The 288,358-nt window shown below is 37.9% G+C and overlaps 3 protein-coding genes and 1 pseudogene across 4 annotated transcripts; 3 read left to right on the top strand and 1 right to left on the bottom strand.

Annotated features, from left to right (window-relative positions):
• Positions 1 to 768: 768 nt before the first annotated feature.
• SIKE1 (suppressor of IKBKE 1) lies at positions 769 to 11,404 on the bottom strand. The gene is made up of 5 exons (XM_003409603.4): positions 11,142 to 11,404; positions 10,809 to 10,914; positions 9,749 to 9,891; positions 8,594 to 8,707; positions 769 to 5,810 (listed from the first exon to the last, which is right to left on the bottom strand). Exons 1-5 carry the CDS (start codon positions 11,298 to 11,300, stop codon positions 5,709 to 5,711), a joined length of 624 nt encoding a protein of 207 aa, XP_003409651.1. The 5' UTR covers positions 11,301 to 11,404; the 3' UTR covers positions 769 to 5,708.
• A 35,817-nt stretch (positions 11,405 to 47,221) lies between these two features.
• On the top strand, positions 47,222 to 68,554 carry LOC100677637 (bile acid receptor-like). Its single transcript, XM_010589682.3, has 9 exons — positions 47,222 to 47,460; positions 49,117 to 49,479; positions 50,874 to 51,014; positions 63,352 to 63,494; positions 63,595 to 63,699; positions 63,829 to 63,928; positions 65,216 to 65,338; positions 66,512 to 66,625; positions 68,475 to 68,554. Exons 1-9 carry the CDS (start codon positions 47,397 to 47,399, stop codon positions 68,552 to 68,554), a joined length of 1,233 nt encoding a protein of 410 aa, XP_010587984.1. The 5' UTR covers positions 47,222 to 47,396.
• A 4,123-nt stretch (positions 68,555 to 72,677) lies between these two features.
• SYCP1 (synaptonemal complex protein 1) lies at positions 72,678 to 253,039 on the top strand. 2 transcript variants are annotated; one of them, XM_064282383.1, is made up of 31 exons: positions 72,678 to 72,785; positions 73,793 to 73,877; positions 74,051 to 74,094; positions 74,262 to 74,318; positions 75,596 to 75,760; positions 76,482 to 76,549; positions 77,489 to 77,562; positions 80,424 to 80,482; positions 81,062 to 81,131; positions 81,749 to 81,822; positions 88,616 to 88,724; positions 105,000 to 105,094; positions 105,590 to 105,774; positions 110,017 to 110,084; positions 114,836 to 114,897; positions 158,277 to 158,381; positions 159,093 to 159,196; positions 160,624 to 160,741; positions 161,487 to 161,557; positions 168,936 to 169,017; positions 174,655 to 174,717; positions 174,877 to 174,939; positions 181,770 to 181,886; positions 182,686 to 182,796; positions 183,945 to 184,037; positions 184,561 to 184,635; positions 232,717 to 232,776; positions 236,067 to 236,246; positions 245,613 to 245,756; positions 252,592 to 252,681; positions 252,783 to 253,039. In XM_064282383.1, the coding sequence occupies exons 1-31, from the start codon at positions 72,678 to 72,680 to the stop codon at positions 252,918 to 252,920; spliced, it is 2,937 nt and encodes a 978-aa protein (XP_064138453.1). In that variant the 3' UTR covers positions 252,921 to 253,039. The 2 variants fall into 2 exon arrangements, with proteins under 2 accessions (XP_064138453.1, XP_064138454.1); XM_064282384.1 differs by lacking the exon at positions 184,561 to 184,635.
• A 22,011-nt stretch (positions 253,040 to 275,050) lies between these two features.
• On the top strand, positions 275,051 to 277,694 carry LOC100653928 (RNA-binding protein 25-like; annotated as a pseudogene).
• The last annotated feature ends 10,664 nt before the right edge of the window (positions 277,695 to 288,358 follow it).

Genomic DNA, 288,358 nt, shown 5'->3' with positions numbered 1-288,358 from the left:
GACCTTGACATTTTGGAGCAGTACCAGTCAATTATTTTATAAACATCCTTCAATTTGGCTTTGTCTGAGTTTTTCTTGATGAGATTCAAGTTTCCATTATTTGGAAGGATATTACAGAGGCATTGTGCCCTTCTCATTGCAACATTTCAGGGGGTATCTGATGTTGAAATGTATCATTTGGGGCGTTAACCTTGATCAGTTGGTTTCGGTAGTGTCCACTCACATTCACCACTGTAAAATTGCTATTTTTCCCTTGTAATTAGTAAATATTTGGGGAGAGATACTTTGAGACTATGCAAATATTTTATTTCTGCTTAGACTTAGTCTTCTAACTTTAGCACCCATTGGCGGATCTTGGTGGATCTTTTTGGCTAATACATGTCCATATTTCCCCACACAGAATTATCTGTGGATGACTGGGAACAACGATGATGCAGCATTTCTAAGAGTGCTTCATTGTTGTCTCCAAGATTTTATTTGAAACTATGAAAAGCCATGCCAAAAAAAAAAAAAAAAAGCCCACTGCGGTAGAGTCAATTCCGACTTATAGCGACCCTACAGGACAGAGTAGAACTGCCCCATAGAGTTTCCAGGGAGTGCCTGGTGGACTCGAACTGCCGACCTCTTGGGTAGCAGCTGAGCTCTTAATCACTACGCCACCAGGGTTCCCGTTAAAAGCCATAGTGGTAGGAAAAATACCAAGATGGCACCCAAGATTCCCACCCACTGGTTTACACCCTTCTCTTGAGTGTAGGCAGGGCCCTGGTGGCATAGTGGTTAAGAGCTCAGCTGCTAACCAAAAGGTTGGCAGTTGGATTCCACCAGCTGCTCCTTGGAAACCCTATGGAGCAGTTCTACTCTGTCCTACAGGGTTGCTCTAAGTTGGAATTGACTTGATAGCAATGGGTTTTGAGTGTGGGCGGGCCCTGTGGATATGAGTGGATACCATTGTCATAATTATGGTAGCTTCTGTGGCATTCTTGACACTTTGGAACAATGTGTGTCAATAATTTTATAAACATTCTTCAATCTGGTTTTGTGAAATGTGTCTAACAAATGAGGAAGATGGAGAATTAAAAATTATACTGTCAGATGAGTTTTTGAAAAATGTATCATTTTATTAGGTATGTATGTATCCCTAAACAATATGTTGTATAGTCACACAATGGAATATTTTACTTCAATAAAAATGAATGACATTTACCTACAATAAAATGGATGAATCTCAGAAAAAATGTTGAGTGAAAAAATCAAATCCTTGTATACACAGTATACCATTTTTATAAAATTCAAAAAGGTATAAAACTGAAGAGTATGTCATTTTAGGGATACATATTTTAGGCCTTTTTACGTACATGATAAAACTTAAAAGGAGAAAGGAGTTGGGAGGGATAGGAGAGGAGCTCAAATAGATAAATGGAAAGTACTGGTAATGTTCTAATTCTCAAATTAGATGATGAGTTATTATTACACATGATCACTTATTTGGATATCATATTTATCATTTTATAAGCTAAATACATTAAAAATATAAGTGCAAAGATATGTATAAAGTATTGACCAAATTTATATCCACATGGTTCTTTTTAAAATTATCCTTACTTTTCTTACTACTCAGGGAATTCAGATTTTCACAAAAAATAATTTTATTAAAAGGTTACTAGGTAGTTCTCAGGATCTCTAGGACAGCTGGAGAGCCAGAATTAGAGGCTACATAGCCAATTAGCATGTCAGAGTTTCTTCAAGGCTCCACTGTTTCCACTGTTTGGCACAGACACTGCAGCTTACACCACTGGCTTTGCTGAAACCGGATACTGGTTGTTGTCACTAGAACCATTTTTGTTGTTCCTTTGTGGAGTTGAACGTACCAGCCAGTGCTGTTGGTCATGTCACCTTCACTCAACGGATCCTGCATGGTTACCTGCCTTCTTTGTATCACTAACCTTGAAGTTTTAAGGCAGATGTATCTTCCCTAGTTGCAAAGGAGGTCGGGAAATCATGTATCTGGTGCTTTCAAGTTCTTTTGGAGGTAAGAGGGCTCTGCCTCACAACATAGAATGGGAGTCTGGGTACTGACTGATGTAATGACTGATGTCTGTCACGGCCCATTCTCTTGGCTACACTACATTAACATACTTGCAGCTATTACTTACACTTTTTAATAAAATGTTTCCACACAACATAATGCTATCCACTGTAAAAGGACTTGTATCAGACACTGTTAGTTGTTTTCTCAATTTCCTCTCTGTTAATAGTGATTTTATTTGGGGCAGCAACGCCCTCTCTTGCAGCTAAAAGTGGCCATGTGACAGGTCAGGCAAATAAGATAAGAGGAAAATTGTTTGGGATTTCTGGAAAAGCTCTGCTTTTCCTGATAAAAAGAGGATACATAGAGCTGGCACAGGCCATTTCTCACACCCCCACCTCCAACTTGGGCATGACATCTGGCACAGCAGCAACCTTCTTGCGACCACAAGAAAACTGCATGAGGGATAAAGGCCTACATGCTAAGGCGGCAGATCTCAAAGAACTGCACCCTTTTCTGCAGATAGTAAGGACCACTGAACTGATTAAGTATTACTCCTATCAGTTACATGCATATATATTTTCAGCTACATCATTCTAGAAAACAGATAATAACAATTATATCTCATTAGTTAAACTCCAGAGCCCCTGTGGTGCAGTGCTAAAAGCGACTGACTGTGGTTTAAAGCTACCAGTGGCATCGTGGGAGGAAGATGAGGCAGTTGGCCTCTGGAGGTTTACAGCCTCAGAAACTCTGAGTCTGAATTGACTTGACAGCAGTGGGTGGGGAGTTAAAACTTCATCCACTGAGAATTCATGACACTTTATATATATATATATATATATATGGGCTGTAGGGTTTCTTTTGCACTATTAGTAAAACTAGATTTTGCTAATCAAGAGCCATGTGAAGTCAGTAATATTTGGCATTTAAAGGAAGTGTAACTTAGTGGTTAAAAATGTGTTTGAGTCTGCCTGGGTTTGAATTTTGGACAAATAACATAGCGTCTTTGTGCCTAAGCAGCTGCAAGATGAGGTACAGTTGAAATGTAGATTATATAATACAATACCTGACACGTACTAAAGCACAGAATGTTAATTATTGGCAATACCATCCACTTTCTGCTTTTGTTACACCAAGCTTTTCTAGTTCTCCTCCTGTCCATTTGTTCTCTCTATTGGATTCTCAAGTTAAAATAGTTCCTCCTCTATATTCTAGACATACTTACATCAAATTTATCACACTGCATTGTAATTATATGCATACTTGTTTGTCTCCACCAGATTCTTCTTTGAAAAGTATCAATGCTTTTTCATTTTTCTATTTGTAACTTGTAATGAAATGTCTGGCACAAAGTAGACTAGATATTCTCAACCTTGTGTCCTTGGAGTTACCTGGGATGCTCACTAAAATACAAATCCCTGAACTCCATCCTCAAATTCCTATTTCAGTAGGTCAGTGAACCACATTTCAAGAAACAGATCTTCCATGTTTGAATCAAATTAACATAAGCTAAGGTAATAAGGTAAATACCAACGTATTTAAATGTTTCTCAGAATATTTCCAAACCTAGTTTTTATAATTTATATCACATGAGGATACCTCTAAAAGTCAGCAGCAATTTGTACAATGGTACTGCTAAATACATTCTACTTATTCAGGAAGACCTGTTCTGACAGTCATACACACATGTATATACACTGTACACATGCATTTATGAAAAGCCCTCTGTACTTCCCAATAATCAGACTCATTACTGAGTAAAATTAGCTCATCTTCTCAAAGTTAAGGTTTTTACTAGAAAACTTTGTACTGAGATTTTGCAAGCCAGTCAAGTCCCTCCACACACTGCACTGCATCCACAGCAAAGGCAACTTTACTGTCCACCCAAATGCAAGTCACGGGCGCAGCTGCGCAGGGCGCTGACAGCCCGCCATGTTGTCTTCGGATTCATACTTTTAAGTTTTTCATTTGTCAGAGGGAAAAGTCAACGTAATTTATTCTGAAACCTGAGCTGTAAAGAACTTTATAAACAGCTCTAAAGGTACATAAGGCAGGTGACAAAAGGCACGTTACGCCTTAATGAGCCATCTGATTACTTTGTCATCCCCACCGACATCTGGCCACGGCGGCTGACACACAGTAAGGGGTACATGCCTCCTGAATGGACTTGTGGGACACATGGTGGCACCAAGGGCATACTTCAAAGCAAAGAGCTGGACTAAAAGTTTACTCATTCATGGGCAATAAAATAAAAATGCCCAAACTTAGGGGTGGACACATTCTTTGAATTCTATGCAGGGTAATGAATAGAAATTTGTTAAACTTATTCATTAAAGCCCATCACTGTAGGTAAAGTCCATTGCTATAACTGGGATCGGTTGCTATTAGGACATCTTGGAGAGATTTTGTTGTTTTAGCTAAAATCAACTCTTTATGACTGTACAAAAGAAATTTTACATCACATAAAGTGCTAGCGAAAAACTCTAATACTGTATCTGTATGGTGCTTAGTGTTATTGGAAAACACTGACAAGTTTAGCATTCATAATTTATTTGTGGAAAAACCTAAATAGTGTAACATGAAGTAATTTGTATATTTGAAGAGGATGTGGGAATGAGGTGATGAGTAAGACTAGATGACCACCCAGTATTTGAACCTCAACATTGCTTTGTTGTTGTCTACATAACACTATGAATATAGTTATTCTCATTAGGTGATAAAACTTGGTTTCACTGTGAAACATGGATCTCAAAAGAAAGCCAACTACTAGTGCCAGTAATAAAAGACATCTAGGTGATGGTTCTTAATTATAAAATGTAGCAGCTAAGAACTACGATGTGAATAAGTCTACTATATGCTCTTTGCACTGTGTGAACTACTTAAGTTGAAGATTTCCTGGCACAACATGAATGAAAAACTGACTACTTTAACAGAGTAAAAGCTATTTTTAGCATTTGAGCTAAGTGAGCATGTGTGCACACACGCACACACAAGGACAAGTTTCTAGGCATTCTTTGAATATAACGACTATACTACAACTGGGGGAAAAAAAAAGAACAGTTAACTTATTTCCAAGTATGTTTCCTGTGGACTAGCAGTAGGTCCTCTCAAATTAAGAGTGAAGACACCAGGCCACAAAGTGTTAACTCTTAGCACCAGAGAGACTTAAAACTTCAGAGGTGAATGACATTACAAGCGAGAGAATCTGCAAGACTAGCTCTGTGAAACTAGTATCACTTTTGTTAAACAGGAAAAATCCAGGTGTATGCAGAATAGATTTGAAAAGTTACATCTCTTTTTCAAAGTTCTTTAGAACTGTATTTTACAATTCTATGTAAAATAAAAGTACTCGTTTATACTAAAATGCTTTAAGTTTCAGAGATGTGAAAAAACTAAAATGAACTAAAAACAGTTTATGTAAACTGAGGTCCCAGAAATTAGAATTAAAAGTAGTCTCTTAGAGAAAGGAATGGTGAAATTCAGTGAGTATTCTCACTAACACACTAGAAAATTGTGTTGTAGGCAGTCAACACTGACTAGCCATTCTAAATTGCCACCTGGTATCTTTAATCAACACTAAATCATGCCTGAGGCAAGACAATGAACAGCCAATACTCCAATGGAAAGATAATAACTTCTTTCCTTGATAGACAAGGTCCACTAGTATTCAGGTGGTGAGCTATTTGATGGCTTGGGAAGCAGCGTCCACTGAGTCTTCTTTCCGGACTTGAAGAGACTCACTGCTGATGGACAACAATTCTCGAAGTTCCTTATTCTCCAGCTGAAAAAAAAAGGTGTTATGTTCATTTCATGGATTTTTACTGTCAAAATGCATCAGAATACTTTTTTGGGGGCCATATAGACATTTTAATTTTGAAAGTTCTAAGGAAACAAAAAACACACTGGCTGATAAATTCCTAAAATATTACTTACTTATTCAACAAACATTTACTGAGTAATTTCTATATGCCAAGTGTTAGGTGTACAAAGATACTCTTCATAGTTTCCACAGGTTTACTATTATTTCTTCCATCTTTCAAATTGCTAATAATCTTTTCAGGAAAGTGGGAGAAGAAACTTACTAGGCATATGGCCAGATATCATGTGGGTGCTTTACATGATATCTCACAACAGTCTGTAAGGTAAGTATCATTGCTGACACCCACATTCTATTTAAGATGAGGACACTGTGGCTCAGAACTCAAAAAACTTGTTCATACAGACACTAGGACGTGGTATTGCTGGGATCTGAATCCAATGCCCATGCTTTTTCCACTTACAGTATGAAGTGAAGCTTGTCCCACATTTCCCTAAAGCCGTTTCCATAACTAGGGTAAATCAGGGTGTGGTGTGATTGATTACTTTTGTGTGGCATTTCTAGCAATGGTCTTGAAGCTCCCACCCAAATGATTGCGTGGGACTGTACAGATACTATTGGAAGGGGATTGGTTAGTTTGGCCATCCTGCTGGACTTGAAATGAGCCATCCCATAGGCGGAGAACAGAAAATCCCACTACTGCAAGGGAAGAATAGCCAGGAGCTGGAGCGTCCTTCGGACCTGGGATCCCAGCGCTGAAGAGCCTCCTGGAACCAGGAGACACACAGAGAGAGAGAGAGAGAGAGAGAGCAAGCTGTAACCCTGAAGAGTGGTGGCAGCAGAGACCCAACAGCAGGAATCAGCATGGTGGGCTTCCTGGCCCACAGAGGGACAAAGCTGAGTGGCTCTGGGCAGAGGCCTAGGCCTAGGTAGAGGCATGCCTGTGAGCACAAGTGGGAAGAGGCTGTTCTGATGGAAGAACTGTACCGTTGAGTGTTCTTGTGCTTCAATTATAACCTGTTATTTCCCTAATAAACCCCGTAATCCTGAGAATGGTCTGTGAGTTCTGTGTGGCCATTGCAATGAATTATTAAACCCAGCAGAGAAGTAGAGAATGCTGTGGGAGGGATGGTTGGTGTCCAAATTGGTAGAGGTGGCAGAGAGAGAAGGCATGTCTCACCTCAGCCTCATAGGATTCAGCCTTGGGCTGTTGATCTTGATTCTCCTTTCCCCTTGTGAAGACAGAGGAGGTCAGACCCTGCCCCCATCCCGTTTTTACACAGGATAGCGTTGACAAGGTTGTTCTATCATTTAACTAGCTTATAATTCCTACTTAGGACCTTGTCCATTCTCTTTAATTTCCAGATAGGGCAGCTTGTACTCTTCATCCTTATTTTCTCTGCAGGAAATTCTGGTAAACCACTGCATTTTCAGATTTCGCCAAGAGGTCTTATGCCATATAAAGTACTTCCCTCTGTACTCTGTATCTCTCTCCTGGCACTTATATACCATTTCATATAAGTACTAGTCTTACTCTCTCCACTAGACTCTGAGTTCTAATGGGCAGGGACCCTATTTTTTTCTTTGGTATTTCTCAAATGAACCTGTAATATGTAGCTCTCAAACCATCTACTGAAATATTTTTTACTTAATGATTTTATGGGCACACTAATGCCCCAGGCCTTTCTTTGTAATGTATTTCTGTTTTTAAAATATCAAGAACTATGCGGCTTATAAAACAAACAGCAGTCCCTTGGCTGTATTCCCACAAAGGCAACAACTTTTAACACTGTGGTGAATTAATTATTTTTGTATGTGGCCTTTCTAGCCATGGTCTTGTAACTCCCACCCAGGTGACTGGGTGGAACTGTGTGATAAAATAACTGTCTGGTCAGTTTTGCCTTAAAAGAGAGCCAATTCCAGAGCAGGAGGGGGAGCCCACCACCAAGGAAGGATGGACTCAGCAGCAGGAGACGGCGGTATGGCATGCTTCCCAGCCCATGGAGAGAGAAAGCTGAGTGCCTTTGGGCAGAGACTGAGGGCTATGGTGATGCGTGTCTGTAAGCACAGCCCGGGAGAGGCTATCCTGATGGAAGAACTGTATCCTGAATGTTCTTGAGCTTCCCTAATAAACCCCATAATTGTGAGTGTGGTCTGTGAGTTCTATGTGGCCACTGCAATGAATAATCGAACTCAGCAGAGAAGTGGAGAGTGCTATGGGAGGTACGGTTAGTGTCAGAATTAGTAAAGATGGTGGAAAGAGGAGGCTTATATGGCTTCTGCCTCATGAGAGTTAGCCTTGCGCTGTTGATCTTGGTTCTCCTTCCCCCTTGTGGGGCTGGAGTTTTTACAAACACTTTCACCTATTTCTTTTGGTATTTACTTCCATAATTCTGAATAACATGACTGTACTATAACTCCTGATCATTCATTTAAGACATTATCTGTTCACTTCCTATTATGGCAGATAAGGAACTTTAGCTCCCATATAACCTGTCCCTTCCATTCTGTCCAGCCTCCCAGTGTGATAACATTTCAACTACTAGCCAATCTGCAGTTGCTATTTTCATTGTTTGCTGCCTATCACATTTCCTTTCTCAAAGAAGGTACAGTGGAGGAGTTTTAAATCCTGAGCACACACGAAACATGCATACATTGCAGTGACAGAACAGTAATAACATATATATCTTCCAGACTTCATGAAAACTCCGTGAAACATTGTAGACCTAAAATAGCAACAATCTTACCTCTAATTGGGCTAGTTTTTCCTGAACCTTACAATACTGGTCATCATCCACCTGAACTGCTTTCCTCATCACTTCTCCCATTTCACAGATTCTGTCAATTTGACTTTCAATTTCCTGTGACGGTATTAAGAAAGAAAAGGTGAAAAAGTAATCATTTCTACAGATATAAAGCTCATGAGAACATATGCATTATGATTTAAAAAGTTCATTTAATCCATGCTACAGAGGTTACAATGGAGCTTCACTACATAATCTGAGTCCTCAGGAGTAAAGCCGTAATAAAGTGGCCTTGTAATACTCAGAAATAATTTCTATTTTCAAAAAGCCAGTTCTAGTGTAACCACTGGATTTTGGACAATATCTCTAAGTGGCTGTTTAACTTAAGTTCTCCCACTTTCATTGGGAGGAAGCTTATCACATTCCAGGGTGCCTTTTTCCATCTTTGGACATCTTAGAAAGTTCTCCTATATCATATAAATCGTTTCCTTCAAGGTTCAGTAAATTGGTAAAATTCATTTTCCTCCTCTAGATGAAAGCTTAAATGTAGCTATCCCTATTCCTTAAGACTTTTGTTAAGTCAATAAAGTCAACAGAATCTAAGATGAAATTGATCTCTCACTAAATTCCACCGTAGCAAACAGCGAGGTTCAATCTATTAACCCAGAATTAAGTGATATGGTACCTGTGAATGTACCATGACAACTGTGAAGCATCTTATAAATATAAGTACAATTATTGGGTCTCCCAAATTAAATCATAAGCAGCCTAAGTGTAGAAACTACGCTACACATACTTTTTAAACACCACTATTCTCTCCTAACAATAGAGCATGATGCTATGCAGTTCAGTTTGACACTTTCAACACTAACTGGCATTATGTTTGGTGCAAGTGCTTAGCATTCCTTAGCGTTCTGAAAAAAGATCTTGATGCGGTACAGGGAGAGGAGGGAACCGTGTGCCACTCAAATAAAAGGCACTGAGTAGCTCCTCATCCCCTTCTGATATCTTTACAAAGCTAAAGCAAAATAAACAGCAATTGTGATAAACATGAAAGGAAACACAAGGTTATTTTTCTTGGAAATCAAACACAAAATCTAAAATAATTTCCAGATTTCAATTCAGTTAATTTAGAATTTACTTATCAGAGCTTCTTACTGCAGAATGAGACTGGTGAGCTTTCAGGACTGGTTCAGCATCCACTGCTTTTTTAGCGACCATCAACTGTAACATCTGTTTCCGGTACTTGCTCATGATGAGTTCTAAGGCATCCTGGTGTTCCTCCAAGGAAACCCATAGTTCTATCAAAAAATAAAATAACTTGGCAGCAATGTCTGAGAAACCACTCCCAAAACCAAACTCTTAACAGTTGGAATTTTATGACACTCCATAAGATACTGTGAGTCCAAAGTTGTAAATCAATGTTTAAATCCACAAAACTAAAGAGCTAAGGTTTATGTTAAAAATAACTTCCTAGGCAGAGACACCATAGTCTAGTAGAAACACCGTAGGGTATGAAATCAGAAGACACAGGTTTGAGTACAGTTCTGTGACTTACTAGCTTAATAAAAGTACTCCTGAGCAAATCATTTAACCTCTCTGGGTCTATTTCTCAGCTGCAATACTGTAATAATAAATACCAGGCTTGCCTATACCAAAATGAAGATACAAGAATACAATGTGAAGTAATATGTGAAAACCTTCTGTAAACTGATATATAAGTGACTATTAAAAAAAATTTTTTTAATTAACACTACCATCATTAATAACGTAGTTAACATGTTTAAGAATATATATCCTGAGGATAGAACTGTTCCTGCACCTTATGTGATAAGAGTAAAAAAAAAAATTTAACTTTAATGTTTATTTCGATTACTATTTAAACATTAAATTCTAAGCCCTTTGAGAATATGAACTCCTTTGTTATGCAAGCCTCTATCCGGGGATATTTAAACACACCACGCAATAATTCAATTCTATTAAGCACCACTTTGATGAGCCGTCTATAAATGCTAAATCAGTCAGATGACCTTGAAAAAGATATTTAGCAATTACACCACACCATTATTGGTCTAGCAAGTGACACTCCTTTTAAAAGTATTTACCTGGGAATACGTATAGGATGTCCACGTTTGTGAACAGTTAAGGCAGTTCTGCAAGAATTTCTGAACTGCTACTGGAAAAAAAAAATCGTAACTACACAAAAAGCCTGACTAACCTCTGTTTTCCTGCTGCAAGTCTCTAATCTGCGTGTTCTCTTGGGACAGCAAAATGTGAGGCTTGTATTTAGACACGTCCTTCACATCGGATGCATCCTCTTGATACTGGACAAACAGAAAGACAGACTAAGCGCGCCGAAAACAGGGGCAGATACAACTGAAAAGGTAGGAGCCAGAGCTCCAGGCAGTATTCTCAGCCCCAACTCGGCAGACGCCTCACCGCCGCCCTCTAAGACCGGGAACAAATTCCAGGCCGAGTTCTCAGTTTACCTCGCAGTCCACACCTCAAGCGCCCAGAACCCGAGGGCACGGATCCCCCATCTCTGCCTGACCTGGTCCGGAAGCGCTGCCCCAGCCTCCCGCATAGCTGCCACCCGCCGGTGCAGTGCCGCCGACTGATCCACCAGCGACTCAGCGGCCGCATCGTGCTCCCGCAGCCTCTCCAGCAGAGTCTTGGCGTCTGTCAGGATCTTTTCGATGGTGCAGGTCATAGCGGATGCACGACCCCACCTGTCCGCACCGCTCACCTAAGCAAAGCGCCCAGATCTTCCTTGAACCCTTCTCAGCGTAACATACGTCACTTCCGGGAAAGTTGGCCAGGCGCCTCAGCCGCCGCGATCTATGCGCCTGCGCAATGACAGATACGTCCTCAGGTTGACCCGCTTTAACCTGCGCCTTCGCTTCAGCCCCGCCCACCGCAGAGCTGACGGCTTGCACTGGCCGGGTTCTTGTTTTCCTGTTCCTAAGCTTGATGGGTTTCTCTTTTTTCTACTGGCTTTTGGTTGATGTGGGTTTTTTACTCAGTCATCGTTTTGCTCTAATTGCGTACTTTTTTTGTTTTAATTCAATTAATAATTGAAAATAAAATTAGTCAGAAAAACAACTTTTTTGTCATTTGTTATATCAGTTTATAAGAGTTTTGCTTGTCATGTTTGTACGTCAAACTTTGCTCTTTTTCATTCATTAATTTAATAAATATTTTTGGAGCGTCTTCTTTATTCCAGGCACTGTTTAGTCTCTGGGAACACAGCAGAGAATAAGACACAAGGTCTCTCCCTTAAAGAAAAACCCCGCGACCACATGTGTCACAGAATAGAGCTGTTCATAGGGTTTTCTTGGCTGTAATCTTTATGGAAGCAGATCACCAGTTCATCAAGCCTTTCTCCCATGGAGCTGCTGGGTGGATTTGAACCACTAACCTATAGGTTAGCAGCCAATGGCAAACTTCTTGTGCCACTCAGGCTCCCTTTCTCCCATTAGGGAGCTTATGTTCTAATGGGAGAAAGAATTTATACTCCAATGAATAATTTAAGGCAGTGAGAGAATTAGGAGCCTGGTGAAGGGGTGAGAGTGCCAGAGCCTTAGTGAGAGGTCAGAGAAACGCGGAGGGAAGGGGAATTTAGGCTGTTCTGTTCCCAACAGCTGGCAAAATGGAGACACTCAGTAATTGTTAAGGGGGTAGATGGGGAACAAGCTCAAGAAAAATAACAAATCAGGGCCACAGACCAACGGGAAAAACTTTAATGCAGAGCGACAGAGGTAAAGAGATTTCATTCAAAACAAAAGAAAAACACCCTGCCTGAGTGATCTATTTCCTTTGGTTTTGACTTCCACCCAGGCCCATTGGTTCTCAAATCCATCTCTGTAGTTGAAATCTCTTTCATTAACCTAGGATATTTATATCTAGTTGCGTACAGAGTGTTTCCACAGTGACAACCTACAGGCACCACAAATTCAACATGGTCTAAAACTGACCTCATTATTAGCTTTGCCTCTAAACCTGTTTCTTCTGTCTCCCTAAAGAGCATGTTCATACACCCATTTTCATAAAACAGAATCCTGGAAGTCATTGTTTAGTCTTCCCATTTACTTATGTCTCACATTTAATCAATTACCAGTCTATCTCCTTTATATCTTTGTTGTTAGTTGTTAGGTGCCCTCAAGTCAGTTCTGACTCATAGCGACCCTGTGTACAGATGAACAGAACACTGCCTGGTCCTGCACCACCCTCATGATCATTGTTATGCCTGAGCCCTTTGTTGCAGCCACTGTGTCAGTCCATCTTGCTGAGGGTCTTCCTCTTTTTCGCTTACCCTGTACTTTACCAAGCATGATGTCCTTCTCCAGGGACTGAGCCTTCCTGATAACATGTCTAAAGCATGTGAGATGAAGTCTGGCCATCTTTGCTTCTAAGGAGCATTCTGGCTGTACTTCTTCCAAGATAGAGTTGTTTGTTCTTTTGGCAGTCCATGGTATATGCAATATTCTTTGCCAACACCATAATTCAAAGGCGTCATACATATTTTCTTCTTGGCATTTTCACTGCTACTGAGTAGATCGGGCTATCACCCTTTTTCATTCAGATAAAGCAACAGTCTTCCAACGACCTCAGGTCATCTCCTCTACCAGCTGTCCTTCATGGACACCACAATCCCTATTGCCCTATCAAACCACCAAAAAAACCCAAACTCATTGCCATCAAGTTGATTCCAACTCACAGCGACCCTCAGGACAGAGTAGAACTGCCCCCATACAGTTTCCAAGGAGCACCTGGTGGATTTGAACTGCTGACCTTTTAGGCTAGCAGACATAGCGGAAACAGGGTTTCCACTGCCCTATCAGTGAAGGGGAAACCCTGGTGGCATAGTGGTTAAGTGCTACAGCTGCTAACCAACAGGTCAGCAGTTCAAATCCACCAGGCGCTCCTTGGAAACTCTATGGGACAGTTCTACTCTGTCCTGTAGGGTCACTATGAGTCAGAATCGACTCGATGGCAGTGGGTTTTTGGTTTTATCAGTGGAGGGTAATTATTCTTCTACATCCTGCTCACTTTAGTATTGAGACCTAAACTGGCCAATCTAATTCCTCAGTGACACTTTCAAACAATTACTCTTACATGCTTTTGTAAAATGTTACTTTATATTAAGTTTGTATCACCCAGCTGAACATTCTTTGATCCTTCTTCATTGCTGACCTTTTATCTCGGGAATTCTTTATTTCTAGAAAATTTTAGGGGTTGGTTTACAATCTTTTTTGGTTATTCTTGTTAGTTGCTGTTGAGTAGAAACCTTCTCCTGGCAACCCCATGTGTGCATAGTAGAACTGCACCATAGGGTTTTCAAGGCTATATGACCTTTTAGAAGCAGATTGCCAGGCCTTACTTCCCAGGTGCCTCTGGGTGGGTCTGAACAGCCAATCTTTTGGTTCGTAGTCCAGCACTTAACCATTTGTGCCATCCAGGGACTCATCCTTTTTGATTACCCCATTTTTTGTCCTCATCTTGGGTGACATCCATGTCCATGTGGACAACTTATCTAGTGTCCTACCCTTTGTTGGCCTCTTTAGTTATAAATCCAAAACCAAACTCATTGTCATCAAGTCATTTCTGACTCATAGTGACCCTATAGGACAGAGGAGAACTGCCCCATTGGGTTCGCAAGCCTGTAATCTTTACCAAAGCAGACTGCACATCTTTTTCCTATGGAGCAGCTGGTGGGTTTGAACTACCAAACTTTTGGTTTGCAGCCAAGTGCTTTAATCACTGTACCACCAGGGCTTCTCATCTTTAGTTATAGAAACATTAAATTTACTTTGTCCATCCATGGCCACACTATGAATCATTCACCAAGAATTGTTCCTCATCAGAACATTTAACTTTAACATCTAACTCTTTAACTGCAACCTTTCTGTCTAGTTCTTGAAACCCTTTCTCCTCCTACTCTCTAATGTAACCTCATCGAGCTCTTTAATTTCTGAATCAGTCCATATTCTCACTACATATCAGACTTTTACCTTGTGGTCAAATTTCCTTCTCTGAGAAGACTGGACTCTTATTACAGATAATCTAAGCCATTGTCTCTCCAGCACTCCCAATTCCTTCCTACCTCTCTTCTTAGGACAAGTCTAACCAGCAAAACTCCAGTCTTGACCAATTTTATGAATCTAGTAGTGGCTAAAAGAGGATACAGCCACAAGGGAGGGTTTTTATTTCTGTTTTGGTTTTTATGAGGAAGTCTTGAGCATAGTTGTAGGCTTTATAAGGAAAACAAAACAAAAATCAAACCAGTTGCTGTCAAGTCAATTCCAACTCGCAGCTGCCCCGTGTGTGTTGGAGTAGCACTATGCCTCATAGGGTTTTCAGTTGGCTGATTTTTGAGAAGTAGATTGCCAAGCCTTTCTTCTGAGATGCCTCTGGGTAGACTCAAACCTTCAACCTTTGAGATAGTCAAGGAGCTCATTAACTGCACCACCCAGGGACTCCTACACTAGGTATATTAGCTGAACATTAAAGAGAAAGGTGATCCTTTCAACTCTGGAGAATTTGGAGGGCATTTGAAGTTTATATTTATAAGCAAAAGAGTTGTGACTAAGGCATACATACCAGGATAAGTTAGGATCTTTTAGAGGGCAGAGATTAGGGAAGTTCTAGTTTTGCCAGCTCTGGCAGGGTATGCCTGAATGAATCATGTGGGTGGGGGGGAGGGGGAGAGAACCTATCCCAGATAACACACCTTTAAGCCAGCCTGGCATATATAACAATGTTAGCTATAGTCTAGTGTGTGTCCTACGTCTTGGACCTCATTTCTTCTTTTTTTTTTTTTTAATTTTTATTGTGCTCTAAGTGAAAGTTTACAAATCAAGTCAGTCTCTCCCACAAAAACTTATATACACCTTGCTTACATACTCCCAATTGCTCTCCCCCTAATGAAACAGCCCACTCCCTCCTTCCACTCTCTCTTTTCATGTCCATTTCACCAGCTTCTAACCCCCTCTACCATCTCATCTCTCCTCCAGGGAGGAGATGCCAACATAGTCTCAAGCGTCTGCCTGATCCAAGAAGCTCACTCCTCACCAACATCCCTCTCCAACCCACTGTCCAGTCCAATCTCTGTCTGGAGAGTTGGCTTTGGGAATGGTTCCTGTCCTGGGCCAACAGAAGGTCTGGGGGCCATGACCACTGGGGTCCTTCTAGTCTCGGTCAGACCATTAAGTCTGGTCTTTTTATGAGAAGTTGGGGTCTGCATCCCACTGCTCTCCTGCTCCCTCAGGGGTTCTCTGTTGTGTTCCCTGTCAGGGCAGTCATTGTTTGTAGCAAGGCACCATCTAGTTCTTCTGGTCTCAGGATGATGTAGTTTCTGGTTTATGTGGCCCTTTCCGTCTCTTGGGCTCATAATTACCTTGTGTCCTTGGTGTTCTTCATTCTCCTTTGGTCCAGGTGGGTTGAGACCAATTGATGCATCTTAGATGGCCTCTTAGACCCCAGACACCTCTCTCCAAGGTGGGATGCAGAATGTTTCCTTAATAGATTTTATTATGCCAATTGATTTAGATGTCCCCTGAAACCATGGTCCCCAAACCCCTGCCCCTGCTATGCTGGCCTCCGAAGCATTCAGTATATTCTGGAAACTGCTTTTAGTTTAGTCCAGTTGTGCTGACCTCCCCTGTATTGCGTGTTGTCTTTCCTTCACCTAAAGTAGTCCTTATCTACTGTCTAATTAGTGGATACCCCCTCCCACCCTCCCTTCCTTCCTCCCCCACGTTGTAACCATCAAAGAATGTTTTCTTCCCTTTTTAAACTATTTCTTGAGTTCTTATAATAGTGGTCTTATACAATATTTATTCTTTTGCAGCTGACTAATTTCACTCAGCATAATGCCTTCCAGATTCCTCCATGTTACGAAATGTTTCACAGATTCATCACTGTTCTTTATCCACGCGCAGTATTCCATTGTGTTAATATAGCATAATGTATTTATCCATTCATCCATTGATTAAAAAAAAATTTTATTTTTTTATTTATCCATTCATCCATTGATAGGCATCTTGGTTGCTTCCATCTTTTTGCTATTGTAAACAGTGCTGCAATGAACATGGGTGTGCATATATCTGTTTGTGTAAAGACTCTTATTTCTCTAGGATATATTCCAAGGAGTGTGATTGCTGGATCATATGGTACTTCTATTTCTAGCTTTTTAAGGAAGCGCCAAATTGATTTCCAAAGTGGTTGTACCATTTTACATTTCCACCAGCAGTGTACAAGTGTTCTAATCTCTCCACAGCCTCTCCAACATTTATTGTTTTGTGTTTTTTTGGATTAATGGCAGCCTTGTTGGAGTGAGATGAAATCTCATTGTAGTTTTGTTGGACCTCATTTCTTCCTCCATTTTTTCTAACTGTTGTACTCCTATCCTGTTTCCATCTGACTCTCATGCTTTTTTTTTTTTTTAAATTGTACTTTAGATGAAGGTTTACAGAACAAATTCGTTTCTTATTAAACAATTAATACACATATTGTTTTGTGACATTGGTTGCCAACCCCACAAGATGTCAACACCTGGCTGATTCTTGACTTCACCTCTTGTTTTCAGTCCTGTTCCTGCTCTTTAGGCTTGGCATTAGTATTTAGTCTTCCCTGTTTGATTCTTGGTCTTTCCTCAAGGACGTGGCTCAGATCCACCTTTGTACTTTGAGTCTCAGAATCTAGCTCTGTTTGGGGCTGATGATAGTGCTTTAAAATTAGATTGTGGTGATGGTTTCATAACTCTGTGGATATACCAACCACCTCTGGAGCACTGGCCAGTGCACAATAAAAATAATAGTAGCTTTTATTTATACAGCATTCACTATGCACAATGCACTGATACATATGCTTTATTCATAATCATCACGACAACCCTATGCGGTAGATGTGATCATTTTTCCTCTTTTTACTGAGAGTGAACATGGAACACACAGAAGTTATGTAATTTTCTCTAGGTCGTACAGCTTATAAGTGCCAGAGCTGAGGTAAGAGCAGGGAGTCTGGCTTCAGTATCAGTGCTCTTAATTATGCCATAGTGCCATGGTAGTGGTGTGTAGGGAGTTAATAAATATGTCCGTTTTTCTCATTGAAAAAGAAAGTAAAGTCAGCTGCTTAGAGCGCTAGTGGGGTGGGGAGGTGATTGAGTGGTGCAAAGATTTGTTCTAACAAAAAAAAAAGTTTTTTCACTTTTTTAATTACTGAAGTGAGTCAGAGGGTATATCATTTATCCATTTATCTATCATTTATCTATTGCTGCATGGGGTCGCTTTGAGTCAGAATCGACTCGACAGCAATGGAAAAAATTGCTGCATGATAAACTACCCCAAAACAAAGCGGCTTAAAACAATAGCCATATATTTAGTTCATGAGTTTCTGCATGGTTCTTCTTGTCTGGGTTAGGTTCAGCTGATCTCAGTATGCAGTTGGTTGATCAGCAGGGGGTTAGCTGATCCTGCATGGATTCACTCATAGAGTCACTCTGGTGGTAGGCTGGCTGGTCAACTGGGACAATAAGGTGACTGAATCATGTGCCTCTCATCTTCTAGCAGGCTAACCCAGGCATGTTCTGATGACTGCAGTATGTACAAGAGCCATGCCCCATTGTACAAGTGTTTTTCAAGTCTCTACTCAATGCCACAACACTACAGTGTCCTACTGGTCAAAGCAAATCATGTGGCCAACCCACATTCAAGGAGTGGAGAAATAGACTTCACTTCTTTATGGAAAGGACCCCAGGTGATGCAAGTGGTTTGCAATCAGCTGCTAACCTAAAGGTTTGTGGTTTGAACCACCAAATGGCACCATGGAATAAAGGCCTGGCAATTTGGTCTTGTTTGTTATCATATGTGATACACTCCTTAGGACATCCATAAATACGAGTGTGAGTGTTATGGGTTGAATTGTGTCCCCCCAAAATATATGTTCAAGTCCTAAACCCTGCTACCTACTAACGTGACCTTATTTGAATTTAGGGTCAGAGCTGACGTAATTATTTAAAATAAGGTCATAAGGGTGGGCCCTAAACAGTTTATAACTGGTATCCTCATAAAAAGAGAATAGTTACACAGAGATACAGATGGAAGACAGTCACGTGAAGACTGAGGCAGAGATTAAGCTTTTACTGCCACAAACGAAGGAATGCCTGGAGCTACCAGGAGCTGGAAAAGATAAGGAAGGCTCTTCCCCTAGAGCCTTTGGCAAGAACGTGATTCTGTTGATACCCTGAATTTGGACTTCTAGCTTCAAAACAGTGAGAGAATAAATGTCTGTTGTTTGGAGTCATCCACTTCGTGGTAATTTGTTACAATAGCCCTAGGAAACTACTACATGAGATTTTGCAAGAAGATGAGGTCTTAGAAGAGCAAGTGCTGGCAAAAACCAGATTTTTTAAATTCTGTATACAGTATAAACCATAATTCCCAAGAAGGTAGTGGCTTCAATTTTTAATTCGAAAGTTAAGTGAGTATGCTTGCTTTGTTTTTTTCCTTTTATCTATTTGTGAGTAGTGTGTGGGGAGTCTGAGTGTGAGGAGTACTGGCAGAGTTATAATTTTAACCTTGTTAATCCCAAACGGGTTAGTAGTGTAGTTTATTATTAACAGCAATAGGAATAGCCTGGGTATCAGCACTTTGGCACTCGTTCCCCAAGCTTCAGTTCCCACAGGATGATGTAAAACCTTGAGCTCAGGGAACCGGAATTTTTTATAATGGACACTAAGCATGCCTCCGTTTTGCCAGTGGGAGGCCTTGTCTCATCCAAAGGAGACACTATCTTATCCAAGGCTGTTTGCTATTCAAACATCTTTGAAAAGATAGTCTGAAATGAAGGGCAGTCAGTGCCTCACTCGAAGGACATGCAGAAACAGACCCTGGAGAACTGTCTCTCAATAACCACCACCTCTATTATTTCAAATATATGCTAATCTCTTGTACGGGTTGTAAACTTAAAGGCCAAGAGGGGCCATCCAGGTATCAGAAATGAGTTAAGTGAACTAAGTGTTGTAATAGGGAGCAGTGGGGTTTGTAGGGAAGGTAAACTGAACATTGCAATCTTGCCCTTTACCCCCACCTCCAAAAACCATTTAGATGAAAAAAAAAAATTTAAAAATACTGTGCTTGACAAATAAAACCACGGTCACTGTCTACTGGTAAATTGTCATATGTGGTTTTTCGAAATCGATTTTAAGTTGTTACATATGATTTTTCATCATAAACTTAAATTAATTTTTTAAAATGAGACTTGACTAATTGGAATAAATATTTAATGATACGATTTGATAAATTTGGTTTTAATACCTAATTGAATAAAGCGTATCATTTTTTCCCCTGTGAATTTTAGTCAATATATCTGAAAAAATTTAAGAGTTTCATGAAATATCCTATTTATATTTTAAGGAATAAACCTCACTAATTTAGTCTGATTCACCTGTTCTGAATTCAGAATACTGCAAGGTGGGCCATAACACGCACTCTCCTATGCCAGCCTTTACTGGGAAAGACAGGAAGTCCTATGGGTTAGCATGCTTTGATTCGTTGTTAAGGGAGATTTCTCCCAAACCAGTATTTCCATTCATGCTTTTGTCTGATTCTGTGAAGGCATAACCCAGGGGAATGTACCATGGCAAAACTTGGAGTGGATAGGGGAAAGCTTTTCTTTTGTAAAGTGGGAGAAAGAATATTATGAACATAGGCTCATTCTCAGACAGATCAACTGTAGAAAAGCTTCTTAGGAAAGTTGAGGATCTAGAAATTGATTTCTGAAAAATGGCCTCAAATGCAAGAAAGTTTTCATGTTATCCCAGGAGTACCAACATCCCAGTTTAAAGACTGTTGCCTTACATTGCGCTTTCAGGAACATCCTTTCTTTTGTGAACAAATTCCTTGGCAGCCTGAATTCTTCAAACATTTTTCACCACTCACCGTTTTTGGAAGCTTGGCTTCCCCTTGCCCCCGATGATATTAGCCCCTTTGAGCTCTCTTAAGAGGAGGCTGCTCTCTCTGTTTCTCACCATCTCAGCATTCCAGGAGACGAGACATCTAATTTGATCACTGACCTCACACATTCATTCTTGCATCTCTTCCTGAGATCCTTCAAGACCCAGTTCCAATTTTTCTCATCCTTCACTTCTTAACTCAAGCACCCTTCATCAGGGAAGCCTTCTGCAACCTCTCAGTTTTCATTAGTTTTATTTCTTACATACTGTCATAAAATTGTGTTCTTTTCCATCACTTATTTAATGTACAATGATATATTCATCAGAGTGATTATGATGTTAACTTCTGTTTCCTCACAAGACAGTAATCTCCGTGAAAGTAGAGATGATGTTTGTTTTTGCTACTATTGATCCCTAGCGCCCACAGAATGCCCGAAAAATAGTAGGTATTCAATAAATATTGTAGAATGAATTAATTATACTCTCTGGGTCTCTTGATTAATTTTCCCTAGCTTGAATTTAAAAGCTCCTCAGTTTGATTGTGATGGTCAGCTAGATGCGGGAACAATTGCTGTAATTACATATCTGAAAGACCCCGAGGATTCTGTTTACTATCCTGGGCTAGGTCAGCATGTAGAAATATGGCGGAAGAAAATCTGGCTATCTTGCTGTATCAGCCAAGGTTCTTCATTGCTAGCTGTAGAAACAATCTCTGGTTGCTTTGGGTGGAAAATTGTTTACGTTAAGGATATTAGGCTGCCTGCAATGTCACTAGAAGTACTGGAGGATCAGGTTCACAGTTGTGCAACCAGTAACAACGTTCAAAATCAATTTGTAGAACTGGTTCAGGAGTACATTCCAACCACTATCCTCACTACTAGATGCTGGAGCTTCTCTGCAGACAGTGTTCAAGCACCTTTGCAGCAATTGCTCCAGGAAACTTATTTGCAATCACAGCCACCACCGCAGAGGGAGTTCTGTGCAGTCTTTGTTACTGGGCAGAGTTGAGGTGGGGGATGATGTCTGATCAGTTGAGCCTAAGTCATGGATGTGTATTCTTGCTGCCAGGGAGGCTGGAAAAGCCTTATTTTTCATTTCTATAGCACAGGTGGAAGCCCTGGTGGCATAGTGGTTAAGAGCTATGGCTGCTAACCAAAAGGTCAGCAGTTCAGATCCACCAGGTGCTCCTTGGAAATTCTATGGGGCAGTTCTACTCTGTCCTGTAGGGCCGCTATGAGTAGGAACCGACTTGACAGCACACAACAACAACAACATAGTGGAAGTTGGTCTCTGCCTTACTAAGAATCATAAAGTGAGGGAATTACACAGAGCAAAAAGTTTCAGATACCAGTGGCTAGAAAGAATGATAAACGTCAACTACAAATGCTTATTGTTATTTATTTTCCCTTTCGTTATATCTCCATAGTTCTTTGTTTGTATGTTGTTGTTGTTAGGTGCCGTCAAGTCGGTTCTGACTCTGTACACAACAGAACGAAACACTGCCCGGTCCTGGGTCCTGAGTCATCCTTACAATTGTTGTTATGCTTGAACTCATTGTTGCAGCCACTGTGTCAGTCCACCTCGTTGAGGGTCTTCCTCTTTTCCACTGACCCTGTAGTCTGCCAAGCATGATGCCCTTCTCCAGGGACTGATCCCTCCTGACAACATGTCCAAAGTATGTAAGACGCAGTCTCTCCATCCTTGCTTCTAGGGAGTATTCGGGTTGTACTTCTTCTAAGACAGATTTGTTCATTCTTTTGGCAGTCCATGGTATATTCAATATCCTTTGCCAACACCACAATACAAAGGCGTCAATTCTTCTTCAGTCTTCCTTATTCATTGTCTAGCTTTCACATGCATATGATGCAATTGAAAATACCATGAGTTGGGTCAGGCGCGTTTTAGTCTTCAAGGCAACATCTTTGCTCTTCAACACTTTAAAGAGGTCCTTTGCAGCAGATTTACCCAGTGCAATGTGTCTTTTGATTTCTTGACTGCTGCTTTTGTTTGTATAACCCAAACTCAGAGCCATCGAGTCTATTCCGACTCATAACAACCGTATAGGACAGGGTGGAACTGCCCCATAGAGTTTCCAGGGAGTGCCTGGCAGATTCAAACTGCAGACCCTTTGGTTAGCAGCCGTAGCACTTAACCGCTATGCCACCAGGGTTTCCTTTGTTTGTTGTATAGTGCTTATCAATTTCTACCCTGTGTAGTAGTTACTTGTATACATGTTTTACTCCCCACCTAGAAAGAAACTATGTTGTATTTGCATTCTTTAAGAGCCCTGGTGGTGCAGTGATTAAGAGCCAGGCTGCTAGGCTGCTAACCAAAAGATCAGCAGTTTGACTCTATCAGCACTTCTTGGAAACCCTATGGGGCAGTTCCACCCTGTCCTATAGGGTTACTATGAGTCGGAATCGACTAGAAGGCAATGGTTTGGTTTTTGTTTGTTTGTTTTAGTAGCCAGTAAAAGGAGACCTGGTGGAACAATGGTTAAGCAGCCTGGCTGCTAACAGAAAGGTCTGCGGTTCAAACCTATGCAGCAGCTCCATGGGAGAAAAGACCTGGCGGTCTGCTCCCATAAATGTTATAGAGTAAGAAATCTTATGGGCAGTTCTACTCTGTCATATACAGTTGCTGTGAGTCAGAATCAACTTGATGGCACCTAAAGACAGCAGTAGCCAGTAAAGTGCCTAAGCTATATGCAGGTGATAGGAGATTTGGTCATCACTGGTATTTATTGAGGTGCCTGGGTGGCACAAGCAGTTTGTGATCAGCTGCTAACCGAAACATTGGTGGTTCAAACCTATCCAGTGGCTACGCAGAAGAAAGACCTAATTGTTTCTGTAAAGATTACTGCCAAGAAAGCCCCAAGAGCCAGTTCTGCTTTGTGGTACATGGGGTCACCAGGAATTGGGCCGACACTGTGACAGCTATGAGAGCCTACTATTGAGGTGTGCTGTGAATGGCGGACAATTAAACTGAATTAAGTTTGTCATTAAGGGGGCTGCTCCCTAAAATATTCTGATCTGGAAATTCTTTAATCTAGAATTCTCACGTAATATATAAGAAATCAATACCTGACACTGCCAATTCTATAATCTTGAAATTCTAAGATTCAATGAAAATTGTAGCGACTATTTCTAAAACAAATCCCTCTCTGACACTTTACTTTTATCAGCCATAAGTGATTAGAATTATGTTAGTTAACACTAAAACAACTTTTTACACTGTCTGTTCCTTCAAATGCTTTCACTTTTTATCACATTTATTCTTTTTAGGCTGAAGAGACTGTATATATTGTGCACTCTTATTTTTAGTGTTTAACTTCAATTTGATTAAATACTTAAATGTGGGTACCAAGTGAAAAATGAGGTTGCTAAAGGTTAATGGTTTAATGCTTTTAATAACTATTAGTGCTACTTCTGCATCTTGTCAAAACGAGGCAAGTTCATTCTGGCAGGTCCCGGAAGAGCTGTCTAATGAAGAATGACTTCATTTAGTTAAAAAAAAAAAAAAAAAAAAACCCAAACAACCAAGTAAGACCAACCATCCTCCTCCACAGATAATTTGCAAAATACCTGTTCTAACTATGGCATTAATATAAAGAGAAGTGTCAAATAGTCATAAACACTACATTAAAAATGTGAACTTTCTTTAACCTTACAATTAGAGCCTGAGCTGATCTTGTCAGTGCCTTATTACACAAAACAGACTGACAATGCCAAAGAACATTCCGCCCAAATCATGTGCATTTCTGTAACACTATGCCAAACAGGTAATTGATCAAGGAAAACGGGAGGGAAAACAAGAAAAAGTTTTATGGTACTTACTTCTACATTTTAAAGTGCATTTCCATAAAATATCTGACAATCTAAAACTAATGGTGAAATTTCAAGGTAAAGGATATCAGGGCCATAAGTGGTGAACCCTCAAATTCTCCTCGATATTGTTCAGTTCATTAAATTGTGCCAAGGAAATTCACCTGGTCATTTGAACTCTCTCTATAAATATATGTTTTTTTCTTCTCCCACAATAAGAACTTTTAACAGGTGCTAACACACCTTGACACTTTAGAGAACAAGTAATATTTTTGCCAGCAGATTTTGGCTGGTATTACAGAGAACTTTTTATCATAGAGGAATATTGGGCAGTATTAGTTTTCAAATTCTCTAGATAAGAAAATTATAACGAGAACACTTCAGAACATTTTCCTACCTTTGAAATGGAGATTGTCTTGAGATTTAATTTCTTCATTAGTGATTTTACTAATATGATTAAAAAAAAAGTCTGACAAACTGAAAAGCCATTATATTATAATCAACCACATTATACAATTTGCTATAATATTCTGCAAAAGATGACTGAAGAAACTCCATAAAAAAGGATACTCTTTAATGCTAGTTAGAAGCCATAAATACTTTTGGAGTTGTTTCTTCACAAAACAGTGCTAATTAATAAGAATTAGAAAATACATTAAAGTCATAAATAGGTAGAAATGTCCCCGCCATTTTGTACAGATTTCTGTATTCCGAAAAGTCTATACTATGTTAATGTGCTAGAAACAACATAAAAATGAAGAGGAAAATATTTGAGAATAAGTATCAGCTGTGGGTTCAAATTTGAACTCCAGTCTGAATTTTGAATGTTGTTTTGCAAATAAGTTTTATTAACTTACGTATTCAACAAGCATTTATTTTGTGCAAGTCACTGTATTAAGCACCAGGAAAATAAAAATGAAATTGGTCTGGGCTTTTAGGTATACATGATCAATTGGTTAGATAAATATGAATGAATACGATTTTAGCCCAGTGAGATAAAGTGCTGGTAGATACATAAATAAAGTTCAACTGTTAGTACTCAGTTTTCTTTTTCCTTTTTAAATAATATTTTATTGTGTTTAATTACCCCTTTTGTTACCATTGGCATAAATGGTTTGCCAGCCACTTTTTATGCCTCTGGATCTCATTGGCAAGGCGTTATTCTGGTTCTAACGCGTTTAGTGTCAAGGTGGGTCCCTTTTGAAACGTGTGAAGCTCAGCAGACCGGAGTTGGAATCTCATTGTTGGGTAGGCTGAGCATTCTATTAGGTGATGCTTCCTGGATGTGTTAGTTTTGTAAACTTTTGTCTTTTTTTCCTTTTGTCTATGAGATAAGGCTTGCAAGCATAGTTATGGCTTTCCTGTGTGATAGTTAGGGAACCCTGATGGGTTTATTTTGGAAAGGCACTCACAATAAATTATGGCTCTCGTTCCCATTGGCATGCTGTCATGCCACAGATTGGTGGTGCTGCGGTGTCACTAGTCTCGTTGGCAGATTGTATTGTCAGATCATATTTTTCAAAATCCATACTACAGACCAAAAATTTAAACACCCTCAATCAGTAAGCATGCATTCCAAAACTGAAAACGCAGGCTGTCAAAAAATTCAAAAAAAAAAAAAATTTGGTAATGAAAGTTTCCACAGCAAATTAGTTTCCCGTTTAACAATTTCTACACAAATTATTCAGTCATATTGGTTACATTTTCACAAGGTGGCATCATTCTCATTCACTCATTCTGGTTGTATCATTCCCAGTACTCTAGTTTTCCTGCCCCCTCCTCATCTTTGATTTAGAGTAATTTTTGACCATTTGGTCTCATATAGGTGATTTTTTAAAGGAGCCCATTACTTATGGGTAGATATTCTTTACTTTATGTGCTAGTTTGTTACTTAGCTAAAAGGTGACCTCTAGGAATAATTTTGGTTTAAGATTTAAAGAGTATTTCAGGGCGATAATCTCAGGGAGTCTTCTAGTCTCAACCAGTCCAGTAAATATGGACTTTCTAAGATTTGAGTTATGTTTCACGTTTTTCTCCTGATAAAAATGTGAAATATTTTATCTGGATTCAAATACTGTGGCCCTGATCAGAACAGTCAGTAGTGGTAGTGGGGCACAATCTAGTTTTTCTGGACTTGGGGTAGATAAGACCATGGTTTGTGTAGACTATTAGTCCTGTAGACTACTTTCTTCTCTGAGTCTTTGGTTTCCTTCTTCCTCTTTTGTTCCAGACGTACCTTAGATGACTGTTCACAAGCTTTTAAGATGCCAGACACTACTCACCACTTTGGGATGTAGAACATGCACTTTATGAACTATATTATGCCAATTAACTGAGTTATATTTGTCATATCCTTTATCAAAAATGTCCTTTTCTCCTGTGTGCTTCTTAGTGATGTCATTTACCTTGGTCAAACTCTGTGTACTTCAGTATTGTCTTTCCCATCACCAAAAATAACAAGGGTCTACTATTCCTATAGGTTTGCTATGAGTCAGAATCAACTCCATGGCAATGGGTTGTTTACTATCTCTATAGAGTATTCCCCCTTCCCCTTCCCCCCCATCCCTGGTAACCACCAATGAACGTTGGTCTCTGTATATGTATCTATTCTTGTCTTCTTATAAAAGTAAAATCATACAATATTTGTCCTTTCGTGATTGACTTATTTCACTCGGCATAATGCCCTCCAGATTCATCCACGTTATGTTTCAAGGACTCATCATTATTCTTTGTAGTTGCATAGTATTCCATTGTATGTGTGTACTACAGTTTGTTTATTCATTTGTCTGTTGATGGACACTTAGATTGTTTCCATCTTTTTGCTATTGTGAATAATGCTGCAATGAGCATAGGTGCATATATGTCTGTCCATGTCTTTTTCACTGGTTCTCTAGTGCTTGGTTTTCTTCTTATAAAAATGAGAATAAATCAATCTTGAATTCAAAGCAGAGATGTAAGATAATGAATTGAATATTCTGACTTTCTTGAATGCGAGAGGCATTACTTTATTATTTCTTTACTTTTAATCGCAGGATAGGAAGCACAGTTGGTTAGTACACTATGTGTTCATTTTTTTTTCATCCATATGTTTTTCATTCATACAAGACATACTGTCTTACAGCACAACTTGTGCAAGGCAAGGTCATGGAAGCTCCATAGACACATTCAAACTCCCTGAGGGACCGAATTGCTAGGCTGAGGGCTGCGAGGACCATGGTCTCGGGAACATCTAGCTCAATGGCACAACATACTTTATAGAGGAAATGTTCTACACTTTACTTTGGTGAGTAGCATCTGGGGTCTTAAAAGCGTGTATGTGCAACAGAGAACCCCTGAGGGAGCAGGAGAGCAGTGGGATGCAGACCCCAAATTCTCATAAGACCAGACTTAATGGTCTGACTGAGACTAGAGGGACCCCGGTGGTCATGGCCTCCAGGCCTTCTGCTGGCCCAGGACAGGAACCATTCCTGAAGCCAACTCATCAGACATGTATTGGACTGGACAATGGGTTGGAGAGGGGTGCTGGTGAGGAGTGAGCTTCTTGGATCAGGTGGACACTTGAGACTTTGTTGGCATCTCCTGCCTGGATGGGAGATGAGAGGGTAGAGGGGGTTAGAAGCTGGCGATATGGACACGAAAAGAGAGAGTGGAAGGAGAGAGCAGGCTCTCTCATTAGGGGGAGAGTAATTGGGAATGTGTAGCAAGGTGTATATGGGTTTTTGTGTGAGAGACTGACTTGATTTGTAAACTTTCACTTAAAGCACCATAAAAATTATTAAAAAAAAAAAAAAGCGTGTGTGCAGCCATCTAGGATACTTCACTGGTCTTACCCCTTTGGGAGCAAAGAAGAGTGAAGAAAACTAAAGATACAAGGGAAAGATTAGTCCAAAGGACTAATGCACCACACCTACCACGGTCTCCACCACCCTGAATCCAGTACACCTAGATGGTGCCTGGTTGCCACTACTGACTGCTCTGACAGAGATCACAATAGATGGGCCCAGGCAGAGCTGGAGAAAAATGTAGAACAAAATTCTAACTCAAAAAGAAAGAGCAGACTTGCTAGCCTGACAGAGTCTAGAGAAACCCTGAGAGTATGGCCCCCAGTCACCCTTTCAGCTCAGTAATGAAGCCACTCTTGAGGTTCACTCTTCAGCCAAAGATTGGACAGGCCCATAAAACAAAACGAGACTAAAGGGGCACACCAGCCCTAGGGCAAGGACAAGAAGGTAGGAGGGGATAGGAAACCTAGTAATAGGGAACCCAAGGTTGAGAATGGAGAGTGTTGACATGTCGTGGGATTGTTAACCAATGTCATAACAATATGTCTACTAACTGTTTAATGAGAAACTAGTTTGTTCTGGGAAACCCTGCCTTCATCTAAAGTACAATAAAAAAAGAGAAAAAAAAAAGAAAAGAATTACTGTCTTAGTTATCTAGTGCTTCAATAACAGAAATATAACAAGTGGATAGCTTTATCAAAGAGAAATTTATTCTTTCACAGTCTACTAGGCTACAAGTCCAAATTCAGGGCATCAGCTCCAAAGGAAGCGTTTCTCTCTCTCGGCTCTGGACGAAGGTCCTTTTCATCAGCCTTCCCTTGGTCTGGGAGCATCTCAGCGCAGGAACCTCAGGTCCAAAGGATGCGTTCTGCTACCCGCACTGCTTTCTTGGTAGGTCCCCAACTCTCTGCTTTCTTCCCTTTCCTTTTATCTCTTGGAAGATAAAAGGTGGTGCAGGCCAAACCCCAGGGAAACTTCCTTTACATTGGATCAGGGATGTGACCTGAACAAGAGTGTTACGTCCCACCCTAATCCTCTTTAACCCCAGGCAGAGATTATGATTTATAATACATACGAAAATCACAAAATGGAGGACAACCACACAATACTGAAAATCATGGCCTAACCAAGTTGACATATATTTTTGGGGGGTACAATTCAGTCCATGACAAATACCTATTGAACATCCTATGAGCCAGGCCATGTAATGGATGCTGGAAATACAATAATGAAGAAGATAGTCACAACCAAGAGGCTAATGGAATAACAATGAAAATGAGGTCATGAATTGGATGACTTTAGTTTTTTCCTGCTCCATAGCTTTTTTTAGCTACAGATTGAATGCTTAGCTGTTGTTGCTGTTAGGTGCCACCAAATTGGTTGTGACTCATAGAGACCCTATAGGACAGAGTAGAGTTTCCCAGAAGCGTCTGGTGGATTTGAACTGCTGACCTTTTGGTTAGCAGCCAAGCTCTTAACCACTACTCCACCAGGGTGTTGGTAGCAAAGTGCAATTGTGAACTTGGAAAGTAGCTCCAAGATATACTCAATTCATAATTAGTCATTAGTATCCTTTATGTATATAGAGGCTTGCATCTCATTACTGTCCTTTACATTTTGAATCAACATTCTAGGGTTTTTTTTTCCCCCTTAGCTTTCTAAATTAACAATCCTGTCAAATCTTTAAAATATGAAGCCTTGGGGAGAAAGGATAACAGCAGTGGAACGTATTTCCTGTAAATCACTTTAAACTTTGTGGTATTGTCATTAAACCCCAGGAGAATAATCTTCTGTAATTGAATATTTAAATCTAATTTTGTTTTTGTGTACACAAACTGGTAATTTTGTTTGTGCTATCTCATAATGAATGTATTTTAAAATTTCTCTTCAGCTCTTTTTCATTCAATCAACTAAGAATTAAGTAGAATAGAAAATAATGTTTCTAAAACTGACTTGATTCATTAGAAATCTGATTTTTACTGTTTATGCATATTAATAAGCAGCTGAAAACGCAGCTTTACACATCAGTGGATAAAAAGTACTGTGAAAATAATCACTGTTCCATAAAACAATTCAGATAGACTCGAGAACTACTGCTTCTTTCTATGCCAAGAGAAATGCTATAGGTCTCCAGGATTTTTCGCTAATAGATGGAGAGCAACAACAAAATAACTAAAATACTCCTATAATTAAAGACAGTGGCTTTCAAAGGGTTGTTACTTTGCCCGGATCCTATTCTCTGTTTAAATTTTGTTTGACAAGTGTTTTATAAATGATTAGGAGGGTGGTTTCTGTTTCATTAATGAGGCTGATAATGGTTAATTACTAATGTGGAGTAAACAGTTTGAAGCCAGATCAAGAATGAAAAGCTAATTATGTAGAAATGATCCAGCTGTACTACATATGATTTCCTTTTAGTACTAAAAATATGTTTAAACACACTTGAGGGGGGAAAAAAAACAAGCAAACGAACCACCTATCTCTCAACTACATTTCTTGTTGTTTCGTTTAGAATTGAAAGCCACATCTAGTTAAGTTTTCAAATTCGGCAAAACATGTCCAAAGCACAAAATGGAATTGACTTGATAAACATAAAATGAAAATCGGTATACCATTAAGAGACATTCTTTTTGGTTCCTTAATAGGAACTCCAACTGAAGAGCCCAGCTTTTAAACCACTGAAAAACCAAGTGGACGTTTCTGTCTTACTACAGATGTTCTCGGAAGTGTGATTCCAGACTAGTGGGTGTGTAAGGATTTTCCAGGTGTCACTTTTTCTGGCTTCTCGGTATAGTTCTCGCAAAAGGATAAGATAGAATTGTAGCATTCTACAGTGGGAAGATCATTGTCTGCAGGCTGCCTAGTGTTTGTATCCCAGCTATTCATTTACTGGTTAGTCATCTCAGGTAAATAATAATGTTTGCCTCCATAGGACAACATCTAGCAGTTTCTTGTTTGAATTTATTGTTATGATGCTCATTATTGGTATGTTACCAAAAACTGCAGTCATCTTTTTTGAGCTTTGTTTTTTCACAGCAATGACAACTGGGTGGGGAAGGTGGTCTACTGTATTTTTTCTCCATGATAGAGTGTATTGTAGAAGAAAGCAGTTGGTAGTTACTTTTCCATTGTACGTGCTGTTCCTCCTACCTGAAAACCCTTCCACTCAGGGGTGTGCTGGAACCGACTTATATCAGCTCGTGAGGGCCAATCGTGTGCATCTATTTCCAACTGTTCAGTGACATCACACTGGTAGCTTGAAACTGGCCCTAGTGGGAGTATATACACCAGGGAAATTAGCATATGTTATAAGTCAAGTTTGTTTGTTGTTCCAGAGAGCTGGTTTATGAGCAGGTCACAGCTCTTATTCTTGCCCTGTCTTATTAATTTTTAATAATTTCTTAAGACTCAGCATAAGTGAATGTCATTTCAGAATCCTTCAATCACATTCCTAGGTCAAGTGTCACTGCTTCTTCTGTTTTCATAGAAACTAGTGCGTAAATTAATTGCCTTTTCAAGGACTAGATTCTATACTAGTCAGGGTTCAACCAGAGAAGCAGAACCAGGGATTTTAATGGATTTATTAGTAATGCAATTGTAGGGGGTTTTAAAAGCAAGTTTGAAGTTCATAAGGCATACAATCAGGAAGGGAACAGCACAAGCTGGCTGGAACCCACGGGCATGAGCTGCTCGGAGTCTTCTCTTTTATTCAAGTGTTCCCCTTGCTTCATTAGTCTATCACTCTCTCCATTAGGCTTATTTCCATCATCTTGCAAATGTGGCCGAGTGCTTCTCATATTAAAAAGCAAAACAACAAAAACAGAAAATTTCCCTGGACCCCACAGCTCTTACAGATACCTAAATACCATCCCACTTCTCTGCTCCTCTTCACGGGTAAACTTCTAGCCGAGTGTATAGAAAACATTGCTATCCATTGTGTCCTCACTTCCCATTCCCTCTCTGATTCCCTGTAATTCTAATTCACACCTGCCATACCATTAAAGCTCTTGTTGTCAAAGTCATCATGGCAGGCCCTTTGGTTGCCTTATCCATCCCTGTCCATTCACCCTTTCCCTTGTTCACTTTCATTGTAGAGACCAGAAAAATAAGTCTTACCTTCCCGGGGCTTCCCTCTAGACCAGCAGAGACAAATGGTTGTATCTTAGATGGCAGCTCCCAAGCTTTTAAGACCCCAGGTGCTATTTACCAAACTTGGATGTAGAACATAAACTTTGTGAGCTATATTATGCCAGTTGATCAAGTTGTCCCACGAGACTATAGTCCTAAGGCTCAAACCTAGAAATCCAATCCCATGAGTTATTTGGTTATATCTAAGAAGTATCCATAACTGTGGCCCCATGTGCTTTATTATGTGTATGAATATACGTGTATGCACACGTACATGAGTACGCACACATATGGCTACATGTATATATGCACACATAAATACACACATATACACACCTTTACACATTTATGCATACACATGTACATATGTAACCATACATATGTATTTTTTGTTGTTGCAAAAGTGTATATTTTCTAGCATTTACCAAAAATGTTCTTTTTTTATGTGTATGTGCACTCATTAGCAACGTCATTTACCTTGATCAAGCTGTGGGCACTTCACTCTCATTCAGTGTTACCTTTCCCACACCAAAAATAACAAGTGTCTACTACCTAAAGAGTTATTCCCCCTCTCCTACCGACCCCTCCCCGGTGGCCACTAATGAAACATTAGTTTCTGTATGTATATGAATTTTTGTCTCTTTATAAAAGTGGGACCAGGCAATATTTGTCTTTTTGTGATTGACTTATTTCACTCAGCATAACGTCCTCCAGATTCATCCCCATTATAAGATGTTTCAAGGACTCACTGTCCTTTATGTTTGCATTGTATTCCATTGTATGTATGTACAACATTTTGCTTATTCATTCATCCATTGATGGACACTTATATTGTTTCCATCTTTTTGCTATTGTGAATAGTGCATATATCTGTTCCCATCACTTAAATTAAGTCTCTAGGGTATATACCTAGAAGCGGGATTGCTGGTTTCTTGGGGAAGTGCCACACATTTTCCATTTTCCACAGTGGCTATACATTTTACAGTCGCAGCAGCAGTGGATAAGGTTCCAATTTCCCGACATCCTTGCCAGCATTTGTTGTTTTCTGTTTTGTTGTCATTTGTGTCATTTTAGCAGGGTGAGATATCTTCTTGTTGTTCTGATTTGCATTTCTCTAATGGCTGAAGATTGGGAACATCTTTTCATGTGTTTATTGGTTGCCTGAATCTCCTCTTTGGTGAAGTATCTATTCATGTCTTTTGCCTATTTTTTAATTGGGTTGTTTTTTTTTTTGTTGTTGTTGAGTTGTTGAAGTTTTCTGTATATTTTAGAGATTAGAGCCTTATCACACGTGTCATTTCCAAAGATTTTTTTCGCAGCTTGTAGATTGTCTTTTTATTCTTTTGATAAAGTCTTTTGATGAGCATAAGTGCTTAATTTTTATGAAGTCCCAGTTATCTATTTTGTCTTCTGCTGCTCTTGCGGTATTTGATAATCTGTCATTAAAAAAAACTAGGTCCTATAGTTTTGCCCCTGTATTTTCTTCCAAGAACTTTACGGTTTTGTCTTTAACATTTAGCTCCTTGATTCATTTTGAGTCAGTTTTTGTGTATGGTGTGAGGCGTGGATCCTGTTTTTTTTGCACATGGTTAACCAATTTTGCCATTGAATAGACTTTGATCCTTTGTTGAAAATCACTTGTCCATAGATGGATAGATTTATTTCTGGGCTCTTGTAAGAACAGCATGGGGACAGTGTCTGACCTTCTGTAACTTCTCAAGGGGGAAGGAGAATTAAGATCAACAGCCCAAGGCTGATTCTTATGAGGCAGAGATCAGACGCGCCTCCTCTCTCTGCCATCTTTACCAATTCTGACACCAATCGTCCCTCCCATGGCACTTTCTACTTCTCTGCTGGGTTTGGTAATTCCTTGCAACAGCCACACAGAACTCACAGACAATACTCAGGATTACGGGGTTTATTAAGGAATTTTTTAACAGGTTATAATTCAGGTTTAGGAATGCTCAGGATACAGTTCTTCCTTTAGGACAGCCTCTTCTCAGCTGTGCCCATAGGCACTTCTTTCTGGCACCTAGGACTCTGCCCTGCTCTGGTAAGTGTTAAACAAGGCTCTTTTAGCTCTGCCAATAGTGCCCATAGGCATCCCACTCCACCAGTAAGACTTGGCCCAAAGGCGCTCAGCTCTAGCTCCGTGGGTCAGCAAACCTAGCTCCATCAAGTGCCCAGAGGCACTCCACTCCTCAGCAAAATTTTTGCCCAGAGGCACTCAACATTCTCGTTTCATGGGTAGGGAAGCCCACTGTGCTGTCTCCTGCTTGTCCCTCCTGCTGGAGTTTCTCTGCTACTGCTTCTCGCTGTCTTCAGTGTTATAGCTCCCTCTCTTGGTCTCCTGGTTCCTGGACCTTCTCAGCTCAGGGATCCTGGGCCCAAAGGCCACAATCTGCTCTTGGTCCCTTCCTGCCTCTGGGATGGCTCATTTTAAGTCCAGCAGGATGGCAGAACTGACCAATCACATTGGTGGGCCATGATTACCCTATTTTCACAATCTCACCCAATTGCTTTGGTGGGAGTTATAAGACCATGGTGAGAAAGGCCATGCAAAAGGGATCCATTGCACCGCAGTATCTAGAATATATACAGAACTCTCAAAATTCAGTAGTAAAAAAGCAAACTATCCAGTTAGGAAATGGGGAAAAGACATAAGTAAACACTTCACGGAAGAGGATATACGATGGCAAATTAGCACACAAAAACATATTCAACATCATTAGCTGTCAGAGAACTGCAAATTAAAACCACAATGAAGTATCACTACACATCTGTGAGAATGGCTAAAATAAAAAATAGCCACAATAGCAAATGCTGGCGAAGAGGCAGAGAAACTGGATCACTTATACATTGCCAGTTGGAATGTAAAAATGATACAGTCATCTGGAAAACAGTTTGGCAATTTACTATATAACTAAAAATACGCAATTACCATACAACCCAGCAATTGCAGTCTTGAACATTATCCTAGAGCACTATGTTCACACAAAAAGCTGTAATAACCAGAAACTGGAATGAGCCTATATGTCCTTCAGTGGGTTAGGGTTAAACAAACTGTGGTATATGCATACCATGGAATACTACTTATCAATAAAAATGAGTGAACTATTGTTATATACAACTACCTGGATAAATCTCCAGGAAATTGTCCTTTGTGAAAAAAGGTAATCATAAAAGATTACATACTTTATGATTCCATTTATGTAACATTTTTGAAATCGCATTTTAGAAATGGGAAACAGAGTAGTGGTTGCCAGGAGGTGGAGGAAGAGGAGGGGGAAGGGAGGTGGGTGTGGTTGAAACAAGGCAACATGAGGGATTTTTGTGGTGTCTGGAAGTGTTTAATATCTTGAGTATGGTGATGGGTCCACAAACTTGCAGGTTGTATAGAACTTAATGTTGTTATTGTTAGCTGTTGCCTAGTTGGCCCCCAACTCGCAGAGACCCCACACATAATAGAATGAATCAGACCATTGTGATCAACAGAGCTTTATCTTCAGAAGTAGATCACCAGGTCTTTCTTCCTAGTCTCTTATCTGGAAGCTCTGTTGAAACCTAATCAGTGTCATGCAATACACAAACCTCCGCTGATGGACAGGTGGCAGCTGCTTATGAAGTGCATTGGCCAGGAATTAAACTTGGGTCTCCCACATGGAAGGCAAAAATTCTACCACTGAACCACCACTGCCCTTTAAAAAAAAAAAAAATCCTTACACACACGTAAATGAACACAAGTAAAACTGGGGAAATCTGAATAAGGTTGGTGGATTGTATTAATGTCAATTTTTTAGTTGTGATATTAAACTATATATTTTCAAAATGCTACTATTGGGGGAAACTGAGTAAATTTACAAGTAATCTTCTATATAATTTCTTACAATTGCATATGAATCTGCAATTATCTCTAAGAATTTTCAACTAAAAAACAGACAAACTAAAAAGCCCTATAAAATATAATTCAGGTTATGTGCCTTTTCTGCTTAAAATTCTTCAGTGATTTCCCATTATACTGAGAATGAAATTTACAGGACCTTTATAAGGTCCTATATAGTCTGGTTTCAATTTTCTTCAGTCTGATTTTGTTCTAATCATTTCCTCTCTCACCATTCACCACCATGACCTTCTTTTGGTGTTCATACAGGCTGAATTCCTTCCAGCCTTAGGAACTTTGTGTTTGTGTTCCCACTCCCTAGAATACTCTTCCCTCAATTCTTATTGTGGCTGGCTTTTTCTCATACATTAGGTCTTGTCTCAGATGTCACCTCCTCAAAGAGCCTTCCCTGATGACTTTCCTAGTTTTACAGAAAACAATTGGGTCAGACCAGATTTGTAACCCTTTAGTTCTTTCCTGATAAAATAACAATGCTAATATTTATTTTAAATGGCATGTATACATCTTTTTTGGCTATACATTTTTATTGAATGACAGTATAAAAAAAGAATAAACTTAAAGACGTTTCTCCATTTATGCTTATAAAAGGAATATCAGTGAACTATGATTGTCATATACCTGACCATGAAGAAAATGAAAATCGTTGCAACCGGACTGATAAACAACATCATGATAGATGGAAAAAAAAATTGAAATTGTCAATGATTTCATTTTACTTGGATCAATAATCAACGTCCGTGGAAGCTGCAGTCAAGAAATCAAATGAATATTGCATGGGGCAAATCTACTGCAAAAGACCTCTTTGAAGTTTTAAAAAGCAATGATGTCACTTTGATGACTAAGGTGCTCCTGACCCAAGCCATGGTCTTTTAAATCACCTCACATACATGCAAAAGTTGTACAAAGAGAAGGAAGACCGAAAAAGAATTGATGCATTCAAATTGTGGTGTTGGCAAAGAATATTGACTACACCTTGGACTGCCAAAGAACAGAGCAAATCAGTCTTAGAAAAATACAACCAGAAAGCTCCTTAGAAGAGAGGATGGTGAGACTTTGGCTCACTTACTTTAGACATGTCATTAGGAAAGACCAATCTTGAAAAAAGAATATCATAGTAAAGTAGATAAAACCAAACCAAAACCAAACCCAGTGCTGTCGAGTCGATTCCCACTCATAGCGACTCTGTAGGACAGAGTAGAACTGCCGCATAGAGTTTCCAAGGAGCACCTGGCAGATTCGAACTGCTGATCCCTTGATTAGCAGCAGTAGCATTTAACCACTACACCACCAGAGTTTCCAGTAAAGTAGATAGCCAACGAAAAAAGGGAAACCCTCAATGAGATGGATTGACGCAATAGCTGCGATAATGGACTCAAACATAGCAATGATGATGAAGATGGTAGAGGACCAGGCAATGTTTCATTGCCATGAGTTAGAGATGACTCGACAGCAACTGACTAGGTAACTACCAACAACGTGATTACAAAGAGAATGCTTAGATGATAGTAACCCAAACCCAATGCTGTCGAGTCGCTTCCGACTCATAGCGACCCTGTAGGATAGAGTAGAACTGCCCCATAGAGTTTCCAAGGAGTGCCTGGCCGATTTGAACTGCCAACCCTTTGGTTAGCTGCCTTAGCTCTTAACCACTACGCCACCAGGATAGATGATAGTAGCCTGTGGAAATTAAAAAAAAAAATTGTGTTTTCACTGTTTTAAAATATTGCTATATATTTGCACATATCTTTAAGTAGCTTGGAATGAGTACTATACTAATCTCCGAGTAAGTTTAGGATGTTATTATAAGCCAGGGGAGTACATGTAAAAGTTTGTAGCTTCATAATTCTGGGTGAATCATCCTTTGTAAAGTGAAACAAGAAAGCTGATTGCCAATAAGTTGTAATATTTCAGGTACAATCAAGAGCCTGATGAGTTATATTATTCTTGACAATATTTAAGACACGTACGCTCCTAGCTTAAAGGTAATGATCACTTTGGTACCTTAAGTTTCTAAAGAAGTTTACAGTAACAGGTTTCATTCATTCATTTTATTTATGTGATCATGAATTCAAACTAATTTGAGATTTTGGGTGGGGTGGGATGAGGGTGTGGGTGGTCAAGAGGATATGAATCAGTGAAAAATTTGAATCACTGAGTGTTTGAAAAGACATCATTTGCATGCAGAAACTAATAATTCTGCTTATAAGTAGAGGCTAAAATTCGTAATTATCAAAATGGTAAAAGTAATTTATGTTACCCCTGAGATTTGTAAACAAATAATTAAGTGTAGAAATTCCTTTAAAAATATATTCTGTTAAGGAACACGTGCTCCTGACAAATATTTTTGAAGTTAAGCACTTTAAAAAAAAAATCAAGTGTTACATGTTTACTTTTGCTATTTTGGATTTTTACTATTTTTCAATGTAAGGTTGATAGTGCATTGTCACCTCTTTTTAGTCATAATTTGGAGTGTATTTATTGAATATTGAAAAATCTGTACGAACTAATTATAATGCTGTGATTATTATTTGGTTCACTGATGAAAATTCACCAATACAGGGTACATTATTAAAAAAGGAGACAAAACTCCATGTGACATGACTTGCCAATTTTATGACAAACTTTGACCTGTGGTAGATGAGGATCCTTGAAGAGTTCAGCATCAATATAAAATTTGATGATCAAATACCAGTTGAGATGTTTCAACAAACTGATGCAGCACTGGAAGCACTCATCTTTGCCAAGAAATTTAAAAGACAGCTACCTGGCCAACTGACTGGGAGAGATCCATATTTGTACCCATTCCAAAGAAAGGTGATCCAACAGAATGCAGATACCAAACAATATCACTAATATCACTCACAAGTCAAATTTTGCTGAAGACCTTTCAAAAGCAGATGTGGCAGTACATAGATAGGGAACTGCCAGAAATTAAGGCCGGATCCAGAAGAGGGGGTGGAACAAGGGATATCATTGCTGATGTAAGATGAATCATGGCTGAAAGCAGAGAATACCGGAAAGATGTTTTATGGACTATGCAAAGGTATTCGACTGTGTGGATCATAATAAATTATGGATAACATTGCGAAGAATGGGAATCTCAGAACACTTAATTGCGCTCATGAGGAAACTGTAGTTAGATCAAGAAGCATTCTTTTGAACAGAATAAGAAGATACTGCATGATTTAAAGTCAGGAAAGGTGTGTGTCAGGGTTGTATTCTTTCACCATACATATTCAATTTGTATGCTGAGCAAATAATCCGAGAAGTTGGACTACATGAAGAAGAATGTGGTATCAGGTTTGGAGGAAGACTCATTAACAATTGCGTTATGCAGATGACACAACCTTCCTTGCTGAAAGTGAAGAGGACCTGAAGCACTTACTGATGAAGTTCAAAAACTGTAGCCTTCATTATGGGTTACACCTCAACATAAAGAAAACAAAAATCCTCACAACTGGACCAATAAGCAACATCATAATAAACAGAGAAAATAATGAAGTTGTCAAGGATTTCATTTTACTTGGATCCACAACCAATGTCCATGGAAGGAGCACTCAAGAAATCAAAAAACACATTGCATTAGGCAAATCTGCTGCAAAAGACCTCTTTAAAGTGTTAAAAAGCAAGGACGTCACCATGAGGACTACGGTGCACCTGACCCAAGGCATGATGTTTTCAGTCACCTCATATTCATATGAAAGCTGGACAATGAATAAGGAAAACCAGCTGATGCCTTTGAATTATGGTGTTGGTGAAGAATATTGAATATACCATGGGCTGCCATAATAACAAACAAATCTGTCTTGGAAGAAGTACAGCCAGAAGGCTCCTTACAAGCAAAGATGGCAAGACTTTGTCTCACATACTTTAGACATGTTATCAGAAGGGACCAGTCCCTGGAGAAGGACATCATGCTTGGTAAAGTAGAGGGTCAGTGAAAAAGAGGAAGACCCTTAATGAGATAGATTGACACAGTGGCTGCAACAATGGGCTTAAACTTAGGAATGATTGTTAGGATGGTGCAGGACCTGGCAGTGTTTTCTTCTGTTGTACACAGAGTCTCTATGAATTAGAACCGACTCAATAGCACCTAACAACAAAGTAAAACCCATTGCTATCAAGTCAATTCCAACTCGTAGCAACCCTATAGGACAGAGTAGAACTGCCCCATAGGGTTTCCAAGGCTTTAATATTAAAAAGTTTTTTTTTTTTATTGCTCATTAGGTGAAAATTACAGAGCAAATTGGTTTCCTATTCAATGGTTTGTCCATTCCATGACATTGGTTTCATTCCCCACAATGTGTTAGCACTCTCCCCATTTCTGTCCTAGTTTTCCCATTTCCTTTCTTCCTGTTTTTCTACCCCCTTCCTGCCTTCTCATCTTTGTTTTCAGGCAAATGTTGCCTTTTTGATCGCGTACAATTCATTGTTCCAAGGAGCATGTTCCTTTCGGGTGTTATTTTTTATTTTATGGGCCTTTCTGTGGTTTGGCTGAAAAGTAGTCACCGGGAATGGCTTCAGTTCCAGTTCAGAAGGATGCCTTAGGGCCATAGTCTTGGAGGTTCCTCCAGTCTCTGTCAGATCAGTAAGCCTGGTCTTTTTTGAGAATCTGAGTTTTTGTTCTACAGTTTTTCTCCCACTCTGTCTGGGACCATCTGTTGTGATTCCAGTCACAGTGATTGGTAGTGGCAGCTGGGCACCATCTAGTTCTTCTGGTCTTGGGGTCATATAGGCAGAGGTTCATGTGGTCCATCAGTGTTTTGGACTAATTGCTCCCTTGAGTCTGGTTTTCTTCGCTCTCCTTTGCTCCAGACAGTAAGAGACCAATGGTTGTATCTTAGATGGCAAGGCTGTAATCTTAACATGACTTTCTCCTGTGGAGCTGTTTGTGGGTTCGTAGCACTGACTTTTTGGTTGGCAGCCGAGTGCTTAACCAACTGCACCACCATGGTTTCTACTATCAATAAAGTAGACATAAAGTCAGAAACTGGATGTGGACTAAGATCAGATAGCAGGAAAGTCAGAGGTGTATACTGAAGCCGCACATTTTTAATGTCAAAGTAGAGCTGGGTAGGACTGAGACCAAAGCCTAGAATTAGATGAACAGGTGAGCCATAAAGTCAGAGGAGGTGTCACAGAGAATCGGAGTTCAGTGGCAGAAGCCCTTTGCAAACTTGCCTTCATAGGAATGCCTTAAAGGGATTGACTGTGAGCCTAGTATCCAGCAAACTTTGTTTATGCTAGTGACATTTAAAAATCATAGTGGAGTTATTTATATATCCTGTGCAGCTGCTCGAGTTCTTCTTGTCTCTTCTCTGTTGCTAACTAGCTATGACAACTTGAACAAGCAATAATTATCTATTTGTGTTGCAGTTTTTCTTAGCCAAAAACAAGAGAGGGTTGGATTAGATAACTTATACCAGTCTAACATCTCATAGCAGTGTATGGATTATTATTCACACTTTCAATTTGCTATGCCAATTCTATTTTTTAAGTAATGCAAAGACAGACTTCAGGTTGAATTGTTAGAAGCATCATTATTAGTGGAGTTTGTATTAATGGGAGCTATTTTCCTGTATATATTACTCATTAGTTTGTAGACACAAAATATTTTGTAACTAAAATGGAAGATTGTCAAATTCAACGAAGAAAACAAAATATTTATTAAGTAAGCAATAAGGAACTCTGGGAGAGTGTGACATGAAGGTCCCAAAGGTCTCTATCCATGATGATCTGGTTATTATTTGATTTATGGCAGCTTGTAACTGCCCTTGTTTTGACCTGGGAGAGGATTGTGTGGGAAGTTCGTCTCTTAGATAGGGCTGAAGCATTGCTCTGCGGAGCGTCTGGAGCCTAAGTGTATGCAGAATGCCCCCTCCACCCCACCCCACTTTCGTCTTGTTAAATAGGGAGAAGGCCCAGTTTGCTCCAGCTGGAAACTTGAAGTAATTACGAAATCTTCCTGTACTCCCTCTATGCGGAAACCACAGCCTGTATCATCAAATTGTGAGTATTTTTTCTTTTCTAAAATAAGACAGTTTTATAACTTTATGTTAAGTCTAAGTCAAACATGAATGTTAGTTTTGTTAGCAAGTTGATTTAAACTATTATTTGACTGTAAAACTTTAATAAAATTACTTTCTGAGACCTTTAAGTGAAGAAGCCGATTGATGTTACCATGCTAGTGAAACTATAAAAAGCATTTTCCTTTTGGCAATAGGAAATTTAACGTGGTGAAGTGGATTATGCAGTAATTTGGTTCTCTTCTAAAGAATGCCAAGACGATTTTAGATTGTAGTTAGGCTTTAACTGATATTTGATATAACAATGTAAGCCTTTTCACAAAGATGTTTACCATAGTATTTTTAAATGAAATTTTTTAAAATCAAGAACTTATTAATAGAATATGTTCTGTTTTTTAAATAGTAGGTTATATGTGAATTCAAACCAATTTGAAATATAGTATGTCCTGATAAAGGCATACTCAGGGAATTATATCTCTGTTGAAATGGTATGATGATGTAAGCATGGAAAGTATTTCACACTATGGAAGTAGAGACAAAATATATTTCTGTACCTCTGGAACATATAAAATTTTGCTTTATTTCATAGTCATGAGTTTTCTAAATATTTAATCTGTTTTTTCTATTTTCTTTTTCCACTATCTTCTGTAAACTGTGAAAATTACTTGACATAATATTAGTTAAACGCCTTTTCAGTTTAAAACTGTGTGTGGCATTGTATGATTCCATTTATATGAAATATCCAGAATAGCAAATTTATAGAGACAGTAGAATACTGATTGCCAGGGGCTGGGGGTAGGAAGAAATGGGGGGTGATGCTAATGGGTATGCTGTTTCTTTTTGGGGGTGATAAAAATGTCCCGCAATTAGGTAATGGTGACGGTTATACAACTCTGTAAATATCCTAAATACTACTATATTGTTTACACTTTATATATACTACATATGAGATATGTAAGTTATATCTCAATAAAGCTGTTAAAAAATTATATATGAAGGCTTCGCAGTGTAAAATCCTTCATGTAGTCTAAAGTAAAGGGTAGATTCTTATAAGGAATCAAAAAGCTACAATTTGAGTTGTTATTCAAATCCACTGTTTGAATTTTTTTGGTTCCAATAAACTCTGAGAGTTTTGTCTCGAAGAAGCCCTGCCATGAAAAAACCTTCATAGAGGTATGCATCATATGCTAGCACCATATATTTTCTAGCAGAGGCTACTATGAACACTAAAATGTTTTTCTGGTAAAGCAATCTACTTTTTAGTTTTATTGATTTCATGCATTGCATTATTCATAGTTCAAGTGACATATTGCAAAGGTAAAAATGTAAAGAATGTAAAATTCTTTAACACGTAGATGTAGTTCTCTGGAATCATTATGTTTTTCCTGCTAAAGCTCTGAATATATGAAAGTTTACAAAGAATAATTTATGGTTAAGCCTGAGGAAATGCAAATTCACTATGGTTTTAAGCATCTTTTCAGAATAGCCATTATAATCTGTGAAAAATACATTTTTTATAAAAGTCATCTTTGTTAAAGGAAAAAATATATTTATATATATATGTATTTCTGATCTTTTTGATAAAAGCTCTTCTCTTAACCAAATAACTTTTGCTTTAAATAAGTATTTACTGGGAAATTAACAAAACAGAATCATTCCAGGCCCACTGTAACTTTTCTCTTTACTCAACAGGATAGGGAGTTTTTGATTACATGCCTCCATCCCGCTGCCATCGAGTTGATTCCAGCTCAGAGTGACCCTATAGAACAGAGTAAAGCTGCCCCATAGGGCTTCCAAGGAGTGGCTGGTGGATTCCAACTGCCAACCTTTTGGTTAGCAGCTAAGCTCTTAACCACTGCATCCCCAGGGCTCCTCATGCCTCCATATTGTTAGTAATTTCCATTGTTGTTGCTGTTGAGTGCCATGGAGTTGATTTCGACTCATAGTGACTCCATGTGACAGAATAGAACTGTCCCATTGTGTTTTCTAGGCTGTGATTTTTATAGAAGCTGATCACCAGGCAGGGGTCTATCTACAGAAAACAGCCTCTATGGCAATTAGTTTTAAGTTGCTGAATGATCTCTCACAGCTTGTTACGGAAACTGCAATGGCCAATAGAAACTGTACATTAGCATCCCTCCTCAAGTGGCGCCCAGGGCATGTGCCCTACCTGCTATAACTCTCTTGCCAGGTCTTTCTCCCTTAGCCTGCTGGATGGGTTTGAACTACCAATCTTTCGATTAGCAGCCAAGCACTTAACCACTGCACCACTAGGCCTCCTTAGCAATCTCCCTACATGCTTTAGAACTAATTTTATGAACAATTCACTTCTGAAAAGATTGCTTATTACCTATGCATAGATATTATAACACTTCCGTTAAACATTTATAGTTTGAAGAAAAATCTAATGAGTGAAAAATTTTATGTATTACTATGAGCATATAAAAGAGATACACGTTTCGTATTTTAAAAGGATATAAGTTAGCTTTTACCAGAGGCGTGTTTATCTCTATGTCCCATATCTCTCCTGGAGTATCACTAGTTCACAATCTGATAAAAAGAGGTTTTCTTTAGACAATATTTTAAGGTATTTGTTTACCACTTTTGGAAGGACTTGGTTTTAGAACAGTGTTATTCATGATACAAACTCTGACAGTGGCATTATTGTAAGGTCTTATATGTGTGTTTGCCAGACTATTACCAGGTTTGTTTTAATGTGCTAACTCTGGCTTGTAATACATTATTTCTCAAGAGAATCCTCACTCAGCAAATTCTAGATCTAAACAGTACAAAATGCTTTGTAAGTTTTCAGTCTTGTGTACATATTTAATATTATGTGAAGCTTAATGGTAAATGCAGTAATTGTAAAAGAGAGGTGAAGAACACCTTCACGTTTTTACATTCATTTGCCAAGAAAGAAACTTGGCAAGAACTAAACAAAGTTATTGCTAAAAAGTAACACCAAATTAAACCCATAGCATTCAGAGTTCTTTTTATATGGAGTGCCAGCCAGTTGACCTGTTGTAATATAGGAAAAACAGAAGTATGTACTGACTGATCCTATTGATATTGTTGTTAGGTGCCATTGAGTTGGTCCCAACTCATAGTGACCCTATGTACAACAAAATGAAATGCTGCCTGGTCCTGCCCATTCTCACAATCGTTGTTATGCTTGAGCCCATTGTTGTAGCCACTGCGTCAATTCATCTTGTTGAGGGTCTTCCTCTTATTCACTGACTCTCTACCAAGGCATGTTGTTCTTCTCCAGGACAAGTCCCTCCTGATCACATGTCAAACGTACATGAGATGAAGTGTCACCATCCTTGCTTCTAAGAAGCATTCTGGCTGTACTTCCAGGACAGATTTGTCATTCTTCTGGCAGTCCATGGTATGTTCAATATTCTTCCCTAACATCATAGTTGAAACGCATCAATTCTTCTTTAGTCTTTTGTATTCTTTGTCCAGCTTTCACATGTACATGAGGCGATTGAAAATACCTTGGCTTGGGTCAGGTGCACCTTAAGTCCTCAAGGTGACGTATTTGCTTTTTAACACTTTAAAGAGGTCCCAGTGCAATATATCATTTGATTTCTTGACTGCTGCTTCCATGGGCCTTCATTATGGATCCAAGTAAAAAGAGATCCTTGACAACTTCAATCTTTTCTCTGTTCATCATGATGTTGCTTACTGGTCCAGTTGTGAGGATTTTTGTTTTCTTCATGTTGAGGCGTAATCCATAATAAAGGCTGTAATCTTTGATCTTCATCAGTAAATGCTTCAAGTCCTCTTCACTTTCACATATTGATGTTAGTCCTTTCTTTTTCAAGGGAAACTTATATTGAAGGTATTTTTTTTTTTTTTTAGGATACCACTTATGCTCCGTCTGTTTTATTCACTATCCATTTCATATGACTGTTGTTATTATACCAGAAGTGACGGAGGTTCAAGTGCTTTCAAAGGAACCTATTGGATAATAAAGAAGACAAATTTCAGAGATAGATAGCATCTTCATGGATATAAAAACCTTAGCCATGAACCAATCATATGAGTAATCAATTAAAGTGAAAGATTTTCTCATATAATCTCAGGAGTTTGTCATGTACATCTTTTGGCATGATTTCAAACTAATTTTATTCTTTTTTGGTTCTTTTTAAAGGTGAAGAATTGCCTTTATCTTCTCATGGAGAGGATAAAGCTTTAGGTATGATAGAACTTTACAGTGACCTTTGTTTTCTTCTTATACCTTCCAGTTTCTTAAACTGTGATTTCCTGTTTAATTCTATTCAAAGAAGTGTTATTTTGGAGTTCCTTTCTAAGAAATATCAAGAATAACTAGTTTTCCCATAAGGGATTATCTTAAATTTTGATAATTTTTCCTTATAGCAGCTTATGAGTTTTAGGCTTTACTATTAAAACACTTTTCAAGGTCATTAATAAACTGTTTTCCTTAGTTAGGTTGAACCCAAATCAATTACTGTTTAGCATATCACAGTACTGTGAAAAGTAAATATTTATGAAAGACTTGGAAGATAAAGATAAAAGTGCTATGAAAAGTAATTGTTTTTCTTACACTTTAATTTTCTCTACCTTCATGAAAAAGTCTAACTTTACTTCCTAATTTACCTAAATTTAGAACACTCAAGCCATGAAAAGACTAGAATAACAATTAATGGAATCATCTAGTAAGTCAAAAACCGTGCTTTGTTTTACGTATATTATTTAACTGAATTCTCTCAACAACTTTGGTAGGAGAGTTTTACTATTTCTTGTCTACAGATTAGTAAAGTAATAGGGAGGTTAAATAAATGACTCATGTGTAAGTGGCGAAAGTAGTGTATGGTGAAACCTATCTACAAAGCAAGACACTTTCAAGGGCCATATAGTTATTACCAATATCTATTAAGCTATTTGTAAAGACCTGAGCAATGAGGAAATTGGCAGAATTAAATAATTTGGTGTTTAGAGTAACGAACAATGAATATTTTTCCAATTAAAGTGTGTATATAAGAGTTTCATGTATAAATTCTGCTAAATTGTTTATTTTTGAAAAGCATCAGTACATTTTTATGAAGTCATATTGATCCGATAATCAGACTTTCAAAGAGTCTATAAATCTTATGTTTCCTTCAGGTCTTATTCTGAAGAGTCCAACATTCCTGACGTGAATAAAGCAGTGAGAATTGGGTCAGAGAATGGCAGACTCTTGTCTCACTGCTTCTGATGAGTACTGTCTTGCTGAATCACCGCAGTACTATGGTATATAACAAAAAACTACCGTAAATAGACAATAAAACTTTTTTGTTATTTTTTTTTGGGGAGGGGAGGGAATTATAGTTAGCTACAGAGATTTTAAAAAAAGAAAGTAACAGTGAATCAAAAGCTCTAAATTGTTCCTTACCGGAGGATATAATTAATTAAAAAAACTGAGCAATATTTAAATATTGTAAGCCAGAATCAATTGTAAAGAAGGAAAAGCACAATAGTCTAAAAATCGTATTCAGTTTTTTTTGAATAGCATGCAAATCAGAAGTTATTTTTAGGGGTTAGCAGAAGATAATTCTTATGCAGTTTAGCAAATGTAATTCACTGAAGTTATGAAATATACTTGAATATTTTAACCTAAATGTAAGATTCCTGTAAATGGGAAAGAAGTAGAAAACAATGCAGAAAACCATGAAAAGACCCAGGCTATAATATAAATTTAACCTGTAACATTAGTTTTCTTTTAAATTTGAACTCTGGTTTCCATGCCAGTGGAACACCAGCCAATACTCTAAAAAAAAAAAAAAAAATTTTTTTTAGAAGGGTGAAAAAGGGGCTTTTAACTCTCATCCAAAAAAGGGCTCTCTTCTTTTAAAACAGAATTAGTTACATTGTCTTTACTAACAGCCTTTCTTCTGATATCAGGCTGTCATTTGATATTCAACACTCAGCATTGCGCCAGATGTTATAAGATTGCATATGATTTATGTGAATTTTTAATAAAAAGTGTGCTCTTTACTAACCTTGGTTGTGGATTTTGAGGGCAGGAGTAAGTCTAATCACCTGGTAATTCAGCACCAGAAAAAGTACAAATATTACTAGTTATAGATATAGAGAAACTATGTATTCTTGGGTCCTTAGGATTAATTGTCCTGACCTAGATTCAGTAATTCTCTTAAAAGCAGGAAATAAGTTGGTGTTTGGGAGTTGATTATAAAAATAATGCAGCATGTTATATTGCATTTTGTAATTCATATGTGCTTTTACATATCTTATTCCATTTCATCCTTATAATAACCCTGTGAAGTAGGTGAATTTATCCCCAGATAATTGCTAGTTAGAATCACTCGACAACAAAATAACAAAGAAACTGATAATTTAAATCAGGTTTATAAACTGCAAAGGAAGGTGTTAAGGTATATTAAATGGGGAGCTCAAACAAAAACTTTTTTTTTTCCTTTAAATAACCAGATAACTGAGGTAAAAGTGTATTTTAGTCTGGTTTTTCTTTTTTGGGGGGTGGGCTAATTTATTAATTCATCTTTTTTTCTGACTTGAGTGTACTGAAAACAGTGTGGCCACAGGAAGGGAAATGCAGAAGATGGGGGAAACTGTCTTCACTCCAACCTCTGGGAAATATTCATTCCTACTTAAGGTGGGAGATTGGATTGGTAGGTAAACCATTAGCAACTATTGTTGCTCTTTCTCCCAGCTCCCAGGCAACCTCTGCAAATCTCTGGGATGGTACACTTACGATGCACTGCAATTTAGTTCATTGTCTGCCCATCACCCTGGACAGCAAGACCCTGGGATGTAGCAGACATGTTGAACTGACTCTCTGTGTTGAGCACAGAACACTTTGAAATTTGAAAATGATTATGAAGTTTTGAATTTTTACTGTTTGTTCTTTTTTATGTTTAAAAAAACTAGATATTTTGCCAGAACATATCAATTATCAGCTGCAGGACTCTGATGTTCAAGAATCACCTTATTGCCAGCATTCTACTGCCCAGTTTCCTCCAGCTTTGCAGTCCCAATTTTTCCAAGGTCATTTCAACACTTATAGTGTGGATCCACAGTACAGTGGTGGACAGTATGGACTTGGTTCCTGTGAATTAAATAAGCCCACCCATGTGATTACCCACCATGCTGAAGATGGATATTCTGGAATAAAAAGATTCAGACCAATTTATTCTTCCATGAGAATTAAGGGACAGGAAGAACTCTGTGCAGTTTGTGGTGATAAAGCATCAGGATATCATTATAATGCACTTACTTGTGAGGGTTGCAAAGGTAAGAAGAAAGTTAAAATGAAATTGTAATATGTATTAGTGCTCACTGAAGAGTCACAAAATTTTAGACATGTGAGAGTGCTCTTACTTTTTAAAGTGTGAAAAAGTAAAATCAAAGAGAGCCAGCCATGTGTTCAAAGGTGGCCAGTCTGTGGGATCAAAGACATGAAAATATAATGTAATAAAGTTGATATTCGATTTCCTTTAACTTAACATTTAAATATAATTCAACTTAACTTTTGAATATAAAATTCAACAGTTATGTTAAATATTATCAAATTTAATTCAATATCATTCAATTCAACTTAACATTTAGATATAAAATTCAATATTTATATAGTAGAAGTTTGCCGTGCTCATAGGTGAATCTGATGTTGGAATAGAAAATGATTTTTTAAAAAATGATCTGAATTTTGACTATTGTATCTTTTCATGTAGTCGATGTAAATGCATGAATTACAGGTACCAGTTTTGCAAGTAGAATAAGTGGGCAAGTGTTTGATTACTCTCGCAATGCAGGGCCTTTCTGTTAAAACAAACTTGACGACTGAGGCATAGTTCTGGAAACCTAAGCTGAGCTTTTTACTCCCTTTGTTGAGTCTAAATCATGAAACTCCCACTCTTAAGTGTGTCAACAGAAGAGGAGGATATGGCAGGATTCTAAAAGGGGCATTGACTAAGCTTAACAACTTTACTCCCTAGAATGGAAGAAGAGGAAGATGGCAGGGATTATGGCACAGGAACAAGAAGTGAAAGAGAAAATGGGAAAAGGAACATCAATGCATGGATTTAGGAAGTAAATAAAAGACAGTTTAGAATCCCTTACACAAACACACACACACACACGCACACCATTGCCCATTCAATGTCTCAGACCAAATAAATTAGCAACTCTGGGGAAGTGCTAAAAAAAGGGAAATGGACAGAGGGATATATTTAGAAGAATATTTCATCCATCCTCTATGAGTTAAGGCGGAAATGTGAGGAGAAAAGAGAAAGTTTTTCTTGTGGGCTTATTTTATGTGACTACATATTCTTTCAAGGGAGAGATGTTTTATGGAATCTTGATGTTCTGTAGAACATCGTTTTAAAAATGCTTTTAGATGATGTTTTATAACCACAGTAAAAGAGAGTCTTAATGCAATGGAGCTATTAGATTAATTTTCAGATGTGATTACTGAAAAGAACAACCTTGAAATAGAATATATCAACCTGGAAAGGTTTAAAAAAAAGTCCAGATAAATGTATATTAAAGCAAATCTCCTTACTGAGGGAAAAGAACATTTTATTTAGTTAACTTGATTGTATAACTCTACAATGAAGGTATATGCTAATAAAACAACATATAACCAAAAATACCTAAGGGTAAATTAAAAAAAAAAATTGTTTTATTAGGTTTTTTTCGGCGTAGCATCACCAAAAATGCAGTGTATAGTTGCAAGAATGGTGGTCACTGTGAAATGGACATGTATATGCGCAGAAAATGTCAAGCGTGCAGACTGAAAAAGTGTAAAGCAGTAGGAATGTTGGCAGAATGTAAGTGCCATTATTTATTTTTTTTTTAGGAAAGTTTAAATTGTTTTTACTTTACTGATTACTCAGTACATTCTTCAAGTTGTCGTTTTGAACATTTATGTATTTGTTTGAATTTAAGCTAATTCTCTACCAACTGCTAAATTAGGATGGCCAACTGCCAGCCTAGGTAATTGTTTTGATAAACCCGGCTCTATGCTATATTGCTCTACTTTTGCTAATAGTTCTTCCTAGTTGGAAATCCTTATGGTTTCCTCATGTTACTTAACCTAAAGTTATATAATGCATCTGGAAAGAACAGAATTTTAAAATAATAGTTACCTTTCTTCAGCCGTGTGTCTTTAGAAGCCTGTAGGATGCCTAGAGGTATATTGGCTAATAGTTAACACACAGGTGTCAAAATTCAACTCAACAGGCAAGAGGGTGCCTAAGCTTTTTGACTCAAGTTTTTTACTTAATTTCTATGATGCCATTTAATTCTCACAATAGTACTAAGATTTTGGTCAATTTCTCCTGTTCCCAGATCTCAAAGTGATTTTAAAACATACTTTTCTTTATAGAGTACTACTGTTCATGGTTTCTATTCACGTTTAATCTAGCTTGTGCAGACACTATTTTGCACTTTTACTGTTCTATTAGTTTTCTAATAAGTGCTACAACTGCTAACCAAAAGGTCGGCAGTTCAAATCCACCAGGTGCTCCTTGGAAACTCTGTGGGACAGCTCTACTCTGTCCTATAGGGTTGCTACAAGTTGGAATTGACTCGACGGCAATGGGTTTGGTTTTTGGGTTATTAGTTTTCTGGCAATTTCTCCATTCTCTCTTTTTAATTCAATCTGTCTTCAACTACTATAATAATAATTTTCCTTAATTTTTATCAAGTTTCACACTTGTTCGATAAACAGCAATGCAATATTCCATTTATATTATACTAAAATCCAAACTCTTCAAAGTTCTTTACAAAATGGATTCCTATTATTTAAAATTCCAGGTTTGGAATAGACCTTAAGGCTATCCTGTCCGTTCAGCAAGGAGCCTTGGTGGCACAGCGGTTTAGCACTTCTGTGAAGATTTACAGCCTTGGAAACCCTATGGGGTAGTTATAGGTCACTATGAGTCCAGATTGACTCTCAGGCAATGGTTTGGTCCAACCAGCCTGAATCCTTTATTTTGTACCTGATAAATTTTGTCTTTTAACTTATGCTTCAAAATCTTTTGGAAAGAGAATCCGTGTTTATTCTTTCGAGGAAGTCCATGAATGAAATCTGCCCTCCTTCTCTTTCATCCGCTGGTTGTTAAATGTTTTAAAATTGAAGGAATTATTCCAAGGTTGAAAAAAGAGAATTGATGAACATAGCTATCATGGTACTTGGACACAGGCCTTTCTTGAGTTCAACAAATAAACATTTAAATGTTATTCAGTGCATCCAGGTGTTTCTCATTCCTTTTCCCTTGTTCTCTGTGCCTCTTTCTCTTTTTATCTAAGTTTGTCACACCATATTTGAATGCATGGGCGCCCAAATTTCATACACTAGGTAAAAGGAGTTTTCATTAGGAAAATTCTTCTTGCCTTGGCTTTTTATGTTACCTGGTTTCACCCAATAATGATGCAATTGAAATGGTTAAAGTAGTAAATACATAGTACATTTCTACCTGCACAAAACACAGGAGTCTCAGTCAGGCAATCTGCACATAGTTAGAGTTTTATGATTCCCGAGGGGGGATCGGCTGGTGAGATGGAAACATGTTTTTAGGTCCTTAGTTAAATAAGTAGCCCCTGGTGGCACAAATGATTAAACACTCTACTACTAGCAGAAAGGTTAGGGGTTTGCATCCACCCAGAGGTGCCTGGGAAATAAAGCCTGGTGATCTGCTTCTGAAAGGTCACAGCCTTGAAAACCCTTTGAAGTAATTTTACTCTGTACATGTGGGGTTGCCATGAGTTGGAATCAACTCAATGGCAACTACCAATAACAAGAAGTCAAACAGGTTAGGGCTCAAGAAAAGGTTCCACTGCCACTGGACAGCTGAAGAGAAAGCCAATAAAAATAATAAAAATAAAACTGAGCATCTTACAAATTATTTAATTCTTACCACAGCACTATGAAATAGGTACTATTATTATACCATTTTATGGTTGAGGAAATCAAGCCATGTAGAGTCACATAGCTAACTAAATGGTAGAACCACAATTCAAATCCAGGCATACTGACCAGCTCTAGTGTCTGCTTTCTTGACCATTATAGCATATTGCATTCAGAAATACAATGTGTGTAACAATGTCCCCTTCATGTTATCTAAGATTGTCTCAACAATATTGTAGGGCTGATCTTGCAGGTTAAAGATATCAATACCTCTTCCTAAATGTTTGGGCTATTTTTCTAAGCTGTTCACCATTAACAAATTTGATCCAGATTGTGGATTAAAATATTTCATAGAATTAGGTGGAGGATGGAACTCTGTGACTTACTATTAAGAATCTTCCAGCAGATTGACATTTACCCGTTAATCAACTTCCTTTGAGTTTGGTTGCTCAACTAATTGATACTTTATACCAACAATCTTGAATTCAACCTACATCTCCATTTGACTATGAACATACATTAAAAGACCTTGTTAAATGACATGTTGAATTCCGTATATATTTTGTCTAAATTATTTTCTTGACCTGTCATTCTAAGAATTCTGTCAAAGAAAGAACCAAAGTTAAGCTTGCGTCATTTGTTCTAATTAATCTATACTGGACTTTACTGATCATTGCTTCTCCTTTTGGGTTCTCATAAACAGAATTTTCAAGTGTGTAGATTTTTGTAAAATTTATCTCTCCGCTTCTTTTTGAAAATCATTATAATGTTTTCTGATTTATTGCAATTTCTCTTATTATCTAACACAGTGCCGTCAAGTCGATTCCAATTTACAGTGACCCTATAGGACAGAGTAGAACTGCCCCATACTTATTATCCACCACCCCCCAAATATCAGGCTATAATTGTTCAATTCCTTAGAATTTTTTTTTTTTCCGGGTGAAGAGATATAAACTAATTAGGAACACTTGTTCTTCAACAATTTATTCACCCATTTAGACAACCAGTTTATCTTTTGTAGCGCCAAAAGGAAGATGACTTCTGTTTTCTTTAAGTCATCATCAATATTATACTATCTATCAAGCAGTGGGTTTTCATTCTTTTTTGCCCTGAATGCATCTAAAACATGCCCTTTCCTCACACATCATGGACTCCAATATGACACAGTTCCTTTCTTTAAGGGAGTCTTTAATTTACTTTCGCCAAACAAGTTATTATTAATTTGAAGTAGCTCTGTGGTTGAAGTTCTTTACCAACATTTCAAATCAATTTTATCAATTTATTTTCCTCTCTTCCATGACTTGTTTATTCTCACCTCTCTGCCATTCCCCTCTTTCTCAGAACTAAATAAAATCTCTTTAAAAAGCCTTCCCACAATTCCATCTGACTCTAATGACTCCTTTTCTTCATAGCATTTATGTGCCAAGTTCAATTATTTTAGTATTTACTAGATTTTCTTTTTAAATTGCTTCATATCATTTTTATGGATTCTTGTTCCCCTCAAAAACAATTATTTAGGAAAGGATTAAGGCTATTTGTTTTAGCCTTAGCTAAACAATATATTTTTTATAAAAATATAATATTTTTTAAAAATAATTTTTATTGTACTTTAAGTGAAAGTTTACAAATCAAGTCAGTCTCTCACATATAAACTTATATGCACCTTACTACATACTCCCATTTACTCTCCCCCTAATGAATCAGCCCGCTCCCTTCTTCCAGTCTTTCCTTTCATGACCGTTTTACCAGTTTCTAACCCTTTCTACCCTCCCATCTCCTCTCTAGACAGGAGATACCAACACAGTCTCAAGTGTCCACCTGATACAAGAAGCTCACTCCTCATCAGCATCTGTCTCCAACCCATTGTCCAGCCCCTTCCATGTCTGATGAGTTGTCTTCTGGAATGGTTTCTGTCCTGGGCCAACAAAAGGTTTGGGGACCATGACTGCTGGGATTCTTCTAGTCTCAGTCAGACCATTAAGCCTGGACATTTTGTGAGAATTTGGAATCTGCATCCCACTGTTCTCCTGCTCCCTCAGGGGTTCTCTGTTGTGTTCCCTGTCAGGGCCATCATCGGTTGTGGCCGGGCACCATCTAGTTCTTCTGGTCTCAGGATGATGTAAGTCTCTAGTTCATGTGGCCCTTTCGGTCTCTTGGGCTCATAATTATCTTGTGGTCTTGGTGTTCTTCATTCTCCTTTGATCCAGGTGGGTTGAGACCAATTGATGCATCTTAGATGGCCGCTTGTTAGCATTTAAGACCCCAGACGCCACACTTCAAAGTGGGATGCAGAATGTTTTCTTAATAGAATTTATTTTGCCAATTGACTTAGATGTCTCCTGAAGGCATAGTCCCCAAACCCCCGCCCTTGGTCCACTGACCTTCGAAGCATTCAGTTTATTCAGGAAACTTCTTTGCTTTTGGTCCAGTCCAGTTGAGCTGACATTCCTTGTATTGAGTGTTGTCCTTCCCTTCACCTAAAGTAGTTCTTATCTACTATCTATTCAGTAAATAACCCTCTCCTACACTCCCCACTCTCGTAACCACAAAAGAATGTGTTCTTCTCAGTTTAAACTATTTCTCAAGATCTTATAATAGTGGTCTTTATACAATATATGTCCTTTATTTATCTGACTAATTTCACTCAGCATAATGCCTTTCAGGTTCCTCCATGTTATGAAATGTTTCACAGCTTCATCACTGTTCTTTATCAATGCATAGTATTCCATTGCGTGAATATACCACAATTTATTTAACCATTTATCTATTGATGGACACCTTGGTTGCTTCCAGCTTTTTGCTATTGTAAACAGAGCTGCAATAAACATAAAACATGGGTGTGCATATATCTGTTCGCGTAAAGGCTCTTATTTCTCTAGGGTGTATTCCGAGGAGTGGGATTTCTGGGTTGTATGGTAGTTTTATTTCTAACTTTTTAAGAAAACGCCAGATAGATTTCCAAAGTGGTTGTACCATTTTACATTCCCACCAACAGTGTATAATAGTTCCAATCTCTCCACAGCCTCTCCAGCATCTATTATTTTGTGTTTTTTGGATTAATGCCAGCCTTGTTGGAGTGAGATGCAATCTCATCGTAGTGTTAATTTGCATTTCTCTAATGGCTAATGATCGAGAGCATTTTCTCATGTATCTGTTAGCTGCCTGAATATCTTCTTTAGTGAAGTGTGTGTTCATATCCTTTGCCCACTTCCTGATTGGGTTGTTTGTCTTTTTGTGGTTGAGTTTTAACAGAATCATATAGATTTTAGAGATCAGGCGCTGGTCAGAGATGTCATAGCTGAAATTTTTTCCCAATCTGTCGGTGGTCTTTTTACTCTTTTGGTGAAGTCTTTAGATGAGCATAGGTGTTTGATTTTTAGGAGCTCCCAGTTATCTGGTTTCTCTTTGTCATTTTTAGTAACGCTTTGTGTTCTGTTTATGCCTTGTATTAGGGCTCCTAACGTTGTCCCTATTTTTTCTTCCATGATAAGCTTTATCGTTTTAGTCTTTATGTTTAGGTCTTTGACCCACTTGGAGTTAGTTTTTGTGCATGGTGTGAGGTATGGGTCCTGTTTCATTTTTTGGCAAATGGATATCCAGTGTTGCCAGTACCATTTGTTAAAAAGACTATCTTTTCCCCAATTAACTGACACTGGGCCTTTGTCAAATATCAGCTGCTCATATGTGGATGGATTTATATCTGGGTTCTCAATTCTGTTCCATTGGTCTGTGTGCCTGTTGTACCAATACCAGGCTGTTTTGACTACTGTGGCTGTGTAATATGTTCTAAAATCAGGTAGAGTTAGGCCTCCCACTTTCTTCTTCTTTTTCAGTAATGCTTTACTTATCCGGGGCTTCTTTCCCTTCCATATGAAGTTGGTGATTTGTTTCTCCATCACTTTAAAAAATGTCATTGGAATTTGGATTGGAAACGCATTGTATGTATAGATGGCTTTTGGTAGAATAGACATTTTTACTATGTTAAGTCTTCCTATCCATGAGCAAGGTATGTTTTTCCACTTATGTAGGTCCCTTTTAGTTTCTTGCAGTAGTACTTTGTAGTTTTCTTTGTACAGGTCTTTTACATCTTTGGTAAGATTTATTCCTAAGTATTTTATCTTCTTGGGGGCTACTGTGAATGGTATTGATTTGGTGATTTCCTCTTTGATGTTCTTTTTGTTGCTGTAGAGGAATCCAAGTGATTTTTGTATGCTTATCTTGTAAACTGAAACTCTGCTGAACTCTTCTATTAGTTTCAGTAGTTTTCTGGAGGATTCCATAGGTTTTTCTGTGTATAAGATCATGTCATCAGCAAATAGAGATAATTTTACTTCTTCCTTGCCAATCCAGATGCCCTTTATTTCTTTGGTCAGCCTAATTGCTCTGGCTAGGACCTCAAGCACGATGTTGAATAAGAGCGGTGATAAAGGGCATCCTTGTCTGGTTCCCATTCTCAAGGGAAATGCTTTCAGGCTCTCTCCATTTAGAATGATGTTGGCTGTTGGCTTTGTATAGATGCCCTTTATTATGTTGAGGAATTTTCCTTCAATTTCTATTTTGCTGAGAGTTTTTATCATGAATGGGTGTTGGACTTTGTCAAATGCCTTTTCCACATCAGTTGATAAGATCATGTGGTTTTTGTCTTTTGTTTTATTTATATGGTGGATTACATTAATGGTTTTTCTAATATTGAACCAACCTTGCATACCTGGTATAAATCCCACTTGGTCGTGGTGGATTATTTTTTTTTGATATGTTGTTGAATTCTATTGGCTAGAATTTTGTTGAGGATTTTTGCATCTATGTTCATGAGGGATATAGGTCCGTAATTTTCTTTTTTTGTGGTGTCTTTACCTGGTTTTGGTATCAGGGATATGGTGGATTCGTAGAATGAGTTAGGTATTATTCCATCATTTTCTATGCTTTGAAATACCTTTAGTAGTAGTGGTGTTAACTCTTCTCTGAATGTTTGGTAGAACTCTGCAGTGAAGCCGTCCTGGCAGGGCTTTTTTTTTGTTGGGAGTTTTTTGATTACCTTTTCAATCTGTTTTTTGTTATGGGTGTATTTAGTTGTTCTACTTCTGATTGTGTTAGTTTAGGTAGGTAGTGTTTTTCCAGGAATTTATCCATTTCTTCTAGGTTTGCAAATTTGTTAGAGTACAATTTTCCATAATAATCTGATATGATTCTTTTAATTTCAGTTGGGTCTGTTGGGATATGGTCCATCTCATTTCTTATTCGGGTTATTTGTTTCCTTTCCTGTGTTTCTGTAGTCAGTCTGGCCAATGGTATATAAATTTGGTTAATTTTTTCAGAGAACGAGCTTTTGGCTTTGTTAATTCTTTCAATTGTTTTTCTGTTCTGTAATTCATTTAGTTCAGCTCTATTTTTTATTATTTGTTTTCTTCTGGTGCCTGATGGATTCTTTTGTTGCTCGCTTCCTCTTTGTTCAAGTTGTAGGGACAGTTCCCTGATTTTGGCTCTTTTTTCTTTATGTATGTGTACATTTATTGATATAAATTGACCTCTGAGCACTGCTTTTGCTGTGTCCCCGAGGTTTTGATAGGAAGTGTTTTCATTCTCTTTGCAATCTATAAATTTCTTTATTCCCTTCTTAATGTCTTCTATAACCCAGTCTTTTTTGAGCAGGGTATTGTTCAGTTTCCAAGTATTTGATTTCTTTTCCCTGATTTTTCTGTTATTGATTTCTACTTTTGTGGCCTTGTGGTCTGAGAAGACCCTTTGTAATATTTCAATGTTTTGTATTCTGCAAACGTTTGTTTTATGACCTAGTATGTGATCTATTATAGAGAATGTTCCATGTGCACTAGGAGAAAAAGCATACTTTGCAGCTGTTGGGTGGAGTGTTCTGTATAAGTCTAGGAAGTCAAGTTTGTTGATTGTAGCAATTAGATCTTCCGTGTCTCTATTGAGCTTCTTACTGGAAGTCTTGTCCTCCGAAAGTGGTGTGTTGAAGTCTCCTACTATAATTGTGGAGGTGTCTATCTCACTTTTCAATTCTGTTGAAGTTTGTTTTACGTACCTTGCAGCCCTGTCATTGGGTGCATAAATATTTAATATGGTTATATCTTCCTGGTCAATTGTCCCTTTAATCATTATGTAGTGTCCTTCTTTATCCTTTGTGGTGGATTTAACTTTAAAGTCTATTTTGTCAGAAATTAATATTGCCACTCCTGCTCTTTTTTGTTTGCTTGATATATTTTTTTTTACATCCTTTGATTTTTAGTTTGTTTGTGTCTCTAAGTCTAAGGCATGTCTCTTGTAGGCAGCATATAGACGGATCGTGTTTCTTTATCCAGTCTGAGACTCTCTGTCTCTTTATTGGTGCATTTAGTCCATTTACATTCAGTGTAATTATAGATAAGTATGAGTTTAGTGCTGTCATTTTGATGTCTTTTTGTGTGTGTTGTTGAGAATTTCATTTTTCCACTTACTTTTTTGTGCTGAGAAGTTTTTCTTTATAAATTGTATGTTCCTCATTTTCATAGTAGTCGAATTTATGTTTGCTGAGTCATTATGTTTTTCTTGGTTTTTATTTTGAATTTTGGAATTGTTAGACCTCTTTATGGTTACCTTAATATTTACCCCTATTTTTCTAAGTAAAAACCTGTATTGCCTTGTTTTCCTCTCCGTATGGAAAATCTATGCCTCCTGTATTTAGTCCCTGTTTTTGATTATTGTGATCTTTTACCTAGTGACTTCAATGATTGCCTGTTTTCAGCATTTTTTTTCTTTTTAAAATTAATCTTATTTTGTTTTTGTGAGTTCCCTATTTGAGTTGATATCAGGATGTTCTGCTCTGTGACCTTGTGTTGTGTTGGTATCTGATATTATTGATTTTCTGACCAATTTCCTTTAGTAATTCTTGTAGCTTTAGTTTGGTTTTTGCAAATTCTCTAAACTTGTGTTGTCTGTAAATATTTCAATTTCACCTTCAAATTTGAGAGAGAGTTTTGCTGGATATATGGTCCTTGGCTGGTAGTTTTTTTCCTTCAGTACTCTCTATATGTCATCCCATTGTCTTCTTGACTGCATGGTTTCTGCTGAGTAGTCTGAACTTATACTTATTGATTTTCCTTTGTAGGAGACCTTTCTTTTATCCCTGGCTGCTTTTAAAATTTTCTCTTTATCTTTGGTTTTGGCAAGTTTGATGATAATATTCCTTGGTGATTTTCGTTTTGGATCAGTCTTGTATGGGGTTTGATGAGCATCTTGGATAGATATCCTTTCATCTTTCATGATGCCAGGGAAGTTTTCTGTCAACAGGTCTTCAACTGTTCTCTCTATATTTTCTGTTATCCCTTCCTGTTCTGGAACTCCAATCACATGCAAGTTATTCTTCTTGATAGAGTCCCACATGATTCTTAGGGTTTCTTCATTTTTTAAAATTCTTTTATCTGATTTTTCTTCAACTATACTGGTATCAATTGCCTTATCCTCCAACACCCCCACTCTGCATTCCAATTCCTCGATTGTGCTCCTCTGACTTCCTATTGGGTTGTCTAACTCCGTAATTTTACTGTTAATCTTTTGGATTTCTGAATGCTGTCTCTCTATGGATTCTTGCAGCTTATTAATTTTTCCACTATGTTCTTGAATTATCTTTTTGATTTCTTCAACAGCTTTATCAGTGTGTTCCTTGGCTTTTTGTGTAGATTGCCTTATTTCATTTTTGAGGGTATCCCTAATGTCTTGAAGCATTCTGTATATTAGTTTTTTATATTCTGCCTCTGGCAATTCCAGGATTGTATCTTCATTTGGGAAAGATTTTGATTCTTTAATTTGGGGATTTGTAGAAGCAATCATGGTCTGCTTCTTTATGTGATTTGATATCGACTGCTGTCTCCGAGTCATCTATAAGATATTGTAATGATTTATTTTATAATTTCTTACTGAGTCTTATCTTGTTTAGTTTTCTTTCAATATACCCAGATGGGCTACTAGATGTGCTGTCTTGATTATTGTAGCCTTTGAATCACTTATGTCCTATTGCCAGCTGGTTTGGGCTGTTACCAGATATATAAGCCCAAGAGTCCATTCACTATTCTTAAATAGAATCAGCTTAGGTGACCTGATTTTGGGTCACCAAGTGTGTGGTGTAGACTGTAACCTATTAACTTAGAGGAGTAGTGGTGATACCTGTGTGCACCAGAGTCTAGTAGCAGCAGTGGGTCACACTCTGCGGGGGGGGGGGGGGTGCTGACAGCCTTCCCCCCACGTGCTGGTGAGGTAGGTGTGTCTCCATTCCTAAAGCACTTTGGTGGGTGGGCTCTGCAGCTGTACCTTGGGCATGCAATGCTTGTACCTCTAAAGATTGGTAGGTGTCAGTATCCTCAGATCCCTTTGGCAGGTGGCTGGATGGTTTGGGTCGAGTTTCAGCCCTCAGTTCCCCTTTGTGGATCAGTGAGGGCTCTGTTCAATAGGTAAGGATATCAGACCTGGAAAACTTGTCTTTCCAGTGATCCCAAAACAATTACAGTCAGATCTCTTTCAGAGTTGCCTTTGGATTATAATAGCAACCTTGTTCCCTGTAGGGATGAAAGCCAAAGACTGTGGATCTCATATGCTTGGCTGGAGCTGGTTCTGTATTCTTATTCCAGTTTAGGGAAGTCAGGGAAGGATTTTTTGTCCCTGGCCAGCCCAGGAAATTCCAATGTTAATGAAGCTGCCTGGGGCAGGGAGGGGAGGGATCAGATAGATAGGAGAGAGTAGGACCCAGCAATATAGATAAAGTTACTTATCTTGCTTGGTGATGACTGTTTTATCTGAGATTCCCAAGGGGTGTGTAGCCTGTGTGCACTGGCTGGGTCGAGATTACCCCTTAGGATCAGGCCTGCATCCCATGCTTGTGCTGTCTCAGAAGCCGTGGTCAGCTCCTCCACTCCCGTTCGAAAGCCCAGCGCCAAGGTTCCCCGTCTGGGACGCCGCACTCCAGGCCCCAAAACCAGTCGCTGCCTCCCAGTGACTTCTCCTGTTAGCCCAGTTGTTGTGCTCTCTTCATGTGCTGGCTGGGCTTCCCCCGAGGTCACTTCAGGGGGTTAGGGCTGCGTCCTGTGTTTGCGCCGTCTTAGGAAGCCGTGCTCAGGTCCCCTGCAGCCAGTCCAAAGCCGGGCGCTGAGGTTTTCTGACTGGGACGCTGGCTCCAGGCTCCAAAAACAGTTGCTGCTTCCCCATGGTTGCTCATTCTCTCGTTAGCCGCGTCAGTGTGCAGCCTGCTTTCGTTGGCTGATTCTCTACTGAGGTTACCCCAGGGGGCTAGGGGTTAGGGCTGTGTCCTGTGCCTGCCCTGCCTCAGCAAGCTGCAATCAGCCCTGCCACTCGGCACCAGGAAACCGCAAATGCTCAAGGCTGTGGAGTGGAACGCCAGTTTCAGAAGCAGTCGCTGGTTCGGGGTGCAGCTTTTCGCTCCTCTGTCACTCACGTCAACTCTTTAGATCAGTGTTTGATGGTCAGGGTTCGTAGATCCTCATGTATGTGATCGATTCACTTGTTTTTCTGCTTCTTTGTTGCAAGAGGGATCCACAGTAGTTTCTACCAAGTCAGCCATCTTGGCCCCACCTATAATTTTTTTTATATAATAGATATGTTTTAAATTTTTGTGAAAAACTGACAGATACAACAAAAGGTAAATATTATACTTGGGTTAGTTTTGTTAGCGATTCATGATAATTTCTGCTGTTTAAGTACAGATGGCAGGCAGTTCAAGTTTCAAAAAATCTGTCAAGGCAATAAGCCACAAATAAAAAGTGTTCTCTTTATAAAAAGGGTATTCACTGCCATGTCTTATTCAAAAGAATAAAAATTGAACTTGGCTCATTTTAACTTTCACAAGCTATTCTCTTGGCCCTATGATATGAAAATCAGGGATAAAAGCCCATAGATTAAGTAGTCCGAACTGCTGCCCCAATTGATACTCTACGTTGTTTCCAAGATAAGATTAATGTGGAAATGTCTTTAGCATAAAAAGTCTAAATTTAAAGACTTGGGGATGCAAAATTAATTCTTAATTTATGTCTAGGATGGTTACGTACTTTTACTTAGACTAGGTAATGTGGAAGTAAAAGGAGAAAGTAATATAGTAAATTTAATTGATGCGTACATAGTTGCCCAATAAGAAGGGTTCTTTGTAAAAGGACAAATCTATGATTATATGTATGTACAATATAATTCTCATCAAGTCCAATAATATTATTTGCCCTTCCAAAGATTTTTATACGGATTTTGTAATATCACAGGTTTGCTCACAGAAATCCAATGTAAATCAAAGAGACTTCGAAAGAACTTTAAGCAGAAGAATAGTTTCCACCCTGACATCAAAGTAGAAGTGGAAGGAGTAGACAACAAGCGTGTGTCATCCAGAACTAGATCTGGAAAAGTGGCAAGACTCTGCTTATAAAATTTCTTGTTTCTTTAATGGTTATGTTTTGTTTAATAAGTATAAAAATACATTACAGTATTTTCCCTATGTTTTCTTATAGATTTGGGACAGTATGGAGCTAACACAAGAGGAACATCAGCTCATTAATAATATTGTGGCTGCTCATCAAAAATATATAATTCCTTTAGAGGAAGCAGAGAAATTTGTATGTGTTCATTACTGGCAAGAAATAACTTTAATTATGTTAGAAAATAAGAGCACAAACGTAAGAGTTTAAAATTCCAACAGTTATTTGAAATAAAACTTAGTAATCTTATCTCTTTTTGTGGGTTAGCTTCAGGAAAATGCAAATCCCGAACTGAGCTTTTCACGACTCTCAGAGGCAGCAGTGCTACAGGTACAGGGGCTAATGGATTTTACCAAGGGACTACCAGGTAATAATAATAGTAATAAAAATAAAAAGTAAGTTAATACTTAAACTCATTTTTAAAAGAGTTTCTTGTATTAAGGAAGGGAACATTTTAGGAAAACAAAAACCTATAGTTTTCCTTCCCAGCTGCTTCTAAATGTAAAAAACATGAGTATTTTATCTGCTTTAACCACTCAGCTAAACCCTGGTGGCGTAGTGGTTAAGTGCTACGGCTGCTAACCAAAGGGTCAGCAGTTCGAATCTGCCAGGCGCTCCTTGGAAACTCTATGGGGCAGTTCTACTCTGTCCTATAGGGTCACTATGAGTCAGAATCAACTCAACGGCACTGGGTTTTTGGTTTTAATCAATCAGCTAGATCAAAATCAGAATACTTAAAAATATTATTCAAATGACTTTAGCAAAGACTTAGAGTTAAGACAAACAATGTGGTTGGTTGTAAGTTTTATTTTTTTGGATTTTTTTTTTTTTTTAGGTAAAACAGAAAACAAACAAAATTCTCTAAACAATACTAAAAAAATGAAGTCACTTCTTGCCAAAACTTAGTTCTCTATTTACATGTACAGATAACTCACTGTAAACATAAACTCTTAGAGGCTACATCAACAATATTCAATTTTATCTTGCCATAAAAAGGCAGTTGCTGCCAAGTTTATTCTATATTATGGCAACCCCATGTGATTCAGAGTAGAACTTCACTTCACAGGGTTTTCAATGGCTGTGATCTTTTGGAAGTAGATCGCCAGGCCTTTCTTCCAAGAGGCTTCTGGGTAGACTTGAACCTCCAACCTAACATTTCAGTTAGTGGCTAAATGCTTAACCTCTAGGGTTTGTTCCATGCAGGGACTCCTTCTCTTGCAATAAACAAACAAAAACCCAAACCCATTGCTGTTGAGTTGATTCTGACTCATAGTGACCCTATAGAACAAGAGTAGAACTGCCGCATAGGGCTTCCAAGGAGCAGCTGGTGGATTCGAACTGCCAACATTTTGGTTAGCAGCTGAAAGCTTAGCCACTGGACTACCAGGGCCCCTGTCTTGTGATAAAAAAAAAAAAAATTTTTTTTTATAGGAAAATATCATTTCTAGTTCTGACAGAAGTGCTGCAAATATTGCCATGTAGAATCAATGATTTTATTCAAAAATTTTTTGAAGTTACGTATCACTATTATTTTTAAGGGTACATTTAGGACTCAGATCATAAGTAAGTGAATAATTCAGAATGTTAAATCCTATACCTGGAAATTGTCTTTTCATGTTCTATTTTTAAACAATTATGTGATCTATGCTTATAGGATTTGGAAGTTTGACCAGTGAGGATCAGACTGCATTACAGACTGGATCAAAAACTGAAGTGATGTTCCTTTACGCGGCCCAACTTTACAATCAGAAAGAATGGCTTTCATCAGCCTCTGAAAGTAAAAATGCCAATTAACTTAACTTTAGTGTTAATATTGAGTCAGAATTGACTTGATGGCAATGGGTTAGGTTTTTTTGGGGGGGGGGTAGTGTTGATAAAAACCCAAACCTGGTGCAGTCAAGTGGGTTCCAAATCATAGTGATACTGTAGGACAGAGTACAACTGCCATGTAGGGTTTCCAAGGAGCACCTGGTGGATTTGAACGGCTGACGTTTTTGGTGAGCAGTCAAGCTCTTAACCACTGCATCACCAGGGCTCCAGCCTTCTAATAAGCCAAAACCAAACCCACTGCCATTGAGTCGATTCCAATTCATAGTGACCATATAAGGCAGAGAACTGCCCCATAGGGTTTCTAAGGAGCAGCTAGTGGATTTGAACTGCTGGCCTTTTTGGTCAGCAGTGCAGCTCTTAACCACTGAGCCACCAGGGCCCCAGGGCTTCTAATAGTTGCTATTAACTCTGGCAACAAATTATGTAACATTGAGCTATTTTAATTATATTTTTATTTTGCAAGCTAGTGTAGGGATAAGTACTTCATAATAGCTGTTTATAGTTTTCCAGTATATTGGCTTAGCTTTTGTTTTTCTTTTAAGGAAAGTCATTCTTTATTAAAAAAAAAAAAAAAACCCCAGTTTTGTTTGTTTTTTAATTCTTTATTGCATCATAGAAAAACACATCTTCAGAGTGTCTTCCATAGGTCGTTGTTTGTAAAATATGAATTATTTCGTAGTCTAGCTTCATGTTTCAATACTGAAAGTTATGGTTACCATTCATTGGGAAAGTTTCCCATCTATCAGTTATGCTGGATTCTGAAAGAGGTAGAACTTACTATTTGTATAAAGATTAAAAAAAAAATCAGACTTTATATTTTTCCCTGTTACTAGGTGCTATGAGATTATCAAATCATTCAGATCATGAACTGAATTGTCACAATCAGACTGATGCTAGAAGTGTTATTTGTTCTATGGAAACATTTTGCAATGAAGACAATCTTTCTACAACTCTCACTGGTAATATTACACAGAATACAGAAAATTATGTTGGATGGAAAAATTTGGTTGGTATAATGCTGCATTTTCTTATACTGCCTTGAGAAAAAAATGATAATGGCAATATATTTGATTCTGCCCTATATTCTGATGAAAACACATTTTTACATTAATCTTTTCAGGTATTACTGAAGAATTTATTACTGCATTGTTTTACTTCTACAGAAAAATGAGTGAACTTAATATTACTAATACTGAATATGCTCTGCTTGCAGCAACAATTGTGTTTTTTTCAGGTAAAGACCAGTTATAACATAAGTAGTAAAATTTTGGATAAAGTTTGGCAATGAAATCATGACATTTCGTGCTAGTTATATAATTAAATTATTCATGTCTGCCAAATGTACCAATTTTGTTTCATCAAAATTTTCTTCTCTGCCAGATTATTGTCTTCTTCTTATGAGTATGCTGTAATTTCTTGCATTTTAAAAATTGCTTTCCTGACCCTTTTCAGCTACTCTCCTGTTTCCACTTTCCAGAAAAACATTTTTTTTGCGAGAGTTGTCTACACTCCTGTCTCCACTTCTTTCCTCCTGTTCACCCCTGAACCCACTACAGTCAGATTTTGACGCCGTCTCTCTACTGTACCATAGTTTGCCTGATCTGCAGTAATTTGCCCATTGCTGATTTCAGTGGACAAATTGATTTGACTTGTTAGCTGCACTTAACAGAGCAGATCATTTCCTCCCTCTTAAAACACTTTTTTCACTTGGCCTAGGTGATCACTCCCTCTTTCTTGACATGCTTTTTTTCCCCACTTGGTTTATAGGATATCATACTCTGAATGGACTTGACAGTAACAGCAAAAACAAACCGTCTCTTGATTTTCCTCCTTAGTAGCTGCTTTTTTTGAGTCTACTTTTTTAATTCCTCCTCAGCTCCCACAGTGATAAATGTTGGACTGCTCCAGGACTCAGTCCTTTTTTTCTTCTACACTCACTTTCTTGACAATTTTATTCAGTCTCATGGCTTTAAATCCCATCTATATGCTGGCCACTCCCAAGTTTATATACCCATTTGGACTGCTCCCCTAAATGCCATTCAGTAGCCTAACTCAACATTTCAACTTGGATGTCTACCTAATTAAGCAAAGAAACAATAAAACAAACCCTGTTGCTGTCAAGTTGATTCCTATTCACAGCAACCCTATAGGACAGAGTAGAACTGTCCCATAGGGTTTCCAAGGCTGTAATCTTTATGGATGCAGACTGCCACATCTTTCTCCTGCAGAGCTGCTGGTGGATTCAGACTGCCAACTTTTTGGTTAAAAGATGAGTGCTTAACTACTGTACCTTCAGGGCTCCTTGGATGTCTATAGGCATATAAAATTTAACATGGTAAAAGATAATTTACCCTCTCACCACCACGATCCTGCTATATTCTTTCTCAGTCTCACAAATGGTATCTCCATCCTTCAAGTTGTACAAGTCAAAATCCTTGAAGACATCCTTCACTTCTTCTTTTCTCTTAGACCCATTTCGAATCTGTCCAGAAGTCTTGTTGGCTCTACTCTCAGAATAGATCCGGAACTCAACTACTTACTGTCTCTGTCCCTGCTACCTTAGTCTAAACTACTTTCCTAACTAGCCTTCTTGCTTTTCTGCCCTTGCCTCTCTAGACTCTATTTTCTATACGGTAGTCATACTGCTTCTTTTAAAATATGTCATATCGTGTCATTCCTTTGCTCATAACCCCTCAAATGGCTTCATATTTTACACAGATTAAAGCCAAAGTTTTTCCATCATTGCCTATGTTTTCGCTTACTTCATCCCATCCACACTACTTTCTCACTCAGATTTTCCTTGAAAATCTCAAGCAGACTCCTGCCACAGGTTCTACTGTACTGGAAAGCTCTTTCCCCATATAACCACATGGCTTTTGCCTTCACTATCTTTGGATCGCTACTGAAATGTCATCTTATTATTGAGGTCTTCTCTGATTACCCTTTTAAAAATAGCCACTGTCCCCCCACTTCAAATTCTCATTCCCTTCCCTGCTTAATTTTTCTCTATAGCACTTGTCACTATCATATATTTTTAATTTTTAAAATGTGTATATGTTTCTTTCCCCCTGTATTCCTCCCAGACCCAGATTATAAGCTCAATGAGGGCAGGAAATTTCGTTTGTTTGTTCACTGCTGTGTTTCCAGCATAATAACTGGATGAATGAATGTGACCTAACTATTAAGAAGTCTTTGGTTGGCTCTTATATTTTATAGCTAGGTATTTAAGAAGCTTTGCCTTTTATTTGCTGTTGATCTTGTGGAAATTACTTAATCTTTTTAAGTTTCAAGTAATTCTTGCTTGCCCTTATATTTTTCTAACTATGTATGATCCTTCTTTTCTATGTGACTTTGTGGAAATTAATTTTTAAGTCTCTCACCTAAAAAATGGTAGTGATGCTACAATTTCATAGAATGAAGATTAAATAAGATAATGCATAAATGCAAGTTACTTAGCATAATACCTGGAATATATTAAGGGTTTAGTGAATATTACTGTTTTATTATTTTAAAAACTGTATTGTTTGAAATTAATTATCTTCTACCACTTTTCAGTATACATTAAGATAAATATGATGTTTTTCAGATCGTCCATGCCTTAAAAATAAGCAACGTGTGGAAAATTTACAAGAGCCAGTTTTACAAATTTTGTATAAATATGCAAAAATCTATCATCCAGAAGACCTACATCATTTTGCTCGTCTCATAGGGAGGCTCACTGAATTGAGAACACTGAATCACAACTACTCAGAAATACTTAGCACTTGGAAAACAAAGGACCCTAAATTGAATAATTTACTCTCTGAGAATTGGGATTTCTCTGCACATTGCTGAAATTTTAGGATGTTAAACTTCCCAAATATTATCTACTCTATCTGTCATCATAGGACGACTGATTTGAAAAACATGCACAGGATTATTACGTTACCAATATTTCACCACAAAATGGACATCATTAATGCTCATCAAATTTTGTGACATATAAAAAAACCACCACTAGAGGGACATCAAAGACTCTTTTCAAGATTGGATTGAAAAGAAGCAACGGCTACTGTTACATCGTGGTTTCTTCAAAAGAAAATAATAATAAATAGCATTCTCACTTGGAGAAACTTCACTTATTTCCATTTAACAGAAAATTGAATGAAAAGATATGGATTATTTACAGATCTGAAAAAGGCTAGCTAGTAGTAATAGTTAACAGAATGAAGGCAGTTTGTGCGCTTCATTAAAGGCATATTGTGGTCAGCAATTTTAATTTTAATGAACTATCATTTTAAACCTATTCCTGTTACAGCATTTTATAATGATTAAAGAGGAACAAAACTTTGTTGAATGCTTACCTTTTTTTAACGTCTTAGAGAAACAGACACTTTATAAACCCAAATTAGAAATTGTGGTGGTAAGACATTGAAACAATTAAAATAATAAATCACTAGAAACATTTTATCATGTATTGGGAAATGTAGCATAATTTATTTCTCATTCTGATAGACAGTATTTTGACATTTCGCAACATCTTTTGTAATATAAATGAAGTTCTTAAAAGTTAAAAAGTTCTTAAAACATGAAATCTTTCCAAGAATATTTTAGTCCTTGTAGAGATGGCACGATAATACTTTAAATGCATGTGAAATACATGAAAATGAGAATTCCTATGGTGGTGCTACTGTTTTGAAAGCCTGGATGTACATAAATAAAATACGGTGAATTTAAGTTAATATAATACTAGGAGTAGCATTTTGGTTTTCAACTAAAAAAAAAAAAAGTTTGATTTTTCACTATTCTATGGAACTCAACCAAAATTAGAATTTGAAATTCTCTCAACTTAAAATCTTTTAAAAGTATATCAATTATTACTGCTGTAGGTATCTTGTGCATGTTCTTGGTATTATCTCTTGGAGGGAGTGTCTGATCTTTTTTAGGTATCTGGACTCAGCTCTGCCATAACTACATCTCTCTGGGCCTCAGTTTCCTCAAAATGTAAAATGAAGGCGTTAAAATGGCTCCTCCAGAGGTCCTTTCCAGCTCAAAAATTTTGTAGTTTTTACAGAAACTGTTGTGTCTCATAAATTAAATTTATACAAAACAAAATGGGTTATTTAAAAATATTGCTAAAACCCTTCGAAAAAGCATCAACTGTATTATGCCACCTGGAGACCAAGTCAGTATGTCCCAAACTGAACTCATTATATTATTGCCTAAACCATTCGTCCTTTATGAGAACTCTGGTGGCGCAGAGGTTAAGTGTTCGACTGCTAAACAAAAGGTTGGCAGTTCGAATCCACTAGCTGCTCCTTGGAAACCCTATGGGGCAGTTCTACTCTGTCCTATAGGGTCGCTATGAGTAGGAATCACCAGAGGGCAATGAGTTTTATTTGTTTGTTTTGTGTGCCTAGCTGCCAAAGCCAGTAATCAGGCAACCATCTTAGACAACCATCAAATTGTTAATTTATTTTTTCAAATCCTTTTAGCTGTGCTTCGTAAATATTTTTCATATTTGACATCTCCCAATTTTTTTTTTTTTTTTTTTTTATTCATGGGGTCACTGTGAGTCGGTATCGACTCCACTGCAACTTGGAATTCATCTCCACTGCCACTCTTAGCTCAGGCCCTCATGTCTTATCTTGGCTGTTAATGCTGTCTCCCTAACTCCAGTCTCATAAGCCTAAGCCATTCTTCATACTACAAATTATCTTTTGAACCTGATTGTTATCTTTTCCACTCAGAAGTCTTTAACATTCCCACTCATTAAGGCTAAAACCCAAAAATCTTTGCCAGCTTTCATATCTGCTGAAGTCTCAAACCTTATTTTTTCTCATTTTCCATCTCGACCTCACACACCTACAGCTGCAGTCATATTATGCTTCTTGGAATCACTCACTTGTACTAATCTGTTCTCATAACTTGAGAGCTCACCTTCCCTCAGTCAGAAATAACCTTTCTCCATTGACTCTCTGGTCAACTATTAACCATTCTATTTTCGGCTGAAGTACTAACAGAAATATACCACATCTGCGAAGCCTCGCTCCTGACTCTCCAAGACGCCTTAAACTCCACTTTCCCTATGATTTCATGACTGTTTTTGAAAACCCGACTTTTAAAGTAGTGTTTACACTGCAGTATAATCGTTTGAATATCTGTTTCCTTCCTAAGACTGTGAGCTCTGGGAGGGCAGAAATGGGTTTTACACTCTTAGCTCCCATTATAGCATCTGACACAACTTTCCTTGCATTCTTTGACCATCACAGAGGCCTGAACAATGTCAACTTGAAGGAAAGCAAGAATCCGGGAAAGAGTGGTTACTAGGTCGGAGGGAAATCTCGCGAGATGTGGGTCTCGCGGCGCCTTGAAAGCCGGTGCGGTCGACCGTTATTTAGCCGTTAAACAGCCGTGGTGCTCTGCCATGCGCCTGTCCTCCAGCTTCGGAGGTGGAACGATTTCCCTCCCTTTCTGAGATTCGGAGGCAGAAGCTCTGGTTGGGTCTTTCTGCTACCCTACTAGACAGCAGGTAGCAGTTCGTGGGCACTGAGCCCGTGGTTCTTCCAAGGTAAGGGCAGTTTTACTGGGTTTTTAATAAGGAACCCAGAGCTGGAACGATATTTTAATGCTGCGTCTGCTTAATGCGGCCATCCACAGTCCTCTAAGAAAATAAGACGGTTCCTCTGGTGACTTGATGCATTTTAGCGCTTGTAAAGGTGAAGGGTTTTCTTATCAGGCCTTTTGATTTAGTTTCTTGCGATCTAAGTCGCCACCTTAGCGACTGGTGTCAGTGGGAATAAATAGGGGTGTTTTACCTTTGACCACCACAGCCGTAAGAGACGCTGTAAAGTCGCTTCAGTGATGCCCTTTGAATTAGTTTTGCCTTATATTTTGCAAAAAGATGCCACTATTGTCTTGCATGTTTGAATTCTGTTATTTTTTCATTGTAAATTGTTTTCTTATCATATTTTAGCAGCTTTTGTTTGACTTAGAAGGTGACAAACTATTGCGTATACCTTAGTAAAATTAACTTTTTAGTTAAAATTTTGTGTTTCTCTGTTCTTGCACATTTCCATGTTTCTTCACTTCTGTATTTGGTACTTTATGGATGATCAGGCTAGTCTGTGTTTTTGCTTTTTACCAGCAAGCACAGGAGCAAAGATTATGTTAATTCCTTTTATAGCCATTTATTCTACAAATGTCACCTTTCCATAAAGAATAAATAGTGTGTTGATGAAGCAACGTAAAACACTTTTATTTCTTTCCATTTTGGGCAATAGATATTTACAACTGGAAGAGAGAAAATGGAAAAGCAAAAACCCTTTAAATTGTTTGTACCACCAAGATTAAGTAGTAGTCAGGTGTCTGCAGTGAAACCTCAGACCTTGGGAGGAGATTCTAATTTCTTCAAGGTAAATTTTGTATGTGGATCTTGATTTGACTATTCTTAACTTTAAGTCAATGAAGCAAGTGTATTTTCTTAGTGATATTATTTTATAATTATTTCTTTTCAGCAAATGTGGCCTCATTTACCAAAGAATTTTGAATAATGTTGCTTTGAATGAGTAATAAGTGTACCCACTGTGTGTAGGCATTGTTCATTTCAATAAACACTGCTGTCATAGAACCCTGCATGCATAATGGAACCTGTTTGTTTTAATCTTCCTCTTTTCTTAAATGACTTGAGGCAATTTATTAGACATGTATGATGAAATAATAAATTATGAATTAGAAAATTAAAACCAAGGAAAAAGAAACTACAAATATGGCTAAAAATTGGTCTGTGGCTGAGCTTCGAATTGGCTCTGAGCTTCCTGGTTGGCAGGACAAAAAGGGAAACAAATTCATTTATAAAATAAAATTCTCTTAGGAAAGGAGGAACTGTGCCAAGTTTCTCAGGGGAAACATACCTTTTTTCTACTACTGAATTACTTCCAAAAAATCTCACATGCTACTTTATATTGTAAATGGAATGATGCAATGAATATTTTAATTTTATGTGCTATAGAAGATTTCTTATGGCTGCTACAGCCAATGGTATAACATTAAAATGCTATTCAGTGAAGACTGTTCTCAATTCTATCAAGGGAAAGGTCATAATGAATTATGAATAATGAAATAAGGGTCTAATATTATTCTAAACTACTAGTTAAAACTACTAATATTATTCTCAAATACCTAGAAAGAATTCTGTAGCTTATAGTTTGGCGTCATCTTATAAGTGAAAACACCTAATTAAAAATTTTGCCTTGCTTTTTCTTTTACATAGCAAAAACATTTGATATTTTAAATGTTATAAGTACATTAAAGGGTTTACAACAATAGTCACTTATTTAAGCAGATGTACATATATTGGACTACTAGGATCAAAATGGTAGGAGATAATAAGTTTAAGAATGTCTTTGTCTTTGTTTTCTAGAATTTCAACAAATGTATGGAAGATGATTTTGGCTTGCCATTTGCAATGACTAATCGCTCCAAAAATGGGGAAAACATTGATTCAGGTAGGAGACTAGAAAAGCAATGTATCAGCTAACATAGAAACTTTTTACTGTATATGCTATTAGTTATTGAAAATGTGTTATATTGATATCCTTGAGTCTTAAAGGTGGATATAATACTTAATAAAAAATTAAGAATTTATTATATTTAATACCATTTGTCTTTTATCTTGCAGATCCTGCTTTACAAAAGGTTAACTTTTTACCCATGCTTGAACAGGTTGGTTAACATAATATATATAAGTAGAATCTGTTTAGGTATTGAATTACATACTTAAAAAGAACTCTTTAGTTGTTGGATTACTCTTTTTCTGTATTTATTGCTGCTATTTGGAGGGTCTCATCAGAAATACTTTCTTACGGGAGACATTTATTCATTTTTTTTAGGTTGATAACTCTGACAGTTGTCACTACCAGGAAGGACCAAAAGACTCTGATTTTGAGGTCGGAAGATTTCCCATCTGTATTTTAATTGGAGTATAATTTGTTATTATTTGTATGTACCTTTCTTTTGAAGCTTCAAAAGGCTTCATATTTGGTTATTAATGTTTTAAATTGTTTAAAATCTTTTTTAAAATTTATCTTTGTAATTTGCTGAAACACTAGGCTTACGAATTTTCCTGGGTTATAAAAGCATCCTAATCTTCAGGGGCAATTTAATTTTAAAACCCAGAAATCAAGAATAGAAGAGGGAAGATAGACACATGATGAGAAGAGACTCTGTGACAACCAAGCTAGTATTTTAGAAAATAATCCTTTAATTAATAGGTGAAATTCATTGTTTGCCTGTTTTACTAACGGATTTGTAGGAGTAAAGTAATTTTGACTTTAATTATAAAGAATTATTTTTGTTTATGGGATCCCCACAACTAAACCCGTTGCCATCGAGCAGGTTCCGACTCATAGTGACCCTAAAAGAAAGAGTAGAACTGTCCCGTAGGGTTTCCTAGGCTGTAAATCTTTATGGAAGCAGACTGCCACATTTTTTTCCCCTGCAGAGCACCTGGTGGGTTCCAACCACCAACTTTTTGTTTGTTTAGCAGCCAGGCGCTTAACCAGTGCACTACCAGGGCTTGATAAAGTGCCACAAGCTTGTTGCTGTAGTATCATAATAGAGTTTTTAAATATGAAACCTATTTTATGAATAAATGAAGGGCTGTCAGCAAATAGAAATCAGTGTGATTTATTTGTGTTTTTTTGACGTAAACTCTGTTATTTATCTTATAATGTAGCTTTAAAAAAATGCAAGAAATCCAAATAAAACCTTGAGCTTGATGAAAGGTAGATCTTGTGTTCACCATTTTTTTTCTTGTCATTATTTTTTAAAGTTTATGTCCTTTAGTTAATTATTGAACTGCGTAGTCAAAATATTTCAAGATTATTTTAAAGATTTATAGATTTTCTTGTAGAATGGAATATTTTAGCTCTTCAGTAGCCGTATTGTGTCATTGACAAAAACGTTTTTAAGTTCTGACTTAAGCACATTGTGGAGCCATTTTATTTTATTCAGCAAGGTAACTTTAGCAAAGTAGCTAATACTGCTTTAATAGTTTAGAAGAGTTAATGTAGCTTTCAGTATGCTACTAGACAGAAACTAAGGAGAGATTTGGTCTCAGCTATTAATATATTATTAATCATGGATATTTTCAATAGGTAGCTGTAATTTTGTTTTATTAAATTTTTGAACGATGAACCTAATTTAGGAAAACCTATTTTAATAGAATTCAGAGCCAATGAGCAGACTATATTCAAAACTATATAAGGAGGCTGAGAAGATCAAGAAGTGGAAAGTGAATGTAGAATCTGAACTGAAGCAGAAAGAAAATAAGTTGCAAGAAAATAGAAAGATAATTGAAGCACAGCGTAAAGCCATTCAGGAATTACAGGTATAATGAAATTTTGAATTGTAAATATCATGCAATAACTTACAATACTGTAAATATTATAATACTGTTGAAAGAGTATTAGGGTAAGCTGAGTTAATCTTGTTTCTGTGATGTGAATTTTAAGGACAGTGCTTTCTTGAAGCTTTACTGACACTTAGTTGCATTTCAACTTTAGGGATGAGTGCAGAGGACGAGTTGCACAAAGCAATGAAGATGATTAGGGAAATCATAAATTACTTTAGATAAAGATTGTTTTAATGATTCTAATTTATTATAGTTTATATTTATTCCTATTATTTATGAGTTTGATATAAATATCTTAGGATATTGGCATATGGCATTTGTAGATATAACTTTAAATTTAAAACTGTGTAGCTGTGATTTTATGGCATAAAGTGAAAGAAGGATGTTGAGAAAAAGGCCGCATTGGATTAGGACAAAGATAAAACATCACTTCAGAATGTTTGGAGAAGATTTCCATTAAAATATTGTTGAATGCTTTTTGGAGATGATTCAGCAGATTTGATTTTAGATGGATAAAAGTGAGATCCGTATTCTTATGGGAAATCCATAAATAGTGATAAGTTCCTTTAGGTATGGAAAGAAGACAATTATTATAGGCCATTGTAATATGTTAGCAAAGAAATGCTGCTAATAATTATTCTCATGTTTATTTTGCTAAGCCAAATATGATGAACTGTTTTTCTGTTTTGTAAATTAGTTTGAAAATGAAAAAGTAAGTTTGAAATTAGAGGAAGGAATTCAAGAAAATAAAGATTTAATAAAAGAGTAAGTAATAACTTAATGAATTTATTCTTTCACCATAAATTTATTGAGCACTTTCTGTGTGTTTTATAATATTAACTTATGAACAGAATTCTACCTGGATGCTGTGGAAAAAGAATACCCATTCTACATTCTTGCATTTGGTAAATTATGGTCACTGTTGCCACCCCCTTTTCCCCTTCTGTCCCTGGTTTCTGATTCAGTGCAGTGGGGCTCAAGAATTTGCATTTCTAAAAAGGTATGTTGATGTTGCTGGTCCAAGGATCATACCTTAGGTACTATCGCTCAGTGCTAGGAAATCGTCACAGGCTTTGGAAACAAAAGAAAGCTGCTCTTGATTTCAGTGATTTGTTAACTTTTTGATTTACTAGATTATTGAAAAAATGTTAAAGGATATGACATATGTCATGTTCTAACTTTTGTTTTCCACTAAACTAATAAATAGGTTTAAATATGTAGTTGGAAATTTGATCTAACTGCTATATGTGTTGGCAGCTTCAAAAAGAAAGCCAAAGGTCTTATTATTCACATAAGGAATGCATAGTGAGAAAGTTACCTTATTTTATGTTTTGAAGATTAGAACCTTTCTAGGATAATTAGTAAATGAAAAGCCCAACCCTGTCGTCTTATTATTTTTCTTTAGGCAAATCTGCAGCTGTTCACTGAAAGGTTATTGATAGATACTTGGGTAGAAACTTTTTAAGGAGCTATCATTTTTACTTTTAAAGGGAGGCATTTTACTACATCACCTTTACTAAGAGAGTTAATCCACTTTTCGTTGACACTTTAATTTCTAAGCAGTATGTGATATATACCAAATATAATATTTAAAAAATTTCTTAAAAAGTTTACAAATTGTAACAATATGTTTTATAACTTCTATATGTGATTTTGACTCTGAGATCAGATTATACTTAGGCAGTCTCTTTTCCTTTGTTTCAGGAATAATGCTACAAGGCATTTATGCAACTTACTCAAAGAAACCTGTGCCAGATCTGCAGAAAAGACAAAGAAATGTAAATATATTTCTTGTTTTATGTAATTTTATCTATTTTTATTATTTAAATGATAAGGGTAGAGTTGGGGGAGAAATTGTGTTTTTGCTTTTTGGAACCAGTTTTGATTTGGATAAGTTATATGTGCCTCAGACCTTAATAATAGTAGTAACTAGATTCCCAGTTCTTTGAGCTTTTTGAAAGCTCATACCTTTTGAAAGACAATATATTTCAAAAGGTATATACTTGGCATTTATAGTTAATCCTTGTTTCATTTAACCTTCCTTTCTGTCTGGAACAACCAGGAACTTTAGTCAAGAATAAGATATAGCCATGTTCATAATAGAAAATACCAGGGGAGCGTTATGCTGAAGGCATAGTGTTTAGGAATAGTGGTGCAATGTTTATTTCCAATCTAAATAGAATTTCTTCCTAAAGACCATAAGTTCTTTTAAAACATTCTAATAAGGTTGTGATATGATACGTATATGAAAGCAAGTTTGTATTTTGTATATTTTTGATTTTTTAATTGTGAAGTAGGAATTTTTCTTATTTTGTTAAGAGAATTTAATAATCTGACTATGAAAAATAATAATCTGTATCTTTGCCATTGATTTGATACTAATTCTACTTTGTTGCTGACAAGAATCCATTAGGAAATTATGTCTACCTGCTTTTTCAGGATATTATTTTTCTTAGCTAAAAAAAGTTAATTCATATATCATAGAGTTTACGGCTTAAGAGCTTGGATTTAGACAGCTGTGCTTAAATTCAAACTCAGTCAGTTTCTACCTGTTTGACCTTGAATAAGTTATGTAATTCCTCTGACCCTCTGTTTATTAGTTAATGAAATGCCTCTTAGTGTTGTTTTGAGAATTAAACTCGTTAATAAATACAAAATGCTTAGAACAGTGCAGAGTGCTCAATAAATGTTAGCCATTATTGTTATTTCCAGCATGCGTTATTGCCGAGTTCTTTATTCTCAGTCCCTGCTTGTAAGTCCTTTGCTTCGCTTTTGAACCTGTACCATATGTGCCTTCCAGAATATGTTGTATTACTACCAGCTCCTCCACACTACATTCTGTTTATTCAACTTTTGAGATTAGCTTTCCTGTTTAGATATAGAAATTGGTGAAAGTAGAGGGATGGGAGTACAGGATAAAATATTGGTTGTATCACAAAAAAGTACAGTGGGCTGGAGAGATAAGGCTACCTGTTCTATCTTCACTTTAGGTATTAGCTCTTTAAGCCAGAAATCAGATGGTGGGATTGGTTTGAAGAACCATTTATGCATTTTTTTTAGATGATCTCCTAAATTAGCTAAGGTTAAGGTATGTCTTGATGTGATATGTAGTTTTTCTAAAAATCTTTATTATGGTCAGTTCCAGCCAGATTCTTGACTTAAACTGTAAGCTGATCCTTTTTTTTTTTTTTTCTTATTGTGATTTCATATTTTGTCTTTTATTTATTCACTCATTCAGCTTTTTTTTTTTTATTTTTAGTGCCTACATCTATTCTAGATGCTGGGGAAAACCAGCAATGAACAAAGTCTCTGCTCTTATGGAGTATATATTCTAGTTGGGGGAGACAGACCAGAAACAAAATATGTATTAAAAAAAAAAAGATTAGGAGAGAATATTTTGGGGTAGAATGGTTGGGGAGGTTTTCTCTGATTAAGTGACATTTGGGTAGAGACCTGAATAAGGCAAGGGAATCAGCCATGTAGCTATTTTGGGAAAAATATTTCAGGCAGAAGAAACTGCAAGTGCAAAGTCCTTGAGGTGAGAGCCTGTTGATGGTCTTTTCAAGACACAGCAATGAGGCAACTGTGGCTTTATCTTACGTATTTTTCACCCTCTCTGTTTTTTTCTGTATTTTTCATCTTTTTGTCTCACTGAGCTGCATTCAGGATAATTTCTTCTATCTTCTCTTCCACTTCATTAATTATTTATCTGTCTCTCATCTGCTTTTAAATGCATCAGTTGAGTTCTTAATTCCTGTTACTGTATTTTATTTTTCTTTAATTATTAATTCTGTCCTATAGGTTTGCTATGAGTCAGAACTGACTTGATGGCACCTAACAACCACCACCACCACCACAAATTATTAGCTGGCTCTTTTTAAAATATGTAGTGTCACATTTAGAGTTTCAAGTTCCTTGTTGAAATTTTTAAGCTCAGCTTTTTATCTCCATGAACATAGTAAACAGAGTTGTATTACAGTCTGTTTGATTACGCCAATACCTTGAATCTCTCAAGATCTTTTTCTGTCATCTGTTGTATAGATTCTAGTTCTTTTTGCTTATCTCATTGTGTGCCTTATTCTCTTTGATTGCTTGCTAGATAATAATCTGAGACTTAGAGCAGTGCTACATTTTCCTAGTTCTTTGATTGATGAACATTTTGGAATATATCGATGACAGTTTGATTATTATGTTTTGAGATTCTGGGTCCTGTCAAAATCCTCTTCAGAGATAGAGCAAGAGACAAGAACAAACATTGCCTTTCATGTGTACCTTATGAGTCTTACATGAAATGTACAAGGGAAAAATACATTGTTAGTAAAACTCTAGTCATTGTAAACGCTAAAATTATAAATATATACTACAAAGTTTGAATGAATTCATGGGTAGTGGTTCTGTAAACAGAAATTAGGGCTGTTTAAACAACACCAAGCTTTTGATCCTGATATCATGAAGTACAATCATGCCTTACTATCAAACTGCTTTTGTTGCTACTTAAAAAAAATGCAGTACTGAGTTGGATATGCCAATGCCCTTCAATAATATACAATTTTTAATATTTTCTGAGATATTTTGAGTATTATCTTGTTAGCATCATAATTGTTTTAAATGTTAATTTTGAAAATTTTTGTATTAATAGATGAATATGAACGGGAAGAAACTAGGCAAGTTTATGTGGATCTAAATAATAACATTGAGGTAAGTGGTAGTGAAAATTTGAATATTTTAAACAGAGCATTTCTAAGCAAAGTAGAGTAATAGTTATAAAGATATGGGGAGCTCTTCTTGCTGAAAGGATTATTATTTATTTTTGATATATGATTACATCACAAATAAAATTCCCAAGATTCTATACTATGAGTGTGTTAATGTTTTATTATTTAGTACCTTTTTTGATTTACATGCTAGTGACATCATTTAATTTATCAACTCTCTCTGTGTCAGAGACTAGCACATAACCATTGTTGTGACTCATAACCATTAATTTGAAAAACACATAAAGAATTATTACTCTGTCTGGCTCCTGCTTACCTTTCTTATCTCATCTGCTATCCGTTTCCTTGCCTTTGATCATCTGGGAAACCATAATAGACATTCCTACTATGCTCTTAAGTAAATTATTTAATTATTCAAAGTTATATGGTTTGCCTTATTTGAAGATATACAGTTTTAAATGTAAAGAGCACATTATACAAATTTATTAATATTTTCAAAATTTGAAGAAATTTATTTAAAAAGCCTATATATGAGTTTTAAAAGTTAAACTTTATATTCCAGAAAATGATAATAGCTTTTGAGGAACTTCGTGTACAAGCTGAAAATTCCAGACTGGAAATGCATTTTAAGTGTAGGGATCCTATTTCATTTTTATATTATCTTCTACTGTTTTATATTTTTATTAGTCTCTCAATGTTTTTATCCCTTCAGCCTGATACCCTCAACTATTTTATATTTGATGTAGTTTTATAAATAAACTCCTCAAAATCTTGTGGAATGTGGCAGGGAATAGATACATGTTAAAAATACTTTTTTAGCTTAAAGCTACATTTTTTCTAAAATCAAACCTATTATGGTTTGCATTTAATTATTTTCTAAGCATGGCTTATTCATATTTTTACATTTCTTGGTAGTTAAAGTATGCATGTTAAAACAATACATGTATTTAAAATCTACTGTTATTTCAGATTAGAGTGTTGCGAATAGTTTTTATAAAGTGTGCTTTTTTGAAAATTGTAGACTTCTTAAGTTATTATGGTTTTGATATTACTGAAATTCACAATTTAGTAAACAAATTTATCAGCAAGAAAACAGTAGTGGTTTTAGCTGGTTAGACACCTTTGGGGTTTAATATAATAATGAGATAAAGACATGAAATATAATCTCAGAAACTTTAAATTTTGTTTGTAATGAAAAGGTTATACCAATATGTTAAGATGTTAAAGTATATTTGTTTTATTTTTAAAGTAAAGGAAGATTATGAAAAAATCCAGCACCTTGAAGGAGAATATAGAAAGGAAATAAACGACAAGGAAAAGCAGGTTAAAAAAACCGAACTGTTCTTTGTGTTCTCTGTATTTGTATTTGCTAATTCATAAAATATTTAAAATTTGAAAAGAAATTTGAAGTTATTTCCTGATTGCATGATAAATTTTTATAAACTAGTTACACATATCCAAATATTTAGCCTTTTGCTCAGCAGAGTTAATGTTTTCATTTACTCAAATATGCAGTCAGTGAATACTAGTGCTTTTTTTTTTTTTTTAAATCAATGACTCTTCTACAGTGTTTTTATGAGTGGGTAATAGAACATTGCTGCAAAAGTGTTTTGTGAGAAATTATGTTTGGACAAAAATCTCAATATGTGAAGATGATCATTGACCGCTCAGCCCATATTTGCAGTTAATTTTCAAATATACTATCCATGACATCAGTGAGGAGAACTAAAGCATTCTTTTACTTCTATTTTAATGTCATATCTTGCTAGACTTAAAAATGGTCTGTGTCTTTTCACATTCACGAGAGTATTGATTTTAGAATACCTTTATGTCAGCCTTATCAGTTGCAAGTCTTCTGCTTCCCAAATGGAAAACAGTGCACAGAAAGGAATCCCTTTCTATTTTTCCCTGTTTTTGCAGATTTTCTTCTTCTTGACTTACAGAGAGAATACTCAGAGTTTTTTTTTTTTTTTTTTTAAGTTCTGGTTAAATGATAGAATTCAAATTTATGCATTATGTTTAGATATTTTGAAAGTTGTTAACAATTTTCTGTATTGTGAAATTCTGTGAACTGAATTTTAAAATCAGATTTCAGAAAGAAAGAGGTCTTTTTTTAAAAGTTAAAATTGTGCTTCTTATAAAGAACACAATATAATAGTGAAGTGTATTAAAAAGCTCTTAGGAGTTTTGGATGTATGGGTAGAGTTTACAGACTCTTGGGCTTCCTTGTTAAAATGATGGCATGGGCAGCTGGTATTTTTGCTGGGGAGTCCTAAATGTCATTATTTTTAAGACTTTTTTTCTGTGATTCTCCAAATTCTTGCTTGTGTATATAAGCTTGGCTGGTGGCATTTTGGAGCTGAGTCAGGCAGGTTAGAAAAGATAGGCTGAGTCTCATCATACACTGACTTGTAAAAAAAAAAAATTTTTTTTTTGTGGTTGAGAATATATACAGCAGAGCGTACAGGTATTCAACAATTTCTGCGTGTACAGTTCAGTGACACTGATTTCATCTTTCAAGATGTGCAGCCATTCTTTTTTTTTAATTGTACTTTAGGTGAAGTTTTACAGAATAAATAGTTTCTCATTAAACAGTACACATATTGTTTTATGACTTTGGTTGACAACCCCATGACCTGTCAACACTCTCCCTTTTCAACTTTGGGCTCCCTGTTACCAGCTTTTGGGTCCCCTCCTTCCTTCTAGTCCTTGCCCAGGGCTCGTGTGCCCCTTTAGTCTCATTTTGTTTGTGGGCCTGACCAATCTTTGGCTGAAGGGTGAACCTCAGGGGTGACTTCATTACTGAGCTGAAAGAGTGTCTGGGGGCCATACTCTCAGGATTTCTCTAGTCTCTGTCAGGCCAGCAAGTCTGGTCTTTCTTTTGGAGTTGGAATTTTGTTCTACATTTTTTTCCAGCTCTGTCTGGGACCCTCTATTGTGATCCTTGTCAGAGCAGTCAGTGGTGGTAGCCAGGCACCATCTAGTTGTACTGGACTCAGTCTGGTGGAGGCCGTGGTAGATGTGGTCCATTAGTTTTTGGAGTAACCTTTCCCTTGTGTCTTTAGTTTTCCTCATTCTTCCTTGCTCCCAAAGGGGTGAGACCAGTGGAGTATCCTAGATGGCTTTTAAGACCCCAGACGCAACTCACCAAAGTAGAATGTAGAACATTTTCTTTATAAACTATGTTATGCCAACTGAGCAATATATTCCCCAAGACCATGGTGCTACAGCCCTCAGCCCAGCAATTGAGTCCTTCAGGAAGTTTAGATATATCTGTGGAGCTTCCATGGCTTTGTCTTGGTCAAGTTGTGCTGGCTTCCCCAGTATTATGTACTGTTTTACCCTTCACTAAAGTTACCACTAATCTATTGTCTAGTTAGTGTTTTTCCATCCACACCACTCCCCTCCCTCATAACCATCAAAGATTGTTTCTTTTTGTGTGTAAACCTTTTCATGAGTTTTTACAGTGTGCTCTCCTATAATATTTGTCCTTTTGTGATTGACTTATTTCACTCAGCGTAATACCCTCCAGATACATCCATGTTATGAGATGCTTCACAGATTCATCATTGTTCTTTAACATTGCGTAATACTCCATTGTGTGTATATACTATGGTTTGTTTATCCATTCATCTGTTGATGGGCATCTAGGTTGTTTCCATCTTTTTGCTATTGTGAACAATGCTGCAGTGAACGTGGCTGTGCATATGTCTATTCGTGTGAGGACTCTTATTTCTCTAGGATGTATTCCTGGGAGTGGGATTGCTGGATCATATGGTATTTCTATTTCTGGCTTTCTAAGGAAGCACCATATCATTTTCCAGAATGGTTGTATCATTTTGCATTTCCACCAGCAGTGCATGAGTTCTGATCTCCCCGTAGCCTCTCCAACATTTGTTATTTCCTGTTTTTTTGATTCTTGCCACTAATGCAGGGGTGAGATGGTATCTCATTGTGGTTTTGATTTGCATTTCTCTAACGGCTAGAGATTGATAGCATTTCCTCATACGTCTGTTGGCTGCTTGAATGTCCTTGGTAAAGTATCTGTTTGTTTCCTTTGCCCATTTTCCAGTTGGATTATTTGTCTTTTTGTTGTAGAGATGTTGGATTTTCTTGTAGATTTTAGAGATTAGACCTTTGTCTGATTTGTAATAGCCAAACATTTTTTTCCCAATCGGTATGCTCTCTTTTTACTCTTTTGGTGAAGTCTTTTTTTGAGCATATGTTTTTAATTTTTAGAAGATCCCAGTTACCTAGCCTATCATCTGGAGTTTGTTTGTTGTTGGTTGTGGTTTGTATCCTGCTAATGCTGTGTATTAGGGCCTCTACCATGGATCCTATTTTTTCTTCTATGAACTTCATAGTTTTTGGCTTTATATTTAGGACTTTGATCCATTTTGAATTAGTTTTTCGATATGGTGTGTGTGTAACCATTCTTAACCTCTTACTCTGAATTGAGTCTCCCCTATTAACATAAGCTCACTCCCCCCTAAGATTCTTATCTAATTTTTCAAAAATAATTTTTATTGTAATTTAAGTGAAAGTTTACAAATCAAATCAGTCTCTGATACAAAAATTTATATACACCTTGCTATGTAAAAAAAAAAAAAAAAAAGAAAAATTTTTTTTCTAGTTTTTATGTACTCCTAGTTGCTCTCTTATCTAATCTTTTGAGCTGCTTTTATCAGTTTGGTCCCATATAGATAGATCTTAAAGGGCACAATGCTCAAGGCAGACATTCGTAACTAATTAAGCTAAACTGTTGATTGGTTTTAAGAAAGACTTCAGGGCATATTCTGACTTTTCAATGATATTTTTTACTCCTACATTTCCCTGTGCCTGGAATACCCATGTTTAGAGATTTTCTTTTTCAATTTGACTATTCCTATATCTTTTGCAAAGGTAGAGTACATATGCTGACTACATTGACTGTCAGGAAGTAGAGTTCAGGGTAGGAGGGTAGAGTGGACCTGGGGAGTCCTTACTACTCATTTTACAGATTTCCGAAAGGCCTCCTGTTTCATACCACTCTTTCACAGTACCTATTACTTGTAATGCTTGAAACATTCTGGGTTCTTTGGGGATGGTGGAAGGGTTGACTGCAAATGGGTGTGAAGAAACTTTTTGAGTGATGGGCGTGTTTTAAAACTGGATTGTGGGGTAAAACTGTACACTTAAAATTTATGCATTTTATGCTTTGTGTGTTATACCTCAGAAAACCCGTTTGGAAAAAACCTGAACTGATACTTCTCTCAAAGGCTTCTCCATCTCTATTAATGGCAATGCTACGTTTACAGTTTCTTAGGCCAAGGAGCTTTGTTTCATTCTTTCCATGTTTCATTTTGGATAGTTTTTATTTCTATGACTTCAAGTTCACAAGTATTTTTTTCTGCAGTGTCTAATCTGTTAATTCCATCGAGTATATTTTTCATCTCAGTTATTACATTTTACATCTCTAGAAGTTTGATTTGAGTATTACATTTTTCATGTCTTTCCTTGACATGCTTATGCTTTCCTCTACCTTCTTGAATGTATGGACTATATTTATAATGGCTATTTTTAATTTCCTTGTCTATTAATTCTATCGTGTATTTCTGATTCTGTTTTTTTTTTTTTTTTTTCCCTCCTTTTCATGGGTTTTCCTGCTTATTTGCATGCCTGGTAAATTTTGACTAAATGCTAGATATTGTAATATGCCTTGTTGGGTGTTGAATTTTTTAAATATTCCTGTGAACATTCTTGCGCTTTGTTCTGGGACCCAGTTAAACTACTTGGAAACAGTTGATCCACTCAAGGGTTGATTTTAAGCTTTTTTAGGTGGGACCAGAGCAGCATTTTGTCTAGGATTAAATTGCTTCCACTGTTGAGTTTTAGTGTACTTCAGTTGAGAGTTGAGTACTCTACCCGACATTATGAAGTTTCTCCACTCTGGCTGTTTTCTAGCCCTATGTTAATTCCAAGAATTGTTCTGCCTACTTCTTTCTGGTGATTTCTTTTTCTGCACAGTCAATAAAACACAGGTAAACATCCTTCTGGTATTGTCTGCTTTCAGCCAGGATCCATCTGACATCAGCAGTGGTATCCCTTATTCCATGTCCTCTTCTGAATCTGGCTTGAATTTCTGGCAGTTACCTTTCGACGTGCTGCTGTAACAGCTTTTGAATGACATTAATGCGTGTGACATTAATGATATTGTTCTATAATTTCGACATTCTGTTGGATCACCTTTCTTTGGAATGGGCATAAATATGGATCTCTTCCAGTTGGTTGGCCAGATAGCTGCCTTCCAAATTTCTTGGCATAGATGAGTGAACACCTCCAGTGTTACATCCATTTGTTGAAGCATCTGTATTGGCATTCCGTCAGTTCCTGGAGCCCTGTTTTTTTTTTTTTTTTCCAGTGCCTTTAGTGCACCTTGGACTTATTCCTTCAGTACTGTTGGTTCTTGATCATATGCTACCTCTTGAAATGGTTGAACGTCGGCCATTTCTTTCTGGTACACTGACCGTGTATTCTTTCCATCTGCTTTTAATGCCTCCTACATCATTCAATACTTTGCCTATAGAATCCTTCAGAATTGCAACTCAAGAGTTGAATTTTCCTTCAGTTGTTTCAGCTTGAGAAATGCTGAGTGTGTTCTTCCCTTTTGGCTTTCTAATTCCAGGTCTTTGCACATTTCATTATAATATTTTGCCTTCTCGAGCTGCTCTATGAAATCTGTTCAGCTCTTTTCCTTCATCGTTTTTTCCATTCATGTTAGCTACTCTAGGTTCAAGAGCAAGTTTCAGAGGCCTTTTCTTTCTTTCCTGTCTTTTTATGATCTTTTGTTTTCTTCATGGAGCCCTGGTAATGCCGTGGTTTAACCATTTGGCTGCTAACCAAAAGGTCGGCAATTCAAATCCACCACCTGCTCCTTGGAAACCCAATGGGGCCGTTCTACTCTGTCTTATAGGATCAGTATGAGTTGGAATCCACTTGATGGCAACAGGTTTATTTTGTTTTGCTTTCTTCACGTATGATGTCTTTGATACCTTCTCACAACTCACCTGGTCTTCAGTCATGAGTGTTCAACGTGTCAAATCTATTCTTGAGATGATCCCCACATTCAAGTGGGACATATTCAGGTTGTGTTTTGACTCTCGTGGACTTGCTTTAGTTTTCTTCAGCTTCAGTTTGAACTTGCATGTGAGCAATTGATGGTTTGTTCTGTAGTTGACGCCACACCTTGTTCTGACTTATGATATTGAGCTTTTCCATCATTTCTTTCCACAGATGTAGTCAGTTTGATTCCTGTGTTTTCCAGGTGAGGTCCACTTGTTAAGTTGCCATTTATGTTGTTGAAAGAAGGTATTCGAAATGAAGAAGTCATCGGTCTTGCAGAATTCTGTCATGCAATCTCCAGCATTGTTTCTATCATCAAGGCCATATTTTTGAAGTACCAATCCTTCAGGCCTATAAAACAAACAATAACACGTATGAGGAACATGCTTCTTAAATCAATCAAGTATAGAGATCAAATGGGTAACACCTGCCCAAAAGCAAAGACTAAAAGGCAGGAAGGCACAGGAAAACTAGACAAATGGAAACAGGGAACCAGGGGTGGAAAGGGAAAGGGGGAGAGTGCTAACACATTGTGGAGATTGCATCCAGTGTCAGGAAACAATTTGTGTATAAATTTCTGAATCAGAAACTAATTTGCTCTGTAAATTTTCATCTAAAGCACAATAATAATAATAATAAAAAATTGCTGCTAAAAAGCTATTGAGAAGCCTTCTCTACAATATATTTTAGCACCTTACTGAATTAAATGAAAAAAAAATAAAGATAACCTGAACTGTATAGCTAATGACATTTTAACAATTTACTTGTTAATTTTTTATATTTAAATTTTTTTCTCTTAAGTGTGTTATTTAACTCATGTTTCCTTGACAAATATAATATTTTAACTTACTTTGTTTATTATCTTTAAAGGATTATGACTTTAAAAAATAGAAATATGATTACCATTTATACGAACTGGTGTCTGCATCAGTGTAACTAAAAATTTGACACTTAAATGTTTACGTTAGTGAAGTTGCTGTATTTAATTTTTGATTATTTAAATATTTCATTTTAGGTTTCGCTACTGTTGATCCAAAGCAATGAGAAAGAAGACAAAATGAAAGATTTAACATTTCTGCTACAGGAATCCAGAGATAAAGTTAATCAATTAGAAGAAAAGATAAGTAAGAACTTATGTAAGAAAGTATAGCAAGGTATCCTATAGATTCCTCTTGTTACATTCTAAATTTTTGCTTTCAGTACAAGTTTGTTGTAAACTTTCTAGTGTTTTAATTCTCAGCCTGGGTTGGACCAGTTGGAGGAGAGCGTAATAAAGTCAGTCACCTGGGGAGCTTTTTCAGTGTACACATGCTCCTCTTTTCTCTTCTTCATACCCCATGTTATCCACGATTTCAACAAAGTGCTCCGTGAAACAGAGATCTTTGTATTTTTTTTTCACTGATGAATCCCAAGTGCGTAAAACAGTACTGAGCGCATATTAGGCAGTCGGTAAATACTTTATTAATCAACGGTATGGGAGCACATGGATGGGGTCATTAATTTTTCCTCAAGCAAGACATTTGGAAAGGCATTAAGGAAGAACTGTTTGTTGAAGTAGACCTTAGATGATTAAAAGTTCGCTACACGATGAGTTGGAGGAGACACAGTGTAGGCAGAAGAAATGGCTTGTACAAGGCATGGAAGTATGAGAGTTATGGTATATTTGGTAAACTGAATAGTGTAGCTATATTTGAATTCAGGCAGATGAGACTTTTTCGGAATATTTGGGCCAAATTATGAAGGACCTTGAATGCCATGTTATATTTAGACTCTATCTTATTATTGAATAGTTTTCAAACTTGTTCAGGGCACTTAGAAGACATAATGGTTTGTAAAACATCATGCACCTTCCAGAACATCATAGGGATCTTAAAGCATTTATTTCTTTTCTTAAAAACATCGCTTCTCTTCACATAGCAAATAATTATCTGGTTCCTTCTAACCCGTGCCCACTCATTTCATGTCACTGTCAAACTATACCCTATACTCCAGATATATTGAAACTGTTTAACTTCCCATACATTTTATGTTTTTCCTATTTCACCACCATGATTTTGTCTATTTCCTCTACCCAAATGAGCCTTCTGCATCTACTCCAAACCTGTGGCTAAATTCTAGTGAACTCTTCTTCATTTGTACGACTGGCTCAAGGATTATCCCTTTTGTCTTCTGTGAGTGTTTTGGCAACAGAGAGTATGTCTCATTAAGTATATTAAGTATATAGTGTCCAGCTTATTGCTTTGCACATAATAGGAGTTCGATAGCTATCTGGATGAATGGATGCATATTCAATAATCATCATAAACTGGAAACAATTTTCTGGTAGTAAATAATTATAATTGATGTGGTTCTGTAGACTCATAACAATTGGAATGTGTTCATTTAAATTACTTTTCATTGCTTCCCATATGTATGTGTGTATTTTTTGTTTCAGTTTGTGTATTTTCTGTTGACCTCATCATCTAATCCTGCCATCTGCTGTTAATTCCGTCTAGTCAGTTCTTAATTTTAGATAGTACATGTTTTACTTTTAAAATTTCCACTTGATTATTTTTTTTTCAGTGTCTTAGTTGTCTAGTGCTGCTATAACAGAAATACCACAAGTGGATGGCTTTAACAAAGAGAAATTTATTCTCTCACAGTCTAGTAGGCTACAAGTTCAAATTCAGGGCATCAGCTCCAGGGGAGGTCATTCTGTCTTTGTCAGCTCTGGAGGAAGGTCCTTGTCATCAATCTTCCCCTGAGTGAGAAGCTTCTTAGCACAGGGTCTCTGGGTCCAAAGGAGGTGCTTTGCTCCTGGTGCTGCTTTCTTGATGGTATGAGGTCTTCCTCTCTCTGTTCTGTTTCCCTTTCCTCATATCTCTTTTAAAATAAAAGGTAGTGCAAGCCACACACCCTTTACATTGAATCAGGAATGTGACCTGAGCAAGGGTGTTACATCTGACCCTAATCCTCTTTAACATAATCTAATCTTACCTCATTAACCACAGGGAGAGATTAGGATTTATAACAACATGGGAAAATTAATATCCATCACAAAATGGAGGACAACCACACAACACTGGGACTCATGGCCTAACCAAGTCGACATGTAATTTTGGGGAACACAGTTCAAACCATGACGTTAAGATTCCAATTCTCTGGTTAAATTCCCCTCTTTTTAATACCGTATTTTTTACTTTTTAAAAAATATTAATCATAGGTCTTTTAAAGTTATTCTCTGTTTTCTTCAAATACCTGCCTCACCTATTGATCTGTTTCTATCGTTTGTTTTTCATCTTGCTTTTGGTCTTTTGTTCTTATCTTTTGGTTTGCGTAGTATTTTTTGGTTAAAAGTCAGAGACTTCAGATGATGTTATCATTTGTCTGCTAGGGAGAGATTGGAGGTGGGGTGGGCCTGATTACATTAGGACAATTAAACCCTGAGCTTACTGAAGGGAAACTGGACAAGCATATGAGGTTTTTTAAGTCTCCAGTTTTGTTACTCCAGCTCCTCAACACCCCCAAAGCTATGCTGGTTTCTCTGTTTCCCAGCAGCAGCCGTCTGCCTGGGTCAAGCTAGCATCTTGGCTTCTTGCTTACGCCCAGAATTGGCATATGTCATCTGCACTTTGTCGGTTTACTTCTCAACAGTATTCTTTTTAGGATCTTAGCTCCGTTAAGTCTTTTTGTTTTGGATTCCTCACCCCCTTCCACCAGCTATTATAGTTGTTTTCAGCAAGAGAGTTGGTCTGCTACAGATTGCTTCATACTGCCTAGCACTATTAATTTAAATGAATCATGTTCAACTAATTTTTGTTTTTCTTTTTAATGTTTGCATGTTACTACCCAATTTAGTCACTTGTCAGTACTTAGTAGTAGCTAAAGGGTATCAGTCTTCAAAGATTTAAGAAAAATTTAAGGGAGGAAAATTCTGAATATTTAATTTATTTTCTACCTCGTATATAAAGAATTCTTTGAAATAGGTTTGTGTTTAGGAGTCTGGAGTTTTCCATGAGGACTCATATCAGTCATCCTTGATTAAAGCCTATTGCTTTCTTGCATTCTCATGTTAATTTGGACCTTTCTTTTTGTCTTCCCGTGTTTCCCTCCTTTCCAATCTCTTCTTTGGAAACTCTTACTTTATAAAATTTCTTCCTTCCTCAACCTGTTAATAAAAGTTTCCTTTATCTTTTGTCTTTAACCAAAACTTGAGATCTCTACTTCATATGATGGAGGCTGCACATTCTTGCACATCTACAATGGAGTAGGAAGGGAGTTGGAAGTTTCTGTTGCCACTTTGAAATCATTGTTCACTCAGCCTTCATTGATTCCCTCTCTATTCTATGCCACTACAAAGCTAGTTGCTGGGATGTAATTATTTATCATTGCATTCCTGCTTTCCAGAAGGGAGTTGCTGTCTATAGTATATCAAGAAGTTTTATACAATAATGAATGGATGTTGACTTTTATCAAATACCTGTTTTTGGCATGTATTGAGATTGTCGTAAGATTTTCTACTTTATTAGTGATTATTTTCTCATGTTAAACCATTAACTTTTTAATGTTAAACAACTTTGCATCCCTCAGTATAAATCTAGCTTTAATTTTATTTTTATATATTGTTTGAGTCAGTTTTACGTGTTGCTTGACCAAGTTTTTGTTTAGGACTTTTGCACCTATATTCAGTGACATCAGTTATGTTCATCATGTTGTTCCACCATCACCCTTATCCATTCCAAATTATACCATCGTCCTTTACAGAAACTCAGTGTTTTTATGAGGTTTAAAAATGAATGCATACATTTAAAGCATGTAGACTAATAAAAAAGTCTAAATAGAAAATATTAACTATTAAGTAGTATCAAAAAATCCCTTCATTATTTAGTGCCTTAAATTAAGAAATGTAACATTTTAGAAAAACAAAAAAATCAAGATAGGCAAAAATGAAAATTAAATCATGGATAATTTCGCTATTAGGAGATAAATTGTTTTTAATATTTTAGTGTTTTTTTAACATGCATTGTTTACATAAATACTATTTTTTTCGTCATTTAAGTTTTTTTTTTTAATTACGCTTTAGGTGAAAGTTTATAGTGCATATTAGTTTCTTGTTCAAAAGTTGATACACAAATTGTTTTGTGACATTGGTTGCAATCCCCACAAAGTGTCAGCACTCTCCTTCTTTACACCCAGGTTCCCTGTGTCCATTTGTCACTTTTCCTGTCCCTTCCTGCCTTCTCGTCTTTGCTTTTGGGCAGGTGTTGCCCATTTGGTGTCATATACTTGATTGAATTAAGAAGCAGATTCCTCACCTGTGTCATTGTTTGTTTTAAAGGCCTGTCTAATCTTCACCTGAAAGTTGAACTTTGGGATTGGCTTCAGTTCTGAGGTAGCAGGGTGTCTGGGGCCATAGTTTTGGGGATTCCTCCAGTCTCTGTCAGACCAGTAAGTCTGGTGTTTTTTCGTGAAGTTGAATTTTGTTCTACATTTTTCTCCCACTCTGTGTGGAACCCTCTATTGTGATCCCTGTCAGAGCAGTAGGTGGTGGTCGGCAGGCACCATCTAGTTCTTGTGGGCTCAGGCTGATGGAGGCTGTGGCTTATGAGTTCTTTGGACCAATATTTTCCTTGTATCTTTGGTTTCCCTCATTCTTCTTTGCTCTGGATGGGATGGGACCAGTAGATGTACCTTAGATGGCAGCATACAAGCTTTTAAGACTCCAGACGCTACTCATGAAAGTAGGATGTAGAAATTTTCCTAATGAACTATGTTATGCCAGCTGACCTAGATGTCCCCTGAGACCACGATCACCAGCCCTCAGCCCCAGACAACTGGATGTGTCTAGGAAGCTTCTGTGACTATGCCTTGGTCAAGTTCTGCTGACTTCCCCTATATTGTGTGTTGTTCTTCCCTTTAACAAAGTTAACACTTGTCTACTATCTAGTTGCTGGTGGTGCAGTGGTTAATAGTTCAGATGCTAATTAAAGGGCCAGCAGTTTGAATCCACCGGCCGCTCCTTGTAAACCCTATGGGACAGTTCTGCTCTGCCCTATAGGGTCGGTATGAGTTGGAATTGACTTGACGGCAATGGGTTTGGCTTTTGGTTTTCTCTAGCAGAAGGATTTCTGCTTCTCTCTCTTTTTTTTCTCTGGTAACCATCAAGGATTATTTTTTTTCTCTGTTTTCTTGATTTTTTATAATAGTGGTCTCATACAACATTTGTCTTTTTGTGAGTGACTTATTTCACTCAGCATAATGCCCTGCAGATTCTCCCATGTTGTGTTTCGTGGATTCACCCTTGTTCTTCATCATTGTGTAGTGTTCCATTGTGTGTATGTACCATAATTTGTTGATCCATTTATCTGTTGATGTGCACTTAGGTTGTTTCCATCTTTTTGCTATTGTAAATAATGCACTGAACATGGGTGTGCATATGTCTATTCATGTGACGGCTCTTATTTCTCTAGGACATATTCCTAATAGTGGGATTGCTGGATGGTGTGGTATTTCTATTTCTAGCTTTTTAAAGGAGGTGCCAAATCGTTTTCCACAATGTTTATACCATTTTATGTTATCATCAGCAGTACATAAGAGTTGCAGTCTCCCTGCAACCTCTCTAGTGTTTGTTATTTTCTGTTTTTTTTTTTTTAATTCATGCCAGTAATATTGGAGTGAGATGGTATCTCATTGTGGTTTTGATTTGCATTTCTCTAATGGCTATTGATAGTGAGCATTTCCTCATGTGTCTCTTAGCTGCCTGAATGTCTTCTTCGGTGAAGTGTCTGTTCATGTCCCTTGCCCATTTTTTAGATTATTTGTCTTTTTGTTATTGAAGTGTTGAAATATTTTGTAGATTTAGACTCTTGTTGGATATGTGTTAGCCAAATTTTTTTTCCCAGTTTGTGGGTTCTCTTTGTACTCTTTTGGTGAAGTCCTTTGATGATCATAAGTGTTTAAATTTTAGGAGCTCCTAGTTACCTAGTTTATCTTCTAGTGTTTGTGTATTGTTAGTCATGGTTTGTCTACTATTTATGCCATGTATTAGGGTTTCTAGTGTTGTCCCTATTTTTTCTTCTGTGATCTTTATTGTTTTAGATTTTATACTTAGGTCTTTGACCCATTTTGAGTTAGTTTTTGTGTATGGTGTAAGGTGTGAACTTGTTGCTTTTTTTTTTTTAACAGATGGACATTCACTTAAAGAGACTGTCCTTTCCCCATTTAATGGACTTTGGCCTTTTGTCAAATATCACTGCTCATAGTTGGATGGATTGACATCTGGGTTCTCAATTCTGTTCTACTGGTCTGTGTATCTGTTGTTGTACCAGTACCAGGGTGTTTTGACTACCATGGCTATATAATAGGTTCTAAGATCAGGTAGTATGAGGCCTCCACTATGTTCTTCTTCAGAAATATTTTACTTTTCTGGAGCCTCTTTCCTTTCTGTATAAAGTTGGTGATTTGTTTTTCATTAAAGAATGCTGTTGAAATTTGGATTGGGATTGCAATTTATCTGTAGACAGCTTTGGTTGGCATTGACATTTTCACCGTGTTGAGTCTTCCTATCCATGATCATGATATATTTTTCCACTTACGTAAGTCTCTTCTGGTTTCTTGCAGTAGTATTTTTTAATTTTCTTTGTATAGGTCTTTTGTGTCCCTAGTTAGATTTATTCCTGGGTATTTTATCTTCTTGGAGGCAACTGTAAGTGGTATTGATTTGCTGATTTCCTTTACAAAGTTCTCTTTGTTGGCTTAGCAGAATCCAACCAATTTTTATATGTTGTATCCTACTACATTGCTGAAATCTTCTGTTAGTTCCAGTAGCTCTCTTGTGGATTCTTTGGGGTTTTCTGTGTATAAGATCATATCATCTGCGAATAGAGCTAGTTTTACCTCTTCCTTATCAATTTGGATGCCCTTTATTTCTTTTTCTTGCCTTATTGCTCTAGCTAGGACATCCAGCACAGCGTTGGATAAGAGCGGTGATAAAGGGCATCTTTGTCTGTTTCCCGTTTTGAAGGGGGAATGCTTTTTGTCTCTCTCCATTGAGAATAATGTTTGCTGTCAGTTTTGCATAAATACCCTTTACTATGTTGAGGAAATTTCCTTTTATTCCTACTTTGTTGAGAGTTTTTATCAGGAATGGGTATTGGACTTTGTTATCAAATGCCGTTTCTGTGTTGATTGATATGATCATGTAATTCTTTTATTTTAGATAATGGATTATGTTGACTGATTTTCAAATGTTGAACCATCCCTGCATACCTGGTATGAATCCTACTTAGTCATGATGTATTATTTTCCTGATATGCTGTTGAATTCTATTGGCTAGAATTTTGTTGAGAATTTTTGCATCAGTATTCCTGAGGGATATTGGTCACGTTTGGTGATTGGTCCGTAGTCTTTTTTTGTGGTGTTTGTGTGGCTTTGGTATCAGGTTTATACTGGCTTTGTAGAATGGATTCAGGGATATTCCTTCCTTTCTTATTCTCTGAAATAATTTGAGTAGTATTGGTGTGAGCTCTTCTCTTAATGTTTGGTAGAACTCTGCAGTGAAGCCATCTGGGCATGGGCTTTTTTATTGTTGGAAGTTTTTTTTTTTTTTTTTAAAAAAAAAAAACTTGTCTCTTGTTATATGTCTTTTAGTTTTTCTACCTCAGTTTGTGCTGGTTTAGGTAGGTAGTGTGTTTCTAGAAATTTGCACATTTCCTCTAGGTTTTCAAATTTGTTGGAGTATAATTTTTCATAGTATTCTGTTATGATTCATTTTATTTCAGTTAAGTCTGTTGTGATGTCACCCATCTCATTTCTTATTTTGGTTATTTGCTTCCTCTCCTGTTTTTGTTTTGCAGTTTGGCCAATGGTTTGTCAATTTTGCTGATCTTTAATTTTTTTTTTTTCAAAGAACCAAATTTTGGTCTTTTTGATTCTTTCTATTGTTTTTCTGTTCTCTTTTTCATTTATTTCTGCTGTAATCTTTATTATTTCCTTTCTTCTGGTGCCTGAGGGCTTATTTTGTTGTGCTCTTTTCTTTTTGTTCGAGCTCTATAGGCTTAATGTTTTGATTTTGGCCCTTTCTTCTTTTTGATGTGTGCGTTTTTTGGTATAAACTGACCGCTAAGTACTACTTTTGCTGTGTCCCAAAGGTTTTGGTAAGATGTGTTCTCATTCTCATTTGATTCTATGAATTTTTAATTCCATCCTTTATTTCTTCTTTTATCCAGTAGTTTTTAAGCAAAGTGTTGTTCAGTTTCTGTGTACTTGATTTTTTTCCCATGCTGTTTCTCTTATTGATTTCTACTTTTATGGCATTATGATCAAAGAAGATGCTTTGTATTATTTCGATGTTTTGGATTTTGTTAAGGTTTGCTTTGTGGCCTAAAATGTGGTCTATTCTGGAGTATGTCCCATGTGTATTGGAAAAGAATGTATACTTTGCTGCTGTTGGGTGGAGTGTTGAGTTGGTTGATTGTGGCATTTTGATATTCTGTATCTTTACTGAGTTTCTTTCTAGATGTTCTGTCTAGCCCCAAAAGTGGTGTGTTGAAATCTCCTACTATTCTTGTGGAGCTGTCTATTTCTCTTTTCAATGCTGTTAAAGTTTGTTTTATGTATTTTGGACCCTGTCATTGGGTACATACATTTTTATCATGCTTATATCCTTCTGGTGTATTGACCCTTTAATCATTATATAGTGTACTTCCTTATCTTTTATGGTGAATTTTGCTTTAAAATCTATTTTATCAGAGATTAATATTGCCACTCCTGATCTTTTTTGGTTATTGTTTTCTTGATACCTTTTTTTCCATCCTTTGAGTTTTAGGTTGTTTATGTCTTTGTGTCTAAGTTGTGTCTCTTGTAGAAAGCATATAGATGGATCGTGTTTTTTAATCCATTCTGCCACTCTGTCTCTTTACTGGTGCATTTAGGCCATTTACAGTCAGTATAATTATTGATAGGTACGAGTTTACTGCTGTCGTTTTGTTGTATTTTTTGGGGTAGCGTTGATGGTTTCTTTGTTCCACTTAATTTTCTGTGCTGAGTTCTTTTTATTTATTGATTTTCTTTTCATTTCTTTTGTTATAGTTGATTTTGTTGTTTGCTGAGACTTTGTTTTTCTCCTTTTTTATTTTGATGGGTAGGTTTGTTAGCTTCCTTTGTGATTACCTTGTAATTTACCTTTATTTTTCTAAGTTTAAACCAATCTCTTATTTCTTGATATTGCCTTGACTTCCTCTTCATATGGAAGTTCTATGACTACAGCCTTTATTCCCTTGTTTTTGTTTTGACATTGTTGTCTCTCGTTCCCTATTTTCAGTCTTTTAGCTTTGTTTTATTGTTGTCAGTTCCATATTTGGATTGATGTCTGGTTGATCTGTCCTGTGTCCTATTCTTGGATTGTTGTCTGATGTTGTTGGTTCTCTAACCGGATGACTCCCTTTAATATTTCTTTTAATTTTGGTCTGGTTTTTACATATTCCCTTGATTTCCGTTTGTCTGGAAATGACTTAATTTTGCCATTGTATTTGAAAGACAGTTTTGCTGGATATGTAATTTTTGGCTGGCAGTTCTTTTCCTTCAAGGCTTTATATCTGTCACTGCATTGCTTTCTTGCCTGCATGGTTTCTGCTGAGTAATCAGAGCTTAGTCTTATTGGTTCTCCTTTGTAGGTGACTTCGTTTATCTCTAGCAGCTGTCAGGATTCTTTCTTTGTCTTCGGATCTGGCAAGTTTGATTATGATATGTCTCAGTGACTTTCTTTGGGGGTCTATCCTCTATGGGCTTCATTGAACTTCTTGGATAGATATCTTCTTGTCTTTTATGATATTAGGGGAGTTGCCTGCCAGCAAATCCTCAACAATTCTCTCTGCGTTTGCTGTTGTCTGCCCCTGTTCTGAAACTCTGATCATTTGTAGGCTTTCCCTCTGGATAGTATCCCACATAATTCTTAGGCTTTCTTCATTCTTTTTTCCTGATTTTTTCTCAAACAAATTGATGTCAAGAGATTTATCTTCGGCCTCACTAATTCTGACTTGCGTTGTCTCAATTCTGCTCCTATGACATTCAATGGAGTTGTGTAATTCTGAAATTTTATTGTTAATCTTTTTGATTTCTAGTTGCTGTTTTGTAAGGTTTCTAGTAGCCTATTTATTTTGTTGTTTTATTCTTGTATTGTTTTCCTGAATTCTTCTATTGCTTTGTTTGTGTGTTCCTTGGTTTGGTCTGTGTTTCACCTGATCCCACTTTTGATCTCTTGGAGAGCTCCGTATATTAGTTTTTTGAGTCCTTTGTCAGATAGCTCCATTGCCTTATCTTCCTCCAGAAGGTTTTCTGGTTCTTTATTTTGGTTGCTTGCTGGAGCCATCTTGGCCTGCTTCTTTATGTGATTTGATATTGACTCTTGTCCCCGAGGCATCAAGAAGTTATGTATATTTATTTATTGTGTATTTGTTTACTGCATCCTGAATTTTTGTTTTGTTTTGATGTACACAAATAGGCTTGGTGTGTGTGCTACTGTGGTCATTAATCTGGCAATGTTGAAGCTCTCACCTCCTGTCTCCAGGTGGGTGGAGCAGCTATTAGGTATTTGAGCCTGGGAGTCTGTTCATTGTTCTTGCGGGTGAAAATGGGTTTCAGCTTGGAGCCCTGCCTGCTTTGTCCTAACGAGGGTGTGCTATGCTGGGTAGACCAGCAAGGCTCTGGTGTGGGTGTTTGGAGGGGGTGGAGGTGGCTGCTGGACTGTGCACCCCCTGTGTCTGTGGGTGGTTGAAGGGGTGGATATCTCTAGTCTGGGTCTGTGAGTTCCTGGCTTAGGAGGGGTGTGACGGTGTTGAATGGTGCTGGATTGGTGTCAGACCAGGGAGGGGAGTAGGTCAGGCGAAGGGCATGTTCCTTGCCCTGTGGGGTAGGGCTTTGGCGTGCACCATGGATTGGGAGCACGCACTTAACTTTCACAGGTCTGGTGTCACTTTTGTTTGGTTCTGGAGGTGCGTGCAGAGTCGCTCCTGCTTAGATGCGCCAGATGGGATGGGTTTCGACTTGGGATGCTTCTGCTTACCTCAGTATGTCCACACTGCAGATTCAGGTAGCAGGACGCCAGTGATCTGGCAATCCTTAATTCCCCGTTATCTGCTGTTTTTGAATTGTCTCTTTTTCCACCTGTCGCTTAGTCCAATTCTTCAGGTATTTCTTCGATGCTCGGGGTTCCTAGATTGTCATGTATATCCGATTCACTCGTTTTTCAGGGTCTCTGTTGTGACAGGGATGACACAAAGCATCTGTCTGTTCTGCCATCTTGGCTCCTCCCTCTTCCAACTGATTTTTGTATGTTGATCTTGTATTCTGCTGATCTGCTGAATCTTTCTATTAGTTACAGTAGTTTTCTTGTGCAGTCTTTGGGGTTCTCTATGTGCAGTGTAATATCATTGGCAAATGGGGGTAGTTTTACTTCTTCCTTTTCAGCTTGGATGCCCTTTATTTTTTCTTGCTTTTGCTCTAGCTAGGACTTCCAGCACAATATTAAATAGGTGATAAAGGGCATCCTTGTCTTGTTCCCATTTTCAGGTGGAATGCCTTCAGCCTCTCTCCATTGAGAATGATGTCGGCTGTGGGTTTTGTATCGATGTCTTTTACTATGTTGGGGAATTTCCTTTCTATTATTTTATTGAGAGTTTTTATCATGAATCGGTATTGGACTTTATCAAATGTCTTATCTGCATTGATTGAGATTATCATGTGATTCTGTTCTCTTGCTTTATTTATGTGGTGGATTGCATTGATTGATTTTCTAATGCTGAACCATCCTTGCATACCTGGTATGAATCCCAGTTGATTGTGGTGTATTATTTTTTTTGAAATGATGCTACATTCTGTTGGCTAGAGTTTTCTTGAGAATTTTATTTTTGCATCCATATTCATCAGAGATATTGGTCTGTAATTTCCTTTTTTTGTGGTGTCTTTGCCTGCCTTTGGTATCAGGGTTATATTGGCTTCATAGAATGAATTCTAAAGTAGTTCTTCCTTTCCCATGCTCTGAAGTAACTTGAGTAGTACTAGTGTGAGCTCTTCTCTGAATGTTTGGTAGAATTCTCCAGTGAAGCCATCTGGACTAGGGCTTTTCATTTTGTTGGGAATTTTTTAAATTACACCTTCAATCTCTTCTCTTGTTATGGGTCTATTCAGATTTTCTGTTTGTGTTAATTTAGGTAGATAGTGTATTCCTAGAAATTTGTCCATTTCTTGTAGGTTCTCAATTTTTCATAGTATTCTGTTCCTTTTTATCTCAGTTGGGTTCACCGTAATGCCCCCCATGTCATTTCTTCTTTGGATGATTTCATTCCTTTCCTGTCTTTCTTTTGTGAGTTTGGCCGATGGTTACTGATTTTGTTCAAAGAACCAAGTTTTGGTCTTGTTGATTCTTTCTCTTATTTTTGTATTCTCTGTTTCATTTATTTCTGCTCTAATCTTTACTATTTCCTTTCTTTCAGTGCCTGAGGGCTTATTTTGCTCTTCTCTTTCTCTTTGTTTGAGCTGTAGGGTTAATGTTTTGATTTTGGCCCCTTTTTAGTATATGTGTTTATTGCTGTATTGACCTCTAAGCACTGTTTTGTTGAGTCCCAGAGATTTTGGTATGGTATGTTTTCATTCTCATTTGATTCTAGAAATTTTTTGATTCCATCTTTGATTTCTTCTGTTACCCAGTTGTTTTTAAGCAAGGTGTTTTCAGTTTCAATGTGTTTAATTATTTTCCCTTGCTCTTTCTGTTATTGCTTTCTACTTTTATGGTATTGTGATCATAGAGAATGCTTTGTATTACTTTGATCTTTTAGATTTTATTGAGGGTGGCTTTGTTGCCTAAAATGTGGTCTATCCTGGAGAATCTTCCATATGTACTGGAAAAGAATATATACTTTGCTGCCGTTGTGTGGAGCGTTCTGCATACATCTATGAAGTCAAGTTGTTTGATTGTTGCCTTTAGCTCTTCTGTATCTTTGTTCAGTTCTTTCCAGGTGTTTTGTTCTTTACCGAGAGTGGTGTGTTGAAGTTTCCTACTACCATGGAGACTTTCTCTGTGCTGTTAGAGTTTGTTTTATGTACTTTGGAGCCCTGTCATTGGGTGCGTAGATATTTATTAAGATTATGCCTTCTTGGTGGGTTGTCTCTTTAGTCATTATATAATGTCCTTCCTTTTCTTTTATGGTGGATTTTGCCTTAGAGTCTATTGTATCTGAAATTAGTATTGCTACTCTTGCTCTTTTTTGGTTATTGTTTGCTTGATGTATTTTTTCCACCCTCTGATTTTTGATATATTTATGTCTTTGTGTCTAAGGTGTGTCTCTTGTAGGCAGAATATTGATAGGCTGTTTTTTTTTTTTCATTCTGCTACTCTGTCTCTTTACCAGCACATTTAAGCCATTTACAGTCAGTGTTGTTATTGATAGGTATGAGTTTATTCCTGTTATATTGTTGTGTTTTTTTTTTTTTTTCCGGCAGTGCTGACATTTTCTTTGTTACTCTTACTTTTCTGTGCTGAGCTTCTTTTGTTTGTGGATTTTCTTTTTATTTCTTTGGTTACTATAGCTTTTCCGTTTACTGAGTCTTACGTTTTTTTACTTTTTTATTTTGGTGAGTAGGTTTGCAAACTTTCTTTGTGGTTACCTTGAAATTGACCCTTACCTTCCTAAGTGTGAACCTGTGTTTTATTACTTGATATTGCCTTGATTTCTTCTCCATTTTAAAGCCCTATACCTACACTGTTTATTCCCCCTTTTATTATTTGTTGCTGTTGTCATTTACAGATTGATGTCTCTGTTTCTTTGTTTTAAGCCTTTTAGCTTTGTTTTATTACTGAGAGCTCTTTACCTAGGTTGGTATCTGACTGATGCTGTCCTGTGTCTTAGACTCCAGTTGCTGTCTGATATTGTTGGTTCTCTAACTGAAGGATTCCCTTTAATATTTTTTGTAAGTTTGGTTTGGTTTTTATGAATTTCCTTAATTTCTGTTTACCTGGAAATGTCCTAATTTCACTGTCATATTTCAGAGAGTTTTATGGGATATATTATTCTTGGTTGCCAGTTTTTTTGTTCAAAATTTTATGCATGTTATCCCATTGCCTTCTTGTCTGCATAGTATCTGCTGAGTAGTCAGTTTATTCTTATTGTTTCACCTTTGTTTGTTCTTATTGTTTTGCCTTACTGTTTCTTGAGCTGCTGTCAATTCTTTCTTTGTCTTTGGTATTGGCAAGTGTGATTATGGTGTGTCTTGGTGACTTTATTTTGAGGCATATCCTATATGGGGTTCATTGTGGCTCTTGGATGGCTAGCTTTTTATCTTTCATGATATTTGGGAAGTTTTTTGCTGGCAAATCTTCAATAATCTTCTCTGTGTTTTCCATTTTCTCCCTATTCTGGAACGCTGATCATGTGCAAATTTTTGCCCTTGATTGTGTCCCACGTAATTCTTAGGTTTCCTTCATTCCTTTTTCTTATTTTTTTCCTCAAAGTGGCGTCCATGGATTTGTCATCAATTTCGCTGATTCTGTCTTCCATTGTTTCAAATTTGCTCCTAAAACCTGCTATTGAATTGTCCAGTTTCGAAATTTTGTTGTTTATCTTTTGGATTTCTAGTTCTTGTTTTTGTATGATTTGTAATTGTTTATTTATTTTGACATTTTGTTCTTGCATTATTTTCCTGAATTCTTCTTTTGCTTTGTCTGTGTTTTCCTTGATTTTGCCTATCTTTTTGTTGGTTTTATCTGTGTTTTCCAGGATTTTGTCTCTTTTTTTCCTTGGTTTTATCTATGTTTTCCTTGATCTCTTTCCTAATCTCTTGGAGAGCCCTAAATATTAAACTTTTGAATTCCACATCAGGCAGTTCTGTTACCTTTTCTTCTACCAGAAGGTTATCTGATTATTTTGCTGAATCCCTCTTCGGCTTTTTTATGTCTTTTGATACTGTTTGCTGTCTCTGAGACATTAAGGTATTATTTTCTTTCTTTATTGATTGTATGTTCATTTGTTTCATCCTGGTTTTTTGTTTTATTTTGATGTGTGAGGGTGGGTGGGCTGGGCGTGATTTTTTGCTTGCTTGTCTGTAGACACGCTTGCTCTCACCACTTTGTCTGTGTGGGCAGGGCAGCAGCAGTTAGAGTGAATCCACTTTGCTATACACTGGTTTGGCAAGGTGGCTGAGGGTAGAGTTGGCGGGTGCTGTCTGCCTCCTGATGTTGGCCCTGTGGTGTGGGACTTTTCACAGCCCCTTGCCAGATGGGTGGGGGGTATCAGATAAGGAGTGGTATGGGCTCGCTTTTCGGTTCTGCAGCTGGTTGTGTGGTGAAGAGTAAGGGCGGTGCAGGCCCAGTGTGGTAATTAGCCTGAGTGCAGCGGGCAGTCTAGCTTCAACAGAATGACTTAGGTTAGTGGAAGAGAGGGATGTGGTGTATGGGGCTAGGTGGGAGGGAGAAAGAGAAAATAGTGTGGTGGGAGCCAGCAGAAGGGGTGGGCAGTGGTGTAGGGGTAGGTGAGAGGGAGAAAGGAAAGGAAGAAAGCAAAAAAAAGCTTTGCAGTGGGAGGCCGTGGGGGAGGCTTGGGGGTGCCTATGTTGTGGACCCTCATAGTGCTTGTTGCTAGGATGGGGGGATTCTTGTTGCTGCTCATCAGAATGGTGAGGAGTGGGAAAGCATGATTCTCTGGTTACTGGGTGCTCTGTTGAGAGCTCTGCGAAGTTTTCTTCCCATACTTCCTGCCTGGAGCCATTGCTGGCTGTGTTTCAGGAAGGTCATGCTGTGCTGTGTTAGTTGGCATGGGATCTCCACTCCATACCTCTCTGCGTTCTGTTTTCTGTCAGTGTCTTCTTCCATTTGGTGTTTGATCTAGTTCTTTATCCCTTCATTGGAGGCCCAGGGTTCCAGGATTGACATTTGTATCTGTTTTAGTTTTTTGGGTCTTTGCTGCAGAGGGACGTCATGATGCATCTGTCTAGGGCGTCATGTTGGCCTCATTTTAAATGCTATTTTTAACCTTTTCTTTTTACTCTGTAATATTTTATGACTATCCGAATTTGCAATCAGTAAATAAGGTCTATATCATCATTACCAGTGGCTACATGTTATACTAACATAAGCTTGTACCACTGTATTTTAATATATCTCCTGTTGGATGTTTCTAATGTTTTGCTATTATAAAAAATGCTGCACTGAAAAATCCTTATGTGTTCATTCCAGGGTAATTGGGAGATAACAGTCTTGAAAAGCAATAAAGATTGATCATGACCAATTATCAGTATATCTATATTTGCATGATTCTTCCTCATTTTGGAGTATCTAATGGGTGAAAAATAGTAATTGTGTGAATAAGGATTTGTTCTCTTGGTATGTATTTTCTATTAAGCACTACCTTATCTGTAACTTTTCTTTTTAGAATCACAGAATGAAAGCTTAAAAGAATCAAATGAGAAACAGGATTGTTTGACGTCAGAACTAGAAGATATTAAAATATCTTTGCAAAGAAGTGTGGTATGATATAAAAACTAATTAGTGTGTAATAAGTCTCACAGTATCAGTCAGTCAGCAGATATTTATTGAATACTAATACGATGTTTGAGCACCTAGAGCTTCAAATAGAGGAGACAAAATCCCAGTCTATAAAATGCTTACAGTTTAATTAATGACGTTGAATAAACACATATCCAAAAGTATAATTAAAATACAGGAGTATGCTGGGTACCAACAGGATGATGCAGGGATTGAAGAACTGTAATAGTTCTAAGAACTGAAAGAACACTGTGGGTTGGATTGGCCAGGAAGACTCTCTCTATGGACAAGATTGGACTATGTGTGGGCTTTGGAGGAATGGTCAGTTGAAATAAAAGCAGTAGGTGGGCATTCCAGATTGATTGGGTGGGAGTTGGAGTGAAGGACAGCAAATTTACAGAAGTGGATGAATTCAGGTTTTTTTTCTTTAGGGTTTTGGATCATCAGTGCTTTTGTTTCATACTTTATTTCATTTAGAGTACTCAAAAGGTTTTGGAGGAAGATTTACAGATTGCAACCAAAACAATCTATCAGCTCACTGGAGAAAAAGAAGCTCAAATGGAAGAATTCAGTAATGCTAAAGCTGCTCATTCATTTGTGCTTACTGAACTTAAAACTACTATCTGCAACTTGGAACAGTTATTGACCACGGAACAGCAAAGGTAAAAATATTTACTATATAGTTGGAAAAGATAATTGACTTCTGATATTCAGTATCATCTTCTATTCGTTGTCAACTGACTTGTAATTCCTACAACTTTAAGTTTCTTTTTTATATATATGGTGGGAATACTTTTAAAAAGTTTGTATTGGGTAGGCAGGTATGCTAGGAGAGGGCTTAAAAGCAGGTATTCTCTAACAGAGAGTCCCTGGGTTAATGGTTAATGAGTTTGACTGCTAACCAAAAAGTTGGAGGTTGGAGTCCATTCAGAGTGTGTCCTCAGAAGAGAAGCCTGGTGATATGCTTCTGAAAAATCAACCATTGAAAACCCTATGGAACACAGTTCCCTGACAGACATGGGTTGCCATGAATCAGAATCACTCTACTGCAATTGGTTTTGGTTTATTCTCTAAGACAGGTCCCATGTATGCTTTGCCTAGAATCAGGCTATATAGACAGGCTCATAAATGCTGATACAGTGATATGAGGTATTTAATTAAACTGTAGATTTTTATTAGATAGATGGATAGATAATTGCTGTTGAGTTGATGCTGACTCATGGCAGTATTACGTACAACAGAACAAAATGCTACCCAGTCTTGTATCACCCTCGTGATTGCTTGCTTGTTGGAGTCCGTCATTGCAGCTATCATGCCAATCCATCTCACTGAGAGCCTCCTTTGCTCTTGCTGGCCATCTGCTTTACTAAACATTATGTTCTCCTCCATGATTGATCACTCCCTCCTTGTGATGTGTCCAAAGCAAGCGAGTAGGGCAGTGTCCTTTTGCGATCCATAAGGTTTTTATTGGCTTATTCTGTAACGTAGGTGTCTTAGTTATCTGGTACTACTATAACAGAAATACCAGAAGTGGATGGCTTTAACAAACAAATTTATTCTTTCACAGTCTAGGAGACTGGCAGTCTGAATTCAGGACGCCAGCTCTGGGGAAGGCTTTCTGTCTCTGTTAGCTCTAGGGGAAGGTCTTAGCATCAGTCTTCCCCTGTGTCTAGGAGTTTCTCAGTGCAAGGACCCTGGGTCCAAACGATGCCCCTGGCTCTTCTTTCTTGGTGGAAGAAGGTTCCTCTCCTCTCAGCTTGCTTCTGTTTTTTATATCTCAAGAGAGATTGATTCAGATACAAACTAATCCTATAGATTATGTCCTCCCTCATTAACATAACTGCATCTAATCCTGCCTCATTAACGTCATAGAGGTTAGGATTTATAGCACACAGGATAATTACATCAGATCAATGAGGGGCAACCACACAATATTGGGAATCATGGTCTAGTCAAGTTGACACAATTTGGGGAGGACATAATTCAATCCATACACTCCATCCATTGGCCCCCCAAAATTCATGTCCTTGCCATATGTAAAACACATTCACCCTGTCATGTCATCCCAAACGTCTTATATCAGCTCTAAGTGCAAACTCTGCCCTATGGAAAATTCCTCTTCTTGTGTGAAATCTAGGATACAAGTTATCTGCTTCCAAAGTACAATGGTGGAACAGGCACAGGGAAGATATTTCTGTTACAAATAGGAGAAATTAGAGGGAAAGAAGGATAACAGGTACCAAGTAGGTCCAAAATCCAGCAGAACACATTACATTAGCTCTTAAGATTGAAAATAATCCTCTGCTCTCTGAGACCATTTAGGCAATGGCCCTCCTCTCCAGAGTCTGGGTGTTAGCTATACTCTCTAGATTCCAGGTAGAGGCACCTCGGCCCTGGGCTTCAGCATTACCTTCCAGGCCCACTGGGGTGGCAACTCTGCTGCCTCAGATTTGAGGAGCTCCACTCTCCTAGTCTGTTTGAGTGGTGACCCTATCCCCTCATCCTAAACAGGTCTTGTTCTTCTGCCCCTTGGGCGTGGCAGTCCTGTCCTCTGAGCTTGGGCAGCAGATTTGGCCTTATACCCCTGGCTCATGAACAGAACTGAGTTGGTGAAGGCTGACTCTTTGAAGCCTGGGAAGCCATGGCTCCATCCTTTGAAACTCAGCAGGCTGTGATTCCACCCCTTGAGACCCTAGAGGTCATGGCCCCCCCCTTTGAGATTGAGGCAGCTCTGATTTCCTTACTCCTTGTCTCTTCTGTTTCCTGGTTCTTTGGCCTCTTGGTCCCTCGGGCCTCTTGGACCGGCCCAGCCTCTGCCCTGCTCAGGCAAATGTTAGAAAGCTCTTTAGCTACCAGTAAGTGTCCAGAGGCGTCCCACTCCTTCAGTAAGCCTTGGCTTGAAGGCGCCCAACTCTCTCGCTCCATGGGTCAGTAAGCCTAGCTCCACTAACAGGGGCCTGGAAGTACCCTACTCTGCCAGGAAACCACCTGCTCAAAGGCACTCAGCACTCTTGCTCTTTGGGTCAGCTGCCAGTCTCCTGGTTCTGCTGCTGCAGTTTCTCTGCTGCTGTTTCTTACCGTCTGCACCATCTCTGGTGTTACAGCTCTCCTTCCTTCTGAGCCCTCACCTGAATTGTCGTTGATGGATGTCATAATTCCATCAACAGTCTCTTCAAGGCAATCTAGGCTTTTATTGTTAGGCGTCTTAAAACTCTTCCAGCCTCTGCCCATTCACAGTTTTAAAACCACTTCCACATTTTAGATATCCATTAGAGCAGCACCCCACTCCTGGTACCAAATTTTGTTTTAATTATCTAGTGCTGCTATAACAGAAATACCACAAGTGGATGGCTTTAATAAACAGAAATTTATTCGTTCACAGTTTTGGAGGCTAAAAATCTGAATTCAGGGTGCCAGCTCTAGGGGTATGCTTTCTCTATCTGTTGGCTCTAGGGAAATGTCCTTGTCTCCTTTCAACATCTGTGGGCCTGGCGTTCCTTGGAAATCTCCATGTGTCTTGGTAGTGAGGTCCTTCTCTTCTTTGCTCGCTTCTCTTTTTCATATCTCAAAAGAGATTGACCGAAGATACAGCCTAATCCTGTAGATTGTGTCCTGCCTCATTAACACAATTGCTTCTAATCCAGCCTCATTAACATCATAGAGGTTAGGATTTACAACACATAGGATAATTACATTAGATCACAAAATGGGGGACAACCGCACAATATAGTGAAGCATGGCCTAGGCAAGTTGATGTATATTTTTTGGGGACACAATTCATAACAGGTTACCAGGACTTTCTTTCTCTTCTGGTCTATTCTAGCCTGGAAGCTCCACTGAAACCTGTCCACCATGGGTGACACTGCTGGTATTTGAAATAGTGGTAGAATAGCTTCTAATATCACAGCAACATGCAAGCCACAACAGTATGACTGATAGATACGTGGTGGTGATTATTATTAGCTTCATAGAATTAATTTCCTGGGCTATATGTAACCATTTTCCGATTTCTGTATTTAGCTGTTAGCCTGTTGTAGAGTAGGTGCTCAAACATCTTTATTGAAGGAATGCATGAATGAATTCATGAAAATAACTAACCGTACAGAAAATAAACTTATTTGCATTTCACCTAAGTAGCTGTTTTTCTGAGACTTGAGTGTTAAAGACTTGCTGTATTTTCCACTACTGTATATTAAAAAAAAAAAAAATTTTTTTTTATATTAAGGAAATATTCTTATAAAGCTATAAAAATAGCTTTATTTTATTTTTGCTCCATTAGCATCAGGACTAATTAAATCTGGTAGTTCTCTCTCGAAGGAAGATGAATAAGCTTCTTTTTGACATCGTGGCCTGGGCCTTGTAGCATTCTTCTTCACTACTTGTGTATTGTGAAGTAAGAAAAGCTAGTTGCGCTAATCTTATATATTCCGATTGGCCTGTCCTGGTGATTTTTAAACTTTAAAATTGTAAGCAACTTTATATGTTCTCTTTCTCAGTTACCTCAATTTTTATAGACAAGGAAACAAAGTCAGGAAAATTAAGTGACTAACACAGGTACTCATATTTATGTTGTTCCTAAGGCAGAATTCAGTATAATAGTAGTTATATATTCAGTCTCTTTCAGAGGTCTAGAATGCATTTATTTATTATCAATAGCTAAGAGACAAAATTGTGACTATAAGCTTTAAGGTTTTATGTGGATGTAACTAATATATAATTATGTATTTATTTTTGTAACATATTATTTTAAAATACCACACTGTCCAGCACAGAGTAGGTAGTCAGTGTTTAATAATTAATTGGATGAATCTATGCTAAAATGTATTGGTTGCTAAATTGTACTAATTTTAGTTACTAGATGAATTCTGACTAATGGGATATTTTATGTTTCAACATAATATAAGACTGGAAAAAAATGAAGATCACGTGAAAATACTTACCATGGAGCTTCAGAAGAAGTCAGCTGAACTGGGTAAGATTTAGACAACAGCATGTGTACTTCGATAATATTAGCTAATTATAAAAATAAACAATATTTCAGAATTGTTACTGTTGTTGGTGCTGTCCGGTCTGTTTCCGACTTAGCAACCCCATTTGCCAATAGTGATTATTCGATAACTTGTTTGATTTTTCAAAAATAAAAAACTTAAATCTAAAGAAAGACTATTCAGTTTCATTATGCAGTTCATAGATATCTAGAAGTGTAAAGGAGCCTAAGAGATGTTTCTAGTGTATTTTCCTTATTTAGGATTCAGGGCCTTAGTGAGAAATAACTGTTATATTTTATAACTGAATTTTGAAATTTCATTGCTTAACCATGTTTGTGTTATGAACTGTTTATAGAAAATGTGTAATAGTATTCAGCAACTTTGATGCCCAAAAGAGAGTGAAATTCTGTGGTTATTTTTTGAATATGATCATTTAGTTAGCTAAATTTAATAATTCTAAGCTTCGTAAGAAATGTAGAGAGCTAAAAAGCACAAAATATATTTTTTTGTAATTATTCCAGTCAAAAGAATTATTTTTATAAATTCATTAATTAGCAGTTGTTTTCCCAGAATATCTCTATAACTTCCTGTAAGCTTTAATATTAGCTTGTTTATTTAAAAAGTTACAACTCAGCTTGCTTGCCAGGTATCTGAAATGTTTGCATTGAAAACATTCCATAAGTCATTAGTATGCTTGGTTGAACTTTTGAACGATTATGCTTTTCCTTTTGCAATGCTGAATTTTCCATTGTAGACTAACCTGTAAGAATCCAAAATTGTGCTATTCGATGGTAAATATTTTTATTTTCTTTGTATTACTTTATATTAGAAAGATTGTAAGTGCAGCCCTCATCCAGTTTTTAATGCGCCTACCAGCAGTAAATTATGGTTTTAAGTTACTGCATTCTACTTCCTTTAGAATTGTTCAGTTAATGTTGTGACTAAGGAATAATTTTGGTCCCCCAGATATATTTAATGAATATTTATTTGTAACAATTCAGTAAAATACTAAACTTAAGTGACTGTTGTTTGTCATACTAAAAATCAAATGCACAATTGATTTTTCATAATAAAGCAATCAGTTAATAAGAAGTTTGAATAGAAAGTTTAGAGCTGTGAAATAATACTATGTGTGTTTCTTAGAATGATCTTAAGTGCTGTGAAAACATATACAAAAAATAAAATACCTTGCTCTTGTGAAATCTCTAGCTACTATGGGAGAAAGGTTGAACAAATTTCCAGTAGAGCTATAGTGTCTGAAATGAGTGAGTGAGCAAGAATTCCATTAGGGTAAGAGAAGAAAATATCAGAGCTTTTATTTCTATTTTTTATGTTTTGCATGTATTTTATAATAAATAATAATATCACAGTATGTTGTATAGGAAACAGTATATAAATATTTGTATTTTTTGCATACTTACATATTTATGGTGAATGCTCAAAGATTTCTAATTGATGGAGGTGCCTTATTGCTCATAAAAAGAGGAAACCAAAGATACCACTCTGTGAACTGCAGAGTTGGTAAAAGCTTCATGGAAGAGGTAGATTTTAAAAGTAGACTTTAAGGGTTGGCGAGGCTTTGGACAGTTGTGGAGGATGATGGGGCATGCCAAACATTGCATGAAGGAGAGTAGCGTGAAAAATGACATAGGTACTCAACATTAGTTTGTTTCCGTCTTTGGCTAATGGTATCCTTCTCAAAACCAGAAATCTTGGAGGTTATTTTGTACTCTTCTTCCTCCCTTACGCTTTACTTGTCGTTGGTTATGCAGTGCTGTCATTTTTAACTCTTGATATGTGAGTCAGAATTGACTTGATGGCAATGGGTTATATAACTCATAAAATCTAATTGATTTAAGAGTCCCCATTTTTTTTTTTTTTTTTAGTTCTTAAATATCTTTTGAGTATTTCCCCTTCATTTCCACAGACTTAGAACAGTTCAAGGCCACATTTTCTCTTTCCTGGTTTTTGAGTTTCAAGTACACTCTTTTAGCCTAATGGGGATGAACATAAGGAACATAATGGGACACAAACTGTAGTGGTCAGGTTAATCATCGAACTGTGTTTCTTTGTTACCTAAAATACCACAAGTGGGTGGCTTTAAAGAACAGAAATTTATTTTTTTATAGTTTGGGTGGCTAGACGTCTGAATTCAGGGCATGGTTCTATGGGGAGGTTCTTCTTTGTCTATTTCAGCTTTTAGCTGTGAGTCGGAATCGACTCGATGGCAGTGGGTTTTGGTTTGGGCAATACTTAGAGTTCCTGGGCTGGTAGATGCAATTTTTGCGTGTGTCTTCCTTCTTATGATGTCTTCCCCTTGTGTGTCTCTGTCTAGCCTGCTCCTTTTATAACTCAGAAGTGATTAGGTTTAGAAACCAACCTGTTCTTGTATGACCTCATTAACATCAGAAAGAAAACCATTTTTCCAGACAGGATTGCATCCACAGGTATAGGGGCCAAGACTTCAATACAGATTTTGGGGTGACACAGTTCCATCTGTAACACCATGTTTCACATTATCCTTATTTGCCTTCATCTTTGCTCATCTCTTATTGTATTTACTAGGCTTCTGCTTCCTCTGTCTTTCCTTTATAACCTTTTTTCTTACTCCAGTAGCCCTCACTCTTACTGCTTTGTTTCCTGGCTACACTTTGCATTCTTCCTTGATAGTATTTTCTTATGCTTCTACTCTTTCATCTACATGTGTACTGTAATCTAATTTTTCTGATCATGGGAGAGATATGGGAGGTGCTGCAAGGAAAGTGGGCTTAGCAGCCTATCTTTTGGTTATAAAGTATGTCTATCTTGCCCAGGGACCATTAGCTATTTGGGGCACTACCATTCCCCTTTGGCTATAATTCCTAGAATCTGAGGTGGGCAGGGTGAGGGGGATGTGGTCACCTGGATTTATTGTTCCACATAGCCTTCATTGAATTAATGCAGGCTTTTCTTCCCAAGGATTCCTCATCTTTCTGGTTTGTTAATGATAGTCTTTTTTTGTTTGTTGTTCTCTGATGTGTTTATTTTTTGTGTCATTTTTCTAAAATTATGGGATTAGGGTGAGAGAGAGGGGTGAGAGCTTAAGATACATGCTTAGTCTGCTGTCTTCAACTAATCCTTGAGTTATATAAAATTAACTTTCCTTTACCTAAAATGAAACTTTGTGGTTAAATAAACTTTGCACGTGTCAAGTTTTTCTTTTAGATTCTGCATTGGCATTTCATATTGTGTTGATTTTTCCTTAAAGGTTATGGGTAATTATTATAAGTTTTTTTTAATAATGTACAAAGTAGCAGATATTTTCAGGAAGCCTATTACATTTCCAGTGATTAATAACTCAACAGTAAGGAAAGTTAATATTTCAGAGATATATATATAAGTTTTTAGGTGACAGCTGGACATCATTTGGAAGCTTTGTAGGCAGTTAAAAATGTGAAAAGGAGAAAATGTGGACGGTGAGGGCTGGAAAAGTTTTTAAATTCATTATCCAAATGTTGAATTCAAGGTAGTATAGAAAGAAAGGCCTTGTAAAACATTATTATTTTGGGTGGCAAGAAGGAAGGGTGTCAGCAAAGGAAACAGGAACCAGGGGTTAGGGAGGAATCAGAAAATCAGAATAAAGCAACGCCTTGAAAAGCAACGGGAAAAAATAGTAATAAAATGGTACCAAATGCCACAAAGCTCCACAGTGATGAGAACTGAAAATTGCACCTCTTACGATCATAATTTATTAGTGATCTTTGTGATTATAATTTAACTAATGCCTTTTTTCTGGAGCTAGGCAGTAGTTCTGTATTGGGGCTAATCAAGAATAGTGTTGGGAACAAATAGGAATTTGTCTGCAAGGTAGAGTAAGAATTTGACAGTAGCTTGGAAAGGGCAGAAAGATCAATTACATATTTTTTGCTTTGTATTCAAATGAGATACAGGGAATAGGAGGGAAGCCCTGGTGGCGTAGTGGTTAAGTGCTACAGATGCTGTCCAAAAGGTCGGCAGTTTGAATCCATTAGACCCTCCTTGGAAACTCTCTGGGGCAGTTCTACTCTGTCCTATAGGGTCGCTATGAGTCGGAATTGACTCGACGGCAGTGGGTAATAATGGGTTACAGAGAATCAATGTATATTGGTAATATAGCAGCTAAAGTCTCAGGAGACATAATGTTGAAATCCAGAGTTAGCTTCAGAAAGGAGGATCACTTTAGTTTGGAGTGATGATTAAGAGGCCAGATGTTTAAATATTGATGAACTGAAGGCAAAAGCACGTGCTGAATAACCTAACGCTAAATATATTTTATACAGATTCGTTGCTAATTTTCCTTCACGCATTTTGGGCTCATTTGGCTGTGGAATTACCTTTATAGAAATGTTACTATTAATATTTATCCATTATTATTTTTGCATAGATTTGAACTTCCTCTGTGCTTTATGGTGCTCTCCAAAAAAACAAAAAACCAAACCCAGTGCCGTTGAGTTGATTCCGACTGATAGCAACCCTATAGGACAGAGTAGAACTGCCCCATAGAGTTTCTAAGGAGCACCTGGTGGATTTGAACTGCCAACCCTTTGGTTAGCAGCTGTAGCACTTAACCATTACACCAACAGGGTTTCCGATGGTGCTCTAGTTGGATTAATTCATCTCTTTTGATTCTTCCTTTTCAAATGATATTCTTATTTTTTCTTTTTTTTATTCTTTTAATCCAACTTTTAACATATTTATGTTCCTTTGCTTATTTCAGAAGAGATGACCAAGTTTAAAAATAACAAAGAAATAGAACTTGAAGAACTGAAAAAAATGTTGGTAAGTATACAGTTTCTTTTATTAATATGTAGCAGTTACTTTTGAAAATAATATTGAATCCATTGACTTAGACTCTCACGTTATGTATATGTTATGCTAAAATTTTCAGTGAAAATATAAACAACTTTATATTTAGTTTTAAGTAAAGCCATACTCTTATCTGTACCAATTTTTATACTTGGTAACTGTGTTAGTGAAGGTATTTGTATTATATGAACATTTTTAAACAAGATCAAATATATATGTATTATGTAGCTGATTATAAATTTACTTTTGGATGTTGTGCTTTTGATACCTTTGAGCTACAAAGCTGCAATTTTGAAAAAGATATATATGGTATATATTCGGTATGCTTGTTGGTGTTTCAGATAGAACCATGTTTAATGAATTTGTTAGGTAAGGGTTAATTGATTAGAGGTTTAACTGATACAGCAAGGGTCAGCAAACTTTTTCTGTAAAGTACTGGATTGTAAATATTTTAGTCTTTACAGAATATATGTGGTTTCTGGCTTCTGTTAAATAGTCTCTTCTTCCTCCTCTTTTTTTTTTTAAACATTGTAAAATGTTAAAAACATTCTTTGCCCAGGGACCTACAAAAAGAAGCTGTGGGCTGAATTTGTCCTGCAGGCTGTAGTTTGCTAACCACTGATGTTGAAAACAATATTGTTTATAACCATGGATACTTGATTTTGTATTTACTTATCACATCTCTATCTGATTTTACAACTCCCAGTCTTTCCATCTCTTGGAAATTTCCAAATACTTTCCCCTTCTCCACTGAATTACTTTTGTACAAACTCTTGTAAATAATATTTTATTTTACATTGCTTTCAAATTTCGTAATGCACACTTCAGGTCTCAGTTTAAATATCATTTCTTTAGGAAACCTCGCTTAACACTGCAGGCTAGGTTTAGATCTGTCTGGCTTGGTACCATAGCACCCTGAACTTTTCCTTTATAGCACTTTTCACAAATAAAGTTAATGTAATTTTGGTATAATTATTTAATGATTTATGTGTCCTTTAAACTCCCTCTTACCTAGCACACTAGATGGCAGATAGTAGGTGCTCAATAATATTTGTGGAAAGAATCTGTGTTTCATGGGGAGCTATGAACCTATGTCTTATTTATTCTGTAACCGTAGTACTTAGCACAATGACTCACACTTAGTAAGCATTCTGTATGTATTTGTCAAATTAATGAATAAAGATTCACTCCTATGTGGTTAAGGACTGATTTTGGGTTTTGTTGTGTTTGAATGGCAGTTGTTGTTGTTAGCTGTCTTCAAGTTGGTCCTGACTCATGGCAATCCCATGTGTCGTAGATAAGAATCATAAGGTTTCCTTGGCCATAATCTTTATGGAAGCAGTTGGACAGGACTTTCTTCTGTGGAGCTGCTGGGTGGGTTTGAACTGTCAACCTTTTGGTTAGCAGCCGATCTTAAGGCGCTTGCTGCACCCAGGGTCTTTTGAATGGCAGTGGACCATAGTTAATATTTTGGTCCTCAGAACCAGAATGTCTTGAATGGAACCCAGCTCTTTACTTGCTAGCTGTATGACATAGGACAGTTTATCCTCAGTTTTTCCATCTATGAAATGGGGAAAATAATTATATGTATCTCATAGGATGGTTGTGAGGAATAAATAATATATTTACTCATTTAAGAAGTATTTGTTGAGTTCCTATTATGCTATGCCCTGGGGATACAGTCAAGGGCAAATGGATGCCTATCCTGCCTTCATGTAACTATCCAAAAACCAAACCAAACCCAGTGCCGTCGAGCCCATTCTGACTCATAGTGACCCTATAGATACCAAATAATCACTCTTAAATAAAATCAGTCATTTAAATGTAATATGAGAGCTATGAGGCCTGTAATAAAAGGACTTGAACTAGTTACTGAGGTTTCCTTGAAGAATTAAAGATTGAACCAAAGTCTGGAGAGTAAGTAGGAATTTAATAAAGAAGGAAGTGAAGAACACATCAGGTAGAGGAAATATATGCAAAGCACCTTTGGTGGAACGGAGTATGGTGAGTATACGATGCAGTGAAAGGAAGAATGTGGTGCAAAATGAGGCTAGAGAGTTAGGTAGTAAGAGTCTGACTGTTTATGGACTTGTAAATCTTATCAAGGGAATTTTGTATTTATCGTAAGAGGAATGGGAAGCTACTAATGAGTTTTAGCAGGAGGTGGCTTGGTAAAATTTGTGTTTTGAAAAGATCATTTGACTTGCAGCGTGAAGAACAGTATATAAAGGTAAGATGGTTAAAAGACGGAGTAGTCAGGGCAGAGGTGACTCTAGCTTAGGCTGGAAGGTGGTGGTAGTGAGAGAAAGTTATACTTAAGGTTTAAATACTTTGGGTTGACATAGGGTGACGTTACCATTAGCTGGAAAGATTGTCCTTTCTCCACTGAATTGTTTTTGCACATTTATAAAAAAAATCAATTGGTCATGTTTATGTAGGGTTGCTATGAGTCAGAATTGACTCGATGAGAGTGGGTTTGGTTTGCTTTTAGTATATGGGTTTATACCTGGATTCTGTTCTTTCCCCACACCTATGTCTGTCCCTTTGCCAATATTGCAGCGTTTGGATTACTGTAGCTTTATTGTTGTTTTTTTTAGGTGCCATCGAGTTGGTTCCAATTCATAGCAACCCTGTGTACAATAGAATGAAACACTGCCTGGTCCCCTGCGCTATGCTCATAACCATTGTTATGCTTGAGCCCATTGTTGCAGCCCCTGTGTGAATCCATCTCGTTGAGGATCTTCCTCTTTTCTGCTGACCCTGTACTTTACCAAGCATGATGTCCTTCTCCAGGGACTGATCCTTCCTGATAGCATGTCCAAAGTATGTAAGCACAGTCTCACCATCCTTGCTTCTAAGGAGCATTCTGGATGTACTTTTTTTTTTTTTATTGTGTTTTAAGTGAAAGTTTACAAATAAGCCAGTCTCTCCTACAAAAACTTATACAAACCTTGCTATGTAGTCCTAGCTGCTCTCCCCCTGATGAGACAGCACACTGCTCCTCTCCAGCCTATATGCCCCGTTTCCATTCAGCCAGCTCCTGTCTCCCTCTGGCTTCTCATCTCACCTCCAGAGAGGAGTTGCCCACATAGTCTCATGTGTCTACCTGAGCCAAGAAGCTCACTCCTCACCAGTATCATTTTCTGTCTTATAGTCCAGTCCAATCCCTGTCTGAAGCGATGGCTTCAGGAACGGTTCCAGTCTTGTGCTAACAAACGGTCTTGGGACTGTGACCACCAGGGTCCCTCTAGTCTCAGTCAAACCATTAAGTCTGGTCTTTTTATGAAAATTTGAGATCTGCATACCACTGTTTCCCTGCTGTATCAGGGATTCTCTGTTGTGTTCCCTGTCAGGGCAGTCATAGATTGTAGCCAGGCACCATCTACTTCTTCCAGCCTCAGGCTGTAGTCTCTGGTTTATGTCGCCCTTTCTGTCTCTTGGTCTCATCTTTACCTATGTCTTTGGTGTTTTTCATTCTCCTTTGCGATAGACCAAGACCAATTGATGCATCTAAGATGGCTGCTTGCTAGTGTTGAAGACCCCAGATGCTGCTCACCAAAATGGGATGCAGAACATTTTCTTAATCCATTTTGTTATGCCGATTGTCCTAGATGTCCCCTGAAACCATGGGCCCCAAACTCCAGTCCCTGCTACTCTGGCCTTTGAAGCATTTGGTTGTATTCAGGAAACTTTGCTTTTGGTTTAGTCCAGTTGTGCTGATCTCTCCTTATTGTGTGTTGTCTTTCCCTTCACCTAAAATAGTTCTTGTCTACTGTTTAATTAGTGAATACCCTTTTCCCTCCCTCCACACCCTCGTTACTATCAAAGAATATTTTCCTCTGTGTTTAAACCTTTTCTTGAGTTCTTATTATAGTGGTCTCATACTGTATTTGTCCTTTTGCAGTTGACTAATTTCACTCAGCATAATGCCTTCCAGATTCCTCCATGTTATGATGAGATATTTCATGGATTCATCATTGTTCTTTATCGATATGTGGTATTCCATTGTGTGAATGTACCATAATTTATTTATCCATTCATCCATTGATGAGCACTTTCGTTGCTTTCATCTTTTTGCTGTTGTAAACAGTGCTGCAGTGAACATGGGTGTGCATATATCTGTTCCTGTAAAGTCTCTTATTTCTCTAGGATATATTCCAAGGAATAAGATTGCTGGATCGTGTGGTAGTTCTATTTCTAGCTTTTTAAGGAAGCGCCAAATCAATTACCAAAGTGTTTGTACCATTTTACATTCGCACCAGCAGTGTATAAGTGTTCTGTTTCTCCACATCCTCTCCAACATTTATTAATTTGTGTTTTTTGGATCAATGCCAGCCTTGTTGGAGTGAGATGGAATTTCATTGTAGTTTAGATTTGCATTTCTGTAATAGCTAATGATAGTGAGCATTTCCTCATGTATCTTTTAGCTACCTGAATGTCTTCTTTAGCGAAGTGTCTGTTCATATCCTTTACCAATTTTTTAATTGAGTTATTTGTCTTTTTGTAGTTGAGTTTTTACAGTATCACGTAGATTTTAGAGATCAGATGCTGATCGGAAATGTCATAGCTAAAAACTTTTTCCCAGTCTGTAGGTAATCTTTTTACTCTTTCGGTGAAGTCTTTGGATAAGCATAGGTGTTTGATTTTTAGGAGCTCCCAGTTATCTAGTTTCTCTTCTGGTGTTTGTGCATTGTTGGTAATGTTTTGTATACTGTTTATAGTATGTATTAGGGCTCCTAGCATTGTCCCTATTTTTTCTTCCATGATGTTTATCGTTTTAGATTTTATATTTAGGTCTTTGATCCATTTTGAGTTAGTTTTTGTGCATAGTGTGAGGTATGGGCCTTGTTTCCATTTTTTTTTTTGCAGGTGGATATCCAGTTAATGACAGCACCATTTGTTAAAGAGACTGTCTTTTCCCCATTTAACAGACTTTGTCCAATATCAGCTGCTCGTATGTGGATGGATTTATGTCTGGATTCTCAATTCTGTTCCATTGGTTTATGTAGCTGTTGTTGTACCAGCACTAGGCTGTTTTGACTCCTGTGGCGGTATAAAACGTTCTAAAATCAGGTAGCATGAGGCCTCCCACTTCGTTCTTCTTTTTCAGTAATGCATTACTTATCCGGGGCCCCTTTCCTTCCATATGAAGTTGGTGATTTGTTTCTCCATCTCATTAAAAAATGTCAGTGGTATTTGGATCGGGCTTGCATTGTATCTATAGATTGCTTTGGGTAGAACTGACATTTTTACAACGTTGAGTCTTCCTATGCATGAGCAAGGTATGTTTTTCCAATTATGTAGGTGTTTTTGGGTTTCTTGCAGTCATGTCTTGTAGTTTCCTTTGTACAGATCTTTTAAGTCTCTGGTTAGATTTATTCCTAAGTATTTTATTTCCTTGGGGCCTATTGCAAAGGGGATTGATTTGGTGATTTCCTCTTCAAGGTTCTCTTTGTTGATGTAGAGGAATCCAACTGATTTTTGTATGTTTATCTTGTATCCTGATACTCTGCTGAACTCTTCTATTAGTTTCAGTAGTTTTCCTGAGGATACCTTAGGGTTTTTTGTGTGTAAGATCATGTCATCTGCAAATAGAGATACTTTCACTTCTTCTTTGCCAATTTGGATGCCCGTTATTTATTTTTTAGCCTAATTGCTCTTGCTAGGACCCCCGGCACACTGTTGAATAACTGTGGTGATAAAGGGCATCCTCGTCTGGTACCCATTCTCAGGGGGAATACTTTCAGACTCCATTTAGGATGATGTTGGCTGTTGGCTTTGTATAAATGCCCTTTACTATGTTGAGGAATTTTCCTTCTGTTCCTATTTTGGGGAGAGCTTTTATCATGAATGGGTGTTGGACTTTGTCAGATGCATTTTCTGCATTAATTGATCAGGTCATGTGGTTCTTGTCTTTCGTTTCATTTATATGATGGACTACATTGATTGTTTTTCTAATGTTGAACCATCCCTGCATACCTGAAATGATTCCCACTTGGTCAAGGTGAATTATATTTTTGATTATGTTGTTGAATTCTATTGGCTAGAATTTTGTAGAGGATTTTTGCATCTAAGTTCGTGAGTGATATAGGTCTGTAATTTTCTTTTTTGTGGTGTCTTTACCTGGTTTTATCAATCGAGATGTTTCAACAAACAGATGCAGTGCTGGAGGTGCTCACTCGTCTATGCCAAGAAATATGGAAGACAGCGTCCTGGCCAACTGACTGGAAGAGATCCATGTTTATGCCTATTCCCAAGAAAGGTGATCCAACCAAATGTAGAAATTATAGAACGATATCATTAATATCACATGCAAGCAAAATTTTGCTGAAGATCATTCAAAAACAGCTGCTGCAGTGTATCAACAGGAAACTGCCAGAAATTCAGGCCAGTTTCAGAAGAGGACGTGGAGCCAGGGATGTCATTGCTGATGTCAGATGGATTCTGGCTGAAAGCAGAGAATACCAGAAGGATGTTTACCTGTGTTTTATTGACTGTGCAAAGGCATTCGACTGTGTGAATCATAAAAAATTATGGATAACATTGTGAAGAATGGGAATTCCAGGACACTTAATTGTGCTCATGAGGAACCTTTACATAGATGAAGAGGCAGTTGTTCGGACAGAACAAAGGGATATTGATTGGTTTAAAGTCAGGAAAGGAGTGCATCAGGGCTGTATTCGTTCACCATACCTATTTAATCTGTATGCTGAACAAATAATCCGAGAAGCTGGAGTATATGAAGGAGAAGGGGGCATCAGGATTGGAGGAAAACTCATTAACAACCTGCGTTATGCAGATGACACAACCTTGCTTGCTGAAAGTGAAGAGAACTTGAAGCACTTACTAAAGAAGATCAAAGACCACAGCCTTCAGTATGGATTGAGCCTCAACATAAAGAAAACAAAAATCCTCACAACTGGACCAATGAGCAACATCGTGATAAACGGAGAAAAGATTGAAGTTGTCAAGGATTTCATTTTTCTTGGATCCACAACCAACAGCCGCGGAAGCAACAGTCAGGAAATCAAAAGGCGCATTCCAGTGGGTAAATCTGCTACAAAGGACCTCTTCAAAGTGTTGAAGAGCAAAGGTGTCACCCTGAAGACTAAGGTGCGCCTGACCCAAGCCATGGTATTTTCTTTTTTTTAAAATAATTTTTATTGTGCTTTAAGTGAAAGTTTACAAATCAAGTCAATCTGTCACATATAAGCTTATATACACCTTACTACTCACTCCTATTCATTCTCCCCCTAATGAGTCAGCCCGCTCCCTTCCTCTCATCTCTCCTTTCGTGACCGTTTTGTCAGTTTCTAACCCTCTCTACCCTCCCATCTCCCCTCCAGACAGGAGAGATGCCATCACAGTCTCAAGTGTCCACCTGATACAAGTAGCTCACTCTTCATCAGCATCTCTCTCCAGCCCATTGTCCAGTTCCTTCCATGTCTGATGAGTAATCTTCGGGAATGGTTCCTGTCCTGGGCCAACAGAAGGTTTGGGGACCATGACCACCGGGATTCTTCTAGCTCAGTCAGACCATTAAGTCTGGTCTTTTTATGAGAATTTGGGGTTTGCATCCTACTGTTCTGCTCACTCAGGAGTTCTCTGTTGTGTTCCCTGTCAGGGCAGTCATCGGTTGTGGCCGGGCACCATCTAGTTCTTCTGATCTCAGGATGATGTAAGTCTCTAATTCATGTGGCCCTTTCTGTCTCGGGCTCATAGTTATCGTGTGACCTTGGTGTTCTTCATTCTCCTTTGATCCAGATGGGTTGAGACCAATTGATGCATCTTAGATGGCCACTTGTTAGCATTTAAGACCCCAGACGCCACATTTCAAAGTGGGATGCAGAATGTTTTCATAATAGAGTTTATTATGGCAATTGACTTAGAAGTCCCCTTAAGCCATAGTCCTCAAACCCCTGCCCTTGCTCTGCTGACCTTCGAAGCGTTCAGTTTATCCTGGAAACTTCTTTGCTTTTGGTCCAGTCCAGTTGAGCTGACCTTCTCTGTATTGAGTATTGTCCTTCCCTTCACCTAAAGTAGTTCTTATCTACTAACTAATCAGTAAATAACCCTCTCCCACTCTCCCTCCCTCCCCCTTCTCGTAACCACAAAAGAATGTGTTCTTCTCAGTTTATACTGTTTCTCAAGAACTTATAACAGTGGTCTTATACAGTATTTGTCCTTTTGCCTCTGCCTAATTTCACTCAGCATGATGCCTTCCAGGTTCCTCCATGTTATGAAATGTTTCACAGATTCCTCACTGTTCTTTATCGATGCATAGTATTCCATTGTGTGAATGTACCGTAATTTATTTAACCATTCATCTATTGATGGACACCTTGGTTGCTTCCAGCTTTTTGCTATTGTAAACAGAGCTGCAATAAACATGGGTGTGCATATATCTGTTCGAGTAAAGGCTCTTATTTTTCTAGGGTATATTCCGAGGAGTGGGATTTCTGGGTTGTATGGTAGTTCTATTTCTAACTTCTTAAGAGAACGCCAGATAGATTTCCAAAGTGGTTGTGCCATTTTACATTCCCACCAGCAGTGTATGAGAGTTCCAATCTCTCTGCAGCCCCTCCAACATTATTATTTTGTGTTTTTTGGATTAATGCCAGCCTTGTTAGAGTGAGATGGAATCTCATCGTAGTTTTAATTTGCATTTCTCTAATGGCTAATGATCGAGAGCATTTTCTCATGTGTCTGTTAGCAGCCTGAATATCTTCTTTAGTGAAGTGTGTGTTCATATCCTTTGCCCACTTTTTGATTAGGATGTTTGTCTTTTTGTGGTTGAGTTTTAACAGAATCACATAGATTTTAGAGATCAGGCGCTGGTCCGAGATGTCATAGCTGAAAATTTTTTCCCAATTTGTACGTGGTCTTTTTACTCTTTTGGTGAAGTCTTTAGATGAGCATAGGTGTTTGATTTTTAGGAGCTCCCAGTTATCTGGTTACTCTTTGTCATTTTTAGTAATGTTTTGTATTCTGTTTATGCCTTGTATTAGGGCTCCTAACGTTGTCCCTATTTTTTTTCCATGATCTTTATCGTTTTAGTCTTTATGTTTAGGTCTTTGATCCACTTGGAGTTAGTTTTTGTGCATGGTGTGAGGTATGGGTCCTGTTTCATTTTTTTGCAAATGGATATCCAGTTATGCCAGCACCGTTTGTTAAAAAGACTCTCTTTTCCCCAATTAACTGACACTGGGACTTTGTCAAATATCAGCTGTTCATATGTGGATGAATTTATATCTGGGTTCTCAATTCTGTTTCATTGGTCTATGTGCCTGTTGTTGTACCAATACCAGGCTGTTTTGACTACTGTGGCTGTATAATATGTTCTAAAATCATGTAGAGTTAGGCCTCCCACTTTCTTTTTCTTTTTCAGTAATGCTTTACTTATCCGGGGCTTCTTTCCCTTCCATATGAAGTTGGTGATTTGTTTCTCCATCACTTTAAAAAATGTCATTGGAGTTTGGATTGGAAGTACATTGTATGTATACATGGCTTTTGGTAGAATAGACATTTTTACTGTGTTATGTCTTCCTATCCATGAGCAAGGAATGTTTTTCCACTTATGTAGGTCCCTTTTAGTTTCTTGCAGTAGTACTTTGTAGTTTTCTTTGTACAGGTCTCTTATATCTTTGTAAGATTTATTCCTAAGTACTTTATCTTCTTGGGGGCTACTGTGAATGGTATTGATTTGGTGATTTCCTCTTTGATGTTCTTTTTGTTGCTGTAGAGGAATCCAAGTGATTTTTGTATGTTTATCTTGTAACCTGAAACTCTGCCGAACCCTTCTATTAGTTTCAGTAGTTTTCTGGAGGATTCCTTAGGGTTTTCTATGTATAAGATCATGTCATCTGCAAATAGAGATAATTTTACTTCTTCCTTGCCAATCCAGATGCCCTTTATTTCTTTGTCTAGCCTAATTGCTCTGGCTAGGACCTCTAGCACGATGTTGAATAAGAGCAGTGATAGAGGGCATCCTTGTCTGGTTCCCGTTCTCAAGGGGAATGCTTTCAGGCTCTCTCCATTTAGAATGCTGTTGGCTGTTGGCTTTGGCTTTGTATAGATGCCCTTTATTATGTTGAGGAATTTTCCTTCAATTCCTATTTTGCTGAGAGTTTTTTATCACGAATGGGTGTTGGAATTTGTCAAATGCCTTTTCCACATCAATTGATAAGATCATGTGGTTTTTGTCTTTTTTTTTATTTATATGGTGGATTACATTAATGGTTTTTCTAATATTAAACCAACCTTGCATACCTGGTATAAATCCCACTTGGTTGTGGTGGATTATTTTTTTTGATATGTTGTTGAATTCTATTGGCTAGAATTTTGTTGAGGATTTTTGCATTTATGTTCATGAGGGATATAGGATTGTAATTTTCTTTTTTTGTGGTGTCTTTACCTGGTTTTGGTATCAGGGATATGGTGGATTCATAGAATGAGTTAGGTATTATTCCATCATTTTCTATGCTTTGAAATACCTTTAGTAGTAGTGGTGTTAACTCTTCTCTGAACGTTTGGTAGAACTCTGCAGTGAAGCCGTCTGGGCCAGGGTTTTTTTTTGTTGGGAGTTTTTTGATTACCTTTTCAATCTGTTTTTTTGTTATGGGTGTATTTAGTTGTTCTACATCTGATTGTGTTAGTTTAGGTAGGTAGTGTTTTTCTAGGAATTTATCCATTTCTTCTAGGTTTGCAAATTTGTTAGAGTACAATTTTCCATAATAATCTGATATGATTCTTTTAATTTCAGTTGGGTCTGTTGTGATATGGCCCATCTCGTCTCTTATTTGGGTTATTTGTTTCATTTCCTATATTTCTTTAGTCAGTCTGACCAATGGTTTATCAATTTTGTTAATTTTTTCAGAGAACCAACTTTTGACTTTGTTAATTCTTTCAGTTGTTTTTTCTGTTCTCTATTTCATTTAGTTCAGCTCTAATTTTTATTATTTGTTTTCTTCTGGTGCCTGATGGATTCTTTTGTTGCTCGCTTTCCATTTGTTCAAGTTGTAGGGACAATGCTCTGATTTTGGTTCTTTCTTCTTTATGTATGTGTGCATTTATCGATATAAATTGACCTCTGAGCACTGCTTTTGCTGTGTCCCAGAGGTTTTGATAGGACGTGTTTTCATTCTCATTGCATTCTATGAATTTCTTTATTCCGTCCTTAATGTCTTCTATAACCCAGTCTTTTTTGAGCAGGGTATTGTTCAGTTTCCAAGTATTTGATTTCCTTTCCCTGATTTTTCTGTTATTGATTTCCACTTTTATGGCCTTATGGTCTGAGAAGATGCTTTGTAATATTTCGATGTTTTGGATTCTGCAAAGGTTTGTTTTATGACCTAATATGTGATCTATTCTAGAGAATGGTCCATGTGCACTAGAAAAAAAAGTATATTTTGCAGCTGTTGGGTGGAGTGTTCTGTATAGGTCTATGAGGTGAAGTTGGTTGATTGTAGCAATTAAGTCTTCCGTGTCTCTATTGAGCTTTTTACTGGAAGTCCTATCCTTCTCCGAAAGTGGTGTGTTGAAGTCTCCTACATAATTGTGGAGGTGTCTATCTCACTTTTCAATTCTGTTAAAGTTTGTTTTATGTATCTTGCAGCCCTGTCATTGGGTGGATAAATATTTAATAGGGTTATATCTTCCTGGTCAATTGTCCTTTCAATCATTACATAGTGTCCTTCTTTATCCTTTGTGGTGAATTTAACTTTGAAGTCTATTGTTTCAGAAATTAATATTGCTACTCCTGCCCTTTTTTGATTGTTGTTTGCTTGATATATTTTTTTCCATCGTTTGAGCTTTAGTTTGTTTGTGTCTCTAAGTCTAAGGTGTGTCTCTTGTATGCAGCATATAGACGGATCGTGTTTCTTTATCCAGTCTGAGACTCTCTGTCTCTTTATTGGTGCATTTAGTCCATTTACATTCAGTGTAATTATAGATAAGAATGTGTTTAGTGCTGTCATTTTGATGTCTTTTCGTGTGTGTTGTTGACAGTTTCATTTTCCACTTTTTTGTGCTGAGACGTTTTTCTTTGTAAATTGTGTGTTCCTCATTTTCATAGTAGTTGAATTTATGTTTGCTGAGTCGTTATGCTTTTCTTGGTTTTTATTTTGAGTTATGGAATTGTTAGACCTCTTTGTGGTTACCTTAATATTTGCCCCTATTTTTCTTAGTAAAAACCTAACTTGTATCGTCCTATATTGCCTTGTTTTCCTCCCCATGTGGCAGTTCTGTGCCTCCTGTATTTAGTCCCTCTCTTTGATTATTGTGGTCTTTTACCTAAGGACTTCAATGATTCCCCATTTTGAGCATTTTTTTTCTTTTTAAAATTAATCTTAATTTGTTTTTTGTTTTCCCTATTTGAGTTGATATCAGGATGTTCTGTTCTGTGACCTTGTGTTGTGTTGTTATCTGATGTTATTGATTTTCTGACCTAAAATTTCCTTTAGTGTTTCTTGTAGCTTTGGTTTGGTTTTTGCAAATTCTCTGAGCTTGTGTTTATCTGTAAATGTTTTAATTTCGCCTTCATATTTGAGAGAGAGTTTTGCTGGATATACGATCCTCGGCTGGCAGTTTTTCTCCTGCAGTGCTCTATATATGTCGTCCCATTGCCTTCTTGCCTGCATGGTTTCTGCTGAGTAGTCTGAACTTATTGATTCTCCTTTGTAGGAGACCTTTCTTTTATCCCTGGCTTCTTTTAAAATTTTCTCTTTATCTTTGGTTTTGGCAAGTTTGAGGATAATATGTCTTGGTGATTTTCTTTTTGGATCAATCTTATATGGGGTTCGATGAGCATCTTGGATAGATATTCTTTTGTCTTTCATGATTTCAGGGAAGCTTTCTGCCAACAGATCTTCAACTGTTCTCTCTGTATTATCTGTTATTCCTCCCTTTTCTGGGACTCCAATCACACGCAAGTTATTCTTCTTGATAGAGTCGCACATGATTCTTAGGGTTTCTTCATTTTTTTTAATTCTTTTATCTGATTTTTCTTCAGCTATATTGGTGTCGATTGCTTTATCTTCCATCTCCCCCACTCTGCATTCCAGTTCCTTGATTGTGCTTATCTGACTTCCTATTGAGTTGTCTAATTTTGTAATTTTACTGTTAAACTTTTGGATTTCTGAATGGTGTCTCTGTATGGATTCTTGCAGCTTATTAATTTTTCCACTATGTTCTTGAATAATCTTTTTGATTTCTTCAACTGTTTCATCAGTGTGTTCCTTGGCTTTTTGTGTAGATTGTCTTATTTCATTTTTGAGGCCCTCCCTGATGTCTTGAAGCATTCTTTAAGTTAGTTTCTTATATTCTGCATCTGGCAATTCCAGGATTGTATCTTCATTTGGGAAAGATTTTGATTCATTAATTTGGGGAGTTGTAGAAGCAATCATGGTCTGCTTCTTTATGTGGTTTGATATCGACTGTTGTCTCTGAGCCATCTATAAGATATTGTAATGATTTATTTTATATTTGCTCACTCTGTCTTATCTTGTTTTGTTTTCTTTCAATATGCGTAGATGGGCTGCTAGATTGCGCTGTCTTGATTGTTGTAGGCTTTGAATCACTTGTGTCCTCTTACCAGCTGGTTTGGACCGTTACCAGAAATATAAGCCTAAAAGTCCATACACCATTCTGGAGTAGAATCTGATTTTGGGTCATCAAGTGTGTGGTGCAGACTGTCCATCTATCCACCTAGAGAGGTAGTGGTGATAGTTGTGTGCACCAGATTCTAGTAGCAGCAGGGGTTCACACTCCAGGGGTGTCAGGATGCTGACAGGCTTCCCCCAAGTGCCAATGAGGGAGGTGTGTCTCTATTCCTAAAGCACTTTGGTGGGTGGGCTCTGCAGGTGTAACTTAGGCACCCAATGCATATACCTCTACAGATTGGTAGATGTCACTATCCTCAGACCCCTATGGCAGGAGGTTAGGTGGTTTGGGTGGAGCTTTAGCCCTCAGTTCCCCGTTGTGGGTCAGTGAGGGCTCTGTTGAACATGCAGATATATCAGACTTGGGAAACTTGTCTTTACAGTAATCTGCTAAAACAGTTACAGTCAGATCACTATCAGAATTGCCTTTGCATTATAATAGCCACCTTGTTCCCTGTAGGGATGAAAGCCCAAGACTGTGGATCACAAATGCTTGGGTGGAGCAGGTTCTGTATTTTTAGTCCGATTTCGGGAAGTCAGGAAAGGATTCTTGGTCCCTGGGTTTTTTGTAGCTGCTTCTCTCAGGCCAGGAGAATGGGTTAGGAAAAGAGAAAACAAAGAAAGAAAGACAAAAAAAAACCACAGAGCACTTCACTGTCTGGCCCAAGAAATTCCAATGTTAATGAAGCTGCTTGGGAAGGGGAGGGGAGGGATCAGATAGATAGGAGAGAGTAGCACTCAGGAATATAGACAAAGTTACTCATCTTGCTTGGGATGACGGTTTTATCTTAGATTTTCGAGGGACGTGTCGACTGTGCTCTGCCTGGGTAGAGATTGCCCCCGAGGGTCAGGCCCGTGTCCTGTGTTTGTGCTGTCTCAGAAGCCGTGGTCATTTCCTCCGCTTGCAGTCCAAAGCCCAGTGCCAAGGTTCCCTGGCTGGGACGCTGCACTCCAAAACCGGCTCCAAAACAAGTTGCTACCTCTCAGTGACTTCTCTTCCTGTCAGCTGTGTCGCTGCACTGCCTGCGTGCACTGGCTGGGCTTCCTCCAAGGTCACTTCAGTGGGCTAGGGCCGCGCCCTGTGTTTGCGCCATCTCAGGATGCCATGCTCAGCTCCCCTGCGTCCAGTCCAAAGCCTGGCGCCAAGGTTTTCTGACTGGGACGCTGGCTCCAGGCTCCGAAAACAGTCGCTGCCTCCCCGTGGTTATTCATTCTCTCGTTAGCCCCGTCAGTGTGCAGCCTGCTTGCGCTGGCTGAGTCTCTGTCCGTCAGGTCAACTCTTTAGATCTGTGTTTGATGGTCAGGGTTCGTAGATTGTCATGTATGTGATCGATTCACTTGTTTTTCTGAGTCTTTGTTGCAAGAGGGATCCGAGGTAGCGTCTGCCTAGTCAGCCATCTTGGCCCCCTCCCCACCATGGTATTTTCAATAGCATTATATGCATATGAAAGCTGGACAGTGAATAAGGAAGACCGAAGAAGAATTGATGCCTTTGAATTGTGGTGTTGGTGAAGAATATTGAATATACTATGGACTGCCAAAAGAACGCACAAATCTGTCTTGGAAGATGTGTGGCCAGAATGATCCTTGGAGGCAAGGATGGCGAGACTGCGTCCTACATACTTTGGACATGTTGTCAGGAGGGGTCAGTCCCTGGAGAAGGACATCACGCTTGGTAGAGTACAGGGTCAGCGGAAAAGAGGAAGACCCTGAATGAGGTGGATTGACACAGTGGCTGCAACAGTGAGCTCAAGCAAAGCAACGATTGTAAGGATGGCTCAGGACTGGGCAATGTTTCGTTCTCTTGTGCATAGGGTCGCTATGAGTCGGAACCCAACTCGACGGTACCTGACAACAACAACAATTACCTTGTTTTGGTATCAGGGTCACGCTGGATTCATAGAATGAGTTTGTGAGTATTCCATCCATTTCTGTGCTCTGAAATACTTTTAGTAGTAGTGGTGTTAACTCTTCTCTGAAAGTTTGGTAGAACTGTCCAGTGAAAGTGTCCAGGAGAGGGTTTTTTTTTTAATTAATTTTTATTGTGCTTTAAGTGAAAGTTTACAAATTAGGTCAGTCTCTCATACAAAAATTTACATACACCTTGCCATACACTTCTAATTGCTCTCCCTCTAATGAGATAGCATAGTTCTTCCTTCCACTCTCTCTCCTCGTGTCCATTCGGGTAGCTTCTGGCCCCCTCTGCCCTCTCATCTCCCCTCCAGAGAGGAGATGGCAACACAGTCTCATGTGTCCACTTGATTGAAGAAAATGGTTATTTGTCAGTATCATTTTCCATCCCCTATTCCAGTCCAATCCCTGTCTGAAGAGGTAGCTTTGAGAATGGTTCCTGTCTTGGGCTAACAGAAGATCTGGGGACCATGGCCTCCAGAGTCCCACCAGCCCCAGTCTGAACCTTAAGAATGGTCTTTTTACAAGAATACGGGGTCTGCATCCCACTGCTCTTCTCCCTCTGGGTTTCTCTGTTGAGTTCCTTGTTAGGGCATTCATTGGTTGTGGCCTGGCACCATCTAGCTCTTCGGGTCTCAGGCAGATGTAGTCTCTGGTTTATGTGGTCTTCTCTGTCTCTTAGGCTCATAATTACCTTGTGTCTTTGGTGTTCTTCATTCTTGCTTGCACTAGGTGGGTTGAGACCAACTGATGTATCTTAGATGGTTGCTTGCTAGCGTTTAAGAACCTAAACACCACTCTCCAAAGTGGGATGCAGAATGTTTTCTTAATAGGTTTTATTATGCCAATTGACCGAGATGTCCCTTGAAACAATGGTCCTTAAACCCCTACCCCTGTTATGCTGTTCTTTGAAGCATTCAGTTTACTCAGGAAAGTTCTTTGCTTTTGGTTTAGTCCATTTGTGTTGACCTCTCCTGTATGGTGTATTGTCTTTCCCTTCAACTAAAATAAAACTTATCTACTATCTAATAAAAAAAAAAATTTTTTTTTATCTAATTAGCGAATGCCCCTCTCCTTCCCTCCCTCCCTCCCACCCGTAACCATCAAAGAATATTTTCTTCTCTATTTAAACTGTCTGCAGTTCTTATAATAGTAGTCTTATACAATATTTGTCCTTTTGCAATTGACTGATTTCCCTCAGCATAATGTCTTCCAGATTTCTCCATGTTATGAAGTGTTTCGTGGATTCAACGTTGTTCTTTATCGATGCGTAGTATTCTGTTGTGTGACTATACCATAGTTTATTTATCCATTCATCCGTTGATGGGCACCTTGGTTGCTTCCAACTTTTTGCTATGGTAAACAGTGCTGCAGTGAACATGGGTGTGCATATATCTGTCCATGTAAAGGCTCTTATTTCTGTAGGATATATTCCAAGGAGTGGGATTGCTGGATCGTGCGGTAGTTCTATTTCTAGTTTTTTAAGGAAGCACCAAATCGATTTCCAAAGTGTTTGTACCATTTTACATTCCCACCAGCTGTGTGTAAGTGTTCCAGTCTCTCCACAACCTCTCCAGCATTTATTGTTCTGTGTTTTTTGGATTAATGCCAGCCTTGTTGGAGTGAATGAAATCTCATTGTAGTTTTGATTTACATTTCTCTAATGGCTAAAATTTTTTTTAATGGCTAACGATTGTGAGTGTTTCCTAATGTATCTCTTAGTGGCCTGAATGTCTTCTTCAGTGAAGTGCCTGTTCATAGCCTTTGCCCATTTTTTAATTGGGTTATTTGTCTTTTTGTGGTTGAATTTTAGGAGATTCATGTAGATTTTAGAGATCAGGCGCTGATCAGAAATGTCAGAACTGAAAACTTTTTCGCAGTCTGTAAGTAATCTTTTTACTGTTTTGGTGAAGCCTTTGGATGAACGTAGGTGTTTGATTTTTAGGAGCTCCCAGTTATCTGGGTTCTCTTCGGCATTTTTAGTAATGGTTCATATTCTGTTTATGCCATGTTTTAGGGCTGCTAATGTTGTCCCTGGTTTTTCTTCCATAATCTTTATCATTTCAGAATTCATGTTTAGGTCTCTGATCCATTTTGAGTTAGTTTTTGTACATGGTGTGAGATACGGGTCTTGTTTCATTTTTTTGCTGGTGGGTATCCAGTTATGCCAGCACCATTTGTTAAAAAGACTCTTCTCCAAAGAACTGACTTTGGGCCTTTGTCAAATATTGGCTGCTCATAAGTGGATGGATTTATGTCTGGATTCTCGGTTCTGGCCCATTGGTCTCTGTGTCTGTTGTTGTACCAGTGCCAGGCTGTTTTGACTACTGTGGCGTTATAATAAGTTCTAAAATCGTGTAAACTGAGGCCTCTGACTTTGTTCTTTTTCAGTAATGCATTACTTATCCAGGGCCTCTTTTCCTTCCATATGAATTTGGTGGTTTGTTTCTGTATCTCACTGAAAAATGTCATTGGAATTTGGATCAGAATTGCTTTGTATCTATAGATGGCTTTTGGTAGAATAGGTATTTTTTACAACGTTAAGTCTTTTTATCCGTGAGCAAGGTATATTTTTCCACTTGTGTAGGTCTCTTTTGGTTTCTTGCAGTAGTGCCTTGTAGTTTTCTTTGTATAGTTCTTTTACGTGTCTGTTAAGATTTATTCCTAACTATTTTATCTTCTTGGGGGCTACTGTGAATGGTATTGATTTGGTGATTTTGTTTTCAATGTTCTTTTTGTTGGTGTAGAAGAATCCAACCGATTTTTGTATGTTTATCTTGTATCCTGATACTCTGCTGAACTCTTCAATTAGTTTCAATAGTTTTCTTGGGAATTCTTTAGGGGTTTCTGTGTATAAGATAATGTCATCTGGAAATAGAGATACTTTTACTTCTTTCTTACCAGTGTGGATGCTCTTTATTTCCTTATCAAGCTTAATTGCTCTGGCTAGGGCCTCCAGCAGTATGTTGAATAAGAATGGTGTTAAGGGGCATCCTTGTCTGGTTTCTGTTCTCAAGGGGAATGCTTTCAGAATCTCTCCCTTTAGGATGATGTTGGCTGTTGGCTTTGTATAAATTGCCTTGCATGTTGAGGAATTTTCCTTCTGTTCCTGTTTTGCGGAGAGTTTTTATCATGAATGGGTGTTGGACTTTGTCAAATGCCTTTTCTGCATCAATTGATAAAATCATGTGGTTCTTGTCTTTTATTTATATGGTGGATTACATTGTTTTTCTATTGTTGAACCATCCCTGCATACCTGGTATGAATCCCACTTGGTCATGGTGAATTATTTTTTCGATACGTTTTTGAGTTCTATTCGCTAGCATTTTGTTGAGGATTTTTGATTCTAAGTTCATGAGGGATATTGGTCTGTAATTTTCTTTTTTGTGGTGTCTTTACCTGGTTTTGGTATCAGGGATATGCTGGCTTCATAGAATGAGTTAGGGAGTATTCCGTCCTTTTCTATGCTTTGAAATACCTTTAGTAGTAGTGGTGTTAGCTCTTCTCTGAACGTTTGGTAGAACTCTGCAGTGAAGCTGTCAGGGCTAGGACTTTTTTTTGTTGGGAGTTTTTTGATTACCTTTTCAACCTCTTTTTTTATTACGGGTCTATTTAGTTGTTTTACTTCTGTTTGTGTGAGGTTAGGCAGGCAGTGTGTTTCTAGGAATTCATCCATTTCTTTTAGGTTTTCAAATTTGTTATAGTACAGTTTTTTGTAGCAATCTGGGAAAGATCTTGATTCTCTATTTTGCGGGTTTGTGGAAGCAATCATGGTCTGTTTCTTTATGTGATTTGTTATCGACTGTTGTCTCTGAGCCATCTATAGGTTACTGTAATAATTTATATTTGCTCACTTAGTCTTCTTGTTTTGTTTTGTTTTGTTTCAGTATACCCATATGGGCTACTAGAGTGTGCTAACTTGATTGTTGGAGCCTTTGAAGCATTTATGTCCTGTTACCTGATGGTTAGAGCTGTTACCAGGTGTATGAATCTATGAGTCCATTCACTATTCTTGAATAGAATCAGCTCAGGTGTCCTGATGGTTGGTCACCTAGTGTGTCATGAAGGCTCTCACCTACTGTCTTAAAGGAGTAGTGGTGATGGTTGTGTGCAGTGCTTTCTGGTAGCGGCAGGGGGTCACAATCCAAGGAGAGCAGGGTGCTCACAGCCTTCCCCCCAAGTGCCAGTAAGGAAGGAGTGTCTGCATTCTCTACAGTGCCCTGGTGGGTGGGTTCTGTAGCTGTACCTTAGGCACCCATTGCTTGTACCTGTAAAGACTGGTAGGCAACACTATCCTCAGAGCTCTTTTGCAGGTGGGTAGGTGGCGTGGATGGAGCCTTAGCCCTTAGTTCACTGCTGTGGGTCAGTGAGGGCTCTGTTTAATAGGTAGAGTGGTATCAAACCTCCAAAACCTACCTGTCCACTGCTCGGCTGAAACAATTGCAGTCCGACCTCTAACAGAATTGCCTTTGCATTATAATAGCCACCTGGTTCCGTGTAGGGGTGAAAGCCAAAGACTGTGGATCTCTTAGGCCTGGGCTGGAGTTGCTTCTGTTCTGATCTTGCAGTTTAGGGAAGTTAGGAAAGGATTTTTCCCCTGATTGTTAATTGCTGCTTTTGCCAGGCCAGGAGAATGGGCTATAAAAAAGCAGGGCACTTTTATCTCTGGCCCAGGGAATTCAAATGTTAATGAAGCTGGCTGGGGGACAGGGAAGGGAGGAATCAGATAGATAGGATAGAGGAGCGCAACGCTGGCTGGGCCCCCACCGAGATTTCCCTGGGGGGTTAGGGCTGCGACCTGTGCTTGCCTTGTCTCAGGAAGACACCATCAGCTCCAGAGCACAACATTAAGGGATCAGGGTTGGGGTACTGCTTCTGTGTGGTCTCTCACTCCTGTCACTCAGGTTGGTGTGTAGCCTGTGTTTGCTGGCTGGGTCCCTGCCGTGATTGACCCTGGGGTTAGGGCTGCTTTCTGTGCTTGCCTTGTGTCAGGAAGCCCCCATCAACCCCACTGCACTGGCACCAAAGCACAGCACAAAGGGATCAGGGCTGGGGTGCTGCACATTGGGCACTGGAACTAGTAGCTGCTTCAGTGCGGTTTCTTGCTGTCCTGTCACTCAGGTTCATTCCTTAGTTCTGTGTTTGATGGTCAGGGTTCATAGAGTGTCATGTATGTAATCAATTCACTTGTTTTTTTCGAGTCTTTTTTGCAAGAGGGTTCAGCAGAAGCTTCTGCCTAGTCAGCCATCTTGGTCCCATCCCAGTACTTTTTCTTGTTGGGCATTTTTTAAATTACTTTTTCCATCTCTTCTTTTGTTATGGGTTTGTTTAGTTGTTCTATCTCTGTGTTAGTTTAGGTAGGTAGTGTCGTTCTAGAAATTTGTCCGTTTCTTCTAGGTTTTCAAATTTGTTAGGGTACAATTTTTCATAGTAATCTGATATAATTCTTTTAATTTCAGTTGGGTCTGTTGTGATATCATCCATCTCATTTCTTATTCGGGCTGTTTGGTTTGTCTCCTGTTTTTCTTTTGTCGTTCTGGCCAGCGGTTTATTGATTTTGTTAATCTTTTCAAGGAACCAGCTTTTGGTCTTGTTAACTCTTTCAATTGTTTTTCTGTTCTCCATTTCATTTAATTATGCTCTAATTTTTATTATTTACTTTCTTCTGGTCCCTGAGGGTTTCTTTTGTTGCTCTCTTTCTATTTGTTTAAGTTGTAGGGATAATTCATTGATTTTGGCCCTTCTTTTTGGATTTGTGCATTTATTGTTATAAATTGACCCCTGAGCACTGCTTTAGCTGTGTCCCAAAGGTTCTGATAGGACATGTTTTTATTCTCATTTGATTCTATAAATTTCTTTATTAGGTCATTAATTTCTTCTATAACCCAGTCGTTTTTGAGCAGGGTGTTGTTCAGTTTCAATGTGTTTGATTTCTTTTCCCTCCTTTTTCTGTTATTTTCTACTTTTATGGCTTCATGGTCAGAGAAGATGCTTTGTAATATTTCAATGTTTTGGATTCTGTTAAGGTTTGCCTTATGACCTAATATGTGGCCCGTTCTAGAGAACATTCCTTGTGCATTGGAAAAGTAAGTATCCTTGTCTGCTTTTGGGTGTTGTGTTCTGTATATGTCTGTAAGGTCTGGTCGGCTGATTGTGGCATTTAGATCTTCCGTGCCCTTATGGAGCTTCTTTCTGGATGTTCTGTCCTTCACTGAATGTGGTATGTTGAAGCCTCCCACTGTTATTGTGGAACTGGCTGTCTTGCTTTTCAATGGTGTTAGAGTTTGTTTTATGTATCTTGAAGCCCTGTCATTGGGTGCATAAATATTTAATATGGTAATATCCTCCTCGTATGTTGTCCCTTTGAGTTTTAGTTTGTGTGTGTATTTAAGTCTAAGGTCTGTCTCTTGTAGGCAGCATATAGACGGATTGTGTTTTTTTTTTTTTATCCATTCTACTACTCTCTGTTTATTGGTGCGTTTAGTCCATTTACATTTGGTGTAATTAAGGATAGGTATGAATTTTTTTTTTTTAATGAATTTAGTGCTATCATTTTGATGTCATTTTTTGTGTGTTGTCGACAGTTTCTTTTTTCTACTTAATTTTTTGTGCTTAGTTTTTCTTTATTGTCTTTTTCTCTTTTTCATTGTTGTTGATTTTGTTTTTTCTGAGCCTTTATGTTTTTCTTGTATTTTATTTTGATATGTAGGATTGGTAGTCGCCTTTGTGGTTACCTTATTATTTACCCCTATTTTTTTAAGCTGAACCAAACTTTTATCTCTCTGTATCTCCTTGATTTCCTTTCCATATGAAAGACGTATGACTACATTTTTTAGTCCGTCTTTATTGATTTAATGTTGTCATCTTTTATATAATGACATCAGTTTCCCTGTTGTGTGCATTTTTTAAAAAATCTTGATTTATTTTTGTGATTTCCATATCTAGTTGATATCTGGTTGCTCTATCCTGTGTTCTAGTCTTGGGTTGTTATGTTATCGATTTTCTAACCAGAGGACTCCCTTTAGTAGTTCTTGTAATTTTGTTTTGGTTTTGGCCAATTCCCCAAACTTCTGTTTGTCTGGAAGTCTCCTAATTTCACCTTCATATTTGAGAGAGTTTTGCTGGCTATATGATTCTTGGCTGGCAGTTTTTTTCTTTCAGGGTTTTGTAAATGTCATCCCATTGCCTTCTTGTCTGCATGGTTTCTGCTGAGCATTCTGAGCTTATTCTTATTGACTCTTATTTGTAGGTAACTTTTCATTTATTTGTAGCTGCTCTTAAAATTCTATCTTGGTTTAGCAAATCTGATTATAATACGTCTTGGTGACTGTCTTTGTGGATCTACTGTGTGTGGAGTTCAATGAGCATCTTGGATAAATACCTTCTCATCTTTCACGATATCAGGGAAGTTTTCTGCCAACAAATCTTCAACAATTTTCTCTGTATTTTCTGTTATCCCTCCCTGTTCTGGTACTCTAGTCACTCGTAGGTTATTTCTGTTGATAGAGTCTCATATGATTCTTAGGGTTTCTTCGTTTTTTCAAATTCTTTCATCTGATTTTTATTTGAATGTATTGGTGCCAAGTGTTTTATTTTCAGTCTCACTCATTCTGACTTCCATTTCCTCAGTTCTCCTCCTCTGACTTTCTACTGAGTTGTCTAATTCTGAAATTTTATCTTAATCTTCTTAATTTCTGATTGCTGTCTCTGTGTGGATTCTTACAGCCTATTAAATTTTTCGTTATGCTCTGGAATGACCTTCTTAATTTCCTGAACTTCTTTATCTGTGTGTTCCTTGTCTTGTTTGGCATTTTGCCTGTTCTCCTTCCTGATCTGTTGAAAAGTTCTGTATATTAATCTTTTGTATTCTACCTCTGGTAATTCCAGGAATATCTCTCCATCTGGAAGATTCCTTGATTTCTTGTTTTGGAAGCTCCTTGAAGTGATCACGGTCTGCCTGTTTTTGTGATTTGATATTGACCATTGTCTCTGAGCCATCTACGAGTTATTCTCTTAATTTATTTTATATTTGTTTACTGTGTCCTAGCTTTTTGCTTTATTTTGTTTTGATATACCCAAATAGGCTGCTCGAGTCAGGTATCTTGATTATGGGAGCCTTTGAGGTTCTAATGTCCTGTCACAAGATGGCTAGAGTCGTTACCAGGTATATGTGCCTAGGAGCCCACTCACTTTTCTTATATGGATTCAGCTCAGATGTCCAGGTAGTCAGTTACCAAATGTCTGGTGCAGGCTCTTACGTGTGGCCTTAGAGGAGCAGTGGTGATTGGTGTATGCATAGGATTCTGGTTGTAGCAGGGGGTCACACTCTGAGCAAAGCAGGGGGCTGACAACCATCCTCCGAGTGTCTGTGTGGAAGGAGCCTCCCTTTTCTCTAAAGCACACAGGTTGGTGAGCTCTGCAGCTGTATTATGGGCACCGAGTGCTTTTAAATGTAAGGAGTGGGAGACAACACTTATCTTTGGACCCCTGTCATAGGTGGTGTGGGTGGAGCCACCAGTCCTCAGGCCCCTGATGTGGGTAGGTGAAGACTCTGCTTAATATGCAGAGTGGTGTTAAACGTCAAAAACCTGCCTCTGCACCACACAGCTGAAACAGTTAGTCAGAGCTCAGGCACATAGACCCTTGCGTTCTGACAGCAACGGCCTGGGTACTGAAATGGCAGCACACAGGTCCATGCAGGGGTGAAAGGCATCCAGAGTCCGTGGACTGCTTGTGTCTGGACAGTAGCTGCTTCTGCCCTACATTCCCAGCTTAGGGGAGCTGGCAGATTATTTTTTCCCTGTTTGTTAATTTGTTCCTTCTCCCAGGCTGGGAGAATGGCTCAGCATGCATAGAAGGACTTATGCTTATGTCAGGTCCAGCAAACTTGTCTGTTACTGAAACCGGCTCCAGGGTTGCGGCAGAGGGAGGAGGGATCAGATAAATGAGAGAGAGTTCCTTCAAAAGGGGAGCTATTTGATCTGCGCAGTAAATTGGACACGAGCACTTATGTCAAGAGTGCTGTCTTTGCTGATTCTGGACGTTTGGGTAGATTGCCGCTGGCTCTTTATGGCTATGGAAACCACGACCTGAACGTTATCTCCAGCCCCGCCACAGTCATGCCAGGGAATCGGGGCTGAGTGGCATCGGTTCCCGCTAAGTCAGGTCTAGCAACTCCTTGCTTCTGAACCGTCTCTCCCCTCCTGTGCTGCTCAGTCTGAGTTATTAACTTTGCCTTTGATGTTCAGGGCTCCTGGCTTGTCATATATATAATCGATTCACTTGTTTTTTTTTGGTCTTTATTGTAAGAGGGACTACTGGAAACATCCGTCTACTCTGCCATATTGTCCCCACTCTCTAGTAGTACTTCTTCCAAGACAGATTTGTTCGTTCTTTTGGCAGTCCATGGTATATTCAGTATTCTTCACCAACACCACAATTCAAAGGTGTCAATTCTTCTTCAGTCTTCTTATTCATTGTCCAGCGTTCACATGCCTATGATGGGATTGAAAATACCGTGGCTTGGGTCAGGTTCACCTTAGTCTTCAAGGTGACACCTTTGCTTTTGAACACTCTGAAGAGGTCCTTTGCAGCAGATTTTCACAATGCAACGTGTCTTTTGATTTCTTGACTGCTGCTTCCATGGCTGTTGACTATGGATCCAAGTAAAATGAAACCCTTGACAACTTCGGTCTTTTCTGCATTTATCATGCATGGTGTGGCTCATTGGTCTAGTTTTGAGGATTTTTGTTTTCTTTATGTTGAGTTGCAATCCATAGTGAAGGCTATGGTCTTTGATCTTCATCAGTAAGTGCTTCAAGTCCTTTTCACTTTCAGCAAGCAAGGTCGTGTCATCTGCATATCTCAGATTGTTGTTGAGTCTTCCTCCCATCCTGATGTCCCATTCTTCTTCATGTAGTCCAGTTTCTCAGGTTATTTGCTTAGCATACAGATTGAATAGGTACGGTGAAAGGATAAGAGCCTGACGCACACATTTTCTGACTTTAAACCGTATAGTATCCCCATGCTCTGCCTTCACTTATGTACAGGTTCCTCATGAGCACAATTAAGCACTCTGGAATTCTTATTCTTCGCAATGTTATTCATAATTTGTTATGATCCTCACAGTCAGATGCCTTTGCATAGTCAATAAAACACAGGTAAACATCCTTCTGATGTTCTCTGCTTTCAGCCAGGGTCCATCTGACATCAGCAATGATATCCCTCGTTCCACTTCCTCTTCTGAATCAGGCCTGTATTTCTGGCAGTTCCTTGTGGATATACTGCTGCAGCCACTTTTGAATAATCTTCAGCAAAATTTTGATTGTGTGTGATATTAATGATACTGTTCTTTAATTTCTGCATTTGGTTGAATTACCTTTCTCGGGAATGGGCATAAATATGGATCTCTTCTAGTCAGTTGGCCAGGTATCTGTCTTCCAGATTTCTTGTCATAGACAAGTGAAGACTTCCAGTGCTGCATCTGTTTGTTGAAATGTATCAATTGATATTTTGTCAATTTCTGGAGCCTGTTATTTGTCAATGCCTCCAGTGCAGGTTGGACTTCTTCCTTCAGTACCATCCGTTCCTGATCATATGCTACCTCTTGAAATGGTTGAAGGCCAACCAGTTCTTTTTGGTATAATGACTCTGTGTATTCCTTCCATCTTCTTTTGATAATTCCTGTGTTGTTTAATATTTTCCCATAGAATCCTTCACTATTGCATCTTGAAGCTTCAGCTTTTCCTTCAATTCTTTCAGCTTGAGAAATGCTGAGTGGGTTCTTCCCTTTTGGTTTTCTATCTCCAGCTCTTTGCACGTATCATTGTAATGCTTTGTCTTCTTAAGCTGCCCTTTGAAATATTCTGTTTAGCTCTTTTTCTTCATCATTTCTTCTTTTCAGTTTAGCTACTCTGCGTTGAAGAGCATGTTTCAGAGTCTCTTCTGACATCCATTTTGGTATTTTCTTTCTTTCCTGTCTTTTCTCTTACTTTCTACATGTAAGAAAGATGTCCTTGATGTCATTCCACAACTCATCTGGTCTTCAGTCATTAACGTTCAGTTAGCCAAATCTATTCTTGAAATGGTCTCTAAATTTATGTGGGGTGCAATCAAGGTCATACTTTGGCTCTTGTGGAGTTGTTATAATTTTTTTCAGTTTCAACTTGAACTTGCATATGAGAAGTTGAAAGTCTGTTCCACAATCAGCCCTTGGCCTTGTTCTGACTGATGATATTGAGCTTTTTTCATCGTCTCTTTCCACAGATGTAGCCGATTTGATTCCTGTGTATTCCATCTGGCTAGGTCCATGTATATTGTTGTTTATGTTGGTGAAAAAAGGTATTTGAAGTGAAGATGTTGTTGGTCTTGCAAAATTCTATCATGCGATCTCTGACATCGTTTCTATCACCAAGGCCATATTTTCAGACTACTGATCCTTCTTGTTTGTTTCCATCTTTTCACATTCCAATTGCCAGTAATTATCAATGCACCCTGATTGCATGTTTGATCAATTTCAGACTGCCGAATCTGTTAAAAGTCTTCAGTGTCTTCATCTTTGGCCTTTGTGGCTGGTGCGTAAATTTGGATAATACTGGTTTAACTGGTCTTTCTTGTTGGTATATGGATATTATCCTATCACTGACACCACTGATAGATCTTGAAATGTTGTTTTTGATGATGAATGCAATGCCATTCCTCTTCCAAGTTGTAGTTCCTGGTATAGTAGCCCATATGATTGTCTGATTAAAAATGGCCAGTGCCAGTCCATTTCAGCTCACTGATGCCTAGGATATTGATGTTTATGCATTCCATTTCTTTTTGACGCTTTCCAATTTTCCTAGATTCGTACTTCATTCATTCCTTGTTCCGATTATTAATGGATATCTCTGATTATTAATGGATGTTTGCAGCAGTTTCTTCTCATTTGCAGTCATGCCACATCAGCAAATGAAGGTCCCGAAAGCTGGACTCAATCCATGTCATTAAGGTCGACTCTTTGAGGAGGCAGCTATTCCCCAGTTGTCTTTTGAGTGCCTTCCAACCTGGGGGGCTCATCTTCCAGCACCATATCAGACACTGTTCTGCTGCTATTCATAAGGTTTTCTCTGGATAATTCTTTTCAGAAGGAAACTGCCGGGTCCTTCTTCCTAGTCTGTCTTAGTCTGGAAGCTCAGCTGAAACTTGTCCTCCATGGGTGACCCTGCTAATATCTGAATCCTGGTGGCATAGCTTTCAGCATCATAGCAACATGCAGGCCCCCACAGTAGGATAAACTGACAGACGTGGGGGGTAGCTTTATAGTAAGTATTAAAATTGGGTAATGTGATTCCTCTAAATTTATTATTCTTTTTCAAAATTGTTTCAGGTATTCAGTTTCTTTGCATTTTAATGTAATTTTTAGAATCAGTTTGTTTATATCTGAAAAACTGCCAGTGGGATTTTGATTAGAGTTGTGTTAAAGTTATAGATCAATTTGGGATAAATTGACATCATTACGATGTTGAGCATTCCAGTACATGAGCATGGTATGTATCTCCATTTACGTGGGTCTTGGTTTTGAATGTTTAATGAAAGTGTTAACCTTTCTTTCATTCCTGGTATTGGTGATTTGTGTTTTCTCTTTTTGTCAGTGTCTGTATTTATTGATCTTTTCAAGTAACCATCTATTTTGTTGATTTTATATATTGTTTTTCTGTTTTCAATTTCATTGATTTCCGTTCTTTATTTCCTTCCCTCTGTTTGTTTTGGGTTTATTTTGCTCTTTTTTAGGTTCTTAAGATGGAAACTTAGGTATTGTTTTGAGACTTCTTTGTGTTTTAGATGAAGGTTTACAAAGCAAATTAGTTTCTCATTAAGCAACTAATATACATATCGTTTTGTGACGCTGGTTGCCAACCCCATGACACGTCAGCATTTCTCCCACCCTTGACCTTGGGTTCCCCATTATTGGCTTTTCTGTTCCCTCCTACCTTCTTGTCCTTGACCCTGGGTTGGTGTGCCCATTTAGTCTCATTTTGTTTTATAAGCCTGTCACTCTTTGGCTGAAGGGTATACCTCAGGAGTGAATTCAGTACTGAGTTAGAAGGGCGTCTGGGGTCATACTCTCGGGGTTTCTCCAGTCTCTGTCAGACAAGTAAGCCTGGTCTTTTTTTGTGAGTTAGAATTTTGTTCTACATTTTTCTCCAGCTCTGTCTGGGACCCTCTATTGTGATCCCTGTTAGAGCAGTAAGTGGTAGTAGCTGGTCACCATTTTGTTGTGCTAGATGGAGGCAGTGGTAGTTGTGGTCCATTAGTCCTTTGGACTAAGCTTTCCCTTGTGTCTTTGGTTTTGTTCATTCTCCCTTGCTCCATATGGGGTTGGACTGGTGGAATATCTTAGAAGTCCACTCACAAGCTTTTAAGACCCCAGTTGCTACTCACCAAAGTAGAATGTAGAATATTCTCATTATAAACCATATTATGCCAATTGCATAGCATAGGTGTCCCCTGAGACCATGGTCTCCACAGCCCTCAGCCCATTGATTTGGTCCCTCAGGGAGTTTAGATGTGTCTATGAAGCTTCTATGACCTTGCCTTCGACAAGTTGTGCTGGCTTTCCCAGTAATATGTACTGTCTTACCCTTCACCAAAGTTACTACTTATCTATTGTCTAATTTAATGTTTTTCCCCTACCCACACTCATAACCATCAAAGATTGTTTGGTTTTCTGTGTAAACCTGTTCTTGAGTTTTCATGATCGTAGTCTGTTTTAGTCATCTAGTGCTGCTATAACAGAAATACCACAAGTGGATTGCTTTAACAAAGAGAAATTTATTCTCTCATGGTAAAGTAGCCTAAAAGTCCAAATTCAGGGCGTTGGCTCCTGGGGAAAGCTTTCTGTCTCTGTTGGCTCTGGAGGAAGGTCCTTGTCCTCAGTCTTACCATGGTTGAGGAGCTTCTCAGGCGCAGGGACCCTAGGTCCAAAGGATGCGCTATGCTCCCGGCATTGCTTTCTTGGTGGTATGAGGTCCCCTGTCTCTGTGCTTACTTCTTTTATATCCCAAGACATTGCCTTAAGATACAGTCCAGTCCAGTAGTTTGAGTCCTGCCTCACTAACACAACTGCCACCCATCCTCCCTCATTAACATCATCAAACCCAAAACCCAGTGCTGTCGAGTCGATTATCATAGAGGGAGGATTTACAACATATAGGAAAATCACACAATACTGAGAATCATGGCCCAGTCCAATTGATATTACACACATTTTGGGGGAACATAATTCAATCCATGATACAGTCTCATACAGCATTTGTCCTTTTGTAACTGACTTATTTCACTCAGCATAATGCCCTCCAGATTTATCCATGTTCTGAGATGTTTTGCAGATTCATCATTGTTCTTTATCATTGCGTAGTATTCCATTGCATGTAGGCACCATAGTTTGTGTATGCATTCATTTGTTGGTGAGTATTTTTGCTGTTGTGAATAATGCAGCAGTGAACATGGGTGTGAATATGTCAATTCGTGTGACGGCTCTTTTCTCTAGGCTATATTCCCAGGAGTGGGATTGCTGGATCATTTGGTATTTCTATTTCTAGCTTTTTAAAGAAGCCCAATATTGTTTTCCAAAATGGTTATACCATTTTGCATTCCCACCAGGAGTGGATAAAAGTTCCAACCTCCCAACTGTCTGGCCAACATTTGTTATTTTCTGTTTTTTTGATTTGTGCCAGTAATGCTGGGGTGAGATGGTATCTCATTGTGGTTTTGATTTGCATTTCTCTAATGGCCAGTGATCAATGAGCATTTCCTTATGTGACTGTTAGCCACCTGAATGTCTTCTTGGAAGTGTCTGTTCTTACCCTTTGTCTGTTTTTAAGTTATACTGTTTGTCTTTTTGTTGTAGAGGTGCTGGATTTTTCTATAGATTTTAGAAGTTAGACCTTTGTTGGATTTATCTATCATATCCAAACATTTTTTCCCAGTCTGTAGGTTCTTCTTTTACTCTTTTGGTGAAGTCTTTTGATGAGCATAAGTGTTTAATTTTTAGAAGATCCCAGTTGTCTAGTTTATCTTCTGGGGTTTGTATATTGTTAGTTATGGTTTGTATCCTCTTTATGCCATATAATAGGACCTCCAGTGTTGACCATATTTTTTCTCCTATGATATTTACAGTTTTTGGTTTTATATTTAGACGTTTGACCTATTTTGGATTAGTTTTTGTTTATGGTCTGAAGTATGAGTTGTGTCTCATTTTTTTGCAGATGGTTATCCAGTTTTGTCAGCATTATTTGTTAAAAAGACTTGTCTTTTTTCCATTTAGTGAACTTTGGGCCTTTGTTGAAGATCAGGTGACCGTAGGTGGATGGATTTATGTTTGGGTTCTGAATTCTGTTCCATTAGTCAATGTGTCTGTCATTGTACCAGTACCAGGCTGTTTTGACCACTGTCGCTGTATAGTAGGTTTTAAGGTCAGGTAGTGTGAGTTGTCTTACTTTATTCTTCTTCTTCAATAGTCCTTTACTTATCTGGGGCTCTTCCCGTTCCATATAAAGTTAATCATTTATTTTTTCCATCTCATGAAAGAATGCTGTTTGTATATGAATTGAGATTGCGTTGTACCTGTACAATGCTTTGGCTGATGACTGTTTTACAATGTTAAGTCTACCTGTCCCTGAGCATGGTATGCTTTCCCATTTATGTTGATCTCTTTTGTTTTTTTTTGCAGCAGTGTTTTGTACTTTTCTTTGTATAGGTTATTTACATTCCTGGTTAGATTTATTCCTAAGTATTTTATTTTTTTAGGGGCTATTATAAATGGTATTGTTTTCCTGATTTCATTGTTCTCTTTATTAGTGTATGGGACTCCAACTGAGTTTTGAATGTTTATCTTGTATCCTGCTACTCTGCTGAATCTTTCTGTTAGTTCCAGTAGTTTTCTCATGGAGTCTTTTGGGTTTTCTATAGTATGATATCATCTGCAAATAGGGGCAGTTTTACTTCTTCCTTACCAGTTTGGATACCCTTTATATCTGTTTCTTTCCTTATTGCTCTAGCTAGAATTTCTTGCACAGTGTCAAATAAGAGTGGTAATAAAGGATATCCTTGTGTAGTTCCTGTTTGCAAAGGGAATGTTTTCAGCTTCTCTCCATTGAGAATGATGTTGCTTGTTGGTTTTGTATAGATGCCGTCATGGATTGAATTGTGTCCCCCCAAAATATGTGTCAACTTGGTTAGGCCATGAGTCCCAGTATTATGTGGTTGTCCTCCATTTTGTGAGTGATGTGATTTTTCCTATGTGTTATAAATCCTAATTTCTGCCTGTGGTTAATTAGCCACGATTAGATTATGTTAAAGAAGATTAGAGTGGTGTCATGGACTGAACTGTGTCCTCCAAAAATACCTGTCAACATAGCTGGGCCATGAGTTCCAGTATTGTGTGATTGTCCACCATTTTATGTGATTTTCCTATGTGTTATAAATCCTATCACTATGATGAAATGAAATGGATTAGAGGCAGTTATATTAATGAGATATGTAAGATTATATAGTATCTTAAGCCAATCTCTTTGAGATATAAAAGAGAGAAGCAAGCAGAGAGACAGGGGGACCTCACACCACCAAGAAAGCAGCACCGGGAGCAGAGTGCATCCTTTGGACCTGAGGACCCTGTGCTTAGATGCTCCCAGACCAAGGAAGGACTGATGACAAGGACCTTCCTCCAGAGTCGACAGAGAGAGAAAGCCTTTCCCCGGAGCTGGTGCTCTGAATTTGGACTTCTAGTCTACTAGAATGTGAGAGAATAAACTCTGTTAAAGCCATCCACTTGCGGTATTTCTGTTATAGCAGCATTAGATGGCTAAGACAGGTGGGATGTAACACCCATGCTCAAGTCACATCCCTGATGCAATGTAAAGGGAATTTCTCTGTGGTGTGGCCTGCATCACCTTCTATCTTACAAGAGATAAAAGGGAAGCAAGCAGAGAGGGAGGGACCTGAAACCACCAAGAAAGCAGAGCATGTCCTCTGGACATGAGGTTTCTGTGCAGAGAAGCTCCTAGTCGAGGGGAAAATTGATGACAAGAACCTTCCTTCAGAGCTGACAGAGAAAGTCTTACCCCGGAGCTGACGTTCTGAATTTGGACTTGTAGCTTACTAGACTGTGAGAGAATAAATTTCTTTTTGTTAAAGCCATCCACTTGTGGTATTTCTGTTACAGCAGCACTAGTTGACTAAGACAGATGCCTTTATTATGTTGAGAAATTTCCCATCTATTCCAATTTTATTGAGAGTTTTTATCAGGAATGTGTGTTGGACTTTGTCGAATGTCTTTTCTACATCGATGGAGATGATCATAAGATTCATTTATTTATGTGGTGGATTACATTGGTTGATTTTATAATGCTGAATCATCCTTGCATACCTGGTATGAATCCCACTTGGCTATGGTGCATTTTTTTTTTTTTTTTTGTTATGATGTTGAATTCTCTTGGCTAGAATTTTGATGAGAATTTTCCGTCTATATTCGTGAGAGATATTGGTCTGTAATATTCTCTTTTTGTGATGTCTTTGCCTGGTTTTGGTATCAGGGTTATGCTGGCTTCATAGAATGAATTCAGAAGTATCCCTTCCATTTCTGTGTTCTGAAACAGTTTGGGTAGTACTGGTGTAAATTCTTCTCTGAATGTTTAGTAGAATTCTACAGTGAAGCCATCTGGGCCAGGTTTCTTTTTGTTTTTTAATTACCTTTCCAAATCTCTTGTTATGGGTCCATTCAAATTTTCAACTTCAGTTTGTGTTAGTTTGGGTAGGTAGTGTGTTTCTAGAAATTTGTCCATTTTCTCTAGTTTTTCAAATTTGTTTGGTTATGGTTTTTCATAGTACTCTGTTGTGATCTTATTTCACTTGGATCTGTTGTAATGTCCCCCATTTCATTTCTTATTTGGGTTATTTGTGTCTTCTTCTGTTTTCTTTTTGTGAAATTGGCCAGTGGTTTGTCGATTTTATTGATCCTTTCAAAGAACCACCTTTTGTTTTTGTTGATTCTGTTGTTTTCCTATTATCTATTTCATTTATTTCTGCTCTGATCTTTATTATTTCCGTTCTTCTGAGGGCTGTGAACTTCTTTTGCTGTTTTCTTTCTATTTGTTTGAGTTGTGTAGTTAATGTTTTGATCTTGTTCCTTTTTTGATGTGTCCATCTATTGCTATAAATTCTGAGTACTACATTTGCTGTGTCGCAAAGGTTTTGTTATGATGTGTTTTCTTTTGTTTGATTCTAGGAAATTTTTGATTCCATCTCTGATTTCTATTACGTAGTGTGTTTTTTAAGCAGTATGTTATTTAGTTTGCATGTATTTGATTTTTTTCCCTTGCTTTTCCTGTTATTAATTTCTACTTTGATGGTGTTGTGATCAGAGTAGATACTTTATATTATCTCAGTGTTTTGGATTTTTTCAAGGGTTCCTTTGTGGCCTAAGATGTGGTCTATTCTGGAGAATGCTCCATGTGCGTTGGAAAAGACATTGTGTACTTTGCTGCTATTGGTTTAAGTGTTCTATATATGTCTGTAAGATCAAGTTGGTTGATTGTGTGCTTTAGATCTTCTGTATCTTTGTTGAGTGTCTAGATGTTCTGTCCTTTACTGAGGGTGGTGTGTTGATGTCTCCTACTGTTATTATGGAACTTTCAATTTTTCTTTCAGTGCCATTAGTATTTGTTTTATGTATTTTGGAGCCCTGTCTTTGGGTGCATAGATATTTATTACGATTATGTCTTCATGGTGGCTTCATTATGTCTTCAGTCATTGTATAATATCCTCCTTTGTCTTTTAAGGTGGATTTTGTTTTAAAGTCTGTTTTATCTGAGATTTGTATTGCCACTTCTCATTTTTCATAGCTATTTGCTTGGTATTTTTTTTTTTCCATCCTTTGATTTTTAATAAATTTATGTCTTTGTTTCTAAGGTGTATCTCATGTAGACATAATATTGATGTTATGTTTTTTAATCCATTCTGTCACTCTGTGTTTTTACGAGTGCATTTAAGTCATTTACGTTCACTGTGATTATTGATAGCTGTGTTTATTGCTGTCATTTTGTAGTGCTCTTTTTTGTGATGGTGATGTTTTCTTTGTTCCTCTTACTCTTTTGTACTGAATTCCTTTTGCTTATGTAGTTTTTTTTTTTGTTTCATTTTTGCATATTTTGGGTTTACTGAGACATTTTGATGAGTAGGTTTGTTAACTTTCTCTGTGGTTACCTTAAAATTTACTCTTATATTCCTAAGTTTAAGCCAGTCTTTTATTACTTGATAACACCTTGACTTTCTCTCCATTTGAAACTTCTATACCTACACTGTTTATTCCTCTTTTGTTGTTCTGATGTTGTTGTCATTTACAGATTGACATCTCTGTTCTGTGTTGTAATTTTTTAGTTTTCTTTTATCCTTGAGAGTTCCTTATCTAAACTGGTATCTCTCTTATGTGCTAGATTCAGGTTGTTGTCTGATGTTGTCAGTCCTCTAACCAAAGGGCTCCCTTTCATAATACTTATAAGTTTGGTTTGGTTTTTATGTATTCCCTTAATTTCTCTTTATCTGGAAATGCCCTAATTTCACCATCATATTTGAGTGAGAGTTTTTCAGTATATATTATTCTTGTTTGGCAGTTTTTTTCTTTCAAGATTTTATATATGTCATCTCATTGCCTCCTTGCCAGCTTAGTTTCTGCCAAGTAATCAAAGCTTAGTCTTCTTGTTTCCCCTCTATATGTGACTTTTCGTTTTTCTCAAGCTACTCTCAGGATGTTTTGGGTCTTTGGTTTCAACGAGTGGCATTATGATATGTCTTGGTGCTTTTCTTTTGGGGTCTATCCTATATGAGGTTTGTTGAGCTTCTTGAACAGTCGGCTTTTCGTCTTTCATGACATTAGGGAAGTTTTCTGTCAGCAAGTCTTCAATGATCCTCCCCCTGTTCTGGAACTCTGATCACATGCAAATTTTGCTTTTGATTGTACCCCACATTGTTCTTAAGGTTTCTTCATTTTTTTTTTAATTCTTTTCTCTGACTTTTCCTAAGCAAGGCAGTAGACAAGGATTTGTCTTCAATTTTGCTTATCCTGTCTTCCATTGTTTCAAGTTTGCTCCTAAAACCTTCTACTGTACTGTCTGTTTCTGAAATCTTGTTGTTTATCTTTTGAATTTCTAATTGCTGTTTTTGTATGATTTCTAGTTGTTTATTCATTTTTACATTTTCTTCCTGTATTATTTTCCTGAGTTCTTCCTGTGTCTGTGGTTTTCCTGATTTTGTCTCTATTTTCTATGATCTTGTGTGTTTTTCCTTATTTTTGTCTGCATTTTCCTTCATGTGTTGGAGAACCCTGAATATTAGAGTTTTGAATTCCCTATCAGGTAGTTCCATTGCCTTTTCTTCTACTGGAAGGTCATCTGATGTTTTGTTTTGATTGCTTTCTGGAGCCATCCTCTCCTCTTTTTTTGTTTTGATGTCTAATGTTTCTGGGATATTCAAGAATTATTTTCTTTGTTGGTTGTAGATTTGATTGTTTCATCCTGCTTTTTTGTTTTATTTTGTTATGTCTTGGTAGGTGGGGTGGGTGTGTTTTGTTGCTTGCTCACTTGTGGGCACAATACTTCTCACAACCTTGTCCAGGTGGGCAGGGCCAGCCAGTCAGCAATGGTGCAGCAGGGTGGGTCCAGTGTGTAGAAAGGCAGGGATGGGTAGTTTTCAGCAAGAACTGGGGGTGACAGTGTGGAGCTGGGAGGCAGTGCAGGGCAAGTGCAGGGGGGCCACTTCAGTACCTCTAAGGTGCATGGTACTCAGCACATGGTGCAGATAGGCAGGAGGCAAAGGAGAAGATGTGGTGTACAGAGTTAAGTGAGTGGTTGAAAGAAAAGAAAGGAGAGAGAAACAAAGGCAAAGAAAAGTAAAAATAAAAAGGCAAAAATGAAGTAAAAAAGTAAATAAAATGTTAATGTGGAGTAGGATTTGGTAGGTGAGGGCAGGGAAAACCCGGCAAGGCCATGGGTTGGTGGCTTTCTAGTTGAGTGGTGTGGCTTCGCCTGTTGAGAAGTGGCGTGGGTGGCGCCTGGGGCTAGGTGGGCAGCAGAGAGAAAAGGAAAGAGGGGAAAGAGAGAAAAGATTCCAACAATCAACAAATGAAGAAACATAATAAAAAAATAAAAACTACAATAGCAGCAAAGAAATAATGAATGTGGGGTCACTGGCCATTTGGGGTGAGGTGGAATTGGAGTGACAGTAAGCTGATGCCTGTCTCGCAGGATGGCACAGCATGTCTTGTCAGTAACGGGAGGAGGCAGTACAGGGCCTAGGTGGGAGGGAGAAGGAGAAGGGAAAAAATACACAAAAAAATACGGCACTGAGGGAGCTGGTGTGTGGGGGCGGTGCAGACCCAGGGAGGCCATGTGCCAGGGGCTGTCCAGCTGAGCGGTACAGCACAGCACACCAAGAAGTTGCAGGTGGTGCACGGGTCTGGGTGGATGGGAGAAAAGAAAGGAAGGAAGTGTGTGAGAAGAAACAATAACAAAAAAAAGTATAAAATAACACAAACAATCAGTCGATAAAATGGTGCTTTGGGAGCTAGTTGGTGATGACCGTGCAGACGAGGGAGGCTGCGCACAGTGACTCTCCACAACTGAGCTGTGCAGCATGGCCCTTTCAGAAGAAGCAGGGGCAGTGCACAGGGTTGGGTAGGTGGAAGAATGGAAAAGAAGGAAAGGAAAAGAAAGGGAGAAGAAACAGAAGAAAAGAAAAACCAAACAAGCCAAAAAATTACAGCCTGTCAAAAAGGGAAAGGGATGGCACATGGGGCTAGCTGGGCAGGAGAAAGGAAAGGAAGTAAGGGAGAGAAACAATTTTAAAAAAGCCCAAAAAGCAAACAAACGAAATGAACAAAGTAAACAAACAAAAAAATTATACCCTATCAAGAAGTGGGGGGCGGGGAATGACACATGGGGCTAGCTGGGTGGAAGAAGGAAAAGGAACGGAGAGACAGAAAAGCAACAACAACAAGAACAAACAGACAAAAAAACAGTATCAAAAAACAAACATAAAAAACCACACACACACACACGCACACACACACACACAAAAGCAAACAAACCAAAAGTCCTAGCCTGTCAAGAAGGGGAGGGTATGGCACACAGGGCTAGCTGGGTGGGAGAAAGAAAAGGGAGGAAGGGAGGAGAGAAGAAACAACAAAAACAAAAGCAAAAAAAAAAAAAAAGCAAACTGGAAAAAAATAAAACAAAAAACCAAAAAAAAAGGGGGGGGGTTGAAGGGGCCAGCTGGTGGGGGTGGGGCGGACCTCAGCAACAATGAGCTAGTGTATCTCTGGCCAAGTAACCGTGGCCCATTAGTAAGCAGTGGAGGCTGCGTACAAGGAAGGAGTGGGGGTGAATGGGAAAACATATGTTACTGGTTACCAGGTACTCTGTCTCCTCCTGGGAGCTCTGTGGAGTTGCCTTCCCATACTCCCTGTCCGCAGTCCTTGGTGGCTTAGGTCCAAGATGCTGAATCTAGCCACGTTAGCTGATAGAGCACCTCCACTCCGTAGCTCTCCTTATTGTCTGTTCTCTGTAAGTTTCTCATGCCATTTGGTGCTTGATCAAGTTCTTTATTCCTTCATTTGGTACTTAGGGTTCCAGGATTGATGTTTCTATGTTTTCTTTAGTTTTTTGGGTCTTTGCTGCAGAGGGATGTCATGATGCTTCTGTCTATAGCACCATGTTGGCTCTGCTCCTGAGGTCAAATCATTTTGTTTGGGATTCAGTGAACTTTATAAATCTGTAAATTTTTTACTTTCTTCAAATTTGGCAAGTTTTCTGCCATTATTTCTTCAAGCATTTTTTTCTATCTTATTCTCACTATCCCCTCCTTCTGGGACTATAATATACAGCTCTTTGAACTTTTGATATTGTCTCACAGACCCTTGAGAGTCTTCCATTTTCTTTCAATCTTTTTTTCCCCTCCCTGTTCTTCAGATTGGATCATTTCTACTGTTCTGATCTTCAAATTTACTGTTACTCTCCTCTGTAATGTCCATTCTGCTCTTAAGCACATCCAGTGAATTTTTAAAATCAATTTTAAAATTTCCATTTGGTTCTAGCTTATATTTTCTACTTCTCTGCTTATATTTCCTATATTTTCATTCATTTCAAGAATATTTTCCTTTATCCAGCTGAGCATGATTATAATTGCTGCATTAAAGTGCTCATCTGATGAAGTTCTGACATCTTGCTTATACTGGAGTTAGCATATGTTGGTTGCCCGTTTCCTTGAGAATGATTCACATTTTCCTGGTTTTTTGTATGTTGAGTAGTTTTGGCTTATATTCAGGACATTGTGAAGGCTATGTTGTGTAGACTCTCAGTCCTATTATATTTTTGTGTATAATGTAGGAAAATATAATGTTTTTGTTTTAGCCAAAAATTAGCTAGTTAGCTTCAAAATAAGTTTTGTTTCACCGTCTGTGCACAGCACTTCAAATCTCAATTTATTTCTCTTAGCCTTTGCTGCACTGCTTTTGAGTCTGTATCATGACTGTATTTCACAGGTCAGTTTTAGATTTGTTTAGTGTTTATACCAAGAATTAGGAGATTGCTTTTTCTGGTTCTCTGCCTCTGATTTCTTTTAATATTCTTGTAGCTAGTCATGGTTCCCAGGGCTCCTTTCCTTGTTTCTTCAAGTCAGAAAAATGGTGAAGTTTCTATTGATGTTTTAGTTGCCTGTGCTGTACTACTGCTGAGTAATGGCTTCGTGGACCATATGCAGCTATTCAGCTCTGCCTTTATAGCACAAAACAGCCATAGGCAATACATAAATGAATGGATATGGCCGTATTCCAGTATAAGTTTATTTATAAAAACAGGCAGGGGCCTGGATTTTGCCTGTGGACTGGAGCTTGCTGATGCTTGGTCTAGAACATTGAGTTCAATTTTGGCACCTTATTTAAACCAATATATTGACAAAGTGAGTCCATCCTGAGGGAATGAGGTAATTCAGAACCATTTCATAGGAAGAATGATAATAAGAACTAGAGGTTTTAGAATAGTTAAGAGATAATTTAGGGAATAATGATAGCTCTTCAAATATTTGTCAGCTATCATATAAAAGAGGAATTACACTTCTCCTGTGATTGTATAAGGCTGAACAATGACCATTACATGAGAATTACGGGGAAGCACATTTTAGTGCAATATTAGAACACATAGTACTGCAAGTATAGTGAAAGACTACCTTCTTGCTAATAAGTTGGAGTGATTTATGTATAACGTTTGAATTCAGTGATCCGCATGATTCTTCAAATAAATGAATTCTGTGGTTCTTACCCCTATGCATCTGTCAGTTTGTCATACTGTGGGGGTATGCGTGTTGCTGTGATGATGGAAACTGTGCCACCAGTATTCAGATACCAGCAGTGACACCGAGGGAGGACAGGTTTCAGTTGAGCTTCCAGACTGAGACAGAGTAGGAAGAAGAACCCAGCAGTCTCCTTCTGAAAAGAATTATCCAGAGAAAACATTATAAATAGCAGTAGAACACTGTCTGATATAGTGCTGGAAGATGAGCCCCCCAGGTTGGAAGGCACTCAAAAGATAACTGGGGAAGAGCCGCCTCCTCAAAGAGTCGACCTTAATGACGTGGATGGAGTCCAGCTTTCGGGACCTTCATTTGCTGATGTGGCATGACTGCAAATGAGAAGAAACAGCTGCAAACATCCATTAATAATCAGGATGTGGAATGTACGAAGTATGAATCTAGGAAAATTGGAAATCATCAGAAATGAAATGGAACCCGTGATCAATATCCTAGGCATTAGTGAGCTCAAATGGACTGGTATTGGCCATTTTGAACTGGGCAATCATATAGTCTACTATGCTCGGAATGACAACTTGAAGAGGAATGGTGTTGCATTCATCATCAAGAACATTTCAAGATCTATCCTGAAGTACGATGCTGTCAGTGATAGGATAATATCCATACGCCTACAAGGAAGACCAGTTAATGTGACTATTATTCAAATTTATGCACCAACCACTAAGGACAAAGATGAAGAAATTGAAGACCTTTATCAGCTTCTGCAGTTTGAAATTGATCGAACGTGCAATCAGGATGTGTTGATAATTACTGGTGATTGGAATGCAAAAGTTGGAAACAAAAAACAAGGATCAGGAGCTGGAAAATATGGCCTTGGTGATAGAAACAATGCCAGAGATTGCATGATAGAATTTTGCAAGGCCAACGACTTCTTCATTGCAAATGCCTTTTTTCACCAACACAAATGGTGACTCTACAATGGGCCTCACCAGATGGAATACAGAGGAATCAGATCGACTGCATGGAAAGAGATGGTGGAAAAACTCAGTATCATCAGTCAGAACAAGGCCAGGGGCTGACTATGGAACAGACCATCAATTGCTCATATACAAGTTCAAATTGAAACTGAAGAAAATCAGAGCAAGTCCACAAGAGCCAAAGTATGACTTTGAATATATCCTACCTGAATTTAGAGACCATCTCAAGAATAGATTTGATGTGTTGAACACTAATGACCGAAGACCAGGTGAGTTGTGGAATGACATCAGGGACATCATACATGAAAAAAGCAAAAGGTCTTTGAAAAGACAGGAGAGAAAGAAAAGAACAAGATGGATGTCAAAGGAGACTCTGAAACTTGCCCTCGAACATCGAGTGGCTAAAGCAAATGGAAGAAATGATGAAGTAAAAGAACTGAGCAGAAGATTTCAAAGGGTGGCTGAAGAAGACAAAGTAAAGTACTATGATGACAGAAAACCAAAAGGGAAGAACGTACTCAGCGTTTCTGAAGCTGAAAGAACTGAAGAAAAAATTCAAGCCTCGAGTTGCAATAGTGAAGGATTCTATGGGGAAAATATTAAATGATGCATCAAAAGAAGATGGAAAGAATACAGAGTCATTATACCAAAAAGAATTAGTTGACATTCAACCATTTCAAGAGTTAGCATATGATCAGGTTACTGATGGTGCTGAAGGAAGAAGTCCAAACTACACTGAAGGCATTGGTGAAAAACAAGGCTCCATGAATTGACGGAATACTAATTGAGATATTTCAACAACCAGATGCAGTGCTAGAAGTGTTCACTCGTCTATGCCAAGAAATTTGGAAGACAGCTACCTGGCCAACCGACTGGAAGAGATCCACATTTATGCCTATTCCCAAGAAAGGTAATTCAACCAAATGTGGAAATTATCGAACAATATCATTAATATCACATGCGAGCAAAATTCTGCTGAAGATTATTCAAAGGTGGCTGCAGCAGTATATTGACAGGGAACTGCCAGAAATTCAGGCTGGATTCAGAAGAGGACGTGGAACCAGGGATATTATTGCTGATGTCAGATAGATCCTGGCTGAAAGCAGGGAATACCAGAAGGATGTTTATCTGTGTTTTATTGACCATGCAAAGGCATTTGACTGTGTGGATTGTAACAAACTATGGATAACATTGTGAAGAATGGCAATTCCAGAACACTTAATTGTTCTCATGAGGAACCTGTACATAGATCAAGAGGCAGTTGTTTTGACAGAACATGGGGATACTGATTGGTTTAAAGTCAGGAAAGGTATGAGTCAGGGTTTTATGCTTTCACCATACCTATTCAATCAGAGTCAGGGTTTTATCCTTTCACCATACCTATTCAATCTGTATGCTGAGCAAATAATCCTAGAAGCTGGACTTTATAAAGTAGAATGGGGCATCATGATTGGAGGAAGACTCATTAACAACTTCCATTATGCAGATAACACAACCTTGCTTGCTGAAAGCGAAGAGGACTTGAAGCACTTGCTGATGAAGATCAAAGACCACAGCCTTCAGTATGGATTGCAGCTCAACATAAAGAAAACAAAAATCCTCACAACTGGACCAATGATCAACATCATGGTAAACAGAGAAAAGATTGAAGTTGTCAAGGATTTCATTTCACTTGTATCCACAGTCAACACCCATGGAAGCAGTGGTCAAGAAGTCAAAAGACACATTGCCTTGGACAAATCTGCTGCCAAGACCCTCTTTAAAGTGTTGAAAAGCAGAGATGTCACCTTGAAGAGTAAGGTGCGTGTGACCCAAGCCATGGTATTTTCAGTTGCGTCATATGCATGTGAGAGCTGGACAATGAATAAGGAAGATCAAAGAAGATTTGATGCCTTTGAATTGTGGTGTTGGTGAAGAATATTGAATATACCATGGACTGCCAAAAGAACGAACAAATCTGTCTTGGAAGAAGTACAACCAGAATGTTCCTTAGAAGCAAGGATGGTGAGACTCTGTCTTACATACTTTGGACATATTGTCAGGAGGGATCAGTCCCTGGAGAAGGACATCATGTTTGGTAAAGTAGGGGGTCAGCGGAAAAAAGGAAGACCCTCAATGAGATGGGTTGACACAGTGGCTGCAACAGTGGGCTCAAGCATAACAGCGACTGTAAGGGTGGTGCAGGACTGGGCAGTGTTTCGTTCTGTGGTACATAGGGTCATTATGAGTCGAACCGACTTGATGGCACTTTACAACAACACTACATGGCTCTTAGTGCAGTGTTTTGTTTATTAAATTCTCTGTCATCACATTTAGTTTTCGAATTAATTTAATAAGGCTTAATTTCTCTTAAGAAAATTTTAGCCAAAGGAGAAACGCATAGTTTTTTCCAGAACTCTGTTTAGACAGTTTGATTATTTTGAATATGTACAGACTCTTGCACTCATGATTTATTAATATTCTTAAATAGGCAGAAAACGAAAAGCTTTTAGATGAAAAGAAACAATTTGAGAAGATTGCTGAAGAATTAAAAGGAACAGAACAGGAATTAACGGGTCTTCTCCAAACCAGAGAGGTTTGTTTACAAATCAATTTTTGTTTCAGGTATCTTTGTTAGTAGAGTACACATTTACAAAATAGATTATGGTATGGGTATTTACCTTGTGAAAGAGGTCTTCACAAGATTTCTTCTAAAAATATGTGTTTCTGCTACATTTAATGTATTAAAAATTAACTTAAAACATAACTTATCTAGATCAGCTCTGTTGTGGAGTGTGGGAGGTAAAAGTCAGCATTTAAAATATCAGTATTATACGCAATGCTGCTTTTTGTAATAATTACATTTTTGGATATTGTATTTCTTAATCGGTACATTTAAAATTTAGCTTCATTAAATCATATTTATAACTGTCTTTTTGTAATAGTGAGAAGTTTAATTTTTAAAATGCTACCTGATTTAATTAATATAGTTCTCCTTAATAATGTAACTTTATAAGCAAAATTAATTATTTGTTAAAGTAGAATTCATGGGGATATTTTGTTGTATGTAAATATAATTTTATTGGTTGATCTTCAGAAGATCAAGATGGAATTTACATTGCATTTGTCAGTGCTCATTGTTTTAAAATTATAATGTTTATGGCATTAAATCTATTTAATTGAAAATATTTGGCATAATCTTACCAAGTATTTACAAATATATGTTTTGATTATATAGAGTCACCACACCATTTAAATGAGAAAATTAAAAAAAAAATTTGTCATGATTATACATGTTTCTTTGCAGAAAGAAGTGCATGATTTGGAAATACAATTAAATGCCATTGTGACAAGTGAACAACATTACTCAAAACAGGTTAAAGATCTGAAAACTGAGCTTGAAAATGAGAAGTATGTTTTCCATCTATCTATAAATAGTTTATGTATTTAATTCCTAAGCTTTCTGGTAGTAAATAATAGATTAGTAAATTATGTTTAATATTTATTTGAATGGACTTCAAGTTGTATTTTATTTCTAATTAAAGATCAAAGTAATTTACCAGTAACATTGCTAAGGCAAGTATGTGTCACTGATATCGAAAGAGAGTATATCACAAAGTTGGGAAGTGCTTTAAAAGACCAATATATTACTTTTTTTTGGAGGTATTTAGTTCCTGATAAAAATAATCATTTCCAGTTGTAACTAATGATTTTGGGTGTTGTATTAAATTATTTCATAGGTGGGTGTAGCTGGAATGTCAAAATACAAATTTGTTTTTTACACTGTCCAAGTAAAATATTAAATTGAATGAATTCATCTACTCAGTAAGTTTAATTTAGAGAGAAAGTGGGGAGAAATAATTATTGTGTTATTATTCAGAGAGAAGTAAACTCAAGTAGCCAGTCTAGGGGTGAGCAGAATTTTTTCACTTTTGGTTGCTTCTCAGCTCTTGGTATAAATGAGAAGTAAGCAGTTTACTCAATATCCTCTCCCTTCCCTTTCAGCTCCTGTTCCTTGCTTCTGGTACCCTTTGAATAATACTCTTTTAGACACCCTGGGTAATCTTTATCTATCAATCAAAATCACTTTTAATGAATGGACTAATTAATTACATATATTTTAACATAAATTTACGTTATCCTTGGCGTATTTACTTTCTCAACCTTATATTTTGTAATGAAAAACTTTATCTCTTCTTTTATGAATTTTCCATGTAAGTAGGAAGAGATAACAGGTGCTTTTGAAATCACTCCAAAGAGGCAAACATTCCCTTGCCTTCATTTAAAATTAATCCTGACCACAACTAACGACAGTGGTAATCTGTCTTCCACTGTAAAGCATTTAAAACCTCGTAAAAGCAGATTAAGTGTTGTGAACAAAGATTAAACCTAGTTTCACTTAATTTAAACAAAACGGCTTTAATTAAAAATAGTTCAGTCCTTGTGTACTACTTCAGTCAAATGATCAGAACTTTGGAACCATTTCTAAGAGACAGTGTACTGAGGAGAAAAAAATTATATGAAGAAAAATAATGTAATTACTCTTCAAAATTTGTGGAGAACGTGTGGGGATGAGGGTGTGGGGAATATGCAAGGAAATATGTTATCTCACATTTTGAGAAACTTATTATAGAAAAATTTCAAACACGTACGAAGTAGAGAGAGTAATGAACCAGCATGTATGTATCACCCAACTTCAGAAATTAACTAATGGCCAATCTTGCTTCATTTATACCCCCCTGCTATCCTCCATTTCCCCTCAGATTATTTTGAGTTAAATTTGACATCATTTAGTATGATCGTCTACTTATTTTGTATGAAATCTTTTTAAAAAATAGGCTAAAGAGCTTTGAACTAACTGCAAGCTGCAATAAGCTTTCATTAGAGAACAAAGAGCTAGCACAAGAAACGAGTGATATGGCCCTAGAACTCAAGAAACTGCAAGAAGATATTCATGTGAGTTGAAAAAGAAAGTGCCAGTGACTTAGTTTTCTTACCTGTAAAATTAGGGGGTTAAGACCCTTTCAATTTAGAAGTCTGATCGTCTTAGAGCTGATACTTTATTTTAGAAGTAAAATACACATGCATATTGATCTGGGATGGTAATAATGGGTAACAGAATATAGAGGCTATCCATAGATAAAGTTAATCTAATTTTTATAGAGGATTTTTTCCAACAAGTATTTATTGAATATGGCATATAAGACACTGCAGAGAATACAATGATGAAAAAAATACCATCCTTGCTCTTTAGAAGCTTATGACTTAATAGAAAAAGTAATAAATAAGGTAAGCGAAATAGGATGTCTTATGTGTTGTTAGTGACACAGAGTGTTACTAGAGTTCACAGGGTCATTCTGCCTTGGTGGAAGACAAGGCTTCATGGAGAATATAACATTGGTTTTGGTCTTAAAAGATGAATTATGAGTTCAGTAGGTAACAATGAATAATAATAAAAAAAAATTCTTGATGCCACAACAATATGAACAAAGGATGCAAGGCACTAAGTATAACGAAAAACAGCAAATAAAACTTATTTAGGCTGGAAAAGTAGTGTGAAACTTTGCAAGTAGTCCATTCTCTTGCTTTATATATAATTAAGTGGATTTTATACTGACAGATAAATGTCTTAAATATTGGTTTCAATTTTATTTTGATGAAACAAAATAATTAATATAAACAACATTGATTATTTCTTTAGAATAGCAAAAAGCAAGAAGAAAGGATGTTGAAACAAATAGAAAATCTGGAAGAAACAGAAACACAATTAAGGCAAGACTAATGAGTTGGCCTTTTTTGTCTGGCAAAGGATTTTAGTATTTATTTTCTATAATTTGTTAATTTAAATTAAACTTATATTAAATATAGTATAAAGTAAACAATTAGATTTAAATTACTGTTTTGGGATCCTGCTTAAAAATAAAACTGTTATGTCTATTTTATACTTGGTGTTGAAACAATAGCAAGATTAAACATCTAAACTAATTTTAAAGTATTATAATCTTTCTGATTCTTTAATATTTACTTAATTTAGAAAATACATTAGTCATATTTCAGAGAATTTAGATGAGAAATAAAAGAAATCACCTGTAATCCCATCAGCTATTTAATATTGGAGTGTTTATACTCATTCTGTATTTTTTTTTTAGTCTGTATTTTTAAAGGCTATATTTGGTCTTTTACTTATAATCGTTGTCTATATACAATTTTATATGCAACTCTTGTATTTAATATTATCTTAAGCATTATGCATGTTTGTAGGTGTTTTCATAATCATCTGTTTTCATGCCTTTATACCAGCCGATCAAATGGATATGACATCATTTATTTTAACTGTTAATGTTTTTGGATATTTAAGGTTTTTGTTATTTCACTATGATAAATCATACTGTAGTAAACATCTTGGCACGTATAAAATTTTCAGTACTGCATTCTGAATTTGATAGGATGAATTTTAACCAAGAGAATTTATTGGGCCATAGGAATAATTATTTCAATGATTTTTCATAGTTAAATGACTTCTAATAAGATGGTATTGATTGCAAACCATGCAGTACAACTAATATTGTATGAAAATGCTGACTCCAGAATGTTTTCATTGGTACTGAGTATTATCGATGACTTGTGCGGTAATTTAATAGGTAAAAATAGCTCACTGTTTTTGTGATTTATAGTTTTCATTTTTTTGGGTAAGTTTAGAAATTTTCCTCTTTGTTTATTAGAATTTCTTCTTTCTAAAATAGTCTGCGTGTACTTGTTGCCCATTAATCGTTTGAAGTTGTTATTGTTTCCTTATTGATTTGTTTAAGCTATTAAAAGTATATTAATCCTTTATCTGTTTTATTTACAGCACATATTTTCCCCCAACCTGTTGTTTTCATTTAACTTTGGGCAATTTTTTGATATACAGAAACTTTTATTTTGTATTAAATCTGATTGCCTTTTCCATTTGATAAAGTCCAACACCCATTCCTGATAAAAACTCTCATAAAATAGGAATAGAAGGGAAATTCCTCAGCATAATAAAGGGCATCTATACAAAACCAGTAGCTCAACATCATTCTCAGTGGAGAGATGCTGAAAATATTCGCCTTGAAAACAGGAAAAAGACAAGCATCCCCTTTATTACCCCTACTATTTAACATTGTGCTGGAAGTCCTAGCTAGAGCAATAAGGCAAGAAAAAGAACTAAAAAAAAAAAAAAAGGGCATCCAAATTGGTAAGGAAGTAAAACCACCCCTATTTACAGATGATACGATACTATACATAGAATATCCAAAGACTGCAAGAAAACTACTGGAACTAATAGATTCAGCAGACTAGCAGGAAAAAAAAAAAATAAACATAACAAATTTCAGTTGGATTCCTATACACCAACAAAGATAACTTTGAAACGGAAATCAGGAAACTAATACCATTTACCAGAATCAACCAAACCAAACCCGTTGCCATCGAGTCGATTCCAACTCATAGCACACAGCAACCCTATAGACAATAGCAACCCTATAGACAATAGCCTCTAAAAAGATAAAATACTAAGGAATAAATCTAACCAGGGGCATAAAAGACCTGTACAAAGAAAATTATAAAATACTACTACAAGAAACCAAAGAGACCCACATAAAAAAAAAAAAAAAAAATACCATGCTCACAAATAGGTAGACTCAACATTTTAAAAATGTCAGTTCTGCCCAAGGCAATCTACAAATACAATGCAATCCTGATCCAAACATCTACAGCATTCTTTAACAAGATGGAAAAACTAATTATTAACTTTATATGGAAAGGAAAGAGGCCCTGGATAAGTAAAGCACTACTGAAGAAGAAGAATAAAGTAGGATGACTCACACTACCTGGCCTTAGAGCCTGCTATACAGCTATGGTAGTCAAAACAGCCTGGTACTGGTACAATGACAGACACATTGTACCAGTAATCAGTGGAACAGAATCGAGATCAGATGTAAATCTATCCACCTACAGTCACCTGATCTTTGACAAGGGCCCAAAGCCCATTAAATGGGGGAAAAGATAGTCTTTTTAACAAATGGTGCTGGCAAAACTGGATGTCCATCTGTAAAAAAAATGAGACAGGACCCATACCTCACACCAAACACAAAAACTAATTCAAAGTGGGTCAAAGACCTAAATATAAAACCAAGAACTATAAAGATCATAGAAGAAAAAGGGTCAATGACAGAGGCCCTAATACATGGCATTAACAGGATACAAACCATAACTAACAGTATGCAAACACCTGAAGATAAGCTAGATAACTGGGATCTTCTAAAAATTAAACACTTACGCTCATCAAAAGACCTCACCAAAAGAGTAAAAGGAGAACCTACAGACTGGAAAAAAATTTTGGCTATGACAAATCTGAAAAAGGTCTATTCTCTAAAATCTATAGGAAAATTTAACACCTCTACAACAAAAAGACAATCCAATTAAAAAATGGGCAGAGTATGAATAGTCACTTCACCAAAGAAGACCTTCAGGAGGCTAACAGACACATGAGGAAATGTTCACGATCACTAGCTATTAAAAAACCCACTGCCGTCGAGTCGTTTCTGACTCATAGTGATCCTAAAGGACAGAGTAGAACTGCGCCGTAGAGTTTCCAAGGAGCGCCTGGGGAATTCGAACTGCTGACCTTTTAGGTTAGCAGCCGTAGCACTTAACCACTACGCCATAGCCCTTAGAGAAATGCAAATCAAAACCACAAAGAGTTACCATACCATCTCACCCCGACATTACCGGCATGAATTAAAAAAACAGACAATAACAAATGGTGGAGAGGCTGCAGGGAAATTGAACTCTTATGCACTGCTGGCGGGGATGCAAAATGGTATAACTATTTTGGAAAACCATATGGTGCATCCTTAAGAAGCTAGAACTAGAAATACCAAATATCCAACAGTCTCAATCCTAGGCATATATCCTAGAGAAATAAGAGTCGTCACACGAATAGAGATATTCACACCCATGTTCATTGCAGCATTGTTGACAATAGCAAAGAGATGGAAACAACCTAGGTGCCCATTAGCAGATGAATGAATAAACTATACATACATGCAATGGAAAAACTGTGCAGTGATAAAGAACAATGATGACTCTGTGAAATATATCACAACATGGATGAATCTGGAGAGCATTATGCTGAGTGAAATAAGTCAGTCACAAAAGGACAAATACTGTATGAGACCATCGTCATAAAGGCTCAAGGTTTACAAAAAGAAAGAAACAATTTTTGATGTTTATGAGGGAGGGGATGCGTTGGGATGGAGAAAACACTAACTAGACAATAGATAAGTGGTAACTTTGGTGAAGGGTAAGACAGTACACAGTATTAGGGAACTCTGCACAACTTGGCCAAGGCAGAGTCACAGAAGCTCCATAGACACATCCAAACTCCCTGAGGGACCGAATTACTGAGCTGAGGACTGGGAACCATGGTCTCGGGGGGCATCTTGTTCAATTCCCATAATATAGTTTATAAAGCAAATGTTCTACATCCTACTTTGGTGAGTAGCATCTGGGTGTCTTAAAAGCTTGTGAGCGGTTATCTAAGATACTCTACTGGTCCCACCTCATCTGGAGCAAGGGAGAATGAAGAAAACCGAAGACACAAGGGAAAGATTATAGTCCAAAGGACAAATGGAGCACATCTACCAAGCCTCCACCAGACTGATTCCAGCATAACTAGATGGTTCCTGGGTACCACCACTGCCTGATCTGATGGGGATCACAATAGAGGGCCCCAGGCAGAGCTGGAGAAAAATGTAGAGCATAATTCAAACTCGCAAAAGAGACCAGACTTACTGGTCTGACAGAGACTGGAGATATCCCGAGAGTATGGCGCCGGACACCCTTTTAACTCAGTACTGAAGTCACTCCTGAGGTTCACCCTTCAGCCAAAGATTAGACAGGCTGGTGAAAGAAACAGTCATACTTGTAGCTCAGCCACGTATTATGAGACTAAATGGGCACACCAGCCCAGGGGTAATGATGAGAAGGAGAGAGGGGACAGGAAAGCTGGAAGAATGGAAATGGGGAACCCAAAGTCGAGAAGGAGGGGAGAATGTTGATATATCATGGGGTTGGCACCCAGTGTCACAAAACAATATGTGTATAAATTGTTTAATGAGAAACTAATTTGCTTTGTAAACCTTCATCTAAAGGACAATAAAAAAAGATCTGATTGCTCTTCCTTTTGTAATCTCTGTTTTTATACTTAGAAATTTCTAGCCTGTCTGAAGTCAATCAAATGTTAGTATTTTCTTTAGTTCTTTTAAATAGCTGTATATTGATTACCTCTTTAAAAAATAAATCATTTTAAGCTGTCACTTTATTTCTGAACATAGCTATGCATTTGTGACATGGCTTTTGATATGCAACATTCTCATTTTATTTTCTAAAGAACCTGTTTTTGTATTTAAAGTTTTTCTTTAATCCATTAGTAATTTAGGCACATACTTCCTGTTTTCCAACTATTTGGGGGGAATTTTTTAATACATTCTGAAGCATTAGGTTTCAATTTATTATATTTGATTAAAGAATGTTTTCCTTAAAATTTAAGTTTTTTTTAAAGATTTTAAATTCTTTGAGATCTTCCTTAGACTTAATATATGTCCCTTGTAGGATTGTTTCAGAATTATATGAGATAATGTGAATAAAGTGCTAAGCCTCGAGTTTCAGGAAGCATCAAAATAAGATGGAAGGAAAACAGAGTCACTGTACCAAAAAGAATTGATTGATGTTCAGCCATTTCAGGAGGCAGCATTTGCTCAAGTACTGATGGTATGGAAGAAAGAGGTCCAAGTTGTGCTGAAGGCATTGGTGAAAAAGAAGGCTTCAGGAACTGACGGAATGGCAATTGAGATGTCTCAATGAATGGATGCAGCACTGGACGTGCTCACTAGTCTGTGTCTAGAAATTTGAAAGAGAGCTACTTGGCCAATCAGCTGGAAGAGATACATATTTTTACCCATTCCAAAGAAAAGTGATCCAACAGAATGTGGAAATTATCAAACAATATCATTAATATCACACACAAGTAAAATTTCGCTGAAGATGGTTCAAAAGCAGTTGTAGCAGTATGTCAACAGGGAATTGCCAGAAATTCAGGCCGGATTCAGAAGAGGACGTGAAACTAGCGATATCTTTGCTGATACCAGGTGGATCATGGCTGAAAGCAGAGAACACTAGAAAGATATTTACCTGTGTTTGTGCAAAGTCTTTGGACTGTGTGGATCATAACAAATTATGAATAACATTGCCAAGAATAGGAATTCCAGAGTGCTTAACTGTGCTTATGAGGAACCTGTACATAGATGAAGAAGCAGTCTTTTGACCTGAACAAGGGGGTACTGAGTGTTTTAAGTCAGGAAAGGTGTTTGTCAGGATTGTATCCTTTCACATATTTATTCACTCTGTGTGCTGAGCAAATAATCCAAGAAGCTGGATTATATGAAGAAAAACATGGCATCAGGATTGGAGGAAGACCAATAATAAATAACCTGTGATATGCAGATGACACGACCTTGTTTGCTCAGAGTGAAGAGTACTTGAAGCACGTACTGAAGATGATCAAAGACCACAGCTGTCTGTGTGGATTACACATCCACATAAAGAAAACAAAAATCCTCACAACTAGACCAATAAGCAACATCATGATAAACAAAGAAAAGGTTGAAGTTGTCAAGGATTTCAGTTTACTTGAATCCACAATCAGTGCCCATGAAAGCAGCAGTTAAGAAATCAGATGACACCTTACATTGGGCAAATCTACTGTAAAAGACCTCTTAAAGTGTTAAAAAGCAAAGATGTCACCTTGAGGACAAGATGCACCTGGCCCAAGCCACAGTGTTTTCAATTGCCTCATATGCATGTGGAAGCCTGGCAATGAATAAGGAAGACTGAAGAAAAATTAATGCCTTTGAATTACGATTTTGGTGGAGAATATTGAATATACCATGGACTGCCAGTTGAACTAACAAATTTGTCTTGGAGGAAGTACCGCCAGAATGCTCACTTTGTCTCACATATTTTTGATGTGTTATTAGGAGGGACCAGTCTCTGTAGAAGGACACCATGATTGATAAATGAGGGTCAGAGAAAAAGAGGAAAACCCTCAATGAGATAGATTGACACAGTGGGTGCAACAATGGGCTCAAGGATAATGATTGTTAGGATGGCACAGGACCAGGCACTGTTTTGTTCTGTTGTACATAGATAGGGTCGCTATGAGTTGGAACCAATTCGACAGGACCCAACAGCAACAGTAGAACACTAAATATAAACATATTTAGGAACAGTGAGAGTATGTTGATTAAAAGTTTAATGTTCTGTTAAAGAGTAAATATCCTGGAGTCATTAAATATTCTGGAGTCAAATATCTTGGGAATAACCCATAAGGGTAGTTATTCCACATGGTTAAACACTATTCCATGCTGACAGGTTACACCCACAACATACTAGTGGTAACAAGGGAGATTACAGTTAGAAAAATAGTTTCAAGTATCTGAGACAAAGCATCATTACTTTCATGTGCAATAAACATGTTTTTTAATTAAAATATTTTTAAAAGGATAATATATACATACGGTACAAAATTCTAAGAGACAAAGGGGCACAAGTGAAAGAAAAATGTTTTATTTTTATATTTCTTGCTATCCAGTTTCATTTCTCAGAAGTACTGCTGTTTCTTGTATATGTTCCCAGAGATACTTTTTATGTAGGCAAGAGTGTATATGTATGTATGATTTCAGTTACATAGTTCTTCATTAAATCACTTATATTTATATTCCTAATTTATTTTTGTATAAATTACAGTATCCCTTAGAATGATAACTATTTTATGACTAAGGAAACATTGGAGTGAAATCTTAAATAAAAGTGTTTCTTTCTAGAAATTGTCAATAGAAGAATGACTATTAGGACCCAGATAATTAATTTCAAAATAAGGTATAAATTAAGCATGGGAATGGAAGTGTGCCAATTGCCATTATGCAAGAAAAACTGCCAAATAAAATGAAGAACAAGAAAGCCCAAAACAAGAAAAAACACCTATAGTGTCAACCATTTCAGAAATCCCCAAAGGGAATGAAAATGTGACTTGTGCTACAATGTTACTCTTCTCCATTCCTTTTAGGAATGAACTGGAATCTGTTAGAGAAGAGCTTAAAAAGAAAGGAGATGAAGTTAAATGTAAACTGGACAAGAGTGAAGAAAATGTATGCTATTTTTAATAACAGATTATATAACAAAATTTTAAATCATAAAAGCAACACTGTGTCTAAAAAAGAGAAGTGTACTATTGTATAACTGGTCATCTAGGGGCTGTCTTAGGGTATCAATCTTAAAAATATAGGCAAAGGCGAATTATTTTGCTAGTATGATTTATGTCTGGAGGGAATATTAGCCTAATTCTGAAGTGATTTTAATCAATATTTAATACTGATTTACTTTGTAAGGCCAAATGAAAGGCTCATGCCTTGATGATAATGGGATATACAGCTAGCACAGTGATCAAAAAGTTTATATTGAGCTTTGGTGGATACTTCAACAAGTTGAGATAGGAAGGAGATTTTTAGGGACTAATGTCATGAAAATAGATACAAAGTATGTGGCATGATTATAGTATATAATATACATAGTGGGAGAAAACTGGGTTGAAATAGGTTGAGTTAGATTGTAAAGGGCTTGAGTATTTAATTTGTCCAACAAAATACTGTTAACCTCCTATTATGTGCCAGGCACTATTCCGGGTGCTGAGTTTGCATTTCATTTGTTTTGGTGGACAGAGGTGATCCAATTAAATTTTTTTAGTGGTAAGATGACATCTTTTAATATTTAAAAATGGAATGGAGAGAGATGAAAACAATGGATCAGTTGGAAAACTACTAAAAATAGTCTTGGATGCTCTGAAAAAAAATTTGGAGAGGACTCTGGCCTAGTTTGGTTCGCTTACTTATTTTCAAAACAATCATTGTTACTAGAGGATAGAATAATCTGGGTAGATCTGAGCAGCATTTCTGCTCCTGGAGCTGCGGTGAGAGACAGGATTATCCCCCATTAAATTATGCAGACAGATCTAGATCACTGTGGAATTTACAGTAAAAGAGTTCTTGAAGAAAAGGCTGCTGGCCTGGACAAAACATAGGTCCTCTTATTTGAGTGCTATTGGAGCCTATAGAAGGGACACCTAATTCAAACTTAAGTCAGGGAAAGCTTCCTGGAAGAAGTGGTATTTAGTTTGAAACTTTAATAGGAGTTAGTAGAAGGCAAGAGAGTGAATACAAATGTAGCAGGGACAAGAACAGTATTCCAAGTTAAAAAAAATTATCTGGGAAGGCCTGGAAGCATGAGAGAGCATGGCATATTTAAGTTTATCTTACCTGAAAGGTGGAGTTTAAGGTAGTGGTGGTAGTGGAGAGACATGAGGCTGGAGAGATAATAAGGGGCTGGTTCGTGTGAGGCCTCATAAGATGTATTTAGGAGTTTGAGTTTATTGAAGAGTTTTGAGCTGAGAGATGTCATAAGTTACCTATACTTTAGAAAGCTGTAAGACTGTAAGAATAGTCCGAGGATGGGATGAATTAACATCTTTAAGAGCTTACAATGGACCAGCACATTCTAGGTTCTTTATATGTTATTTAACTGGAAATTACTGTTGTCCTCATTTTATGAAATAGGAAATAGGGTCTCCAAAGGGCAAAAAACTTCAATAAGTTTACATGATTTTAAGTAGTAGAGCTGATCTTCTACATTCTTTACAGTATACCATATTTTCTTTCTCCTCAAAATGTTTTTTTTTTACCTTCATATTTACTAGTTAAATTCAACCAGAAAAAAATGAATTTCATGTAAGACTAAATACTTGGTATGTAATTCACTACTTTAAATTTTGTATTAGAGGCTGCTTCAAAGCACCAAGCCTGTGGTTTCTTACTTGTTTTTATTGGGGTAAAACATTAATTTGATGCTTAATGTAAAGTCAAAATTTTCCAGTCAGAATTTAAGTTATAATTTGTTGTGCCAATGTAGAAAATATGAGTGATGAATTAGGAAATGAAATGCATGACAAATTCTGTTAGCATTGTCAGCTTCCCATGATTGAATTTTAAATTACCTATTAAAACACTTTCCCAAAAAGAATCCAAATTGCAAGTAATTATCAGATATTTTGCCTGATCGTGAATGTCATTACTTCTTTTCCCAATTCGCTACCTTAGTTTAGACATTTGTTATTTCGTGTTTACTTTACCTAATGAGCCTTAGTATCCTCATCTCTAAAATGGAGATAATAATAACTATCTTTTCTGTCTCACTGGGTTGTTACAAGCTTCAGACTGATTAATAAAATTTTGTGAAAGACATGTTTAAGAGATTACGTTTATATATAAGACAATTTTTAAAAATCCGTAATAAGCTGGAAAAGCTGATAAACTGTTACAAAATGATGCTGGGCTAAGATAAGAATGGTGAACATTAACATGTAAACATTAACACAAAGATTATTTTAAAAAAGACGTTGAAATAAACTGAGAGCTGATATTTTGTAGAAATATAAGGCTAAGTTTTATAATTCCATTTCTAAATAATACTAAAAGATACTCATAGAAGAAAAAAAGATTTTCTGTTAATATTTTTAATCTGATGTCAAATATTTTTTAGGCTCGAAACATTGAATGTGAAGTTTTAAAAAAAGATAAACAAATGAAGATATTAGAAAACAAGGTATTATCAAATTGCATTAAAATTTTGGGAACAGAGACTTTGTAACAATATATATGTCACTGGATTATTTAGGGCCAGATTTTACACTGTCCTGTACAAAGAGCCTCATTCCTCCTTTGAAGGCTTTAAGGCTTTGAGAAAATACAGAATTTTTATTCTGGGTTCAGGGATTTTGCACAGTGCTTGCAAGAGCAGAGTCTCGTTAATCTCCTCTTTAGCTATCTCCTTCCTCCCCCAAATTTCGTACTCTTAGCAGCTACATTGTAGATATCCACAGAGGAGCAGAATGCTTTTAAAAATTATTCTTAGACATATCTCCTTTTCCTACAAATTTTACTTTCAACAGAGCTGCAGAAAAATTTCTGCTCTCTGTATGTGAGTGTTACTGCCAGACTACTTATCTCAATTTATCTCTCCCTTTTCTGTGCCTCACTGGACACTAGTCTTAAACTTGACCTCCCATATAATGAGCTGCCCTCTGAAAAGTGTAGTTCACTTTCTGTTCTGACCTTTAGTAGTCAACATCGTTCTCTTCTCTCTCCCTGGAAATTCTGGTAAACAAAAATCTTCATTTCTGTGCACATGAGTTTTATTTAATGAATTGTGATAGTTTAAAATGTTTTAAAGAATTTCTGGGTATTCTACTTAATATATTTTAAATTTCTTTAAACATTTAAAAGGAAATGTTTTATTAAAAAGCCATGTAGCCATAAATTTGAAGATTACTTAAATTTAAAAGGAGTGAAAACTTAAGTTACTTTATTTTTCACCAGCTTATGCACAAAGGAGGAGTGTGGGATGTAGGATTTGGATGGAGCAATCAGAATGACATACAAAGTTAATAGTTCTGATGTCATTATCATTTTAGTATAAATATACACATTTTTTTTAACTTTATATTTATACCAGTTATAAGGATAGTTTTTTAGAAAGCTAAGCAGGAGAAAAGTATGGTCATCAATATTAACTCTCGAAGGGAATAGATTTTGATGGCTTGAACAATGGAGAACTAAGAAATACATATTACAATGTGATATAAGGGGGAAAATAGTGATTTGGTGATGCTTCAAATTAATATTCTTTAAATTTATGCAACATTTATTTGGGATGGTCAATAAGTAACTGATTTTCCTATCTGCTGAGTTCTTAATTTCAATTACATTTTTCGTTACTAAAAGTTCTGATTAGTTCTTTTTAAGATCTGCTTAATTGTCTTTTATGGTTTCCTGTTTCTTGTTTGTAGTTTTAAGTCTTAATTTCTTTAAATACATTTATTTTATATTCTGAGTCTGATAATTTCAGTATCTGAAGTCTTTTCAGGACTGATTATGCCCTTTTTTCTGCTGGCTTTCACTCATTGAGCCTTATTTCTTTGCGTCTTTTATGATTCCTTGGGATTTTATCTATGGGAATTCCTTAAGGTTTGTGTTGAAGTTGTCATTCTCCCAAAAGGATTTTCTTAAGAACACTACCAACCAGGGAAATTTTAAATTAAATTCTCCGTTTGAAGCTTTTTTAGACCATACAGATAGCATGAATTCAGCCCATAAACCCATGTAAAGCCAGCTCAGGGAGTATTTTTATCCGTTTGACTCAGTGTTAAGGTCAAGACAGACAAGCTTCCTTACTATTTCCTTCTGTGTGGCAGATTTATTTTTTATTTATTCTTTTACTGAATATGTAGACCCTTGAGTTCCTGTCTTTGTATAGGGTTATCTTATTGGGTTCCCTACCTTTAGTGCACCCTAAGTTTTATCTTTTGTCTCCCTTGCCCTTGCTGAGTTCAGCAGATTCTCTTGGGGCAAATACTGACTGTGGTGCTAGCCCCAAACCTATGATTATCACTCTTTTTTTCCTTTGGACCTCTGTAGATTTCATACTTTATAGCCGTCTCAGTGATGCATTTAAAGATTAAAAAAAATTTTTTTAAATCTATTTTTAAATTATTTTTAATAGGAGGGTCATTCAGAGTATCCAGGTGACCTTTCTGCCAAAACTAGAAATCTTTGATCTTTTCAATAAATAAAAATTGTATGCAGAAATAGTTTCATCTGCTGATGCATTTATACCAGTGATACTGGCATGAAAATTAGTAAAATATGGCTCACTTTCTATAGTTTTTCTTTTCGTTTTTTTGAATTTTCTGAAATAGAGTATTGTAGGGTGGGACATAATTAAAATTTAGATGTAACAAGTGCTTGTAAACAGCTGTACCATACATTATTCAGTTTCAGACACAGTGGTTAAAGAGGATGGTTGCTAAACAAAAGGTCAGTATTTTGAATCCACCAGTCACTCCTTGGAAACCCTATGGAGAAGTTCTACTCTGTACTATGGAGTTGTTATGAGTTGGCATTGACTCAGCGGCAATTTTTTTTTTTAAATGACTGTACATGAGTGTTACAAGAAAAATGCTTAACAGTATTTTGTGCTAATGAGAGTTAAAATTTTTTCCACTGAAGTTTCTGTCTGCTTTCGTGATAATTAGAACAATTTACATATCACTACCATATTCCAGGGGCTTTTTAGGACCCTTTAGAAATCTGTGCTACTTTTATGGTATGCCAAACATTACTTAGGTTAATATTTCTTCATCCAGTTCTGCATATATACCCACATGGTATGTGTGGTTCCTTGAAATGAGATAGAAAAAAGTGGTTTAGCTGATATTTCAGTAAGGGGAATTGGAATGTAGTGAGGTTGAGACAGAGTATCATATTATTCCTCTCTTCCAAATATAACAAGTAACAGATCTCAGAAATGAGAAGTGGGGAATAATGGGTAAAGCAGAAGACAAGCTATAGTTATTTTACTACTGGCTGCTGCTTTTTCACAATCCAATTAATATGATTCAGAACTCTGAAGAGGGTTGACAAACACATTTTTTCTTAAAGCAGTTGAATTCATATGTCTTTTAAGTATATTAAAAAATGTTAAGAATTTCAAATTTGCATTGAGATTATCTCTATTAAAATCTATTATTTTTTTCACGTAATTTTTTACATTAGTGGAATTCTTTAACAAAATGATTTTTGAAAGTGACCCTTATTTTATACAATATTTCATTAGCTTGAAATTGGTTACCTTGACTGGACTATTGAATAAAATAACTATAATTTCTTAATTTTTAGTGTAACAACTTAAGGAAACAAGTTGAAAATAAAAGCAAGCATATTGAAGAGCTCCAGCAGGAGGTATGGACTGTTTAAATATTCTCAAAATCAAACTATGATGTCTTCACTACTGTATTAGATAATACCATCTTCCTTTCCTTTAGTAATTCAGTCTAGGTCAGTGCCAGAGTAAGAATCACTGTGGTACTAAACATAATTCTTTATTTTTAACTTTAACAGAATAAAGCCTTAAAAAGAAAGAATACAGCAGAAAGCAAACAACTGAATGTTTATGAGATAAAGGTATTTTGCATCTTTATTTTTTGTAAAGTACTAGTAAATAGATGAGAATTTATAAATTTTATACTATTTATACTGTAGCAGTTATTATTAAAGATTGTCATCTTTTGCAGTTGTGGAAATCAATCTTTTTGTAATAGGGCACTCACCTGTGATTGAGCTGAGCAACTTAAAAATGTGTGTGTGTGTACTCATGTGTCTTACCCACTCAGTGAAAATAGAGATTGAGTAGATTTAGGGTAGAGCCTGGGAATATACATTTTTAAAAAAGCTCCCTACTGCAAAAGGAGTTTGAGAATCATCGACTATGTAGAAAAACTAATGAAAGCCCTTGAATGTAGGTTTCATGATGTCGGGACCATACTTTGTCGTTTTATTTCCAATTCCTTGAACAACGACTGACATGTAGCAAATACTCAATATTTTCTGAATATTGAATGGAAAACTGTAGTTCTCAAGGTATTCATACGTACTTTTTATTGTGGTATATATGTGTGTGTATGTGTATATGTGTATATATATACAAAACATTTGCCATTTCAACATTTTTACATGTACAATTCAGTGACATTAACTATGTCGTGCAACCATCACCACCATCCATTTACAAAATTTTCCATCACCTTTAACAGAAGCTCAGTGCTCCTTAAGCAAAAACTTTCCCTTCTGTCCTCTCTCCCATTCTTGGTAACCACTGATAAACTTTGATCACTATACATTTGCCTCTTCTAGATGTTTCATATAAGTGGGATCATACAATATTTGTCCTTTTGTGATTGAATTATTTCACTCAGCATAATGTTTTCCAGGTTCCTATGTGTTGTAGCATGTATCAGGACTTCATTTCTCTTTATGGCTGAATAATCCATTATGTATGTACCGTATTTTTTTTATCCATTCATCTGGCTTGGGAAAACATGAAAAATTTACTTTCCTTTAATATTTGAAATTAGAAGTATGTAAATACTGTGATTAAAATCATTGTGGAAAAAATAAGAAAGCTCATAAACTGCTGGAATTATATAGGAATGTTGCTGATATATATCCCTTGGAACCCAAAACATCTATTCCAAATAGAAACAGAAGATACGAACAAAAATACTCATAACAGTATTACTCATAAAAAAAAAAAAAAAAAATTAGTAGCCCTAAATTGAAGACAACACAGATGGCTATTAATAGTACAAAAATCAGTGACTAGAAAGTGACATCAAGATGATCTAGATATTGGAATTAGCAGATAAGGACTTTTATGGAGCTTTTTTTTTTTTTTATTATAAATACATTCAAAGACAGAAAGGAAAACATGGTCGTCATGAAAGAACAGGTGTAGAATCTTAGTGAAGAAATGGAAATTATAAAAAAGGACCAAAACGAAACTGAAAAGTATGATTTCTAGAATTAAAAAAATAAGTTTGATGATCCTAATAGCAGATTGGAGATGGCGAAAGAGTGAACTTGAAGCTAGATCAATAGAAGTTATCTAGTCAGAAGAATACAGAAAAAGATTTAAAAAAAAAAAAGGGAGAAGGAATGGTATCTCAGTAGCCTTTGGAACTATATCCAGTGATTTAAAATATGTAATTGGAGTCCCTGAGGAAAATTAAAGAGAAAATAAGGCAAAAGAAAATTATTTGAAGACTTTCTTAAAAATACCTTACAAAAAATTAAAAAACAACTTGTAGATCCATGACCCTCAGCAAAGCCCATGCAGGGTAAATAGAAAGAAGACCATATCTAGCTATGCAAGCATATCATAGCCAAACTGCTAAAACCAAAGATAAAGGGAAACTCTTAAAAACAGCCAGAGAAAAACATCACATCACACGCAGAGGAACAATGACGCAAATAGTGACTGATGTTATATCAGAACAATGAAAGCCAGATGACAAAGGAATGACATTTGTGAAGTGCTGGAAGAAACTGTCAATCCAGAATTTGGTATGCAGCAGAAATATCTTTCTAAAATGAAGGTGAAATAAGGACATCTAGAGCTGTGCTACAAGAAATGCTAAAATACTATCTTGAGGCTGAAGGAAAATTATACCAGATGGAAACTTGGATCAGTGGAAGGAATGAAAAGCATTGGGAATGGTAAAAATGTAGGTGAATATAAAAGGGCATATATGAGTGCTTAAAATAAAAATTGTTACACTATATAATACAGAGTTTATTATCTATCTATGCAGGGGAGTAAATATAACTATTTTGCTTCAAGATTTTTACATTACAAATGAAGTAGTGCAGTTTTAACTCTTAAGTAGACTGAAAAGTTAGTAATACATACCCTCTCTAGAGCAACCACTGTAAAATAGTACAAAGAAGTATAGTGAAAAAGTCAGAAAAATGAAAACGAAAAACTAAAAAATATTTCATAAACCCAAAAGGAAGAGCAGAAGACTAAAAAAGATATGAATAGAAAACATGCAAAAAGATAAACCTGAATCCAACTATATCAGTAATTATATTAAATATCAATGAACTAAATACATTAGTAAAAAGGAAGAGCTTGTCAGAATGAATAAAAGTCAAGACCAAACTATATGCTGTCTACAAGAGACACATTTTGTTAAATACAAAGACATACCAGATACCATGCAAACAGTAAGCATAGGAAAGCTAGAGTGGCAGTTTTAATTACAGACACAAAGTAGATTTAAGGACAAGGCATAGTATCAGATAAAGAAGGGCATTTCATAATGATAAGGTGTCAGTTTATGAATACGTTTGCCCCTAGTAACAGAACTTCAAAATATATGATGCAAAAACCTTAACAAAACTGAAGTGAGAAACAGACAATTCCATAATCATAGTTGAAGATTTTAATACCCTTCTCTCAGCAATTGCTATAACTGGTAAAAAAAAAAAAATTGGTAAGAATATAGAAATAAGAAAACAGTATTTAACAAAAATGATTATATTTAGAGACATATATTTCAAAGGATTGAAATCATACAGAGTACACCTTCTAATCATAATTTTGTTGTTGTTAGGTGCCGATGAGTCGATTCTGACTCATAGTGACCCTATGCACAACAGAATGAAATACTACCCGGTCCTGCGCCATTCTTACTGTCGTTGTTATGCTTGAGCTCATTGTTTTAGCCACTGTGCCAATCCACTTTGTTGAGGGTCTCCCTCTTTTCTGCTGACACTGTACTTTGCCAAGCATGATGTCCTTCTCCAGGGACTGATCCCTCCTGACAACATGTCCAAAGTATGTAAGACCCAGTCTCGCCATCTTTGCTTCTAGGGAGCATTTTGGTTGTACTTCTAAGACAAATTTGTTTGTTCTTTTGGCAGTCCATGGTATATTCAATATTCTTTGCCAACACCACAATTCAAAGGTGTCAGTTCTTTTTTGGTCTTCCTTATTCATTGTCCAGCTTTCACATGCATGTGATGCAATTGAAAATACCATGAGTTGGGTCAGGTGCACCTTAGTCTTCAAGGTGACATCTTTGGTTTTCAATACTTCAAAGAGGTCCTTTGCAGCAGATTTACCCAGTGCAACGGATTGATTGATTTCTTGACTGCTGCTTCCGTGGCTGTTGATGGTAGATAAGTAAAATGAAATCCTTGACAACTTCAGTCTTTTCTCTGTTTGTCATGATGTTGCTTATTGGTCCAGTTGTGAGGATTTTTCTTTTCTTAATGTTGAGGTGCGATCCATACTGAAGTCTGTGATATTTGATCTTCATTAGTAAGTGCTTCAAGTCCTCTTCACTTTCAGCAAGCGAGGTTGTGTCATCTGCATAACGCAGGTTGTGAATGAGTCTTCCTCCAATCCTGATGCCTCGTTCTTCTCTTATTATTTGCTCCGCATACAGATTGAATGGGCATGGTGAAAGAATACAACCCTGACACACACCTTTCCTGACTTTAAACCAGTCAGTGTCTGCTTGTTCTGTCCGAACAACTGCCTCTTGATCTGTGTAAATGTTCCTCATGAGCGCAATTAAGTGTTCTGGAATTCCCATTCTTTGCAATATTATCCATAATTTTTGCGTGTTGCTGCGATGCTGGAAGCTGTGCCACTGGTAATCATAATTTTACCACTGTAGAAATTACAGCTTGTTTTCCTGTCAAAGTCTAAGGTTAATACCTTTACTATGAATATCATTATGCAGATATATTTGAAAAAAGTTAAAATAGATTAACCAAAACAATCTCAAGAAGAAATAATAAGATGGGTAGTAATTTAAATTAAAATCAGTAATTTAAAATCTTTTGACAAAGCAAACTTCAAATTTAGATGATGTCTTTATTTAGTGTAGGCCACGTTTTGGTCCATTTTTCAGCCAACAAACCAAACTGTTAGATCCATTCCTAACCCCTTGAGCTGAAACATTGAATGCAGAATCCCTGCTTAGTAGGCCCGTATCAATAAATTCAGACTGACCGAACTTTATGTTTCTTCCACTTTTATACACACCCTTAATATCCATTCTCACACATATCCGCTGGATTTCTATCTGTGTAAATTAGAAAAATCATGTAGTTCTTTTGTAGTGTAGTGCACTTCCTCTTTGTACCTCACCTGAACATGCAACATACCTTATGGCCCAGCAGTTGCAATCCTAGATATATATACTATAGAGAATCTCTACATATTTGCACCAGGAGATGTTTATAAGAACATTGACAGCATTATTGTGTATATGCAACCCAAGTTGGAAACAATTCACAGTCTATGAACAATTGAGTACATAAACAAACAGTGGTATGTTCATACAACTACTAATCAGCAGTAAAATTAATGAACTATATTTATACACATGAATATCTAGAACATGATATTGAATGAAAAAATGCAAGATACATGTACTATGAAAGCATTTGTATAAAATTAAAAAATAAATATTGTTTAGAAATGAGTAATTACATAATAAAGCTATAAAGACAAGGAAGGGGCTAATGACTAGTAAATTAAGATTGTTACACTTGAGGGGACAGGAGGAAAAAAAACTAAGGAAGAGTGGCACCCAGAAGGCTTTATCAATATCGGTAATGTTTTGTGTCTTAAAGTTGGTGGTTACTTATAGGTACGGAATACAGTCTGATTCATCATAAATTACACATGTCTCCCTTCCCCAATTCTTGTCCATGCCAATTTTTTTTTTAGCTTATATTTTTTATTGTACTTTAGATGAAGGTTTACAGAATAAACTAGCTTCTCATTAAATGGTTAGTACACAGATTGTTTTATGATATTGGTTAACAACCCCAGGACATGTCAACACTCTCCCTTCTCAAGCTTGGGTTCCCCATTACCAGCCTTCCTGTCCCTTTCTGTCTTCTAGTCCTTGCCCCTGGGCTGGTGTGCCCTTTTAGTCTCATTTTGTTTCTTGGGCCAGTCTAATCTTCGGCTGAAGGGTGAACCTCAGGAGTGACTCTAAAGACAAACAAGGGGATAATGAGCTAACCTGAGGTAACAGAGTATCCGGGGGCCATATTCTTAGGGGTTTGTCCAGTCTCTGTCAGGCCAGCAAGCCTGGTCTTTTTTTGTGAGTTAGAATTTTGTTCTACTTTTTCCTCCAGCTCTGTCCGGGACCCTCTATTGTGATCCCTGTCAAGAGCGGTCAGTGGTGGTAGCAGGGTACCATCTAGTTATGCTGGACTCAGTCTGGTGGAGGCCATGGTAGTTGTGGTTCATTAGTCCTTTGGACTAATCTTTCCCTTGTGTTTTTAGTTTTCTTCGTTCTCCCTTGCACCCGACGGGGTGAGACCAGTGGAGTATCTTAGATGGCTGCTCACAAGCTTTTAAGACACCCACATGCTACTCACTAAAGTAGAATGTAGAAGATATTGTCTATAAACTGTGAGCTAGATGTTCCTGAGACCATGGTCTCCACAGCCCTTAGCCTAGTAATTCTGTCCCTTAGGGAGTTTGGATGTGTCTGTGGAGCTTCCATGATCTTGCCTTGTACATGTTGTGCTGGCATCCTCAGTATTGTGTACTGTCTTACCCTTCACCAAAGTTACCACTTACGTATTGTCTAGTTAGTGTTTTTCCATCCCTACTCCTCCACTCCCTCCTAACCATCAAAGATTGTTCCTTTTTGTGTGTATTCACCATATGAAAAATATAAGGAAAATGATCCAACCATAATTTATTTCCATTAATAAGTAATTTTCTAAGATTTACAAAACCCTTCAAATTCTCATGAAATTCAGACTTTCTGGAGCCACTGAGGCTGGGTAACTCCCAGAAACCATTGATCTGAGGATACCTTTAAACCGTATTAAACCTTATACTGAAAGTGTACCCTGAGGTCATCTTTAAACCAAACAATAGTTTAGCTTAGTTGGAAAAGAATATCCATCTTGAGCATTATGTTAAAGAATTATATCTGTGAAATCAAATTGACCACAGCAACTCAAAAGGTTAGACGAGAAGCTTAGGGGGCAGTGTGTCTGTATTGATGATGGTGAAACAGTTTGGCAAAGGATATCAAAAAAGTTGTCACAACTTGAAGAATGTAATCAGTGTTACTGAATTGGGCATGTAGAAATTGTTGAATTGATGTATGTTTTGCAGTGTATATTGTCACCAAAAATAAACTAAAATCTAAAGGCTCTGCTATGAGAGAAGAAGACAGCATGATAAAACTTAGTGTACCCAAGCTCTTTGTTAAAGTTTTCATAAGCAAAAACACTATTTAGAAGATAAGTTTCATTGAGGTAAATCACTACTTCAAAACTAAACTAAATGAAACTAAAATCATCTGGAAAAGAAAAAAGATTCACAATACCACAAAATGAATGTGTACTAGTAATTTTCAATATGACATATTTACTAATGTTCATATATATATGTTTTTTATTTAAAGGTCAGTAAATTAGAATTAGAACTAGAAAGCGTCAAACAAAAATTGGAAGAAATGACTGATAGCTATCAAAAAGAAATCGAGGATAAAAAGACATCAGAAGAAAATCTCTTGGGAGAGGTAGGAAAAACTAAATGTGTTTGAAAATTTATTATATTAAAACTATATTTGTGTATTAGCATTTTCAAAGTACATAATAAAAATCCTTAATTTTGAGAATTTTATTAAAAAAATGAATGTATAAAACCAGCAAACCCACTGCTGTGAAGTCAGTTCCAGCTCATAGTGAACCTGTGGGACAGAGTAAAACTGCCCATAGGGTTTCCAGGGTGTAAATCTTTATGGAAGCATACTGCCACATCTTTCTCCCTAGGAGTGGCTGGTGGGTTCAGACTGCTGACCTTGCGATAGCAGCCGAGCTTAACCACTGCACCACCAGAGCTCCTTAATGAATGTATGCTATATTAATGATCAGTTTCTATGTAAGCTAAAATATACTTGTTATTCTAATTATTTGAGTTTTGAGTAGCATATAATTATTTGAAAAGATAAATGATCATCACAGTGTTATACTGTCATCTCACTTGATAAATGAAACCAAACCCACTGCCGTCGAGCCAATTCTGATTCATAACGACCCTATAGAACACAGTAAAACTGCCCCATACGGCTTCCAAGGGGTGGCTCGTGGATTCTAACTGCCAACCTTTTGCTTAGCAGCCAAGCTCTTAAACACTTGCGCCACCAGGGCTCCGCTTGATAAAATAGGACACCCTAAAATAAACCAAAACATTGATGCATTTTTTTAATTTCCTGGTGTTTGCTTTCTGTATTTTATATAAGTAAAGCATGTTCTTTACATTTAAGTTAAATTTGTTGTTTTGTGCATTAATTTAAAGAAAGACTGGTTATTTGATAGGTTGAGAAAGCAAAAACGATAGCTGATGAAGCAGTAAAATTGCAGAAAGAAATTGATATACGATGTCAACATAAAATAGCTGAAATGGTAGCACTTATGGAAAAACATAAGGTAATTTTTTCTTTATAATGAAGATTTTAATTGGAGCCGTATTTCTGCTTAAAAATAGCAAAATCAAGATTGTATTCTGATTTGCAGGAGAAAATTATTATCTTTATGTAACTGTCGCTCATTGTAGATGGAATCCCCTTGATATCCCATTTCTCCAAGTTCAGACCTTAATCATGCAAAGCTGAGCTTGGGTGTCACTTCTTTGGGGGAACCCTTCCATTATCATCTCGATGGATGGGAGTAATCACTCTTTTTCTGGATTCTCCTAATCATCTCATAACACTTTCTACCTTATACTTACTTACTTACATACCCAGTATACCTATTTCATTATATTTGCGTCCCCTACCTATGACTCACATGTGCTAGACTAAACCATTTTTTATCAAAGGAATAAATAGGTGAAAGGCTTAATAAGCTTGTTGTGCTGGTGGGTGTCCCCTGTTTTTTTTTCATTTTATTGTTTTTAAGTTAGCATTCTGTTAGGGAGTTAAGACTTACTTTAAGATTTGGAGAGAAAGTGGGTAATACCAACTGATTCATGTTTACAAATTGTTTCTTGAATATGACATTATTATGAGATAATCAATGAGGATTTAAAAAATAAATAAGTAACATTGAGAACCCATAGATTTAGACATATTTGGTACATTTCAATACAGTGCAGTTTTTATGCTTGCTGATATTAAAATTGTCCCAGCTTTGGCCAGGGCAGCCTTGTCAAGCTGGCTTGCAAGTCCCTTTGACTTGACCCTAGTAGTCTCTGATAGCTTTCTTGCTTTCTGTTACGACAAGATATTCTAGGTTCATCTTATATTTCCTGCTCCAGATCTGGAATTGGCCATTCTTCTAAGAAGTCTTGGTCCTTCTAGCCTATTTTAAAAATGATTAAATTCAGTGTTTCCAACTAAAAAGAATCATTTTTTGCTCTTGAGTTAGTCCCAGGATTGTTGTCTGTGTTTCATTGTTTAGTTTGTTTGAATGAAAAAATGTAATAAAAAAGTTTAAAAATATGTTCAAAGACATGTATTACTGAATTCATAAACATCACTTTATCCAAATATTAAATACATTGGGATACCAATCCTACTGAAACATAGTGTGTTTGGTATTTAATATACCCAAAATGTTTTTTCTCTTTAATATAGCACCAGTATGATAAAATCGTTGAAGAAAGAGACTCAGAATTAGGACTTTATAAAAGCAAAGAACAAGAACAGTCATCAGTGAAAGCATCTTTGGTGAGATACAGAACAAATAGCAATAAAAGTCGATATTCATGTCACCATGGCTTAGTGGTAAAGAAAAATATTAAGTAAAACCATAATTTTTGAGCTGTGAAGAATCGTAGAGTCTTAGATCTGAAAAGGATTGCATGGATCTTGTAGTTCATTTATTTTTGAAATGATGGGGGAAAAATACCCTTTTTTGAAATTAATTGTTATAAACTCTAGTTAAATTAGTTTGGAGCTCTGATTGACATTGGGAGAGGAGGGGTGGGATAGATTGGGAGAGGCTGAGGAGGTGAGATATCCATAGCATTAAATCTTTCTTTAGAGAAAACTATAAAAAATTGTTTTAATGAAGTCCTTAGTATGGTCAGTTAGGAGCTTTTATATCAGTAGACTTTTAAAATATATATATCTCTCATTAATGAATTTATTTCTCCATAAAAATGAGTTTACTTGGAGCATTAGTTTGCATTTTCAGTGTCTTGAGAAATATATGGAAGCACTTGTAAACTTTATATTTCCTTTTCTTTAGGAGATTGAATTATCCAGCCTCAAAGATGAACTTTCATCCATTAAGAAGCAACTTGAAGTAGAAAGAGAAGAAAAAGTAGGTTTTGTGGCATTATAGGTGTAGTAATTAATTGTAAGTTTAGGTGCAACTTCGGATTTTTATAAATATGTCGTATTAGAGAATAATAGGATAACTTTGGGTAACTGACCAAAAAAAAAAAAAAAAACCAAATCCATTGCCATTGAGTTGATTCCGACTCACTGCAACTCTATAGGACAGAGTAGAGCTGCCCTGTAGGGTTTCAAAGGAGCAGGTGGTGGATTCAAACTGCTGACCTTTTGGTTGGGAGCCAAGCTCTTAACCACTGAGCCACCAGGACTCCTTGGATAACTAAGGAAGAGAAAATACAATTTTCCCCTTTAGCTTTTTTATCTGGTTTAAATGCTAAACACATATAAAGATAGAACCACTTTTAAGTATAGGAGGGCTTTTTTTTTTTATTGTGTTGAGCTATATATAGCAAAATATTTGTCATTTTAACAATTTTTATGTGAACAATTTAGTGGTGTTATTTACATTCCCTATATTTTGCAACCATCACCACTATCCCTTTTCAAATGCATTTCATCACCCTAAACAGAAACTCAGTGCCACACCTACCTCCCTTTCTCTCCACCGTGGCCCTACCTAGCAGCCACTAATCTGTTCCCCATTTCAATAAATTTGTTATTTTAAGAATGTTATACAGATGGAATCATACAGTATAAAACTTTTTGTGATTGGCTTTTATCAATCACCATAATCCCTTGGAGATTTATCCAACTTGTATCATGGGTGGAAACCCTGGAGGCATAGTGGGCAGTTCTACTCCATCCTGTAGTTTCGCTACAGTGTTGCTCTGAGTCAGAATGGACTCCATGGAAATAGGAAGTCACGCATGAGCTTCTCCATATCTTTGCTATCATTTAGTGTTGTTGTTATTTTTTATTTTAGTCATTTTTTTAGCCTTATTTTGTGGTGATATTGTGGTTTTAATTTGCATTTCTATTTGGATAGTGATGTTAAACATCTTTTCATGTGCCTATGAGTCGGAATTGACTCGACGGCACTGGGTTTTTTTTTTATTTACCATCTGCGTATCCGTTTCTGTTCATGTCTTATTTTCACGTTCTACTTTGTGTTTTTTTTTTAACTATGTGAATTAAAAAAAATTATTGTGGTAAAATATATATATAATTTGCCATTTTAATAACCATTTTTAAGTGTACAATTCAGTGGCATTAATTGTATTTGCCACATTCAACTATCACCAATCTTTATTTCCAAAACTTTTTCATTACACTGTTGAATATTTAGAATTCTTTATTTATTCTAGTTACTTGTCCTTTGTCAGATGGGTGGTTTGCAAATATATTCTAGTCTGTAACTTGACTTCTTATCCTCTTAACAGGGTCTTTTGCAGAACAAAAGTTTTTAATTTTCATAAGGTTCAGTTTCTCAGTTTTTCATTTTTTTGGATTGTACCTTTGGTGTCAAGTCCAAGAACTCTTTGCCCAGCCTTAGATCCTGAAGATTTTATCGTGTGTTTTTTTCCTAAAAGCTTTGTAGAATTACATTTTACATTTAAGTCTGTGATTCATTGACTTAATTTTTATATATGGTGTGAGGTTTAGGTTCAGGTTCAGTATTTTTCCTACAGCTGCGCAGTTGCTTCAGTACCATTTGTTGAAACATTTGTCCTTTTGTTACTAATTGCCAATCTGACACAAAGGGTCCTTGTCTTTTCCTGAGTAAGAATACATGTGAAAGACAGACTTTATGTTCAGCAAGCTTTATTTTGCTTGAGTCGAGCAAAAGGAGTCAGCAGAGATCTAAGCCTCTCCAAAAGACTGACTTGAGAAAAGGGAAGCAAGGTTAGGGCTTATATGGGTTCGGTAGAGACAAAAGAGTAATGAATATTTAGTTGGCTTCTTTCAAGGGACGGTACTTCTCAGACTGGCGGTGTATGCTAATTAGGTTGCGCATGCACCTGGAATCTAAGATGGAACCTGCCGATATTCAAGATGGAGTCCTCTCGGCAGCCCTACGCATCACTTATTATGGGATATAGTGCAAGCGCACTTGATAGTCGGTTCTACATCGCCATTTTCTGAGGTCTAAGGAAGGTTTACTATGGGACAGTTCTATTCCGCCTATAGGGTCGCTATGAGTGGGAATCCACGCAGCTGCGGTGGGTTTGGTTTTTTGTTTTAAGAAGGGTTAAACAGTCCTCACACTTTGTTCTTCTGCACATGCGGAGCCTGTAAGGGAGGAGGGGCTTAGAAAAACACTAAGAAGGAGATAGTAATTCATGGGTTGTTTCAGTCTTATCTCATGTTGACAGGGTGGGTTCCTGTTTACCCAGCTTCTAGATGGTAAGCTTTTAACACCTCTTTTGTTCAGCTGCTGGCACAGTTAACCCTATCTGTCTCACTTCCTCAATTGAATTGCTTTTGTACTTTTGTCAAAAATCAGTTGGTTACATTTGCATGAATCTTTTTCTGCATGTTCTGTATTCTTTTCCTTTGATCTATGTGTCTGCTCCTCCACTAATACAACAGTGTCTTGATTACTGTATTTGTGTAATAACCAGTAAAAAACAGTTGCTGTCAGTTGATTCTGACTCATGGCAACCCCATGTGTGTCAGAGTAGAACTGTGCTTCATAGGGTTTTCAGTGGCTGATTTTTTAGAAGTAGATCACCAGGCCTTTCTTCCAACATGTCACTGGTGGATTCGAACCTCAAATCTTTTGGTTAGTAGCTGAGCATGTGAACTATTTGCACCATTCAGGCACTCTAGCTGTGTAAAACTCATTGCTGTCCAGTCAATTCTGACTCATAGAGTAGAACTGCCCCATAGGGTTTCCAAGGAGCAGTTGGATTTGAAGTGCCCACCTTTTGGTTAGTAGCAAAACTCGTAACCACTGTGGCACCAGGCCTCCTGAAGCTGTATAGGAAGGCCTTAATATCAAATAGAATGATCCTCCCACTTCATCCTTCTTTGTCATAATTGTTTTAGATACTCTAGGGCCTGAATATTTCCATATAAATTTTAGAATAAGCTTGTGTATTTTTACAAAAAAATCTTTCTGAAATTTTGGTAGAAATTGCATTAAACATATAGATTAATTTGGGGAGATTGACATCTGTACTATGTTGAATCGTCAGTTCATGGGCACAGTGTATGTTTTAGTTTCTTAGTGCTGCTGTAACAAATACCACAAGTGGGTGGCTTTCTCACAGTTTAAGAGATTAGAAGTCTGAATCCAGGACACTGGCTGTAGAGGAAGGCTCTCTCTGTCCACTCTGGGGGAAAATCCTTGTCTCAGTGTCTCTAGTGTTTTTCTTGGCCTTCCTTGGCAATCTCCCTGTGGGATGTATCTTCCTCTCCATTTGTGCTTCCTTGCTTCTGTGTCTAATCTGCTCCTTTTATATCTCAAAAACCAAACAGTAGTTTAGCTTAACTAGTAAAGAATGTCCGCCTTCATCTTTATGCTCTTTTAAGATCTACAGGGAATCAAATTAACAACAGCAATTCGAAAGATTAGATAGGGACCATAGGGGGCAGTGATGTTATGTTAATAGGCGAGAAACAACTCAGAAAAGGAGGGTGAAAATGGTTGTACAATTTAAAGAATGTAATCAGTGTCCCTGAATTGTGCATGTAGAAACTGTTGACCTGGTATATGCTTTGCTATGTATATTCTCAACAATAACAAAAAGCAAAGTAGAGTATGCACACCCATGTTCATTGCAGCATTATTCACAATAGCAAAAAGATGGAAACAACTTAGGTGCCCATCAACAGATGAATGGATAAACAAACTATGGTATATACACACAATGGAATACTAGGCAATGGTAAAGAACAATGATGAATCTGGAGGGCATTATGCTGAGTGAAATAAGTCAATCACTAAAGAACAAATACTGTATGAGACCACTATTATAAAAACTTGTGAAAAGGTTTACACACAGAAAGAAACAATATCTGATCGTTACAATGGAGGGGAGTAGTGGGGAGGGAAAAACATTAAATAGGCAGTAGATAAGTGATAACTTGGTGAAGGATAAGACAGTACACAATATGGGGGAAGCCAGCACAACTTGACAAAGGCAAGAGCATGTAAGCTCCATAGACACATCCAGACTCCCTGAGGGACCAAATTACTGGGCTGAAGACTGGGGACCATGGTCTCAGGGGGTATCTATCTCAATTGGCATAATTCAGTGTATAAAGAAAATGTTCTACATCTACTTTGGTGAGTAGCATCTGGGGTCTTAAAAGCTTGTGAGAGGCTATTTATAATACTCGACTGGTTTCACACTGTCTGGAGCAAGGGAGAATGAAGAAAACCAAAGACACAAGGGAAAGGTTAGTCCAAAAGACTAATGGACCACAAGAACCACAGCGTCCACCAGACTGAGTCTAGCACAACTAGATGGTGCCTGGCTACCACCACTGACTTCTCTGGCAGAGATCACAATAGAGGGACCCAGACAGAGCTGAAGAAAAATGTAGAACAAAATTCTAACACACACACACACAAAAGACCAGACTTACTGGCCTGACAGAGACTAGAGAAACCCTGAGAGTGAAACCCTGAGAGTATGGCTCCCAGACACTGTTTTAACTCAGTACTGAAGTCACTCCTGAGGTTCACCTTTCTGCCAAGGATTAGACAGGCTTATAAAACAAAATGAGACTAAATGGGCATACCACCCCAGGGGCGGGGATGAGAAGGCAGGAGGGCACAGGAAAGCTGGAAATGGGAAACCCAAGGTTGAGAATGGGAGAGTGTTTACATATCGTGGGGTTGGCAACCAGTATCACAAAACCATATGTGTATTGTTTAATGAGAAACTAATTTGCTCTGTAAACCTTCATCTGAAGTACAATAAAAATATATATAAATAAGAAAAAAACAAGGAAAAAAAAAAGTGGTTAGCTTAATTAAGACACACTCTACACTGATATGGCCTCATTAATATAAAAAGAAAACGTTATTCCTGAATGGGATTGCATCGACAGGTATAGGGGTTAGGATTTACAACACATATTTTGGGGGGACACAATTCAATTCATAACAGTGTGTTTCTTCTTTTATTTAGGTTTTTGATTTCTTTCATCAGCATTTTGTAGTTTTTGGCATACAGATTCTGTATGTATTTTTTTTTAAATGTATGTCTAAATATTTCATTTTCTTTGACATGATTGTGAGTGGTATTGTGTTTTTAATTTTGTTTTCTGTATGTGCTTTGTTAGTACCATATTTTTACACAAGTAACTCACTTCTACATTTGTTTGTCAGCCACACCCTCCCCCTGCGAGGTATTTTTGTAAGTGCACTATTAGTTATCTTGTGCTGCTATAACAGAAATTCCACAAGTGGCTATCTTTAACAAAGAGAAATTTATATTCTCACAGTCTAGTAGGCCACAAGACCAAATTCAGGACATCAGCTCCAGGGGAAGGCTTTTTCAGTCGACTCTGGAGGAAGGTTCTTGTCATCAATCTTCCCCTTGACTAGGAGCTTCTCTGCACAGAAAGTCTGGGTCAAAAGGACACTCTCTGCTCCAAGTGCTGCTTTCTTTGTGGTATGAGGTCTGATTCTCTGCTTTGCTTCCCTTTCCTTTCATCTCTTGTAAGACAAAAGGTGGTGCAGGCCACACTCCAGGGAAACTCCCTTTACATTTGATCCAGGATGTGACCTTGGTAAGGGTGTTATAATCCCACCCTAAACCTCTTTAACATGAAATTAACAATTGCAAAATGGAGGACAACTGCACGATACTGGGACTCATGGCCTAACCAAGTTGACTCATAGTTTTGGGGGACAGAGTTCAATCCATGACAGCTATGCTAAGTTTTTTCATAGCAACATGTAAAAAAAAGTTAGTGCAGTGGCGCTTATGAGAATACTTCCTTGGGGGAGGGCAAGGTTGGCAAACAAATGTAGAAGGCACATGTTATTTGTGTAAAAAATACAATGTATTGAAACATGGTTGAGTTTTGTGTGTTCATCTTCTGTCCTGTGACCGTACTAAACTCACTTATTAAAGTCATTTATTAGTTTTAACTAAGGGAACTCACTTATTAGTTTTAAAATGTCCACTTCTTATTTGTGGAGCTTGTGTATGTAAGTAGATCTCCAGAAGATTTTTTCCACAGCAACACTGGGTAGGTTCAAACTGTCAACCTTTAGGTTAGTAGCCAATTGCAAACCAATTATACCACGCAGGGACCTATGTAAACAATCATGTCATTTGCAGGTAGAGATGGTTTTATGTCGTCTTTTCCCAGTGGCATGGTTTTTATTTCTTTTCTTTTTTGCTTTATTATAGTGGCTACAACTTCCAGTAGTACTCTGTCGAATAGTACTATGTTGCCTTATTCCCGATCTTAGGGGAAAAGCATTCAGGTTTTCTTTTTTTTTTTACCATTAAGTATGATGTTAACTGCAGATATTTTGTTGATGCACTTTATCATGTTGAGGTAATCCCCTCTATCCCTAATTTGCTGAGAGTTTTTATCATGAATTGGAATGAGATTTTTGTCAAATGTTTTTTCTTGGTCAACTGATAAGTTCATAAGTGGTTTTTCATCTTTAGCTTGTTGATATGGTAGATTATATTGATTGATTTGGACATTACATACCTGGAATAAACCCCACTTGGTGATGACGTATATTACTATATTCAGTTTCCACTACTTGTCTGTCAGTTTGTCCTACTGTGGTGGTGCGTGTTACTGTGATGGTAGAGCTATGCGACTGGTATTTCAAATACCAGTGGGGTCACCCATAGTTACAGGTTTCAGAACTAAGGAGCTTCCAGACTAAGACAGACTAGGAAGAAGAACCTGGCGGTCTACTTCTGAAAAAATTGGCCAGTGAAAACCTTATAAATAACAGGAAGGCACTATTTGATAAAGGGCTGGAAGATGAGCCCCTCAGGTTGGAAGGCACTCAAAACATGAGTCGGGAAGAACTGCCTCCTCAGAGTAGACTGCCTCTGCAAACATCTATTAATAATCAGAATGTGAGATGTACTAAGTATGGATCTGGGAAAATTGGAAGTTGTCAGAAATTAAATGGAATACATAAAGATGGATATCCTAGGCATTAGCTGAAATGGACTGGTTTTGGCCTTTCTCAATCAGATAATCACATGGCCTACTATGTCAGGAATGACAACTGAGGAAGAATGGCATCACATTCATCATCAAAAAGAACATTTCAAGATCTGTCCTGAAGTACAGTGCTGTCAGTGATGGGATAATATCCCTATGGCTGCAAGGAAGATGAGAAAATATGACTATTATTCAAATTTATCCACAAACCACTAATGTAAAGCATGAGGAAATTGAAGATTTTTACCAACTTACGCAGTCTGAAATTGATCAAACATGCAATCGAGATGCATTATAATTACTGGTGATTGGAATGAAAAATTTGGAAACGAAGAAGGATCGATGGATGGAAACATGGTCTTAGTGATAGAAATGATGCTGGAGCTCACATGACAGAATTTTGCAAGACCAATTACTTCTGCATCGCAAATACCTTTTTTCCGTAACGTAGGGCAGTTATACCCTTGGACCTCAATGAGTGGAAAACTTAGGAATCAAACTGACTGCATCTATGGAAAGAGACGTTGGGAAAACTCAATATCATCAGTTAGAACGAGGCCATGAGAAAATAAATTATTTAGATATGAAATGTGAAATACAAGAGCTGTTTGATTCCCATAAGTGCTGCCTCATTTTATAGACTGCGGAAATGGGCCTAAAGATAAGGGGAAGGTTTTTTTTTTTTTTTTTTTTTTAAATACCGTCTTTGTTGCGTACTATGAGTTGGAAAGCATTTCTTTTTTTCTTGCTTTCTGGAAGAGATTATATAAAATGGTATTAATTGTTCTTCAAGTATGTGGTAGAATTTTCCAGTGAAACCATATGGGCTTGGAAATTTATCTTTTATTTTTTTCACCGCAGTTTCCACACATCTATTGTCTGTTTAGTGTTTTTCTATCCCCACCACTCCCCTCCCTCCTCGCCATCCAAGATTGTTCCTTTCTGTGTGTAAACATTTCCATGAGTTTTTATAGTGGTGGTTTCATACAATATAATGCCTTCCAGATAAATCCATGTTGTGAGATGCTTCACAGATTCATCTTTGTTCTTTTTTTTTTTTTTTAATTTTTATTGTGCTTTAAGTGAAAGTTTACAAATCAAGTCAGTCTCTCAACACAAAAACGTATACACACCTTGCTACATACTCCCAATTGCTCTCCCTCTAATGAGACAGCCCGCTCCCTCCCTACACTCTTTGTTTTCGTGTCCATTTTGCCAGCTTCTAACCCCCTCTACCTTCTCATCTCCCCTCCAGACAGGACATGCCAACTTAGTCTCAAGTGTCCACCTGATCCAAGAAGCTCACTCCTCACCAGCATCCCTCTCCAACCCATTGTCCAGTCACATCCCTGTCTGAAGAGTTGTTTTTGGGAATGGTTCCTGTCCTGGGCCAACAGAAGGTCTGGGGGCCATGACCACTGGGGTCCCTAGTCTCAGTCAGACCATTAAGTCTGGTCTTTTTATGAGAATGTGGGGTCTGCATCCCACTGCTCTCCTGCTCCCTCAGGGGTTCTCTGTTGTGTTCTCTGTCAGGGGAGTCATCAGTTTTAGCCAGGCACCATCTAGTTCTTCTAGTCTCAGGCTGATGTAGTCTCTGATTTATGTGGCTCTTTCTGTCTCTTGGGCTCGTAATTACCTTGTGTCCTTGGTGTTCTTCATTCTCCTTTGGTCCAGGTGGGTAGAGACCAATCCATGCATCTTAGATGGCTGCTTGCCAGCATTTAAGACCCCAAACGCCACTCTACAAAATGGGATGCAGAATGTTTTCTGGCAATTGATTTAGATGTCCTCCGAAACCATGGTCCCCAAACCCTTGCCCCTGCTACACTGGCCTTCAAAGAATTCACTTTATTCAGGAAACTGCTTTGCTTTTGGTTTAGTCCAGTTGTGCTGACCTTGCCTGTATTGTGTGTTGTCTTTCCCTTCACCTAAAATAGTTCTTATGTACTAATTAGTGAATACCTGTCTCCTACCCTCTGTCCCTCCCCCCTCATAACCATCAAAGAATATTTTCTTCTCTATTTAAACTGTTTCTCAAGTTCTTATAATAGTGGTTTTATACAATATTTGTCCTTTTGCAACTAATTTCACTTAGCATAATGCCTTCCAGATTCCTCCATATTATGAGATGTGTCACGGATTCATCATTGTTCTTTATTGATATGTAGTATTTTATTCCATTGTGTGAATATACCATAATTTATTTATCCATTCATCCATTGATGAGCACCTTGGTTGCTTCCATCTTTTTGCTGTTATCAACACTGCTGCAATGAACATGAGTGTGCATATATCTGTTCCTGTAACCCAGTGCAAAAAAAACCCAGGGCCGTTGAGTCGATGTTGTTCCTGTTCCTGTAAAGACCCTTATTTCTCTAGGATATATTCCAAGGAGTGAGATTGCTGGATTCTTGCATTTCTAGCTTTTTAAAAAAAAAAAAAAAAAAAAGCTTTTTAAGGAAGTGCCAAATCGATTTCCAAAGTGGTTGTACCATTTTACATTCCCACCAGCAGTGTATAAGTGTCCCAGTCTCTCCACAACCTCTCCAACATTTATTATTTTGTTTTTTTTTGGATGAATGCCAGCCTTGTTGGAGTGAGATGGAATCTCATTGTAGTTTTGATTGGCATTTCTCTAATGGCTAATGATCGTGAGCATTTCCTCATGTATCTGTTAGCTACCTGAATGTCTTCTTTAGTGAACTGTCTGTTCTTATCTTTTGCCCATTTTTAAATTGGGTTGTCTTTTTGTAGTTGAATTTTTGCACTATCCTATAGATTTTAGAAATCAGGTGCCAATTTGAAATGTCATAGCTAAAAACTTTTTCCCAGTCTGTAGGTAATCTTTTTACTCTTTTGATGAAGTGCTTTGGATGAGCATAGGTGTTTGATTTTTAGGAGCTCCCAGTTATCTACTTTTTCTTCTGCATTGTTAGTAATGTTTTGTATACTGTTTATGCCATGTATTAGGGATCCTAATGTTGTCTCTATTTTTTTTTCCATGATCTTTATTGTTTTAGATTTTATAGTTAGGTCTTTGATCCATTTTGAGTTGTTCTTTGTGCGTGGTGAGAGCTATGGGTCTTGGTTCATTTTTTAGCAGGTGGATATCCAGTTATGCCACTGCCATTTGTTAAAAAGACCGTCTTTTCCCCATGTAATTGTTTTGGGGCCTTTGTCAAATATCAACTGCTCATACATGGATGGATTTACCTCTGGATTCTGTGTTCTGTTCCACTGGTCTATGTATCTGTTGTTACACTGTACTGACTACTGTGGCAGTGTAATAGGTTCTAAAATCAAGTAGAGTGAGGCCTCCTACTTTGTTCTTGTTTTTCAGTAATGCTTTACGTATCCGGGGCCTCTTTCCCTTCCGAACGAAGTTGGTGATTTGTTTCTCCATCTCGTTAAAAAATGTCATTGGAATTTGGATCGGAATTGCATTAAATCTATAGATCGTTTTTGGTAGAATAGACATTTTTACAATTTTAAGTCTTCCTATCCATGAGCAAGGTATGTTTTTCTGCTTATGTACATCTCTTGGTTTCTTGCAGAAGTGTTTTGTAGTTTTCTTTGTATAAGTCTTTTACATCTCTGGTAAGATTTATTCCTAAGTATTTTATCTTCCTGGGCACTACTGTAAATAGTATTGATTTGGTGATTTCTTCTTCGATATTCTTTTTGTTGGTATAGAGGAATCCAACTGATTTTTATATGTTTATCTTGTATCCTGGTACGTTGCTGAACTCTTCTGTTAGTTTCAGTAGATTTCTTGAGGATTCCTTAGGGTTTTCTTTGTATGAGATCATGTCATCTGCATATAGAGATACTTTTACTTCTTCCTTACCAATCTGGATGTGCTTTATTTCTTTATCTAGCCTAATTGCTCTGGCTAGGTCCTCCAGTACAATGTTGAATAAGAGTGGTGATAGAGGGCATCCTTCTCTGGTTCCTGATCTCAAGGGGAATGCTTTCAGGCTCTCTCCATTTAGGGTGATGTTGGCTATTGGCTTTATATAAATATCTTTTATAAATATCCTATTTTGCTTAGAGTTTTTATCATGAATGGGTGTTGAACTCTGTCAGATGCCTTTTCTGCATCCATTGATAAAATCATGTGATTTTTGACTTCAGTTTTATTTATATATGGATTACATTAATTGTTTTTCTAATGTTGAACCATCCTTGCATATCTGGTATGAATCCCACTTCGTCATGGTGAATTATTTTTTTGATATGTTGTTGAATTTTGTTGAGGATTTTTGCATCTAGGTTCATGAAGGATGTAGGTCTTTAATTTTCTTTTTTTGCGGTGTCTTTACCTGGTTTTCATATCAGGGATATGCTGCCTTCATAGAATGGGTTTAGGAGTATTCCATCCTTTTCTATGCTCTGAAATACCTTTAACAGTAGTGGTGTTAACTCTTCTCTAAAAGTTTGGTAGAACTCTGCAGTGAAGTCGTCGGGCCAGGGTTTTTTTTGTTGGGTGTGTTTTGATTACATTTTCAATCTCTTCTTTCGTTATGGGCCTATTTATTTGTTCTACCTCTGTTTGTGTTAGTTTGGGTAGGTAGTGTGTTTCTAGGAATTTATCCATTGTAGGTTTTCAAATTTTTTTGAGTACAATGTTTCATAGTAATCTGATGTGATTCTTTTGATTTCAGTTGGTTCTGTTGTAATATCGCCCATCTCATTTCTATTTGGGTTATTTGCTTCCTCTCCTATTTTTCTTTTGTCAGTTTGGCCAATGGTTTATCAGTTTTTTCGAAGAACCAGCTTTTGGTCTTGTAAATCCTTTCCGTTGTTTTTCTGTTTCATTTAGTTCAGCTCTCATTTTTATTATTTGTTTTTTTTCTGATGCCTGAGGGTTTCTTTTGTTGCTTTCTTTGTATTTGTTCAAGTTGTAGGGATAATTCTTTGATTTTGGCCCTTTCTTCTTTTTGTATGTGTGGCTTTATTAATATAAATTCACCTCTGAGGACTGCTTTTGCTGTGTCCCAAAGGTTCTGATAGGAAGTGTTTTCATTCTCATTGGATTCTCTGTATTTCTTTAATCCAACCTTAATGTGTTCTATAATCTGCCTTTTTTGAGCAGGGTATTGTTCAGTTTCCAAGGGTTTGCTTTCTTTTCCCTGTTTTTTCTATGATTGATTTCTACTTTTATAGCCTTATGATCAGAGAAAATGCTTTGTAATTTTTCCATGTTTTGGATTCTGCTAAGGCTTGCCTTATGACCTAATATGTGTCTATTCTAGAGAATGTTCCATGTACACTAGAGAAGAAAATATACTTGGCTTCTGTTGGGTAGAGTGTTCTGTGTATGTGTATGAGGTCAAGTTGGTAGTTTGTGGCGTTTAGCTCTTCCGTGCCTTTATTGAGCTTCTTTCTGAATGTCCTGTCATTCACTGAAAGTGGTGTGTTGAAGTCTCCTACTATTATTGTGGAGCTGTCTATCTAAGTTTTCAGTGCTGATAGTTTGTTTTATGTACCTTGCTGCCCTGTCATTTGGCACATAAATATTTAATATGGTTATCTCCTCCTGGTATATTGTCCTTTTAATTATTTTATGGTATCCTTCCTTATCCTTTGTGATGGGTTTAAGTTTAAGGTCTATTTTATCAGAAATTAATATTGCCACTCCTGCTCTTTTTTGATTGTTGTTTGCTTGATATATTTTTTTCCATCCCTTGATTTTTAGTTTGTTTGTGTCTCTAAGTCTAAGGTGTGTCTCTTATAGGGACCATATAGATGGATCTTGTTTTTTAATCCATTCTGCCACTGTCTTTATTGGTGCATTTGTTGGTGCATTTAGTCCTTTTACATTTAGCATAATTATGGATAGGTACGAATTTAGTGGTATCAGTTTCATGTCTTTTTTTGTGTGTTGTTGACAGTTTCTTTTTCCCACTTCATTTTATGTGCTGCGTAGCTTATCTTTATATATTGACTTTTCCTCATATTTGTTGTGGATTGTGTTTCTGCTGTGTCTCTACTTTTTCTTGTATTTTATTTTGATGTGTAGAATAGTTTGCCTCCTTTGTGGTTACCTTGTTATTTACCCGTATTTTTCTAAATTTAAACCTAACTTTTATTTCTTTGTATCACCTTGTCTTCCACTCCATATGAAAGATCTATGACTACATTTCTTAGTCAGTCTCTTTTGTTTTAAAATTTTCTTCTAGATAATAACATCGCTGTTTTCCTGTTTTTAGTGTTTTTTAAAATCTTCGCTTATTTTTGTGGTTTCCCTGTCTGTGTTGACTTCTGAGTGTTCTGCCCAGTGTTCTAGTCTTTGGTTGATACCTGATAGTATTGATTTTCTAACCAAAGAACTCCCTTTAATATTTCTTGTAGTTTTGGTTTGGTTTTTACTAATTCTTTAAAGTTTTGTTTATCTGGAAATGTCCTAATTTCACCTTCCTATTTGAGAGACAGTTTTGCTGGATATATTATTCTTGCCTGGCAAGTTTTTTCCTTCAGTTTTTTATTTAAGACATCCCATTGCCTTCTTGCCTGCATGGTTTCTGTCGAGTAGTCCAAGCTTATTCTTATTGACTCTCCTTTGTAGGTGACTTTTCATTTATCCCTAGCTGCTCTTGAAATTCTCTCTTTATCTTTGGTTTTGACAATTTTGATTATAATGTGTCTTGGTGACTTTCTTTTAAAATCTACCTTATGTGGAGTTTGATGAGCATCTTCAATAGATATCTTCTCATCATTCATGATATCAGGGAAGTTTTCTGCCAACAAATCTTCAACAGTTCTCTCTGTATTTTCTGTTATCCCTCCCTCTTCTGGTAATCCAATCACTTGTAAGTTATTTCTCTTGATAGAGTCCCACATGATTCTTAAAGTTTCTTCATGTTTTAAAATTCTTTTATCTGATTTTTCTACAAATATATTGGTACCAAGTGCTTTATCTTCAAGTTCAGAAATTCTGCCTTGCACTTGCTGAATTCTGTTCCTCTGACTTTCTATTGAGTTGTCTACTTTTTCAATTTTATTGTTAATCTGAGTTTCTGATTGCTGTCTGCCTGTGGATTTTTCCAGCTTACTAATTTTTTTCATTATGTTTCTGAATGATCTTTTTAATTTCTTCGACTGCTTTGTCTGTGTGTTCCTTGACTTGTTCTGCATATTGTCTCATTTCCTTCCTGATGTCTTGAAGGGTTCTGTATATTTTGTATTCTGCCTCTAGTAATTCTAGGGAGGCACTTTCATCTAGAAGATCCCTTGATTCTTTGTTTTGAGAACTTGTTGAGGCGATCATGGTCTGTTTCTTCATGTGACTTGATGTTGACTGTTGTCTCTGAGCCATCTATAACTTATTGTGTTAGTTTATTTTATGTTTGCTTACTGTGTCATAACTTCTTGCTTTGTTTTGTTTTGATGTGCCCAAATGGGTTGCTTGAGTGAGCTAGCTTGATTATTTTCACCTTTGGAGCTCTGATGTCCTGTCCTCAGATGGCTAGAGGCATTATCAGGTATATCAGTCTAGGAGTCCATTCACTTTTTTTTGTATGAGTTCAGCTCAGGTGTCCAGATAGCTGATCATCAAGTGTGTGGTACAGGCTCTGTCCTACAGTCTTAGAGGGGCAGGGGTAATTGGTGTATGTACCTGTATCTGGTTGCAGCAGGGTATCACACTGTGAAAAAGGCAGGGGGCTAGAATTGTCCCCCTTGTGTCTCTGAGAGAAGTGTGTCCCTGTTCCCTAGAGTGTATGGGAGGTGGGGTCTGCAGACGGACCATGGGCACCCAATGTTTTTGGGTGGTAAGGACTGAGAGATAGCAGTTATTTTTGGACCCCTTTCGCCGGTGGCTGGGTGATCTGAGTGGAGCCACCAGTCCTTAGAAGCCTGATGTGGGTAGGTGAGGACCCTGTTTAATAGGTAAAATAATGTCAAACATCAAACTCCCACCTCCCCACCGCACAGCTGAAACAGTTGGAGTCTGCCAAGAAGGGCCTATTCTCCTGAAATAGGCCCACACAGGTCCATGCAGAGGGGAAAGGTACTCAAAGGCCACAGACTGTTTATGCCTGGACAGGAGCTGCTTCTGTCCTGAGCTCCCCCAGTTAGTGGAGCTCACAAATTATCTTTTCCCCCAGGTGCAAATTTATTCCTTGTCCAAGGCCGGGAGGATAGCCCTAGGTGCTCAATCGGGCCTATCTCAGGCTCAGTGAAACCAGCCGCTGAAGTTGTCTTGGGAGCAAGGGGGCTTGTTAAAATATACGCTAGTACTTAGTTTTCACTGAGAACGCCGTTCTTCTCTTGTTCTGGAGGTGTGAGTAGGCTGTGTGGCTGGCTGCTTCTCTCTGAGGAAACTGCGGCCGAGCACAGCCCACTGCAGCCGCTCCTGGGAGTGGTGCCTGAGGGCTCCTGGCAATTCAGGTCTGGTAACTCCTCTCCGCTTCTGAACTGTCTCTTTCTTCCCCTGCCCCTCAGTTAATTTTCTAACCTTGCCTTTGATGTTCAGGGCTTCTGGCTTGCCATAAATATACTTGTTTCACTTGTTTTTTTTGGTCTTTGTTGTAAGAGGGCTTGCTGGAAGCATCTGTCTATTCAGCCATCTTGGCCCTGCCTCTTATCATTGTTCTTTATTGTTGCATACTATTCCACTGTGTGTATGTACCATAGTTTGTTTATCCATTCATCTGTTGATGGGCATATAGATTGTTTCCATCTTTTTGCTATTGTGAACAATGGTGTAGTGAACAAGGGTGTGTGTATGTCTATTTGTGTGATGACTCTTATTTCTCTGGGATAGATTCCTAGGAGTGGAATTGCTGTACCATATGACATTTCTATTCCTAGCTTTGTAAGGAAGCACCATATCATTTTCCAAAATGATTATACCATTTTACATTCCCACCAGCAGTGCATAAGAGTTCCATTCTCCCCACAGCCTCTCCAACATTTATTATATTCTGTTTTTTTGATGCATTCCAGTCACGCTGGGGAGAGATGATATCTCATTGTGGTTTGGTTTGCATTTCTCTAGAGGCTAGTGATTGTGAACATTTCCTCATGTGCTTGTTGCGTGAATGTCTTCTTTGGTGACGTGTCTGTTCATTTTCTTTGCCCTCTTTTTAATTGGATTATTTGTCTTTTTGTTGTAGAGGTGTTGGGTTTTCCTGTACATTTTAGAGATTAGACATTTGTCAGATATGTCATAACCAAAAATTTTTTCCTAGTCTGTAGGTTCCTTTTTTTTTACTTTTTTGGTGAAGTCTTGATGAGCATAAGTGTTTAATTTTTAGAAGATGCTAGTTATCTCACTTATCTTCTGTATTTTATGTTTTGTTAGTTACGATTTTTTTTCTGTTAATGCTGTGTATTAGGGCCTCTATCGTTGATTCTGTTTTTTCTTCTATGATCTTTATAGTTTCTGGTTTTATATTTAGGTCTTTGATCCATTTTGAATTAGTTTTTGTGTTTGGTGTGAGGTATGGGTCTTATTTCATTTTTTTTTGCAGATGCACATCCAGTTTTGCAGCACCATTTGTTAAAAAGACTATCTTTTCCCCATTTAATCGACTTTGGGCCCTTACCAAAGATCAGGTGACCTTAGGTGGATGAATTTACATCTGAGTTCTCAGTTCTGTTCCATTGGTCAATGTATCTGTTGTTGTACCAGTACCAGGTGGTTTGACTATCATAGCTGTATATTAGGCTCTGAAGTCAGGTGGTGTGAGTCCTCCTATTTTATTCTTCTTCAATAGTGCTTTACTTATCCAGGGGTACTTTTTTCCATATAAAGTTGATGATTAGTTTTTCCATTTCTTAAAGAATGTTTTTGGTGTTTGGATTGGAATTGCATTTTATTTTGAGATTGTTTTCAGTGAAATTGACAGGAAATTTATCTTTTAAAGATTTGAAATTACAAATTCATTTTCTTTAGTGATTATAGGGCTATTCCAATAGTCTATTTCATCTTGGTTAAATTCTTACAGTTTATGTTTTTTTATGAATTAGTATATTTCGTATAAGTTGTCAAATTTATGACTGTACATTTTTTAAGAAGCCCACATGGTTAAGTGCTTTTTTTGCTAACTGAAAGGCTGGTGGTTTGAACCCATCAGGCACTCTTTGGGAGAAAAGACCTGGTAATCTGCTACTGTATAGATTTACTGCCTAGTAGCGGAAACCCTGGTGGTGTAGTGGATAAGTGCTACGGCTGCTAATCAAAGGGTCGGCAGTTCGAGTCCTCCAGACGCTCCTTGGAAACTCTATGGGGCAGTTCTACTCTGTCCTATAGGGTCGCTATGAGTCGGAATTGACTCGGTGGCAGTGGGTTTGGTTTGTTTCTTGGACACCCTATAGGGCAGTTCTACTCTGCCCAGTAGGGCCACTGTGAGTCAGAATCGACTCGATGGTACACAAGAAGAAGGTGGTTCATGGTAGTCCCTTATAATCTTTTTTAATGGCTGCGTGGTTTTCAGTGATGTCTCTTTCATTCCTGATATTGGTGATTTGTGTTTTTCTCCCTCTTCCTCTCTTTGTTTTTTATCTTTGTGAGTCTTGATAAAGGTTTATCAGTTTTTTTTTTAAGAACCGACTTTTCATTTCATTGGTTTTCTCTTTTGTTTGCCTTTTAAAAATTTCATTAATTTTAGTTTTTATCTTTATTATTTCATTCCCTCTGTTAGATTTGGATTTATTTTGCTATTCTTTTTCTAGTTTCTTGAAATAGGAACTTAAGTTACTGATTTGTGGCCTTGTTTCCTTTTTTAATTTCTCATTGAAAAATTTATGCACATATTGTTTTGTGATATTGGCTGTAATCCCCATAATGTGACAGTATGCTGCCCCATCCACCCTGGGCTCCCTGTGCCCATATGTCCCATTTCTGTCTCTTCCTGCCTTCTCATCTTGCTTTTGGGCAAAAGTTGCCTGTTTGTTATTGTATATTTGATTGAACTAAGAAGCACATACCTCATGTATGTTATTTTTTTGTTTTATAGGCCTGTCTAATCTTTTTCTGAAAAGTGGGCCATGAGAATGGTTTCAGTTCTGATTTTGGCACAGTGTTTAGGGGCCACAGTTTCAGGGGCTCCTCTAGTCTTCGTCAGACCATTAAGTTTTGTCTTTTTTTCTGCGTTTGAATTCTCTTCTACATTTTTCTCCCACTCTCCCTGGGACTTTCTGTTGTGATCCCTGCCAGAGTGATGGCTGGTGGGAGCTGGGCACCATCTAGTTCTTCTGGGCTCAGGCTGGTGGATTCTTTGGTTTATGTGGTCCTTTAGTCCTTTGGGGTAATATTTTCATTGCGTCTTTGGTTTTATTTGCCTTGGGCAGGATGGGACCAATGGATATATCTTACGTGGCTGCTTGCAGGCTTTTAAGACCCCAGACGCTAGTCAACAAAGTGGGATATAGAACATTTTATTTATGAACTATGTTATGCCAGTTGGCCTAGGTATCCCTTGAGACTATAGTCCCCAACTACGAGCCCTGGCTGTTCGGTCCGTAAAAGTATTTAGATGTATCTAGAAAATTTCATCCTTTTGCTTTGGTCCAGTTGTGCTGACTTTCTCTGTTGTTTTCCTTCCTTTCACTGAAGTGAAGTTAGTTATTACGCCTCCTCCTTCCTCCCCACCCTCATAACTGTCAGAGAATACTTTTTTCTGTATGTAAACCTTTTCTTGAGTTCTTATAATAGTGGTCTCATACAATATTTGTCCTTTGTGAATGACTTATTTCACTCAGCGTAATGCCCTCCAAATTCATCCATGTTGTGAGATGTTTTGCAGATTCATCATTGTTCTTTATTGTTTTATAGTATTCCATGGTCTGTAGGTATCACAATTTATCCATTTGTCTGTTGATGGGCATTTAGGTTGTTTCCATCTTTTTGCTATTGTGAATAGTGATACAATGAACATGGGTATGCATATGTCTATTCATGTAACAGCTCTTATTTCTCTAGGCTGTATTCCTAGGAGTGGGATTGCTGAATCGTATGGTATTTCTATTTCTAGCTTTTTCAGGAAGCGCCATATTATTTTCCACAGTGGTTATATCATTGTACATTTCTACCAGCAGTGCATAAGAGCTCCAGTCTTCTCACAGCCTCTCCAACATTCATAATTTTGTGTTTTTGGATTAGTGCCACTATTGTTGGCGTGAGATGGTATCCATTGTAGTTTTGATTTCCATTTCTCTGATACCTTTCAATGTCTGTCAGTTTGTTGTACTGTGGTAGCTTGTGTGTTGCTGTGATACTGGAAGCTTTGCCACTGGTATTTCAGATACCAGGAGAGTTACTCTTGGTGTACACCTTTCAATGGAGCTTCCAGACTACAACACATTAGAAAGAAGGACCTAATAGTCTACCTTTGATAAAATTTGCCAGTGAAAACCGTATGACTAGGAGCAGAATATTGTCTGATACAGTGCTGGTAGATGAACCTCTCCGGTTGGAAGGCACTCAGAATATGACTGGGGAAGAGCTACCTCCTCAAAGTAGAGTTGACCTTAATGAAGTGGTTGGAGTCAAACTTTTGGGAACTTCCTTTGCTGATGTGGCAAGACTCAAAATGAGAAGAATCAACCACAAAAATCCATTAGTAATTGCAATATGAAATGTACAAAGTATGAATCTAGGAAAAGTGGAAGTCATAAAAAATGAAATGGAATGCATAAGCATCTATATCCTTGGCATTAGCAAACTGAAATAGACTGGTATTGGCTATTTTGAATCAGACAATCTTATGGTCTCTGATGCTGTGAATGACAAATCGAAGAGGAATGGCATCATGTTCATGTCAAAAAGGAACATTTCAAGATCCATCCTACAGTGCTGTTAGTGGTAGGATAATATCCATACACCTACAAGGGAGACCAGTTAATACAATGATTATTTAAGTTATGAACCATCCACTAATGCCAAAGACGAAGAAATTGATTTTTACCAACTTCTGCAGTCTGAAATAGATCAAACATGCAATCAATATGCATTGATAATTACTGGTGATTGGAATGCAAAAGTTGGAAACAAAGAAGGATTGGTAGCTGGAAAATATAGCCTTCATGATAGAAACGACATGAGAGATCACATGATAGAATTTTGCAAGTCCAATGATTTCTTCATAGCAAATACCTTTTTTCAACAACATAGGGCAGTTGTACTCATGGAACTCACTGGATGGAAAACACAGGAATCAAATTGACTACATCTGTGGAAAGAGACAATGGAAAAGCTCAGTATTATCAGTCAGAACAAGGCCAGGGGCCAACTGTGGAATAGACCACCAATTGATTATGTGCAAGTTCAAGTTCAAGTTGAATTAGAACAAGTCTACGAGGGCCAAACTATGACCTTAAGAATATCCCACCTTAATTTAGAGACCATCTCAAGAATACATTTGACGCAGTGAACACTAATGACCAGAAGACCAGATGAGTGGTGCAAAGACATCATACATGAAGAAAACGAGAGGTCATTAAAAAGAAAGAAAAGACAAAATGGATGTCAGAAGAGACTCTGAAACTTGCTCTTGAACATAGAGTCGCTAAAATGAGAAGAAGAAATGATGAAGAAAAAGAGCTGAACAAAAGATTTCAAAGGGCGGCTTGAGAAGACAAAGTATTATAATGAAATGTGCAAAGACCTGGAGATAGGAAATGAAAAGGGAAGGAAACACTTAGCATTTCTCAAGCTGAAAGAACTGAAGAAAAAACTCAAGCCTCACCTTGCAGTATTGAATGATTCTCTGGGGAAAATATTAAATGACGCAGGAAGCATAAAAAGCAGATTAGAAGGAATACACAGTCACTGTACCAAAAAGAATTGGTCGATGTTCAGCCATTTCAGGAAGTAACATATGATCAAGAACCAATGGTACTGAAGGAAAAGGTCCAAGGTGCACTGAAGGCATTGACAAAAAACAAGACTCCAGGAATTGATGGAATACCAGTTGAGATGTTTCAACAAATGGATACAGCACTGGAAGTGCTCACTTGTCAGTGCAAGAAATTTAGATGATAGCTACCAAATGTGGAAATTATCAAATTATCAGCTGTCGAGATTTCAAATTACTCATTGCACTGGGCAAATCTATTGCAAAAGACCTCTTTAAAGTGTTAAAAAGCAAAGATGTCACTTTGAGGACTGTGGTGCACCTGACCCAAGTCATGGTGTTTTTAATTGCCTTATGCATGTGAAGGCTGGACAATGAACAAGAAACATCGAAGAACTGATGTCTTGGAATTATGGTTTTGGCAAAGAATATCGACTATACCATGGACTGCGAGAAGAATGAACACATCTGTCTTGGAAGAAGTATAGCCATAATATCATTAATATCACATGCAAGTAAAATTTTGCTGAAGATCATTCAAAAGCAGTTGCAGCAGTGCATCGACAGGGAACTGCCAGAAATTCAAGCTGGATTCAGAAGAGGATGTGGAAGAAGGGCTAGTATTGCTGATGTCGGATGGATCGTGTCTGAAAGCAGAGAATACCAGGAAGACGTTTACCTGTGTTTTATGGACTCTGCAAAGGGATTCAACTATGGGGATCGTAAATTATGGATAACATTGTGAAGAATGGAAATTCCAGAACACTTAATTGTGCTTATGAGGAACCTATACTTAGACCAAGAGGCAGTCATTTGAATAGAACAAGGGGATACTGTGTGGTTTACAGCCAAGAAGGGTGTGCGTTGGGGTTGTATCCTTTCTCCATACTTATTCAATCTGTATGCCAAGCAAATAGTCTGAGAAGCTGGACTATATGAAGAAGAAGGCGACATCAGGAGTGCAGGAAGACTCGTTAACAACCTGCTATATGCAGATGACACAATCTTGCTGAAAGTAAAAAGGACTTGAAGCACTTACTGAGGAAGATCAGAGACCGTAGCCTTTGTTATGGATTACAACCCAACATAAAGAAAACAAAAATCCTCACAACTGGACCAATAAGCGACATCATGATAAACGGAGAAAAGAGTGAAGTTGTCAAGGATTTCATTTTACTTGGATCCACAATGCCCACGGAAGCAGCTGTCGAGATTTCAAATTACTCATTGCACTGGGCAAATCTATTGCAAAAGACCTCTTTAAAGTGTTAAAAAGCAAAGATGTCACTTTGAGGACTATGGTGCACCTGACCCAAGTCATGGTGTTTTTAATTGCCTTATGCATGTGAAGGCTGGACAATGAACAAGAAACATTGAAGAACTGATGTCTTGGAATTATGGTTTTGGCAAAGAATATCGACTATACCACGGACTGCGAGAAGAATGAACACATCTGTCTTGGAAGAAGTATAGCCATAATGTTCCTTAGAAGCAAGGATGGTGAAACTTTGTCTCAACGTACTTTGTACATATTATCAGGAGAGGGACCAGTCCTTTGAGAAGGACATCATGAGGGTCAGTGAAAAAGAAGACCCTTAACGAGATGTATTCACACAGTGATTGCAACAGTGGGCTCAAACATAGCAGTATATGGCTCAGGACTGGACAGTATTTCATTCGGTTGTACTTAGGGTGGCTGTGAGTCAAAACTGACTCGAAGGTACCTAACAACAACAGTGGCTAATGATCACGAGCATTTCCTAATGTGTCTTTAAGCTGCCTGAATGTCTTCTGTGGTGAAGTGTCTGTTCATTGTCTTTGCCTGTTTTTTTAATTGGATTATTTGTCTTTTTGTTGTTGAGGTGTTGCAGTATCTTGTAGATTTTAGAGATTAGATGCTTGTCGGATATGGTGGTAGCCAAAAATTTTTTCCCAGCCTACTGTAGGTTCTCTTTTTACTCTTTTGGTAAAGCCTTTTTTTTTTTTTTTAATTGCACTGTAAGTTTACAGCTCAAGTTAGTTTCTCATACAAAAGTTTATACATACATTGTTATGTGTATGTTGTTGAAAAAGGTATTTGCAATGAAGAAGTCATTGGTCTCCCAAAATTCTTTTTATTGTGCTTTAAGTGAAAGTTTACAGCTCAAGTCAGTTTCTCCTACAAAAATTCACACACATAGTGTTATGTGACCCCAGTTGCTCTCTCTACAATGTGACAGCACACTCTTCCTTTCTACCCCTGATTTCTCCTGTCCATTCAAACAGCTCCTGTCCCTTTCTGCCTTCTCATCTCGCCTCCAAGCAGGAGCTACCCCTTTAGTCCCACATACCTACTTGAACTATGAAGCACACTCTTCACGAGTATCATTTTATGTCTTATAGTCCAGTCTAATCTTTTTCTGAAGAGTTGGCTTTGGGAATGGTTTTAGTTCTGGGTTAACAGAGAGTCCGGGGCCATGTCTTCTGGGGTTACTCCAATCTTAGTCAGACTGTTAAGCCTCGTCTTTTTACCAGAATTTGAGTTCTGCACCCCACTTTTCTCCTGCTCCATCAGGGACTCTCTGTTGTATTCCCTGTCAGGGCAGTCATTGGTGGTGCCAGGCACCATCTAGTTCTTCTGGTCTCAGGCTGATGGAGTTTCTGGTTTATGTGGCCCTTTTTGTCTCTTGGGCTAATATTTTCCTTGTGTCTTTGGTGTTCTTCATTTTTCTTTGTTCCAGGTGAGTTGGGACCAATTAATGCATCTTAGATGGCTGTGGTGAGGTCTTTTGATGACCATAAGTGTTTACTTTTTAGGAGCTCCCAGTTATCTAGTTTCTCTTCTGGTGTTTGTACGTTGTTAGTTATGGTTTGTATCCTATTTATGCCTTATATTAGGGTCCTTAGCATTGTCCCTATTTTTTCTTCCATGATCCTTATCATTTTAGATTTTATGTTTAGGTCTTTGATCCATTTTTAGTTAGTTTTTTGTGTGGTGTAAGATACGGATTTTAGTTCTTTTTTTTACAGATGGACATCCAATTATGCCAGCACCGTTTGTTAAAGAGACTGTCTTGTCCTCATTTAACAGACTTTGGCCCTTTGTCAAATATCAGCTGCTCATAGATGGATGGACTTACATCTGGGTTTTCAATTCTGTTCCATTGATAGACGTGTCTGTTGTTGTACCAGTACCAGGCTGTTTTGACTTCCGTGGCTGTGTAATAGGTTCTGTGATCAGGTAGTGTGAGGCCTTCCACTCTGTTCTTCTTCTCGAGTAATGCTTTAGTTATTTGGGTTCTCTTTCATTTCCATATGAATTTGGTGATTCGTTTCTCTGTCTTGTTAAAGCATGCTTTGGAATATCGATCAGGATTACATTGTATCTGTAGATCACTTTGGGTAGAATTGACATTTTCACAATGTTGAGTCTTCCTATACGTGAGCATGGTATGTTTTTCCAGTTATGTAGGTCTCTTTTGGTTTCTTGCAGCAGTGTTTTGTAGTTTTCTTTGTATAGGTCTTTTATGTCCCTGGTTAGATTTATTCCTAAGTACTTTATCTTCTTGGAGGCTGTTGTAAATGATATTGATTTGGTGATTTCCTCTTTGAATTTCTCTTTGTTGGTGTAGAGGAATCCAACTGATTTTAAATGTTAATCTTGTATCCTGCTACTTTGCTGAAATCTATTAGTTCCAGTAGCTTTCTTGTGAATTTTTTTTTTTTTTGAGGTTTCCTGTGTATAAGATCATATTGCTTGCAAACAGAGAGAGTTTTACCTTACCAATATGGATGCCCTTTATTTCATTTTCTTGCCTTATTTCTCTAACTAACACTTCCAGCATCATGTTGAGTAAGAGTAGACATCCTTGCCTGGTTCCCTGTTCTCAAGGGGAATGCTTTCAGTCCCTCTCCATTTAGAGTGACATTGGCTATTGGCTTTGTATAAATGTTGTTTATTATTTTGAGGCATTTCCGTTCTATTTTACTGAGAGTTTTTATGAGGAGTAGGTGTTGGACATTGTCAAATTCCTTTTCTGTGTTGATTAACAAGATCATGTGGTTCTTTTATTTTGTTTTATTTATGTGGTAGATTACATTGATTGATTTTCTAATGTTGAACCATCCCTACATACCTGGTATGAATCCCACTTGGTCGTGATGTATTATTTTTTGATACGCTGTTGAAATCTATTGGCTAGAATTTTGTTGAGAATTTTTGCGTCTATGTTCATGAAGGATATTGGTCTTTTTGTGGTGTCTTTGTTTTGCTTTGATGTCCGGGTTTTGTTGGCTTCACAGAATGAATTTGGGAGTATTCCTTTCTTTTCGATGCACTGAAATAGCTTGAGTAGTATTAGTGTTAGTTCTTTGAAAGCTTGGTAGAATTCTCCAATGAAGCTGTCTGGGCCAGGGCTTTTTGTTGTTGTTGGGAGTTTTTTATAACCTCTTCAATTTCTTCTTTTGTTATAGGCTAGTTTAGTTTTTGTGCTTAATTTCGTATTAGTTTACTTAGGTAGTGTGTTTTTAGAAATTTGCCTATTTCCTCTAGGTTTTCAAATTTGTTGGAGTGTATTTTTTTTGTAGTGTTGTGTTATCCTTTTTATTTATTTCAGTTGCATCTGATTTTTTATTCAGGTTATTTGCTTCATTTCCGTTTTTATTTTGTTGGTTTGGCCAGTGGTTTGTTGATTTTGTTGAGCTTTTCAAAGAACCAACTTTTGGTCTTGTTGATTCTTTCAGTTGTTTTTCCGTTCTCTGTTTCATTTATTTCTGCTCTAATATTTATTATTTCCAGTCTTCTGGTGCCTGAGTGCTTATTTTGCTGCTCTCTTTGTATTTGTTTGAGTTGTAGGGTTAATGTTTTGATTTTGGCTCTTTTTAGATGTGTGTGTTTATTACTATAAGTCGACCTCTAAGCACTGCTTTTGCTGTGTCCCACAGATTTTGGTGTGATGTATTTTAATTTTCACTTGATTGTATGAATTTTTTATTTCATCCTTGATTTATTATTTGGTAGTTTTAAAGCAAGGTGTTCAATTTTCAGGTATTTGTTTTTTTTCCCCTGCTTTTTCTGTTATTGATTTCTATGTTTATGGCATGATCAGAGAAGGCGTTTTGTATTATTTTGATGTGTTGAATTTTGTTAAGGTTCATTAAGGTTTGCTTTGTGGTCTACGAATGTCTATTCTGGAGAATGTTCCATGTAAGTTGGCAAGAATGTATACTTTGGTGCTATTGGGTGGAAGGTTCTGTATATGTCTGTTAGGTTGAGTTAAATCTTCTGTATCTTTATTGAGTTTCTTTATAGATGTTCTGTCCTTCACTGAAAGTCCTTCACTGTTATTGTGGAGCTGTCTATTTTTCTTCTCAGTGCTGTTAGAGTTTGTTTTATGTACTTTGGGGCCCTGTAATTGGTTATATATATCTTTAATATAGTTATGTCCTCCTGGTGTATCAACCCTTTAATCATTGTATAGTGTCCTTCTTTATCCTTTATGATGGCTTTTACTTTAAAGCCTATTTTATCAGAGATTAATATTGCCACTCCTGATCTTTTTTGGTTGTTTGCTTGATATATGTTTTCCATCCATTGAGTTTTAGTTTTTTTATGTGTTTGTGTCTTATTGTGTCTCTTGTAGACAGCATATAGATGGATCATGTTTTCTAATCCATTCTGTCACTCTCTGTCTCTTTACTGGTGTGTTTAGGCCATTTACATTCAGTGTAATTATTGATATGTATGAGTTTACTGCTGTTTTGTTGTATTATTTTTTGTATGTGTGTGATGACAGTTTCTTTGTTCTGCTTAATTTTCTATGCTGAGTTATTTTTGTTTATGGATTTTCTTTTCATCTCTTTCATATTGTTAGTTTTGTGTTTGCTGAGTCTTTATGTTTTTCTTCTTTTTTATTCTGATGGCTAGGTTTGTAAGCTTCCTTTGTGGTTACCTTGAAATTTACCTTTATTTTTCTATGTTTAAGCTTGTTATTATTTCTTGATACTGTCTTGACTTCCTGTCCATATGGAAGTTCTATGACTGCATTGTTTATTCCCTCTTTTTTGTTTTGGTTTTGTTTGCATATTGACATCTCTGGTTCCCTGTTTTAAGTATTTTAGCTTTGATTTGTTTTTGTGAATTCCCTGTGTGGGTTGATAATCTGGTTGATCTGCCCTGTGCCCTAGTCTTGAATTGTTGTCTGATGTTGTTGGTTTTCTAACTGGATGCCTCCACACTTAATATTCCTTATAATTTTGGTCTGGTTTTACAAATTACCTTAACTTTTGTTTATCTGGAAATGATCTAATTTTGCATATTTGAGAGACAATTTTGTTGGATATACAATTCTTGCCTGGCAAGTTTTTTCCTTTGAGGCTTTATGTATGTCATCTCATTTACCTTCTTGCCTGCCTGGTTTCTGCTAAATAATCTGAGTTTAGTCTTATTGGTTCTTCTTCGTAGGTGACTTTTCATTCAACCCTTGCTGCTTTCAGGATTCTTTCTCTGTCTTTGGTTTTGGCAAGCTTGATTATGTCTTTGTGACTTCCTTTGGGGCCTGTCCTTTATGGGGTTCATTGAGCTTCTTGCATAGATATCTTTTCATCTTTCATGATATTAGGGAAATTTTCTGCCAGCAAATCATCAACAATTCTCTCTCTGTTTTCTGTTAACCTCCCACCCCTGCCATCCTGGTACTCTGATCACTCATAGATTTTTTTCTCTTGATAGTGTCCCACATAATTCTTAGGCTTTCTTCATTTTTTTTTTTTTCATTCTTTTTTTCTGATTTTTCCTCAAACAAGTTGGTGTCAAGGGATTTATCTTCAGTGTCACAATTCCAACTTCTTATGTCTCAGTTCTGCTCCTGTGACCTTCTATTATGTTGTCTAATTCTGAAATTTTATTGTTAATCTTTTGAATTTTTGGATGCTATCTCTGTATGGCTTCTAGCAGCCTGTCTATTCTCTCATTTTTCCCTTGTATTGCTTACCTTAGTTCTTCTGTTGCTTTGTATGTGTGTGCCTTTGTTTTGCCTGATTTCCTTCCTGATCTCTTGGAGAGCTCTGTATATTAGTCTTTTGAATTCTTTATCAGGTGGTTCCTTTGCTTTATCTTCCTCTGGGAGGTTTTCTGGCTCTTTATTTAGATTGCTTGTTGGAGCCTTCTTGTCCTGTTTCTTTATGTGATTTGATATTGACTGTTGCCTCAGAGGCATCAATAAGTTATTATACTTATTTATTTATTGTACTTTTGATTACTGTGTCCAGTATTTTTGTTTTGGTGTGTCCAAATAGGTTGACCGTGTGTGCTACTCTGATCATTGGCGCTGTGGAAGCTCTTTCCTTCTGTCTCCAGTTGGTCACAACAACTACTGTTCTTATAGGGGTGTAGTTGTTTGGGTCACAGGTGCCTGGATCATTGATCACCGAGTGTGTGGTGTGGAGACTCTTACCTACTGCCCTAGACGGGCAGGGCTGTGTGGGGGTGTTTGGAGCAGTTACAGTCTCTGGATGCAATGGGGGGTGGTGTGAGGGGCAAGGCAGGGGCTGTCGACTGCCCCCCGGGTACCTGGATGGGGGACATGCCCCTGTCCGCTAGAGCGTGTAGTGGGGGTGTAGTACAGCCAGTCTTTGGGTGGTGCCATTGGCTGGAGGGATTAGGAGGCATAGTTATTCTAAGGCCCATCTTGTTTCTAATGTAAGTATTTAATGTTATCTTTCCCTTTCAGTAGTGCTTTAGCTGCATCCCACATGTTTTGATATGTTGTGTTATTGCGTTTAGAGATTTTCTGTTATTGATTTCCAGTTTGATTCTAATATGATCAGTGAACACACTCTCAGTGATTTCAGTTTTTTAAAATTTAGTGAGTTCTGTTTTATGGCCCAGGATATGGTCTGTTTATCCTCTGAGCTCTGTTAGTTTTTTAAAATGACTTCATTAACATATAGTTTATATACCATACAATTTCCCACTTAACATACACAGTTCAGTAGCTTTTAATATATTGAGAGTATTGTGAAACTGTCACTACTATCTAATTTTAGAACATTTCTATCATTCCAAAATTAAACTCCATACCCATTAGTAGTTATTTCATATCTTTCTTGAAGCCCCCAATCTACTAGTCTTTGGCAGCCGCTAACCTACTTTTTGTCTTTATACATTTGCCCATTCTGAACATTTTTTATAAATGGAATCGTATATAGGTGGTCTTTTGACTTGCTTCTTTCAGTTAGCATGATGTTTTCAAGGTTCATCTATATATTAGCATGTGTCAGTACTCCATTCCTTTTTATTGCTAAATAATATTTCATTGTATGGATATATACCACATTTTGTTTATCCATTCATCAAGTGATGGAAATTTGGGTTGTTTATACTTTTTGACTATTATGAATAATGCTGCTCTGAACATTCAGGTACAAGTTTTTCTTGGATGTATATTTTTATTTTTATTGGGTATTTACTTAGGAGTGATATTGCTGGATCATATGGTAATTCTAGTTTAACATTTGTTGGCCATTTGTCTATTGTCTTTGGAGAAATATATGTTCAGATTATTTGCCTATTTTAAAATTATTTATCTTTTCATTATTGAGTTGTAGAAGTTATTTATATATTCCAGATACAAGTCCCTTATCAGATATATGATGGCAAATATTTTCTATTCTGGGGGTTGTCTTTTCACTTTTTTGATTGTATCTTTTGAAACAGAGAGGTTTGAATTTTGATGAAATTCAATGTATATAAATGTTCTTTGGGGCCCTGGTGGCACAGTGGTTAAGAGGTTGGCTGCTAACCAAAAGGTCAGCAGTTTGAACTCACCAGTGGTTCCTTGGAAACCCTATGGGGCAGCTCTACTCTGTCATGTAGGGCCATTATGAGTTGGAATTGACTCAACAGCAATGGATTTTTTTTAGATGCCCTTTATCAGATTTGAAAGTTCGCTTCTAATTAGTTGAGTGTTTTTATCATGAAAGAGTGTAAGATTTTATCAGATTTTTGTGTCTATTGAGGTGATCATGTGATTTTTGTCTTTTATTCTATTAATATAGAATATTACATTGATTGATTTTCAGATGTTAAAGTAACCTTGCATTCTTGGGAGAAATCCTACTTGATCATGGTATATAATTCTCTTTATATGTTGCTAGGATTATGTTGAACATTTTTGCATCTATATTCATAAGAGATACTGGTTTGTAGTTTTCTCGTGACATTTTTGTCCTCAGGCTTCAGATCTTAGTATGAGTTTGTTGTGAAGCCTTGGAGCCTGTGTGCCTATGTGCGAGAATAAACTGTGGTTATTTTTGACATTTTACCAGTGTCTCTTCAGACTGTAGTTCCTCACTCACCCAGGTTTATGAGGGAAAAGAAAGGATATCAAGGTTTGGTATAGTCCATTTACAGGGTGATCGAAGGGACCATGGAAAATGACAGAATTCACCTGGTGAGCTCAGTAAATTTCTTTTTGTGTTTTCTGCTCCTTCAGGGGAATATTTTCTGTTTTAAACTTTAAAAAATTTTATTCCTGGTGTATTCTGTTTATTGACAAGGATAATTAATTCTGTGTGACCATGGTTGTTGTGCTTTCTTTCTCCAGCTTAGAACAAAGTGATAAACTGCCTTTCACTCTATAGGTATCTTCTAGGCTTTTTTTTTTCCCCTGGACTGCTTTACTTATCACCTCAGATCTCTGCTCACCAAAGTTAGGGATCTTCATGACAGGTATTCTCATTACTATATGTGTTCACTTTTCTTTCACCAGTACTGTGCAAATAATGACATGGTCAGGAACCACACTGAGTAGGGTCAAATCAGCACAAATGGACTTGGTGACTCTCATACTGAGCCTCCTTAGAATTAGAGATTATGGCATGAGGTTGTATGTTTCTGCTGTTGAATTTTTTTGTGCCAGTGTTTACTTCCTTCCCTTTCCTATGCTCCTTCCTCCCTTCTTTCCCTTTTGTTATGTTTAGAGGAAGGAAGATTTTGTAATCTGACTTCATTTCTACCATCTTTACCAAGAAGTTTTATCTACATGGCAGTAGTTAGTAGGTATGAATTATTTATTTACATCTACTTCTTTTATCCCCCACATGTCCGTCAGTTTATCATACTGTGGGGGCTTGCGTGTTGCTGTGATGCTGGAATCTATGCCACTGGTATTCAGATACCAGCAGGGTCACCCATGGGGGACAGATTTCAGCTGAGCTTCCAGACTAAGACAGACTAGGAAGAAGCACCCGGTAGTCTACTTCTGAAAAGCATTAGCCAGAGAAAACCTTATGAATAGCAGCAGAACATTGTCTGATATACTGCTGGAAGATGAGCCCCCCAGGTTGGAAGGCACTCAGAAGATGACTGGGGAAGAGCTGCCTCCTCAAAGTAGAGTCAAACTTAATGACATGGATGGAGTAAGGCTTTCGGGACCTTCATTTGCTGATGTGGCACAACTTAAAATGAGAAGAAACAGCTGCAAACATCCATTAATAATCAGAACCTGGAATGTATGAAGTATGAATCTAGGAAAACTAGAAATTGTCAAAAATGAAATGGAATGCATAAACATTGATATCCTAGGCATTAGTGAGCTGAAATGGACTGGTATTGGCCATTTTGAATCGGATAATCATATAGTCTGCTATGCTGGGAATGACAACTTGAAGAGGAATGGTGTTGCATTCATCGTCAAAAAGAACATTTCAAGAACTATCCTGAAGTACAATGCTGTCAGTGATAGGATAATATCCATACGCCTTCAAGGAAGACCAGTTAATACGACTATTATTCAAATTTATGCACCAACCACTAGGGCCAAAGATGAAGAAATAGAAGATTTTTATCAGCTGCTGCAGCCTCAAATTGATCGAACATGTAATCAAGATGCATTGATAATTACTGGCGATGGGAATGCAAAAGTTGGAAACAAAAAAGAAGGATCACTAGTTGAAAAATATGGCCTCGGTGATAGAAACTGCTGTAGATTGAATGATAGAATTTTGCAAGGCCAATGACTTCATTGCAAATACCTTCTTTCACCAACATGAACTGTGCCTATACACATGGACCTCACCAGATGGAACACAAAGAAATCAAATTGACTACACCTGTGGAAAGAGAATGGAAAAGCTCAATCTCTTCAGTCAGAACAAGGCCAGGGGTCGACTGTGGAACAGACCATCAATTGCTCATATGCAAGTCCAAGCTGAAACTGAAGAAAATCAGAGCAAGTCCACGAGAGCCAAAATATGACCTTGAGTTCATCCCACCTGAATTTAGAGAGACCATTTGAAGAACAGATTTGACGCATTTAATGCTAGTGACCGAAGACCAGACGAGATGTGGAATGACATCAAGGACATCATCCATGAAGAAAGCAAAAGGTCGTTGAAAAGACAGGAAAGAAAGAAAAGACCAAGATGGATGTCAGAACGGGGCATCAGGATTGGAGAAAGATTCATTAACAACCTGTGTTATGCAGATGACACAATCTTGCTTGCTGAAAGTGAAGAGAACTTGAAGCACTTACTAATGAACATCAAAGACTCCAGCCTTCAGTGTGGATTACACCTCAACATAAAACAAAAATCCTCACAACTGGACCAAGGAACAACATCGTGATAAACAGAGAAAAGATTGAAGTTGCCAAGGATTTCATTTTACTTGGATCCACAATCAACAGCCATGGAAGCAGCAGTGAAGAAATCGAAAGACACATTGCATTGGGTAAATCTGCTGCAAAGGACCTCTTTAAAGTGTTGAAAAGCAAAGTGTTGAAGACTAAGGTACGCCTGACCCAAGCCATGGTATTTTCAATCGCATCATATGCATGTGAAAGCTGGACAATGAATAAGGAAGACTGAAGAAGAATTGATGCCTTTGAATTGTGGTGTTGGCGAAGAATATTAAATATACCATGGACTGCCAAAAGAACGAACAAATCTGTCTTAGAAGCGCAACCAGAATGCATCTTAGAGGCAAGGATGGCAAGACTGCGTCTTACATACTTTGGACATGTTGTCAGGAGGGATCAGTCCCTGGAGAAGGACATCATGCTTGGCAAAAGTTACAGCGTCAGTGGAAAAGAGGAAGATCTTCAATGAGGTGGATTGACACAGTGGCTGCAACAATGAGCTGAAGGATAACAACAATTGAAAGGATGGCGCGGGACCAGGGAGTGTTTCTTCTGTTGTGCATAGGGTCGCTATGAGTTGGAATCGACTCGATGGCATGTGAAACAACAACTTCTTTTATATTTTTTCTGTTTGATCAGTCATGAGCTGAAAGATGGAATTAAGAGTTCTACTACTGTTATCTTTTTCTAATTTTCATATAGTCCTAGCCAGTTTTGCTTTATGTGTTTTGATGAATAAACTATCTGTTATATGAAATTTATGCTAATTAATTGTTCCTTGGAGATTGTATCTTTTATTTTTGCCTTGTTTGTATTAAAGTTAGGCTTGTCTGATATATTGTAACCCTTGCCTTATTTTTGCATTTATTGTCTCATATGTTTTTGTCCATTCTTTTGTTTCAGAGTTTTTAATCTGAGAATATCTTTTTTTTCCTCTAATTGATTAGTTTTCCTGATTATGTTTTTGGATATGATAAATGTTGTAATCATTTCTTTGTCATCTGTTTTAACATTACATTTTAATATTTAATTAATTTTATTTTTCTCTAAGGGATGTGTGTGTTATTTTGGTTGATTTAATCATTTTACAAATTTTATATTTTCAAATAATATACTTAACATTTCCTCTTCTTCACCTGCATATATTTCATTGATAGTTACTTTATTATTTTATGATGTCAAGATTTATGAAAATGTATATTCTATTCTTTAACCATGGTACCTGTATCTGTTTAACTTGAGCTTTATGTTTACAGGAGACCTGGTGGCACAATGTTTAAGAGCTATGCCTACTCATCAAAAGGTTTTCAGTTCAAATCCACCAGCTGCTCCTTAGAAACCCTCTGGGACAGTTCTTCTGTGTCCTATTATAGGGTTGCTATAGTTGAAGTCAACTTGAAGGCAGTGGGTTTATATTTACATGGATTCAGCTTACTTTTTTATTTTATTCCCCATTCCCTCCTCCTCCCAACCCCTGGTAAACAAAAACCTTCTTTTGTCTTGAGGAATTTGTCTATACTTTATATTTCATAAATGGGATGATACAATATTTGTCCTTTTTTGCCTGACTTATTCCACTTAGCACAATGTTTTCAAGGTTCATCCATGTAATGGCATGTATTAGAACTTCATTTCTCTTTATTGGCTGAATAATACTTCATTTTCTGTATATACCACATTTTGTTTATCCATTCTTGTGTTTGAGACACTTGGGTCGTTTCCAGCTTCTAGCTGTCGGGAATAATGGTGCAGTAAACATTGGTGTACATGTATCTCTTTGATTTGCTGCATTTGCGTATATACTTAGGAATTGAATTGCTGGTCATATGATAATTCTGTTTAACTTTTTAAGGAACTGCCAAACTGTTTTCCACAGTGGCTTCATCATTTTACATTCCCACTAGCAATATACGAGTATTCCAGTTGCTCCACATTCTTGTCAGTGCTCGGTATTTTCTCTCTCTCTTTTTTTAAAATTGTGCTTTAAGTGGAAGTTTACAGCTCAGGTTAGTTTTTCTCATACAAATATTTGTACACACATTGTTATGTGACCCTAGTTGCAGTCCCTAAAATGTGATCACAACTTCCTCCTTTCCACCATGGATTTCTCGTGTCCATTCAACCAGCTCCTATCCCTTTCTGCCTTCTCATCTTGTCCCTGGACAGGAGCTGCCCATTTAGTCTCGTGTATCCACTTGAACTAAGAAGCGTGCTCTTCTTGAGTATCGTTTTATGTCTTATAGTCCAGTCTATTCTTTGTCTGAAGAGTTGGCTTTGGAAATAGTTTTAGTTCTGGGTTAACAGAGAGTCCAGGAGCCATGTCTTCTGGGGTTCCTTCAATCTCAGTCAGAGCATTAAGTCTGGTCTTTTTACTAGATTTTGAGTTCTGCACCACACTTTTCTCCTGCTCCATCATGGACTCTCTGTTGTGTTCCCTGTCAGAGTGATCATTGGTCGTAGATGGACATCATCTAGTTCTTCTGGTCTCAGGCTGATAGAGTTTCTGGTTTATGTGGCCTGTTTTGTCTCTTGGAATAGTATTTTCCATGTGTCTTTAGTGTTCTTCATTCTTCTTTGCTTCAGTTGGGTTGGGACCAATTGATGTATTTTAGGTGGCCGCCCACTAGCTTTTAAGACCCTGGGTGCCACTTACCAAAGTGGGATGCAGAATATTTTCTTAATAAACTTTGTTATGCCAGTTGACCTAGATGTCTCCTGAAACCATGGTCCCCAGACTCCTACCCCTGCTACACTGTCCCTTGAAGTATTTGGTTGTGTTCAGGAAACTTCTTAGCTTTTGGTTTAGTCCAGTAATGCTGACTTCCCCTGTATTGTATGTTGCCCTTCCCTTCACTGAAGATAATTCTTGTCTACTATCTATTTAGCGAATTCCTCTCTCCCTCCCTCCCTCCCCTCATAAGCACCAAGGAATGTTTGACCTTTTCTTGAGTTCTTATAGTGGTTTCACACAGTATTTGTCCTTTTGGGACTGACTAATTTCACTCAGCATAATACCTTCCAGATTGATCCATGTTATGAGATGTTTCACAGATTCATTGTTCTTTATTGTTGGGTAATATTCCATTGTGTGAATATACCATAATTTGCTAATTCATTTGTTGATTGATGGGCACCTAGGTTGTTTCCATCTTTTTGCTATTCTGAACAGTGCTGCAATGAACGTGGGTGTGCATATATCTCTTCCTGTGGATGTATTCCAAGGAGTGGGATTGCTGGATCGTATGGTAGTTCTATTTCTAGCTTTTTAAGGAAACACCAAATCGATTTCCAAAGTGGTTGTACCATTTTACATTCCTACCAGCAGTGTATAAGTGTTCCAGTCTCTCCACAACCACTCCAACATTTATTGTTTTGTGTTTTTTGGATTAATGTTAGCCTTGTTGGGGTGAGATGGCATCTCACTGTAGTTTTGGGTTGTGTTTCTCTAATGGCTAATGATTGTGACGATTTTCTCATGTACCTGTAGCTGCCTGAATGTCTTCTTTTGTGAAGTGTCTGTGCATATCCTTTGCCCATTTTTTCATTTGGTTATTCATCTTTTCGTAGTTGAAGTTTTGCAATATCTTGTAGATTTTAGAGATTATACCCTGAGCAGATATGTGGTAGCCAGAATTTTTTTCCCAGTCTGTAGGTTGTCTTTTTACTCTTTTGGTGAAGTCTTGATGAATGTAAGCATTTGATTTTTAGGAGTTCCTAGTTATCTGATTTCTCTTCAGGTGTTTGTGCATTGTTATGTTTTGTATTCTGTTTATGCCATGTATTAGGGCTCTTAGCATTGTCCCTATTTTTTCTTCTATGGTTTGTATTGCTTTAGGTTTTATATTTAGGTCTTTGATCCTTTTTGAGTTAGTTTTTGTGCATGGTGTGAGGTATGGGTCTTGTTTCATTTTTTTGCAGATGGATATCCAGTTATGCCAGCACCACTTGTTAAAGAGACTGTCTTTTCCCCATTTAACAGACTTTGGGCCTTTTGTCAATGTCTTAGTCATCTAGTGCTGCTATAACAGAAATACTACAAGTGGATGGCTTTAACGAAGAGAAGTTTATTCCCTCACAGCCAGTAGGCTAGAAGTCTGTATTCAGGGTGCTGGCTTCAGGGAAAGGCTCTCTCTCTCTGTCAGCTCTGGAGGAAGGTCTTTGTTATGTATCCCCCCCAAAAAAACCCATAAAAATCAGCCTTCCTTTATTCTGGGAGCATCTCAGCACAGGAACCTCAGGTCCAAAGGATGCTCTCTACTCCCAAGGCTGTTTTCTTGGTAGTATGAGGTCCCCAACTCTCTGCTTGCTTCCGTTTCCTTTTATCTCTTTAATCCTCTTTAACATAAAATTACAATCACAAAGTATTCCATCCTTTTCTATGCTTGGAAATAGCTTTAGTAGTAGTTGTGTTAACTCTTAAAGCTTGGTAGAATTCTTCAGTGAAGCCGTCAGGGCCAGATCTTTTATTTGTTGTGAGTTTTTAAATTACCTTTTCAGTCTTTTCTTTTGTTATAGGCTTATTTAGTTGTTCTACCTCTGTTTGTGTTAGTTTAGGGTAGGTAGTATGTTCCTGGAAATTCGCCTGTTTGTTTTAGATTTTCAAATTTGTTGGAGTACGGTTTTTCGTAGTATTCTGCTGTAATTCTTTTATTTTCAGTTGAGTCTGTTGTGATATCGTTCATCGCGTTTCTTACTCAGGTTATTTGCTTCCTCTCATGTTTTTCTTTTGTCATTTTGGCCAGCGGTTTATCAATTTTGTTGATCTTTTCAAAGAACTAACCTTTGGTCTTATTCACTCTTTTAATTGTTTTTCTGTTCTCTATTTCATTTAATTCTGCTCTAATTTTTATTGTTTCTTTTCTTCTGGTGCCCAAGGGCTTCTTTTGTGGCTGTCTTTCTACTTGTTTAAGTTGTAGTGTTAATGTTTTGATTTTGGCCCTTTCTTCTTTTTGGATGTGCGCATTTATTGTTATAAACTGACCTCTCAGCACTGCTTTTGCTGGTCCCAAAGGTTCTGGTAGGATGTGTTTTCATTCTCGTTTGATTCTGTGAATTTCTTTATTCTGTCCTTAATTTCTTCTATAACTCAGTAGTTCTTGAGCAAGGTGTTGTTCAGTTTCCATGTATTTGATTTTTTTTACCTTGGCTTTTCTGTTACTGATTTCTACTTTTATGGCTTTATGGTCAGAAAAGGTGCTTTGTAATATTTCGATGTTTTGGATTCTGTTACGGCTTGCTTTGTGCCCCTATATGTGGTCTTTTTTGGAGAATGTTCCATGTGCGTTGGAAAAGAAAGTAAACCTGTCTGCTGCTGGGTGGAGTGTTCTGTATATGTGTATGAGATCAAGTTGGTTGATTGTGACATTTAAATCTTCTGTGTCTTTATTGAGCTTCTTCATGGATGTTCTGTCCTTCATGGAAAGTGGTGTGTTGACGTCTCCTGCTTTTATCATGGAGCTGTGTATTTCTCTTTTCAGTGATGTTAGAGTTTGTTTTATGTATTTTGGAGCCCTGTTGTTGGGTGCGTAAATATTTGTTAGGGTTGTATCCTTCTGCTGTGTTGGCCCTTTAATCGTATGTGTCCTTCCTTATCCTTTGTGGTAGATTTTGCTTTAAAGTCTATTTTGTCAGAGATTAATATTGCCACTCCTGCTCGTTTTTGATTGTGGTTTACTTCACTTTTTCCATCCTTTGAGGTTTAGTTTGTTTGTGTCTTAAAGTCTAAGATGTGTCACTTGTAGGCACATACAGATGGATCATGTTTCTTTATCCACTCTGTCTCTTTATTGGCGCATTTAGTCCATTTACATTCAGCGTAATTATTGGTAGGTATATAAAAGTACTGTCATTTTGATTTTTTTTAATGTTGTTGACAGTTTCTTTTTTCCGCTAAATTTTCTGTGCTGAGTTGTTTTTCTTTATGTATTTTCTTTTCGTTTTTTTCATTGTCGTTGATTTTATATTTGCTGAGTCTTTATGTTTTTCTTGGTTTATTTATTTATTTTTTTGATGTGTAGGATTGTTAGTTTCCTTTGTGGTTACCATAATATTCACCCCTGTTTTTCTAAGCTTAAACCAATTTTTTATTTCTATATATCACCTAGACTTCATATGAAAGATCTATGACTACATTATTTAGTCCCTCTTTTTTGTTTTAATGTTGTCATCTTTTACATATTGACATCTCTGTTTCCCTATTTTCAGTGTTTAAGCTTTTATTTATTTTTGTGACTTCCCTATCTGAGTTAATATCTGGTTGTTCTACTCTTGGAGCTTTTTCTGATGTTATTTATTTTCTAACTGGAGAACTCCTTTTAGTATTTCATGTAATTTTGGGTTGGTTTTTACAAATTCCCTAAACTGCTCTATCTGTAACTGCCCTAATTTCGCCACCATATTTGAGAGACAGTTTTGCTGGATATATAATTCTTTGTTGGCAGTTTTTTTCCTTCAAGGCTTTATGTATGTCATCCCATTGCCTTCTTGCCTGTGTGGTTTCTGCTGAGTAGTCCAGGCTTAGTCTTATCAATTCTCTTTTGTAGATGACTTTTCATTTATTCCTAGTCCCTCTTAGAATTCCCTCTTTATTTATGGTTTTGGCACGTTTGATTATAATACATCTTGGTGATTTTCTCTTGGGCTGTACCTTGTGTGGGGTTTGATGAGTTTCTTGGGTAGATTTCTTCTCATCTGCACCATATTAGGAAAGTTTTCTGCCAAGAAATCTTTAACAATTCTGTCTGTATTTTCTGTTATCCTCCACGCCCCTTCTGGTACTTCAGTCACTCATAGGGTATTCCTCTTGATAGAGTCCCACATAATTCTTAAGGTTTCTTCATTTTTTAAAAGTCTTCCATCTGATTTCTCCTCAAATAAGTTGGTGTCAAGTGCTTTATCTTCAGTCTCACTAATTCTGATTTCCATTGCCTTGATTCTGCTCCTGTGACTTTTTATTAAGTTGTCTAATTCTAAAATTTTATTGTTAGTCTTTTGGATTTGTTTGTTATCTCTCTATGGATTCTTATAGGCTGTTAAATTTGTCATTATACTCTTGTATAACCTTTTTAAGTTACTCTCTTGCTCTGTCTGTGTGTTCCTTGGCTTGTTCTGCATTTTACCTCAACTCCTTACTGATCTCATGAAGAGTTCTGTGTATTAATCTTTCAAAATCTGCGTCTAGTAATTCTAAGAGGTTATCTTCCTCCTGAAGGATTCTTGATTCTTTGTTTTGATGGCTTGCTGAAGCCATCATGGTCTGCCTCTTCCTGTCATTAGATAAGAACCGTTTTCTCTGAGCCATCAATGAGTTGTCATGTTTATTTATTTTATATTTGCTTGCTGTGTCCCAGCTTCTCGTTTTGATATGCCCGTGTAGGCTGATCATTGGGTTAATTAGATTTCTGGTGTCTTTGAAGTTTCCATGCCCTGTCTACACATGGCTGGAGCTGTTACTAGTTATGTGAACCCAGGAGTCCATTTGCTTTTTTTGTGTGGCTTCAGCTCAGGTGTCCAGGTTGTCAGCCACCAACTGTGTAGTGCAGGCACTCACCTAGAGTCCTAAATGGGCAGGGGTGAATGGGGCAGGCACAGGCATCTGGCTACAGTAGCAAGCCATGCACTAATCAAGGCAGGGGTCTGACTACTGCCCCTGAGCGTCTGGGTTGAAGGCATGTCCCTGTTCCCTAGAGCACATAGATTGGTGGGTTTTGCTGCTGGACTATGAGCACCCAATGCTGTTGGCTGTAAGGACTGGGAGTCATCACTTTTTGGACCCCTGTTGTGGGTGACTCAGTGTAGCGGTGGAACCACCAGTCCTCAGGCCTCTGATGTGGGTAGATGAGGATCCTGCTTAATGGACAGGGTGGTGTCAAATGTCACAAATCTGCCACTCCCCCTGATATCTGATGCTGTTGAAAATAGGCATCAGGTGTATACCCTGTTGTACTGTGCTAATGAGGGCCTATGCTGTTGAAATGGGCCCATGCAGGTCTATGCAGGGATGAAAGGCATTCATAGTTCACGGACCCGTTATGCCTCTGCCTAGGCAAAGGGACTGTTCCTGCCCTGAGTTCCTGGCTTAAGGGAGCTGGCAGATTATTTTTTCCTGTTTGTTAATTTGTTCCCTCTCCAAAGCCGGGAGAATGGCTCCGGTTTCATGACAGGTCCTACTTCTGGCCCATGGGGTGCAGCAATCACTGAAGCCAGACTGTATCTGGAGCAGAGTGGGGAAGGGGCAGGTAAAGGGGAGAGGGGTACTTCCCCAAAAGGGGTTTTTTCGTTCATCCACTCTGTAGGCTAAATGCCTGTACTTACGTTTTGCCGATTGAGCATCGTTTCTTACTGGTTCTGGTGGCTTCAGCAAACTCTCCACCGCTTGGTCTTTTCTGATTGGAAAATGTGTCCCGAGCACCACTGCTTGCCTCCACCTCTTGTGTGCTGGCTGATCCAGCCTGCAGGGTTCCGGTGCCGGCCAGGTCAGGTATGGCAACTTCTTGCCGCTTCTGAACCATCTCTCCCACCTCCTTCCACTCAGTCCAATTCCTCAACTTTGTCTTTGATGTTCAGGGCTCCTAGATTGTCATATATAATCAATTTACTTATTTTTTCTAATCTTTGTTGTAAGCGGCACCACAGGAAGCATCTGACTATTCTGCCATCCTGGCCCTGCCTCCTTTGTCTCTCTTTTTAATAATAGCTGTCCTAGTGGGTGTGAAGTGGTATCTCATTGTGGTTTTGATTTACATTTTCATAATAACTAGTAGTGTTGAGCATCTTTTCATGTGCTTATTGGCAATTTGTATATCTTCTTTGGAGAAATGTCTATCCAAGTCCTTTGACAATTTTTAAATTGGGTTGTTAGTCTTTTTGCTGTTGAGTTTTAATAGTTCTTTATATATTCTGGATGTTAAGGCCTTATCTGATGTATAGTTTCCAAATATTTTCTCCCATTCTGTAGATTGTACTTTCACTTTCTTGATAATGTCCCCTGATTGACAAAGGTTTTTAATTTTGAAGTCAGATTTATCTGTTTTTCTCTTGTTGCTTGTGCTTTTGGTGTTATGTTTAAGAATCCATTGCCTAAAAGAAGGTTCTAAAGCTTTACCCCGCTATGCTTTCTTCTAAGAGTTTCCATAGTTTTAGTTTTCATTTATTTTGATATCTTTATCTGGCTTTGGTATCAGGGTAATGCTGGCCTCATAAAATAAGTTAAGAAGTGTTCCTTTCTGTGTATTTTGGAGAAGTGTGAAAAAAATTGGTGCTAATTATTCTTTACGTTTTTGGTAAAATACCCTAGTGAAACCATCTGGTCCTGGATTTTCTTTTTGAGAGGCTTTCGATAACTCTTTTAAAATCTTCCCTTGTTATAGGTCTGTTGAGATTTTCTATTTCTTGTGTCAATTTAGGCATTTTATTTTTTAATTTTTATAATGCATATGTATATGGTAACTAGATGATGGTGCCTTATGTCCTAGATTCAGATTGTTGTCTGATGTTGTTGATTGTCTAACCGAAGGGCTCCCTTTGATAATTCTTTTTAGTTTGGTTTGGTTTTTACATATTTCCTTAATTTCTGTTAATCTGGAAATGCCCTAATTTCAGCATCAAGGTTGAGTGAGAATTTGGCAGGATGTTTCTTGGTATTATTCTTGGTTGACAATTTTTTTCTTTCAAGGTTTTAAATATGTCATCTCATTGCCTTCTTGCCTGTCTGGTTTCTGCCAAGTAATCAGAGCTTGATCTTGTTGTTTCCCCTTTGTATGTGACTTCTTGTTTTTTCTCGAGCTGCTCTCAGAATCTTCCTTTGTCTTTGGTTTTAGCAAGTGTGATTATGATGCATCTTGGTGATCTTTTGGAGTCTAGGCTATATGAGGTTCGTCGAGCATCTTAGGTGGTTGGCTTTTCTTCTTCCGTGACATTGGGGAAATTTTCTGTCAGCAAATCTTCGGTGATCCTCTCTGTTTTAGGTTGGTTCCCCCTGTTCTGGAACTCTGATCACATGCAAATTTTTGCTTTGGATTGTATCCCACATTGTTTTCAAGGTTTCTTCATTCTTTAATTTTTCCCTCAGCAAAGTGGTATTTATTGATTTGTCTTCAGGTTCATTGATCCTGTCTTCCATTGTCTCAAATCTGCTCCTAAAACCTTCAGTTCCACTGTTAATTTCTGAAATCTTGTTATCTTTTGGATTTCTAATGGCTGTTTTTGTGTGATTTCTGGTTGTTTATTCATTTTGACATTTCTTCCTGTTTTATTCTCCTGAATTCTTCACTGATTCTGTCTGTATTTTCCACAGTTTTGTCTATTTTTTCCTTATTTTTGTCTGCATTGTCCTTCATCTGTTGGAGAACCCTGTATATTAGAGTTCTGAATTCTCTATCAGGTAGTTGCAGTGCCTTTTCTTCTACCGAAGGTCATCAAAAAAATATCTTATTTTGATTGCTTTCTGGAGCTAACCTCTGCTGTTTTTTTCATATGTTTTGATATTGTTTGCTTTTTCCAGGACATTCAGGAATTATTTTCTTCACTTATTGACTGTAGATTTGATTGATTCATCCTGCTTTTTTTGTTTAATTTGGTTATGTCTTGGAATATGGGCTAGGCATGTTTTGTTGCTTGTCCACCTGTGGACATGATAATTCTCACTACCTCTTCCAGGTGGGCAGGGCTGGTCAGTCAGCAGTGGAGGAACAGGGATAGGTAGTTTCTGACATGAACTAGGGCTGACAGAATGGGCCAGGGAGAAGTGCAGGGTGGGTCCAGGGGAGCACATTGGTGGTTCTCAGGGGCACAGCATTCAGCACATAATGCAGATAGGAAGGAGTGAAAGGAGAAGATATGATGTTCCGAGCTAAGTGGGTGGGTGAAAGAAGAGAGAGAAACAAAAGCAAAAAAAAAAACTAGAAAAAATTAAGGAAGAAAAATAATAAAGTGGCTGCATGATAGAATTTAGTGGTTTAGGGTTGGGAAGACCTGGCATGGCTGTGTGCCACTGGCTCTCCAGCCAAGTGGTGTGGTTCAGTCTGTTGCAAAGGGGCTTTGGCAGAGCAGATACTGGGTAGACAGGAGAAAGGAAAGGAAAGAGGTACCAACTACTCCAATTGTGAACTACTCCAGGGAGAAGAAACCAACCAACCAATGAACCAACTAAAAGATTAAAAATGAAAACAACTACAATTAAAAAAAATGTGGGTGAGCTGGCTCTCGGGGGTGGGCAGAATTGGGTGGTGGCAAGTTGATGTCTCTCATGCCAGGTGGCTTGGCACAGCCAGTCAGGAAGGGGTGGAGGCAGTATAGGGCCTAGTGGGAGGTAGAAGGAAAAGGGAGATGGGGAAAGATAAAGAAAAACAAAAAATATGGTACTGAGGGAGCTGATCTGTGGGGTGGCACAGACCTGGGTAGGCTGTGTGCCAGAGGCTTTCCATCCAAGTAGTATAGCACAGCCCACCAACAAGATGGGGCAGTACACAGGGTTAGGTGGGTGGGAGAAAGGAAAGGAGGAAGGAAGGGAGAGAGAGAGAAGAAACAACACACCAACAAAAAAGAAAAATAAACAAAAACCAAAAATAAAGTGGCATTGAGGGAATTGGTCAGTAATGGTGGTGCAGACCAGGAATGGCTGCGTGCAGTGACTCTCCAGCCAAGTGGTGCAGCACAGCCCCCCAAGAAAGAGTGGGGGTGGTGCACAAGGCTGGGCAGGCAGGAGGAAAGAAAGGAGATAGAAGAAAGAGAGAAAAAAAAAAAAAAGAACAAAGCAACAAACCAAAAACTTGCAGCCCCTCAGGAAATGGAGAGGATGGCCCACGGGGCTAGCCAGTCCGGAGAAAGGAAAGCAAAGAGGGAGAGAGAGAAGCAGGATAAAAGCCAAAAAACAGTATCAAAAAATGGCTCTGAAGGGGCTGGCTGGTGGGGGAGGCATGGACCCTGGTGGCAGTAAACTGTTGCCTCTCCAGTGGAGCAAATGTGGCCTATTGGAAAGCGGTGAAGGCTATGTAGAGGAAAGATGGGTAGGAGGTGGCAAAGCATGTATCCGTGGTTACTGGGCACTCTGTCTCCTGTTGGGTGCTCTGCGAAGTTGCCTTCCCGTACTCCCTGTCCACACTCCCTGGTGGCTGTAGTCCAAGATGGTAAATCCTTGCTGCATTAGCTAGTAGGAGACCTCCACTTGGTAACTCTTCTCATCTTCTTTTCTGTCTCAGTTTTGTATTCAACTGGGTGCTTGATCAAGTTCTTTATTCCTTCATTTGATGCTTAGGGTTCCAGGATTGATGTTTGTATCTGTCTTACTTGGTTTTTTGGGTCTTTGCTGCAGAGGGACGACATGGTGCTTCTGTCTGTAGCACCATGTTTGCTCTGCCTCTCCAATTTAGGCATTTTAAATGTTTCTAGGAATGTATCTGTTTCATCTAGGTTATTTAATTTGTGATCGTACAGTTTTTCATAGTATTCTCTTATAATCCTTTTAATTTCTTAAGGTTTGCAGTAATATCGCCGCTTTCATTTCTGATTTTATTTAGTAGTGCCCTCTCTCTTTTTCTTTGTCAGCCTAGCTAGGGGTTTGTCAATTTTGTTGATCTCAAAGAACCAAGTTTTGGTTTTGTCCATTTTCTCTGTTGTTTTTCTGTTCTCTGTTTTGTTTATCTATGCTCCAATCTTTATTATTTTCTTCCTATTGGTTGCTTTGGGTTTAGTTTGCTCTGCCTTTTCAGGTTTTTTCAAGGTATAAAATTAGGTTATTGATTTGGGCTCTTCTTTTTTAATGTAAGCAATGGATATGTCTATAGTCTGCCCTTTAATCATGATATCTATATCTGTTTAACTTGAACTTTATATTTTTATAGATTCAGCTTATCTTTTATATGCAACATTTTTTCCTCAGCTCTCAGTTTTGCTCCTAGTCAATATGACAACCTCCGTGTTTACAGATAAGTCCATTGGTACAAGGAACTGGATGACAGTCTTAGGTGCCAATTAAAATAGGTGATAAATCACCTTCCTTACATCTTTCATGGTTTGATGGGGCCTTAGTCTCTGCGGAGGGATGTGGTATTTGTTTCTTCACTATCTCAATATGGAGGCACAGTTTCAAAGTTTTCCAGTTGGTCCTTCCAACCTTAACTCATTCTGTGGGTCAGAACCAATATAGGGATTATGCTGTTACTGAGTTTATCTATTCCAACTGTATACTCAGAATCTACAGAATAACATCTTGGGCTCACCATGAGGTGGACTTGAATTAAAATCTATTTATCACCTGACATTAATAAGCCTGAGCTCTCACTAGTGAGTAATAGTAACATTATGGGTCCTCAAGAATTGGTTTTAGGTTAGAATCCAATTCCTTAAAAGTCTATTAGTATTTATCTTCCCAGTGCAGAAGATAGTAGGAAAGATGCAATATGTATTTATGATATTATTGCAGAATTCTTCCACATGAGTATTAGGCTTCCTTTTTATTCATTTGGGAATTAATTTAAGTCTGAAGTCTGGATACAGGGCTGCAATTTTCTACTGTGGTGGCTCAAGTCAATCCTGTGTTTACAGAACTAGAATATTTTGGTTATTCAGATTAAATAGGGACCCCGGTGGGCTGTTCATGTCTTTTGGTCTTAAAAAACTCATAATCAGTGTCGTGGATTGAATTGTGTCCCCCCAAAAATATGGGTCACCTCGGTTGGGCCATGATTCCCAGCATTGTGTGGTTGTCCTCCATTTTGTGATTGTACATCATGTTAAGAGGATTAGGGTGGGATTGTAATACTACCCTTACTCAGGTCACCTCCCTGATCCAGTGTAAAGGGAGTTTCCTTGGAGTGTGGCCTGCACCACCTTTTATCTCTTAAGAAATAAAAAGGAAGCAAGTAGAGAGTTGGGGACCTCATACCACCAAGAAAGCAGCATCAGGAGCACAGTGCGTCCTTTGGACACAGGATCCCTGCACCTGAGAAGCTCCTCAACCAGGGGAAGATTGAGGACAAAGACCTTCCCCCAGAGCCAACAGAGAGAGAAAGCCTTCCCCTGGAGCTGACACCCTGAATTTAGACTTGTAACCTACTAGACTGTGAGAAAATAAATTTCTCTGTGTTAAAACCATCCACTTGTGGTATTTCTGTTAATGGCTGTACTAGATGACTAAGACAATCAGTTAGCCACCACCAAGGATACATATTTGTGTATGAGCTAATTCATACCTCAGAAACATGTGTTATATCAGAACATACTGTACTAAGATCTCCGGACAAGCAAAAAGTCAAGAGTTGTAGAGACAGAGCGGTTGTGAGAGTTGTTTTCTCCCTCCTGTAACTCTAGTAAGCAAGATACACCCTACCTGTAAGAGAGTCAATGCAGTATTGCTAGTTTAGAGAATATATTTGAGAAAGAGCACTCCAGCCCCTGGGAGTAGACCCCAGTAGTCCCTAGAGTTGAAGATCAACCATTGGTGGATGATAGTATACATAATAAGAACAGTGAATACTATTACATCAGCTTACTGCCTGCTGCTTTCATGGTGAAGTGAATTCTCTGTCAGTAGCAACACTGTGGGGGAGGTACTATGGTGTAAATAAAGCGTTCAGAGAGGATAGATATTGGCTTAGGCAAGGAAAATTTGACTGCCTAAAATTCTGCTAACTGGGAGGCTTTTCCTTCTCTAAGACCTTTCAGGATTCCTGGGGCTATAATGGAGTCTCTGGGTGGTGCAAATGGTTAAGGCGCTTGGCTGCTAACTGAAAAGTTGCGGAGGTTTGACTCTATGTTGAGGTGTCTTGCAAGAAAGGCTTGGTTATCTACTTCTGAAATTTCAGCAGCTGAAAATCCTATGAAGCACACTTCTGTGACACACATGAAGTTGCTATGAAGTTGGAATCAACTTGATGGCAAAGGATTTACTGTGGGATTATAGCAATTCTGTTTCACAGATGAGTGTCCTATTACAGGCATACTATGTATTCTTTTCAGTAGGCCAGACACCCTACTTTCGTACATACACCCTACTAGGGATGTGTTATTTACTAAATATTTTATACTTTTATGTATTTAGTCATATGATTATCTTTGCTTCTCAGATTTTTCTTTATTTTTACTCCTTACCCCCCTGTTTATCTCATGTTGAAAATGTTCTTTATTCAAGGTCCAACTAAAATGCACCTTTTCTAAACACTCAGAAACAAAGTGAACTCTACCTCTAATGGGCCGTAATATTTTAGACCTCTTTGTAACTCTTTTTGAATAGTTTAGCTGTGTGTCCCTCTTACCCAATAATCTGATCTATCCACTTATTTTGTAAGTGAGAAAGTTGAGATTCATAGTTTTAAGAGTTACTCAACATTCCACAAATACACACTAGAGAAAAAAATTTTTTTTGAAAGATCAGAGTAATCATAAAGATAATCGAAACCAAGTAACATACCTTGGTAGAAAGGAAATAATTTTTTTCCCATTAATTTATAAGATTTAATGGTCAGTCGTCTTGTTTTGTTTTAATTAAAAAAATTTTTTTTTTATAATTACTATTACTTTGATAATATGAATATTCATTTGTGACAATAGTAATGATTTATGTTATATGTTCTTTTGTATTTTTAATAGGAAAAACTCAAAAGAGAGGGAAAAGAAAACACAGTTATTCTCAAAGACAAAAGAGACAAGGTAAGAGTTGCGTATAATTCTCATAGTTTTCTTTATAACCAATATTTTTAACATCTGCTTAGAAATAATTTTTATTCATATGTGGGAAAAGAACATTCTAAATATTTCACACAGTTTCATTTCTTAAATTGTTTCTTGCCGTTTATTAATGAAAAGACATTAGTTAAAAATCTTAAAGCATTTGTTATTTGGAAATTTAGAGGGAAGATTTTGTCACTCTCCCTAATCTGTTTATAGTATTATCTTAAATTAGGTGCTTCAGTGTTTCTTGAGCAATTTCCAATATTTTTCTTAAAAATTCTAGTGCTTGTATTTAGATTATGTCTAATGTTGAGTTGTGAAGGGACCTGATAAATTACATGTTTTCTTCCCTATCTTTAGATTAGGTAACTAATATTGGAAAATCTGGCTTATATCTGTAGCAAGAGAATTTACTAATTCTGAAGTGCCAAATTAAACAGATTTACCTACTCTGTCACAGGTAGAACAGGACTGGGACAGGCCTACCCACTTGATGACCTGCCTTTGTAAAACCTATGGCATAAAGGAGCAGGAGTGTGCTTCCTCTGATTCCCAACAGGAAAAGGAAGGAAGAGGCTGAACTATATATGCCCAGTTTCTCCTTCTAAATTCATGAACTACTTTAAATCATTGTTCCTCCACTAAGGAAACAGAGAGAAGTTAGAAATGTTGCTCTGATAGTGCTCTTTTCACATGAAAATGATGTACCAGGTACTGGGAAGAAGAATATCCCTCACCATCTAACCCATTTGGCAATCTAGGATTGTTATAGAACAATTTTGATTGGAATTTTTGGTTAAAATAATTAAGTGTACTCTTCATACACAGTGGCATAGTCTCCTAAGTTCCCACAGAAAACAGGTATTGCTTTGGTTACAATTAGAATGGAAATTACAATCAGAATAGTCAGGAGACAGTTCAGTTATAAGGTATAGAAAATGTTACAATTTTATCAAGTTTGGGTTCAAAGAAGAAGAAGGAAAGAAAGATTGAATCTCTAAATGAATATTAGATGTCTCATATATCCAGACACTATAGTAGATACTTGATTGAGCACATTATTTTTGGAGAAATTATTGTCATAATACAATCAGCCAGCAGAGCTAGTTATAGTCTTAGTGTCTGATGAAAATAAATGGGTTAAACTCCAATATTCTTTTCTAAATATAGAATGTGTTCATGTCATGAAAGTATGTATCACATATTCTTAGTTATTTTGAGTTATATATAATTTCAGTAATTATATCTTATTAAGTAGATTAATAATGTTTTATTTTATATGGGGCCCTGGGTACATATGTTGAAAATAATGGGAAAATGATAAAATAAATGATTAAAAAATTAGCTACGCTTTTATTTGCTATACTTTATTGCCAAAACTATTGAAATATCACCATCCTTACTCATCATCAGATTTTCCAATAGGATTTCTGATTTAGGGCAAGTTACTTCTCAATGCCTGAGTTTCCTCATCTATAATTGTATAATAACAGTACCCATCTCCTAAATTTGTTATGAGGATTAGATGAAATAGTATTTGTAAAGCAAGTACCAGATTTGTTTGTTTTAAAAAAATACAACAGAGAAAATTGTGAGTGTTCTGTATACACGCATCAGTTGAAGTGTAACTTCCAGAAAATAACTTATAGGAAAGTACATTTTCCTGATGTATTATGAAAAGGGATATTTCAGTATTTTAGAATAGAGTGCGTTTTCTTTTAGGCAATCAGGCAAATGTCATCTCCAAGACATGGCCACATGATGGTGCCGTGACTCTAAATTGTCATTCTCAGGAAGGAAAACTTGTCCATGAAAGCAGTTACATTTTGAAGGTGGTGGGATGTGTGTGTGTGACTCTGATTACTCCAGAGAGCAGATATAGAAATGTAGGGAAAAGAATACAGAAATGCAACTCTGAAAAAATGGCGCCACAATTCCCACCTGCTAGAAAAAGGATTATGAAATGACAGATGACTAGAACTGAGCAAGGAACTTACAAATCATCTCATTTAACCCCTTGATTTTAGAGATGTATAAATTTAAGCCCTTAGGTAGTTGGTGATTTGCTTCAAATCATCATGCAAGATAGTGAAAGATCAGGAGAAAGGAACATATAACTTGGCTCCTAGTCCATTGTTTTTATGGTATAAAAAAAAATAGTTGCCTCTTAATCCTGCACTCTATGCCATCCTAATTTAAACTCACTGAAAATTAAACCATCAAATTTGTGATGATATTGTCTTTGTAGCCCTTTTTTTTGTACTTCATTCTCTCTTGTGATTGCCATGATTATCTTCAGAGAGATGGTGTTGAGTGAAAACTCCTTGCTGTCTTCTCAGTTCCAATTCAAGAATGCCCCATAGGGTTTCCAAGGATAGCCTGGTGAATTCGAACTGTTGTCCTTTTCATTAGCAATCATTGCTCTTAACCACACTACGGCACCAGGGTTTCCCGTGGTGACTGAAAGAAGGGATAAAATAGAAAGTGATGAGCATGGGTTTCATGCAGGATCCTACTAAAGCAACTATTATAGCTTTTACTAGAAATCTAGGTCAGGTGCTAAAGACAGCTGTATACAGCAGTAGAGAGAAGGTGACCTGAGGAAACTTTGTTGAAATAATGTCTAAGTGTTTAGAGTAAATTTGCAATTTGTTTACTTTCACAATTGAAGCAAATATCTATTTCTCAATTTTTCCTGAAAATTCCTCTAGTTCTTTATAGTCCTAGTTTTTTCCACTTTTGGAGGGGAGGGGATGGGGGTAAGACTGGTAAAAAAAAAAAAAAAAAAAAAAAATTTTTTTGTGTGGATAAGTAAAATGCTGATATTTTATAGTAGACTAAAAGTATGAATTCATGAGAGAGAGGATGAATGGAAATGAAAATTAATTGTCCTCTGGTTTAGTGGGCTATTGGTGATTGCAGGGTATGTTCAACCACCTTTAAGGCTTTTTACCACCAGGAATAGAGATTTCTCTTTAGAGAATCCTCAACTTTTAGTCATATCAAGAGTTGAGATACATCGTTTGTTTTCACAGCAACTCTGTGAAGACAGAGAAGAGTAGATACCATTTTCATCTTATGTCTTTGCGGAAAAGTGACAAAGAGGATAAATGTAATTTATTTAATCTTATCCAATTAATGATAAATTTCTGAGTAAATTCTAGTTTACTTCAGTGTTATTTCTACCAGCTGATGCACTTTAATTAAAGAAACAAATGATTAGAATGACATTTAATGGTGATTTAATTCACTTTTGTTGTTCAATGCAGAAAACACAGACGTCTCTATTGGAAACACCTGAAACAAGTCATCGGAAATTTGATTCTAAAGCAGCTTCTTCACAAAATGTATCTAGAACTGTCACATCAGCTGACCATGGTAAATCCAAAGATAAAAAAGACTACTTGTGGACATCTGCCAAAAGTACTTCATCTACACCATTACCAAAGGTTGGTTGCTAACATATCCACGGTAGCAGTGCCTTTTTATTTTTTTGGTTTAAACAAGACATTTCTAGTATTTGTTTAAAAAATTAATTAGGGTATTTAGACTCCTGATTTCCATTCCTCAGTATACTTAATATGCACGCACACATACACACAAAGCTAGTTTCTTGAAAGTTCAAATTTATTGTGGTATCAGCATGAAATTGTTGCATCTTTTTTTTTTTTTTAAATCACTGCCCACATTTGCCCGCAATCTTGCTCGTCTAAACTTGCAGGTCGTTCACTAATGTATAGGTCCCTGATGTGGGAAATCTGGTTCTGATTTGACTTTTTCCAGTATCACCCCCACTTACCTCTCCCTGCTGTTTACCCCATATCATCTTGCTTCTGTAGACTTTTAATTAGTAGCCACCTTTCTTGGTGTAGGTTGCACTAGCCTGGTGCCTTAGTCTTAGGTTATTTTCTACAATGCCCATTTAATCCAGGAGTCACAGCCTTGCCATGTGAAATGGCAGTGTGAGATGCTCTGCTTTTGCTTCCTCTCTCCTCTCTGCCATCCATTGCTCTCTAATTTCCTTTTCCTCTGCTCAGCCAGAACATATAAGCAACTCTGTTGCCTACGTTCATAGTCAACTAGGGAATGAGGTGCCAGTCTCCTCTTCTTGAAGGCGCTCCTAGCCTCTGTAAGAATATTCTTGGAGTTTCCTCTTTACTTTTCTTGGGAGTTGAGGGAAAGAGTGCCTCAACCTGTCTCCATCCCATTAAACTGAGATTTCATGCCTTTTCCTCTCAGTTTCCTTGAAACAACTGGAAAGGAGAAAGGTGTTTGGTGATTATAGAGCTTGTTCTTTCACCTGTAGTAATCCTTAGAGGAGGATCTGGTCTCAATCATAGGTTGCTCTTGGGGATACGTGTTAGTAGCCCCTTTTCTCCCAGCTTTGTGGCTGGTTCACAATCCCAGAGCAAAAGGAATAGTCCCACTCTTATCCTTTCATATATATAATATTATCTATCTCATGGAAATTATAAAAATTAGTAAATTGTATAACTTAGGCATTTATATAGAATTAGTTATGTATATTTGTTCTTGTTGCCGTCAAGTCAATTTTGACTTGTGACCCCATGTGACAGATAACTGTCTCATAGAGTTTTCAAGGCTGTAAGTATTTACGGAAGCAGACTGCCACATCTTTCTCCCACGGGGTGGCTAGTGGGTTAGCAGTCAAGCGCTTTAACCACTGTTTCAGCTGAGCTCCTCATATTATTTAGAGTATGAATAATCTCTTATTAAAATATAATCTTGCTTATTGAAATACATGTAAGAAAAATGTGTAGATATTTTAGATGCGGTATAAGGAATTGCTAAAATTTCTGAGGGATAGGAATCTGCACTAGTACAAAGCTTCTATGAGGTGGATTTCTGACATACATATCCACTCTCCAACTTTTTCATCATTTCTGACACCAGGCATTCCCCCTACAGCACTCTCTGTTGGATTCGGTGATTTGTTGCAATGGCCACACAGAACTCACAGGCTTATTAGGGAAGAAACAGGCTATAACTCAGGACCAGGGTCAATATGGAGGTAACAGGATACAACTCAGAAATAGGACAGTTCATCAGTCAGGACAGTTTTCAACTAGGACAGCTCTCTCAGCTGCTCTCTGCTGCTAGTAGGCCTCTTTGTTGTGCAAACAGACCTCTGCCTTCTGAGCTGGCCTCTGCAGAAAAGGCCCACATTACATCTTATATTACCTTAGTACATTTGTGAAAACTAAGAAACTTACAAGAGCCGTAGTGGTGTAGTGATTAAACCCTTGACTACTAACTGAAATGTTAGGGGCTTGAACCCACCAACTGCTCTGTAAGAGAAAGATGTGACAGTCTGCTTCTGTAAGAGTTACAGCCTTGGAAACCCTATGGGGCACTTATGCTCTGTCCTGTTAGGTTGTATGAGTCAGAAGTGACTTGACAGCAATGGGTTATTATTTTTTTTTTTTTAAGGAAGTTACATTGATACATGATTATTAAACTCCAGACTTACTTTGGACTTAACAGTTTTTCCATTAATGTCTTTTTTCTGTTTCAGAATTGAGTGTGGAGTACTGTGTTGTGTTTAATGGGCGTGCCTCTTTAGTCTTGATCTTATTTTTTTAAAAAATAGTCGTTTATTGTGCTTTAGGTGAAGGTCCACAGAGATAATTAGTTTCTTGTTAAACAATTAATACACTTATTGTTTTGTGACATTGGTTGCCAACCCTATGGTGTGTCAACATTCTCCCCTTCTTGATTTTGGGTTCCCCATTTTCATTCCTATGGCTTTCCTGTCCCCTCCTGCTTTCTTGTTTTTACCCCCTGGGTTGGTGTGCCCGTTTAGTCTCGTATACGTGGTTGAGCTATATGTATTATTGTTTTTTTTTTTTTTTTTATGGGCCTATCTAATCTTTGGCTGAAGGGTGAACCACAGGAGTGTCTTCAGTACAGAATTAAAAGGTTGTCACCAGGCCATACCCTTGGGGTTTCTCCATTCTCCATCAGACCAGTAAGTCTAGTCTTTTTTTGTGAGTTTCCATTTTGTACACTGACCTTATTTTTTAATATAGGTATTTACAGCTATGAATTTCCCACTAAGCACTGATTTCGCTGCATCCCATAAGTTTTGGTATATTGCATTTTTTTTTTTTCATTCATCTCAAAGTATTTTCTAATTTCCTTTTTGATTTCTTCTGCGATCCATTGGTTATTTAGGAGTGTGTCATTTCCATATATTTGTGAATTTCCAAATTTCCTCTATTATTGATTTCTAATTCCATTGTGGTTGAAAATCATAGCCTACCATGGTTTATCCTAGAGAATGTTACTTATGCACTTGAGAAGAATATGTATTCTGCTGATGTTGAGTGGCTTTTTTAATAAATGTCTGTTATAGCTACTAGGTTTATAGTGTTGTTCATGTCTTGTTTCCTTGTTGATCTTTGGTGTAGTTGTTCTACCCATTGTTTTGAGCATTTTTTAATCTTAATTTCATTTTTGTGAGTTCCCTATTTGGGTTGACATCTGATTGCTCTGTCCAGTGTTCTAGTCTTGGTTTGATATCTGATGTTATTGATTTGCTAACCAGAGAACTCCCTTTAATATATCTTGTGGTTTTGGTTTGGTTTTTACAAATTCCCTAAACTTCCATTTATCTGAAAATGTCCTAATTTCACCTTCATATTTGAGAGACAGTTTTGCTGGATATATGATTCTTGCCTGGCAAGTTTTTTCCTTCAGTGCTTTATATAAGTCATCCAATAGCCTTCTTGCCTCATAGTTTCTGCCAAATAGTCCGAGCTTATTCTTATTGACTCTCCTTTGTAGGTGGCTTTTCATTTATCCCTCGCTGCTCTTAAAATTCTCTGTCTTTGGTTTTGGCAAGTTTGATTATAATATGTCTTGGTGACTTTTTTTTTAAGATCTATCTTATGTGGAGTTCGATGAGTGTCTTGAATAGGTATCTTCTCATCTTTCATGATATCAGGGAAGTTTTCTGCCAACAAATCTTCAATAATTCTCTCTGTATTTTCTCTTATCCTTCCCTGTTCTGGTACTCCAAACACTCTTAGGTTATTTCTTTTGATAGAGTCCCACATGATTCTTAGGGTGTATTCATTTTTTTAATTCTTTTATCTGATTTTTCTTCAAATATATTGGTGCCAAGTGCTTTATCTTCAATCTCATCAATTCTGCCTTCCACTTGGTCAATTCTGCACCTCTGACTTTCTATTGAGTTGTCTAATTCTGTAATTGTATTGTTAATCTTCCGAATTTCTGATTGCTGTCTCTCTGTGGTTTCTTGCATCTTATTAAATTTTTCATTATTTTCTTGAATAACCTTTTAAATTTCTTCGGCTGCTTTATCTGTGTGTTCCTTGGCTTGTTCTGCATATTGCCTGATCTCCTTTCTGATCTCATTCCTGATGTCTTAAAGAGTTCTTGTATGTTAATCTTTTGTATTATACATCCAATAATCCCAGGAGGGCGCATTCATCCAGAAGATGCCTTGATTCTTTGTTCTGAGAGTTTGTTGAAGCGATCACAGTCTGCTTCTTTATGTGATTTGATATTGACTCTTGTCTCCGAGCCATCTGTAAGTTGTTAATTTATTTTATGTTTGCTTACTGTATCCTAGATTTTTGCTTTGTTTTATTTCGATATGCGCAGATAGGTTGCTTGAGTGAGCTAACTTGATTATTTTCACCATTGAAGCTCTAACATCCTGTCAGCAGGTGGTTAGAGCTGTTATCAGGTATATCAGCCTAGGAGTCCATTCACTTGTATGGATTCAGCTCAGGTGTCCAGGTAGCTGATCATCAAGTGTGTGGTACAGGATCTGTCCTACAGGCTTAGAGGGGCAGGGGTGACTGGTGTAGGTACTGGTATCTGGTTGCAGCAGGGGGTCACACTCTGAACAAGGCAGGAGGCTGACAGTCTTCCCCCAGGTGTCTGTGAGGAAAGTGCATCCCTGTTCCCTAGAGCACACAGGTGGGTGTGTTCTGCAGATGGACCATGGGCACCCAGTGCTTTCGGTTGTAAAGACTGGGAGGTACCAGTTATCCTTAGACCCCTGTCACAGGCGTCTGGGTGACCTGAGTGGAGCCACCAGTCCTTAGGCCCCTGATGTGGGTAGGTGAATCCCTGTTTAATAGACAAAGTGGCGTCAAACATCAAACACCGACCTCTCCACTGCACGGCTGAAACAGTTGCAGTTTGCCAACAAGGACCTGTTCTCCTGAAATAGGCCTGCAGAGATTCATGCAGAGGGGAAGGGTATTCAAAGTGCATGGACCATTTATGCCTGGAAAAGAGCCACTTCTGTCCTGAGCTCCGCAGGTTAGTGGAGGTGGCAGATTATCTTTTCCCCCAGTTGTGAATTTATTCCTTCTACAAGTCTGGGAGGATAGCTCAGAATGCTTAGCAGAACCTGTCTCAGCCACAGAGAAATCAACAGCCACTGAAACCAGCTTGGGGGCTGGTGGTGTGGTAAAATATATGCAAGTACTTAGCTTTTGCGAAGAGCGCCATTATTCTCTGGTTCTGGAGGTGTGAGTAGGCTGTGCAGTTCGCTGGTTCTCCTTGAGGAAACGGCAGCCAAACGCTACCACCAGCCCGCAGCAGTCACTCCCGGGAATGGTGCCTGAGGGTTACTGGTGATTCAGGTCTGTCTTCTGAACCGTCTGTCTCTCCCCCTGCTGCTCAGTCTGCTGTCTGACTTTGCCTTTGATGTTCAAGGCTCCTAGCTTATAAATACAATCGTTTTGCTTGTTTTTTCGGGTTTTTGTTGTAAGAGGGATCACCAGAAGTGTCTAACTACTCTGCCATCTTGGCCCCGCCTCTGTTCTACCCATTGTTGAAAGTTGGGTATTGAAGTCTCCATATGTTATTGTTGAATTGTCTATTTTATTTTACTAGTTTTTGCTTTAGGTGTTTTGGGGCTATGTTGTTAGGTTTGGAGCCCTGGTGGCACAGCGGTTAAGCGTTCAGCTGCTAACCAAAAGGTTGGCAATTTGAATCTATAAGCTGCTCTTTAGATACCGTCTGGGAGAGGCAGTTCTGCTCTGTCCTATAGGGCCAGTATGTGTCAGAATCGACTCAATGGCAATGGTTTTGTTTTTTTTGTTGTTATTTGGTTGGTAGGTTCACATGTTTATAATGGTCATATCTTCTTGATGGATTGATCGTGTTATCCTTAATAAATGTCCTTTATCTGTAGTCACAATTTTTGTCTTAAAGTCTATTTTGACTGATATTAGTAGGCACTCCTCCCCCCCTCATTTTTCCTGTTTGCATGAAATATCTTTTTCATTCTTTTACTTTTAACCTATGCGTGTCAATGAATCTAAGTGTTTCTCTTGTGGACTGCATATTGTTAGATCATTTTTTGAAAAATTCATTCTACCAATCTCTGCCTTTATATTAGAGTGTTTAATCCACCTATATTCAGTGTAATTACTGATAAGGTAAAATTTACATTTGCCATTTTGCTATTTGTTTTTGATATATCTTTTTTCCCTCTGTCCCACCATTGCTGCCTTCTTCATCTTCAACAGATATTTTCTAATACACAGTTTTAATTCCCTTGTTTATTTTACTATACTTTATTTTCTTAGTGATTGCCTTGAGGATTGCAGTTAACATCATTAAATTAAAACAGTCTAGTTTGGAATAATGTCAATGTCATTTAAATAGTAAAGAAAACTGCTCTAATATAGCTTCATTGCCTCTCCCCTCTTTTTTCCTGTTACTGTCATACAAACTATAGATTTATGCATTATAAGCCTATTATAAGCTCATCAACACAGTATTATAATTATTGCTTTATGCATTTGTGTTTTAAATCAGATAAGAGTTACAAACAAAAGTACATTTGTGCTGTATATTATATTTACCTATATTGTGCTCCATCTTTCTTCATATGATTTGAATTATTGTCTAATGTCTTTTCATTTCATGCTGAAGGACTCTATTTCTTGTAGGAAAGGTTTGCTAGTGATGAGTTCTCTCAGTTTTTGTTTATCTGGAAATATCTTCAATTCTTCATTTTTTTGAAGGATAGTTTTGCTGGGTATAGAATCCATGTTTGATAGCTTTTTTCCTTTAGCACTTTGAATAAGCCTCTGTCTTCCCTGGTTGCTCATGAGAAATCAGCTGTAATTATATTATTGAGGGTCCTTTGTACTTGAGGAGTTGCTTCTCATTTGTTACTTTTAAGATTCCTTTTGTCATTGGCTTTCTACAATTTTATTATGATGTGTCTAGGTCTGGATCTCTTTGAGTTTATTCTAGTTGAGGTTTGTTGAGCTTCTTGAATGTATATATTCATGTTTTTTTTTTATCCAATTTGGGATGTTTTCAGCCATTATTTCTTCAAATATCCTCTCTACCCTTTCTCTTCATTCTTTCTGGGGCTCTCCTAATGTGTATATTGGTGTACTTAATGATGTCTCAGAAGTCTCTGAGGTTATGTTCATCTATTATTATTCTATTTTCTTCCTGTTTCTCAGACCAGAAAATCTCAACTGACCTATCTTCAGGCTTGCCAGTTTTTTCTTCTTCTTGCTCAAATTTGCTGTTGAGCCCATCTAGTGAATTTTTCATTTCAGTTATTGTACATTTCAACCCAAGAATTTGTACTTGATTCTTTTTTTGTAAATCCAATCTCTTTATTGATACTGTAGTTAGTGAGATGTCATTTTCATACTTTACTTCTTTAGGCATGGTTTTCTTTAGTTCTTTGCACATACTTAAAATACCCAAAGCCAAATCCAGTGCTGTCTAGTCGATTCTGACTCATAGCGACGCTATAGGACAGAGTAGAACTGCCCCCATAGAGTTTCCAAGGAGCACCTGGTGGATTCAAACTGCTAACCCTTTAGTTCTTTGCACATACTTAAAATAGCTGATTTAAAACCTTTGTTTAATAAGTTCAATGTCTAGGCTTCATCAAAGATAGTTTCTAGTAATGGCTTTTTTTTAACCTGTGTATACATGGGGTATACTTGTTTCACTGTCTCATAATTTTTTGTTGAAAACTGGACATTTTATATACTATAATGTGGCAACTCCGGAAATCAGAATCTCCCTTCTCTGTATGGTTTATTTTTGTTGCTGCTTTTTGTTGCTGTTATTGTCTGTTTAGTCATTTTTCTGTATTTTTTTTTATTTTTGTGAGTGCCACAAAACTCTCTATTTGATTAGCTTAGTGTTCAGCTAATGTTGGGACAGGGATTTCCTTAAATGCCTGGAACCACTAAATCTCCCAGTTTTTACTGAGAGGGTATATGTGTGTTTTGGAATACAACATCAGTGCTCAGCCAGACACTTGACAACTCTACCTTAGCCTTGAATTTCTGCCTGTGCAAATGCGTAAGGTCAGCCAGAGGTGAGAACTTGGAGCTTCTGAAGTCTTTCCTGAGCTTGAAACAGCCCTATGCATACATATGGCCTTCTATATTTCTAGAAATGTCAGAGCTTTTCAAAGTCCCTATGGACTTTTTCAAAGTCCCTGTGGACTCGACGGCACTGGGTTATTTATGGACATCTTATTTACCAAATTTCCTTTTAAGCTTTTTAGTCTATTGTTTGCCTCTGGAGTCCCTGGGTTATACAGATGGTTTAATGTTCAACTACTAGCTGAAAGAATGGTGGTTGAAACTCACTCAGAGGCTACCAAGAAGACAGACCTGGTGATCTGCTTCTTCAAGGCCATAGCCTTATAAAAAACCCTGTGAAGCAGTTCTACTCTGCATACATTGGGTCACCATGAGTCAGAATCAACTCAGTGTTAACTAACAGCAACATTGTTTGCCTGAACTGTGAATCACTGATTCAAGCAGCTGCAAAGTTACGACATTTGTCTGTAGGTGTTTTCAACAAATGCTCCTCTTCTCCCATCCCCAGAGAAGTGCTTTTTGAAGTGAGTGAGTTCAAGTTGAGTCAAATACAGATAACATTGTAAGTAGGGTCTTCTGGGGAACCAACCAAGAGACAGGGCAAATAATGACAGTTCTCTGGGAATAAGGCTTTGAAAGATCTCCAGTGCAGTCCTACTTCCTCTGGTGACTCTGAGGCTGACTGGGAATGTAGGCTTTTATATCAGACCTGTTGGAGAGCTGGAGATAGGACTAAGGAAAGTTAAAACACTGTAAAGTTTCCTGTTCTTAACTGAAATTAAGCTGTGCTTCTCTAATAAACTCTCTCCAAGCCTTTGGTTAATTTCTAGAGTTCTGAAAAGTTGATTCTGATAATTTTTAGCATAATTTTTATTGCTTTAATGGAGAGAGGAGTTTTTGGAGATCCTTACTCTGCCATTTTTGCTCATATCACTGATGTTACTTTTTAAAGATAATTTTTAACTACAAAAATTACAGAATAATACAAGTTACCAAATATTAAGTCAATATGAGTTACTTTACCAACTGAAAATAAGGAAATATGTTTTTTCGTAAGGCAGTGAGGATTTTTGTAGATAGAGCAAAGCTCACTCATTTCTTTGTTCTTAGTCTGATTAAAAAAATTAAAGTCCCTCTTAATTTTGTTGAGTGCTGAAGGTGTAGTCTTCGCTCTCTCTGATGCACTTTCTTCATTAAGTTGAAGAGAAGGACAGAGAGTTTACTATTGTAAATTTTTTGAGGAAATCTCTAAAATTTCTAGTATTGAAAACATCTGGACTAAATTCTTATCCAAAAATTCTGTCTCATATACATGCTACTAATAATGGAGATTTCTTAATTGCTAAAGCCTCAAATTTCCTTGAAATGGTCTATTAAGTTCTTTTTTACGATATACATTTTATTTGATGTGTAATAAATTGTTTTTCTTTTTGATAGGCATATACTGTGAAGACACCAACAAAAGTAAAAATACACCCAAAGGAAAACCAGAATTTACTGACCGAAGAGAGTAATAAAAAGAGAAAAATGGTCTTTGAATTCGATATTAATTCAGATAGTTCAGAAACAACTGATCTTTTGGTAAAAATTGCAAATAAGTGACATTTATTATTTGTTTACATTATTTCTTAATGTATATGTATAATAGATGGACATGGTAACCATCATTGAAGTACCGAAATACGTGGGAACTCTACTATAACACAGAGCCTTGTGCTTTTGCAGCATTTTAAAGAAATTAGAGTTCAAATAATTTGCCCCCAAATTTCAGAAAACATGGCATTTTGAAAATACTAGCTATAACATAATTGGCATATGAGATGAGTGATCATTGCCTTGTTTTCAAGCTGCATGTTAAAGAAAATCTTACCATATTTTCTTTTCTTTTTTTGTTTCTTTAAAAAAGCTAAGGTGAATATTTTTTATCTTGCTACAACCAACTCTATTCTTCTGGGCCCTCTTTATTTTGTGTATTATACATGTTCCTTTAATTTACATCACTTATTAGTTGGTATCTGTGTCAACATATTGATTGAAAACTTTAACATTTCTATCACTCTTAAAAAAGTGAATGCATTAAGGATAGCATGTTTAAGAATGCTGTCTCCCCTAATACTTTGTATCAGTAATTAATCTACCATGAGTGTATTCGCACATACAAGTATTTTATAAAGTCATAATGATGAATTATTGAGATTCTACTAGATTCATTTAATTTATAAATAAACTCAACATACTAAATGGAATAATGCACCAAAATTACTTAAAAAATTCCAGCTAAAGCCATTTCGTTTATTAATCTCACTCTTCGAAGATCCTTCAAGTTTTTCCACTGCTTTGGGGCTCTCTATTTTTATTTCTTCTGGAATAATGAGTAGTTGAAGTCTTAAAACCCTAATTATTGAAGGTAACTTATAGAGCTTTTTCTCCAGTACCCCTGTTATATAGATAATGATTAACATTTTAGTAATTAAAACTGTGTGCCAGGCACTGTTCTAATCACTTTACGCCAGGGCTTTGGAGTGGTTCTAAATGGTCCAGTCATGGCTGAAGGAAACAAGGCAGGGCTTTGAACCAGTTTGAAGCAGTTCAGTCATGACTGAGGGAAACAAAGGCAGCGTATGCACTGCATAGCAACCAAATCTCTTGTGCGTTGCCTTTTGACCCAAGTCAAAAGGTGGTGGCCACTGTGCTGCTTTGAATGTGTGTTGCTGTCCATAGTCCTGCCAATAATCCAATCTCCCACATCAGGAAATTTTCGGGAGCCAATAGTCCAATCTCGCAGAACAGAAAGCTTTCAGGAGCCTAATGCAGGAGATTGGATTATTGGCAGGGCTGTGGAGAGTGACACACATTCAAAGCCACTGCACCATCTTTGAGTGGGGCACCGCTGCCTGTTTCCCACTTGGGTCAAAAGCTAATGCACAAGAAATCTGGTTGCTATGCAACATGTACGCTGCCCTTGTTTCCCTCTGCCATGACTGAACTGCTTTAAACCGGTTGGAAGCCCTGCCTTGTTTCAGTTGGCCATGATTGATCTGTTTAAAACCAGTTCAGGGCCCTACTTTACGTAGATTTTTTATATGTTATAACAATTCCATGGTGTAGCAATATAGACAACACTGTTATCTCTGTTTTACAAATGAGTAAACTGAGTCATACAGGTACTTTGTCCAATATCACATAGCTAGTGTCTTGGTCATCTAGTGCTGCTGTAACAGGAATACCACAAGTGGATGGCTTTAACAAAGAGAAACTTATTTTCTCATAGTCTAGTAGGCTAGAAGTCCAAATTTAGGGCATCACTTCCAGGGGAAGGCTCTCTCTGTTGGCTCTGGATGAAGGTCTTTTTCATGCATCTTCCCCTGGACTAGGAGCTTCTTTTGCAGGAACCCCAGGTCTAAAGGACAGACTCAGCTCCTGGTGCTTCTTTCGTGGTGGTATCAGGTCCCCCTGTCTCTCTGCTTGCTTTTGTCTTTTATATCTCAAGAGACTACCTCAAGACACAGTCCAGTCCTGTAGGTTGAGTCCTGTCTCACTAACACAACTGCTGCCCATCCTTGCTCATTAACATCATAGAGGCAGGATTTACACAACATACAGGAAAATCACACAATACCTGGAATCATGGCCCAGCCCAATTGATACACATATTTTTGGGGGGACATAATTCAATCCATGACATTCTACCCGTTGGCCCCCCAAAAATCACACTTTGCAACATGCAAAACATATTCATTTTATCACATCATAGCAAAGGTCTTAACTCCAAGTCCAAAATCCAAAAATTCCTCTTCATCTGTGAAATCTAGAATACAGATTATCTGCTTCCAAGAGTACATTGGCAGAACAGGCCCAAGCTAGACATTTCCCATTAAAAATGTGCGAAACTGGAGGAAAAGAAGGGATAACAGGCACCAAACAAGTCAGCAGAATACGTTATATTAGCCCTCAAAGCTTTGAAAATAATCTTCTGTTCTCTGAGACAATTGACACAATGGCCCTTCCCTCCAGATTCTAGGTATTGGCCACACTTTTCAGATTATGAGTGGAGGCCTCTCGGCCCTGGGCTTCAGCTCTGCCTTCCAGGCCCACTGGGACAGCAACTCTGCTCCCTCGGCTTTAGGTGCACCATTCTCTTCCATCTGAGTGGCAACTCCACCCTTAGAAACATCAGAGGCCATGGCTCTGCCCTTTGAAACCCCTGAGGTCATGGCCATACCTTTTGGACAGAGGCAGCTCAGGCTTCTTGTGTTCTTTGCCTCCTCAGCTTCTGCTTCCTGGTTTCTTGGCCTCTCGGCTCCTTGGGCCTCATGCCCACATCTGCCCAGCTGTGACAAGTGTTCCAAAGCTCTGTAGCTCCACTGATAAGTACCTAGAGGCACTGTACTCCGCCGGGAAGCCTCCTGCACACAGGCACTCAGCTCTCTTCGTGGGTCAGCTCCAGCGCCATCTCACACTGGTCTCCTTGTTCTGCTGCTGCTGGTTGTCTGCTGTTGCTGCTTCTCTGCCCCTGCAGGTTCTCTGCTGTGCTTGTCCTCTGCCACTGTTGCAACTCTATCCATTCACAGTTTCAAAACCACTTCCACATTTTAGGTATCTGTTAGAACCCTAGTGGCGTAATGGTTAAGTGCTACGGCTGCTAACCAAAAGGCTGGCAGTTTGAATCCACCAGGTGCTCCTTGGAAACTCTATGGGGCAGTTCTACTCTGTCCTATAGGGTCACTATGAGTCTGAATCGACTCGATGGCAGTGGGTTTGGTTAAAGCAGCACCCCACTCCTGGTACCAAATTCTGTCTTGGTTATCTAGTGCTGCTATAATGGAAGTACTACAAGCAGATGGTTTTAACAAAGAGAAATTAATTTTCTCACAGTCTGGTAGGCTAGAAGTCCAAATTCAGGGCATCAGCTCCAGAGGAAGGCTCTCTCTGTTGGCTCTGGATGAAGGTCTTTCTCGTCAATCTTCCCCTGGACTAGGAGTTTCTTCTGAAGGACCAATGGGTCTAAAGTACGAGCTCTGCTCCTGGGGCTTCTTCCTTGGTGGTATGAGGTCCCCTTGTCTCTCTGCTTGCGTCTGTGTTTTATATCTCAAGAGATTGCCTCAAGACAAATCCAGTCCTGTAGGTTGAGTCCTGCCTCAGTAACACAACTGCTGCCCATCCTCCCTCACCAACATCACAGAGGCAGGAAACAGGAAAATCACACAATACTGGGAATCATGCCAGAGCCCAATTGGTACACACACTTTTGGAGGGCATAATTCAATCCATGGCAGCTAGTAAGGCACGGAGCCAAAATTTGAACACAGACTGCCTGCTGCATAACCCATGTTATCACTATTCCTAATAACTACCAATTTAAACTGAAGTCCAGGTATAGGAAAATATAATGAGAATTAGTAGAAAGACGTAGGGATTTTTTTTTATTTTTAATTCTTGTTTTTTCAGTTGAACTTTAGATGAAGGTTTACAGAACTAAATACTTTCTTATCAAACAGTTAGTACACACATTGCTTTATGACATTGGTTAACAACCCCACGACATGTCAACACTCTCCCTTTTCAACCCTAGGTTCCCTATTACCAGCTTTCCTGTTCCCTGCTACTTTCCATTTCCCACCCCAGGGCTGGTGTGCCCCCTTAGTCTTGCTTTGTTCCATGGGGCTGTTCAGTCTTTGGCTGAAGGGTGAACCTCAGGGGTGGCCTTATTACTGAGCTGAAAGGGTGTCCAGGGTCCGTACTCTCAGGGTTTCTCCAGTCTCTGTCAGACCAGTAAGTCTGGTCTTTCTTTTTGAGTTAGAATTTTGTACTACATTTTTCTCCAGCTCTGTCCGGGAGCTTCTATTGTGATCCCTGTCAGAGCAGTCAGTGGTAGTAGCCTGGCACCATCTCATTATACTGGACTCAGTCTGGTGGAGGCCATGGTAGATCTGATCCATTAGTCCTTTGGACTAATCTTTCCCTTGTGTCTTTAGTTTTCTTCCTTATTCCTTGTTCCCGAAGGTGTGAGACCAGGAGAGTATCCTAGACGGCTGCTCACAGGCTTTTAAGACCCCAGACGCTACTCACCGAGTAGAATGTAGAACATTTTCTTTATAAACTCTGTTATGCCAATTGAGCTAGATGATCCCTGAGACCGTGGTCGCCTCAGCCCTGAGCCCAGCAGTTTGGTCCCTCAGGGAGTTTGGGTCTGTCAGTGGAGCTACCATGGCCCTGCCTTGTACAGGGTATGCTGGCTTCCCCAGTATTACCCTTCATCAAAAGTTACCGCGTATCTATTGTCTATTAAGTGTTTTTCCATCCCCACCCCTCCCCACCCTTGTAACCATCAAAGATTGTTTCTTTTTGTATGTAAACCTTCTCATGAGTTTTTACAGTAGTGGTCTCCTACAATATTTGTCCTTTTGTGATTGGCATGCTTCACCGAGCATAATGTCCTCCAGATGCATGCATGTTATGTGATGCTTCACAGATACATTGATGTTCTTTAGTATTGTGTAGTACTCCATCGTGTGTATGTCCCGTGGTTTGATTATCCATTCATCTGTTGATGGTCATCTAGATTGTTTCCATCTTTTTGCTATTGTGAACAGTGCTGCAGTGAACATGGGTGTACATATATCTATTCGTGTGATGACTCTTATTTCTCTAGGATATATTCCTAGGAGTGGGGTTGCTGGAACATAGGGTATTTTTATTTCCAGCTTCCTAAGGAAGTACCATATCATTTTCCAAAATGGTTGTATCATTTTGCATTCCCACCAGTAGTGCATCAGAGTTCTGATCTCCCCGCAGCCTCTCCAACATTTGTTGTTTACTGTTTTATTGATTCGTGCCAGTAATCCCAGGGGTGAGATAGTATCTCATTGTGGTTTTGATTTGCATTTTTCTGGTGGCTAGAGATTGTGAGCATTTCCTCATGTGTATGTTGGCCCCTTGAATATCTTCTTTGGGGAAGTGTCTGTTTCCCTTACCCATTTTTTAACTGGATTATTTGTCTTTTTGTTGTAGAGGTATGGGATTTTCTTGTGCATTTTAGAGATTAGACCTTTGTCTGATTTATAATAGCCAAACATTTTTTCCCAGTCTGTAGGTTCTCTTTTTACTCTTTTGGTAAAGTTTTTTGATGAGCGTTTAAGTGTTTAATTTTTAGAAGACCCCAGTTAATCTAGCTTATCCTCTGGAGTTTGTGTGTTGTTGGTTGTGATTGGTATCCTGTTAATGCCGTGTATTAGGGCCTCTAGCATTGATCCTATTTTTTCTTCTAGGAATTTCATAGTTTTTGGCTTTATATTTAGGCCTTTGATCCACTTTGAGTTATCTTTTGTTTATGGTGTGAGATGTGGGTCCTGTTTCATTTTTCTGCAGATGGACATCCAGTTTTGCCAGCACCATTTGTTTAAAAGACCGTTTTTTCCCCGTTTGATGGACTTTGGGCCCTTGTCGGAGATCAGGTGACCATAGGTGGATGGGTTTACATCCCGGTTAGATTTATTCCCAAGTATTTTACTTTTTTAGGGGCTATCGACTCAACAGCAGTGGGTTTTTGTAAATGGTATTGTTTTCCTGATTTCCCCTTCATCGTTCTCGTTATTGGTGTATAGGAATCCAACTGGTTTTTGTATGTTTCTCTTGTATTCTGCTGGTCTGTTGAATCTTTCTATTAGTTCCTGTAGTTTTATGGTGGAGTCTTGTGGATTTTCTGAGTATAGTATCATATCATCTGCATATAGGGAGAATTTAACTTCTTCATTACCAATTTGGATGCCCTTTATTTCTGTTTCTTGCGTTATTGCTCTAGCTAAGACTTCCAACACAGTGTTAAATAGGAGTGGTGATAAAAGGGCATCCTTGTCTTTTTCCTGTTCTCAAGGGGAATGTTTGCAGCCTCTCTGAATTGAGAACGATGTTGGCCATTGGTTTTGCATGGGTAGGGCCAGGGCTTTTGAGTCAAACATCCAAGGGCTTAAACTCCCTGCTATTTTTTTAGCAGTGTGAGTTTAGGCCAATTTCTTAGCTGATCTTAGAATGATTTTATTTACTTTTTTAAACTTTACAACACAATAAACAAATTTTGATATTATAGAATTCCACAATTGTTAAACTAAAAACTAAAAAACTAAAAATGCATTTCATAGTCCCTTGAAGCTTTTGGTCATTTTTGTAATTTTCTTGGCTATAGGAGTTAAATTTTCGTGAATAAAATAGAATCAAGATCTAGGTCCTTGCTTGGCAGATTGCAGAATTCTTTGTCATCATTGTCATCTTTTTTCTCCTACTTTTTTCTTCTTTCTCCTTTGTTCCTCCTCCCTCTTTCTTTTCCTTCTCTTCATATCTGATATGTAGCCAGAATTTTAATGATATAATATTAATGATGGTATTCCCCAAATTATACTTTTCTGTGTCTTTCTCCAAGAGCATGGTTTCAGAGGAAGAGACGTTTAAAAACCTGTGCAAAAATAATCATCCACCAATTTCTCAACTTCGTGTTACAACACCAAAACAGGTAGTTTTTCGATTTTATTTCAGAAAGCAAATTTTCAAAGCTGGACTTTCTTTTTTTAATTAAACATATTAAGACTTTATTGTGTTTTGTTTTGTATTCAGACCCCATCATCTCTAACAACCGCTGGATCCGCAGTGAAGTTTGGAGCTATGCGAAAGATGCCAGAGGACCGTTGGGCTGCAATTGCTAAAATGGATAGGAAAAAAAAGCTAAAGGAAGCAGAAAAGCTATTTGTTTAGTTTCAGAAAATCAGTGTGATTAAGGAGCCTAACAACATAAAATTTATAGTTAATTTTTTTAATTCTTATTTTCCAAAGAGCCAAATTTTTCTGGAAATTGAGTTTTTTTTTTCATTTACATGAATAATTTGGTTTTTTTTTTAATTTATATTTTTATATTTTGGCCTAAATGTGAAATAAGTACATGTTACCTGAAAAACTGTAAGTGTATTCAGATAGATCATTACATTTTGTTGTTACCTTTTCTTGTATTCTTGAAAAGTGTATTTGCTAAGTTTTCAAATTTGCAAAGTTAGTCTTTGAATGCTAAGACCACATTATTGAGATTTACTCTTTATTCTTACTATTAAACTATTTTGAGTGTAATTAATTGCATCTTATTGATTCTTTGAAGCCATCTAAACAGCTGATCTTTATAGATTTCTTCCCTTTATTGTGCTTTAAGTGAAAGTTTACAAATCAAGTCTGTCTGTCATACAGAAAGTTATACATACCTTGCTATGTTCTCCTAGCGGCTGTCCCCCTAATAAGACAGCACACTCCTCCTCTCCACCCAGTATTCCCCATGTCTGTTCAACTAGCTCCTGTCCCTTAAACAGCTAATCTTTGTAGATTGACAATATTACTCCTTTTTCAAATCTTGAGAACATTTTAGTGGAATCTGACACTTTTGAAGCAGCTCTGATTATTCTTTTTATTTATCAAATTGACAGATGTTTTTTAGTTGCAGGAAATAAGATCTCCCCAGCATGACTTCTTGAAAGACGTCATTTATTTATGAAATACGTGTTGAGTGGGTAGTAAGAGTCAGGCAGAGTTCTAAATACAGCGGATATAGCAGTGAACAAAACAGAAGAATAGATCCTGTGTTTTCCAGGAGCTTACATTCCAGTGAGTCACATACCAAAAAAAACCAAACCCAGTGCCATCGAGTTGATTCCGACTCGTAGCCACCCTATAGGACAGAGTAGAACTGCCCTGTAGAGCTTCCAAGGAGCACCTGGCAGATTTGAGCTGCCAACTGTTTGGTTAGCAGCTGTAGCACTTAACCACTACACCCCCAGGGTTTCTGTGAGTCACATAGACAATAAATAATATATATAAGTAAAAAGTAGTATATTGTTGCTGTTAGGTGCTGTTGAGCAGGTTCCAACACATAGTGACCCTGTTTACAACAAAATGAAACACTGCCCGGTCCTGTGCCATCCTCACAATCACTGTTATGCTTGAGCCCGTTGTTGCAACCACGATGTCAGTCCATCTCATTGAGGGTCTTCCTCTTTTTCGATGATTCCCTGCTTTGCCAAACATAATATTCTCTTCCATGGATTGGTCCCTCCCAATAACATGTCCAAAGTGTGAGGCAAGGTCTCGCCATCGATGCTTCCAAGGAGAACTCTGGCTGTGCTTCTTCCAACACAGATTTGTTTGTTCTTTAGGCAGTCCATCGTATATTCAATATTCTTCTCCAACACCGTAATTCAAAGGAATCAATTTCTCTTTGGTCTTTCTTATTCATTGTCTGGCTTTCACATGCATATTAAGTGATTGAAAATACCATGGGTCAGGCACAGCTTAGTCCTCAAAGTGACATCTTTTGCTTGTTAACACTTTAAAGAGGACTTTTGCAGGAGATTTGCCCAGTGCAGTACGGCATTTGATTTCTTTTGCTTCCGTGGGTGTTGATCGTGGATCCAAGTAAAATGAAATCCTTGACAACGTCAATATTTTCTCCATTTATCATGATGTTGTTTATTGGCCCTGTTGTAAAGATTTTTGTTTTCTTTATGTTGAGGTGTAATCCACACTGAAGGCTGTAGTCTTTGATCTTCAGTAAGTGCTTCAAGTCTTCTTCACTTTCAGCAGGGAAGGTTGTGACATTTGTGTATTGCAGGTTGTTAATGAGTCTTTCTCCAGTTCTGATGCCCTGTTCTTCATATAGTCTAGCTTCTTGGATTATTTGCTCAGCATACAGATGGAGTAAGTATGGTTGGTGGAAGGATACAACTGTGATGTACACCTTCCCTGATTTTAAACTACCCAGCGTGCTCTTGTTCTGTCTGAATGACTGCCTCTTGGTCTAAGTATAGGTTCCTCATGAGCACAATTAAGTGTTCTGGAATTCTCATTCTTTGCAACATTGCCCATAGTTTGTTATGATCCACACAGTTGAATGTCTTTGCATAGTCAGTAAAACACAGGTAAACCTCTTTCTGGTACTCTATGCTTTCAGCCAAGGTCCATCTGACATCAGCAATGATTATCCTTTGTTCCAAGTTCTCTTTGGAATCCTGCTTGAACTCATGGTAGTTCGGTGTCAATGATGTGCTGTGCCAGCTCAGCCAGCATGGTACGGGTGCACATGATTGGAAGGTATGGAAGGTGCTATAAGCCCATGGGCCCCCTGTGCCAGTGGCTGAGCAAAGGGGTGCACGCCTCTGGGCTGAGGCTTTGAGCTCTTGGCTTAGGGGGTGTGGTAGTGTTGAATGCCATCTAGATTGTCATATATATTGAATTCACTTTTTTCGGGTCTTGTAAGAGGAACGACATGAAGCATCTGACTATTCCACCATCTTGGCCTTGCCTCCTCATACTTTTGGTATATCAATCTTCTATCCTGTAATCTTGCGAACTTGTTTATTAGTTCTAAGTGTGGTTTTTAGTGGATTCCATAGAATTTTCTGTATACAAGATCATGTCACCTGCAAATAGAGATGGTTTTATTCCTTTCCAATCTCAATGGCTTTTTTTCTTTTTCATGCCTGATTGCTTTGGCTAGAACCTCTGGTATGATGATGAATAGAAGTGACAAGAGTGGATATCATTTTCTTGCTCTTGATCTTGGGGGAAAAGCATTCAGTTTTTCACCATCAAGTATGATGTTAGGTATAAGGTTGTTGTTTTTGTTTTGTTTGTCATGAGCACAGGTTGAATTTTGTCCAATGCTTTATCTTAATCTATTGAAATGACCATATGGTTTTTGCCCTTTATTTTATTAATATGGTATATTACATTGATTGATTTTCATATGTTAAATCAACCTTGTATTCATAGTGTAAATCTCACTTGGTTGTTATGTGTAATTCTTTTTATATGTTGCAGGATCCAGATTGCTAGTATTGTATTGAGAATTTTTCTTTCTGTATTCATAAGGGATATTGGTCTACAGTTTTCTTTTTATGTCATTGTCTGATTTTGGTATAAGAGTAATAACTGGCTTCATACAGTGAATTGGGGCATTCCTTTCTCTTCTATTTTTTGGAATAATTTGCAAAGGATTAGTATTAATTCTTTGTGAACATTTGGTAGACTTCACCAGGTAAGCCATCTGGACCTGGACTCTTCTTCGTGGGATGTTTTTATATTAGTAATTCAATCTCTTAACTTATTAGAGGCCTGTTCTTATTTTCTATTTATTCTCGAGTCATTTTCAGTAGTTTATGTCTTTCTAGGAATTTGTCCATTTCATCTAGGTTATCTAATTTGCTGGTATACAGTTGTTCACGGTATTTTCTTTTAAACCTTTTATTTGTAAAATCAGTAGTGATGCACCTTCCTTTCATTCCTGATTTTAGAAATTTGACTTTTCTTTTTTTCTTGGCCAGCCTAGGTAAAGATTTGTCAATCTTTCCAAAAAACCAACTTTTGGTTTTATTCATTTTCTCTGTTGTTTTTCTACTCCCAATTTTATTTACTTTTACTGTAATGTTTATTTCCTTCCTTCTTCCTGCTTTGGGTTTAATTTGCTTTTCTTTTTCTGGTTTCTTAAGGTAGAAGGTTAGGTTACTGATTGGAGATCTTTGTTTTAATATAGGTGTTTACAATTATAAATGTGCTTCTAAACACTGCTTTCACTATGCCCCACACCTTTTGGTATGTTGTGTTTTCATTTTCATTCATCTCAAAGTATTTTCTAATTCCTCTTGTGATTTCTTTTTTGACACATTGGATACTTAAGAATATATTGTTTAATTTCCATACGTTAATAAATTTCCCAAATTTCCTTCTATTATTGACTTCTAGTTTAATTTCATTGTTGTCAGAATAGATTTTATATGATTTTAATCTTTTTAAATTTATTGAGGCTGATTTTATGGTCTATTTTTTTCACTCATGGTCTACACTGGAGAATGTGCCATGTGCACTTGAGAAGAGTGTGTATCATGTTGTCGAGTGGAGTGTAAGTGTCATTAGTGCCCTATAGATGTTGGTTTATAGTCCTGTTCTGTTTTGTTTTCACTGTCTTGCCTAGTTATTCTATTTATTATTGAAAGTGCTGTATTGAATACCACAACTGTTATTGTTCAATTATCTGTTTATCCTTTTATATCTGTAAGTTTTCACTTCACATAGATGCACAAATTTTTATAATTGTTATCTCTTTCTGATGGACTGAGCTTTTTATCAGTATAAAATATCTTATCTCTGGTGATGAGTTTTGTCTTAAAGTCTATTTTTTCTGATATTATTATAGCTACTCCAGCTCTCTTTTGTTTACTGTTCGTATGGTACACCTTTTTCTGTCCTTTTACTTTCAATCTATTTGTGTTCGTTGAATCTGATGTGTCTTTTGTAGACAGTATGCAGTTGGGTTGTGCTTGTCATTCATCTGCCAATCTCTGCTTTTTGATTGGAGTTTTTAATTTGTTTATATTTAATATAGTTACAGAAAAGGTAAGATTTATGTCTGCTATTTTGCTATTTGTTTTCTATATGCCTTATGTCTTTTTTGTTCCTCTGTTCTTTCATTATTGTCTTCTTTTGTTTCAAAAAGATATTTTCTAGTGTAATATTTTAATTCCATGATGGTTTCTTTTACTATATATTTTTTAGTTATTAGTGGTTGCCTTGAGCATTACAATTAACATCTTAACTAAAACAATCTAGGATGGATTAGTGCCAGTTTAGTTTCAATAGTTTACAAAACCTTTGTTCTAGTACAGCTTCATTCGCATCCCTCTTCTTTGTGCTATTGTTGCCGTGTACCCTTGAGTCGATTCAGAGTCATAGCAACCCTATAGGACAGAGTAGAACTGCTGTATAGGGTTTCCAAGGAGCGGCTGGTGGATTCAAACTGCCAACTTTTTTTGGTTAGCAGCCTGAGCTCTTAGCCACTTTGCCACCAGGGCTCCTAGTGCTATTACTGTCATACAAATTACATTTTTATACATTATAAATCCATCAACACAATTTTATAATTGTTTTCTTATGAATTTATCTTTTAAATCAGATAGTAAAAAAAAACCGTTACAAACAAAAATATATTTATACTGTGTTTTAGAGTTACCTATATAATTAGCTTTAATGGTGCTCTTTATTTCTTCATGTGGATTCATGTTACTGACAAGTATCATTTCAGCCTGAAGGATTCCCTTTAGTATTTCTTGTGGAGAAGTTCTCCTAGTGAATAATGCTTATATTTTTTGTTTACCTGGGAATGTCCTAATTTCTCTTCCTTTTCTGAAGGATAGTTTTGTTCAATACAAAATTCTTGGTTGACTGTCTTACTCTTTCAGCACTTTGAGTATGTCATCCTACTGCCTCCTGGTCTCTTATGGTTTCTGATGTGAAATCAACTATTAATCTTATTAAGGGACACTTGTACATATTTTTTCCCCCTCTTTCTGCTTTGAAGTTTAGAGAAGAAACAAGGTATTTTCTAATTCCTCTTGTGATTTCTTTGTCAGGTTTTGGCATAAGGGTAAAAACTGGCTTCATATTGTGAGTCAGGGGTATTCTTTTGTATTTTTTGGAATAGTTTGTGAAGGATTTGTGTTAAGGGGCAGTGATTTAATGCTAATGGTGGAGGAATAATTTGGAAAAGGAGGGTGAGAAAGGTTGTATAACTTGAAGAATGTAATCAGTGTCACTGAATTGTACATATAGAGATTGTTATATTGGCATATGTCTTGCAGTGTACATTGTCAACAACAAAAATAAAATACATTATTTTTTAAAATCCTGAAAATGACAAGAAAAAAAAATTCGTCATTGACTTTCGACAGTTTGCCTATGATGTGTATAGGTGTGGATCTCTTTGATTTTATTGAGCTGTTTGGATGGATACGTTAATGTTTTTCATCAGATTTTGGAAGTTTTAAGCTGTTGTTTCTTCAAATAGTCTTTCTCAGCCCTCGCTTTTTGACTCCTATTATGCATATGTTACTTTTTTTTTTTATAATTGTGCTTTAAGTGAAAGTTTACAAATCAAGTCAGCCTCTCACACAGAAACCCATATACACCTTGCTACACGCTCCCAATTACTCTCGCCCTAGTGAGACAGCCCGCTCTCCCTCCACTCTCTCTTTTTGTGTCTATTTCGTCAGCTTCTAACCCCCTCCACCCTCTCATCTCCCCTCCAGGCAGGAGATACCAACGCAGTCTCAAGTGTCCACCTGATCCAAGAAGCTCACTCCTCACCAGTATCCCTCTCCAACCCATTGTCCAGTCCAATCCATATCTGAAGAGTTAAGAGTTGGCTTCGGGAATGGTTCCTGTCCTGGGCCAACAGAAGGTGTGGGGGCCATGACCACAGGGGTCCTTCTATTCTCAGACCATTTTCTGGTCTTATGAGAATTTGGGGTCTACATCCCACTGCTCTCCTGCTCCCTCAGGGGTTCTCTGTTGTGTTCTCTGTCAGGGCATTCATCGGTTGTAGCCGGGCACCATCTAGTTCCTCTGATCTCAGGACGATGTAGTCTCTGGTTCATGTGGCCCTTTCTGTCTCTTGGGCTCGTAATTGCCTTGTGTCCTTGGTGTTGTTCATTCTCCTTTGATCCAGGTGGGTTGAGACCAATTGATGCATCTTAGATGGCTGCTTCCTAGAGTTTAAGACCCCAGATGCCACTCTTCAAAGTGGGATGCAGAATGTTTTCTTGATAGATTTTATTATGCCAATTGACTTAGGTGTCCCCTGAAACCATGGTCCCCAAACCTCTGCCCCTGCTATGCTGGCCTTCAAAGCATTCAGTTTATTCAGGAAACTGCTTTTGGTTTACTCCCGTTGTGCTGACCTCCTCTGTATTGTGTGTTGTCTTTCCCTTCACCTAAAGTAGTTCTTATCTACTATGTAATTAGTGAATGCCCCTCCCTCCTTCCCCCCTCTCGTAACCACAAAAGAATGTTTTCTTCTCAGTTTAAACTATTTCTCAAGTTCTTATAATAGTGGTCTTATAGAATATTTGTCCTTTTGCAACTGACTAATTTCACTCAGCATAATGCCTTCCAGGTTCCTCCATGTTATGAAATGTTTCACAGATTCCTCACTGTTCTTTATCGATGCGTAGTATTCCATTGTGTGAATATACCATAATTTATTTATCCATTCATCCATTGATGGGCACCTTGGTTGGTTCCATCTTTTTGCTATTGTAAACAGTGCTGCAATAAAAATGGGTGTGCATATATCTGTTCGTGTAAAGGCTCTTATTTCTCTAGGGTATATTCCAAGGAGTGGGTTGCTAGATCGTGTGATAGTTCTATTTCTAGCTTTTTCAGGAAGCACCAGATAGATTTCGAAAGTGGTTGTACCATTTTACATTCCCACCAGCCATGTATAAGTGTTCCAATCTCTCCACAGCCTCTCCAACATTTATTATTTTGTGTTTTTTAGATTAATGTCAGCCTTGTTGGAGTGAGATGAAATCTCATTGTAGTTTTGATCTGCATTTCTCCAGTGGCTAATTATCGTCAGCATTTCCTCATGTATCTGTTAGCTATCTGAATGTCTTCTTTAGTGAAGCGTCTATTCATATCTTTTGCCCATTTTTTAATTGGGTTATTTGTCTTTTTGTAGTTGAATTTTTGCATATCATGTGGATTTTAGAGATCAGGCGCTGATCAGAAATGTCATAGCTAAAAACTTTTTCCCAGTCTGTAGGTAGTCTTTTTACTCTTTTCGTGAAGTCTTTGGATGAGCATAAGTGTTTCATTTTTAGGAGCTCCAAGTTATCTAGTTTTTCTTCTGCATTCTTAATAATGTTTTGTATACTGTTAATGCCATGTATTAGGGCTCCTAATGTTGTCCCTATTTTTTCTTCCATGATCTTTACTGTTTTAGATTTTGTAGTTAGGTCTTTGATCCATTTTGAGTTAGTTTTTGTGCATGGAGTGAGGTATGGGTCTTGTTTCATTTTTCTGCAAATGGATATCCAGTTATGCCAGCACCATTTGTTTAAAAGACTGTCTTTTTGCCATTTAACTATTTTAGGGCCTTTGTCAAATATCAACTGCTCATATGTGGATAGATTTATGTCTGGATTCTCAATTCTGTTCCATTGGTCCATGTATCTGTTGTTGTGCCAGTACCAGGCTGTTTTGACTACGATGGCGGTACAGTAGATTCTAAAATCAGGTAAAGTAAGGCCTCCCACTTTGTTTTTTTTTTTCAGTAATGCCTTTTTTATCCAGGGCCTCTTTCCCTTCCATATGAAGTTGGTGATTTGTTTTTCCATCTCATTAAAGAATGTTACTGGGATTTGGATCGGAATTGCATTAAATGTATAGAGATCGCTTTTGGTAGAATAGACATTTTTATAATATTAAGTCTTCCTATCCATGAGCAAGATATGTTTTTCCACTTATGTAAGTCTCTTTTGGTTTCTTGCAGAAGTGTACTGTAGTTTTCTTTGTATAAGTCTTTTACATCTCTGGTAAGATTTGTTCCTATGTATTTTATCTTCTTGGGGGCTATTATAAATGGCATTGATTTTGTGATTTCCTCTTCGATGTTCTTTTTGTTGGTGTAGAGGAATCTAACTGATTTTTTGTATGTTTATCTTGTATCCCGATAATCTGCTGAACTCTTCTATTAGTTTCGGTAGCTTTCTTGAGGGTTCCTTAGGATTTTCTGTGTATAGGATGATGTCATCTGCAAAGAGAGATACTTTGACTTCTTCCTTGCCAATCTGGATGCCCTTTATTTCTTTATCTAGCCTAATTGCTCTGGCTAGGACCTCCAACACAATGTTGAATAAGAACGGTGATAAAGGGCATCCTTGTCTGGTTCCCGATCTCAGTGGGAATGCTTTCAGGCTCTCTCCTTTTAGGATGATGTTGGCTGTTGGCTTTGTATAAATGCCCTTTATTATGTTGAGGTATTTTCCTTCTATTCCTATTTTGCTGAGAGCTTTTATCATGAATGAGTGTTGAACTTTGTCAAATGCCTTTTCTGCATCACTTCATAAAATCATGTGATTCTTGTCTTTTGTTTTATTTATGTGGTGGATTACATTAATTGTTTTTCTAATGTGGAACCATCCCTGCATACCTGCTATGAATCCCACTTGGTCATGGTGACTTAGTTTTTTGATATGTTGTTGAATTCTATTGGCTGGAATTTTGAGGATTTTTGCATCTAAGTTCATGAGGGATATAGGTCTATAATTTTCTTTCATTGTGGTCTCTTTACCTGGTTTTGGTATCAGGGATATGGTGGCTTCATAGAATGAGGTTGGTAGTATTCCGTCCTTTTCTATGTAGTAGTAGTGGTGTTCACTCTTCTCTGAAAGCTTGATAGAACTCTGCAGTGAAGCCATCCGGACCAGGGATTTTTTTTTTGTCGTGAGTTTTTTGATTACCTTTTCAATCTCTTCTTTTATTATGGGTCTATTTAGCTGTTCTACCTCTGTTTGTGTTAGTTTAGGTAGATAGTATGTTTGTCCTAGGTTTTCAAATTTGAGTATAGTTTTTCATAGTAACCTGGTATGATTCTTTTAATTTCAGTTGGGTTTGTTGTAATATTACCCATCTCATTTCTTATTCAGGTTATTTGCTTCCTCTCCTGTTTTTCTTTTGTCAGTTTGGCCAGTGGTTTATCAATTTTGTTGATGTTTGCAAAAAACCAGCTTTTGGTTTTATTAATTCTTTCAATTGTTTTTCTGTTTTCTATTTCATTTAGTTCAGCCCTAATTTTTATGATTTGTTTTCTACTGGTGCCTGTCAGTTTCTTTTGTTGCTCTCTTTCTATTTGTTCAAATTGTAGGGATAATTCTTTGATTTTGGCCCTTTCTTCTTTTTGGATGTATGCATTTATTGATATAAATTGGCCTCTGAGCACCGGTTTTGCTGTGTCGCAAAGGTTCTGATAGGAAGTGTTTTCATTCTCTTTGGATTCTTGGAATTTCTTTCTTCCATCCTCAATGTCTTCTATAATCGAGTCTTTTTCTAGCAGGTATTTTTCAGTTTCCAAGCGTTTGATTTCTTTTCCCTGCTTTTCCTGTTATTGATTTCCACATTTATGGCCTTATGGTCAGAGAAGATGCTTTGTAATATTTCAGTATTTTGGATTCTGCTAAGACTTGCTTTATGACCTAATATGTGGTCTATTCTAGAGAATGTTCCATGTGCACTAGAAAAGAAAGTATAGTTGGTTGCTGTTGGGTGGAGTGTTCTGTATATGTCTATGAGGTCAAATTGGTTGATTGTGGCATTTAGATCTTCCGTGTCTTTATTGAGCTTCTTTCTGGATGTCCTGTCCTTCACTGAAAGAGTTTGTTTTATGTATCTTGCAGCCCTGTCATTGGGTACGTCAATATTTAATATGGTTATATCTTCTTGGTGTTTTGTCCCTTTAATCGTTATTTAGTGTCCTTCCTTATCCTTTATGATGGATTTAACTTTAAAGCCTATTTTGCCGGAAATTAATATTGCCACTCCTGCTCTTTTTTGATTGTTGTTTGCTTGATGTATTTGTTTCCATCTTTTGAGTTTTTGTTTGTTTGTGTCTCTGAGTCTAAGGTGTGTCTCTTGTAGGCAGCATATAGACGGATCTTATTTTTTAATCCATTGTGCCACTCTCTTTCTCTTATTGGTGCATTTAGTCCATTTACATTCAGGGTAATTATGGAAAGGTATGAATTTAGTGCTATGATTTTGATGTCTTTTTTTGTGTGTTGTTAACAGATTCTTTTTCCCACTTCATTTTATGTGCTGAGTAGATTATATATTGTCCTTTCCTCGTGTTTGTTGTTGTTGATTTTGTTTCTGCTGAGTCTCTATTATTCCCTTGTATTTTATTTTGTTGAGTAGGATAGTTTGTCTCCTTTGTGGTTACCTTATTATTTACCCCTATTTTTCTAAATTCAAAACTATTCTTTCTTTGTATTACCGTATCTTCCTCTCCATATGGAAGGTGTTTGATTACATTTCTTAGTCCCTCTTTATTATTTTAATGTTGTCTTCTTTTATATAATAACATGGCTGTTACCCTGTTTTTAGCTTTTTTATATTATATAATCTTGCTTTGTTTTTTTGGATTTTCCCATCTGGATTGACTTCCGGTTGCTCTGCCCAGTGTTCTATTCTTGGGTTGATACCTGATATTATTGATTTTCTAACCAAAGAACTCCCTTTAATATTTTTTGTAGTTTTGGTTTGGTTTTTACGAATTCCCTAAACTTGTGTTAATCTAGAAATGTCTTAATTTCACATTCATATTTAAGAGAGTTTTGCTGGATATATGATTCTTGGCAGGCAATTTTTTTCCTTCAATTTTTAAAATATGTCATCCCATTGCCTTCTTGTCTGCATGGTTTTTGCCGAGTAGTCTGAGCTTATTCTTAATGGCTCTCCTTTGTAGGTGACTTTTCGTTTATCCCTCGCTGCTCTTATAATTCTCTCTTTATCTTTGGTTTTGGCAAGTTTGATTATAATATGTCTTGGTGACTTTCTTTTAACATCTACCTTATGTGGAGTTCGATGAGCACCTGGGATAGATATCTTCTCATATTTCACAATATCAGGGAAGTTTTCTGCCAAGAGATTTTCAACAATTCTCTCTGTATTTTCTGTTATCTCTCCCTGTTCTGGTACTCCAGTCACTCGTAGGTTATTTCTCTTGATAGGATCCTACGTGATTCTTAAGGTTTCTTCATTTTTAAAAATTCTTTTATCTGATTTTTCTTCAAATATATTAGTGCCAAGTGATTTATCTTTGAGTTCAGAAATTCTAGCTTCTACTTGCTCAATTCTGCTCCTCTGACTTTCTATCGAGTTGTCTAATTCTGTAATTTTATTGTTAATCTTCTGAATTTCTGATTGCTATCTGTGTATGGATTTTTCCAGCTTAGTAAACTTTTCATTATGTTCCTGAATAATCCTGAATAATCTGTTTTCTTCAGTTGCTTTATCTGTGTGTTCCTTGGCTTGTTCTGTGTATTGCCCCATTTCTTTCGTGATGTCTTGAAGGGTTCTATATATTAAACTTCTGTATTCTGGCTCTGGTAATCCCAGGAATGTACTTTCATTTGCAATATCCCTGGATTCTTTGTTTTGAGAGCCTGTTGAGGTGATCACGGTCTGTTTCTTTATGTGACTTGATATTGACTGTTGTCTCTGAGCCATCTCTAAGTTATTGTGTTAGCTTATGCTTGCTTACTGTGTCATAGCTGTGTGCTTTGTTTTGTTTTGGTATACCCCTATGAGTTGTTTGAGTGAGCTAGCTTGATTATTTTCGCCTTTGGAGCTCTGATGTTCTGTCCCCAGCTGGCTAGAGCTGTTATCAGGTATATCAGTCTAGGAGTCCATTCAGTTTTCTTGTATGAATTCACCTCAGGTTTCCAGGTAGCTGATCATCAAGTATGTGGTACAGGCTCTGTCCTACAGTCTTAGAGGGGCAGGGTGATTGGCGTATATACCAGTATCTGATTGCAGTAGGGGGTCACGCTCTGAACAAGGCAGGGGGCTGAGAATCGACCCCTAGTGTCTCTGAGGAAAATGTGTCCCTGTTTCCTAGAGCATGTAGGTGGGTGGGTTCTGCAGAGGGACCATGCGCACCCAAAGTTTTTGGTTGTAAGGACTGGGATGTACCAGTTATCTTTGGACCCCTGTCGTGGGTGGCTGTGTGACCTCTGTGGAGCTGCCAGTCCTTAGTTCCCTGATGTGGGTAGGTGAGGACCTTGTTCAATAGGCAAAGCAATGTGAAACGTCAAACACCCTCCTCTCCACTGTACAGCTGAAATGGTTAGAGTTTGCCAACAAGGGCCTATTCTCCTGAAATAGGCCCACACAGGTCCATGCAGAAGGGAAAGGTGCTCAGGGTCCACGGATGGCTTATGCCTGGACAGGAGCTGCTGCTGTCCTGAGCTACCCCGGTTAATGGAGGTAGCAGATTATCTTTTCCCCCCAAGTGCAAATTTTTTCCTTCCCCAAGGCAGGGAGGATGGCTCTAGGTACTCAACAGGGCCTATCTCAGGCCCAGGGATTTAGCCTCTGAAGCCAGCTTGGGGGTGGGGGGCGGCGCGGTAAAATAAATGCAAGTACCTAGGTTTTGCCGAGAGCACCATTCTTCTCAGGTTCTGTAGGTGTGAGTAGGCTGTGTGGCTGGCTGCTTCTCCCTGAGGAAACTGCGGCTAAATGCTAGTACCAGACCACCGCCATTGGGAATGGTGCCTGAGGGCTCCCCGCGATTCAGGTCCGGTAACTCCTCTCCACTTCTGAACAGTCTCTTCCTTCCCCTGCCCCTCAGTTCGTTGTCTAAGTTTGCCTTTGATGCTCAGGGCTCCCAGTTTGTCACAAATATACTTGTTTCACTTGTTTTTGGGGGTCTTTGTTGTAAATAGGGCTCGCAGGAAGCGTCTGTCTATTCCACCATCTTGTCTCCACCCTCCATATGTTGATATTCTTGGTGAAGTCTCACAAATTTCTGAGTTCTGAGATTCTGTTCATTTTTTTCCATTCTGTTTCCTTTGTGTTCCTCAGACTAGATAATCTCAATTGACCCATCTTCAAGTTAATGAATACTTTTAGTCTGCCATCTCAAACTGACTGTTGAGTTTCTCTAGTGACATTTTCATTTCAGATTTGTACTTTTCAACTTCAACATTTCTACTTTTTTATTTTTATAATTTGTGTCTTTTATTTATAGTCTCTATTTGGTGAGACATGATTATCATACTTTAATCCTTTAGACATGGTTTCCTTTAGTTCTTTGAATATATTTATAACAGCCAATTTAAAGTCTTTGTTTAATAAGTCCAACATTTGTCCTTCCTCAGGACAGGGTCCACTGCTTTTTTCATGTGTGGGGGCTGTACTTTCCTGTTTTTTGCATGTCTTTTAATTTTCCTTTTGAGAAGTGGACATTTTAAGTAATATATTTTGGCAACTCTGGAAATCAAACCCACACCCTAGAGTTTGTTGTTGTGGCTGCTGTTTGTTTAGTGACTTTCCTGGACTAATTCTCTAAAGGCTGCCGTCTTTGTCTGTATAGCCACTGATGTCTGTGCTTAGTTACCTTAGAGCTTAGCTAATGATTAGATAGAAGTTTAAGTGCCTTGAAGTAATAAGCTTCCCATCCTTTGGCAAGGGTCTCAGTGTATGGGGTTTGGGAGAGAACAATTCACCAGAAGTTTACAACTCTTTCTTAGACTTTACTTCCTGCTGTGCAGAGCCTCAGGGTCAGCCACACCTGAGTGATTAGGGCCTTAGAAGGGGTCTTCTTGGCATGTGTTCATCCCTGCACATGCACATAGCCTTCTAGAGTTACAGGAATACATTGAAGCTTTCCTGATTTTCCTTTTAAGTTTTTTGGCCAGCTTCTTGCCTCATCCTGTATCACTGCCTCGGGCAGTCTGATGTTAAGCAAGTGCACCTGATTATGCTTGACAATCATCCTAGGGATAGGGCTTTCCTTCCTGAGTGAATTAAGTCAAGTCAAATAAAGTGAAGCCGTATGAATGGGGCTTTTCCACGGAGCTGCCAGACAGGTCAAATAGTGACAATTCTTTGGAAGACAGGGCAAACTTGCAACTTTTTAAAAGACCACACTTGAATAGCCTTATTCATACCTGCAACTGATTTAAACCATGAGATCCTAGATTTCAAGCTGTTGCCATAATAGGATAAGCCTTGGGAGTCTTGGGGAAGGGGTAAGTGTATTTTTCATGTGGGATGGATGTGAGTTGTGTCCAGAGAATGGACTGTGGCAGATTGTATTTTGCAAAGATAATCACAATATTTCCTGTTCCAGATGATTTTCTTAACAATATTATGTTGATGTTTTTTCCATTGAGTGGTGGGGTCTATGTCCCATCTACTTGAAATTCAGTGGACCTCTGTGTCTCCCTCAACCAATATGCTAAGACAGAAGTGATTTCTATGTCATTTCCAAGATTAAATCATAAAAGTGCCATGCATGCTTGCCTTGCTCTTAAGGAGCACTCACTCTTGGAACCCAGCCACCATGCTGTAAGAGAGCCCAGCCTAGCTTACTTACATGGAGAGGCCACATGTAGGTTTTCTGACCAACAACCCAGGTGAGACCCTAGCCAGCAGTCAGCATCAACCATAAGACATGTGACTCTACAGTTCCATATTATTCTAGCTGCTGACTCACTCCCAACCTTTGAATCTTCCCAGCTGAGTCCCCAAACATTGTGGGGAAGAGAAAAGACATCCCTTTTATGCCTGGTCTAAATTTCTGACCCACAGAAACTGTGCAAGAATGAAATGATTGTTGTGGTTTTAAGCCACTACATTTTTTGTTGTTGTTGGGTTTGAGTATGTGAATGCTTTAGGTGAAAGTTTACATAGCAAATTAGTTTCTTATTCAAAAATTTATATACAAATTGTTATGTGACATTGGTTGCAATCCTGTAATATGTTAGCACACTCCCCTTTCCACCCTGGGTTCCACATTTCCATTTGTCCAGTTTTCCTGTCCCTTCCTGCCTTCTTGTCTTTGCTTTTGGACAGGTATTGCCTATTTGGTTTCATATACTTGATTGATCTAAGAAGCACATTCTTCACAAGTGTTATTGTTAATTTTATAGACCTGTCTAATCTTTGGCTGAAAGGTGAATTTCGAGAGTGGCTTCAGTTCTGAGTTAGATGGCTGTCTGGGGGCCGTAATCTCAGGATTCCTCCAGTCTGTCAGACGAATAAGTCTAGTCTTTTTTGCAAATTTGAATTTTGTTCTACATTTTTGTCCTGCTCTGTCCAAGACCCTCTATTGTGATCCCTGTCAGAGCTGTCAGTGGTGGTAGCTGGCCACCATCTAGGTCTCCTGAGTTCAGGCTGGTGGAGGCTGTGGTTCCTGTGGTCCATTAGTCTTTTGTACTAATATTTTCCTTGTGTCTTGTTTTCATTCCCCTTCACTCTGGAGGGGATGGGACCAATAGATGTATCTTAGATGGCTGCTCGCAAGCATTTAAGACCCCAGATGCTATTCCCCAAAGTAAGACGTAGAATATTTTCTTTATGAACTATGTCATGTCAGTTGACTTAGATGTGCCCTGAGATCATGGTCCCTAGCCTTCAGCCTCAGCAACTCAGTTCCACGAGATGCTTGGTTGTACCTAGAAAGCTTCTATGACTGTGTCCTATGTGTGCTCTATTATATATATGAATATACATGCTGTGCATACAAATATGTATATAAAAATATCCACAGGTGTACTCTTATATGCCCTTCTTCCCCTATACATATGTGCCCGTGATCTGCTTGTAAGTTATTATTTGTTTTTACTATTGTTGCAGGGTTATACATGCTATAGTATTTACTGTGGTTGCCTTAATCAAGTTGTGCTAAGTTTTGAGATGACTTGTTATGCAGCAATAGGTAACTGAAACATATGCCTAAACAGTATGATTTAAAACCCCTATGCCTAGTCATTTGGGCTATCTTTTTTTTTTCTTCCTATTGTGAACATTGCTGCCATGACCATTCTTGTACATTTCTCCTAGTACACATGTAAAAGATTGAATACCTCTTCATATGTTTATTAGCATATGTAGTTTCCCTTCTGTGAAATTCCCGTGCATGTCTTTTACCCATTTTCCTACTGAGTTGTTTGTCTTTTTATTGAATTGTAGTTCTGTATATATATAACCTTGATATTAATCTTTTGCCAGTTATATGCATCCTAAATATCTCCTCCCAGTTTGCAGCTTGTCTCCAACATGTTTGATAAACAAGTTATTGATTTTAATATAATCAAGGTATGGTAATTTGTATCTCTCTGTGTGTGTTAAGAATAAACTATTGTTTTCATGCCAGAACATCAGTGCTGGGGGCAGTCCTTTCTAAAACTTTCTTTTTAATTAAAAAAATCATTAAAACTTATTTTATTGACCACAAAGGGCTCTGTGCATGAAATTCAAGATTTTACATAGGACCTGGGGCCTATACAGAGAGGCAAGCCCACCCACCCGTAGACCCAGGCCCCTCTCTCTTTCTTTCAGCCTTCTCACCCTCTCCCCTCTAGCAATGTAATGAGAGATGACACCATTAATCACTCCTAAGAGCTGTCAGGTGGGCAAGAGGTGGGACAGTGAAAAAGAGCCCAAGGGAAGGAGCTGGAGTTCAGAAATACCAAGAGGCAGTAGTAGTCCTCCCCTGTCAGGAGAACTGGGCAAGTCCCAACAGAGGGGAGTAAGGGGCACTGAGGGACTTGAAGTGTAGCAAAAAAGGATAATAATATTGGGGCGGGGGGAGCAGTATTAAAAGATTGCTTGGGTTAAGGCAGAAAAGGCTGTGCTTTTGAAGAAAGCGATACCCTTTTCAGAAAGGCCCTGTTGAGGCAGGGGATAGTGGGTGACCTATTGCCTCCAAGAGAGCCTGTATCTGGAGTGAACTACACATCTTCACAGGCATCTAAAGGTGAGAGTGAGAATGAAAGGCAGCAGGGAGAAAGGAACAGAGGGTGTTTGAGCCCAAAGGCTATCTATGGACAATGTTTGGACCTAGAAGCTGTCACTCACTGTTCACAGGCTCCCAGGGGCCTTCTTTGCTTCACCACCCCAGGATAAAGTTTATTTTCCCTTCATGAAGGAAAAATAAATGCGGGGAGTGGGGTGGGGGAGGTTCAAAACATAAACACCAGAAGACGTCCTGCGCATGTTCTCAAGATTAGCCAGGCTATCAGTGTATAACCTGCAGGGAGCTCTCAAAGCCTTGTGTTCCCCTCGACTGGATGATTCACTAAATCTTATTTGAAGTGTTTAGATTTCATCTCCAGTGAATATTTGGCTTTGACATATTCTGTCTTCTCTACTGAAAACAGAAGCAATAATCAGTAACTGCTGCCAAAGCTCAGGGCTTCAGTAAACCTCCTCCTCCAGGTCAGCCTCCCCTGCCCTCTTTCTTCTCCCCTAGCATCCCAGAAAGACAGCCTCCTTGTGCTGAGCACTGAATTGAGATCCAAAAGAGCCAGATTCTGTCCCAAGTCTTCCTTTAATAAGCCCTGCCACTCTAGGCAGATTATTTCACCTCTCTGTGCCCTTTTCTTCATCTATCTAACAAAGGAGTTGGCCCCCTCAAAAGTTCTCAGATGATGTACAAGCGAGGAAATTGAAAGGCCATCAGACAGGCAGAAAGGGGTCCAGGCCTTGCCCTTTATCCTACACCTTATGCTTCAGGAAAGTATAAAATGAGCCTCTGTGCCCTGCAAAGCACCCAGAGGAAGCCCACTTAGCTCAAGGCAGATCTGCCAGGCATTTGGGCATCTCTAGATCTGTGATCCATGGGAAGTATTTTTCAAGGTTTCCCTTCCCCTCACCTGCCAGTTGCCACTTCAGGAAATGTGGTTCTTCAAGCAAGGAGATAGCACTAGACACAGCTCATTCATTATATTTCCTTTCCAGGAAAGGAAACCCTACACCCAAACTGCTCACAGCATGCCCAGCCCCTCAGGCCCTACTTGAGATATTGCGTGAGTACACAACAAGGCCTACCCTAGAGCATCATGGTGGGCTGACTGTCAGACACAGGAGCAGGGTGAGGAGAGCATGAGCCCTGCCATCAAGGGGCTCCCAATCAAATGAAGAAATCATAAGTTGTGCCCTTCAGAATCTACTAACCTAAAACGGCAAGGCAGTGTCCCTGTTGTCAAGGAACCTGTCTTAGGAAGTTCAGAAAGTTCCTGAGCTCAGGGAGGCCCCTCTGATGGGGCAGATCAGGATAGTGTTGCCAGATTTAGCAAATAAGAATATAAGATACCTGGTTTAATTTGAATTTCAGATAATTGGTGAGTAATTTTTTATTACTGAATATTGAATGAGATATAAACCAGCACCAAACTTGCTGGTGTTGATTCGACTCATAGCGACCCTAGAGGACAGAGTAGAACTTGCTTATCTGAAATTCAAACTTAACTGGCTTCCTGCATTTTCTCTGGCAACCACAGAAGAGAACAAAGTCACAGGCTCAAACCTAAGGCCATGGTCCCTGTATGGGGTAATATGTGAGCAGGTAGAAATAAAGTCATAACCCAAGTCATAATGCTGTTGTTGTTAACGTGCCATCGAGTCGGTTCCGACTCATAGCGACCCCATGCACAACAGAACGAAACACTGCCTGGTCCTGAGCCATCCTTACAATCGTTGTTATGCTTGAGCTCATTGTTGCAGCCACCGTGTCAATCCACCTTGTTGAGGGTCTTCCAGGGACCGATCCCTCCTGACATGTCCAAAGTATATAAGACGCAGTCTCGCCATCCTTGCTTCTAAGGAGCACTCTGGCTGTACTTCTTCTAAGATAGATTTGTTTGTTCTTTTGGCAGTCCGTGGTCTATTCAATATTCTTCACCAACACCACAATTCAAAGGAGTCAATTCTTCTTTGGTCTTCTGAAGGACCCAGCAGTCTACTTCTGAAAAACATTAGGCAGTGAAAACCTTATGAATAGCATAATGCTGAGGAGACCAAAAATACAGGGTTGCTTAGGGTCAGCAGGGTGCTGCCGGGTCTGATTGGCTGCCCAGAAACACACAGGTCACCTGGAATGCCTCAGACACTGACCCATCCTTGGCATAGGCTGCTGCTGGCTATGTCCCTGTGTGGGAGACAGAGTTTGGGACCCTGGGGAAGAACTAGGTCCAGGGGCTTGGCAACCAGCTGCCTCCTCTAGAGCCAGAGACTGGGCCAAAGCACACTGGGGAGAGGAGGGAACACAGGCCAAGATCGGGGAATGCAGATGGGTGCCCAAGGGACAGCATGTGCTTTCAAAATGACGAGTGACAGGGAGTCTTTGTTGTCAGGAAAGACTGCTGCTAAGGGTGCCGGGAACCTGGGAACCTGAGAGCCGGGGAAGCTGAAAAACAGGAAATGGGTGCCATCTGGGGCTGAAGCCGAAGTCTCCAAAGGCCTGAGCTCCCAGGATGCTGGATAACTGAGGGCCAGAGTGAGATTGCCTCTTCCGAGGAGCTTGGCAGTCCTGCACCTGGAAGTCCTCAGGCAGCATCCACTACACTGCTGGGAACGGTTCCAGGCCTTCTGTCAGTCAACGAGGCCCACAGAGATGTGGCAGAAAAGCAGAGGAGATTCTCCAGGTCAAGAATCACTTTGAATTCTCTAACCACTGTTCTCCACTAGGTCAATTAACTCAGAGCACCTCTTGTAAAAGACCTCCACTGAAAGGAAGTCAGAAGTTCCATCTTTTAAGACAGAACAAGACCCAGCCTTTGGAAAGGCAGCTTTTCGGAGACTCAAGCCTGAGCCTTGAGAACTGCCAGTACTAGCCAGCTAACAGACAGAAGGCTGAGGTCTGGGCAACTGCCTGGCACTCACCTCTTCCCCAGCTCAGGCCTTCTCTTCCTCCCTTCTTCCTGAGCTTTGGGCACCAGGCTCCTAGTCCTGGGTGTCCTACTGCAAGGAAGACTGAAACCTCTGAAATCACAGAACATCTGGAGCCAAAGCTAGCTCTCATCACTGCTGAGGGTGCCACCTAGTTCTGCCTGCTTGAGGAGGACCTGGGGCAGCCTTAACAACAGCAACAACAATTACCACTACTACTATTGCTATGGAAACCCGGGTGGCATACTGGTTAAGAGCTATGACTGCTAACAAAAAGGTCGGCAGTTCAAATCTACCAGGCACTCCTTGTAAACTCTATGAGGCAGTTCTGTTCTGTTCTATAGAGTCACTGTAGGGTCGCTATGAGTTGGAATCTGCTCGACATCAATGGATTTTTTTTGGTTGGGGTATGTAATTTCTATCAACCAAGCACTAACGGTGTGTCTGGCAATGTTAAGCACCTTACATGTTGCCTCGGTTAGTGCACAAATGACCCTGTGAAGTGAGCACTGTTGACTCCATTTTACAGATGAAGACACTGCAGCCGTGGGCATCTACCTATCTGAACACTTAGCATTCAGGGGCACAGGAGACCAGTGAGATAAAATCTCAGAGTTTGGAATTGATCCTTGCAGTTAAATCCCTGACTCAGCCTGGAAGAACAGAATCAGCACAGATGAGTCCTTGCAAAGCTACTCTCTGACAGCAGGGGGCGCCAATGCCTCAGAAAAGCTACTTGCAGCAGAAAATCGGAGAACTGATGGAGAGTAATGTAGTTGCAGAAGGAAGTAGGCAATTGATCTCTAGGGCCTATGGGACCCAGTAAAGAAACTCAAAATAAAACTGGCTTGTGGTTTAGGCAGCTCAAACCCAGATTTAGCCAGTGTTCGATCCCAGGAAATTGAGCCTTCTTAGCTTCCCCAGAATTTACCAAATGTCCTGTGGGGACAAACAGCGTTGCCTTTGGGGTTCCTCTGATTTCAAATTACCAAAAGCTCACCAGTTGCTCTTTCCCTCAGTGGAGCCTCTGATCCCTCAGGTCAGGCCACACTCACACTCAGAACAGGCAAATGACCCCAGGGATGAAAAAGCAAGAGATCGGCTCATCTGGGAAAGGCTCTTCCTTCTCTAGAACTTTAGTTCATCTAGTGCTAGTTGCTACCACTGGGCTCCAATGCCTTTAAATATATGATTTTTCAGTTTGTCCAGTTTTTTTTTTTTTTTTTTTCTGTAGTTATTGCAGTAGTAGTAGTGGTCTGTTGGAACTTTTCATATCCTGTCCAGGAAACGTCTCTTAATTCTCCATTTCCTTGACAGTGAAACAAGGATGATAATGTAAACATTAAAGAAGTGTGTAAATCAGCCAGCTTGGTGCCTGCAATGTGGTCCCCATTGCCTTCTAGTTGATTCCTACACGTAGTGTCCCTAAAGGGCAGAGTAGTACTGTCCCATAGGGTTTCCAAGGCTGTAAATCTTTACAGGAGGGAACCAGTGTTACAGGCGAGCAGTGCGCAGAAGCCTTGAACCGGTGGCGGCCACTCGTAGCCTGGAGCCCGAAAAGCTGCTTACATAGTACCATTTCCTCAGCGGTGAAAACCTGCAGTAGGAATATCTTTCCCCCTCACTTGAATCTCCCACCCATGGGAATCTCAACACTTCCACCAGGGATCCCACCCCTACAATCTCCTGGCTTTCCTCCACCTGTACCTTCAGGAACTCCAATGATTCCTGTACCAGTGAGCATTATGGCTCCTGCTCCAACTGTCTTAGTACCCAGTGTGTCCATGTTTGGAAAGCATTTGGGAGCAAGAAAGGACCATCCAGGCTTAAAGATCAAAGAAAATGATGAAAACAGTGGTCCCACTACTACTACAGTTTTTGTCGGCAACATTTCTTGAGAAAGCCTCAGACATGCTTATAAGACAGCTCCTGGAGAAATGTAGTTTGGTTTGAGCTGGAAGAGAGTACAAGGTGCTTCCAGAAAACTTCAAGCCTTTGGCTTCTGTGAATATAACGAGCCTAAATCTACCCTATGTGCACTCAGGTTATTGCATGACCTGCAGATTGGAGAGAAGAGGCTGCTTGTTCAAGTTGATGCAAAGACAAAGGCACAACTCGATGAATGGAAAGCAAAGAAGAAAGCTTCTAATGGGGATGCCAGGCCAGAGACAGTCACTAACGATGATGAAGAAGCCTTAGATGAAGAAACAAAGAGATCAGATGATTAACGGGGCCACTGAAGTTTTAATACATGAATATTCCAGAGAGCTCAATGCCCCCTCACAGGAATCTGACTCTCACCCTAGGAAGAAGGAGGACATTTTCCACAGATTTCCAGTGGCTCCATTGATCCCTTATCCACTCATCACTAAGGAGGATATAAATGCTATAGAAATGGCAGAAGACAAAAGACACCTGATATCCCCAGAGATCTGCAAATTCAGAGACACACACAAGACACCAGAAGAAGAGAAAGGCAAAAAGGAGAATGAAAGACAGGAAATTGAGAAAGAATGGAGAGAAGGAGAGAGGGAGCGTGAAAGAGAACGACAAAGGCGAGAAAGGGAATGAGAGTGTGAAGGAGAAAAGAAGGAAGAGAGTGGGAACGAGAGCCGGATAGGGATCATGACCAGACAGAAGAGAGAGATCGAGATCGGGATGGAGAGAGAGAGAGATCATGACCAAGACCAAGAAAGGAGCTCAGACCAAAATAACGATCGGAGTCGATCAAGAGAGAAGAGCAGAGACCGTGAAAGAGAGTGGGAGCGGGAGCAGAAGCAGAAAAGAGAACGGGAGTGAGAGAGCGAGAAAGGCAATGGGAGAGAGAAGGAGAAAAAGACAAGAATCGGGATCGAGAAGACGATGAAGAAGATGCATATGATAGGAGAAACCTTGAAAGAAAACTCCGAGAGAAAGAAGCTGCTTATCAAGAGCGCCTTAAGAATTGGGAAGCCAAAGAACCAAAGAAAACTCGGGAATATGAGAAAGAGGCTGAGCGAGAAGAAGAGAAATGGCAAAAGCAGCTAAACCACTAAAAGAATTCTTAGAAGATTATGATGATGATAGAGATGATCCCAAGTACTATACGGGAATTGCTCTTCAGAAAAGGTTGCCTGATAGGGAGAAGGAAATGGAAGCAGATGGGCGTGATGAGAAGAGAGAGAAGGAAGAGCTGGAGGAAATTAGGCAGTGCTGGCAGAAGGGCACCCAGACCCAGATGCAGAGCTCTAGAGGATGGAACAAGAGGTTGAGAGGCATAGGCAACCACAAATAAAGCAAGAACCAGAATCTGAGGAAGAGGAAAAAGAAAAATAAGAAAAACGAGAAGAACCCATTGAAGAGGAAGAACTGCAGCAAAAGCTCTGTCTCAAACCAACTCTGAGATCTATCAGCTCTGCCCCCTCCATTTCCTCTGCCAGTGGCACTGCACCTCCCAACACTCCTGGGGATGAATCTTCGTGTAGTATTATTATTCCTCATGAAAATTCACCTGACCAACAACAACCTGAGGAACAGAGGCCAAAAATAGGACTTGGTCTTAACCTGGGTGCTTCCAATAGTCCTGGCCAACCTAATTCTGTGAAGAGAAAGAAACTCCCTATAGATAGTGTCTTTAACAAATCTGAGGATGAAGACAGAGATGACATACCCTGAAAAAGGAAACTTGTTCCCTTGGATTATGGTGAAGGTGATAAAAGTGCTGCCAAAGGACCGTAAACACTGGAAAAAAGTGCAAGCACATTAAGAGTCTCATTGAGAAAATTCCTACAGCCAAACCTGAGCTGTTTGCTTATCCTCTCGATTGGTCTATTGTGGATTGTATATTGTTGGAATGATGCACTAGACCTTGGATTAATAAGAAAATCACAGAATGCGTAGGTGAAAAAGAAGCTACATTAGTTGATTTTGTTTGTTCCAAGGTTATGGCTCATAGTTCACCGCAGAGCATTTTAGATGATGTTGCCATGGTACTCGATGAAGAAGCAGAAGTTTTTATAGTCAAAACGTGGAGGTTATTGATATATGAAACAGAAGCCAAGAAAATTAGTGTTGTGAAGTAAAACTCTTTTTGCATTTAGAGTTCCATATCAGATTTCTTCCTTCCCACCATTCAAAGGACTTTGAATTTCTCTTTGTCGTAAAACACATTTGTGAGATCTGTAATTTTCTTAATGTAGAAAATGTGAAATTTTGTCCTCTGGTTTGTTGATGCCCTGTGTACTCCCTTGGTTGTAAAGTCATCTGAATCTTAACTTGGTTCTCTTTATACTCGCCAGGTACAAATTACTCGTGTGTTTTATAAACTGCAGCACTGTACACAGCATAGCTCATATAATCTTGCTCCGCTGATTTGTTCCTTGTAAGTGTTAAGATGACTCCCCCCCCAAAAATAAATCTTTACGGGAGCAGACTGCCACACCTTTCTCTGGCAAAGTGGCTGGTGGGTTTGAACTGCCAACTTTTTAGTTAGCAGCTGAGCACTGAGGATTAAATGAGGTAACATGTGAAGCCCTTAGCTTCGGGCCCAGCTCTTGGTAGGTACTCAGTGTAACTAGTTTTAGTTAACCAGCCACGTGTGTAAGAGTAGAACTGTGTTCTATAGGGTTTTTAATGGCTGAGTTTTTAGAAGTAGATCTCCAGGCCTTTCTTCCAAGGTGCCTCAGGGTAGACTCGACCCTCCAACCCTTGGGTTAGCAGCCAAAGACATTAACCATTTGCATCACCCAGAGACTCTAGTGTAACTAGTAGTACATCTTTATTTCACTTACTAGATAATGTCAGGGTCAGCAGAGTAAGGCATACAGTATTTGGAAAATGCCTCCAAAAGACCGAATATTATAATGAATATAGAAAGGTATAAAGTAATGTTAAGTATGTCTAACATTTTATGTTACTTTAGCAATTTTTCAAGTGCTTTTGATATTCATTATCTCTTTGCATCCTTACCACCACAAGGTGATGTAGTAGAAAAGATATTACCCCATAATAAAGATGAGGAAGCTAAGATTCAGTGAGATTAAATGAACTAGCCAATGACCATCTAGCTACTCGGGTACAACCGGAAAAAGAATTAATCTTCAGACCCCTCATTCCTGCCTTCAAGGATATAATAATTCTGTTATGAAATGGGCCTCAGTAGGACAATATAATTAAGTGGTATAAGGCGGATGTTAGGCAGGGGGTACAACAGGTCAGAGAATGGCGAGCTGTAGGAAAGTAAAAACTCTGTTCATATGTTTGATTAAATCATTCCAGTGACGGTTACCTAGAGCAGACAAGATCCTCAAAGGGAACAGGTGAAGCTCAGAAATCTTAGTGGGAGAGGTAGGCTCGGAACACAGGTTCGTATCTCAGATGGTCTGACTAGGTCAGATCGCACATTTACTTATTTATTCCACAAAATGTTTCGGGCTATTTCCACATAGCAGGCACTGTGGTAGACATCAGAATACAGTGGTGGATAAAAACACAGCTTCAACACTCATGGGGCTCACAGTCTAGTGGAGGAGACAGGCATTGATTGAATAATTGACACATAGATAATTACAAATTGAGATAACTGCTATGATGGGAAAGTACCTGATGTGTTAAAAGAGCCCCTCACCCAATGGACCTGGCAAGGAAGGCGGATTTAAGAGTGCTGCAGGCAGAGGGGAGCACGTGTGAAGACCCCTCGGCGAGAGAACACCAAAACGCTTGAGGAAGGGAAAGAAGGTGAGCAAAGCTGAAAAGTGATGGAGAAGGTGGAGTGAGATCAGGCTGGAGAGCCCACCAAGGGCCCAACCTGGCTGGACTTTGTGGGTGGTGGCTGGGATTTGAGATCTATTCTAACAGAAATATGAATTTAGTAAAGAGCTTTCAGCAGGGATGAAGGCTAGAAAAGGACTCAGAAAGGGGAGTGAAGGGTGGCTTTTTCAGATTCTTTATTGTAAGCAACGATAACAAACTCTGGCTCACTTTAAAAAAAAAATTGGTTGAAAATTGTAGCATTAAGGGAAAGCTAAGCCTTGAGAAGGACAATAACAAAGGTAGTGCTAAAGATCCAGGTGGCAGGGATTAAGAGACTATCGCTACCATCAGAGCAAGTCTGCTCCAACCATTTCCAGTCATTGCACTTTTCAAGATTAAAATTCCACAGAGATAGACTCTGATAGGCTCAGTGTGGCCAGAACAGAGAAAGACACGTGGACTGACAGTCTCTGGGTAAGATAGTTTGCAAGGGGTAGGTGTGCTCCCCAAATGACAGCCATAATGCAATTGGGGTGATGTTTCCAAAAATGTGAGAAGAGATTCTGGACAGAGAAAATAACCAAGATGTTCACTATAGATTTCAGAAGGAAAGTTATAGAATTGAGACAGAGCCTTCACAGTGGCGTATTAAAAATCATGTTTTCTTTGCCTGGTTTCCTCCCCCACAGTGTTGTATTGAAAAATCAAGTTTACTTTGCTGGGCACCCCCTCCCCACCAGCTTTGCATTTGAATCCTGCTTTTGCTCGACTCAAGGGCCCTAGGGTAGGGTTTTGCTTTGGAGTTATATGTAAACCCCATTGCACCTGTGTAGTATGATTAAGAATGTTGCTGACATAACTTGTATGAACTCCCCACTTATAAACCCCTTTAAAATTAATTTGCCTGCCCGCCCTTCACAAGCAGTCTTGGCAGCAGCAGCTCCAACTGACTCCTTTCCTTGTACAACTAAATAAAAGTGTCTTTCCTGTTCTCCCACCTCAGTCTCTGGTTTATTGGCCAATAGGAGTCATGCTGAGGAGGAACCTTGGGTTTCCACCTGGTAACAGGATCACAACGGACAAACTTGATTTGCTTCTGGTTTTGCCTAGGAAGCAATATCTTCCAGGCTGCATCAGACTAAGAGGGTGGGCTGTATGGAAGGGTTAGGAGATGAGAAGTAGAAAAGGGAGGTACCAGGTGGCACCTAAAATAAGGTCACATTATGTAATGCTCCACCAGGCGTCATTCTATGATTCATCTGTAGCATTCATGGAGATAAGGTTACCACTGACAAATAAGCCACCAGAGAAACAGCACTGTGAGAGGTCGATGTGGGAGGGAAGAACCTGAGAAGGAATTTATTTTCCACCAATAATCTATCTATATTATAACATATACATATATGTTGTTGTTATAGGTATCCTTGAGTAGGTTCCAATTCATAGTGACTCTATGTACAACAGAACAAAACACTGCCCTGTCCTGTGCCATCCTAACAATCATTGCGATGTTTGAACCCATTATTGCAGCTACTGTGTCAGTCCATCACATTGAGGGTCTTCCTCTTTTTCTCAGACCCTTTACCAAGCATAATGTCCTTCTCCAGAGACTGTCCCCTCCTGATAACATGTCCAAAGTACGTGAGACGAAGTCCCACCATCCTTCTAAGGAGCATTCTGGCTGCACTTCCTCCAAGACAGATTTGTTCATTTTTCTCGAAGTCCATGATATATTCAATTTTCTTTGCCAACACCATAATTCAAAGGCATCAATTCTTTGATCTTCCTTACTCATTGTTCAGCTCTCACACGCAAATGAGGCAATTGAAAACTCTTTGCTTAGGTCAGGCACGCCTTAGTGTTCAAGGTGACATCTTTGCCTTTTAATACTTTACGAGGTCTTTTGTAGCAGATTTGCCCAATGCAATGTGTCATTTGATTTCTTGACTGCTGCTTCCATGGTTGTTGACTGTGGATCCAAGAAAAATGAAATTCTGACAACTTCGATCTTTTCTCCATTTATCATGATGTTGCTCATTGGTCCAGTTGTGAGAATTTTTGTTTTTTTTATGTTGAGGTCCAATCCATACTGAAGGATGTGGTCTTTGATCTTCATCAGCAAGTACTTCAAGTCCTCTTCACTTTCAGCAAGCAAGGTTGTCATTTGCATATCTAAGGTTGTTAATGAGTCTTCCTTCAATCCTTCTGCCAAGTTCTTCTTCATATAGTCCAGCTTCTTGGATTATTTGCTCAGCATACAAGTTGAATATGCATGGTGAAAGGATACAACCCTGATGCACACTTTTTCTAATTTTAAACCGTGCAATATCCCCTTGTTCTGTTCAAACGACTGCCTCTTGGTCTATGTACAGCTTCTGCACGAGTGCCATTAAGTGTTCCGGAATTCCCATTCTTCAAAAACCTATCCATAATTTGTTATGATCCTCATAGTCCAATGCCTTTGCATACTCAATAAAATACAGGTAAACATCTTTCTGGTATTCTCTGCTTTCAGTCAATAGTGTAAAATATACATATATTATATGTAACGTATAGAAAACTCCACCACTCATCTGTCAGCTTGTCATACTGTGGTGACTTGAGTGTTGCTGTGATGCTGTAAACTATGCTACTGGAATTTCAAATACCAACAGGGCCACCCATGGCGGACAGGTTTCAGAGGAGCTTCCAGACTAAGACAGACTGGGAAAAAGGACGTGGCAACCTACTTCTGAAAAATTTGGCCAGTGAAAACCTTACGGATAGCAGTGAAACACTGATATAGCGCTGAAGATGAGCCACTCAGATTGGAAGGCACACAAAATACCACTGAGAAAGAACTGACTCCTCAAAGTAGTGTTGATCTTAATGACATGGATGGAATAAAGCTTTTGAGATGTTCATTTGCTGATGTGGCATGGCTCAAAATATATACATACAACCTGTTGCTGTCGAGTTGATTCCGACTCTTAGCGACCCTATAGGACAGAGTAGAGCTGCTCCATAGGGTTTCCAAGGAGCAGCTGGTGGTTTGAACTGCTAACCTTTTGTTTATCAGCCAAGCTCTTACCCACTGAAAAACCAGAGCTCTGAGGTGTACATATATGCACATGTATACATACTTATATATAATATATAAATGTTGTTGTTGTTAGTTGCCATTGAGTCAATTCCAACTCATGGTAACCCCAGGTGTGTAGAGTAGAACTGCTCCATAGGATTTTCAAGGCTGTGACCTTTCAGACTACCAGCCTTCCAGCCAGTAGTCAAGTGTTTAACCATTACTTATAGATGAGATTCTGAATGTGCAAAACAAAAAACCAGAAAGAAACCATAGAATCTGGCAACAGGTGGGAAGGACCTGCAGAAAGGAAGCACCCTGGTCCAGAGCCACTTCTCCTGCTCCAGAAGATCTACCCATTGGAATAACATGGGGCATTCCTTCCTTGATAGACAAGCTTTGCTCAAAATTTGCTAATTCAACATGTAACTTTTTTTTATTGTGCTTTAAGTGAAAGCTTACAATTCAAGTCAGTTTCTCATACAAAAGCTTATACACATATTTTTATTGACCCTAGTTGCTCTCCCTATAATGTGACAGCACACTCCTCCTCTCCACCCGGTATTTCCCGTGTCCATTCAACCAGTTCCTGTTCCCCTCTGTCTTCTCATCCCACCTCTGGACAGGAGCTGCCCGCTTAGTCTCTTGTGTCTACTTGAGCTAAGAAGCACACTCTGCACCAATATCATTTTATGTCTTACAGTCCAGTCTAATCTTTGAAGTGTTGGCTTCAGGAATGGGTTAGTTTTGGGCTAACAGAGAGTCCAGGGGCTGTGTCTTCTGGTGTCCCTCCAGTCTCAATCAGACCATCAAATTCTAGTTTTTACTAGAATTTGAGTCCTGCACCCCATTTTTCTCCTGCTCCATCAGGGACTCGCAGTTGTGTTCTCTGCCAGGGCAGTCATTGGTGGTAGCTGGGCACCATCTCATTCTTCTGGTCTCAGGCTGATGGAGTCTCTGGTTTATTTAGCCATTTCTGTCTCTTGGGCTCATATTTTCCTTGTGTCTTTGATGTTCTTCCTTCTCCTTTGCTCCAGGTGAGTTGGAACCAATTGATGCATCTTAGATGGCCAATTGCTAGCTTTTAAGACCCCAGACACCACTAACCAAAATGTGATGCAGAACATTTTTTAATAAACTTTGTTATGCCAATTGACCTAAATGTCTCCTGAAAGATGGTCCCCAAAACTCAGCCCCTGCTACTCTGTCCCTCGAAGTGTTTTGTTGTATTCAGGAAACTTCTTAACTTTTGGTTTAGTCCAGTTGTGCTGACTTCCACTGTATTGTGTGTTGTCCTTCCCTTCATCTAAAATAATTCCTGTCTACTATCTACTTAGTGAATACCCCTTTCCCTCCCTTCCCACCCTCATTACCATCAAACAATATTTTCTTCTGTGTCTAAACTTTTTCTTAAGTTCTTATAATAGTGGTCTCATATAATATTAGTCCTTTTGCAACTTATTTCAATAAGCATAATGCTTTCCAGATTCATCCATGTTGTGAGATGTTTCACGGATTCATCATTGTTCTTTATTGTTGCATAGTATTGCATTGTGTGAATATACCATGATTTATTTATCCATTTGTCTGTTGATGGGCACCCAAGTTGTTTCCATGTTTTTGCTATTGTGAACAGTGCTGCAGTGAACATGGGTGTGCGTATATCTATTCATGTGAGGGGTCTTATTTCTCTAGGGTATATTCCAAGGACTAGGATTGCTGGATTATATGGTAATTCTATTTCTAGCTTTTTAAGGAAGTGCCAAATCAATTCCAAAAGTGGTTGTACCATTTTACATTCCCACCAGCAGTGTATAAGTGTTCCACTCTCATTTATTATTTTGTGTTTTTTTTTGGTTAATGCCAGCCTTGTTGGGGTGAGATGGAATCTCATTGTAGTTTTGATTTGCATTTTTCTAATGGGTAATAATGATTGTGAGCATTTCCTTATGTATCTATTAGCTGCCTGAATGTCTTGTTTAGTGAAGTGCCTGTTCATATCCTTTGCCCATTTTTTAATTGGGTTACTTGTCTGTTTGATGTTGAGGTTTTGTAGTATCTTGTAGATTTTAGAGATTAGACGCTGATTGGATTTGTTGTAGCCAAAGTTTTTTTCTCAGTGTGTAGGTTGTCTTTTTATTCTTTTTGTGAAGTCTTTGGATGAGCGTAAGTGCTTGATTTTTAGGAGCTCTCAGTTATCTAGTTTCTCTTCTGGTATTTATGCATTGTTAGTAATGTTTTGTATACTCTTTACGCCATGTATTAGGGCTCCTAGCATTGTCCCTCTTTTTCCTTCCATGGCGTTTTTCACTATAGATTTTATATTTAGGTCTTCCATGATCTTTATTGTTTTAGATTTTATATTTAGGTCTTTGATCCATTTTGAGTTAGTTTTTGTGCATGGTGTGAGGTATGGGTCTTGTTTCTTTTTTTTGCAGGTGGATATTCAGTTATGCCAGGACCATTTGTGACACTGTCTTTTCCCCATTTGATGGACTTTGGGCCTTTGCCAAATATCAGCTGCTCATAGGTGGATGAATTTATGTCTGGATTCTCAATTCAGTTCCACTGGTCTATGTGTCTGTTGTTGTACCAGTACCAGGCTGTTTTGACTACCATAGAGGTATATAATAGGCTCTTAGGTCAGATAGTGTGAGGCCTCCCACTTTGTTTTTCTTTTTCTGTATTGCTTTGCTTATCTGGGACCTCTTCCCTTTCCATATAAAGTTGGTGACTTGTTTCTCATCTCATTAAAAAATGTCATTGGGGGCGGGGCCAAGATGGCTGACTAAGTAGAAGATACCGCGATCTCTCTTGCAACAAAGACTTGGAAAAACAAGTGAATCGATCACATACATGACAATCTATGAACCCTGGCCATCAAACACAGAACTAAAGAGTTGACCTGAGTGACAGGGGAGCAAAAAGCTGCACCCTGAAGCAGTGACTGCTTCTGGAACCGCATCCTGTGCCACAGCCTTGAGCCCTCGCGGTTCCCTGGTGCCGAGTGGTGGGGCCGACTGCGGCTTACTGAGACGGGGCAAGCATGGGACACAACTGTAAGCCCTAACCCCCTGGGGTAACCTTGTAGAGGCTCAGCCAGTGCAAGCAGGCTGTACACTGAGGTGGCTGATACACGAATGGGCAACCATGGGGAAGCAACAACTGTTTTCAGATCCTGGAGCAGCGTCCCAGTCAGAAAACCTTGGCGCCGGGCTTTGGACTAAGTGCATAGGAGCTGAGCATGGCTTCCTGAGAGGGCACAAGCACAGGACGCAGCCCTAGCCCCCTGAAGTAACCTCGGGGGAAACCCAACCAGCGCACACAGGCTGCACAATGACACGGCTGACAGAAGGAGAAATCACCAGGAAGCAGCCACTAGTTTGGGAGCCTGGAGTGCAGCATCCCAACCAGGAAACCTTGGCGCTGGGCTTTGGACTAGGAGCAGAGGAGCGGACCATAGCTTCTGAGACGGCACATGCACGAGACTTTTGCAGGCCTGGCCCTTGGGGGCAGTCTCAACCCAGCCAGTGCACACAAGCTACACTCCCCTTGAAATCTCAGATAAAACAGTCATCACCAAGCAAGATAAGTAACTTTGTCTATATTGCTGGGTCCTACTGTCTCCTATCTATCTGATCCCTCCCCTCCCTGCCCCAGGTGGCTTCATTAACATTGGAATTTCCTGGGCCGGGGAGTGAAGTGCTCTGTGTTTATTTTTTTCCTTTTCCTTACCCATTCTCCTGGCCTGAGAGAAGCAGCTACTAACAACTCAGGGATGAAAAATCCTTCCCTGATTTCCCTAAACTGGAATAAAAATACAGAGCCAGCTCCAGCCAAGCATACGAGATCCACAGTCTTTGGCTTTCATCCCTACAGGGAACAAGATGGCTATTATAATGCAAAGGCAATTCTGATAGAGATCTGACTGTAATTGTTTTAGCAGAGCACTGGAAAGACAAGTTTTCCAGGTCTGATATCTCTACCTATTAAACAGAGCCCTCACTGATACACAGCCCGGAACTGAGGGCTGAAGCTCCACCCAAACCTCCTAGCCACCTGCCAAAGGGGTCTGAGGATACTGATGCCTACCAATCTTTAGCGGTACACGCATTGGGTGCCTAAGGTACAGCTGCAGAGCCCACTCACCAAAGTGCTTTAGGAATAGAGACACACCTACCTCACTGGCACATGGGGGAAGGCTGTCAGCTTCCTGCTCTTCTTGGAGTGTGACCCCCTGCCACTACTAGAATCTGGTGCACACAACTATCACCACTACTCCTCTAAGTTAATAGGTGACAGTCTACACCACACACTTGGTGACCCAAAATCAGAACACCTAAGCTGATTCTATTCAAGAATAGTATATGGACTCTTAGGTTTATATATCTGGTAACAGCCCAAACCAGCTGGTAATAGGACATAAAAGATTCAAAGCTGACAACAATCAAGACAGCACAATCTAGTAGCCCATCTGGGTATATTGAAACAAAACGAGATAAGACTCAGTGAGCAAATATAAAATAAATCACTACAATATCTTAGTGATGGCTCAGAGACAGCAGTCGATATCAAATCACATAAAGAAGCAGACCATGATTGCTTCTACAAACCCCCAAATTAAAGAATCAAAATGTTTCCCAAATGAAGATACAATCCTGGAATTGCCAGATGCAGAATATAAAAAACTAATATACAGAATGCTTCAAGACATCAGGAATGACCTCAGAAATGAAATAAGGCAATCTACAGAAAGAGCCAAGGAACACACTGATAAAGCAGTTGAAGAAATCAAAAAGATTATTCAAGAACACAGTGGAAAAATCAATAAGCTGCAAGAATCCATAGAGAGACAGCATTCAGAAATCCAAAAGATTAACAGTAAAATTACGGAATTAGACAACTCAATAGAAAGAGGAGCAGAATCAAGGAATTGGAATGCAGAGTGGGGGTGTTGGAGGATAAGGCTATTGACACCAATATAGTTGAAGAAAAATCAGATAAAAGAATTTTAAAAAATGAAGAAACCCTTAGAATCATGTGGGACTCTATCAAGAAGAATAACTTGCATGTGATTGAAATTTCAGAACAGAGAGGGATAACAGAAAATACAGAGAGAATAGTTGAAGATCTGTTGGCAGAAAACTTCCCTGGCATCATGAAAGATGAGAGGATATCTATCCAAGATGCTCATCCAACCCCATGTAAGATTAATCCAAAAAAGAAAATCACCAAGGCATATTATCATCAAACTTGCCGAAACCAAGGATAAAGAGAAAATTTTAAAAGCAGCCAGGGATAAAAGAAAAGTCACCTACAAAGGAGAATCAATAAGAATAAGTTCAGACTACTCAGCAGAAACCATACAGGCAAGAAGGCAATGGGATGACATATATAGAGCACTGAAGGAGAAAAACTGCTAGCCAGCGATCATATATCCAGCAAAACTCTCTCTCAAATATGAAGGCAAAATTAAAACATTTACAGATAAACACAAGCTCAGAGAATTTGCAAAAACCAAACCAAAGCTACAAGAATTACTAAAGGAAATTGGTCAGAAAATCAATAATATCAGACACCAACACAACACAAGGTCACAGAGCAGAACATCCTGATATCAACTCAAACAGAGAAATCACAAAAACAAATTAAGATTAATTTTAAAAAGAAAAATCTCAAACAGAGAATCATTGAAGTCATTATGTAAAAGATTACAATAATCAAAAAGGGACTAAGTACAGGAGGCATAGATCTTCCATATGGAGAGGAAAACAAGGTGACATAGGATGACACAAGTTAGGTTTTTACTTAGAAAAATAGGGGTAAATATTAAGGTAACCACAAAGAGGTCTAACAATTCCATAATTCAAAATAAAAACCAAGAAAAACATAACGACTCAGCAAACATAAATTCAACTACTATGAAAACGAGGAACACACAATTTAGAAAGAAAAACATCTCAGCACAAAAACGTAAGTGGAAAAATGAAATTGTCAACAACACACACACAAAGGCATCAAAATGACAGCACTAAACTCATCTATAATTATGCTGAATGTAAATATAAAATAAATCACTACAATATCTTATAGATGGCTCAGAGACAGCAGTCGATATCAAATCACATAAAGAAGC

Source organism: Loxodonta africana, chromosome 3 (genome assembly GCF_030014295.1).
Source record: "Loxodonta africana isolate mLoxAfr1 chromosome 3, mLoxAfr1.hap2, whole genome shotgun sequence".
Classification (NCBI taxonomy): Eukaryota; Metazoa; Chordata; class Mammalia; order Proboscidea; family Elephantidae; genus Loxodonta; species Loxodonta africana.
Note: the sequence above shows the minus strand (reverse complement) of the source record. Positions and strands in the feature narration are given on the sequence as shown.

Coding starts and splice junctions, on each gene's coding strand:
- SIKE1 (XM_003409603.4), bottom strand. CDS start 11,300: ATGACCTGCACCATCGAAAAGATCCTGACAGACGCCAAGACTCTGCTG. Junction 9,892..10,808: donor CTTGCAGCAGGAAAACAGAG/GTTAGTCAGGCT, acceptor ATTTTTTGATAG/AACTATGGGTTTCCTTGGAG. Junction 8,708..9,748: donor CTCACCAGTCTCATTCTGCA/GTAAGAAGCTCT, acceptor ATACCGTCACAG/GAAATTGAAAGTCAAATTGA.
- SYCP1 (XM_064282383.1), top strand. CDS start 72,678: ATGGAAAAGCAAAAACCCTTTAAATTGTTTGTACCACCAAGATTAAGT. Junction 73,878..74,050: donor TGGGGAAAACATTGATTCAG/GTAGGAGACTAG, acceptor TTTATCTTGCAG/ATCCTGCTTTACAAAAGGTT. Junction 75,761..76,481: donor AAGCCATTCAGGAATTACAG/GTATAATGAAAT, acceptor TTTGTAAATTAG/TTTGAAAATGAAAAAGTAAG.
- LOC100677637 (XM_010589682.3), top strand. CDS start 47,397: ATGGCAGACTCTTGTCTCACTGCTTCTGATGAGTACTGTCTTGCTGAA. Junction 51,015..63,351: donor AGTAGGAATGTTGGCAGAAT/GTAAGTGCCATT, acceptor GTAATATCACAG/GTTTGCTCACAGAAATCCAA. Junction 63,929..65,215: donor TTTTACCAAGGGACTACCAG/GTAATAATAATA, acceptor CTATGCTTATAG/GATTTGGAAGTTTGACCAGT.